The 247,489-nt window shown below is 43.2% G+C and overlaps 8 protein-coding genes across 12 annotated transcripts; 3 read left to right on the forward strand and 5 right to left on the reverse strand.

Annotated features, from left to right (window-relative positions):
- On the forward strand, nt 2,131-29,117 carry ETF1 (eukaryotic translation termination factor 1). Its single transcript, XM_018050323.1, has 11 exons — nt 2,131-2,323; nt 2,485-2,588; nt 19,872-20,047; nt 20,289-20,428; nt 22,893-23,031; nt 23,317-23,507; nt 24,038-24,167; nt 24,701-24,856; nt 25,259-25,323; nt 26,489-26,636; nt 26,807-29,117. The coding sequence occupies exons 2-11, from the start codon at nt 2,503-2,505 to the stop codon at nt 26,887-26,889; spliced, it is 1,314 nt and encodes a 437-aa protein (XP_017905812.1). The 5' UTR covers nt 2,131-2,323; nt 2,485-2,502; the 3' UTR covers nt 26,890-29,117.
- Nucleotides 55,876-59,712, reverse strand: EGR1 (early growth response 1). The gene is made up of 2 exons (XM_018050324.1): nt 59,118-59,712; nt 55,876-58,427 (listed from the first exon to the last, which is right to left on the reverse strand). The coding sequence occupies exons 1-2, from the start codon at nt 59,431-59,433 to the stop codon at nt 57,109-57,111; spliced, it is 1,635 nt and encodes a 544-aa protein (XP_017905813.1). The 5' UTR covers nt 59,434-59,712; the 3' UTR covers nt 55,876-57,108.
- On the reverse strand, nt 71,535-79,195 carry REEP2 (receptor accessory protein 2). Of its 2 annotated transcripts, XM_018050328.1 has the most exons (8): nt 77,401-77,643; nt 75,575-75,647; nt 75,209-75,285; nt 73,902-74,022; nt 73,585-73,698; nt 73,084-73,231; nt 72,860-72,990; nt 71,535-72,774 (listed from the first exon to the last, which is right to left on the reverse strand). In XM_018050328.1, the coding sequence occupies exons 1-8, from the start codon at nt 77,430-77,432 to the stop codon at nt 72,706-72,708; spliced, it is 765 nt and encodes a 254-aa protein (XP_017905817.1). In that variant the 5' UTR covers nt 77,433-77,643; the 3' UTR covers nt 71,535-72,705. The 2 variants fall into 2 exon arrangements, with proteins under 2 accessions (XP_017905817.1, XP_017905816.1); XM_018050327.1 differs by lacking the exon at nt 75,575-75,647 and having other exon boundaries at nt 77,401-79,195.
- On the reverse strand, nt 79,271-138,130 carry KDM3B (lysine demethylase 3B). Of its 2 annotated transcripts, XM_018050325.1 has the most exons (24): nt 137,739-138,130; nt 125,600-125,767; nt 123,288-123,401; nt 121,294-121,399; nt 119,610-119,734; nt 117,656-117,730; nt 114,159-114,758; nt 109,491-110,727; nt 108,397-108,598; nt 103,065-103,279; nt 102,149-102,301; nt 96,616-96,723; nt 95,223-95,350; nt 93,929-94,208; nt 92,954-93,210; nt 90,093-90,359; nt 89,124-89,295; nt 88,632-88,722; nt 88,362-88,492; nt 87,836-87,955; nt 83,459-83,598; nt 83,021-83,197; nt 82,424-82,558; nt 79,271-80,698 (listed from the first exon to the last, which is right to left on the reverse strand). In XM_018050325.1, the coding sequence occupies exons 1-24, from the start codon at nt 137,934-137,936 to the stop codon at nt 80,618-80,620; spliced, it is 5,280 nt and encodes a 1,759-aa protein (XP_017905814.1). In that variant the 5' UTR covers nt 137,937-138,130; the 3' UTR covers nt 79,271-80,617. The 2 variants fall into 2 exon arrangements, with proteins under 2 accessions (XP_017905814.1, XP_017905815.1); XM_018050326.1 differs by lacking the exon at nt 114,159-114,758 and having other exon boundaries at nt 137,739-137,996.
- On the reverse strand, nt 140,988-150,629 carry FAM53C (family with sequence similarity 53 member C). Its single transcript, XM_018050331.1, has 5 exons — nt 150,354-150,629; nt 147,234-147,463; nt 146,790-146,847; nt 144,851-145,635; nt 140,988-143,934 (listed from the first exon to the last, which is right to left on the reverse strand). The coding sequence occupies exons 2-5, from the start codon at nt 147,309-147,311 to the stop codon at nt 143,677-143,679; spliced, it is 1,179 nt and encodes a 392-aa protein (XP_017905820.1). The 5' UTR covers nt 147,312-147,463; nt 150,354-150,629; the 3' UTR covers nt 140,988-143,676.
- LOC102187480 (oocyte-specific histone RNA stem-loop-binding protein 2) lies at nt 150,902-155,655 on the reverse strand. The gene is made up of 6 exons (XM_005682990.2): nt 155,458-155,655; nt 153,898-153,978; nt 153,687-153,791; nt 152,718-152,861; nt 152,468-152,576; nt 150,902-151,775 (listed from the first exon to the last, which is right to left on the reverse strand). The coding sequence occupies exons 1-5, from the start codon at nt 155,499-155,501 to the stop codon at nt 152,480-152,482; spliced, it is 471 nt and encodes a 156-aa protein (XP_005683047.1). The 5' UTR covers nt 155,502-155,655; the 3' UTR covers nt 150,902-151,775; nt 152,468-152,479.
- On the forward strand, nt 155,975-192,170 carry CDC25C (cell division cycle 25C). 3 transcript variants are annotated; one of them, XM_005682989.3, is made up of 14 exons: nt 155,975-156,212; nt 156,796-157,001; nt 157,886-157,980; nt 158,668-158,713; nt 160,256-160,289; nt 160,395-160,484; nt 165,628-165,786; nt 186,163-186,315; nt 187,342-187,443; nt 188,439-188,501; nt 189,772-189,870; nt 190,408-190,541; nt 190,932-191,043; nt 191,248-192,170. In XM_005682989.3, exons 2-14 carry the CDS (start codon nt 156,808-156,810, stop codon nt 191,395-191,397), a joined length of 1,431 nt encoding a protein of 476 aa, XP_005683046.1. In that variant the 5' UTR covers nt 155,975-156,212; nt 156,796-156,807; the 3' UTR covers nt 191,398-192,170. The 3 variants fall into 3 exon arrangements, with proteins under 3 accessions (XP_005683046.1, XP_017905818.1, XP_017905819.1); XM_018050329.1 differs by lacking the exon at nt 165,628-165,786; XM_018050330.1 differs by lacking the exon at nt 190,408-190,541 and having other exon boundaries at nt 191,248-191,364.
- On the forward strand, nt 197,190-215,600 carry GFRA3 (GDNF family receptor alpha 3). Its single transcript, XM_005682988.3, has 8 exons — nt 197,190-197,463; nt 205,819-206,106; nt 209,764-209,856; nt 211,150-211,462; nt 213,663-213,766; nt 213,933-214,067; nt 214,481-214,569; nt 214,782-215,600. Exons 1-8 carry the CDS (start codon nt 197,391-197,393, stop codon nt 214,869-214,871), a joined length of 1,185 nt encoding a protein of 394 aa, XP_005683045.1. The 5' UTR covers nt 197,190-197,390; the 3' UTR covers nt 214,872-215,600.

Raw genomic sequence — 247,489 nt, forward strand, 5'->3', positions numbered from 1 at the left:
CCATTTCCTTTTCCAATGCATGAAAGTGAAAAGTGAAAAATGAAAGTGAAGTCGCTCAGTCGTGTCTGACCCTCAGCGACTCCATGGACTGCAGCCTTTCAGGCTCCTCAGTCCATGGATTTTCCAGGCAAGAGTATTGGAGTGGAGTGCCATTGCCTTCTCCGTCACCATGCTTACCTCAGCATAAAACAGAAAACCAAGCCTGTGAGCTAGTCTAGAACACCTGTAAAGCCATCACACATGGGCCTAAAACACTATAAACATAAAAATGAGCAAGAAAAGAAAATCAAGGCAAACTAGTATAAAAACAAGGAATTGGGGTAAAGAGAATGAAGTAAGGAAAATGGAGGGACACAGCAGACACCCAGTCAGTAAAGCAGTATTTATGACTATTTAAGAAGGGCCACTACCAAGCACAGTCAATGGCACACAGTAGAAGTACAATAACTATTATATTATGAGTGAACATATGGTAAAAATTACAAAATGGAAGCGATTCCATTCTGGGAATTCATTTGCTGGGGGAGAGACTTGCCCTGAGTCAATGTCCTCACTCTCAGCAACTTCCTTTCACTTTTCGTTGCGTGAGTTTCCCAATCTACTAAATGGGAGTAAAAGCCCCATTTCCAAGGTGTGGATAAAGTTGAGATAACCAGCGAAAAGGATTCAAAGCTCACACAAATGCAACCAACCACCTGAGCACCCACTGCTGGCGTGTTTCATAAACACTCTCGGGAACGCATGTAAGAATTAAAGATTTTAAAATGGTAAAAAAAAAAAAAAAGATTAAAAAAATAATTAATAAATAAATAAAAAAGAAAAAAAAAAACAATCTCGGATTTAATAAGCAGAAGAAATTTTCAAAAATCTCCCCCCAACTGCTCATCTTCCCCATCTAAGTAAAGCTACCCATTTCAATATTCTGGGAGTCATTCTTACTCTTCCTCCTCATCCAACCTATCATCCAGCCCTAACCATTCTAACCCTCAAATATCATTCACTGTACTGTCACCACCCTAGTCTAAGCTACAAATTCTCTCTCACATAAATTACTAACCTTGCTCCACCACACGAGCTTTTGCAATTCCTGAAATGTGTTATGCTCCCTCTTGACAAACTCCTATTCACCCTTTGGGTTTCATTCTAGTTTTCACTCACTCCTCTTTCATTACACACTCACACCCCTCTGAAGTGATTATGTATTTGTGCAATTTATTTCACGCCACAAACGAATAAAATTACAGACAGCTATAAATCCAACTAAACTGAGAGCACCACGAAGGTAGGCACTGTTAATCTGTCTGGCTCTTCTCAGGAAAACCGGGCCTGCCACACAGCTTGGGCCCAAATACCTGAATGACTCCAGCTGAGGTGGAGACATAAAGTAGCCAAGAACAACTCCAAAGTCAAAAAGACAGCTGCCCACGTTCCTTCAACATTCTCTCCACCTTCACTCTCCACAGCTCAAATCAAACCATTCAAGGTATCAGATACCTCATGTCTTCAACCTCAGGCAGCCCCTGCTTTCTCCCCTTCCCCATAAAGTTGCAGGTTCAAAGAGAAGCCCTCTTAGCCCTGGACCGGGAAGGAACGTGCTTCTCTTGCCCGTGCGGGTGTCGGGGTGCTGGACTACCCTGGAGAAATTTCCTAATCCTGACACCCTGGCCGAGCGTCTGAACACTAGTCCGCGGAGCCGTGACGCACGCAGGCCCAAGTGCTTCGTCAGCTGTGAAGTAGCAAAGAGTGAGGCGCTTCTTTGAGACTTCTCAGACGCAATTCAAACCGCGCGTCCCAGCTCGAAAGTAAAAATGCGTCGCAGACCCTCAGAAGTCCATTCCATTCAAGAAGGTGGGAGAGAAGACAACGACGCACGCGCCTTGCCCTTTAAGAAACACCCCCGGTTTAGGCAGCCAGGACTAGAGTAAATTCTCGCGAGATTCACCTACTTCCGCCCGCTTCCTTGCTCTTTGCTCTCCGAACCGGAAGGAAGGAGGTATTTCCCCGCCCCCGGCTTCTACCTCACAAGGCAGCGCGGCCCCAGATGAGACCAATCGCCGGGTTCATTGTAGGCCACGGCCCATACAGCCAATGGAAAGTCGCGGCGCGCGCAGAGCTCCCCCTCTTCCTCGCTGGCCCCCTCCCTTCCGCCCGCCGACTACCACTCAGCCCCTGGCGGAGGAAGTGATGTCACAGGCCCCATGTGAGCGGATTGCAACACATGCAGCTGCCTGGAGAGAGGGAGCCGGTGTCCTACGTCAGAGCCGCCGCCGCGGAGCCGCCGCCGGGGAGGAGCAGCCGCTGCCGCCCAGGACTGGGCCCTTAGGTAAGCCAGGGAGAGGGAAAGGCCAGCTACCACTGCGGCGGGCCGCGCGGGGCGGGAAGAGGAGGGACTCTCGGGGGTGGCAAGGAAGGGGGCCGCTCTGCCCCAGCGACGGCGCTAACTCTGTGGTCTTGGTGTCTCCGGGCCCCGCCGGGCCGCTCTAGGGAGGAGGAGGCGAGAAGATGGCGGACGACCCCAGTGCTGCCGACAGGAACGTGGAGATCTGGAAGATCAAAAAGCTCATCAAGAGCTTGGAGGCGGCCCGCGGGTGAGCGCCGCGTCTGGGCCCCCCCATGCCCTCTCGGTTCCGGGACCCCTCAGGATGGCCGCCCCCGCGCCGCATGGCCGGATGAGGAGAACCAGGCACTAGCCAACTCCCGCCTTCTGGACCTCTGGGTAGTAGCTTCAGTCCCAGAGGCGAGGGTCTACGCCGTTGGCCCCAGAAGGAGCAGTTCTCCCTCTTGGGGCCAGGGGGTCCTGCTCCCGGTACTCGGACCACTCGACCCTCTCGTGGTAGGGCTACTACTACTTTTGTACCTCTCTCAGGCGCTTGAATCCAGCACCTCCCTTTTTGAGCTCCAGATGCTTCCACCCAACTCGGGTGCTGTTGGGGGAAAGGGCCAGGCCTTCCTTTCCAAAGGCCCTTCCCTGATTTCCTCTTTCCCTTCCTTTACATTCTTCAGCCAAGCCTCATTAAAATGGCCTCTCCCTCCCGGGCTTCTGAGACCCGGGTGGGATTAAGTCTGGATGGGGCGGGAAGGAGAGGTAGTCAAGGACAACCTTTTTCTGACTTCCTCTGATTTCTCTGGGTTTTACAATTCTCCCAAGATGACTTCCTCCTAGTCCTCTAATTACCCTTTAGCTTCCTGGTTTTAGCTGTTACAGGATCCACCTATAAACTGAGAATGTGTGCGCCGGAGGGGAGGTTTTGGCTGACAGCTGTGTATCTGTATGTAAGGGAGAAATCCGACTTATGGGGTTGTTGATATGAACAGGCTCCCTGTTGGCCTCTCTCTGGAACTCCTGGGGTAGAAGTGCCTAGTGTATTAATGCTTGTTGAAATTCAGAACTGGAATCGGTGGGCTTTGAGTTTTCTTTGGTAAATTTTGAGAAGCAGCTGTTAGGTGTGTCCATTGTGGGAAGGGTGAACTAGTTTAAAACTAACTTTATATGCTCTTTTAAAATTTTTAAAAAAATTACCCTTTAGGGGAGAGTGTGTCAGGGGTGTATCTGTTCTCTCACCTTATTACTTTATTTTGTTCTTTTCCCAGTCATAGAAACTTTATACTATGTGGCAGGGAAAAAGTTTTTGGAACATTACATATTTGTATGTCTGAGCATTCTTAGAATAGCAGAGTGGCTTGTCTGGGACCGTGTTGAAAGTTGTTTTCAGTACATGAATTGGACATTCTGGTTTCTGACCCAGGTTTGTCCTTGGTGGGCAGATTTGCAGTGATGGGATTCATCAAACTCATAGTAGTTACTGTTTTATGAAGTAAGTATGCTTAGTTACATTGAAGCCCAAGGCTAACAGTTTTGCCATTGTGCTTTGTTCTTAATAATTAGTGACAGTTCTGTTTGGGGTGAAACTTCTGGAAGTTTGGTTCTCTTCAGTTACTGAAGTTTTTGCTCACTTTCTCTGGTACAAATTGAAGGTAGCAGCTTATTTTTCATTCCTTAGGTTTGTGTTTCTTTGTATTTAATAAAATTATTCAGACATAGTTAATACAGTCTTACCAGAACTTGAACACAGATGATTCTATGCCACGTGGTAGAATAATTATTCCCCAAGTGTGAGAATACTGTACAGGAGGGATAATATAATAGATCATGACCCATTATGATGCACCACCAGGAATTAGCCAGATTCTTTTGTTTCATTAGCATCTTCTGTTGTTTTGCTTGAATCCTTCACTTGAGTATGACTTTTCTAGATTGCTGCTGTTGCTGCTAAATAAGTAACAGCATTCCTTTCTACTGTTTAATGGAGGGAGCTACTTCTTAAATTTGTTCCTAGCCATGTTACCTAGCCACTTGAAACTTTTAAGCTCCTCTTTGAAGCTTTTAAAGGCTTTAGTTCTTTGATTAACAAACTTAGGTAAAGTTAAAAGCATGCTAAAAATGAGGTTCTTATGCACAATTTTTCTTGCAAGTGGTAGTTAAGTTTCAAGATTTATGCAAGGTTAAGCTGTCCTATGAACAACGTGGTTGATAATCATGTCCTACTTTGCTTTTTTTCAGGATTTGGTTATATCCTGATCCCATGAAAATTTACATTCTTGACCATTGCTAGGTATCAGTAAGGGAGTCATATGTATATTCTGTTTGACTCAGAAGTTGCTTAGTATATACCAGTTTCTTTCTGAGAATAGCAAGATTGTATGGCTGAGTTATATTAGTCAGACTCATTAGATTATCATAATGTGCAGTGAGAACTGTTTTTCCATCTTTCCCTAATGCTAAAATAGTCATTGAGAAACATGGTGGACTTTTAATTTTAAGCACAAACTGGATGGTACAATGAATCTATTTGTGGTGATGTTTAAGGGGCAGGGGCAAGTTGTGGGTTTCAGGAGAAAACAGGTTGTGTTCAAGCATGGTTATTAGTACCAGATAGTGAAACTAGTGGTAGACTAGTAGAATTGTTTTGGAAATGAAGATTTCTTCTCCACCCTGCCCCTCATCAATTCTGGGCATGAGAATCAGAGATTGGTTTGTTTTTTTAACAATGGCTCTTCAGGTATGCTGGGATAAGAGTAATCTTGAAATTGAGATAGCCAATATGTGATTATCTTGATATATGATCCCAAGGTAATGTAGCTTTAAAGGAAAACCACCTGCAAAATAGACTCACTGATTAAGTAAATCTGAACAGAGTGAAGTTTCCAAGCACATTAGTTTATTAAGCACTTAGCATATTATAGATACTGTATTAAGCAATACATTATTTCATTTAATCTTTACAGGAGGTATTGTCTTTTTGTCATACTTTCTGAATTAAAAGCAGTGTTATACATATAATTTGAATTTATGTTGGATGGAACATAACATATTTAGCTTTGTATAAGCTTGGTGAAATGTTGGTTTCTGTGTATGGTAGTAAAAAAAAAAACACCAGCTAATGCTTTTTCTATACATAGGTCCCACTTAAAATTAATTGTAGTTCTTCCTGGTTTATGATTGCTCTTGGTGTATTCTCCATAGTTGGCTTAAATGAGGACAGATGTGTACATAAGCCAAAACTCGACCTAGAGCCATGTGGATGGAAACCATGATTGTAGATTTCAGTAAGGAACTAAATCAGGTGAAGATATGTAGAAGAAAGGTAAGTGGCAAATTTAGGTTGTTTAATGTTTCTGAGCCTGCGAGAGGTAGCCCCAGAAATAGTGTTGGAAGCCTTGTAGTTTTCAGGTAATAAAATCATAACTAGAGCCTGCTATATCAAGGACAGTGGTGAATATAACCAAGGAATGGACAAGGTGAATCTGGGCTAAATTATGTCTGTGAGTATTAGAATTTTTTTTTTCCCCTCCAGTTATCTTCCTCAGGGAATCATACATTTCATATATAATCAGGTCTCAGTCAGATAACCCATGTTTAAAGATCAGGGCAGTTTCTAAGCTTCATTTGAGTCTTCTGTGGTTTGGGGACATTTTTAAAGCTTTTGTTAAAAATAACTTGTAGATACCTTGAAGGAAATAAATTGCCTGACTTTATATGACTGTCTTTCTTGCCCCCAGATATATATATGGGCAGGGGTAGGGGTGGGGACATAGGATGCACAGCAGGATGGGACAATTTTTCTCCCCTGAGAAGTTCTGATACTAGATGTGTGGGGTTTTTTCCCCCAAACCAAGCAGTTCTTCAAGTCTCACTGGACACCAACAAGGTATTCCTACAGTTCGATTCAATTCTGACACTACCCAGAGTTACTATCGGATCCCACAAGGCTGTCTGACAAGACTGCCCACACATATGATGCCAAAGCAAGCCTAGGCCTTGGGGTTTCCTGTGACTTCTTGGGTTCAATGATATGTTAGAAGGGTCCAAAAAACTCAGGGAAACTATTTATGTTAACTGATTTATTACAAAGGATGTTATGAAGGATATAAATGAATAGCCAGATGAAGTGGTAGATGGGGCAAGGTCTGTAAGGGTCCAAGTGCAGAAGCTTCTGTCCTTGTGAAACTGGAGTATGCCACCTGAGTTTACCAACCCAGAAGTTCATTAAATCTTGTTCAGGAATTTTATATAGATTACTCTGCAACTACCCCTTCCCATAGGTCTGGGAATGGAGCTGGAAGTTCAGCCCTCCCTCAAAAAACTTGGTCTTTCTGGTGACTGGTCCATCCTAATTGTGCTTAGGGGCCCCACCCTAGTCATTTCATTGGCATAAACTCAGGTATGCTCCTTGGGGACTCCTTATGAATAATAACAAAAACACTCCCCATCTCAGGAAATTCTAAGGTTTTTAAGAGCTTTCTAAAAGCCAGGGACAAACCAAAATCTCCAGAAAATTCCTCACATTATATTGAATTAAAAGTTAGTATTTTTATGAGATCAATGAATGGGTTTTTTAAATAGAATATAGATAGGTTGTTTATATGATCTGAATAAATTAAAGTGTGTAAAATGTGTTTGGGTTCCTTCCCTAAGTGGAAGTTGTTGATTAGTAGAACATTGACCTAAAGGATTCTTGGAATGGTCTCAAATCGATGAATTTCAGGTGGTTTTATTTTTTAGTTCTCCACATCCTAGTTACAGGTGGCTATAACAAGAATGATACTTTGTAGTTTTTCATACTGATACCAGGATATTCAGGCTCTTAAAGATGGTGGTTTTCATCCTCTTCTGGCTTTCCCTGCCTTTCCTGTCTCTGATAGTTACACAGGTAAAAGACCCCACTAGAGAAAAGTCGAGAATTAGAATATTTTTAATTTCCTGGGAAGAGATGAGTATAGAACACAAACTACAGTGACTTCCCACAAAGTGGTCAAAATATAGATGCCACCAACATGTCTGAGCCTGTTGAGGAGGTAAGGGGAAGAGGGGCAGATAAGAGTGTATTGATAGGGTGCGGTGGTGTTCCTCAGTCTACTCCAAGGGTATTAGGCCTCGACTCAGAACTAGTCCTAACAGCCGCTGTATTCTGGCATGGTGTTCTGTGCACTGTGAACCTAATGGACAATTACTCTCTTTGAATTTCAACTCCTGACAGACTTCTTATTGTAATGGCAGATACACTTACCCTTCCAGGAAAGGAAGGTTTGCTCCGGACACATTCCTAGGTAAGCAAGAGTACATAATTAGAATACCATTTAAGCCAGAATGCAGTGTAGGTCTCCAGTGTCCTCCCTACCTGCCTGCCCCCCTGACACACACTGGTTGGACCCTTTTAGCAAAGGGCCCTTTTTTTGAGTTTGGTTATGGGAAAACTTACAATGTGGGTTTTGCAGCAGGGCTAAATGGCTTCAGGCCCTATTTAAAGAGTCAGGAAAAATTTGCCTTTTTTCCCTAGGCCTACTGCTGGAACCAACCATCTATCTCTGAACTTGGGCAGCAGAAATTTTTTGAGTCCACCCTGTTCTCCAGGGATCTCAGAATAGAACCTTCTTCTAGGATACATTCTATAGGAGTGCCTGCAAGCAGGCTGCTCTTTTAGTGAGGAAGAGAAAGGATTTAGAGGGGGTTCAAGATGCTTCCCACCAGGTTGGAAATTACAAGGTTTTTCTGTGGGCAGCTGTCCTCAGAGAGCATGATGAATGAAGTTCCCTTTCATAACAGCTTCCTCTTAATACTGCCTATTAGGTAGTAGTGAAAGTTTCTTCCCCCCCCTTCCTGAACAGGTATCTTTTTCTTTGACTCTAAGTGAATCAAGATAAAGTGTGGTTGCTCTTTTTCTCACCTCTTCCAAAACATAATTGAGTTTGATTAAGAGCCATAATTTCATTGTTTTTCTTGTGGATACAAGGATAAAAACAGACTTGATTCTTTTCAAGCTTTCTTTGCTGTAATCCAGTGCTGTTTCTCTTTTTATCTACTTAATTTGTATGTAATACCCATCCTATAAGTATTTACATGTTCACTTTGTCCTTATTTTAACCCTTGAAGTTGTTTTTTCATTTTATCCTTTAAGGTTTCCTTTAGAAGAATGATCCTAGTCAAAATAGAAGATTGTCCTTTTCTTGATGTCTGTGGCCTTCTAACTTTGTTCCCCAATTTCACATCTAAGTATGTAAAAAATGAAGCCCACAGATGCATTTTTACTATTAACTAGTCAGCTTACAAGCTCCATCAAACGTCTGCTGTAGGTTGGATATTTATACATTTAGGGAAGCATTGTGCAACACCATGAGAAAATAGTCTGACACACAACCTTGGAGTGATGATATGAACCATTTCCGGTCTCAGAATAACGGTACATGTTGATGGGGGTGTAGTGTAAGCAGATTATTTGGGTCTTAAATGAGGTATTAGACATGGTCAAAAATGGAGAGATTGTTTAACTACTTGGGCAGATTTCCTAAACAAGGCAGGTGAATGTTGTCAGAGAATGTTACTTTGGGCATTGTTTGACTGATACAGTGTCTTTGATACACTGATGTAGTGGAGCTGTAGCTGATCTGCAACTTTGAAATGGTCATTGACATTCATTCTTGATTAAAAGCCAGTTAGCCTAAAATTAGACTGGAAAGCTTTGTGTTGGTTGATAGTTGGTGAGCTGTCAGGGTATTGGAATAGTGCAGAGTATTTGCATATATGTGCCTCACTGGTAAAGTTGGCTTAACAAAGTGTGACAGTCCCAACACTAGTTTGCAAGTAGTGAAGATGTACTGATCCCCAAACATTAATTTCTGAATACCTCTGGATATTTTTAGCTTTTTACTGAAGAAAAAAAAAGTTTTCCTTTCTGGCCATCCCATTCTCTGGCCTCTTCTGGCTTTTATGACTCAACTTAAAAGCAAGAAGGATCCTCAGGAAAGACAGGGTTAGAAGTTCATGGACAAGAAAGACTGAGTTTTAATCAAGCAATGAAAGTAGTTTCCTGAAGATGGGTTGAAGAGCATATATTTTGACTCCTCACAACAGGTCTATGAAAAAAGCTATTACTGCCATTTCATGGATGAAAAAATTTTGCAGTGCTGAGAGATTTATTAGCTTTGCTAATATAACAGTCTTAACAAGGGGCAATGCTAGATTCTGTCCCCACTTTACTGATTCCAGAGCCTCTGGTCCTGACTATTATACCACACTACCTTGCTCTGTGATTTTGCTGAATAGAAACATTTTTCTTTTGCTGAATAGAAACATCTCCTATTCTCTTCTGAAAGGAGGATTCTTGTCCAAGGAGATTTTCGATTTACTAGAGGGAGCAGATGTGCAGAGACTCGAGAGCAAAGATAAAAGGGAACAGGCATACTGTTTGCAAATCTACCCTAGGAAGAACTTGGGTACTGAACATGTTTGTTCTTAATGAGCATCATTGGTGAGGGAAATAACTTACTTCTAAATCCTTGCCTAGAAGCTTATGTGTGTATTAGAGAGAAGATTAACAGGAAGGCTATGGGTTTTGTTTTATTTGAAAAGTACTTGCATAGTGGCCAAGAAAGATAAGAAGTGGACTTTCTCGCCCTGTGTAGAACCTTGATGGTTAGTTGGTCCCTAATGTTGGTTGTGATTGCTATCTCCTGGCTTCTCACTGATGTGGGAATGCTAGAGAAATTTTCCAGCTTCTGCTGCTCCCTAGTGGAATATTCCACTGTGTCGATTTGTTTGTTTTTAGTTTCCCTTTTATGACAAAGTAAATTCCTGTAATTGTAGAAAAAAATACTCCACCAGATAAATACAATTTTGTTTTAGAGTACAGTAGTAATCTTAATGCTTTTGAGGATAAAACACTAAAATGAGCCTTTTGTAAACTTTACTTTCTGCAAAATATTGGGACATTTTGAGTTACTGTGTCTTCTAGGTTAGAGGCTGCTTTAATGTCTTGGTGTGTTCATATCTTGGTCCTTGTCCATCTGGTAATGGCATCTGACCCTGAGGTCAGTAGCACAAAACCAGTTTCCAGTAACTCTGTCTAGCCACTTGGAACAGTAACAGAATCCTCTCGGTATTCTGTAAACTCTCTATAGAAAGCAGCCCCACCCACCTCCTACCTGCATCATAGGTAATATTTGGGAGCAGGTTTGAGGTGCGGTTGAACCAGTTGAAAGGTGGCAAAAGAAGATACGGAAAGTGTCATTTTTGTTATGGTTAAAGACTGACGGTTTGAGCATTTTAGTGAAGCTAAAGCAGAGATGATTAGTCATTTCCAGGCACATGTTAGTTCTTCTCCAAAGATTGGCAAACTCTTAATTGATATTTAATAGTTTAGAATAAAATCTTTGGTGTCTGCTTAGAAAGAGACTGTATTAAGACGACCCTGCTTCTTATGTTAGCAATTAACCATTTATTCATTCTCAAATGTTTAAGCGTGCACTCAGTGCTGAAATGAATTCTGCCATCAAGAAGTGTTATCTCACAGTTATTTGGTAGAAATGACTCCTGGTGGCTCAGATGGTAAAGAATCTGCCCACATTGCTGGAGATCCAGGTTCGATCCCTGGGTGGGGAAGATCCCCTGGTTAAGGGAATGGCTACCCACTCCAGTATTCATGCCTGGAGAATTCTGTGGACAGTGGAGCCTGGCGGGATACAATCCATGGGATCACAAAAGAGTTGGATACGACTGAGCGACTAACACACTTTCTTTGGGTGAAAAACAGGTCAAATCTTTGACGTGACTGATAACCAGATAGGAGTAGAGAGGAATTTCTATATTTCTCCCTTGTGATGAATTCCAAAACAGCTCATAGTGTTCTGACCATATTATTTGAACTGAGTTTTGGCTTGGTTCTTTTGTTCTGTTGGAAGATTTGGCACGTCCTGTAACCCAGTAAAGGTGATTATCACCTACCACAAAGTTAACTATTATATCTCTCTCTCTATGCTTACTCAGATTCAAATAAGTCTATAGCATCACTTAACAGTGTTGCTACTCTCCCCTGCCCTCCAACTGTGCTGTGCCCTTAATTCTTTCTGGGTTCTCTTAAGGACAGGGGGGTGGGGCGAAAGAAGCTATCAGGTTCCATCTAGTTACCATTTATTGATCTATCTGCTATCCATGCTAGGCACTTGATATATATTCTTTTATAGAATCCTCATGACTTTGTGAAGTAAGGAGGTTGTGGCAGTAGGATAATCATAAACCTGTGCTCATAACTACCATCCTATTATGTTCCCATATTAAACCCACGTAAAAATTGCTTTAGTTTCAGAGTTTAAATTTTTGTGCATTTGGTTAAAGAGGAAAAATGGAAAACCCATAGTGAATAAAATAACAGAAGTTGTAGAAATTGGAGAGGAACCAACTGATTTTCAGCTGGGATCCCTACCATGTAGTTGGCTAGTGAATCCCAGAAATGCTGTGTCTGAAATTTAAGTTGAGCTTTGTGAGCTTGAAAAGGGGATAGGGGAAACCTTGACCATCCGTATCCTAGGCTTATCTTGGTCAAACATTGAGATGATAGCTTCCTGGGGAGCATATACTCTTAAATCCCAACTAGAAAGGATAGTAGGCAGTCTCTAAAATGCTCCTTGCCCTAATCTGAAAGTAGGAGTGATAAGATGGATGGCAGTGACTTGAGAGTGTTCTGGCTGGGAAAAGTTGGACACATCTGAGCCATCACGATTCATTGTAGTTATGTTATTGCTAGGATACATGACAGCAGCTTACCTGCAGGAGATGAGCTCTGAGTTTCTTTTAGTAGGGGTGAGATCATGCAATCTCCTTGACTTTAGCTGGCTGAGAGGTCCTTCTTAAAAGCATAGAAAAGAAGCCAAACACAGTGATTCTTAACCCTAGTTATGCATTAAAGTCTGATTCTATTTAAATCAATCCATTTGAAATTGAGACACTCTCAACCATAATCACTACCAGCCTCACGCCTCCTATTCAAGAGCTATTGAATCAGAACATAAAGGAAGATGAGATCTTTTTGTATCTAAGCATTTTTGTTTTGCTTTTTCAGAAAGCTCTTCAAGGGTTCTGGGCTCTCATGCAAATTGGCCAGTGGATAAGCTTGTGGGTGCCACATCTCCATTCTAAAGTGTTCTTGCTACTGCTGCTGCTGCTGCTAAGTCACTTCAGTCGTGTCCGACTCTGTGCGACCCCATAGACAGCAGCCCACCAGGCTCCGCCGTCCCTGGAATTCTCCAGGCAAGAACACTGGAGTGGGTTGACATTTCCTTCTCCAGTGCGTGAAAGTGAAGTCGCTCAGTTGTGTCCGACTCTTAGCGACCCCATGGACTGCAGCCCACCAGGCTCCCTCCGTCCATGGGATTTTCCAGGCAAGAGTACTGGAGTGGGGTGCCACTGCCTTCTCCAAAGTGTTCTTAAATGATAAGCACTGGTAAGAGCTTTACAAGTCAAAGACTACTGAGATTTTCGTTTTGTCATTCTTATGACTAACTGCATGCACAGGCTTCCTGAACCCAAAGGCTGGAACACTGCTAAACTGTAAAGCTACATACACTCCATAATACAACCTTTGCTCTGATTACCTTGAGTTTTCTTCTTTGGAGTCCTTACAGTCCTGGTAATCTGCACCTTAATGTTTCCCTGTAGTGTTTTAAGGGCCATGAAACCCAACAGTCACCTTTAGAATGCAGGAAGAGAAGCTGTCAGCTGTCTCTTTAAATTCTCTTGCTTTTCCTAAGTTGTGTCTAGTTTGTTCAACTGTCCGTATTTAGTCTATTTACAACTACTCCTTCTGTCTCCCAGCTGTTTTATTTCTCAGTAGTTAGTCCTCTGAGTGGAAGCACTGCTGACCTCTTCTTTGAAAGGGGAATGTGCCCCTAAAATGATGACAGCAAGGAAGGGGTCTGAGAACAGAGGCCCCTAGACACCTTACACAGCACATTGTATGCTGTGTCTTTTTTACAGCCTGCCTGTGAATCATTGCTGTGTGCCTCATAATCCACTGACTTGAATGAGAAGAGCCTTCTGATTTGGGGAAAAGGACATGGTGATAAAGCAGAGGCATGGATGAAAACTATTAAAATTAAAAGGTGTAGTTTGCTTACACTGCCAGCAACTCCTTAGTGAGAGCTTTATTTCTCATTCTCCCCTGAGGGCTCTTTGCTCTACTTCAAATGAAATACTCAGCTTTCTTGGTTTTATTTTGGTGTTTACACAAACTGGTCTAGCAACTTTGATTGGCTTGCCTGAGGGGCGGGTGAGGAGTAAAAAAGTGTTTATTTTGCTTGGAAACTTTTCCTGGAAAAACTGTTTTTAATTTTTAAAAAACAGAAGCTTCCCTTTTTTTTTTTTTTTTTAAAGTTGTATTCTTTTGGCTGTTCTGTGAGGCATGTGGGATCTTAGTTCCCCAAACAGGGGTTGAACCTGTGCCACCTGCAGTGGAAACTAGAGTCTTAACCACTTGGACAGCCATAAAATTCCTGGAAAAGCTTTTAATTTGCTGTTATCAAACCCAACATACAAATCATGAAGGCTTTAAACTTGTAAAGTAGAGGCCATCTATGTAAATAATCCTTGTATCCTCATCCCCAGTGGTGTCAGATGAATTCAGAAACTTAAGGTTTCCCCCAGACTGGGTAGAATGTGAACTTGAAGTCGCTCAGTCGTGTCCGACTCTTTGTGACCCTATGGACTGTAGCCTACCAGGCTTCTCCGCCCGTGGGATTTTCCAGGCAAGAATACTGGAGTGGGTTGCCATTTCCTTCTCCAGGAGATCTTCCTGACCCAGGGATTGAACCCAGGTCTCCCGCATTATAGGCAGACGCTTTACCGTCTCAGCCACCAGGGAAGTCCTCAAGACTGGTTAGAGAGAGGCACAAAGGGAAACTAGTGAAAGTTGCTCAGTCATGTGTGACACTCTGTGACCACATGGACTGTAACCCACCAGCCTCCTCTGTTCATAGGATTCTCCAGGCAAGAATACTGGAGTAGCCATTCCCTTCAGGGGACTTTGCTGACCTAGGGATCCAACCTGAGTCTCCCGCATTGCAGGCACATTCTTTACTGTCTGAGCCACCAGGGAAGCCCACTTTTTCTTAAACATCAGTCAGAATTCAAAATGAGTAAGAAGCCAAGACTAACTGTTAAGTAGCTTCATGTTTAACAACTTAGTAGAAATCTACCAATTTTTTAAGTGGAATTCCATAACAAGATTATGTTCTTAGGTATCTCTACTACTATACTCCTTTCTAGGATGTTAAATGGATGTGAGTTTAAGGTTGCCCAACTCTGGTGCTATACAGGAAAGTTGCTTAATGGATGCTTATCTTCTTAACCTGTCCACAGTGAAAAGTAAATAGCTGCTTATCTTAAGGTCATTGCTTTGTCCTCCACTTGATTATCCTGCTTTAGGGACCTCCTTTAGGCATTTCAGCCCCTCAGTTAATTTATCCCAGCATTCTGTTTAGCCTCAAACTTTACCTCCTTTGGGTTTGTTGCCTGTTAGCTTTCTGATCTCTGAGCCTCTACCCTGCTATCCTTTTAGCCCCTTCTCATTACATTTCCTACAACTGAGCCCTTTTGAGAAGTAGCTAAACTCTTTTGGTCCCTAAAGAGTCCAAAAGCCCCAGGGTAAAGAAATTCTCTTTTGAGAATTGTTCATCTGAAAACAAATACAAGTCAGTAAAGCTCAGATTGCAATTTACCTATCTTACTCAGATTGCAACTTTTCCCTGTCTTGTATAGTTTCATATCATAAGGTGACACCTACAATCTGAAACAAATTTGAAGTTAAATTTACTTGCCTAATTTTTCCAGCCCCTCCTCAAGCAAACTCCTTTTCTCCCCTTTGGCCTCCAGTAGGAATGATCAAAAAGTGTTTAAGAAATTTAGGTCCCTAGCAGGATACATATTGGAAGGACAGCAGTTTGTTACGGTTGATTGCTAAAAGAACACCCACTGATTGTAAAGAGCGTTTTCTTTTTTGTAATAGAAGATACCAAATTGTTTCATTTGGCAATTCTTTTTCCATCTAATTCAGAAACTGGAACATAGCCACTACAATTGTATATATGTCTGATTTTTTAATTTCATGATCATTGCTTGTATTTGTACAACTAAAGCTGCTTATTATTAATTTGTTTGATTCTCTGCTTTGACTAGAATATCTGCTCCCCTGTCCAAGGGGTGGCAGCAGAGCACACACCATGCTTTACCACGTATTTGTAGTTCATAATTCATAAATTTACTTGTAGTTTATTGAGGAAAGTCTCATCACAAAGGTTGTGAACCAGCCTTCTAAGTTTTGAGTAGATAGCCCAGCAGAAACAATGCTGGGTTTGAAGCCAACATTAGCTGACAGTCTGAGAGCAACTATCCTGATTGTGGAAGGGCTTGCTAGCCATCTTGTCTCCTTCTAAAGAAAACTTGTCTGACTAGGGGACTTGTGAACTTTGCCACTAGGAGAAAACTATGAGGTTCTTTTCCAGTGCTGGTACCAAGACGCACATTTGTGAAGATTATTTTATTCTAGGAAGATAGTTCGCAGACGCTTACAGATTTCAAACACTTATGGTTACAAAGCTAATATTAGGGGTTTTCTCTACTCTGATGTTGTTCACATAAGCCTATTTGACTTGACACTGGAGCTATCTTTCTAATTTCTTTTTCTTGCAGACTTCCACCAGACATTGGATATATGTGAAGTTAACACACTCAGCAATTAGGAAAAAGTTTTAGGTGTTTCTGGCAGGCTATCCACTTTATCTAAAGAAAGCCCCCACCTGTTTCATTTTGACACTAAAACTTGTAATGATTAAACTTATCATAGCCTTTAGGATCATGATCTTGAAGAATCTCAGGAAGTAACTTTCCTATAGACTCACTAAGTATCAAGTAGAAACAGTTTGTGAAACAACAGTCACATTTCAATATTCTTTTCTGTATATAATAGCTTATATCTGTTAACTCCAACCTCCTATTCCATCCCTCCCGTACGCTCTTTGGCAGCCACAGGTCTGTCTGTGAATCTGTTTCTGTCTAGTCAGTAGGTGCATTTGTGTCATATTTAAGATTCCACACTATCACATAAGGTGTGATATATGGCGTTTGTCTTTCTGACTTATTCACTTAGTATGGTAATCTGTCATTGCATCCACGTTGCTGCAGATGGCATTATTTTGTTCTCTCTTGGGGGGGGGTGGGGCTAAGTAGTATTCATTGTATATATGTACTTCATGTATCCTGGAGAAGGAAATGGCAGTCCACTCCAGTATTATTGCCTGGAAAATCCCATGGACAGAGAAGCCTGGTAGGCTCCTGGGGTTGCAAAGAGTCGGACACGACTGAGCGACTTCACTTTCACTACATGTATATATATGTCTTCTTTATCCATTCATCTGTTGATGGGCGTTTAGGTTGTTTCCAGATCTTGGCTGTTGTGAATAATGCTGCTATGAACATAGGGGTGTGTGTATCTTTTTCAGTTACGGTTTTGTCTGGGTATATGAAATTGAATCAATTTATAATGATAGATATTCATAAGAAAGCTGCCATTAGATTTGGTCAGGGCACATCTGGGACTTGTAATATCCCATGTATATGTTTGTTGTTCTTCTACTTCAGTTCATATTGTTTTTAATAAACTGGATATTGTTTTTTTTAACATAAGATCATTATTTTTACTAATGGTAAACACAAATTAGCACCTCTCAGGAAAATCCTTTGGCTTTTCTTGTAAGCTCGCAGATTAAGAAACCTTAAAGGAAATATCTTACTAAGTTCTATTTTGAGTCTTTCCTATAGCACTTTTATTTTTTTTAACTTTTTGACCAGGCCAGATCTTAGTTCTGTAACCAAGAATCAAACCCATGCCCCTTGCAGTGGAAGCACTATTCACTACTCTGCAATGATCACCAATATGATTTTAAAACATTTTCAACCAAAAAAAACAAACCCCAATGTGCCCATTACCAGTCATTCCCCATTCCACCTTGGCTCCTGTCTCTGGATTGCCTATTCTGGCCATGACATATAAATGGAACAGTGCAAGTGTGGTCTTTTGTTACTGCTTTTTATTGGTATAATGTAAATAATGTACTGGCACTCTATTTTTTTTTATTACTGAATAATTCCATTGTTTGGATATACCACATTTTGTTTATCCATTCATTAGTTGGACATGGGGTTTTTTCCTACGTTTTAACTATTATGAACAGTGCCTTTGGTGAACACAAGTTTTTGTGTGTACATATAGTTTTACTTCTCTTGAGCATATACCTAGGAGTCGAATGGCTGAGTCATGGTAACTGTTTAACCTTCTGAGGAACTGCCACGTTGTTATTCATAATGGCTATATACCATCTAACATTATCACCAGCAATGCATATGGGTTCCGTATCTCTGCATGCTGCCAACACTTTTTTTTGGTAACATTTTTTTAATAGTAGCAAGTCTTGAGAATGTCTAGGTTAAAAAGATATGTTGTTGGCATCAATATTGAGGTTAGAGGGCTTGGTAGCTGTTCAAAAGGGAGTTCTCATGGGATAAAGCCTTGGGGGTGTATCCTCCGTAAGTTAGGGTTTTGTCCTGGTTTTTAGTTGTAGAAACTTTAATTTGCCTGGGTACCCGGAGGTAATGAGACTCTGCATTTCTCTCTTTAATCAAACTCAAAAGTGATTAATATGTAAAATACATTTAGCGGTACATTTATTTAGAGAGAAAGGTGTGTGTGTGACAGAGATTTTCTAACTGGGATATTTTATGTGAATCCAAGACTCTTGTTTGTCATTATCAGGATACTTGGGGTGCTGAATTAGTGATTCTAAGTTATCGTGGTGAGCCTGCAATTTTGAAGGAGGGGTCCAGGATATTAAACTGGTATTTCATCTAGACTTGTTGCACCATCCTATTATTGCATCTTCCTCTGAAGAACCACCAGATCCTAAGCCTCTGCCATGGACTCAAGGTTAAATTCCAGTCTTGTCACACCTTTATCAAAGCTTCTCCTTTCATTCCTTGGTGAATGAGGCATTTCCCAAGTACCTCTTAAAGTGCCTTTTGTCTTTACATATAGCGAAAGCTAGTATTCATTCAAAGAATTAAACACCTGTCATATTTTTTTAATTGAAGTATAGTTGACTGTAAATCAAAATATAGGCATTCTGGAGATGGAAATGGCAACCCACTCCAGTATTCTTGCCTGGGGAGTCCTGTGGATGGAGGAGCCTGGTGGGCTGCCGTCTGTGGGATTGCACAGAGTCAGACATGACTGAAGCGATTTAGCAGCAGCAGCATATACATTCAGTGACAGTTATGTGTGTATATATACATTCTTTTTCATATTATTTTGCATTATGGTTTATTACTGGATATTGAATATAGTTGCCTGTACTGTACAGTAGGACCTTGTTGTTTATCTGTTGATACTTTATATATAGTATTGTGTCTTTTAATCTCAAACTCCTAATTTATGCCTTCCCCCAACCCCTTTCTCCTTTGGTAACCATGAGTTTTTTTTCCTGAGTGTTTTGTAAATAAATTTATGTCATATTTTAGATTCCACATTAAGTGATGGGATATGTCTTTTCTCTTTCCTCAGATGGAATTAGCTCATTCCTTTTTATGGCTGTGTGTGTGTGTGTGTGTGTATTTAGTTTTTAAGCAACCTTCATACTGTTCCACAGTGGCTGCACCAACACCCTCCCACCTATGGTGTAGAAGAGTTCCCTTTTCTCCACAACCTCTCCAGCATTTGTTATTTGTAGACTTTTTGATGATGACCATCCTGGCTGACAGGAAGTGATACCTTGCTGTAATTTTTATGTGCATTTCTGTGATGATTAGCAGTGTTGAGTGTCCTTTCATGAAATGTCTTCTGCCTATTTTTTGATAGTGTTTGTTTTTTGTTCTTGAGTTAGTTGTATGAGCTATTTGTATGTTTCGGAAATTAAACCATTGTTGGTCGCATCATTTGCAGGTATTTTCTCCCATTCAGTATGTTGTCTTTTTGTTTTGTTTATGGTTTCTTTGCTGTGTGAAAGTTTATAAATTTGTTTAGGTCCCATTTGTTTATTGTTGCTTTCATTTCTGTTGCCTTGGGAGACAGACCTAAGAAAACATTGGTACGAGTTATCTGAAAAGGTTTTGCCTGTGTTCTCGTCTAGGAGTTTTATGGTTTCATGTCTTAAAGTCTTTAAAGCTTTTTGAGTTTATTTTTGTGTATGGTGTGAGGGTGTGTTTTCATTGATTTACATGCGATGTCCAACTTTCCCAATACCACTTGCTGAAGAGACTGGCTTCTCTCCATTGTATAGTCTTGCCTCTTTGTTGAAGATTGATATACCTACCATATTCTGAACACTCTTTTAGCTCTGGGTACACTTTAATTACAGAGGTATAGCTGCTACCTTCATGGTCACTTTTAGAGTGATTTATTTTTCCCATATTAGGGGCATCTCCCTTTTAACTCCATTTACTAATGATAATTCTTTACTTATGTAGTACTTAAACCTCTAATGCTATTCTTCCACAGCAATGGCACAAGCATGATATCGTTGATCATTCCTCCCAAAGACCAGATTTCACGAGTGGCAAAAATGTTAGCAGATGAATTTGGAACTGCATCTAACATTAAGTCACGAGTAAACCGCCTTTCAGTCCTGGGAGCCATTACATCTGTACAACAAAGACTCAAACTTTATAACAAAGGTAATCTGGAGCTTGATCATTTACCTCCTCTACTTGGTCTTGGTTGTATTTCCACTTATTTTGTTGTGATGCTTTTGGTCACAAGTGCTTTCTTTACCCAGCCATGAGCTGTGTTCCTTCGGTCTTTTTTTTCCCTAAGTTATTTTTTGAAAGTTAAGTAGTATGTACTATACTTAATAAATCCTTTTGAAAACATCTCAAGTTTCAAAATTTAAGTGGAGAAATTGTTTGTTCTTTGCAGTACCTCCAAACGGCCTGGTTGTTTACTGTGGTACAATTGTAACGGAAGAAGGAAAGGAAAAGAAAGTCAACATTGACTTTGAACCTTTCAAACCAATTAATACGTCATTGTATTTGTGTGACAACAAATTCCATACAGAGGTAAGAAGTTAAAACAGAATGTTTTCGTTACCCTAAAAGAAATCCACCATAGCTCTTAGCAGTCACTCCCAGGCCTTCCTCTGTCCCTTCCGCCATACCCCAAGATCTCTCAGCTATAGGCTACCCTTAATCTGTTTTTCTGTGCCTTTTGTGGCTTCTTTTACTTAGCGTGTTTTCAGGGTTCATCCATTTTGTGGTATGTATTATCCATCATTCTTTGTTTATTACCAAATACTGTTTTCCATATTTTATCTATTCATGGATATGCCACATTTCACTTAATAACATCATTTGGTGAAACTGTCGTTTCCACTGTTTGGCTGTTATGAATAATACTGCTTTGAACATACGTGTACAAGGTTTTGTACGTCCATATGTTTTCACTGGGGGGCCAGGTATACAAGCTAGAAGTGGAATTTCTGGGTCATATAGTAATTATGTTTAACCATAACCAGTTCAACGATTGGCAGGCTGTTTTCCAAATAACTGTTCTGTTTTATAAGGCTGGCTCTTTAAAAAAAAAAGATACATTATTATGACAATGAATGACATGAATATTCAGTATATTTGAGGAAAGTGCTAAGCTGGGTTTGAAGAACTAATTAGAAGCAAAGAAATAAATGACTACCTGATCTCTAGGTCTCCCTATGTATCCATGACACTTGAATATATTTCTTGCATTCTTAGTTTCAGCTCACAAATTATAAAAATCTTCAGTAGTCAGGACCATAAGAGCTTTTTTTCCCCATCCATTAAAAAGAAAAAAACAACTTTTGAGTGACAGAACTGTCATAATATGATGAACATTAAGGGTAGAAAGGAAACCTCATTAGAGTGACCTAAATCAGTCAATAGTAGAACAATCAGGAATTCACAACTGGCTTCTAGTTCAGTCTCTTGCCTTTCATCGATAGGGGAAAACCTCTATAGTGGAATTAGAACTGACATTTGTCGACACAGTTTACAATGGATGATTCTGCTAACTTGACGGGAAGTTCAATTCCAGTCAGATCTTGAGCGATTGCATAGATGGTGGAGATTTTTCTCTTGGCTGTCACAGCCTCTTCCTGGCAAAAGTTTCATTGGGGAGGCAGTTTGCCACCCTCTTCCCATTAACTGTATCTGCTTTGATAAAAGCAGATTTTGAGTCTTCTTGATTTAAATAGTACATGATACTCATGTTATCTAGTTTTACTTTACTTACCTAAGTTAGCTTCACTGGTTTTTCTAAACCTTAACTCTTTTTCCAAGATACCACTTCATCTTAACTAGCTTTGTTTGTTTTGGCTCTAACTGTTATAAACTACATATACATGTGGCATACTGAACAACACAACTGAAGTTGTGTTTAATCAGGATATTTATATATTCTTATTATGAGGGATAAGTCTATTCCCTGATGAGAACCTAAATTAATCAAGTTATATAACAGAGGTAATTGGGATAAGGCAAAATTTTTTTAAACAAGTTATTTATTTAAATTCTGGCCCCATTCTGTGGCATGTGGGATCTTAGTTCCCTGACCAGGAATCAAACGTGTACCTCCCTGCATTGGAAAACAGAATCTTAAAGGCAAATTTTTTAATATGCGCAATATTCATGTCTTAATGCTAATTATCAAGTATGCTTTGGTTAAAGAGTGATTCTTAGTGCTTAATCTGCTTTCCAGGCAGTTCATGAAGAGCTGTTTTCTTCCTCAGTTAAATGGTATGGGTAATAATTTCTTAGCTCTATAGAGGCTGCCACCTAGTAATTAGTCATCTACCATGTCTATAGAAGCCAACTCTTGCCCATCTATATGGGTCCCAGATCTATTTTAAAGATCTGCTCTTTCAAAAGGCAGAAATACAATGATACAATACTAACCCAGAAGGATTTTCTCTCATAAAAATTCAGTATTATGTATAATACTTTTAAAATTGAATTTTAGATATTAATGTTACTCAAGACATAATTAAACATTTCAAAACTAGATCTTTTTATAGATGGTTTCTGGGTTTTGTCCTCAGTGAGTACTCCTATTCTAGAATTGATTTGCAAAAGATTCTTATTAGCCATAGTGAATACTGCTTATTAATGCTGGGGTTATTAATGGTAACAGCAAGTCAACTTTTGGAGGTTAGACTTTGAGTATTATGTTCCCTAGACCACCAGCAGTCTAAAAACAACCTAGGAAGAATTTGATCCCTATAGCTCTGTTAGTTTTGGGTTCCTGTGCCTAGGTCAGCTTTGTAAAAAGGCTTCACGTTGATATTGTTGGTTTTCTCCTGCATCAGGTTCAGATTTGTCTATGAGTTACATATTTACAGCTGAAGCCTTTAAATTACTCCGTGAAATGGTTTTTCTGTAGTACTCCATACCGTTCTGAGTGAATGGAAAGGGCTTGTATATGATCTTTTGGAATTTTGTCTTAATTTTGCAAAGCCTTGAGATTTATGGTGTGGTACCTGTGTTTGCTTTGCAGGCTCTTACAGCACTACTTTCAGATGATAGCAAGTTTGGCTTCATTGTAATAGATGGTAGTGGTGCACTTTTTGGCACACTCCAAGGAAATACAAGAGAAGTCCTGCACAAATTCACTGTGGATCTCCCAAAGAAACATGGTAATCTAGGAAGAGAACATGAACACTTTTGCTTTGTGTCCAGCATTAAGGAAGCAAATTGTCTAATAGGGGAAAGTAAACTCAGGTGATGGGAGAAGCATTGTTACTTGTGACTCTTTTGACTACAAAATTAGTGTTCACTCACTAAAAGCGATTTTATTCTGAAAGGAATAGTGATTTTCTCCTTTCCTTGGGAAATAGCACGGTTATATAATTACTTTTTAATTAGCAAGGTATCATGTACTTAATAAATGCCTTTTTCTCTCATCACTTTTTTTGTCAAAGGTAGAGGAGGTCAGTCAGCCTTGCGTTTTGCCCGTTTAAGAATGGAAAAGCGACATAACTATGTTCGAAAAGTAGCTGAGACTGCTGTGCAGCTGTTTATTTCTGGGGACAAGGTGAATGTGGCTGGTCTCGTTTTAGCTGGATCAGCTGACTTTAAAACTGAACTAAGTCAATCTGATATGTTTGATCAGGTAAGTGAGAAGTAGATGTTCCATTATGTAAGTTTCTAGGTGGGAGTAGTTGAGTTCTGTGAGTGCTGGGACATGCACATCTCTTTCTTTTACAGTGATAAATTCCATGTTAAAAACCTCGCTCTCTGTTGGCAAAATTTTGTGTGTATTATTAGTAATATTAGGAGATATTCCCCCATGTCTGGACTTACTTTCTTTTGAAATCAGCCATTTGGGGATGGAATCTTTCTTGGCCCTATGTTGGCCCCTGGTTTTAGTAGGTTGCCATAATTGGCTTTAAATTGAAGTTTGATTTCAAAGAAACTAGGAGCTGGTTTTGTAAGTCTAATAGGATGTGCAGTACAGTTGGCTGGGGAGGTGATCTTCATGAGACCTGTTCATGAGTAAGTTGGGCCCCTTCCCCTATAGCCTTCCTCTTGAGGTTTCACTGGTTAGTTTTGCATGCCATTAAGAGGTAACGGGTCTTGGTTAAGGGTGTTCTGAAGTACTAATGATGCGCTTTTTCTTTTTATAATTTTGTTTTGTGTCAGAGGTTGCAATCAAAAGTTTTAAAATTAGTTGATATATCTTATGGTGGTGAAAATGGATTCAATCAAGCTATTGAATTATCTACTGAGGTCCTCTCCAACGTGAAGTTCATTCAAGAGAAGAAATTAATAGGTATCAGTGAAATACAACTTCTTTACTGTGAAAAGTTTTTGTATTTGTGTATGTACAAAACAAGACACTGAGAAGGGTAAAAGAGGAAGGTTTAGCATTTTTATTAAAATCCTCCTCAATGGAATCATTATTTTAAATCATCCTTTAGATGTCACGTCTAATATTAATGTTTGTTTTTCTTACTGTTTTTACCCTTTGGCAGTAGGAACCAAACTTCAGTCAAATTTCCCATATTATCCTTTGTTTTAGAGTGATAAATAATTCAAAAGCTCAAATTAAAGATTAATAGGGCCATTGTTTGGCTGTGTTTCCAATTTGACACACACACATTTCCAAATGATTATGTACTTGGTCCAGCTGGTACCTCTTGAGACTCAATTTCTGGAACCTTGACTAGTGGTGTGATTTTTCACTAACTTTTGGCAGTTATTTTCAAGTTGACCTTTTCTCTTTCTCTGATTGTGAGTAAGCAGGTGTATATGTACAAAAAGAAACATTAATATACATTCTTATTGACCTGTCCCTAACCACAGGGCGATACTTCGATGAAATAAGCCAGGACACGGGCAAGTACTGTTTCGGAGTTGAAGATACACTAAAGGCTTTAGAAATGGGAGCTGTAGAGATTCTAATAGTCTATGAAAATCTGGATATCATGAGATATGTTCTTCATTGCCAAGGGACAGAAGGTATGATAATTAGTAAATAAGTTTTCCATTTGTTACTGACCTATGTATTCAAGAAGCCTGGGGTGGATACTGGACAAGGTGGCTGATTTCAGGAGCAATCAAAAGACAGATGTATACTTTCTTCCCCACTCCCAGCCTGTACCCTATTGAACTGATAAATGTCTGCCTAAGATTTTTGAGGACAAGGGCTGTATCTTAAATGTCTTTGATGTTTCCTTATGATAGGACCAGTATACCTGGTAGACATCCATGCACTGCATACTGACTAATGTGCTTATGAAAAGAAGGTTGATAGAATCAGTTCAGGAGTCCTTTCATCTAACCTAATTTTCACCTCATGGAACTTAAACCTGTTAGTGTCTGAGAAGCAGCTTAACACATTTTTTTTTCCCAATACTGCAGAGGAGAAAATTCTCTATCTAACTCCAGAACAAGAGAAGGATAAGTCTCATTTTACAGACAAAGAGGTATGTGATTGTTTATATGCTTTGATGATACATGCAAGGAAACATAAATCTGTATGTTAGACCACTGGCAGCATAGAGAGTAGCATCAGCCTCAGGAAACCAGGCCTCTACTTGTTGGCAGTGGGAGTACCAGGAGGTGGTCCACTCCCATATGCCACATAATAGTCTGATTCCAAGGAAGGAGGCTAGGTGATGGTTACCCTGGTTCTTAAGTATAAAAAAGTTTACTTGCTCAACACAGGTCCCTTTTAATTGTTCAGTTCAGTTCAGTCGCTCAGTCATGTGCAACTCTTTGCGACCCCATGAATCGCAGCACGCCAGGCCTCCCTGTCCATCACCAACTCCCGGAGTTCACTCAGACTCACGTCCATCGAGTCAGTGATGCCATCCGGCCATCTCATCCTCTGTTGTCCCCTTCTCCTCCTGCCCCCAATCCCTCGCAACATCAGGGTCTTTTCCAATGAGTCAACTCTTCGCATGAGGTGGCCAAAGTACTGGAGTTTCAGCTTTAGCATCATTCCTTCCAAAGAAGTCCCAGGGTTGATCTCCTTCAGAATGGACTGGTTGGATCTCCTTGCAGTCCAGGGGACTCTCAAGAGTCTTCTCCAACACCACACTTCAAAAGCATCAATTCTTTGGCACTCAGCCTTCTTTATAGTCCAACTCTCACATCCATACATGACCACAGGAAAAACCATAGCCTTGACTAGATGGACCTTAGTCGGCAAAGTAATGTTTCTGGTTTTGAATATTTTAATTGTTAGCATCTTCAAATTCTGAGTTGGACAACTTTGGTTTTTACAAGGCTCCTCCAAAAAGCAGTTGTGGCTTGTCTCTTAGCTGTTGAATGAATATTGTCTAGAGACACTGTTACACTTTGTAACAGCCTGACTTCTCAAGACAATGGGAGGGACCATAAATTGAAAAACTGCCAAGGTGTGTTAACATTTCATTACTGATGCTAGAGCCTGGAGAGGAATGTTGTTTGAAGTAATCAGAATTTCTGTGCTGTTGCATTTGTCGCCATAACTCATAATTTGCTTACAGTTTAACACACCATAGATCTGAGGGGAAGAGGGAGAATGTTGGCAAGCAGTGTCTAGCAAATCCATGTCTTGATATATCCTAATCCTACTGTTTCTGTATCTCATGGCTGCCCCTGCAGACAGGACAAGAACATGAGCTGATTGAGAGCATGCCCCTTCTGGAGTGGTTTGCCAACAACTATAAAAAATTTGGAGCTACATTGGAAATTGTCACAGATAAGTCACAAGAAGGATCACAGTTTGTCAAAGGATTTGGTGGAATTGGAGGTGAGTAGCATATCAGAAAACTAAAAGCTAGGGTCTCAGCCACCTTTCCTGTGTATCCCCAAAATATCATTATTCCAGAGAGGTGTGCTGTAATTCTGCAAGGGGATTGCTCCCCACTCTCCAATTCTGTCAGCCACAGCTATTTATTGTTTGTTCATTTGTTCCCGTAGGTATCTTGCGGTACCGAGTAGATTTCCAGGGAATGGAATACCAAGGAGGAGATGATGAATTTTTTGACCTTGATGACTACTAGGTAGTCGACATGGGTCCGGCAAAACGTGCCTCACCCTCCAGCATCCAACCCAAGGAGCATACCCGTGGTGGAATCCAAACAGATCCCTGCCTTACAATTGGAACATTTCCAGAACTTAATCCATGAGCATTGGATATTGAAAAGAAAACCGAAACAAAACCAGACCCAACCCTACACTTTGGTTTGTCATGGTGTCAGCGCAGCAGCCAACTAGTTCCTAAATGCCACTTTGGACTAATTTAAAAAAGAATCCCAGTTTTTACTTTTACTTGATGGTGAAATTGGTTGCTCTTGTATTTTATGGGAAAAAAAAAGATTTTTTTAACCTTCATACATAGAAGCAAAAATACTTTAACTGCTGTAAACCTTCAAAAGTTAATAGAAATGAGATATACTGGTTTGTTTATTTTGATTGGAGAAAAATTAAATTGCTGCATTTCGCAGTGACCCATTTACATGGCATTCTCAGCTTAGACTGCATAAGAAGAAATATATGTGGTGAAATGTTGGAACCATTTCTCTCTCGGTCTCTGTTTAATGTCGAAAGGGTGAGCTAATAGGCAATTTCAACTTCACTCCCTCACACTACCCGTCCCCTCCAGGCTGTCAGTTTCAAGGATGCAGATTGCATTGCAAAGATAAACTGACACATGAAGCATGTGGGCCACTGCTCTGTTTCCTTCCATCTGTTTTGCAGGTGCATTTACGCCCAGAGTTTGGGAGCCCTTAGCATCAACTGCTTTGACAAGGGTTCACATAATCTTGCATACCAGAAACCAGTTTGGGATGGATATGATGGGACTTCTATGCTATTGCTGGAATTGGGAGAAATAAAACATGCAATTTAAGTGGAAGCAAAGACATTTAAATATTTTATTTTGCTTGGGTCTGTCCTTGCAAAAGGGAGGTGGTCGTGTTTTCCTTGTGTTGGATGGCATGAGATTATGTGAATGTTTTGATTTTTAAAAAATGAACTGCAAGGTTTTTCACAGGAACGACAGACGAGACATGTATGACTGTGCATGTAATTGTAAACCCCTGACCTCCTGGTGGGGTTGGAGCATCTGTTTCAAATATGGGACTTACAAGCACCTCTCATAGGAGAAATTATGGGAGGAGGGTGGGAAGGGCAGGGGTGGGAAGGGATGGGGACACAACTTCTGGCACCAAGGACTTAACCATGTTGGACCCCAAAGTGGGCCTGAAAACCTGAAGCTTAGGCTTCACAGCTGGGTTATAAAGCAGACTTGACCCCAGCAAACATGCAAGGTCACGGACAGGGTGCCTGAGGTGGTGACAGTGAACAAAGTGTATAGGACGTGCCCAGTGGTAGCAATGGAAGAAGGTATACCAAATGGACTTTGAAGGACCAAAGGTTTCAAAAGTCGATTGGTATCACCCCACACTGCTAGGATAGTGGGGTGCGTTTGATTTTCAAATTGGGTACTTTTAACACTTTAGTGCCTGACTGCTGTTCTTCACTGACTTGACTCAGTCACTCGTAGCTTTATTGGTCTGAACCAGCTCCTTGTTCCCAGGTTGCAGACCTGCCTATCGTTCCAGTAATCCTGTTTCACTTGAATGAAGGGAGTTATGTCTTAAATGTAAAGCTTCTGGTTCTCAACACTGTACTCTGAGGTCCAAATGACTGTCTGTCGATGTATAACCTGATGTCTCAACCCCCAGTATGAAGAGTCAATTCTTTGGTATTCACCAATGCGGGAGGCTTCACCAGAACAGGCTTTTTCTTTGGGCTCTGCTGTTTGTTTGCAGAACACCCAAGAGCGAGCAAACGTGCTCTCTTCATAGCAGTACCTTAGGGTTTTGCCATTGTAAATGGGTCTAATGTGATATATGATAAGATCAGAGAAATTGGATGTAAATTTACATTTTTGAATATGCTTGTTGTTTCACATGATACATTTAGGGTATGCAGCTCCTTTTGTAGTTTTTATTTTTACTATTTAAGTTTGGAAATGATGCCAAATTTTTGTATTTCTTTAATCAATGTGTTCTCTTCAGTGATATATATTGCATTATATATTGATGTGTGTATCAATATATACTGATATGTATTACACTTACACAATACAAACACATAAGTAAGAGGGGGTGAAAACCGTAGCCTTTGCATTCTCTATAGCCTCTACAGAGAGATCCTAAACAGCAAAATCTTGGTGTTGTGATGTACAGAAATGGAGAAGAGTATTAAACCATATTTAAGAATATACTTCGTGTGCTTGAGATTTTTTAGGACTGTTCTAAGAAAGGTCTGAGCCGTGGAGACCGTGTGAGTGAGCTCTCCAAAGCATGTGCAATTTCCTCAGTTACTCTTCAGCCATAGATTTAGTTGTCTAACGCTACATTTGCCTATGGAAGGGTATATGCAAAAGGCCATGATCCCAGTGTTAACACCAGAGGGAAGAGGTTCCAGTTCCTGGACCAAATTAATTTGTACCTTACTCTCTTCCCTATGCAAGCCAAAGGGAAACTTGCCTTTAAAAAAAAAAAAAAAAAAAAAGGTGTTACCCTTGTTAACATTCTGTGGAGGTAGGTGGCATACTTAACCAAAAGAGGTTAAGTAGCAGCTCTTCAGTGGCTCAGGCCCAGACAGGTGAGCACAACAGCCCACATAACCGGCACTACTGTGCTGCCTTCTAACTTTTGACTTCAAACTGCAACTAGGGGTAGAAAAAACTAAAAATTTTATGCCAGGCTTAATTCCAAAATTCTCTTTCTACATTTGGTTGCCTTTGAGTCAACAGCGGATCCAGATGGAAAGGTGCAAACTAAGCCTCCCCTATTCTGATCTTGCATACCTGGTACCTGTGGAAGAGCAGTAACCTCATTCAAGGGCAAGTCAGAGGCAGGCTCAATGGAACAGGGCTTCTAGGATGTGTTAAAACAGAAGAGGATTCTTGTTTCATTTCTTTTCCCAAAAGTGGAGCTCCTATTTAGTAGTTTAGGAAGCCTAGTTGAAGTACCAAGGTGGTACGTGATTTTCTTTGTCCAGGTTTAAGAAGTATTAACAAAACTGACCGGTAAGAGAACCTCTTCTGTCACTTTGCTTTTTCAGCATAATTTTGTCCAGTTTCTCATCTGATTTAGATGATAGCCTTGATGAAACCCAGTCACCCTATAGGAAGAGGCAGACATGCCCATGCATGGCAGAGGTAGTTTTTTCTACCCCTAGTTGCAGTTTGAAGTCAAAAGTTAGAAGGCAGCACAGTAGTGCCGGTTATGTGGGCCGTTGTGCTTGCCTGTCTGGGCCTGCAGCACTTGCCATCTTTTGTTCCCTGGCTCCAGTTCTCATGCCATGGTGCTCCTAGACAGACATAGTGTATTCAGGGCTGAATGCCAAGATGGAATGTAAACTTCATGCCAGCTTCTCCCTTGTTGCCAATTTGAGTGTGTGCCTGCTGGGACGCCTACCTGCCAAGTCCACCCTGATGGGACTGTGCCTCCCAGGGACACAGGAACTGACTGACCAAGAGGTGTGGAAGTAATGGGTGCCATAGTTATTGAGGATAACTGGCACTAGAAGTATATGTGGAAACAGTTTATCTCCAGGATACTCTTTGACACTCGACTCCAAACATGTCTGAGGACTCTGTTTTGGGTATAGTCAAACTGCTTGGTAAGCTCACCCTGGGGTTAGTGAAGAGCCCAGGACAAAGAATCAGCTCTTTAGGCAAACATCTCTGGTTTTGTCTCTGCCACTTGAACTTATGACTTCACATAAGTCCCTTCCTATCTCTCAGTGCCGTATCAGTGTTAGGATGAGTCTGAATCTCAAAGAGCCTTTCCAACTGTAAAGCTATCAGGATATAATAGTGAGCAGATCTAATATCTGATGAATAGAGATGCTGCCTAGAGACATTTGGCCATGTCTCTGAGCAGAAGTTTCCCTACCTGTAACAATGCCTGCTCCCTATAGATTGTGGTAAGGATTACATGCAATAAGGCACGTGAAATACACAGTGGCACTTAGCAAGAACTCAGCTGGGAGATGATCACACCTACACCAGCTCTGGTCTTCTCTAAGTGGCCTGGGTGAATCTGCACTGCAAACCACAAGGTGGTGCTAGAGTTAAGGATACTGGTTGCAGAAGAAAGTTGCTTCCGGTAGGGAGATTTCTGACAAGCATTAACAGATTCCTGGGACAGCTTGTTTAAGATTTGGCTTATATGGAGAAGGCAAACTACCAAAGAAAGCAGGGATGAATAACAGGGAGGAGAACCAGGGCTTTGAGTGGGCCATCTGAAAAACAACTACAATCACTAACATTTGTTGGACAGTTACCAGGTAGCAGAGAAGATGCTATGTAACGTGCATTTAATCCTTAGAAAAACAATGTCTCATTCTGTTGTATATCTGCCCATTTGGTTCCAAAGCCAATGCAAATACAGGTCGTTATTCGTTCAAGAAGAGAGAACAGGTGTTGCTACTGCTAAGACGACCAGTCAACTCACCTCACCAACCTCTGCTTTCAGAGACAACCAACAACTTGGATTGCATCTGGAAGACATTCATCTAGCAGCAGTTATGTCCTTCCCTCAGAACATGTATGTTTTGACAGTTCAGTCACAGCCACAGTTGAGAACAGATAAAAGAAGCTCCCTTGGACTCTGTAGAGGATCCCTGTAATTGATCCAGCATCTTCAAAGAAGAATGTATACACATAATGGAATTTCTAGGGCATCTGCCTCTGCTCTTAAAAAGATATGCTGAGGGCAATTAATGAAATTGGAATGTGGACTACGGATAAAATATTGTATCAATGTTTCTGAGCTCCTGAACTTGATAACTATATGTGGTTATTAAGAGAATACACTTTCTCACAGGAAGTATTCACTGATGTAGCAAGAGGTTTAAAAAGATGTTCATTAAGGAAATCTTTGAAATTTCAGAAATACAGAAAAAACCTAAAAGCATCAACTAACTAACGTTTTAAGGTCATCATGAACATTCATCATGAACATCCATTATAGAAACAGTGTAATATAATGAATGTTTAGGTTCCAGTTGATTCACAAAGTATCTAGAACACAACTTTAGTTTGACCCTTCATTCAAGTTTGGTTTTTACTCAGAATTTGGGTTTGACTCAAGGTCAATATAGGAGACAGGTTCGATCCCTGGGTGGGGAAGATCCCCTGGAGGAGGGCATGGCAACCAACTCCAGTACTGCGGCTTCTAGAGAATCCCATGGACAGAGGAGCCTGGCAGGCTGCAATCCATAGGGCTGCAGAGTCAGACATAAGCGACTGGACAGTAGAGAATGCATTAGAAGAGTTAATTCTGCTGCAGGGTGTACAGCTGAGAAATCCCCAGCCAGAGGGGCTGGGGGTGCTGAACCTAAGAATTGGGCCCAGATTGGAAGGATGAGAGCAGAGGCAGTGCCAGGACAAGAGCTTCTGTCAGTCAAACACTTCAGAGATGAAATCAGCTTTAGAGTTGGATCAGTGCTGGGTGAGATGAGACAGTATGAAGAACAAGACTTCTTGGGGGACCCTTGACTCCTGCTTCACTGAGCGACCCTGGGGATGAAGGGAAGAAGGCAACACTGCTATCTTAAAGCCTAAAACTCATTCATAGAAAGGACAAGAGTGAGATCAGATCTAGTCCTCTGTCCACAACCACACCCCTTCACTACTTAAGGAATCATAATTTCAGCATTTATAGGGGGCTTGGACTTTACCATCCCAAACTCCCAATTAAAGGGATAAGAAAGTTGAAGCCCAGAGAGCAGCCTTAACGACCTGTCATGCTCATGCAGGAAATGAGGAGAGCCAACATGAGCAGCTGTTACAGCTCCAAATTCAGTGCTCTTACCAAATGTGGGATCTTGTTATTTTTCATCTAGGCCTCTTCTTCTCCTTGTTAGAGATGAGAAAAGGGAGGATCAGAGAATAAGGGAGTGGCACGAAGCCAAAGACAGAGCTGGGAAGGGAAAGGTGGCCAACATCCAGGTGGAGTTATGAAAGTTGTTTTGAAGTCACTTCCCTGTGAGTCAGGGTTGGCTTGAGTGTATAAATTAACTTGCTTCTCCAGCCTCCAGGGTTCCATGTTAGCACCATCTAGGTTTCCCTTACAGTCAGACTCCTGGCTCTAGCACTCTAGTGAGAAACCCTGCCTGGGCTCAGCCCCTTCTGCTTGATTCTTCATCCTCACCCAAAGGAAACCTAGGGGGCAAACCCATTTTCAAGGAAGCCTGAGTGAGTGAGTGAGTGAGTGAATGTCAAAGTGTCCAACTCTTTGCGACACCATGCACTATACAGCCCATGGAATTCTCCAGGCCAGAATACTGGAGTAGGTAGTCTTTCCCTTCTCCAGGGAATCTTCTCAACCCAGGGATTGAACCCAAGTCTCCTGCATTGCAGGCAAATTCTTTACCAGCTGAGCCTGGAGAACCAGAAAAGGGAGGTGGAAACTTCAGAGGCTCTCCAAGCAGGAATGGCAAGGATCTTTAGAGGTAAACCCAAGATGTAGGAATATTCTGCTCCATGGAGGAAGGGAGGTGGAAGACAACCTTGAGAACAAGGAGAAATCAGGGCTTGATGCTAGAAGGCCTGCTCCAAGTTAAACATCTGTCCAGACCTGAGCACATTCCCAGGCCAGGCTCCCTTGGGGACTGGGATGAACCAACCCCCTCACACAGCAATCCCCACTAGAGGGGCGGCAAAGGGGCACTCTATTTTTAAAAGGACAGGATATCACCTGAGGAAGAGGAGTTGCACTTCAGTCCTCAAGGCTAGAGGACCTCCCTCACACCCCTGTCAAACTTGGATTCTACAGACAGATGACATGGAATGGGCTCGTTCCTCCCTGAGGAACTAAGCAAAGGTCCTCAGAAATTCAGTCTTCTCACAGACATTGCTCAATGCCACCTCTATTCCTTACATCGTCTTTGGGTTAACTCTGGTCTCATTCTTTCATTCAGCAAGTATTTACAAACATGTCCTATGTTCTAGGACCTATGCACGGAGAAGACAATGGCAACCCACTCCAGTACTCTTGCCTGGCAAATCCCATGGACGGGCGAGCCTGGTGGGCTGCCATCTCTGGGGTCGCACAGAGTCAGACACGACTGAAGCGACTTAGCAGCAGCAGCAGCAGCAGGACCTATGCAAGATGCTGGGGCACAGCGGTGAGAAACAGTCACTGTCCCTGTCCCTGCCCTCCAGTAGGAGACAGCAAGAATTATAATAAAAGTGAAGAGTGTTAGAGGATAAGAGGAGGGCACCTCCACTTCATCTGTGGGTGGCCAAGCTGCCTGGTGAGCCAGGGTTGGCCTGGAGAGGTGAGAGGCGAGTTTCGAAAGGCAGATATGTTGGTCCTGACTTGACCCAAAGGCCAGGAAACTACTCAGATTTTAAAATACTTTTCTAAACCTGCTATCATTTTTGTTGTTTATTAACAGCTTTATTGAGGTATAACTTACAAACTGTAAACTCAACCCACTGCATGTATAGTTCGGTGATTTTTTAAAAGTAAATTCATACAGTTATGCAAACATTACATAATCTAGTGTCCACCTCTCATAAAGGTCTTTCATGTCCCTCTGTAGTCAACCTTTGCTCACTCCCAACCCTAGGCAACCAATGATCTGCTTTCTGTCTCAATAGTTTTGCCTTTCCTAGAAATTTCATGTTACTGGAATAGTGCAATATGCAGTCTTTTACATCAGGTTTCTTTCACTTAGCTTTTTTCATTTAGATGGATTTTTTTACATACATCCATGTAGATGCATGTTTGTTTCTTTTTATTGTTGAGTAGTGTGATATAATAAGCAATATACATTTGGTCTTTGTCTCCTATTCTTGGCAAAGACTTTCTCTAAAACCCTTGGAATCTCTTGAGTGATGAATGTCTTTGGTACACTAATGAGATACCCAGATAGTTTCAAGATGTGGGCTGCTTGCCAAATAAAAAAACAAAAATAGGATTACAGGGTTGGAACCTTCAGCCCCACCCCTAGAGGCGAAAGGGGCTTGAGATCAAATCACCAATTTCCAATGATTTACTCAATAATGTCTACATAATGATGCTTCTATAAAAACTCCTAAATTATGCAGATCGAGAGCTTCCAGTGTGGCGAACACACCAAGGTACTGGGAGGGATCCTTGAAATTCTAAATGAATTTGAGGAAACTTTTCCATATTTGCAAACAGTGACACTGGAATTTTGATAGAAATTGCACTGAATCTCCAAATTGCTTTGGGTAGCATTACCATCTTGAACATATCAGGTCTTCTAATCCATAAACACAAGATGTATTTCCATTTATTTAGGTCTTCTTTAATTTCTTTCAATTGTGTTTTGCAGTTTTCTGTGCATAAATCTTTTACATCCTTGGTTAAACTTGCTCCCAGGTGCTTTAGTATTCTGGATGCTACTGTAAATGGAACAGTTTTCTTAATTTCCTTTTTGGATTGTTCATTGCCGGTGTCATTCTGGTTTTGATTTACAAGCCATTTATGTATCTTTTCTGGTGAAATGTAATCTTTCATTCTTAAGCTGCCACTTTATATTTCCATGAGTAGAGAGAGAGGGAGTCCCTTCGTCTCTCAGATATTTTCTCCCTTCTTCTGTTTCTCTTACTCTAAAAAAGTGCTTCACAGGTGGAAGGAAAACACTGTGCCTGAGGTTAGCAACACACCCTGGAGCCACCTTAGGTCCGCTCTGCTACTTACTAGCTATATGACTTTCAGCATGTTGTTTCACTTCTCTTTCAATTTCTTAAAGGTTTAAATAGGATGTTTGTTAAATAAGCTATTTCATTTGTCACATAAAATATTAATAACTATAGCCTACTACAGCCAAGCATTATGCTAAACCCTACAATGCAGTCATAACTAAAAGAGACACAGCCATTGAGCTTCCAATGCCTTATCCCAGTGAATGTGAAACCCCAAATGCAAATATCACCTGAGGGAGGGCCACAGGTAAGTGCCTGTCACAGGGTATTTTGACCTGGCTGTCAACTTTTCTGGCTGTCAACTTTTCTGAAGACACTGGTGCTTTAATTGAGCACAGGAGATATTAGCTAGGCAAAGAAGAGGAAGAACATCCCAGGCAGAGAGAATATGTTGGCGGTGGCAAAGAGTACAGTTAAGGAGGTAGGTGGAGAGAGGTGTGGATGAAGCTCAAAGAATGAAAAAAAGGCAATGTGGTGGAGGAAGCGAGAAGGGAGGCCAGAAGAGGCAGTCCCGGCTGAGCCTCAAGAGCCTTGCTGAGACCTTGAAATTTTATTGAGAAATGGGAGAGGCTGCTAAGGTGTTTTAAGTAGAAGGGTAACAAATGCAGATCTGCTTCTCAAAAAGATCCTTCTGGCCACAGTGCAGTTTGAGAAGAGAGCATGAGGCTGAGTCTTGAAGTACTGGGACATTTTCTTTTAAATAGGATTTTTTTTTTTTTTAAATTTTTGGCTATGCTGGGCCTTCATTGCTGTGCTGGGGCTTCTTCTAGCTGTGGCAAGCGGGGATGCTATTCTTCGTTGTGGTGGTCAGGCTTCTCAGTGTGGTGGCTTCTCTTGTTGCAAAGCACAAGCTCTGGACGTGATGGCTCAGCAGTTCTGGTGCATGGGCCCAGTTGCCCCACAGCATGCGGGATCCTTTGATGTCCCCTGCATTGGCAGGCAGATTCTTAACCACTGGCCCACCAGGGAAGTTCTCGTACTGGAACATTTAATATCCAAATAGAGCGTTGTACGTCAAGACAAGTAAGCAATGAAAGAAAAGCCTTCAAGAAGAGATAATCAGGGACTTTCCTGGTAGTTCAGGGGTTAAGAATCCGCCTTCCAGTGCAAGGGCCTCAGACTTGATTCCTGGTTGGGAAACTAAGATCCCACATGCCATGGGGCAACTAAGCCCGCATTCTGCAAATAAAGAGCCTACATGCTCTGGCCTATAGAGAAGCCTGTGCACCACAACTAAGATACACAATGCAGTCAAATAAATTAAAAAACAAAACAAAACACAGATGGTCACTTACAAGTCAATGCTGGTGAGAATTACTAAAGGAAAATGAAGACTGAAAAGAAATCTACTGGACTCAAGAGCCAGGGGGTCCCTGGTAACAGCTAAGGAGCCCCCAAACACTGCTGCTCAGACCTCGGAGTCTGTCTAGCCTCTCTATGGCCCCACGGTCACTGCCTCAGGACTTATCCTCTGGCAGCTCACAGCAAGTCTTTCTCATTAAGATTCTTAGGATTCCCTGGCAGCTCTTCTGGCTGGCTGCACCAGCTCTATCATGGGACCAAGCCAGTTTGCCCATGTCTGCCTACATATCTCATCTAACCCATCTCACCCATTTGGCTGCTGGGGAGCCAGAGGTTTCTACTGGGTGCCAGCAAACAGGCAAGTCTCATGCCACAGTTAAGCACTACTCCAATGTCACACACCAGTTCCTAACACAGCTCTATCACTTATCAAGATCTTGGAGAAAGATATGTAAATGGATGAAACTGTTTTCCAATTTGTAAAACACTGTGACAATGAAGCATGTATCAAATACTCCATCTAGAGAATTAGCTATCACAGGTTCACATTCATTCATTCAACAACTGTTTATTGTATAGCTAACAGCTATATAATAGACAACAAGGCAGACATCACCTATGTCAACAAGGAGTATCCAATCTAGTGGCGGACCCAGTCAAACAAAGATTTGATGCTTGATAGGAAAAGCACAGGGCACTGGCAGAGAACTGGGGGGGGGGGGGGGGGGGGGGTGCGCAGGGAACAAAAGTCACACCCCTAGTACTGTTGCAGGGGGTTGGCTTTTCTTTGGGCAAGATCACTCATTTATAGCATAAATACAGGGTTGGTGCCATAAATAATAAATAAATAATAAATGAATAAGGTTTGGTTCCTGTCCTAAAAGAGAATTAGGAGGTAAGCACAGGAAAATAATATGGTTAAGGAGAAGAAAAGTGCAAAGAAATGCCAGGAAACTGTCATATTGGGTGTCACACTAGCTTTTTATGCACAAAGTCTCAGCTTATTTGGAACTCAGGTTCCATTAAATATCCCCACCACAGAGAGGCCTAAAAGCTAGGACCCAGGGCCATTGGAATATCAGTCTCTCTCAAGAGAGGGAGCAACACAGAAACCCTACTGCTCCATAGGGTTTTTCCAGGCTCAAATCCCTGTCAACCCAGAAGTGAACACAAGGCCTCCCCAGAAGAGGCCTGGGGTTCCTGCAAATTCTGTAGCTGGAGAGGAAGCTGCCAGAGCTCCCCTGCCTCTCTCAGGCCTTCCTCCTCTGCTAGGCTCAGCTATAAATAGCTTGCTGGTTTCCAGCTGGGGATCTCTCAGCCCTAAAAGGAGTAAGCACCGCCTTCTCACCTTGTCCTGCCCTCAGCCTGGAGCAGAAAGGGGTGGTAGCTGGCAGCCGGAAGATGAGGGGAGGGCCAAAATGAGCACCACAGAGAAGCTGGCCACTGGACTACATTACCCACAATCCTAGACCATAGCTGGAAAGAAGAGGCTGCTTTGGGCCTGCAGCCTTAGGTGGGAACAAGGCCAGAGGCAACCTAGTGCCTGCGTGTGCAGCCCAGGCCCAGATTTTTCCAAAACTCTAACCCAGAAACCTTCAGTCATGGACCTTAGAGATCATCTCCTCTCTATATACTCAATTCACAGGCACTCAGCTGATCTGAGGCCAAGGAGAGGGACAAAATTCCATTTATTTTCACCTTATTAACCGTGTGTGTGCGTGTGTGTGTCTATAACCAAAGACTGGAATTCTATGAGTGATTTTATTCTGGATGAAGTCCAGAGGCTTCTTAGTGCTAAAAGCCCCCTCCCCAGCATTTACTTGACTCATTACTCCCAAGCTCTCAGCTTTTCTTTTCCTGCCTCACCTGAGGAGTAGCAAATGCTCACAGGTTGGTCCATGTTGCACTGCATTTCTGGAAGCGCTGGGGCGGTGGGTGCTCAGGAACTGCTGTCTCTGCTGAGATCTAGTCCCTCTCAAACCTTTGCTCATCTCCCAGCAGGCAGATCAGGATAATCACGTGGCTGAGGCAAGTTTTAGTCCCTGGAGGTGCTGTAGGAGAGCCTGGAGGGGTTGCTGTTTCCTGTAGTGGATAAACCAAAGGTGTCAGGCTGAGCAAGGGAGGCCATTCTGGATGGTAGAAGCACCCAGTGGGCACTGCTCCAGACCTCAGTGCCATGGCAGGTGTACACCTGCCCCAGCTCTGGCTCCCCCACTCCAACCTTCCAAGTTTCCACAAAGAGCCAAACTATTCATGCTGGATTCTGGGGCTCATGAAGGTCCAGACTGACAGGGAGCATAGCGGTGAAGATATTTGGGACTAGACCTGAAGTCGGGGACCCCTGTCCAAGATGGAAAGATACTAAGGCTAGCCTGACAACAGGGTCTTTCCCTCCTTCCCCTCGCTCAGATATGATAACAACTCTCACATCCTGAGCCCGGCACCAGGAATGTAAAGATGGAGTCACAGTCTCAATAAATAAATGATGTGTTAGGTACACAAAAAGCCTATCGGTGGGGGGTTGGAAGGACTTCCAGACAGCCAGAGGTCTGAAACAACTAAAGGTGACGCACAGTTCCACCAGAATGGTGTAAAAAGAATATTCCAGGCAGAAGGGACAGCTTGATAATGGCAGAAGGAGCGAGAAACAGAAAGCAGAGAAATACCTAAGACCGACTAGCAAAATGCGCGCGCGGGGGCGTGCAGCAAGCGAGGCCAGGCCCTTACACCACGCTAAGGTGTGGGCTTTAGGCCTCGGGTCGGTAGCCGCCGGAGGAGCTCCAGCAAAGTCGGCGGCGCTCAGAGAATCAGGGGGTAAAGTGGGACAAAATATGAAACCGGTGGGGAGAATGGCAACCTCGGACGCTCTGGGGACGCCCAAGTCGGCCTATCCCGCCTTTACCTCAGCCCGGCCAGGCCACGCGTTCCCGGCCCCGCCGCCGCCGCCGCCGCCGCCGCCCCCTCCTTGGCAGAGTCCCCTGGCCGCGGGCTCCCGGGCGCGGGCGGACCCGGAGGGCCGAGCTCCCGCCCACAGCCGCTTGCGGGCCGCCTGCCAGACGCGGCGGGAAGGAAGCGCCTTGTATGGGCCTCAGGCAGGGAGGAAGCGCCAGGCAGGGCCCCGGGAGGAAGCGCCATATTTGGCGAGGGGCGGGCCGGGGGCGGGGAGCGCGCCCGCGAAGGAGGCCGCTTCCGCCGCCGCAAGACGGAGCCACGCCGCGCCACCCCGCACCCACCCGCGCCGGGCCGCGGCCCCCGCCCGACCCCTCCTCCCACTGGGGGTACGCACGGCTTCTCGCTCCGCTCCCTCGGTTCCAGAGCTACGGGAATTGGGGACGGAAGGCGGGGTCCAGGCCGGCTTTGACGACTGACAGAGCGGAGGATTCCCGGCTCCCAGCGCTCGCTCTGTGTCCTTGGGCAAAACACTTTGGTCTCTGAGCCTTGGATTCCTCTTCCTCCGAAGGAAATGGGGATAAAATGAGAGGATGCCTGTTAAGCACCGCCAGGAGCGGCACTGCCCGCAGTGGCAGCGCATTAACCCCAACCATTCTGTGTGGCGAGAGAGGGGTGGAGGTGTTTCCATTCCCTTGCCGTGTCCCTTTAGCCTCTTTATAGCCTACTAGGTGCCTGGGGGCTATATGGAGCTGACGCTTTCAAGAAGATATTTTTCTTGAAGAAAATAGGGCTACCTTAAAGTCTAGAGTTTTTCCTTCCAAGCTCTGGGAGTCAGACAGACGGAGTTTCAATCCCAGCTTCTCCCCTTCCAGCTGATTGATGCTCGGAAAGCTACTTTCCTTCCCTAAATCTCAATTGCCTCATCGGTAAAATGGGGATAATAATTCATGATTTGCAGGGTTGTTGTGGTAATCAAATGAAACTGGTGTGTGTGTGTATGTCTGTGTGTAAGAGAGAGAAAGAGAGCCCCTAACATGGAGGAGGTGCTTAATTAACGACAGGTCTTCTGTTCTCTGTGCACTTTCCCATCCTGCCGGTGGGGAGGAGATAAGAAGGGCTAAGTAAACTTGGCCATTCCTCCTGGAAGTCCTACTCTCTTGGAGAAGACTGTCCCTTCTTTAGAATGTATGGGACCTTGTTGCTAATATTTGGTTCTTCTTCCAGAGGCATATCTGTGGCCCTTAATGCTCCCCTTGCTCAGTTCAGCCACCACCGCCAGTGAGTTGCCGTCCTTGCCTGCTCTTCTCTGCCTACCCTAGAGCCTAGCTGACCTGAACACACTGGCAAGGGCAAAAACAACCTGGAGGAAGTTGAAGTTCCCATCACAGCCAGAACCTGGTATCTAGGACACCATACCCTCCCACGCCTGCTGTCAGTACCACACCCACATGTTTCACCAAGAGATGGATATCAATCTCAGAAAAACATTTCCCAACCCTCCCTTGTTGGCCCTGCCCTGCCCTCATCAGTTCTGCCTGTCCTGGAGTTCCACTTAAATCTAACCAGAATCTTTCTGCCTCTCAGTCGCAGCTCTGTCCTGCAGTTTGCAGCCCCTAAGAGGTTCCAGGCAAGTTTGTGAACACACACAATAGATGCGTCACCCACGGCCTTGCTTCCTTTCATCCTTGCTGGGCAAGGAGGCTGTCGTTGGCATGGTAACCTTGCCTGTAAAAGTTGCAGCCCTCAAGGATGTTTTTCAGTTCCAGCGGGGACATGGCTTCTTCCCCCCACCTCCCCCATGTAGATCACAGGGTGACATGTAGCTGTGTCATCTGGCCTCCCCCAGAATGGGGATGTTGTGCATGGAGCCACTGGTCCATGGCTTCCTTAAGCCCATGGAGTGAAGGGCTTAAGGGAGATGTTGATTGGATCTCTGAGGAACAGTTTCCTTCTGTTCCTTCTGTCTTTCTGTATGTGTTGATCCCCAGCCACCAGAGAAACCAGTTCTGAGGTTCAGAATATGTAGGGAGCCACTCTGGATCTCGTGGTGAAGGACAAGCACACATCTTCACTAAAATCTGGCACCCTGTGGAATAAACTGTTAAACCAAAAAACCTCCAGAATCCAGTGATTTCCTTTGTCCTCATGCCCTGTGGAATAAATGAATATTTATTAACCATCTCCCATGTTCCAGTTTCCCCATATATTATTTCAACTAATTCTTCCCACAGTCCTTTGAGGGAAGTATTAAAACACTCCTTTTACAAGTGGGAAAACTAAAATTTGGGCAGAGGTCTTCAAGCAACTTGACCAGAAATACATGGCCTGGAAGTGATGGCACTGAGACTGGAACCCAGGTCTTCAGACGCCCAGCCCTCACAAAAGTCCTGTGTTCCTTTATATTTGTGACTGTACTACTGGTAAAGAAATCCTTGCCCCCAGGTCCCAAGGCATTCCCTTTCTAGAAGGTCCTCAGGAATGAAATGGGCATCAGCATCGGTTCGTGTGACTGCGGGGTCCTGTGTGGCCCTGCATGGCACAGCAGTAACAGCGTCCTCAAACGTGAGGCTTCCCGCTACCAGCTGCCTCGTCTCCATCATGGAGTTTCCCCGGCAGAGGGCAAGCTGAGGGAAAGTGGTTCCCAGCTGCAGCCTCATCTAGACAAAATTGCATTAGCGCCAGCCCCGGCTTCCCTCAGTCCCTCCAGAGTGAGCACATTCGGCTCCCCCGCAGAAGGGAGGGGCAGAGAGACACTGAACAAAAAATTTCTCTGGCTGGGAAGCACTTGGCTTCCAGCTGCCACTCATCTTGTAGGTGGGGAAGATTAATACTGATCCTCTGGAGATTACAGAAGTCTCTAAAATGAACCCTTGGGCGAAAGGTATGCCAGGGAGAGAGGCTAGTAGAAAAGCCCAAGGTTTGAGTGCAGGGGGCTGGAATGAGAGGCAACCTTAGAAGGGAGGGAGGCCACTGATCACTGATCTCCTGTCATGCTCTTTTCTGGGTGTCATTCTTCTTTCTGTGGGACTTCTGGCCTTTTATCCCAAAGGTGGAAACAGTCATTTCCTGGCAACTGAAGCAGGGTGAGGTAGGAAGCAGTAGGAGGTGGGAACTATCAGACTGTGACCTCAAGCGAAACAGGGGATCCCTTAATAGTATTAATAGTTAATATTTATTTAAAAAACAAAGTGTGTCAACCACACTTTCTTTATTACCTCTTTAATAGATCTTACTGGTATCCCTGTTTTAGAGAAAACAAAACTGAGGTTTATGGGGCTCCTCAATGACCATAGCTCCCTATAGAAGTGGGCCAAGCACTCTGTAGATATTGTCTCATTTAATCCTCACCACGAACCAGTGAGATGGAACCATTATGCCCATTTTCTGGAGGTGAAAACTGAGAAGCAGGAAACTTGCCTGTGATCACTAATGTAAGTGGCAGAGTGAGGGATTAGAATTTGACACATGCTCGACCACTTTGTCTTGCTGCTACCAAGGCTTCTCCATGCCTTTGGGGACTTCTGCTCACATAGCCTGGGACCACAAATATCTGCCCACACTTGCATTTTCCTAGTAGTTGCCACGTAGGTGAAAATCCAGCCAGAAGCATTCACTTGGTTTAGTTCAGACTTGCCATCAGAGTCTTTGTAGGGCCTGAACAGATAGGTCTGGGTAATGTGGGGCCCTGTATCTTGGGGCTTGGCTATCTTCCATCCAGGCTCCCAAGGTGGGAGGAAACCCAGAGAGGTCTTCACTACCCTCCTCATGCCTTGAGATTTCCCTAAGAGATACAAAGATGTATAAATTGATTCCCTAAGAGATACAAAGATGTATAAATTGAACAGTCCTCAGGAGGTCTCCTTAAGACCCAGGAAAGTGCTTCTTGCAGGAGAAGATGAGGAGTCCAGCAACTTCAACCAGTGAAAACCGAAAGCAACAGCCTCTCCAGCTGGGCAGGCTCCCAGTGGCCTTTCTCAGAGGCTCCTCTGCACTATTATATGAGGAGACTCCATTGCTCCCAGCCCTACTGCAGGACTGCGGGGGTGGGAAACACTTGGAATTCTGAGTCAGAGGCAAGGTTCCACTTCACTTTCCCTGGAACAGCAGGTCAAGGATGCAGCAGGCAGTGTATCTGGAAAGGAAGGGTAACTGGAAAGTGAAAAGAAATCGTGCGCATTTCCTTCCCTGGTAGATCTCTTTTATTTTAAAAACATTTTATGTATTTAATTTTTATCATACCATGTGTGATGCATGTTATTGCAGAAAATACATGTGATGGAAATGAAGTTTTTTAGTGTGAGTGTTCCTTCCTTTTTTCCTGTTTTTGGTTGTTCCACGTGGCATGTAGAATGTTAGTTCATTGACCAGGGATCGAATCCATGCCCCCTACATTGGAAGCTTGGAGTCTTAACCACTGGACTGCCAGAGAAGTCCCAGTGAAAGCATCCCCCACCCACCGCCTTTCTCCTCTCCTAACTTACCAAACCACCAAAAAGTTTCCAGTTCAGAATCCAATCCCATGTTCCAGTTTAGAGTTCAGTCTTTGCAGTCCAGTTCTGCACATTTTGTCATGCAGAATCAGAATTGGGAGAGGGGAATAGTTAGAGATGTAGAGCCTGTTGTTGTTGTTCAGTCACTAAGTCATGGCTGACTCTTTGTGACCCCGTGAACTGCAGCGTGCCAGAGCCTGAGAGTCTGGGAAAGGAAAGGACTTGGGCATAGAGGCTAAGCTGATGTATTTAATAAAGAACAAAGAAGGAGAGGGAGAAAGAAAGGTAGAAAGGAAGAGTATGAGGAATTTTATGAAGTATCATAGGGCATTAAGTAGATTCTCTATAATTCCGCAAGTAGAGATTGAAATAAATTGTACTTTCTGGCTCCAAGGTCATAATTCCTTATTTGCAACTCTTTATTGCAAAGCTTGTAGAGCTATAATCATACAGAGATCCAGAATTTGTTAGGGATACAGGAAAGTACAAAATATCATTATGTAATAAATGAAAGAAAATAGTCAAGGATTTATCCTTTTTTTTTTAACAACTATAATTAAGCCTAAATTCATCATCAACACATTCTGGTTAACAAATGCTAATGGAATGATAGAATTACAAAATCACCATTTTGTAACCTCTAATGAGATAATAGATTTAGATAAGGATCATCAGTAATCCGGGGATTCCTGAAACCACTGGGTGGTGAAGGATTGACATAAATTTTATAACATCAGTAATACTTGAACCCATCAATTAATTTTAGCATCACAAAAAGAGAGAACACCCAAGAGAAGTGAAAACATCTTCACATAGAAACCTGTATATAATGTTCATAGCAGCAGCCTTATTTGTAATAGCTAAAGTGGAAGCAACCCAAATGTCCATTAACTGATAAGTGGATTTTTAAAGTGTGGTATATCCATACAATGGAATATTATTCAGTGGAAAAAAAGGCGTTGATGTACGGACACATGCCACAACATGGATAAACCTTAAAAACATTGTGCTAAGTGAACAGAGAATCCCAGGGACAGCGGAGCCTGGTGGGCTGCCGTCTATGGGGTTGCAAAGAGTCGGACACGACTGAAGCAACTTAGCAGCAGCAGCAAGTGAACAGAGATACCAAAGGCCATATATTTTATTATTTCATCTACATCAAATGTCCAGAATAGGCAAATCCATAGAGACATAAAGTAGATTGGTGGTTACCAGGTGCTGCAGGAGGGTTGGGTGGAATGCAGAGTGACTGTCAATAGCTATAGGATTTCTTTAGGGGTGATGGTAATGTTCTGGACTTAGGTAGTGGCAATAGTTCTACAACATTATGACTATATTAAAAACCATGAAATTGTACACTTCAAAGTTTAATTTTATGTTACATGAATTATTTTCAATTAAAATATCATATATAGGAAATTTTAAAAAGAGAGAGAGAATCGATGTCTCTTGATATACTGCAGGAGCAAGTATACCACATGACCTAAAAAGTGAACCTAAATTTGATCAAACCTCTAGGTGTAGAACGAATTTATAGGAAACTCATGAAATAGAAGGACACAGTAAATAACATTATGAGAGGAGAAAAGCAATGCAATCTATCAAGTCCTAAAAGTGGTGAATTCTTCAGGAGGTGTAACCTGGTTTCTTCAGTAAATAAATAGCAAGGGCAACTATTATGGATGAAAAGAAACGTAAAAGACATATCAACCAAATGCAAAACGTGGTCTTTTTTAGGTCTTGATTTAAACAAAGGAACTTCAAAAATACTCATAAATATATGTATATATATATATATATATATATGTATGTATATATATTGGAGAAGGCAATGGCATCCCACTCCAGTACTCCTGCCTGGAAAATCCCATGGACAGAGGAGCCTGGAAGGCTGCAGTCCATGGGGTCGCTGAGGGTCGGACACGACTAAGCGACTTCACTTTCACTTTTCACTTTCACTTTTCACTTTCATGCATTGGAGAAGGAAATGGCAAACCACTCCAGTGTTCTTGCCTGGAGAATCCCAGGGACAGGGGAGCCTGGTGGGCTGCCATCTGTGGGGTCGCAAGGAGTCGGACACGACTAAAGTGACTTAGCAGTAGCATGCATGTATATATATATGTACTGAAGGGCTTCCCTGGTGGTCCAGTGGTTAAGAATCCACCTGCCAATTCAAGGGATGAGGGATGAGGGTTCAATCCCTGGTCTGAGAAGATTTCACATGCCACAGGGCAATTAAGCCCATGCACCACAACTACTGAAACCCACTCGTCTACAGCCTGGGCTCTGCAACAAGAGAAGCCACCACAATGAGAAGCCCTCACATGGCAACTAGAGAGTAGTCCCCAGTCGCTGCAGCTGGAGAAAGCCCGTGCACAGCAACAAAGACCCAGCCCAGTCAACAATAAAGAAATAATTTTTTAAAAGTATATACTGAAGTATTTTTCAAATAAAATTATGTAATGTCTAGAATTTGCTTCAAAACAATCCAGTGGATATTGGCAGGGAGCAAGAAAGGCAGCGTAGATGAGACAAGACCAGCTGTGAACTGACAGTTGTTGAACTGATTGTTAGCTACAGAGAAGTTCACTACACTACTCCCTTCTACTTTTGTGAATGTTTGAAAATTTACACACACATGTAAAAATGAGGCTCGACTTACTCATGAAATTGGGGCATATTTAAACGTTATATATTATTTAAAGGAAAATGGGCTAAGATCAAATAATTGAATGTGAGGTCACTCATGTTTTCTTGAAAGCTGAAATTAAAGATCATGTATAAAATCTGAAGGGACAAGTGATATTATTGTTACCATTGTTGTTGTTATTCCAATAACCAAGTTGGAAGTGGAGTAGGGGGACCAGGACCCTCCCAAGGAGGCAGAAAGCAGTGCAGCCTTTCAAATACACAGAAACACAGTCAAACTAAGTTGTTGGCCTCTGACCCCAACCTGCGTTTCAAGCCCCATTTCTTGCCCCCTCCTCACTTTCCTTGCTTTCAGGCCACACCACCATTAAGTCACAGGTTCCTGAACACCCTGACCTCCTTGCCTTTATACTTGTTATTCCCCTGCCTGCAAATCCCTCTCCTGTGAACGCCTCATCTTCCTTTTACACCCTGTTCTCCTCCACCTTCATAGAATTAGTCACTCCCTGCTCTATACACACCTCTGGCACAGTGCAAGGCAATTATTTATTTCTAAATTTTCCCCCACCCAATTCGGTGATGCCCCAGACTCTGTTTAGTTTATTTCTACAAGCTCAGGGCCTGACATAAAGCAGGTAGCACTTGATGACTATGTTTTGGATAATAGACAGATGGAGTGACTGAGAAGCAGCATAGACTTTGGATGGCCCAGTGCTCAGGGTGGCCCCAAGACAGTTACCCAGACCTGGGCTCTCCCATCATGTGCCTGCTACACTGGGATACAACAAAGCAAACAGTCTGATCCAAGAACAACCAACAAAATCACCTGGTTTACAACAACTCAGTTATAAGCAGAAGAAAAAAGTTTAGGAGAAAAACTTTGAACCTGGTAGTGTGCATGAATTGTGTATTGAAAATGAGGACAGAGATAATTCAGTACTGGGGGCAAGATCTCAAGAGTTCTCTAATAGTTGAGGGAAGGTGACAAGCTAATAAAATAGTACTTTCTGACTTTTAAAAAGCCTACAGCCCCCAAATTTAGAAGCCAGCAGCAGCTCTCTGATGCTTCTATCCTGCCAGATCCGACAGACAATCCACCTACAGGGAATATTAAACAGGCAACCTGTGTCCCCTCAGCAAAAACCTAGAGCCTTGAGTCCCTGGAAAAAATTTCCCTTTTTTTCTTGTTAGCACTCTTCTTAACACCTTACAACTGAAGGAGCAGATCTGTGCAGGGAAAGAAAGTACTCCACCAGAGGACCTTCATAAAGACCCTTACATCACACCAGATTCTAGAAAATAATTGCTTGCTTACCTAGTATTTTTTTCTCTTTTTCTTTCACAAACAAAATTATTTTCTTCTGATGATAAAAAATACCTGCTTATTTGGAAAATACAGACAGGTCCCCAACATAAGATAAAAATATCCTATAATCATACCAAAACTAATATTAACATTTGATGTATGTGTGTGTGCATGTGTGTATTTTATATAATTGGAATCATGTCATTAAAAGTTTTATATATTCAACTGTGGCATATCGTGTTACTAGTCAGGTCAATGACTATTTTAGAACATGATTTATAATGACTGCATAGTAGTTCATCATATAAAAATCGACTTCAGCCATCACCCATAGGGCACTTACGTTGCTGCCAGTGGTTTTTTTTTTTCCCATTACAAATAATATACTATAATTAACAGCAATCCTGGAAAAATTGCTAGGTCAAAGGGTATGAATTTTTATAAGGTTTTTGGTGCATGTTGTTGAATTGCTCTCAGGAAGGCTTGCACCAGTTTATTCTCCCTCCATCAGTGTGTGAGACTTTCGTACCTCAAAGCGCTATCCCTCATTTCACCATGTGTGAAGAAAACATAGGTATATTCTCACAACAAAGATATATTTTGTAATCAGAACATAATTCACATTCTTTGGGAGGGGGCCATACCCCGCGGTGTGTGGAATTTTCCCTACCAGGAATCAAACCCCTGCCCTTGCACTGGAAGCATGGAGCCTTAACCACTGGATTGCCAGTGAAGTACTCATGTTCTTTTTTAAAAGAAGAAGAAAATAAGCACTATTTTCCCCATTAAACAGATGAGAAACATGAGGCCCATGGATGAATAACTTTATTTTATTTTATTTTATTTTTTGGATGAATAACTTTAAAAGACTTGTTCTTTTTGAAGCCTGACGGTTGGATCCGAGGAGGTTGAAAAAAAGGTATTTCTGGATAGAATCAAGATGCTTCTAAGAAGAAAATTCTAAGGACTTTGTCAGTTTCATTAGCCAAAAATGAAGTCTGACTCTGAAGAGAATGAAAGATGACTCTGAAGAGACTATTCAGGGGAGTCATCACAGATCTGAGGGGACAAACTTGGTTCTGAGCCTTCCGGAATGGGATCAGAAGCAGTTAGCACTCCAGAGTTCCTGTTTTATAGCAACCTGGGGCAGTCAAACGTGCTTTTGCATCATTCATAGAATATCGAGAACATTCCCAAAGTACTGCTTGACCTCATCACTGATCTAGGAAGAATTACAAATGGCCCAGGTTGGGTGGACCTGAGAATATTAAATAAGTGGTTTTGAGAAGAGTTAAAGATGGATGATTGGTGTTGAGATGATTGAAAACTGGTTGTGATAAGGTAGCTGTAGATTCACTGTCTCTGATAAGCTGATGTGAGGAAATTAAAAGACATTCAGAGGTGGTTGGCAGGCTGGGATGCTCTTGTTTTTCCTTCCCCCATCTCCTCCAAATCCCCTGAATCAACCCATCCACGATAGATGCTTAGTTAATTTGTTCAATAAACGAGTCACAGTTTGTTTCTCAGGAGTCTGGTCTTCAGATCCAAAAAGATTCTAGGATGAGAAGTTGGCTCTGAGCAGAAAAGAGCTTCCAAGAATGCTGAGATAATTGTCTCTGAGGAGGGCACCCACTTCTGGTTCTGTGGAAATGGAAACCTCTGGGTTTGTCTGGGAACTGAGAAGGCACCCAGGCCCAGATGGACAGCCTGATTTGAGGAGGAGACCCTTCAGCGTAGATTCATTTCCATCCATTTGCCTCTCCAGATTAACTAAGCCCCTTCCCTCAAAATGAGTCCCAAATGAGAGTCTTAAGAGGGCCTCCATCCCTACTACCCCCAGGTCTGTTCTTTGGACTCTGGTTTGCAAATCAGCATCATGATCTTAGAAAGCTGTGTCCTCCCAGCAGGGCAGCTAGGAGAGAGGCCCATGAGAATCCCCCTCAGGGAAGAAGGACAAGTCTGTAGGATGGAGTGAGCTCCAGGAAACTCACCTGGGGAACAGGCACCTAAGACAGGGAAGAAAAAGATTTTTAAAATCTGGCTTCAGTGAGTATAAAGGATTTTAAAATACTATACTTTCTTTTTATTTAAATCAACTATACTTTGACTTTCTTCTTTTAACTTGGCTGCACCGAGTCTTAGTTGGGGAATACTAGATCTTTATTTGCATTTGAACTCTTAGTTGTAGCACGTGAGATCTAGTTCTTTGACCAGGGATCAAACCTGGGCCCCCTGCATTGGAAGTATGGAGTCTTAGCCACTGGACCACCAGCAAATCCTGAGGTATAATTTCATATCCTAAAATTCATCCATTTTAAGAATACAATCAATAACTTTTAGTAAATTTACAGAGTTCAAACATCATAATTTATTTTTAGAAAATTTCCATCATCCTCAAAATAACAAGTTGATTTGCAGTCAAGACTTACTCTTTTTAAAAAATGTCATTTTTGAATTTATTTTTGGCTGCTTCACTGCACTCAGGATCTTATTTCCCCCACCAGGGATGGAACCTGTGCTCCCTGCAGTGGAAGGGCAAAATCTGAACCATTGGATCACCAAGAAGTCCCTCAAGATCTCCTCTTACCCACAGCCTCTGGCAACTACTAACAGGCTCTCTGTCTCTATGGATGTGTCTTTTCTGGATATTTCATATAAATGAAACCATACAATATGCACCAAACTTCTTCATTATAATGTCTGTAAGGTTTATCTGTGCTGTAGTGCACATTCATATTTTGTTCCTTAAGGATCACAGAGTGTTATTTCTTTGTTTGGATATACTCCATCTTATTTATCCATTCACCAGTTGAATAGACATTTGGCTTGTTCCCACTCTCTTGATTCATGACTAATGCTGCTATGAATACAGGCATCTGTATCTTTGTGTGAACATGCTTTCATTTCTTCTGGGTAGAAGCCAGGAGTAAATTGCTGGGTCATATGGAAGATCCCCTGGAAAAGGGCACAGCAACCCACCCTAGTATTCTTGTCTGGAGAATTTCACGGACAGAGGAGCTTGGTGGACTACAGTCCAAAGAGTTGAACACGACTGAAGCAACTTAGAATGGTGCGGCATGGTAAGTGTATGTTTAACTTGACAAAAAATAACTAAGGACTTCCCTGGTAGTCCAGTGGTTAAGAATCAGCCTTCCAGTGCTGGATGCAGGTTCAAGCCCTGGCAGGGAAGCTAGGATCCCACATGCTGAGGGGCAACTAAGTCCATGCACAACAACAGAGACCTGATGCAGCCAAATAAATAAATATTTCAAAAAAGAAGAAGAAACGGCTAAACTGTTTTCTAAATGACTAAAGTGGTAACTTTTTACATGCCCACCAGCAATGAATGAGGGTTCCAGTTTGTTCACATCACTAACACTTGTTAATGTCTGTCTGAAAGGGTAAATGTTAAGGATACTTTTCTAAAATAAGTCAAGTTACCCTCTCCCTAGCCTAATCCCAACACATATCCAGGCAGGCAACAAGTACCAGTTTATGAGAGTTGGGAACCTACCCTCTGGCCCCCGCTGTCTTTTCACTCTCAGGCTGCTGCCCAGTCCCAGGCTCCCTTGGCCCAAAGAGGAGAGACAAAAGATGTAGTTACAAGACTGCCTTGGAACAGAGGGTTGGAAATGCGGTAAGACAGGGTTTGTGATAACTAGGGAGTGAGGGGGGCCTGTGTTCTAGAAAATCCATCCAGATAAGATCCCACTGGAGATAGTAACAAAATGCAGTGTGTACAGATAAGCTCCCAGGACTAGTCTCCCAGGATTGCTTCCCACATCATCTGATCTTAGCCACTTCCTCCTTTTGAGGTAGGAGCACCTCATCAGTGTGTGGCCCATCACCCACCAGGCACCTTTTCTCCTTAGAAGAGTATTGCTGAGGACTTAAGTATATTTGCCAAGCTAAATAATAATGACCTATAAATAGACATACCTTGTTTAGCCCCAGACATCTCGTTAAAAGAGGGTATAAACAAACTGGAGGGAGTTTGAAATAGAGCAGTAAAAATGATGAAGGCACTGGCTCTGTTTCCATGCAGAAAAATGAAACAAAAATTTTTAGAAGGCTGAGTACTGACTCTGTAAGTGTCGGGGGAAGCAGGTGATTATTGCTTTGAGTAAGAGAGAGGCCAGTGAATGGGGACATGGTAAGAAGGAGCCAGAAACGGGAGGGGGCAGTTTGGGAGTGAATGGGCCCACATCTACACAATGACTTGTACTCACTTGCCCACAGCAGCTTTATTTCTAATAGCCCCTAAAGGAACCAACCCCAATGTCCATGCACACATGAAAACATGAGCAAATTTTGCCATTCCTGTGCAGCAGAATACTGCTCAGAAATAAAAAGGAGTCACTATTTATTTATACATGCAACAACATGGATGAATCTCAAAATAACACTGAGTGAGAGAACCCAGGCCAGAACCAGTGGATACTGAATAATTCAATTTGTCTGGGAACTCCATAAAATGCAAACTGATATGTTTATAGTGACAGAAAACAATCAGTGGTTGCCTGGGGACAGAGGTGGAAGAAGGAGAGATTTCCCAGGGGTATAAGGAAAGTTTTGAAGGTGATGGATATGTTCACTACCTTCACTGTGGTGATCATTTCACCTGTGTACACATGTATCATAACTTATCAAACTGTACACTTTACATGTACCTCAACTGTATTTGTATCAGTGTTTTGTACTTATATATACACATCAACTGTACCTCAATAAAGTCATAATAGCAACAACAACAATAATAATAACAAACAGCGTTAAGTGCTGAGGAGAATAGACTTACAGGACGGCTTCCTGAAAAAGATGAGATCATGCTACTTGGATCTGAGGAGCTGAGCCCCCAACTTAACCTATGAGAACATATCAACTAAGCTTTGCCTCAAAAGTCTCTCCTAGGTTCTAGTAGTGGGAAAAGCGAGATGGTATGAAAAATCACTGCAGTGGAGGGATAGATTTGCTGTTTGGGTGCAAAATCTTATCAATACCCAAAGGTGTATGGGTAGAATGTTGAAATCTTATTTGCTCAGTACCTGATTATTTTAGATTTTGTTTCATTTCCCCTTAGGACCACTAGGATCTTACTCTGCCCAATCTTCCCCTCTCAAACTGAATTAAGTGCGGCTGCACCAGGGAAAACAGCAGAGGAGAGAGGGGGATGTTGGAGAGAAGACCTCTGACTCTACTGCACCCTTTCCTGACTCCCATTTCTTCCTGAAGTTGGGGACGGGCTGTAAGTGGGGCAGGTCAAAGGAAACACACCTCAAACCCAGCCTGATGACAATGCTAAGCTCCGCCTTTCTCAGTGCTTAAGAGTCTTCAAAAAGGATGAGACTGAACAATCCTGAAGTTAAGAGAAAAGACTATCTCTCAGATACCAAGAGGTAAGGGTCAAGGATCCTGAAGATTTGGTTCTTTCTTTCGTTTCAGAATTGAAACCTGTCCTTTGCTGGCCAAGTTCCCCTGATTGCTCTCCTCTTCTACCCCATTCCTCTCTGTCCCTCTCCACAACCCCAAAGGCCTAGACAATGTCCCCAGGTAACAATCAATCGCTCAACATTCTCTGGGTTCCTTCCCAAACCTCAGCTTTTATGATGATGAGTGCTTTTATCAGCGCTACCCTGTGCCCTTGGTTTTAGATTTCCCTCACAGGAGCCAGAGTTAAAATGAACACTTTCCTTTTTCTTTATACTACAGGACTATAAAATGGGGCAATTAGTGAGTCTTGGCCTATTTCAACCATGCGAAGAAACTTGAATCTCAGTTGTTAGAACCTAAAGAAACTCTGGTGACAGGACTAGTAATAATTAGCTAGCAGGCTTGGCAGAATTTCTCAGTCTGCATCAGAATCACCTGCCATGTTTGTAATCAAGGCCAGTTCCAGGAACCCAATTCCAGACCTCAGGTATCAGACACTCTGGGAATGGGGCCTGGGAATCTGACTCTAATGCCCTGTAACAATGTAGGAGGCCCTTTGTTTTAAAGGAACAGAGTGAGTATCTTCACTCCTTTCGTATTTTATTCTTGTCATGTTTTGTTTCTCGGGAGTCTGATGAGAAATTCTTAAGAATGTGTAACAGGCATAGACTTGTGTTTCTGGGCCAATACGGGGAGGGTAGGTGGGGCTGGCAAGAGGTGTGCCAGCACAGTATTGTCCCATCAGGACATGGCAATTTTGCCAGGAGGCTCACAGGGATGTGCTCTTTGCTAGAGAAGGTGGCTTGGTTCCCCCCTGTTCCAGGCTGAGGAGTCTGGTGTCCTGTGAAAGGGCAGAGATCAACACTGCTGGTGCTTGAGGGCTAGAATGGAAGAGGAAGAATTGGGCTGATGCCAGGGGACTGCTGGAATTCCCCTGGCTCCAGGAGAGGTGTGGGTTGGTAACCAGTGAGACTCTTAGAGAGACAAGAAGGTGTGGAGGCAGATTAGACCTCCATTTCATTCAGGGCCTGATATCCATACTGGATAGAGGAGATACTTCATTGTTCTTGATTTGGAGGTCAGAAGTTGGGAGAGGAGCCAAGGCTTGGGAATTCCAGAACTATTAGATTCCAAATCTATTGTACACTGACCAATGGAAGGGGTGTCTGACCAAGTCGCAGAACACTCCTATCCAGGTTGGAGGCTGTGCTTCCCTTCAAGAATCTATCCATCCATCCTCCCTGGCTCACACACAAAACAAACCAATCAGGCTGACTTCTACTTGCCCTGACAAACTCAACTTTTCCACCTTTCCTAAGCCCCTGGATGGGTTTGAGAGCCTCATGCTTGCCCATATTATATAACCTAATGCCATGATACAATTTTTGGCTTACATCTCTGTCTCCCCAGCCTACAGTCTGCATTGTTGTTGTGGCCAGCTCAAAGCCTCTCACACGATAGACAAATGCTCACGAGCCCATGAGTATCGCTCTGTATACAATTGTGGACCCTCAAGGGACGGGGACCAGAGGAACCTAGCACCTAAGGCCTCCCACACAATGGGGACAGACTTAGTCTAGATGGAACCTTAGACAGCAGGCCAGCCTCCTGCCCACTCTGCCCTGTGTCACAAAGCTGCCAAGGATCCCAGCTCCAGCTGGCAAGTGATGAGATTTCTTCCTGGAAGGATTCTTGGCTTGAGAACTGGCCCACGCCTCTTCTAGTCTTCTTCAGTACCCTCAGGCTTCTGAGGACCTAGAAGCCAGGAGGGGGACACCAAGGCAATCCCACATTCGTTACTGTTTCCCAGTGCCCTCTGCCTACCCCTTAACTCCCCCAAGGGCATATGGCAGGGATTCCCTAGAATACAGTTTGCCAAGCCCAGATAAACATGGGTTGGGGGGTGGTCAGGGCTGGCTGAACATTTGTGGCCAGAATGGTACTGCCTCTGGCCACAATTACTCCACCTACACATCTGGCCTTTTGTAGCTTTAATTAACCAAGGTAAGCTTACAGCCTACCAGATTGAGGAATGAGCCCAGTATCAAAAAGAGGAGACCCACATTCAATTTTCTAAGAATTCACTCCAGTGACACACATTGGGTACATTTCTGCTTAGAATATCCTTGTCGCCATAAAAGTCCCTCAAACCCCTCGATAAAGATGGCTAACTACAAAGGCCTCCCCCAGCCCAGGAAACACACCCAACCACAGCTATTTTATTTTCCTTTTAATTTTTCTGAAGGATATACACCACATATCCCATGGGCAATAAAGCGCATTCAATGTGTTTATAAGCCAAACAGTCACTTTGTTTAAGCAAACACATGTACAAAGTAAAATGAAACCACAAAATAATGAACTGCATGTTCATAACATACAAAAATTGCCGCCTACTCAGTAGGTAACTACAACATTCCAACTCCTGAATTATATTTATAAATTTACATTTTCAGTTTAAAAAAATAGACTTTTGAGAGTTCAGATTTTTAGATTTTGTTTTCTTACATTCTGGAGAACTGGAGCTCAAGCTCAGCCCCCTTCCTTATTTTGCTCCCAAAACCTCCCCCAAATCACCATTCCCTGCCCCCCTTAAGGCTAGAGGTGAGCACATCCCTCACAATTGCACATGTCAAGCCGTGTCAGCAAGGCGCATCACACAAAAGGCACCAAGACGTGAAACTTTTTAAACCAAAAGGACAAAAAAAAAAAAAAAAACTACTTTCAAAAAAAGGAGAAAAACCAAACCGTATTTTGCCACGTTGAGTACAGTCGGGCAGTATTTACAAAACGGTTAACAGAACAACACTCTGACACATGCTCCAATTAATACCAAGAACTGCTGTTTCAAAAAAAAAGCTTCAAACTGAATCGTCACAGCATCATCACAAAACAAAGGATCACCATTGGTTTGCTTGGCTTTTCTTTTTTTTTTTTCCCCAAAAGTGAGAATCTAATTCCAAATAATACAATAGAGTATGCAAATTATCTTCACATCAAGAGTACCCCAAGAAAAACAAAATCCATGGCACAGACACTGTACAAGAGTACAGGGCTGGGCTCTTGAGGGGCCCAAACCCCATTTTTGCCAACTTGATTTTCTAGCATTGAAGGGAGCAAGGGGTCAGGCATACGATGGAGATAATACTGAAATGATATATCCAAAATCCATGCAAATCAAGTTCTTTGGATAGATGTGAAGAACTTGGACATGGCTGTTTCAGGCAGCTGAAGTCAAAGGGAATAGGGACTGGGGAGGAAAGGGAAGTGGACAGAAAGAACTTTTGGCCAACAGACCTTCCACAGTGACCCTGGGGTCAAGCAGAGAGGGAGGACTTGGCTCTGAGAACCTCCATCTGACCTAAGAGGAACTCCCCCTTCCTATGGCCATCTCCTCCTCCTGTCCTTTAAGTCTCTTGTGTTTCGTTTTCTCCCTTTCACTTTCCCTTTAGCAAATTTCAATTGTCCTGGGAGAAAAGGTGGTTGTCATGTCCGAAAGCCCAGTGGAGGCGCTGAAGGAGTTGGTGACAGCTGAGGAGGGGAAGCTGCTGACCTGGGTCGGGAAAGCAGGAGGGACAGAGGAATATGTGGTGGCCACCGACGGGGACGGGAAACCATTGTGGACCGGGGATGGGTAGGTCGAGGAGCCGGGAGAGGAGTAGGAGGTGGGCACGGGCGATGGGTATGAGGTGGTGGCTGGGGATGGGTAAGAGGTAGTAACTGGGGATGGGTAGGAGGTAGCCACCGGGGACGGGTATGAAGGAAGAGAGGAGGTGGCAGCAGAGGCTGCACTTTTGTCTGCTTTTTTGTCCTTCTGCCGCAAGTGGATCTTGGTATGCCTCTTGCGTTCATCACTCCTGGCAAACTTTCTCCCACAGATGTCACAGGCGAAGGGCTTCTCCCCTGTGTGGGTGCGGATGTGGGTGGTGAGGTGGTCGCTGCGGCTGAAGTTGCGCATGCAGATGCGGCACTGGAAGGGTTTCTGGCCGGTGTGGATGCGAATGTGGCGGGTGAGCTCATCTGAGCGAGAGAAGCGCCGGTCACAGGACTCCACGGGACAGGCGTAGGGGCGTTCATGGGGGGGCGTCTTGCTGGGCCGGTTGGGGTACTTGCGCATGCGGCTGGGTTTGATGAGCTGAGACTGGTAGGTGCTGTTGAGGGCCTTCAGGTCCTGGGAGCCCGACTGTGTGGCAAAGGCCTTGATGGTAGAGAGAGGAGTGAGTGAAGGCTGCTGGGTACGGCTCTCCAGGCCCTGGAAGGGCTTCTGATCTGGCGTGCCCAGACCCAAGTCCCCCTGCTGTTGTGGAAACAGATAGTCGGGGATCATGGGAACCTGGAAGCCCCCCTTGGCACCAGGGTAGGCAGGAGGTGGGTACTGAAGGGCGGGGCCTGCTGAGCCCGGAAAGGCCTGGCCTTGTGGCTCAGGGAAGATGTCAGTGTTAGGTGTGGGGAAGGTGGGTGCCGCGGAGTAGATGGGGCTGCTGTCGTTGGACTGCACTGCGCAGCTCAGCGGTGGGCTCTGGGAGGCTGAGGAGGAGGCCGCTGGAGATGATGCTGAAGATGAGGTGGCCGGTGGGTTGGTCATGCTGACGAGGCCGCTGACCAGACTGAAGAGGGGCTCAGGCCACAGGGTGTTGCCACTGTTGGGCGCAGGCTCCAGAGAGAAGCGGCCTGTGTAGGTGATGGGGGGCAGCCGGGTGGTTTGGCTGGGGTAACTCGTCTCCACTAGAACCTTCTCGTTATTCAGAGAGATGTCAGGAAAGGACTCTGGCAGGAGAAAGAGAGGGAGGAGGCCTGGTTACTGGAGAGCAATCACCAGAGGACGCGGAAGACCCACGCTGCCGGACAAGAGGTCGGGCCAGCTACCATTGACTCTTGAGCTGGTTAATAATTGATAACAGCAGATTGAAATGTTCCTGGACCATCTCCAGACGCAGAACCCATTTCAACAACCGCTGACGCAAATACGGAGAATCCCCTCCACTGCAGCTCCCAGCGCTCCGCAGCGGCGGCTGCGCGGGCGAGGGATTCCCGCCAGTACCCCCGCAACGGCCGCGGCCAGTGCGCACCCCCTACCCCGGGCTGCCGGGACATCCCGGGCCAAGGATCCCGGCCTTTCCTCGGGGATAGCGGCAGGCTAGGCAAGCCTTTCTGGAGGGGGAGGGGGCGCAGCCCTGTTCGTCAAAACAAGCTCTCCCTCCTCCATCCACCCACGCAGCCCCACAGCTCTCCATCCAAAACAAAAGCTGGCTCCTCTGCGCACCGTTAAGGACAGGGTGGGGGTGGGGAGAATGTCTTCAGGCAGTCCTCTAACACAGGACCCTGGGGATGTGAGGAATGGAAGGGAAACCCCACTTGCATCCCTGCGGCGAAGGGGGAGCTGCAAAGGCCATGGGGAAGAACCGGACGCCAGAATGTCGGCGAACGGGCTAGCCCTAGGCGTAGGCCACAGCTTACCTGCGGTCAGGTGCTCGTAGGGCTGCTCGCTTGCCTCCCCCTGAGGGTTGAAGGCGCTGCTGCTGTTGCTGTTGCTGCTGCTGCTGCCGCCCCCTCCACCTCCACCGCCCCCGCTGCTGCTGCTGCTGCTGCTGCTACCGCTGCTGCCCTCCGGGGCCCCGGCGGCACCGAGGAACTGGGGAGCCCCATTGCTCAGCAGCATCATCTCCTCCAGCTTAGGGTAGTTGTCCATGGTGGGCGAATGAGGAAAGGAGCCAAAGGGGTCGGAGATCTGCAGCGGGGACATCAGCTGCATCTCGGCCTTGGCTGCCGCCATCCCGGACCGGCGGGCTGGAGAGCTGGTGTTGGGGCGGGTGGGCGCAGCCGGGGACCGAAGCTGCGGGGGACACCTCTCGGGGGCTTGGCCAGGTCACATGCGGGGCGCGGGGCACACTGTGAAGAGCGCAGGCGGGGTCCGCAGGCTCGCCCTCGCCGCCGGCCGGTGTAGACGCGGCGCTGCTACCGAGGCTGGGGTAGGGGCCGCTCCTGCGGCGGCGGAAGCTGGCGGCGGCGGCAGCTGGCGGCGGCGGCTCCCCAAGTTCTGCGCGCTGGGATCTCTCGCGACTCCCCGGATCCGCCTCTATTTGAAGGGTCTGGAACGGCGCGGACCCGCCTCTGTCGTGACGTACATGGCCATATATGGGAGGCAGGAAGCCCTAATATGGCAAGACCGGCCGGGAGGACCCAGAGTGACGTGAAGCCCCCTCTCCAAGAACTGTAGGCACTGCCATCCCGCAACCTGGGCCCCACGCCGGCTCCCGCACCCTAGGTGCCCAGGCTTCGAGGAAATTTAGTGCTCAAGCCGCAGCTGAGGACTCCCGGACCGAAGCTGCTCAGTAGTTCCCAGCGTTGCCCCCGCCTCTTCCCTCCGCCTTCTTCCCTCCTCCCGGAGCCGGAAGCAGCCAGGCCATATCGGGGCGCTCCAAATAAGGCGCTGCCCAAATAAGGATTGTTCCGGCGGGGGATCCTTCCTGCTCCTTATATGGCGTTTCCGGGTCTCTGCTTACTGCTCCCTGGCTCCCTCCCTCCTCCCTGGTTCCAAGCCGGGAGCCCAACGCGCGCGGTAGAGCCGGGGACGCCCAGGCGGGGAGGGCTCCGGGCGCACCGCGGTTCCCCGGCGGGGACTGGGCTGGGAAAGCCCGGGCCCTGGGCGGGGGCGAGGGCGAGGAGGACTGGGGTTCTGCCACCGTCATCCAGGGCTCGCCCGCCCACCTCTGGGACCGTGGGAGCCGGGCTGGAGCTAAGGGGAGGAGTGGCTGGGCTGGCCAGGGCAGAGGCCGCCCAGGAGAGGCGGGGCCCTGACCCCTGGCCTCGACCAATGGCACGGTGCCTTTCCAGGTGTCGCGGTGGGAACTGAGGCTTAGGAAATAATAGCCAGATGGTTCCTGTGCAGTGCGATGGGCCACCTGCTTCTCCGCCATCTGCCAATGGAATGGGGTTGTTGGGGCCTCGGGATCCCTCTGCGCCACCAGAACCGAAAGGCGATTCTCTGGTTCCCTCTGGGGGAGAGCCCACGCTTGGGTGGCTGGACAAGGGAAGCTGATTGTCTCTGGAGAAACCGGAGTCCTGTTCCCACCAGGAGCTAGTGGTCCTTGGGATGGTGGGAGACTGACCCACCTTTATCCAGAACAGGTGATCGGGGGCGAGAAGTGTGGGAATCTGAACAGCAGGCTTCCCTACGGACTGTCTGTGGACCCCCGGCTGGCGAGAAGAGAGATCTGCTTAGCGAGTTGGTGCTGCCCTCTGGAGGTCCCCTCTCCAGCTCGGTTCCCCCGGCCCCTGGCCGAGTAGGCTCTTCGCCGTCTTCTTGCTCCCCCCTCCCAGCTCCTGTGCTGGGCGCTGCGCCAGGCGCGGGGAGCCTTAGACGCAGTGAGCGCTAACTGAGCAGGCGCCGCAGCCTGGGCTCCCCCTGCAGTCCCTGGGGAGCCGCCACAGCCGAGGCTCGCAACTCCCCGGCGGGGTAACACTCCCCTCCTCCAGCCAGGCCAAGGGCGAGGGTGGGAGGAGGGTGCGGTTAGGCTGGCAAGGTTCCAGCAGGTCTCCTGGGAGCTAGACACAAACGGGGAAGCCCTCCCCATTGCGTCCCCGCTCCCCCACTCAAGTGCGCACCCCAAACAGAACGGGGATTCCTGTTGGGGAAGGCTTCTGGCTCTACCTCTGAATCCAGGGGAGATGGCGTTTTTCTGAATTTAAAAAGAAAGCAGAAAGTGTGTGTGTAGAAGGAGGGTGCTGACGACACTGGGAGGGAATAGGGGGCGGGTTAGGGTCTCCCTGAACCCAAACAGCTTCAGGAAGTCGGGGTTGAGGGTGTAAAATGGGGGAGGAGGATGTAACTATCTTCGGCTTCATCCCTCTGTATTCTACACACGCATAAATCGGCTTAGGGAATCCAGCAGTGAACCAGGGCTCCCTTATCTCTGTTCTCTAAATCTGAGCTCCCCATCCCAAACGCTAGGACCTGGTGGGTGCCAACTCCCACCGGATACCGAGCTGTCCATTAGAAGCAAAAGCCTCCTGCAGGGTTGAATGGCCAGGCCAGTCAGTCAGATGTGTTGTGTCTGAATGCCCATTTTGCTACTGCCTGGTGGGGTACCTTGGCCAGGCTTTTCTTATCTCTCTTCAGCTGTAAAACAGATCTAATGTTAATGATGGAAGGATTGTTATAAAGACTGAAAATTTACATGGACTTCCTTGTGTGAAGTTCCAAAGCACAGTGCCTGCCTTGCAGTTGACATTCAGTAAACAGTGGCTATTGCTGTTTTCTGGGGCTTTTGACCCACTGGGGTTGCCCACAGTTCACCCACCCATCCTCAGCCCCCAAGTAAACCCCAGTGACCATTTTCTGAAAAGTTGTACAGAGAAGGAGAAACATTCCAATCCTAACACAGGGGCCATTGTCCTGAAGAGCTCATCTTAATCCTTCTTGCTGCAGTAGAACATTATTTCATAGAGCAGAATTTTTTTCAACCTTGACTGTGCACAAATGGAACTCTGAAAAAGAAAGGTTTTACCCTAGGCTGACCGAATCACAATCTTCCTGAGCTCATGAGGGCCAGAACTGAGCAGAGACTTCCTAGGATTCTTTTTCTGCCTCTGGAGAGCTACCCAGGCTCTGAGAGTACATATTCCTCCCCCAGCCAGGGCAAACTGGTTCCCCTATAATTCTACTGTGGAAGTTGACCCACAGAATGTTCAGGTCCTCAATGAAGCTGGGCACTTGAAATGCTAATAATCTACATCTTTTGCTTTGTGTGTCCAACCATTCTTTTCCTAAGTGCTCCCAGTCAGCTATTTCCTTTGGAGAACCACCCCCAATCCATGTGGTTGAGGGAAGAAAACCCCATCCTAGATCTAGGTGAGGACATGTCACCCCTACCTGGCCATCCATCTAGGATGCTTTCTTCCAGCAGTCCAGGAGCCTTCTATCTCCCTAGGCATAGCCACTGCATCAGGATGGGCACATGACCCAAACCAGGCTAATGAGAATCTCTTCTAGGACTTTTTCTGGAACTCTGAACAATAGGAATTCTCTTTCCCAGATGGTGCTAAACCAGTGGAATGTAAGCCTGGAAGCCATCTTGCCATCTGACCTGGAGAGCTTACCTGAGAATGAAGCCCATGCAGAAGAAATTAAAAAACAGATCCACACCCAGAGAGTAAATCTCTAGATAGAGTCGGGCCCTTTGAGTTACACAGGTTAATAAATTTCTTTTTTAAATAAAGCTTATTTCAGTTTCTATTACAACCCGGCAGGTTCTGATTAAAACACCCATTATCCACAACAACAGTAAACTTTTTTGAGGACTTTCTGTGGATAAAGGCCTGAAGCATAGGCTCCTGCTGCTGAGAAGCTTACAGTTGGGTAGAAGGAACCTGGACTCCATGTTACAAGAGAATTAAGGCTAGGCAGCAGCCCTGAGTGTGGGACTCTCAGACCTTGTCCACTGGGTGACTGATGCCAAAAGCTCTAGTAAAGGTGAGAGGCCCTCAGAGGGTCTGCAGGTCTGAGCTGATGTCTATGCTCAGACTTTCCTTGCAAACCAGAGAAGAGGAAGAGGCAGAGGTGAGAGCAGAACTGGGCTGGTCCATGGCAGCTGACGCTAGGAGAAAGTCAATGGGAACCATCATGTCTGACCAGGGCTGAGCAGGCTGCAACTCTCAGAGGAAAACAAGCCCCTTTTTCCATTGCCACTTCCTCCTCCCCACCCCAGGCTACGTCAGCACCCACACGTGCTGCTCGGATAGTGGTTTGCCCGCCACTGTGACCAGCCCAGGGCTCAGGAAGTGACTCTCGCTTTGGTTCTGCCTGGGGTGCCTGTCACACTTTCCGATGGTTGATCAGCTCTGCCGGAAACATGGAGGGCCTGGCCTTCAATGGGTCTGGGGGCAGCTCTGCTCCCACCCCAGGGAGGGTCTTTGGGCACTGAGAGAAGAACCTGAAGAGGCCAGGTATGGAGTGGCACAGAAGATGCACTGAGGTGGGGTGGGGGTGGGGGACCGGGGAGAAGTGGAGGCATGGTGGACGAGGGGAAAGGAAAGAGAATCACCCCAGAGTGCTCCGGTGGGAAACCATCCTATTTCCTCCAATTTCAGGTGGGAAAACGGTGCCAGAGGAGATCCTGAGCCCTAGGACAGGTGGAGAAGGACAAATTCTGAGACAGGCCCACATAGAGTGATGCTGAGGCCTGAGGAAGTGGAGGGTCCCTTGGGCCCTGAAGAGGTGCCTGGCTGCACCCTCCAGATGGGATCCAGGGCTGCAGCAAGAAGTCCATATAGGATTTGGCCCAGGTTGGGGATCTGCCTATGAGAATCAGGGTCTGGACTGCTGTCCTTAGAGGCTGTATGAGGGGTCATGTCCTGGACAGAGTTAGGTAAGGCCTGAAGTGGAAGTCACGGGACTGGCACAGAGGGACCATTAAGGGAAGAGGGAGTGGGTCAAGGTAGGTGAACATTTCGGCATGCTCACTGGGTCCTCTCTGCCCTGCAGAAGCAGGAAGAGGCTGCTGTCCCTGGACATCAGCCCCTTTGCCCTGTGCTGAGTGGTCCCTCTCCCAGGCCTGGGGTCAGCGGGATCCTAGGCTCAGAGGACAATCCATCCTTCCTTGCTCCCCCCACCCCCAGCTGAGTGTGCAGCAAAGCTGGCTGCAGAAATCTCTGGAAGCTCGTTGGGCAGGCAGAGGGAGGGGAGTGTTACATAAGAACCCACTGATGTGCAGGAAGTCTAGAGCAGCCTTTAGATTAGAAAGGCAGCGTTCCCATCCAGCCCAGAAAGGCAGGAATAGCAACGGCTGCGGTTATTTCTGGCCCCTCACCACCGCCCAGCGCCAGGGCTGCTCAGCTTCGTGGTGGGTGAGCTTGGACTCTGCAGACCTTAGGGGAGGGCAGAGGGAGGGCACGTAGCCCCAGGTTTACCCCACTCTAGCACTGGCCTCACCATCCCCTCCCCCTAAACACCGGGATGTCGAAATCAGTGGTGATGCTTGTTTCCTCTGATTTTCCTCAATCTATAGGTCCATTTCCTATCCCCACCCCCACCCCCCAGACACATTTACAATGCGATTCATACTAAACAATACCTTGACAGGTATTTATCCTTACAATGCCTTATGAAGTAGGTTCCATTTTCACTCCTGTTTCGTTGATGAGTAAACAGGTTCAGAGAGGGCAGGCAACTTGCTCAAGGTCAGAGAGCCCAGCAATGGCAGAGCCAGCATTCCAATTCAGACAGTCTGGCTTCAGGTCTGTCTGGCTGAACCCCAGTTCATCCTAAGAACTGTTTTCTGGGGCCCCAGAATGAATCAGACAAAGCTTTCATCCTACTGGCACTCTTGAGTCAAATCAAATAGCAGAGGCAGACATGAACACATCATTTCAATTCATTCATTTGGCAATTACTTATCACACATCTGTTCCACTCTGGGCATTAAAGATATAAGGAGCGGTAAGTAAGGCAGGTTCTCCCTTTTTGCAGGTCATAGCTCAGTGGGGGAGACCGACAAGCAAGCAAGCAATTTCCACAGTGTGCTGTGTGCTATCCTGGGGGAAGCACAGTGACTGGGGAGCCCCTAATCCAGCTCCCACCCACTGAAGTGGTTCCCAGGCAGTCAAAGAGCCAACGCACCATTTTAAAATAATTCCAGGAGGCTGGGTGGGGGAGGACTGGCAGTGAGACCAGCCAGGAAACTGTGTAGTCATCTAGGAGAGAGGGTAAGGTCTGCATGCCTCAGGGTCAGCTATCAGAGACTCTTCAGGGACCTCCCATTCAGAGAGCAAGAAAACCAACCCCCAAATTTACAGACAGGCCTCTCAGTCCAAGGTACATCTGTTCCCCGTGGTACTGTGGCAATGGGAAAGTCAGAGAGGTTGGATGGAAGAGTCTTCTCTTTTTCCTCCTCTAATCATCCCCCTAACTGGTCTACCCTTATGGAAACCCTGCTTTTTACTAATTTATTTATTTAGCTGTGCTGGGTCTTCACTGCGGCACGCAAACTCTTAGTGGGATCTAGTTTCCTGACTGAGAATCCAACCTGGGCCCCTTGCATTGAGAACATGGAGTCTTAGCTACCAGGCCACCAGGGAAGTCCCAGGAAACCTGTTTTAGGGCAAAGTCAAAATGAGTGAGTAAAGAGGAAGCTGGCACCCAGAAGCAGGGAGAAGCACTTCCATCCAGATTATCACACTGACGAGTAGTGATGAGAGGGAGGACAGTTAGCCCGGTGCCCAGGAACATCTACGGAGGGGTCTTCACTTCACTCTGGGCAAAGACCACACTTCTGTTCTATCAGAAAAGGGAGGGACTCTTCAGAACTGAAAGGATTTGTTTTCCCCCGGTCAAGCTACAGAGAGAGCTATCGTGGCAGGATGACGATGTCTTTAGACTGACATTGGACTCGTTTTTTTTTTTTTCAAAAATATGTTACAGTAAAATATACATAACATAAAATATCCCATTTTAACCATTTTAAGTGTCCTATTCAGTGGCATTCAGTTATATGTGCAGTGCTGTGTAACCGTCACCAGTGTGCACAGGCAGAACTTTTTTTTTTATCATCCCAAACAGGAACTCTGTACCCATGAAACACTAGGGATAGGGAAACATGAATTCTCTATCCTGTTGCTTCCTCTTTGGCCCCTGATAACCTCTATTAGAGTTTCTCTCTATATAAATTTGCCTAGTCTAGGTACCTCCTGTAAGGGAAGATATTTGTCCTTAATATTTGTCCTGTTGTGTCTGTTGTGCCTGTAATGTTTTCAGGGTTCATCCATGTTGTAACATGTATCAGAATTTCATTTCTTTCTAAGGCTTAGTAAGTATGTATATACCACGTTTTGTTTATCCTCTCATCTCTCTCTTTTTTTTTATCCTCTCATCTTTTGATGGACATTTGGGTTGTTTCTATTTTTTCGACTATTGTGAATAATGCTGCTGTGAATATTAATGAGCAACTATCTGTTTATGGATTCTGTTTTCATTCATCAGGCCTCTCTGCTGCTGCTGCTGCTGCTAAGTTGCTTCAGTCGTGTCCGACTCTGTGCGACCCCATAGACGGCAGCCCACCAGGCTCCACCGTCTCTGGAATTCTCCAGGCAAGAACAATGGAGTGGGTTGCCATTTCCTTCTCCAATGCATGAAAGTGAAAAGTGAAAGTGAAGTCACTCAGTCGTGTCCAACTGCTAGCGAACCCATGGACTACAGCCTACCAGGCTCCTCTGTCCACAGGATTTTCCAGGTAAGAGTACTGGAGTGGGGTGCCATTACCTTCTCCGGCCTCTCAGCAGTTACCAAATAGATTAAAGTTAGATTTAAGAAGGACTTTCTGGTTTCCTACTACCACAGACCTAAGCAGCAGCATCTCCGCCTATGGATAGTTCCGATAACCTGAATCTCTTCCACCACCTCTAATCCCATCCCTAGGCTGGGGTAGTGCCCAGAATGGCTGCACCATCGCAGGAAAGAGGCTTCACAGGGATCACTCTGGAGTCATACCTCTGGATGACTTATTTTTAGTAGCTGGGTGGGGGTTTCATGGCTTTCTGTTGGGTTCTGGGTACGTTTGCCACCACTACCCATCCCAGACCCAATGTTCTCCTTTCCCTGGCAACATCCAGACTGTCTCCCTTTTTCTCTCCCAGGCTAAATTGGGAGTGTGAAGCTGCTCTTCTTCCCAATTTAGCTTTTGAATTAAAGTGAGAAGTGAATGTGGCTGGAAAGCTGACTCCCATCTGTGTGTGAGAGAGAGAAGGGCAAAGCAAGCGAGCATGAGCACATGCCAGGCGGCCAGGGCAAGGGTAGGTGGTCTGGGCAGCTGCTGTTTAGTGCAGACACCCATCCTCAGGTGCAGGCAAACAGCTCTGCAAAGAGATGCTGAGGATAGAAGGCTGGTGTTTTTTTGGGAGAGGAAGAATGCTGCAGAGATGTCATTCGTACATTCCAGAAAAATGTGCTGAATTATTAGAGTGTGCCATGCCCTGTACTAGATGCTGGGGAAACAGTGGTGAACCAGGTAGGCCCATCGCCTATGCCCGGGCTTTCAGTCTAGTGGGGACACATGGGCAATGATGAAACAGGGTGATATGTGCTGCCAGGGAAGAGAACACGAAAGAGAAGGCCACAGGGGCCTGGACCAGGTGAGGTGTCACATCTAAGCTGAGACTTGAAGAACACGCAAGACAACACCAAGCGAAGCAGGAGACAAAGAGCACGTGAGCAGAGGGCACTGCGTGTTCGAAGATTTGGGTGGGCCTGATTTCCCCGAAGGAGGGTGGCTGGCCCCCCGCCCCGCCCTGGGAAGCCCGCCAGGTGGGCTCAAGAGGGCTAAGAGCTTCCACTTCCTCCTCTTCTTCCAGGGAGAAGAAAGCCAGAAGAGAATGCCAGGGCCAGAAGTCTGGGAGCGCATGAGTCCCTTCTGCTCAGTCTCTAAAATAGTTGAAGCAGAGAGAGGAGGGAAGCCCCAGGTCTCCTTCTGAGTTGCCACTCAGGAAGCTGGACATGGAACAGAGGAAATGGGATCTCACTTGCATCAGAGGAGACAAAGGAATCAAGAAGGGTCGCTGCTTGGTTTAGCTTACCCCATCCTCCTCCGGAAGCTGCCTGAGTTGGTCTCTGGGGGACCCGTCCTCTTCTCACCTAATGGCAATGAATCATGATCTGGTGGAGATGGGGACAGGTCGAAATCTTGGCAAAGAAAAGAGGAATAAAGGAGCTCTTTGGGGGCCATGCATTTCTCTGTCAACTCTCAAGTTCCCCAATGACAGGCACGGCTAAGGGATGCTGGTGTAAAACTTGCCATTAATATTTCAGGCAGCATTACTTATTGATCACTCATCTGGCTGGGACAAAAGAAGAGAGTAATTCATTAGGTGTGCAGGGCTGCTGGGGTCAGTTTGGGAAAGAGGTCAGGCAAAGGTAGGTCATTCAGGAGTCAGCCTTGGCTGCTGGAAAAAATACCTTGAGGTTCCAGGGTCTGAAGATTAGGGTCTTTGTCTCCTTTTTCAGCTCTACAGTACCCATGATGAAAATAAGGGAAGGGGCAGGGGACGGGAAACCTAGGGGCAACCTGGAACTGCCACTGTGGCCATAAGGGAGTCAGCTCCAGGGAACCCTGCATCTAGGTGAGTGTCCCTCTCGCTCGCCCAAATTGTCCCTCTCTTGACAATATTTTAGAAGCCCAAGTTGGGTTCTTTGGGCTGTATGACCCTCCTAGGGTCAGCTTGGCAATTTCCTTGCTCCCAGGAGGTGCCTCATCCTTCCCCAAAGGGAGTACCTGCTTGCTGGGTCTGACTATCTCCTCTGCACACAAACTGGGGTTGGAAAGTGATTGAGAATTCATATCTGCCTATCCACCCACAAGGATGCTTTCTTCATGAACCTGCAACTCCAGGAACTGCGGTATAAAGCATCCTGCTCAGCGGACTTTAAAAGCCCACTGACTGGTGCAGGAAAGGCAAGGGCCAGGGAATCCCACACTGGGGGTGAGCTGCGCCACCTAGTGGGCTTTTTCCTCTTTGCAGGCATCCTGCTCACCTATCACTGCCTCCAGCCTGGATTTGCTGACAAGCTCTCAGGCAGAACCCAAAGGGCTCTAAGACTTAAGGTGCCCTCCTCCTTTATGCAGGCCTGACCCAGCTTAGAGAGGGGAAAACTGGGGTTAGGGGGAATCTGTGACGGAGATAATCACATACTCGCTGGTATTTAAGGCAATGGGGAAGCCAGAACTTTGGCCTGGGAATAGTCTCTCCCTATTATTCTGAATGCCACATATATGAGGACTAGAGGCCCCCAGAGACCCCTCTCCTCTACCTAACCTCCTTTCCTCCAGGGTGAACAAGGCTAGGCTCAGCTCTGCTGATCAAGGAAGAGCTGGCATAGGCTGGAGCTGCTGGCTTTCCTCTGACGTCATAGCCTGGAAATCACATTTTAAGCAGGTTCTCCTAGTGTGGGGCACACACAAGGAAGGGAGGAGAAGCAGGATGAAACCGCTTCATGCCTGAGGACCGTTTTAGCCAGGGACCTCAGGCCTGGAGGGCTGCCCAGTGTCCCCAACATGGTTTGGGCGTGGGACACAGGGCCAAACCTCAGCCCCTACTTCAAAGCTAATCTCTCTCAATGCCCAGTGGGTTTCCAGGCAATTATCAAGCACCTTCCACATAGCTCCTGCCAGACATCTGTTATGACTTCCCTTCCCCACTCCCCTGGCCTAGAGAGATCTACTAAGGTGGAGGGGAGAGGGCAGGTGACCCCAGGGAATAAGACAGCAAGGGGTCATGTAGACCCAGATGTGTTTCACCAGCCTCCTACCTCCATTCTGTTTGTCACCCTCCATCTCTCCTCTTCTCCCCAGCACCACAGGGGTCAGACCCTGTGTGGAGGTCTAGAAGACAATGTTTCCATGGCAACAGACCAGTGAACTTGGAAATCTGAGCATCTTCTGTTGACACAGGGAAACCCAGATGTGCAGGGAAAGCCTGGAGATGTGGAATCTGACAGTGACCTCCTTGGCCACTGGTCACTGTGGATGGAAGTGTGTAATCTGAGTGTGAGTTGTGTGTGTGTGTGTATATGTGTGAAATGCAGCAAATGGGATTTAGGTTAGAGAGGCCTAACCTGCTTTCCTGGCCATATGGTAGCTGCTAGCAGGAGACACAAGCAACTTATTCTCTGGAGATCTTTCTAGAACAAGCGAGTCTCTTACCTGATTTCTACTCTGACACTTCCTCTCCTTTCTGATAGAGAAAGGGGCCAAATTGCCCAGAGGGCAATGGTGAAAGGAATGCCGCTCAGAGAGCTATTGACTGGAGAATTAAAGATGAAAAGGGCATCTCACACGCCTCCCTCCCCCTGCCCCCGCTCTCCAAGAGCACCTCAGTTCAGGAGCTTCTTGGCCAGCCGGCTCAAGTTTGGCAGAAGGACATGCCCCTGTGATGCCAGGGAAGGGAGAGGAAAGCCTGGTGTAGGGATGTTTTGCCAATCCTGGGGTCCAGGGCCTGGAGCTAGGTCTCCACTCACACCCCCACCCCATCCCCAGCTCTGCTTCCTCCATTTTCCTTCCGTAAGGCTGAGCTGCTGTTTCTCTAGGTTCTTTCAGCCTTCCTCCTTCTTCCCTCTCTTCCCCCTTCCCTCTCTGCTCTTTTCCCTGTCTCTTCTGATGCTGTCTCTGCCATACTTTCCCCTCTCCTGGTGCCCCTGGTGACCTAGGCTCCACCTCCCCAGAACTTGACCCCAGGCGCTGCAGCCTCCCTCCTCTCCTCTACCCCAGCCCAGCAGCTCAGGGCTCCAGCCCTCCTTCCACAGGCCGCATGGGCATGCCTCACTGGCTCTGGCCTTTGGGTCCCTGCCTGTCTTGTTTGTCCCCAGGGTCAGACGTGAACCATGAGGCTGGTTCCACACCTCCGTCCCTCCCTTCATCCCACCTAGGTCCTCCCTTCAGTGTCTGGCTCACTGTCCCTCTCCAATGTTTTTTGGCCTTTCTAGGCCACAGCGATCCAATCCCCAGGCTCTGCCAGGAGCCCCCACTGTCCCATTCTTTTTCCTGGAGCCTCATCATGATCTTTGCCCCTAGAACTTACACCCTGGCACTTTCTGAGGTGCCAGAATGGGGAGGGGTCTGTGGGTAGGATTCTGAGGGACAAGACACCTCTGGGGGTGGTCCCTTGCCCTTCGTAAGTCCTGGCTCTTTCCAGCCCCCTGGCTCTATATTGAACCTCCAAGCCATCTTCCCAGATGGAACTACCTCAAGCCTGTCTCTTGGAGATCAGATCTCCTGAGTTCACAGTTTGACTTCTTCACTCCATCCCACAGCTGAGCCCTGGCTTCTCACTTGAAGTCCTTCTCACCTGTGGACTGGTAGACAAAGAACAAAGCACACAAGCTAAAACAAATGAGGTGCCAGAATTTGGTTTATTGGCTCATCCAGTGCCAAAGGTCCATTGGGCACCCTCTTCCCACGGATCTGGAGCCCCCTGGCTCCTAATACCTTTTTCTTCTTTACACACTCCTCCGAGCCCTGACGGAAGGAAGCCACGGCAGAAGCTGGGGCCAAGTGTAGGGCAAAGGCTGGGCTCTGACAGGGGTCTGTTACAGGGGGCCTAGTCTGCTTGGCACAGGAAGAGGGCCTTACGGGGAAGGAAGATGGGCCCCCAGGAGAGGAGAAAAGAAATCGGCTCAGCAGGGGGCTCTACTGAGGGCCCAGAGGGGATGGAGCCCCATCCTGGGGCAGGAATGGGAGGAGGCCAAAGAGGAGGGGATCAAGGGTAGAGGAGCGCGTGAGAGGCCCCTTGGAGCCCTACTCTCTCATGGGCTGGGGTCCTCTGAGGCTCAGAGAGTAGGCAGGAGGGCCAAGGGGGGAAAGGGCAGCTGGGTTGGGTGGGGGAAGGTTACTGCTGGAGGGAAAGTCCTTTACTCAAAAGCCCCCAGCTCTAGACCCAGAAAAATACATACACACACACACACACATTTTCTCTTTCACACACACGCACACACCTGGAGCCCCACCTCTTTTCAGCGGGCACAGGTAGCTCACAGCCCTACCCAACACCCCCAACTGCAGCTCTGGCCTGGTTCCTGGTCACTTAACCACCACTGAGCCCCTGTCCTCCATTCACACCTGCAGGCCCAGAGCCCAGGTTCTCTGAGGCCTCCCCACTTTCTCTTTCTCTGCTGGGCCTTCAGGCTCCAGTCAATCTGGGCTGTGACTGGCCGCCCACCCTGACTTGGGGAGAGCAGTGGGGTCGTGTGTTAGGACAAGAGGATGGCCATGGTCTTCAGCAAGGCACTGGGTGGGCGGGGTCAGGGCTGGAGTGGGGAGAGTAGCATTTGGGCTCTGGGGGGCCCGCACCTCCTCGAGTGGCTCCATCCTCAGCTCCTGGGTCCAGCCTCTACCCTCGGCCCCCCACAGCACGGCCTCCCTTCTCTTTCCCAAGCCCTTCCAGGGGAATGGCCACTGGGAGGCACCGGAAACAGCCATCTGAGAGGCCCCGGGGCCTGAGGCTGAGGGCTGCTGGCACAGTGTGGAGCTGGGATTCTGCAGCCTGCGGGGAGGGGGCTGGGGCCTCAAGCTGAGTCACCCCCTGCGGAGGTCTTCTTCTTGGGCCGGGTCTTCAGCGTCTTGGAAGCCGGTGGCTGTGGAAGGAAGAGACAGAGACAGAGAGCTCTGCCTGGAGCCACAAGCCCTTCCCAGTTCCCCAAGCTCTGGCCTGGCTCTCACCTCAGCTTTGGGCACTTTTTTGATGGGTTTGACCCTCTTAGGGGCCTTGTCTCCCATGTCATCCTCAGAGATCTCTGTCCGGGGATCTGCCTGGTTGGTGCCTGACCTTACGCTCAGGGTGGGGTCATCTCCTGGTTTGGGGAGCAAAGTAGAGCAGGTGTCTGGTCTCTCTCCTACTCAGCCTCCTTGCCCTCCCCCGTGCCCGCCCTGGGCCCGGACTGTACCCAGGTCTTCAATGGTGTCCAGGAGGCTGCTGGGGCTGGCTCTGAGGCGGCCGTCGGGCCCCTGCAGGGGCAGCGCATCCTCGTCCCGGATCAGGGTCAAGTCCTGCATGCTGAAGCTTCGGAGCTTCTCTGATAGCACCCCCTGGCCCTGGGGTCACCACCACACACCGGGAGGACCAGAGGAGAAGGGGTGGGGTGGAGAGAGAGGTCACCACGGGGCACTGGGCAGCCACTGGACTCAGCGTTCTCCCCATGGTGTCCTCACCCCATCCCACAGTGGCTCTAACAGGCTGGGGCCACGTGTTCCCTTTGGATGGGTGAGGAAACTGTGGCCAGCCGAGTGGAAGTCCTTTAGCAGGGGGATGTTAAAGGCAGGATGGGAACCCCAAGCTGCACAAGCCCCAAACCTTCACCGCCCCAAGAATGTGGATGCAAAGGGGACTGGCCAGGGGATGAAATGAGCAAGCTGGGGCCTGGGAGACGGGTCTGCCCCCATCTCACCTTGGCAGCAGCCGTGACTGCGGCATTGGCGGCCAGATTCAGGCCCCTCTTGCCCACCCTCATCATGGTCTCATAGCTCTTGTCTCGGGCCTGTGTGATGTACTCGTCGATCTCCTGAGGGGTTGGAGGGGAAGGAGGAAGAGGTGAGGGTGGGTCCTACCCTGCTTTGCCCTTGTTCACACCTGGCACTGCTGGCCCCAGGGGGCAGGGCCCTCCCAGATCACACACAGGGAGAGCCACGAATGCATGTGGCTGCAGGCTCTGGGCTGCCTAGACCTGGGATAGGTGGGAAGCAAGCGCCCCTTGTTCCAACAGACCTTCTCTTTGTTGGACAGGGTTGGGTGCACGAACTTGCGGTAGAGCACACTGGAGCCTTTGGTATAAGGGGACAGCAGCCATATCACAAAGGCGATCTTGAGCTCAAAGTAGAAGGGGAACCTGTGGGTGGGAGACAGGTAAGGGCAGAGCCTGGGGCAGGAAGTCAGGAGGCATATGGACCCACTGCAGGACCCTGGCTGGCCCCCAACCCCTTAGTGCACTAAGGTCCCCGTGTGGCTTAGGAGACTAGTCAAGGGGAGGCTCAGCTGAGACCCCCAGTAGCAAGGTGAAAAGTGACCCCAGCAGGAATTCCCAGCAGCGGTGGCTCTATCACCCTCTTCTCTCTGACAGAAGAGCACCCACTCCTCTGTCCTGGGGTCAACACCAAGGCGAGCTCCCTAACCTTCCAGGTGCATTCTTGGGTCCTCACTCCCTTCCTTCCTGCTCTTCCTCCCACGAAGACGTCAGGCTTCTCCAGCTGCGCTCTGGATCTATCCCTTGCTGCCGTGACACGGCCTCTGCTTTTTAAGGACTGTTCTCTATTCTCATGGCTCCTTCTCAGGCCACACACTCCTTCAGGTCTCTTCTATCCTCACAAAGCCCTCATCAAAGCTCACTCCTTTGCTTGCATTAAGAGGCACCTGCACTCACCTGTTCTCAATTTTTAACCCATTACTCTTTCCTAATTTGACCCCATTCAACTTTCTCTGCTCAAACGGTTTTTTCTCAAAGGCCCTTGAAATCTACGAACGCAAGGATTTTTTGTCCTCTACCTCTCAGTAAAACTCTTTTGACTTCCAGTGTACTGTGCTATGTTTGTCCTCTCTTCCAAGAGGCATTTGCTCATTTAGTAAACATTTTTGAGCGCCTGCTGTGAATATACAGATGGTTAGACAATTCCGTGTCCTCAAGAGTGCATATACATAGTCTAATAGTGCCTAGAAAAAGCCTTTGAAATACAAGCTTTGAAATACAATCCAATGTTCACGAGATCAACTCATATGCCTGTTTTACAAATAGGGAAACTGAGGCCGAGAAAACTGTGACCTGCCCAAAGTCACTGTAAGTCTGGCAGAAACAGGTGTCCTGAATTCTATTGTGCTGCTTTGGCTGCCAAAAGAAAGGTGAGAGTTATGTCTGTTCTTGTTTTGCTCAATCAAGCCAGGACTGGATGGCGGCTGAGAGGAGGGAACACCCAGGACCCCATGGGACTGTTGGGGAGATGCCACCCTAGGTGGGCTGGCTGTGTAGAAGTCAGAAGCCCTGGCCTCTGAGGTGCAGGGAGGCGGGGGTTGCTGGACCTCACCAGGAGAGCACGATATCTGTGAGTGTCTCGGCAGTGGTGAAGAAGGCAAAGACGATCCAGTACATCATCCATTTCACCTAAAGGTACAGAGGGCGGTGTTAGGTGGGGCCTTGGGGAAACACCCTGGACCCCACCTCTACTTGCCAACCTGCTGGAGGCACTGTGCAGGGGGCACAGAGGGCCCCGACTTTGTCTGTGTATCACACCAGGGCTGGGGAAAGGGAATACACGGGAGCCTCCCCTGAACCAGGTCTCATTAGTGCTGACAGCATTAGTATACAGTCATCCCCGTCTGTCATGTGACTCACTGTCCTCCCTGATCTCTGCCACGTAAGTTGGGTGGGAGATGAAGGGTCACACACTCACATATTCCTTCACGTTTTTTGTCTTCACGGCCTTGTAGGAAGAGTAGGCTGGGTACAGGGTGCCAAAGATGAGCCTAGGGAGGCAGGCATGGTTACTGGGCCCCTTGGCCAAAAGCAGTGGCCTCTCCCTCCCATCTCTGCATCAGTCCCTAGATAGGTAAGGGGAGAATGGACAGAACTCCAGGGTACCACATCAGCTGACTGATGAACTCAGGTCAGGGGTTAAGGTCAAAGCAGGCAAGCCTGAGGTGACACACAAGCATGGAGGCCCTAGCCAGCTAGGGTGATGCCCCTGAACCCTTTCTTGTTCAGTTCTTCTCCAGCCCCTGACAGAAAGACCTAGAGGCCAGAGGGTCTGATGTGGCTTATCTGGCCCTGAACCTCATTTGTGCATAACCATATCATGGGGTGGGGGTCAGGTCACTGCCTCAAGGCTGTCGTCCTTCTCCAGACATCACGCACTTTCTCACCCATTGGCCCTTACCCTCTACCTGCCCGTCGTAGGGCCAGTGACACCACCTAACAGGGTACCTGGCAGTCAGAAGTACCGCTGTAGCCCTGGGGACCTGAGGAGCAGAGGGCACGGGGGCAGGAGGCCCTGAAGGGCAAAGTGGTTTATTTCCCGATGTAAACACTTTTGTGTAGGCTCCGGAAAGTGCTGGGCTAGAGATCCTGGCTATAGCAGAGTCTGTGCTGTTCCCACCAGAAACCACATACAGGACACAGGCGAGGCAAGGAGAGGACCGATGCCACTCGGGGAGCTCATTCACACAACAGGAGCAGCCACTGTGAAGGCCACATGGAGGTATGAGGGCCCTGGGTTCCCTCAGGTGGGAAGGGAAGGAGACTCTGGTGGGTCTAGAGGAAGCCAGAACAGAAGAACATGATAGCAGGGAGGGGATTCTGGGGCGTCAGTGCCCCAAGGTGGAGGTTGAGCAGCAGGGTCCTTGAGCTGGGGGAGGTTAACTGAAGCCATGCAGAGTTCCTGCCAGGCCCAGCCTCTTGACAACGTGTGGATACTGCCTGTTCCCCATGGACTTGCCTCACTGAGGCAGGATACTTCAGAGATGGAGTCGGGGGTGGAATCCTCAAGGACAAAGTCCACAGTTGTGGGAGAGGGCACCCTCCTGGAGCCTGGGGGAGCTGGGAGGGACAGAACTGGCAGCCTGGGATGAAGGCCATCTAACACCCTTCCCTCCACGGCTCTCACAATCCCAGGCTGAACACACATATCCTCTCCCAGGTACCTCCCACACTTTGTAGTCCAAGCATCTCTGCTCTCCGTCCTCCCTGGGGGGCCTTCAGAGCATGTGCCCTCACCCCCAGTCTCCTGACAGACAGTGGAAGAGGGAGGAGAAGTGGGGCCCTTCGGGGAAGCCAAGGCTGCCATGGCCCTAAGCTATGGAATGAGGAGGCCCTGCCTTGTTCCCCTGGCTCTTCCGTCAGTTCTCCCGCTGGGAGATGAGAGCCCAGGTCTGAGGGGCTCCTCCGGGCAGCTCTGCTACGTTGGGGAGGGGACAAGCCGCCTCACCTCATAAATCAAGCCATGCTGCCTAGCACCCCCAGGGATGAGGGAGGGCGCAGAAACAGGGAAATTAAAAATAAAAGGGGTGGGAAGCCAGGCCTGCCTTGCTCTTCGAACATTTCCCCCTCCTCCGGATCCCTCACCTCCTCGTCTCTGGGGACCCCAAATAGGGATGATGTGCCTTTAGGTGATTCTGCTGTACGAAGCCACGGACTGGTCCATCCCAGGCTTCCATACCCCTCACCCGCCACCCCTAGCCCCCATCCCCCTCCCAACCGGCCGCGCCCCGCCGCCGCACTCACACCACCAGGCGAGAGATGATCCAGGACACCATGGCGGGGCCGGGCGGGGCGCGGGGCGCGGGGCGGGAAGCCGGCCCTGGCCGAGGATGTAGCGGCTGGAGGCCGAGCGGCGGCAGCAGCAGGAGCCGCAGTAGCAGCAGCACCCGCAGCAGCAGCCGCCGCGGGGGCCGCGGAGCGCCGAGCCGCCGCCGTTAAAGGGGAGGTCCCTGCCGCAGCGGCGGGCCGTGGGCGGCGGCGGCTCTTAAAGGGGAGGCCGCAGCGGCGGCAGCGGCGCGCCCCCCTGCACCTGCTGTCGCTGGGCATGCGCCTTTGACCTGCCTTCCTCCAATGGCTTGTTCACCTTTCTTGGTTCCAAACCCAGGATTGAGGTCCTCAGAGGCCTTCATGGTTCCACCAGGACATCCTAGCCCTCTTCCTGCGCTGATCACAACAGGCTGAAAGACTTAAATATCCTAAGAGGGATAATGACTGACTGAGCGCTTATTGTGTGCCAGGCCCTGTGCTAAGAGCTTCACATGCGTTATTTCAGTGACCATCCCATAAGACAGATGTTATAATGATCATTTTGAAGATAAGAAAATGGGAAGCTTCAGGGAGGTTCAATAATTTGCCTCGGGTCACAGAACCACTAAGTCATGCTGCTAAGACAGGAACTTAGGAAATGTACTGAATTTGCTACTTCTTCCAACTGCTATCAAACTCTTCTCCCCTATCGCTGACCGTCAAGACACCCACCCAGGAAGTCCTGCGGTCAAAGGCATAGAGGCATGTCCACCCCTCCATCACCACTCACTGAAGTTGTAAAAGGACCTAACCCCATTCCCAATCTGATTTGCTTTAACGTTATCAGTTCTTAAGTTTTGTAGAGGAAGAGGGCCCTGTGCTCTCAAGGATACCCTGGGGCAGGGGAATCACCCTCTTTGTAAAGAGAGGCTGGTAGAGAGGCCTGGGGTCCAGGGAGGCGATGAATAAGGGGCTCCAGTTCCATTCCCATCAGCAAGCACTGGTGGCAATGGCTGCCCTAATTCTGAAGACATTTATATCCAGAATGTAGGCTAGCCTGCCTCCTGATTTTCACCAAAGCAACAAAGCTCCAGCAACCTCTGCAACCTCCCTTCCCCCACTGCTTTCCTTTCCCGTCCCATTTCAAAGCTTCTGCATTCTTTATGTTGAGGTATAATCCTCTGATGATCACAGCACCAGCCCGTGCCCATCCAGGCTTAAAGGACATGCTCAGAACTCTGTATTTCAGTTATGGTGCTATTCAAACTCAGTATCCTTGAACCACACACAATGGTCTATTTCCACCCTGATAATTGTATTTCCAGGCTCAAACACTTTGGAAGATGTTTTTCCAACAGGATCCAAGGAAGCAGCCTCTGATGACCCCTCTTGCTATTCTTTACAACTTCCTCTTCGAAAGGCCTTTTCTAATTGGAACACAGTCTGTCCTCACCCTTCAAGCCACTTCAATTTCCTATGCGGGCAGCCAGGCCTCTTGTTCTGAGGAACTTTGTCACTGATTGCCCAAAACCTGGCTCAGGCCACTCTCCATGGCCCTTCGCCTCAGGCTGCTTCTGGAAGGTAGGAACCCACCTTTCCCATAGGGTAGAAACTATGGAAAGCCCATGTTTGCTCCTACCCTCTAGCTCATGTAGCACATTCCTGTTTGTCCCTAAGCCCTCAAACCACAATGACCTGGCACATCCCTCACCCAACTGGGCACAAATTCAGGAAGCAAAGAGTAATAATTGGATGCAACAATGTAATGATGATATGAAAATGAACTATCCTCCAACTCCAACCCCACCCTCAACCTGGCCCTGCTTTTTAGAACAACTGGCACAGGAAGAAGTTAGTCCACTATGAACAGATTTGTTAGATTTTTAATAAGAACATGGAAATCCCAATCAGCCCTTCAACAAAATTAAAATACAGAAAGTGAAATTAAAAGTATTCTACAGTAAATGACTTTTATTTAAAAAAAAAAGTAACTGTGAACATATAAACAAGCCTGCAGGGCACTACAGTACAGCTGGGAAGATACACTTTCCAATGTATCTCTGGGCCAATGAATTCCATCATTTTCAAATAAATTCTTAATAAAACTCCACTGAGTTGGAAAGTTTTGCTGAAAATATTTCTGGACAAAAAAACTCCCAAAACAAAAAGCCTCATGTAGGAAAGCAAACTTTCCTTTGAATTTGGAACTATAAGAGAAGTCCCAAGGGAACGCTGGTAATAGGTGGAAATGGTTCCTGGAGTCACCAGTGTGTGTATGCATGGAACACACCACAGCTCAGACACAACAAAGTTCTTTCTCAAGATGGCTGTTCCCTCAAGATAGGGCTGAGATGGGAGGGGGGTGAAATTAAAAGAACCCTAAAAAGCCAATTCTTTTAAATTCTGCTTTGGCTGATTTTTGTGCTATAATGGGCAGTTGATTTCTAAAAATCTTATTTCTTCAAAGAGTTTTCTCGAAGGAAGACTAAATGTAATGTGCCTTTCCTCATAATCCAGGAAAACAACTGTGGTATTTCAAAAGTTCTAAAAATATCTACTTTCATGAAATAGTAACTATTTCACTACAAACCTATTTTTCACTAAATACACACGTTTCCTAATCCTGGAGCCTCTTGGGAAAAGCAGTGGATTCTCCCTGGGTCCTTCAAGACTTCAGTGTTCATGGGAGAGAGATGGTGGGGAATGGCTTCACCCGGCTCCTGGGATGGGCTGTGTCAGAGGTCATGTTTAGAGACACCATCAGGCTTCCACCAGGTGTGTTTAAACAATTAGCCCCTATATGTACCAGGTATGTGATTTCCCCCTACCTCCAAACACATTCCCACTTAACTAGGCACAAGAGAAAAAAAAAAAGAAAGGTGTGCCCACATTCCTGGTTTCCACAAATCTCAAATCATGAGAATGTGCAGGACAGCCCAGCGATGTTCAGGCAATCTGAAGTCCCAAAAGGCCACAGGATAGGGATGTGGCACCCTCGGCTTGGAGTCTGAAACTGTGTGTGTGAACAGTGCGACTTTCCTGTGTCAACCTTCAGTGTTGAGGCAGCGTAGAAAAGAGTGGCTGGAGAGTTTGTAATACTGACCACACTGGCTCCAAGTGAAGGACCTCTGCTCCAGCAGAGAACCCTGTCGTTCCCTGTATGTGTTGTGAGTGAAAGACCTGCTTCACAGGGGAGTTTGAAATTTCTCCATGCCTACGATCTTGCCAGCTTGGATTCATGTGCCTTGAGGGTGCCAACAGCATCTTTCACTGCATGATAAATGATGTTCTTCACCTGGAGAGAGCAATCAGCACCGTTAGTTCATGGCAGCCACAGACTGTGTTCTGCAAACGAAAATAACCGGCAACGACTAAAAGCCTACTGATGAGTGCGGAAAGCCCTCAACCAGGACTGCGCGCTCCCCTAACCGACACCAAAAGATGATTGACAAATCACACAGAATATACACTCTACATTCAAAAAAGAATGATCCATCATTTGAAAGGCTATATAATCACCATCCTCTATGTGTATGTATGTGCTGGGCACTATTGCTAAGCTCTTTATGTGGACTTTCATTTAATCCTTACCATAATCCTATGAAGTAGATTCTATTATAATCCCCATTTTACAGATAAGAACTGAGGTTCCATGGTTAAGAATCTTACATTAAGGTCCTATAACTAATAAGAATGGACTAAAAACTGTGGGCAGGTAGGATTTATTGGGTATTTTTCCCTTTCGTGCCTATACTTTCTAATTTGTCGAAAAGGAACACATATAATGTATGAAGTAAAAGTTATTAAAATAGAGTGAACAGGATAAAGACAGTTTTAAATCAACATGATGATTATTTCTGGGGAGATGGAGTGGGAAAGGGTACATGGAGGCTTCAACAATGTAGTTGTTGTATACAAATACATTGTATATATGGTATGAATATGTTGTTTTATCTCTTAAGCTGAATGATGGCCACATGAGCCCCCTTGCTATTTTCTATTACATTTTTTGTATTAATTCAACAAATGTTTACTGAGTACCAACTATGTGTCAGACATGTCCTAGGGAAAAGCAGTGAACTAAAACAGCAACACCCCTGCCTTCATGGAGCTTAAACAGCTTATGTTCTAGTAGGGATAGAAACAAACAAAAGATACATAGTATGTTAGATGGTGAAAACTACAGGAAAAAATAAAGCAGTAACAGAGGACTGGGAAGTGATATGTGACAAGTAGAGACCGAACAGAGGGTGGTATAAAATATATATGCCTGAACACTTGCATTCTATCTATAATAGAAATGTCATCTATCAATCTACCAACAACCAAGAAAAATATCCAACCTCATGGGTCACTGACACACCTGAGTCACAGGCATGACGCAGGAAAATAGGCCTTAAGTGAGAGGCTGGAAGAATGCCTGTTTGGATGCTAAACCTCTGCCTGGGGAATCTTGCTTTCTTATCTTTTTTTTTTATGTTACTAAGCATCCAGGTATATTAAAAATGAAATTTTGCCTTTAAAGTTCCAATCCATTTCTGAACAGAGGAAAACCTAATCTGATTCTCCAGTTTAGATAGATCTACTCTTAGGGACATGGATTACAGTCCCTAGCAGGGCTCTAAGGAATTGAGTTTGCACAGAAATTTGCTGGGAGAGGCGGTTTTGTGGAAACAGGTTTAGAACATACTGCCACAGTGCTTTTCTCACCTGACTGGGGAAGTCAGTCTAGTGTAGTTACTAACATTGAAACACTGTATCTTCCAGGGGCAGAGACAGAGAAGACTGCCACATTGGAAGTGATGAGGTTAAAAGATGAATATTCTCTAAAAGCAAACCTGAAGAGGACTGATTAAACACTTCCTGAGGGAGGACTCCTCACACCCCAGACATGGGTCCCTGAGTCAGCTCTCTGCAGTTATCCTGCCCAGATAATGGCCTCAGAAAGCAGTGTGCGCCTCCTGTGTATGTGGCCTACAAGGAGATAAGACAGGGCTGGAGTGGAGGAGGAGTTCTTTACCTGCAGTTTATCCTCATGGTTTGTGTGAGTGTTAGAGAGATGCCTGAATTCCTGCGTCAGGCGAAAACAGTGCTTTACGTGTTCTGGAGACACGAAGTCTTCTGCGACTTTTATGCAACTGTATAGATTGTGCACCTGGAGAGGAAAGGCAGAGGCAGACACCAGGCGCCAGAGTCAGTAACCTGTGGGAACTGTTCACCATGTAGTTCACAAAGACACTGGAGAAACACTTCTGATACCCCATGTTTATAACGACAACAAATGCAGAAAGACTGTAAGTATAAATTTATAAATGAAAATGTTACTAGTTGTGCAAAAGTAGGATATGGAAAAATATATACCAAACTGTTAACAGTAGGCTACTTTCTGGGGAAGCCAGAATGAAGGGATTGAAAAGGGGATTGAACTGAGACTCACTTTCTTCTTTAAATGAGCATTTAAAATTACATGGAAGAAAATGAAAATGCCAAAAATAAGTTGCAGTTTAAGAGCAATTGGTCTAACCCACACTTTTATATCTACTGCCAGATTAGCAACAAACTCAGAAATAAGGAAACTATGGGAACTGCGGAGCCCCACCCACAAGTTGGGACATACCTGGTGTGGGGCTCCAGCAGGTATGAAGACAGCATCTCCCAGGAACTGGACAATGGCCCAGCCTTGCACACCATACTCCTCATAGAGCCGCTTACGTAGGGTCTGGTCCAAGTACCAACTTTGGTCATGAATTGGATCATGATCAGGGGGATTCTCTTGGCCTTGCTCTTCTCCAACCTGATCATGAAACCACGATCAAAACCCAAAGATGGAAAAATCAATAAACACATAAAGATTATTAACAGGATAAATCCAGCTTGCTGCAGTAATACCTACTTTATTTAATATCCTCTAAGTGAGGATTCAGCCCTATGGGGCATTGTAACAAAGGACGCAGGTCTTTAATGCCAAGGGACTCTACATGAGAAACCCTAGTTAGACTGTCTTAGCATCCCCAGACCTTTAATCTGTGATCTGGGAGCCCACTCAGGGACATACCTTTCGGAGCAGCTCCCGGATCTTCTCTGCATCCTTGGCTGCATAGATATGCCACAAAGCACCGGGTTTCTCCTTTCCATCATGAATCCTTTGCTTTGTCACCTCATCAGCATCTCCCTCGTCAATTGTTTTGAGAACCTCTGAAAAAAGCAAAATGATATTTCAATGTAAGCAGCCACTTCAGTACCTCTTAGTGAAGCAAAATGTCCAATTCAAACAAGTTTAGTCTCTCTTATTCTTCATCTGGAATATCGGACTGGTTTAAAATTGGGAAAGGAGTATGTCAAGGCTATATGTTGTCACCCTGCTTATTTAACTTATATGCAGAGTACATCATGTGAAATGCCGGGCTGGATGAATCACAAGCTAGAATCAAGATTGCCAGGAGATATATAAACAACTTCAGATATATGCAGATGATACCACTCTAATGGCAGAAAGTAAAGAGGAACTGAAGAGCCTCTTAATGATGGTGAAAGAGGAGAAAGAGCTGGCTTGAAACTTAAACATTCAAAAAACTAAGATCATGGCATCTGATCCCTCACTTCACTTCAGTTCAGTAGCTCAGTCGTGTCCAACTCTCTGCAACCGCATAGACTGCAGCATGCCGGGCTTCCCTGTCCATCACCAACTCCTGGAGTTTACTCATTGAGTCGGTGATGCCATCCAACCATCTCATCCTCTGTCGTCCCCTTCTCCTGCCCTCAGTCTTTCCCAGCATCAGGGTCTTTTCAAATGAATCAGTTCTTTGCATCAGGTGGCCAAAGTATTGGAGTTTCAGTTTTAGCATCAGTTCCTCCAATGAATATTCAGGACTGATTTTCTTTAGGAAGGACTGGTTGGATCTCCTTGCAGTCCAAGGGACTCTCAAGAGTCTTCTCCAACACCACAGTTCAAAAGCATCAGTTCTTCGGCACTCAGCTTTCTTTATAGCCTGACTCTCACATCCATATATGACTGCTGGAAAAACCATAGCTTCAACCAGATGGACCTTTGTTGGCAAAGTAAACTCTAGGCTTTTTAATATGCTGCTTAGATTGGTCTTAGCTTTTCTTCCAAGGAGCAAGTGTCTTTTAATTTCATGGCTGCAGTCACCATCTGTAGTGATTCTGAAGCCCCCCAAAATAAAGTCTCTCTTTTCCACTGTTTCCCCATCTATTTGCCATGAAGTAATAGGACTGGGTGCCATGATCTTAGTTTTCTGAATGTTGAGCTTTAAGCCAACTTTTTCACTCTTTCACTTTCATCAAGAGGCTCTTTAGTTCTTCTTTGCTTTCTGCCATAAGGGTGGTGTCACCTGCATATCTGAGGTTATTGATATTTCTCCCAGCAATCTTGATTCCAGCTTGTGCTTCGTCCAGTCCAGCATTTCTCATGATGTACTCTGCATATAAATTAAATAAGCGGGGTGACAATATATAGCCTTGACGTACTCCTTTCTCAATTTGGAACCAGTCTGTTGTTCCATGTCCAGTTCTAACTGTTGCTTCTTGACCTGCATACAGATTTCTCAGGAGGCAGGTAAGGTGGTCTAGTATTCCCATCTCTTGAAGAATTTCCTACAGTTTGTTGTGATCCACACAGTCAAAGGCTTTATCATAGTCAATAAAGCAGAAGTAGATGTTTTTCTGGAACTCTCTTGCTTTTTCAGTGATCCAATGTGTTGGCAATTTGATCTCTGGTTCCTCTGCCTTTTCTAAATCCAGCTTGAACATTTGGAAGTTCACGGTTCATGTACTGTTGAAGACTGGCTTGGAGAATTTTGAGCATTACTTTACTACCGTGTGAGATGAATTCAATTGTGCAGTAGCTTGAGCATTCTTTGGCATTGCCTTTCTTTGAGAGTGGACTGAAAACTGACCTTTTCCAGTCCTGTGGCCACTGAGTTTTCCAAATTTGCTGGCATATTGAGTGCAGCACTTTCACATCAACTTTTAGGATCTGAAATAGCTCAACTGGAATTCTATCACCTCCACTAGCTTTGTTCGTAGTGATGCTTCCCAAGGCCCACTTGACTTCGCATTCCAGGATGTCTGGCTCTAGGTGAGTGATCACACAATCACGATTATCTGGGCCATGAAGATCATTTTTGTATAGTTCTTCTGTGTATTCTTGCAACCTCTTCTTAATATCTTCTGCTTCTGTTAGGTCCAGACCATTTCTGTCCTTTATGGTGCCCATCTTTTCATGAAATGTTCCCTTGGTATCTCTAGTTTTCTTGAAGAGATCTCTAGTCTTTCCCATTATATTGTTTTCGTCTATTTCTTTGCACTGATCACTGAGAAAAGCTTTATCTCTCCTTGCTCTTCTTTGGAACTCAGCATTCAAATGGGTGTATCTTTCTTTTCTCCTTTCCCTTTTGCTTCTCTTGTTTTCTCAGCTATTTGTAAGGCCTCCTCAGACAACCATTTTGCCTTTTTAAATTTCTTTTTCTTGGGGATGGTCTTGATCAATCACCACCTTCTGTACAATGTCATGAACCTCCGTCCACAGTTCTTCAGGCACTCTATCAGATATAACCCCTTGAATCTATTCAGTATCACAGTAATCCAAGTGTATGCCCTGACCAGTAATGCTGAAGAAGCGGAAGTTGAATGGTTCTGGTCCCTCACTTCACGGCAAATAGATGGGGGAAAAAGTGGAAACAGTGACCGATTTTATTTTCTTGGGCTCCAAAATCACTGTGGATGGTGGTTGCTGCCATGAAATTAAAAGATGCTTGCTCCTTGGAAGAAAAGCTATTGACAAACCTAGACAGAATATTAAAAAGCAGAGACATCACTTTGCTGACAAAAGTCCATATAGCTATGGCTTTTTCAGTAGTCATGTACGGATGTGAGAGTTAAACCATAAAGAAGGCTGAGCACCAAAGAACTGACGCTTTCAAATTGTGGTGGTGGAGATTTCTGAAAGTCTCTTGGACAGCACAGAGAACAAACCAGTCAGTCCTAAAGGAAATCAACTCTGAATACTCAATGGAAGGACTGATGCTGAAGCTGAAACTTCAATACTTTGGCCATGTGATGGGAAGAGCTGACTCACTGGAAAAGACCCTGATGGTGGGAAAGACTGAAGGCAAAAGGAGAAGGGGGCAGCAGAGATGAGATAGTTAAGATAGTATCACTGACTCAACAGACATGAGTTTGAGCAAATTCCAGGAGATGGTGATGGACAGGAAAGCGTGATGTGCTGTAGTCTAGGGGGTCGCAAAGAGTTAAACATGACTTAGAGACTGAACAACAACATCCTCTATCTCTCGGGAAAAAGAATCAACAGTCACATTGAAGTCTAAGCTTCCTACACATGGGAAGTGACCCTAATCTTCCATACTTTTGATAGAGAGGCAATGGCAACCCACTCCAGTACTCTTGCCTGGCAAATCCTATGGACAGAGGAGCCTGGTAGGCTGTAGTCCATAGGGTCGCTAGGAGCTAGACATGACTGAGCGACTTCACTTTCACTTTTCACTTTCATGCATTGGAGAAGGAAATGGCAACCCACTCCAGTGTTCTTGCCTGGAGAATCCCAGGGATGGGGGAGCCTGGTGGGCTGCCATCTCTGGGGTTGCACAGAGTCAGACACGACTGAAGCTACTTAGCAGCAGCAGCAGCATTTTTTGGAAGTACAGTTTTTTAAAAAAACATATTTCCTGTTCAAACTGTGTAGCCATATCTTATGTTCAAATTGCACATTATTTCCTACTGTATGTAGATGGACTGTATACTTTCTCAAGACCTCTTCAAACTCTAGGATTCTATGGATTTAAGGCGATGAAGAGTAAAGCTTCTCTGCCAAGGTAAGAGGCTTGGCTTCTAATCCTTATCTATTATAACCCTTTAAAAGACAACATAATGAAAAGATCTACAGGTGTGGCAAAAATATTACCAAAGTAATGACACTGATTATCTTTTAACTTTGAGATTTTGAGTTATTTTCTTCTTTAAAATTTTGTTTTCTGAAGCCTCCATAATTAACACATATTAATTTTACACCAAGATAGCAGAGAGTGCAAATTCAGCAGAGTATCGCTTTTAGGCTTCATTTCTGTGCAAATGACCTGGCTTTATCATCTGTTACCCCACAGCTGAACTGGCTGCTGGATGAAGTAGGCCAGTTTGACGTTTCTTCTTTTTCCTCTTTGTGATACTATACACTCAGTGTTAAGGGGCAGCATTCCCAAAAGGAGAATAACTCTGGTTGATGACACACTAGTACCACTCTTCTCTGCTACAATCACTCCTTTGTGCGCCTACGACGCGTCATGTCTGGTGGAGACTTAAGAAAAAGCAACTGGCCCTGACTGAGGAGAAAGACATCCCATTTTACTTCTGAGGCTAAACCTCACCCTCCTGAAGCACTGAGTTCTAGGAATCTTACCTTCATCATGAGCACCCTCCCCGATGGGGATCCCAACATACACCATCACATTAACTGCATCAGACACATCTAAGTGAAGATTTGTTGTGCCAACTCTTCTGTCTTCTGCTGTTATCAAGCCTGAAGGTTAAAGGAAGATATACAAGGTGAAATGGCAATATTCTGTATTATTATTTTTTTCATTTTTGGCTGAGTGGCGTGGCATGCCGGATCTTTCCCTGACCAGGGATTGAACCCATGCCCTATGCAGTGAAAGCATGTAATCTTAACCACTGGATTGTCATGGAAATTCCTTGGATGGAGTCTTTGAGAGGAAACTTTCTAATGCTGTAATGTAAGATTTATGGACTGTAAATCAAAGATAAAAGCAAACATTCAAAACTATCCTGGATACTATCAGCTTCTTCAGCACCTGTTACTCTGCTCTCTATCATCTCTACACAGGAGACTTATTACAGATCTCCCTCTTCAGGTAAAATGGAAACAAAAGTGTCCAAAAAGATCAGTTATGGCCTCTCCCTCATACCGTAGGCATTGTACATCTTGGGGCCCAGATCGGGCCTTACAAAATAGCTGGGTAGCCTGGAGGCCAGATTGAGCCTGCCATCTCGCTTGGTATATTCTGGCAGAGGAAGGTTCTCCATCAGATCTTCAAACCTACAGAAGAACATGAGAGATGACTTAGGTTGTTACAGGGGAAAAAGGCAAAGAGGTGGAGCTCACTTTTCTGTGATTACTTTGTGATGGCTTCAGCAAAGCACAAGTCTCTCAAGATGACTTACTGTAGTTCACTAACCTTGTTGGCATCATGTCTCGAAAATCTTCCCCAGGAGGCCAGTCCTTGAGTTTGAGCACCATTGGCTGCCCATCTTCTGACCTTAATCGCTCTGGAAGACAGAAAGCACTCCTACAAACATCTGCTGTGTTGGCTATTTCCTGATTCTCCAGTGACTAAAAGGTTTAGAAGACTAAACCCTCTTTTTTTTTTTTAGTTTGCAAACCTCTATAATGGATTATGTGGGCTTTGTTTTCCTCACCCACAGAAAAACCATGGTGAGTTCTTCCATCTCAAAGTGAAAGTGCCCCACACAGCCCATGTGATCAAGTGCTTAAGTTCAGGTAAGGTCTGGGAGCCATGCGATTGCCATGAGAGCTACCTGGTTGCCACCATGATAGACTGTTTCTCCCACTAAGAGGATATATCAGTAATTTGCTATTTTAGGGGCTGGGCATATAGATGTTTACTTTCTAGTCTGCTTTTATAGAACCAGATAGCAAAGCTACTTACTGCATATAATCTCGAAGCCATCCCAGAAATCCCGAACTTTCACATCGGAAATTATAGCACAGTTCCTGCAGTTCACCAAGTCCACATCCTGGTCTCCAAATTCCTGGCTAAAGGCTTCTGGCTTCCAGAGTTCAGACTTGAGCTTTTTATGTACCCCTGAAACCAGCACTGGCTGTGGAAACAAAAGTATCTTAATCAGAGCCATGTAGGAAACACTTAACTCGGGGCTAAGGATTGAATAGGAGGGTTTCCTGAGGACAACATCTTCTCCATGATGACTTATTGATCCCTCCCAGTTTCAGAATCCATGGATCAACATGTCAGCTACAGAAAATGAAAACACTTCTATTCTGTTACTATATTTGATTCTCACAGGGTGGAGGTGGGGGTGCATTCCAGAGAAATCACTTCTATTGCCCTGGTATATACCACTAATTTGAGGTGAGAGGATGAAAAGCTAACAAATGCAACTCAGAATACTTCCTCACATCTCAAATGAAAAACTATCTAGACAATTCTATAAACTCCTTCTTCCTCACACCTGCTAATGTATAAAACTCGGGAAGTGTTATCACATTATCACACAGACTTGTATGGTCTTGAAACATTTACCTAGAAAAGTACCGCCCACTTCTATCAACTCTCGCCTCACACCATATCTCACTTAAGGATTTTCCTCTAAAGGTGTCATTAATGCCAGATCACAACCTCACAGGAATTTCAACTGTGCTTTTAAGAACACAGAGCTACACAGCTGAGAAAGAAAAAAGACCCATAGTGTATTTTACAAATCTTTCGATTTTTAAAAATCAAAGAAAACTCAAAGTAGCAAGGCTGTCTACAACAAACTTACTGTATATCTAAATCTCCTTGGCAGAGTATCTCCCAGAGAGGACTGAAACTATCCTGCTAGCTTTGATGGGTGGACAGGTAGACAGCCGACCCTGGGATCTGCTTATTCTTGCTTACCTGGCCTTGCTTCCAACACTCCCGGAAGATCTTCCAATTGTTTTTGTTGCTGGGGTCATGAAGACACAAAAGTCTTCCATCACAGAGCCAGGAATGAGAGGTATGGGGGTCCAGCACATTTAACCCCATCACCATCTCCTTCACTTCCTTTTGGGTATCAGTCAAGTTACAGGCCCGCTTTGCAGCATCTGAGGTTTTCTTATTTTCTACCACTGAGGCAATGATGTGGTCAAGGAAGTTCGGTAGGCTGGCCTTGTTCTTCACTCCCTGCCAGACACAAATCCATCAGGTTAGTATGACTAAGGCACCATCAGTAGAGTATTAAAAAACAGTCTCACAGTTTTATTCACATGGAGTTCTGATCTACCTGATTCAATTTCATAAAAGTTATTATGAAGTCTTTTGTGGTTGGAAGGGGAATCTATTAAGTCAGTATCTTACATTTTCCTAGCCTTCATATTCTGCTTTTTATTTCTGAAAGCAAAGTACAGAAAGATCCCCTCTATTGCAAGAGATTTGAGACCTAAGAAATATCTCTGGGGACTTCCCTGATAGTCCAGTGGTTAAGATTCTGTGCTCCCAATGAGGGGGCATAAGTTCAATCCCTGGTCAGGGAAGATTCCACATGCTGCATGGTACAGCCGAAAAAAAAAAAGAAATATCTTTGGCATTGAGGCCCATTTTAAGTATATGCACGTAGACGTCAGGGATCACAAAATGCTATAGCTGAAAAAGAAAGATCATTTACTTTGAGGGTTATACATTTTTCTTTGGCCAGCATGTTCAAGGGATATAATACTTCAGTTAAGTAACTGAGGTGACTTACCAAGACAGTGACTTTTTACTAGGGAGTGTACCCAATAAATATTTGTATCCAAGAGAACTGTATATTCTGAAAGTAGTCTCCCACTCGTCAGTTTGTCCCCTACCAAGAATCTCTCGTTTGTTTTGGCTGGTGGGAAAGCTCAGGCCCAGAGATGAAAGTGACAAACCTAAGATCACAGATGTGAAGGAAGGGGAGGGCTTCTGTAAACTGGATAGCCCAATGACTTAAGTATCACTAATTATTATCTCTATAAAGTATATGTAACCATATACTTTATAAAATCTTTGGAAAATTTAAAAAGAAAAAGGAGAACTGGGAGTCCAAGCCAAGTACAAATAAAACAGAGCTCAACGTAATTTTGGAGGTCATTTATCCAAAAGAGAAACAAATAACCCACACTGTACAGGGCTCAACCATCATCAAATTTCAGTCAGTCATAAAATAGAATGAGAAACATGTTTATGTTTTTGTTTGAAATGATCTCTGAAATACATAAACTGAAAATAAAGAAGCAATGTATAAAAATATCTGTGTAAAAAAAAGAGGAAAAAACTATATACTGATATTTTAATATCACAGAAAGGACAATCATCAAACAGTGGTCACCTACAGAAAGGGAGGCAACAGCAAGAAGAAGCCTTTTCACTGCATCTTGTAAATTTAAATTTTATATCTTTGAATTTATTTGTTCAGTAAATGCTTACTAAATACCTATGTATCAAACATTGTGGCACTATGGCTATTGGGGGAATAAAACAGACAAAAATGGGGGAATTTCTAGCAGTTTAGTGATTATGACTTTGTGCTTCCACTGCTAGGGACCCGGTTCTATCCCTGGTTGGGGAACTAAGATCCCCAAAGCTGCACAGCATGGAGAAAAAATAAAAGACAAAAATGCCTTTAAGTGGTGATAGAAAATAAATAAAACACAGTAAGTCAGATGTTAATAGGTGCAGAAGAAACATATGAGTGGAGGATGGGAGTGGAATGGACTTTAAAAAAAGGGTGATCTAAAAAGAAGCCTTAATAAAGAGGTAACATTTCAGAAAGGAGGAGAGGATGCTGATGATGAAGCAGGCCATGTGGTGACATGGAAAAGACAGCTCTCGGCGGAGAAAAGGACACATGTAAAGGCTCTGAAGAGAGCATGCCTAGCCATGTCCAAGGAAAAGCAAGAAGGTGGGTGGGGCCAGAGCAGAATGGACAATAAGAGTGGAAGTTGAGGTCAGGGAAGTGAGGAGAAGCTAGGGCTGGAACATTATAGTCCACTGAAAGGACTCTGTTTTTATTATGAAATTGGAAGCCCTTGAAAGATTTTAGGCAGCAGTGATATGATTTGATTTATATCTTAAAAGGATCATACTAACTGCTCTGTTGAAACTGACTGTGGAGTGGAAAGGGAAAAAATGGAGATTACTGTAAGAATTCAGGCAACAGAGGATGTTATCTCAGACTAGAATGGGGAAGCAGGGGAGCTGATGAGAAATGGGTATGCTACGAATACATTGTACAATCGAACTGAAAAGATATGCTAACAGATTAGACACAAAGTGTGAGAGGGGAGTCCCAAATGACTCTTTAAGATTTTTGGCCAAGCAGCTGGAAACCAGTGATCAAGAGAGGCGAAAAAAAGGAAATGCAAGTTTATAGGCAAAAGATTAGGAGTGTGGTCTTAGACGTGTTATGTTTGAGGTATCTATTAGATATCTAAGAGGATGACACATAAATGTATCACCTGTGTTAAAAAAAATTAGCTATTTGTTATCATTAAGAAAATAAAGTGATTCCTGATGATGACTGAAAAATCCCAATGTCTCAGTTTCTACTGATTTCCTAACATGGCACAAAAGCTTTACTACTTAAAAGGATCTCAAACATTCCCCAAACTTGATAAAAAGAAAGATCTTATCAGTTGGGACTGATAATGTAGAGAACACAAGTCACTCTATACCCTCCAACCTAGTTATCAGATCTCTTTCTGATGGTTCTTCCATGGAAAAGCAGCAAAGGCTAGAGTTTTAGGGAGGACACTTACTGCTGAGGATGTAGAGAAGACCGGGGGAAAGGGTATGCCTGTGTCCAAGGGGGTTTGAGGAAGCTTTCCTGGCCCGGAGTGGAGGAGGTCTCGAAGGCTAGAGCCTTCAGTTTTGTTGTTGGAGGCAGTGGGACCCAGTAACAGACTGTTAAAAAGCTTTGGAGTCAACGGAGAGACCTTTGCAGTGGAGTTGAACGAGTCCAGCCCAAAGGGTGAATGAGACTCTTTATTGAGCACCGACCTCAGGGACCCTGCTTCTGTAAGAACATAACCGGGAATAGCATTAGGCACAAGGAATACCCAGCAGGCAACTGCCTCCTAAAAATCAGCCAAGTAGGAAAGAAGAAACTCTCCCCTCCCCTGCCCCCCAAACTACGTACAGCCTGTCTGGGCCAAGCCTGATGAGCTATGACTATGGCAGGTCTCATGGCCAAGGAGAAGCTCTCCTACTTCTTCCTTTCTTTTCCAGATCTGGATTTCAAACTTCCTTTTGTTCCCATTCATCTTTCGTCTCCCTCACTTTCTAAGTCAGTGTTTCTTCAAGTAAGTCTCCAGAATACTTGTATTGCAATCACCTGGAGTGCTTGTTAAAAATGGAGATTCTCATTTGATAGTTCTGGTGGGGCACAGGAATCTTCATTTTTAACAATTCCCCAGGTGATTCTTGTGCCCATCAAAAGACAAGTCTAGCCCTCCTGGCTAGCAATACTGGCTTAATAACAGGGCAATCTGGGAAGATTGTTAAAAACCAAATTCTGACTAAAGAGATTTGGGGTGGAGCCCAGGCATGTGCCTTTTTAAAAAAGCTCCACTTCTAGAAAGAAGTTGAAAGAGAGTCCCTCATTTTATGTGATCGGCCAGAGAAAGCAAGCAGCATGTTTCAAAAATGTGGATGGTAATGTGTGAGTTTGAAGGATTCCAGAATAACTCAAGTGTTCCACCCACAGGCAGGGCAGAGACTTGTGTTAATCTCACCTTTTGTTTCTTCTTTAGCCTTCTGAGTTGCTAAATCCGCCAACCAGTGCAGGGCAGAGGAGGGTGGGGCTGTGTCAGGGCAAGGGGGCCTGATGGCTTTTAGCTCACTACTGCTATTTGATGTCGAACTGTCTGCTTTCAGAGGCTCATCTGATCTGCTGTCAGTACTGTCGGCTTTGGGAACATGGTCTGTCTCTGGTTGTGTTCCCGGTGCAGTTCCTCCTCCGCTTGAGAAGGTGGTTTCATTTCCAGAAGAGGCACTAGGGTTTATGCTAGGAAGCTATAGCACAGAACGCCAAAATTATTAAAGTGCTGTCCTTGTGTAGAAAAAATACATTGCAAATAGTAAGGACTGCTGACACTAAATAAGTCTGGGAAAGCAATTTGGAATTGTCCCATAAACTGCTATTTCACTCACTCATTAATTTAACATATATTTATTGATTCCTACACGTGATAGAATCCATGCTAGGTTCTGTGGAAAGAGCAATGAACAAGACAGGGTTTTTGTTTGGCCTGAGGCTCAAATGAGATAGTATATGCAAAGAGCTCAGCACAGTGTCTGGCATACATAAATGCTCAATAAAAAGGTCATTTTTCTATTGTTAAATTTTCCAGATGATGTGTTCTAATATATCAATTCTACTGAAAATATATCTTGAGATTTCTCAGGGTTAATCCTTGTACCTCTTATTGATCACATGTAGCATGCCTGCAAAGTCCTCCGAAAGTAAGCAGTGTGTTTTTTGTTTTTAAATAATGTCTTATTCTTAGTGGTCACCATCAAACTAGAATGACCTCCACCTCTGACAGAAGATGGGAAAATCACTGCTGCTCTATGATCACTGCTTAGGATGGTTTCAGGTGGAATGATCCCAGATCAACGGGCCAATATTCATGTTTCTTTCCTCAGTACCTAACATGACAAGGCAGGGTCCATGCACACAGATAAGACTGTATTGCTAGCGACCTTTTCGATACTCTTTATCTACATAAAGACCCTGAGGTAGAAATCCGGACAAGATGCAAAGAATCTCTTTGTGCTACTTATCAACCAAGCCTGAATTGGTTTTAAAGACAAATGAAGAGAAACTCACACGAGTTAGGGGGAATTTAAATCCCTCCAGTAAACCCTACGGGCTCTCTCTAGACAGGCTTCCCTATCCCCTAGTTGCCCAGGAATCCAAGAGTAGCCTGGGACAACAGAGGTGAAAATGGGACATTTACTGGAACAAAGAACTTAAGTTTCTCTCAGTTTACCTGTGAGAAACACCACTTTTTCACACCATTTTACCTGTGACATCCCATTAGTGACAGCAGGTCTCAACACAGATTTGTTCTGCCGACTAATACAAGGGCAGTTTGCTTTAATTCCCCACTTGCCCCGGGCAGCATGTACCATGTCTCCAATATTGTAAAGAGCTGGAAAAAAGATAATTATAATAATAATCAACCTTGGAATACTTTACATTATCTCTCTCAAGCCTTACAACATTTCAGTGAGGTAGCAGTTTATACCCTTGATTTCTGATGATGAAACTGAGACTCAGGGAAGTTAGGTTATTTGCTTAAGTACATAAAGTTGGTAAATGAAAGTACTAAGACTTTAACCCAAGTCTATCTAGCACTAATGTTCTGTACACATTTAACCACTAAGCTACACTCCCACCCTCCTCTAGTAAATATTAACAAGGTGTCCTTCAGCAGAAACTCTAACGGTAGATTCCTTAATATTCAAGTGTATATAAACGTTTTGAATTGTATACTTGAGATTTAGGTACTTTACTATAAGTTATACCAATGTATACTTTACAGAAACATTTAACCAATGCTTAGATCAGCAGGGAGCAGGCATCTGACCACTGCACTCAGGGAGCTCTTCTGCTTGCATACACTGGGGTATAATAGGGGGTGGCTCCCCAAAGTGAAGGAGACTATAGGCAGGGGATTCACCAGCTTCAGTGTGTGTGTGTTAGTGCAAGTATGGAAGCTGGAAATAGACTTTCTGGAGGAAATCGCTGAAGTAAGTTGCCATGAGACCATTGATCCCTACTGGTAAGCTGCCTTCTTCATGGTTTCAAGAGCTTTGATTAGCTTCAGTTGGATTTTTTTTTTGGCTGCACCATGGGGTATGTGGGATCTTAGTTTCCTGACCAAGGATCGAACCCAGGGCCCCTGCACTGGAAGCATGGAGTCTTAACCACTGGACTTCCATCAGGGAAGTCCCTCAGCTGGATTTTTATAAGCCTAAAATCAAAGGTCTTTCTGGAAGCCAGGGGACTAGCTTTTTCTTTCCTTTTTTTCTTTTTGCCATGTTACACAGTTTGCAGGATCTTAGTTCCCCAACCAGGCTTAAACCCAGGCTCTCAGCAGTGAGAGCACAGTCTTAATCACTGGACCACCACAGAATTCCAAGACAGGCTTTTTCTATTCTGGCCCTGCTGACCATAAGAATGTAAAATGACATCTGAAAAGCAACCAACCCCTACACCCAAGTGAGGCAAAGTATGTGCCCTGACTGCATACAATCAATCTAACATTTCTGAAGATTCAAAGTCTCAGAGAAATCTTGTGAAGCTTAAAAACAGTCAAGCTGACATAAACCATTTTACCAAATTTTATAGTGTATAAATTATAACTTAAAAATATTTTTCTCCCACCAAATCTAAAAAAGGAATTCCTTTTACCTGTGCCAGGGATTATCTGTGTGGGCATGAGATTCTCTGGTTCATGGGACTGCCCCTTTGCACACTTCAACCAGGAGAAAACCTCTTCATCACCCATCTCTTCTGTCTCTGAAACGGAAATGAATGACTTTCCTATATATGAGGGTCACAAGATGTATCTCTCTCAGTGAGTGAGAGTTTCAGACTCTAAAGACCAGTTTTCTCACGGGTCAAAGAAGATCACAGCTAATTTTATTTATTTTTGGTTATACAGTTCGTGGGACCTTAGTTCCCCAACCAGGGATCAAAGCCATGCCCCCTACCATGAAAGCAGAGTCTTAACCACTGGACCACCAGGAAGTCCTTAACTTTTAAAAATACTGCTTCACTAAGGTATAATTTACATAAAATTAGTTCAACAATTTAAAGTGTACACTTCAAATTCAAATATGTTTGAATTTCGACAAAGATATCTAGTTGTGGAAAACAGTGCAACATTCAGAATTTAGAACATTACTATTCCGTCCCAAAGTTTCCTTTAGCCCTTTGCAGTCAATACCCTTTCCTCAACCCCTGGCCACTACTGATCAAATTTCTAACATTAAAGTTTTACTTCTAGAATTTCATATTACTGGAAACATATGGTATGTCATCTGTCATTTGTGTTGAGATATTTTCATTCGGCATAATGATTTTGAGATTCATCCATATTGTTCCATGTATAAGTAATTCATTCCTTTTCATGTCTGAGTGCTGTTCCATAGTTTGGATGTACCACATTTTGTTTACCCACTCATGAATAGTTGGACTGCTTTCAATTACTGGTGAACAGTTGGATTGTTTCCAATTATTGGCTATTATGAATAAAGTGCTATACACATTCAAGCACAAGCCTTTGTGTGGATATATTTTCATTTCCCTTATACATACTAGTAGAATGCTAGTTGATGTTAAACTTATAAAGAAATAGATATACTGTTTTCCAAAGTGATGGTACCAAATTGCATCCCTATCAGCAATGTTTAATATGTTTTAGTTGCTCCATATCCCTGACAGCACTTTGCACCCTCAGTTTTAAAAATGTTATCCAACCTAGTGGGGACAGTGGTTTCTCATTATGGTTTTAATTTGCATTTCCCTAGTAAGTAATGACAGTTTTTTCCATGTGTTTATTTCTCATTGACCTATCTTCTTTGATGACATATCTGTTCAAATATTTTTCCCATTTAAAGACTGGGTTGTGGGGATTTCCCTGGTGGCACACTTCCAGTGCAAGGAACTTGGGTTTGATCCTTGGTCCAGGAAGATTCCAGATGTTTTTCCTTGTCTTTTTAATGTTCTAATTTTTTGGCTGTGCTGGGTCTTAGTTGCTGTGTCGGCTTTTCTCTAGTTGTAGACAGTGGAGGCTACTCTCTAGTTGCAGTGTGTGGGCTTCTCACTGCATTGGTTTCTCTTGTTGCAGAGCATGGGCTTTAGGGCACTCGGGCTTCAGTAGCTGTGGCACATAGGCTCGATACTTGTGGCTCCCAGGCTCTAGAGCACAGGCTCAGTAGCTACGGCACACGGGCTTAGTTGCTCCACAGTATGGGGGATCTTCCCTGACCAGAGATTGAACCCATGTGTCCTGCACTGGCTGGCAGATTCTTTCTAACTGAGCCACCAGGGAAGCCCTTCCTTGTCTTTTTTTGAAATTATTTATCTATCTAGTCAGTTATTTTTGGCTGTACTGGGTCTGCTGTAGCAGGGGCTGGTCTTCCTTGTGGTATGTAGGCTTCTCACTGCAGTGGGGTTTCCAGTCGCAGAGCACAGGTTCTACACACGTGGGCTTCAGCAGTTGTAGCACCTGGGCTCAGTAGTTGAGGCTCACAGGCTCTAGAGTGTGGGTTCAGTATTTGTGGTGTATGGGCTTAGCGGCTCCATAGCATGTAGAATCTTCCCGGACCAGGGATTGAGCCCATGTCCCCTGTGTTGGTAGGTGGATTCCTATCTACTGTACCACCAAGTAAGTCCTAAAATAAGAAAAAAGTCTTTCATATGTACCCACATATTTACCATGTAGCACATTCTTCATTCCTTTGCATAAATCCAAATTTCCACATTGTATCATTTTCTTTTGCCTGAGTCACTACCTTTAACTTTGCAGCATGGGTCTGCTGGTGATAGAATGATGAATTCTATCACTTTTTCCATTCCTGGAAAACGATTTTACCCTAGAAAGATATTTCCACTAGGTATGAATTCTAGGCTAATAGGTTTATTTTCAGCACTTTAAAATGCTGTACCATTGTCTCTAGAGTATAGTTTTCTGACAAGTTAGCTATCATTCTTATCTTTGTTACATAATGTGCATCTTTTTCCTCTTGTGCTTTTCAGCTTTTCTCTTTACACACTGTTTTTCAGTAAGTAATTAGGACGTGCTTTGATGTGTTTTTCTTAATGTCTTTTTTATTTGAGGATTATTGTTGGACTTGTAATGTTATAGCTTTTTCATCAAATTTGGAAAAATTTTGGCTTTATTTTTTTCAATATTTTTTCTATCTCTGTTCTCCTGCCCTTTCTCTTTCTGGAACTCCACTTACTTGTTTGGGAGACTACCTAATGTATCTGGTAGTTCAATAAGGCACTCTTCAACTTATAAATTTAAGTCCTCTGTCTGTACTTAGTTTTTCATACTTTTTATTCTATGTCTTCAAGTTCACTGTTTCTTCTGCAGTACCTAATATGCCATTAATCCTACCTAGTGTTTTTATTTAGTTACTTTTCATCTCTAGAAGCTTCATCTGGGTCTTTTACATGTCTTCTACGTTACTCATTATGTTTTCCTTTATGTCCAAGCATATTGCTGCTGCTGCTAAGTAGCTTCAGTCGTGTCTGACTCTGTGCGACCCCATAGACGGCAGCCCACCAGGCTCCCCCGTCCCTGGGATTCTCCAGGCAAGAACACTGGAGTGGGTTGCCATTTCCTTCTCCAATGCATGAAAGTGAAAAATGAAAGTGAAGTCACTCAGTCATGTCCGACTGCTAGCGAACCCATGGACTGCAGCCTTCCAGGCTCCTCCATCCATGGGATTTGCTAGGCAAGATTTGTTGGAGTGGGGTGCCATTGCCTTCTCCGGTCCAAACATATTAAAAGTATTTTGATAGCTGTTTTAAGGTCCTTTTACAATAACTCCCTCATCACTGTCATTTCTGTACTTGTTCTATCGATTGTTTTCTTCCTCCCAGATTACTGGTTGTATTATACTGGTTGCATTATTCTTTTCTGTACACCAGATCTTTCTTCACCGAATGCAGAGCTTTGTGAGTTTTATGTTTCAGAGTACTGGATTTTGTGTAATCCTTTAAAGAATGTTTGGTTTTACTGTAGCGTATAACTAAGCAATTTGCAGATGAATTTGATCCTTCCAAGTCGTGCTCTACACTTCATTATGGCAGGTCCAGAGCAACTTTATTCTGGGACTACGTTAGTCCTACTACAAAGGGTGTGACCCCTTTGGACTCTATCCAATGTCTCTCCACTCTGGCTGGTGGGAATACAAATTGTGAGTTCTGTATACAATTCAGTTGATTGGCTTGAGGACAGTTTCCTCTGATGCATGTGCAGACCACTATATAATAAGAAAAAAAAAATTAAGATGATTTCTCTAGATCTGGTGTTCTTTCTGTAGCACTTCAGTACGCTGCCTCACTCTTCTCAGATTTTAATCTCGGTCTGAACTTGTGAGATTGCCAAACTCTATTTTAATTGCCTTTCCCTGTGATACAGGCTAGAAACTGCCTCCATGCAGTAAACTGGGGCAATTGTAGGACTCACCTTGTTTCTTCATTTTTCTGAGGGAGTACAGACTCAAGCTGCCTGCTGTCCAATATCTGAAACTGTGAAAGTGAAAGTCGCTCAGTTGTGTCTGACTCTTTGAGACCCCACAGTCCATGGAATTTTCCAGGCCAGAATACTGGAGTAGGTAGCCTTTCCCTTCTCCAGGGGATCTTCCCAACCCAGGGATTGAACCCAGGTCTCCCACACTGCAGGCAGATTCTTTACCAGCTGAGCCACAAGGGAAGCCCAAGAATACTGGAGTGGGGAGCCTATCCCTTTTCCAGTGGATCTTCCCGACCCAGGAATGAACCGGGGTCTCCTGCATTGCACTGCAGGCGGATTCTTTACCAACTGAGCTATCACGGAAGCCCTCTGAAACTGTGGTTTTGCATATTTTGTCTGATTTTCTTACTTTTTATGATAGGAGGGCAACTTCTGCGGAAGTTTATCTTTCATGGGCAAAAGTGGAAGATCTTAGCTATGTAACATGTAGTAACTAGTGAATGTGTTAACCACTGAACATACATTATCTCATTTAATTCTTAAAACAATGCTGTGAGGGACATACTTGTATTATCTTTGTTTTATAGACAAGGAAATGAGTCTGAGGGGCTAAATAACTAGCCCAAGACACCATAGTTGGCATGATAAGATACAGAAGTAGGATTCAGATCCCAGTAGTCTAAGCTCTAAATCAGTTACAATGGTTACACTGTATCATAGAAGAGGGAAGAATGATGAAGTCAAGGGGCAAAGAAGATTCTTGGCACGTAATAAGATAAAGCAAAAAGAAAAGTGAAGCAAAGGCTTTGAACAGACATTTTTCCAGGGAAGATAGGGCCAAAAAACACAAGAAAAGATTCTCAACATTAGTAGTCATCTGGGAAATGCAAATTAAAATCACACTATATACTACTTCACAGTCACTATGATGGCTATAATCAGACAGATAATAACAAGCGTTGACAAGGATGTGGAAAATTTGCAATCCTCATACATTGCTGGTGGAATTATAAAATGGTGCAGCTACTTTGGAATACAGTTTGGCAGTTTCTGAAAGGGTTAAACACAGAACTGCCACATGCCCCATCAATTCTACTACAAGGTATATATTCTCAAAAAAATGAAAACATACATCCACACAAAAACTTGTAACAAATGTTCCACTATTCATAACAGCCAAAAGTAGAAACAACGCAAATGTCCATCAACTAAAGACTGGATGAAGAAAATGTAGTATATCTATACAATGGAATATTACCTGGCAATACAAGGAATGAATTATGTGCTATAACATGGATAAAACTTTGAAAGAGTATGCTAAGTTTAAGAGGCCAGTCACAGAAGGCCATATATTGTATGATTCCATTTATATGACACGTACAGAATAGGCAAGTTGATAGAGACAGTAAGTGGACTGATGGTTACCAAGGTTTAAGGGGGGAAGGAATAGGGAGTGACTGCTACTGAATGCAAGATTCATTTTTGGAGCAATGAAAATGAACTTAGATAGTGGTGATAACTATATAAACTTGAGAATATACTACAAACATTTGAAGTGTATACTTTAAAAGTGTTAACCTTCTCAGTTAGGCTGGAGTATTGGCACTTTTAAGACCTCACAATGTGACAAAATATAAGCTAAAGAAGGAGCCCAAAGCCATTTCTGCTTCAGTTTCCAAGTCCACACCTCCACTGACATTTTACCTTCAGCTGTATAGGACAACATTTGCTCACCACTGCGTGGTCGGCTTTTCCTAAGCCTGTAACAGTCAAGGCAGACCCCAAATCCGCATTTGCGACAAACCCAGTGGATGTTGAAGAGGGTTGTTTCACATACATCACACATCTCCCGTACACCTCGGACCGCTCGCTTCCATGCCACTTTCTCTGGTGGAAAAAGGAAGAGGAATACTGTTGGCACTGAGCATCCTGAGCGAGAGCATAAGATCCCAGATCCACTGATTCCCATTTAAGCATTTTGTCTAGCAATTAAACTCAAAAGATTCATGCAGTTCGTATTTGTATAATTGTAAGAGAAACAAAATACATGGAATTTCTAATATTTCTGAGCAAGTGTTAGTGAGAATGAATGCCATATGTTGTCACTTAAGATACTATAAAATTTTCAAATTGGGGAAGCTATAAATAAGAAGATTTTCTCTTAAAGTATAGTACAATATTCCTTGGTCTAGAAATAGGGTATAGTATCTCATAGACATGGAAATACCATAAATGTATGAATAACATGGGTTTAAGGTATGAAACACAACAACCAGTAGCACTTAATCTATTCACAAACTATAAAGTATTACTACTTACTGACACAAATTAGTTCAAAGTGAAGAAAATATTCAGAGTGAACCAAAGCCAAATAGGGATCAAAATGCAAATTATGGCAACTGTGCTACAAAAATGAAAGACAAATAGGGAAGGAAATTTTAGTCTGTTAAATGCCAAAGACAGAAAGACTGAGGACTTGCTAGACTCAGGTATTGCTTTAGCTATTCAATTTAGCTCATACAGAAGTTTTAGCAGGCTTAATTCATCCATAGAGAATGCTATCTGCCACTCATTCCACACTTCACTTTAAGCAAAAGAAAATGAGTTTCCAACTAGAACTGCCTAGAAGACAAGTAAGAGGGGGCCTTACGGTGTGGCTCCACCATCATCATGGCCTCCTTCTCAGACATCACAAGTTGGCAGAACTGGTCTCCAACATTGGCCAGAATGTATTTCGAGGTTTCTAGGTCTATTCCTTCTGCTAGGGAAGAAGAGGGAATCCACAGGTTCATGGCATCAGGGTCACTTTGCTGGGGACTCAGAAACCCTTCCACTCGGAGTACCCCTTTTCGAGTGAAGATCAACCTGAGATAGGAAGATACACAGTCAAATAGACAGTAAATAGCAGCAACCATGGAAACCAACACCCACTTAAAAATCCTATGACCTAAAAGAAATTAAGTGAGACTTAATAGGAATCAGGCGGAGTTAAGAACTTGCACCATATTCGACCAACACAGTATGTACTAATAGAAAGGCTTACTGTTAATACTTATTAGGTCCAGGTTCTTTAAAGAGCTGTCTACCAGTTTCTCTAACCACTTATTCCATACCAGCAACCACACCACTAAATGTGACCAGAGAAAAACACAGATCTGTGCTCACTGTCACACTTGAAATGCCTGTCGACTTACATCAGGTGAGCCTTTAATGCTTGTTTAATATCTTCTTTCTTTCCAAAACTTCAGTATTATTTTCCTCACGAGGACCTTGCTAACTATTTCATTCAAAAATTCCTGCAAGGAGCCAGAAGAGAGAATTCCCACAAGCTCCCACCACACTATCACACATTGCTATACCTGCCCCCAGGTACTCCATCTCATCTTCTGCTACTGTGGATGAACTAGCTCCACTTTTGCTCTACACCTTATCCTCTTGCATAGGCATCCCTTCACTAATTCTCTGTTCTACATCTATTTTCCTCTCTTTTTGTCATTGTTCAGTTGCTCAGGCATGTCTGACTCTTTGTGACCCGATGGACTGCAGCATGCCAGGCTTCCCTGTCCTTCACTGTCTTCCTGGAGTTTGCTCAAAGTCATGTGCATTGAATCGGGGATTTTCCTCTCTACTGAATCACTCTAGTCAGTATTTGAATGTGCTATCTCAGTCCCTTTGATCCCACATCCTCCTTCATTTATTTGTTCATAAGAGCAAAGTTTCTTAGGAGATTTGTCTATACTGATAGTTACCAGTTCCTTTCTCCTTTATTTTTTTAAATTTTTATTTTTACATTATTTCACTTCACAATACTGTATTGGTTTTGCCATACATTAACATGAATCCACCACGGGTGTACTTGAGTTCCCAAACATGAACCCCCCCTCCCACCTCCGACCCCTATTTTCTCTTAAACCACAACATTTAGACGTTCTCTCATCAATCTACCAAAACTTTATTTTGGCTGTGCTGTGTGGCATATGACGTCTTGAGTTCCCGACCAGGGATGGAACCCACATCCCCTGCAGTGGAAGCACTGGACAGTGAGGGAAGTCCTAAAACTGTTTTCGACAAGGTCATTCCCCACTGTTAAATCCAACGGTCATTTTTTGTCCTTAACTGACCACACCCAATCACCAGCATTTGCCAGAGTTCATTATTCCTTCCTAGAAACACATTCTTCAGTTGTCTTCCAGAATACCTCACTGGCTGTTTCTTCTCAGTCTCCTTTACTAGTTCCTCCTCATCCTGATTTCCCTGGTAGGTCAGACGGTAAAGATTCTCCCTGCAATGCAGGAGACCTGGGTTTGATCCCGGGATCGGGAAGATCCCCTGGAGAAGGAAATGGCAACCCACTCCAGGATTCTTGCCTGGAGAACTCCATGGACAGAGGAGCCTGGTAGGCTACAGTCCATGGGATCACAAAGAGTCAGACATGACTGAGCGACTTCACTTCACTTCACTTCCTCATCCTGAAACAGGAGGGAAGAGGGAGGGCACAGACTTTAAGAGAATGACAATAGTCCAAGGACACGACGTAAACTGATTAGAACAAACAGGTCCAAGATGTCCGAGTGACTTCCACTAGAAGTTTGAGCCTCAGTATACACTCATCATTCAGGTACGACCTAAATCAAATCCCTTATGATTATACAGTGGAAGCGAGAAATAGATTTAAGGGACTAGATCTGATAGATAGAGTGCCTGATGAACTATGGACAGAGGTTCACGACATTGCACAGGAGACAGGGATCAACACCATCCCCACGGAAAAGAAATGCAAAAAAGCAAAATGGCTGTCTGGGGAGGCCTTACAAATAGCTGTGAAAAGAAGAGAGGCGAAAAGCAAAGGAGAAAAGGAAAGATATAGGCATTTGAATGCAGAGTTCCAGAGAATAGCAAGAAGAGATAAGAAAGCCTTCTTCAGTAATCAATGCAAAGATATAGAGGAAAAGAACAGAATGGGAAAGACTAGAGATCTCTTCAAGAAAACTAGAGCTACCAAGGGAACATTTCATGCAAAGATGGGCTCGATAAAGGACAGAAATGGTATGGACCTAACAGAAGCAGAAGATATTAAGAAGAGGTGGCAAGAATACACAGAAGAACTATACAAAAGAGATCTTCATGACCCAGATAATCATGATGGTGTGATGACTCATCTAGAGCCAGACATCCTGGAATGTGAAGTCAAGTGGGCCTTAGAAAGCATCACTACGAACAAAGCTAGTGGAGGTGATGGAATTCCAGCTGAGCTGTTTCAAATCCTGAAAGATAATGTTGTGAAAGTGCTGCAATCAATATGCCAGCAAATTTGGAAAACTCAGCAGTGGCCACAGGACTGGAAAAGGTCAGTTTTCATCCCAATTCCAAAGAAAGGCAATGCCAAAGAATGCTCAAACTACTGCACAATTGCACTCATCTCACATGCTAGTAAAGTAATGCTCAAAATTCTCCAAGCCAGGCTTCAGCAATACGTGAACCGTGAACTTCCTGATGTTCAAGCTGGTTTTGGAAAAGGCAGAGGAACCAGAGATCAAATTGCCAACATCCGCTGGATCATCGAAAAAGCAAAACAGTTCCAGAAAAACATCTATTTCTGCTTTATTGACTATGCCAAAGCCTTTGACTGTGTGGATCACAATAAACTGTGGAAAATTCTGAGAGATGGGAATACCAGACCATCTGACCTGCCTCTTAAGAAATCTGTATGCAGGTGAGGAAGCAACAGTTAGAACTGGACATGGAACAACAGACTGGTTCCAAATTGGGAAAGGAGTACATCAAGGCTGTATATTGTCACCCTGCTTATTTAACTTCTATGCAGAGTACATCATGAGAAACGCTGGGCTGGAAGAAACACAAGCTGGAATCAAGATTGCCGGGAGAAATATCAATAACCTCAGATATACAGATGATACCACCCTTATGGCAGAAAGTGAAGAGGAACTAAAAAGCCTCTTGATGAAAGTGAAAGTGGAGAGTGAAAGAGTTCCAGCTTAAAGCTCAACATTCAGAAAACGAAGATCATGGCATCTGGTCCCATCACTTCATGGGAAATAGATGGGGAAACAGTGGAAACAGTGTCAGACTTTATTTTTGGGGGCTCCAAAATCACTGCAGATGGTGACTGCAGCCATGAAATTAAAAGACACTTACTCCTTGGAAGAAAAGTTATGACCAACCTAGATAGCATGTTCAAAAGCAGAGACATTACTTTGCCAACAAAGGTCTGTCTAGTCAAGGCTATGGTTTTTCCTGTGGTCATGTATGGATGTGAGAGTTGGACTGTGAAGAAGGCTGAGCACCGAAGAACTGATGCTTTTGAAGTGTGGTGTTGGAGAAGACACTTGAGAGTCCCTTGGACTGCAAGGAGATCCAACCAGTCCATTCTGAAGGAGATCAGCCCTGGGATTTCTTTGGAAGGAATGATGCTAAAGCTGAAACTCCAGTACTTTGGCCACCTCATGCGAAGAGTTGACTCGTTGGAAAAGACTCTGATGCTGGGAGGGATTGGGGGCAGAAGGAGAAGGGGACAACAGAGGATGAGATGGCTGGATGGCATCACTGAGTCGATGGACGTGAGTCTGAGTGAACTCTGGGAGTTGGTAATGGACAGGGAGGCCTGGCGTGCTGCGATTCATGGGGTCGCCAAGAGTTGGACATGACTGAGCGACTGAACTGAACTGAACTGATACACTCATCATAACACATCAGCAAAGTGAACTGACACAACCACCAGTGCCATCACAGTTCTGAGGCCAACCATCAAAGACCAAAAAGAGGGCAGTGGCCCAACTCCTGGAAATCCTTGCCCTTTCCCAGGATGACAGAGGATGAGATGGTTGTATGGCATCACAGACTCAATGGACATGAACTTGAGCAAGCTCTGGGAGTTGGTGATGGACAGGAAAGCCTGGCATGCTGTAGTCCATGGGGTCACAAAGAGTCAGACACGACTGAGTGACTGAACTGAACTGAATTTCCCAAAATAGTTGGAATAATCCCCCCACTCATTGTTGTTGGTCAGTTGCTAAGTCATGTCCAACTCTTTAGGACCCTATGGTGTCACCACATGTGGGATCTTAGTTCCCCAACCAGGGACTGAACCTGTGCCCCCTGCGGGGGAAGTACAGAGTCCTAAACACTGGACTGCCAAGGAAGTCCCCCATCAGGTCATCCTATTTAAATTGTAGCCTCTCTAGCCTCTCCACATATCAATCTTCTTTCCCTTCTTTATCTTCCTCATAGTTAAACTTGTTTTTCTATTATCTGCATCCCTTACAAGCCTCTGGAGGGCTGGAATTAGATGGTTTTGTGTACTGTTTAATCCTCAATGCCCACAACAATGGCTGGCACATATTAAATTTTCAATACACATTTGCTGAATAAGTGAATCCATGCCACATGGATAAACCACTTGGATTTCTTTATTTAAAAAACTAAGGACTCTTGAATGATTTATTAGAAGAAATTCCTCTTCTAAGTTTATCAAGCAGAAGCAAAGTAAGTTAATAGGTATTGTTTGGTAAAAGCAAGGGACATGTCAAGGATTTTCAACAGTTACCCCTATTTTAAAGAAGGTTCACATTATCTCCTAATCTTACTTCCCCTTCTTTCTTAAGGGACTTAAATTACTCTAGCACTAAAGAGGAGTAACTGGTTAAGCAAATCTATAATACACAATGGCATCCTTCTGCTCACATCACTGGTTTCAAATGGAATTCAAGTTAGGAATAAGAACACAGTTCAGGGAGCAGCAGGTGAGACTGTTAAATTTAAATTCTCTTAAGGACGAAGTCACGTATCATTTCACAACGTAAGTAACTAACGGGATGGCAGAACCTTAGCACAGACTCTAAGAGCAACGAAGTTTAGGAAAACAAGAAAAAAATGCTGAAATATGTTTACCAATTCAGAGAAAGAGTGGAAGTTATGTATCACTAAGGAAACTGGGAAGGAGATGAAGAGAGGAGTTTGGGTACCTCCGGAAGTGAAAGAAGCGGCAGGCCACAGTGGAATCATCTTGTTCCTGTTCCTTAAACTTCCGATACCGCTCCAGGCGGCACTCACGACACTTGTGCAGGTGAGGGGCTACATTGATGCACGACCCATCCTGTAGGAAGGGCTCTCCGGACTGCTTCAGCTTCTTTACTTTGCTCACATCTTTCAGCACTGACTGGCCCACTGTGAGAAGGCAGAGACAGAAATGGTTGGTCATAAAAGGTTTAAAAGAGATGCAAAAACATAATTCTCCTGAGGACAGATATTGTCCTGACCTGAGTCACTCCTCCTTGCACTGGATGGGCATGAGCCCATCAGGTCCATCCTTGGCAGAAAAGAGGCAGAGGAAACAAAGAGGCTTCAACTGGGAAATGAAAACCATGGAGAATTTGTGGGAAGTACCCCATGACAATGAAACAACTCTGAGTATAGGTGAGGAAAACTCAAGAAGGCAGAAGGTAGCTTCTTGCCACCAGCCCCTCAGGATATGACTGTTCTACTAATCAAGAACTCTTGGGGCTTCTATGGGAAACCAAATCCTAATGAGAATGGTGACTTGCCATTTTCTTAGACACTTGTCTTTACACAATTTCAGACTATAACCTTACTCCACAGGAGTTAACAGTTTTTGAAAGAGATTTAAAACCATAAATATGTGACAGACAGGAGCAAACTGAGGAGCAGTTCTCTTGCTTCATCAACTCTACTAAAGGCTGCTATGTGAGAATAAAGACTAGCACTGAGTAACTCCCCTAAGTTCATTAAAGGGGAAGGACCAAAGGCAGGAGAAATATACTAAGGGAGGAAAGAGTTCCTGACCAAAATTAACAGACTATCAAGACTTTGTGGGATTATCATTAACAGGACAGATATCCCTCTTACAGAGCTGGTTTAGATCAACCCTAACTTGAACCAGATGATCTGATGAGGGATCCCTACAGCACCCTTTGGACTATGTAATTCTATGAGATTATAGGACTTTCCATCAAAAAGAGGGCCTCTGCTGCCCAAGAGCACAGCAAGCATTTGAAGCAAGTGCCAGAGCCAGGCCCATGGATAATCTCAGGAGGATCACCTTTCAAGGGAGCAGTCCGAGGCCGGCCCTTGGGGGCCTGCTTCCCTTTGCCTTTTCCCAGCAACAGCTCAGCACTGCGTTCCCCATTGGGGCCCAGCTTCCCCATCAGGTGTTCTGGAATCCCCTTCAGGCCGGTCTTGGCTTGGAGCTGCTCCTCAGAGTCGCTTAAATCTGACAGGTCACTATTGGTACTGGAGTCTGAGTCCTGTCTGCAAGCCAAGCTTCGCTCATCCAGTGAGAACCTTTTCACAGCTTCAAAAGGAGCTTTGTTCTCCTGTGAAAAATCTGCTGGGGAGGACAGAAAGCTGCCTGAGTGCCTGCCAAAGACGTTACTAAAGGTTTTAAGGAGAGGATTGTCCTGCTGCCCAGGCCCCACAGTTGGCCTCTCCTCTGTGGGGCTAGAGGAGAGAGTAGGCATCTCAATGGGCTGGGTGAGGCCGCTGGTGGGTGAACTGGAGCGGCCATTCCCCATGGCAGAGAGGCTTGGCCCCCCAGTGGTAAGAGCTGAGCCCAGAACACCAGACACCAGTTTGGAGGAGTCAGTTGTGATGAAGAGGGTTTTCTTCTTTGCTAAAGATGCTGAATCTGTAGAGGAATGAGACTCGGGCCAGCTGGGTGCTGCCTTGGAGGTGACAGTGGTAGCAGAGGAAGAGCTACCTGATGCCTGAGATGCAAAGCTGCTGAAAGGGCTATGTTCAACTTTCTCCACAAATGCCAAGAAAGGGTTAGAAGGCTCTTCTCGGGACAGTTTAGGGGGCTGTAAAAATAGATTTTCATGACTGTCTGGGGTGCGGGCATTTAGGAGGCTCCGTGGGAAGGCTGGCGTGAGGGTGGGCATGGACTCTGCAGGCACTTTCCGATCCACAGAGCTGCCAGCCTTAGAGCCTGATTTAGTGTCTGCTCCAAGAGTGGATCTTCCTTTACAGAGGCTCTCAAGGCTTTGTTTAAATGAGTCTCGACTGGAGGAATCATCAGCCAAATTCTCTGAAACGGTAGTGAAGTAGTTACTGGTGGGTAAAGTTTGGGACATGCATTGAAAAAACAAGTTTTTGGAGAGATCAGAGTCTTTCTGAGACTCTGGTGCTGGGCTACAGCCAAAAGAGAAGCCCAAAGGTTTGTTCTCTGTGGCAAGAACCCCATTGGACTGGCTCCTTCCACTTCCAAAAGTCAAAGCTTGTGATGAACCCGGGAGAGATGCTCCAAATCCAGAAGAGGCCAGGACAGAATTCCTTGAATTCTGAAAAGAAGATAGCCAGAGTTAGTGATGTTGGCTTCCTTGACAATCTTTTGATACCTTCTTGGACCTAGGCCAACATTTCTTATGGGTCAATCAATTTTTCTCCCCTACAATTCCAGGAAAACTGCTCTTATAACTGTTACTTCACCAGGAAAGAAAACTGCCACAGACAACACAGAGGGGTCTTTAGCAAGGTGAGACAGAGATGGCAGGATGAAATGATACCCTTGGTTGTTAGCCAGCTGACTGTCAAAGCACCAAGAGGCTGTGTAGGCTTCTAAGTTATCTATTTAGAAATGAAGACTCTGTCAGGGAACTGAAGAAAAGGGTTCCCAAATGTAAATGAGCTTTTAGTCTGAAATAGAGTGAAATATTACTAGTGACCCTGTAATATTAATCTACCTCAAAGACCTTAGGGGCTATGGTTAAAGTTTTGGTTGATTTAAGTCATTGCAAATTGCCCACTCTTACAAAAGTGACTTCAGCCCTATGAAAAGCTCATCGTACATTAAGGAAAAAAATCTTTGTCTGAAAATTGCTAAGATGGACTCAAATCAACGTAAAAGCTGAATTATCTGTTTCTCTTAAAGTTAGACCTAAAGGTGCTAAATTAAAGAGGCATACCAGTTACTGAACACTTCTGTTATCATTATGATTTAACAAGTCTCCAAAGCGGAAAACTGTAGATACTGATAATACCCACCAACAAAAGCACTCAGCACAACAAACTGGAGAATGAAAAAAAAAAATCTTTTTTTTATACCTTAAAAATGCTAACTTCCGCATTTAGATAAACAAGGATGTGTATATAAAAGGGGTTAGAATCACTTTCATATAGTATATCACATACTCATATATGTGGATAATACAGAGAAATATCCATAGGTAGGTACAAGTACTTACATAGTACTTATATTCACTTTAAAGTATTAGAAATAAAAATTATTTCATGACTGCTTAATAGATACGGCGTTTCTCTTGGGGAAGAAGAAAATTTCTTTATGTAGTAGTGATGGTTGCATAACATTGTGAATATATAAATGCCATGATACTGCACACCTCAAATTGTATAAATGGTAAATTTTATGCGTTAACTTAATTTTTAGAAATGTAACATATACCAGATAAATGAAAGGGTGGTATTAAAAAAAAGCGAGATGGGGGAGAGTTTCTTCTTTAACTATGTAAGAGGAGTCTACATTAGGACTTTCTTTGAGGGTAGCAAAGAGGCATGAGAACTCCAGGTGACATCTGCTACAGAGACCAGTTCAGGGCATTTCAATAACTCAGTTCATTCTCCTTTTTTCTTTTCCTTCCCACTAACCAAAAACCACTGACTTAAAACTCCTCCAAATAAAAAGAAGAGAATAGACAGACACAGCACTGACGCTGTGCTGTTGTTTCACTGGCTGGATCTGTCCAGGTCCCTTGACACCTGTGTGACTGCAAGGAATGAGCATAAGGATCTCAGGTTTCACTACTAAAGTTACCCTCTAAAAATAAACACACATATGGACTTCCCTGGTGGCTGAGTGGTAAAGAATCCTCCTGCCAGTGCAGGAGACATGGCTTCCATCTCTAATCCAGGAGGATCCCACATGGCCATGGACCAACTAAGCCTGTGCATCACAACAACTGAGCCTGTGCTCTAGACCCCAGTAGCAGAAACTACTGAGCCCATGTGCCTCAACTACTGAAGTCTGAGCATCTAGAACCCTTACTCTGCAACCAGATAAGTCACCACAGTAAGAAGCCCTTGCACTGCAACTAGAGGAAAAGACAGGGCAGCAATGAAGACCCAGCACAGCCAAAAATATTAAATAATAAACAAAATTATATAACACATACACACATGAATGAAAAATAATTGGATGCTCTTTCTTTTTCCTATAACTGATTAAATTTCAAATCTTTTTCTTATAAGAAAGTGATGACAAACTGATTTTAACACAATTTTTAGGGCAGGAAGTTTCCTGGGGGGCTGTGCCCCTGGTTCATGATGGAAATATCCATTTCTGTACTTTTAAATCATATCCCAAGAGAATACCTAGGCTAACCCACTAGTAAAGTTACGGATACAGTCACAGAAATTTCTCAGACCTGTTTGGAAAATGTCCTCTGAATCCGTACTTCATCTATTCAGTTTTGCTACTCCAAAAACAACAGTATTCAGTGGATCTCTTTGTGAAGCATGTAATATTTGCTCTGTTTTGTAATCCCCATTTACATCTATTCTGCCTTTGACATGGACTTAATTTTAATCAATTTGGGCAATATGATGACTTAAACAGAGGAGAAATCCACATAAGATCCCCACCTAGTTCTCTTGGGAATGCTGGTAAACTAACAGAGAACAAATCATGAAGAGTGTAAACTTTGCATTTACAGGCCTTCTCTTCTGCCTTGGCACTTCACTTCCCTCCCCATCCCTGCACACTAGAGATTAACAAACTGGATATTCTATGAAGGGGAAGAAGTCAGATGAAATGTATATGCCATGTTTTATATGACACTGTTATAAAACAATTCCATTTTAGGACGTGAGCTCCTTCAAATAGGATTTCAATTCTCTGTTTATAATATACAGTACTTAGCACACAGTAGTTTCTTATACATAATTTATAAAAGTCATTTAGTATTTTATTTGTATTTCATATTCCAGTTTGAATTAATAGCCAATTTGGAAAGAAAATATGACCAGCATCATTAATCATACTTTGGTGACCAAAATAAGAGCCAAAAGACTGTAAGAACTGATTTGATACTGTTTCAAATTTGACTGGGGAGCCAACTTGATATTAACTTTATTTAACAAAAGTTGCATTTCAGCAACAATATATGTATATCAGATAAAGAACCTAGCAAGCTGGATACTACCACAATTAATTCCATCAAAATTTCCAGGTAAGGCTTAAAAGATTAAGTTAAGAGGAGGGAAAAAAAAAACCATCTATGGTCATATCAAAGTGGCCCAGCCTCAAAGGAAAATATAGAAAATGATGAACTGAAAATGTGTTGGTAATAGTAGCTTTCACATAGCCCTAATTATAGTGTTCACTGTTTCCAACACTATAATTCATTAACCTTGCCTCTCAAAGGCCTAGTGGAGGGTAAACCACTACACGAACTAAATAGATGACTGAGTTTAAAAGATTCCCCATTGGATCTATTTTAACAACACATTAAATTGGATTGTATAATCAAGTTTTGATTAGCCCAACTGTTCAGGTGACTTTTAAGAGCTGAGAAAGTTTTAAGAATATACACATTTGTCCAACAAGCAGTAAAGGACTACCCACAGAATACAATTTAAACACATCTCAGAAATACTCCTTCCCTATGGCATCTGAGATGCTTTTTAATGTGCTAAGAACAAAGTAGGGTGAAAGTGTGAACCCACATCTTGCAAATCTGCCCCTGAAACAACTCACCTCTCCTGGGGCCTGCGACCAGCTGCCTTTCTGTTTTTCCGGCCCAGTCCCTGTTGCAAGGCCAGTGTCTGAGATCCTCACCGTGGTTGGGGTGGAGCTGGCGGTAGTGACCACAGCTGCTGAAGCCACCATACACTGGCCAACTTGTTCCAGTGTTTTTCCTGCCTCTTTATTTTCGGCTCCACCCACCTCTGGGGCCAAAGGTGTCTGACCTGTGGCTGTAGAATACGGAGTGAAAGGTAGAGGTGTGTCCCCACCCACAGGCTCATCCTGCACCACCAGAGTCCTGCCGTTTTCTTTGGTGTAAGTGGCAAAGCGAATGTTGCGGTTAATCTGGGGGACAAATGTAGTCGGTGGCTGCTTGGTTCTCTGATCCAGCCCTGGCTCTCCACTGGCATTCCCACCTTTCCAGGGCCCTCGGCTTGCCTCGCCTCCATCGCTCCCATTACTGTCTACTTCACCCCTGTCTCCTTTCAATTTCTTTGATGCAGGGTCACACCCAGAGTCCGAAGCACTTTTCCTCCTCCGGCCATCTTTCCCCTCTATGCTCTCTCTCTTCTTCTTTCCTTTGGAAGATTTTACTGCTTTTAACGTACCCCCCTACAAAACAAAATTCAAAAAAGATTTATTACAAGGGACTTTCCATCCTGTGAAAACCATAAACCATTAGCTCTTTCCCATCTCTAGAAGCAGACAATCAAAGCTGGGACAGATTGCCAAATTCCAATGCCAGCTCTAAGACATACCCTTTGTTAAAAAGCTCCAATCTTCCTGTGATTCAATTTACACACACATTTTCAAGATAATAGTTACTAGAGGTTAACTCACTTTGCAAAACTTCCCTTAAATGGAATGTACTCCTTTCTTAAATGGACTTTTTTCAGGATTTTAAAAATTTATGGAATATCTTTTATAAAATGGACTGATAAAGCTAGTCTGGGAACTTATTTGCCCCTTAGTGAAAAAAAAATCTGCTTTATTTTATATTTATCTCCTTGTTTGATAGAAACTGGCAAGTACTGAAATATAAAATCTCCTCTATCCAGGAGCCACTAAAAACTGGTGACAACTTAACAATAGGAAAAGGAACATTTATGAGTCTGTGACCAGAGGAAAAGTGAGCCCAACAGAGACAGGTTTGAGTTGCTGTTATGGACACTATAAAGAACACAAATAATTTCTAGGTCTTATTTCAAAGCATTAGATACAAACAGGGGGGAAAACTAAAAAGGCAGGCTACCATAACCAAAAATTCAAATCTCTTAGCTCTTTTAGTAATTTCATCCTATCTCAGGAAATCTTAAAATTTAGCCTTATTTGAAAGGTGAAGTGAAGAAGTGAAGTTGCTCCGGCATGTCCGACTCTGTGACCCCATGGACTGTAGCCTATCAGGCTCCTCCGTCCATGGGATTTTACAGGCAAGAGTGCCGGAGTGGATTACCATTTCCTTCTCTAGGGGATCTTCCCGACCCAGGAATCGAACCCGGGTCTCCCACATTGCAGGGAGACGCTTTACCGTCTGAGCCACTAGGGAAGATTTGCAAGATCAGTAACCTTAAAAGACACAGAATTAAAAGGGGACAATTCCTATCTCTGAGTGAAAACTGTTTCCCTGAGAAGGACAAGAGGACAGGGGCTTGGGACACAGTTAACACTCTCTTAGGCAACTTATACCTGGAAATTCTTAGATTGATATCCTATTATTTCTTTTTAGCTGCATTTAGCTAACTTTCAGATAGTTTCATTTAGATAATGTGCTGGGGTGGCAATAAGCTAGTGACATAGTTATTTGGCTGTTATTATTTACCAGCTTGATTAATCGATTCTTGATTAATCTTGATTAATCTACCCTTGAATACATATAGATTCTTTGTAAAGATCTCTATCTTTGCTGTAATCAATCATTATTATAGCTCTTATAACTGAATTTTTTTCAAATTTTTCATTTCTTCTTGCCAGTTTTCTCTTCATTTTTTTCTGCCTTCCTTTTTTCCCCCTTAATTTCCTTCTGAAAACCTTAACCAAAGCTCAAGATTTACTTGTTTCTCCCATACTTTTGGTAATACTAATCTAAGTTCCTAAATCCTTCATTTAAGAACTGTTTCTGTTTGTTAAGAATTATTTTCATTTGATCAATTAAAAATCTTTTTACCCCTTCTTCAACCTCTATCATCACTCAGTTTTCAGTGCTGTGAAATATTTAAGTACAATCACTGAAATCTCTCCTTTCTTGCTCACTCTTTCCAGGGAAATGAGGTGACCATGGATCTCTAAGAAGCGTTAATGTAAAACTTGGCAGATCTGTCAATAATTGTATTTTGCTAGCTAAGACGACAGTCACACCATGGCAAAGCTGAAAAGAGAAAAATCAATGTCTGTTGCTGAAAACCAAAGATCTCACCTGTAACTCCTTCAGCCAACTTACAGAGCCTGGCTCACAGCAATTTCCCTGAGCAACAACGTATATGTATGTCCTACTTATGGTGAGCTACTCACATGTGAGTAGATTAGAACACTGAGACCAGTACTCTCTAGCTATATATGGCACAATCTAAATGTACCTAGCATATAATAGGTGCTTAAAGAACAAATGAAATGAGGAAGGAAATAAAAAAGGGACCCAATACAGCATCAAAGTAACAAGTGTTTTTCAGCCATGTAAACACAGTCAAAAGACTTATCCTATTTGTAATAATATAATATGTAGTAAAGAACTATTAAATTTTACCCTGATTCTTCTTTTCCTACCCTAATCTTGTTTTATCAAGCCAAAATGACTGGATAGAGAAGAGGAAGAATTGTATACCCAGCAGGAGCAGCCAAGAGAGCAATACAAACACAGGTGCTAAGAAAACTATGAAGAATATATGGACAGATGGCTGTCCAAGTGAATGTCCTACTGAAGGAAATTCATACAGGATTCCTTAATTGGTTCAGGCACTGATTTATAATATGTCTTTTGATGGGTTATGATAATTCTGAATGAACCAAGAGTTGGTCTGATTCACAGAAACTATGGAGTAATCCACTGTGTGCTGAGCACTGAACTAGGCACTAGTTTAGTTTGAACTCTTCTTGGGATACGAAATTTCAGATTTCCTTGGAGCTCACTACCACCTGATGGAAAGAAAAAGAGGATGTAGTTTCTTCTCCATTTCTTATTACTGGATAGGTCATGAATATTACTACTACTTATTATAGCTTTGTCTATTGTACCTTTTAAATATACCTGTCCTAAAAAAATGTAAGAAAAAAGTAGGCCATTTTAAAACAGTTAGGTAACATAGCCATGATGAAAAGGGTTTGCTCAGACTAGGTCTCTTTCTCAAGATTACCCTCCCTCAACTAGACAGGACTGTGGTGAGAGCAAGAAATGTACAGTGGTCAGAGCTTGAAACCCAAAGCTATTAACATGGATAACACACACATAATGAAGTCTATGTAACAAGATAATGCAAGCTCATGAGTCTGCTCAGAGACTCACTCCATTACTGTACCTCGCTCTGAGGCGCCGAATTATCCACGAGCATCACATGGATCAATCTGGGATCTACGGACTTGATCTCACCACTCTATAGAAGGAGGGGGATAGAAATTAGAAAAAAGAAGAAAGATTTAATGCCTGCCCACCAAAGACATAATTATGTAATTTTTCTTATGTAATCTATGCAATTTTCTCTATTTGTTTCTACTTCCCTGCTAGAATGAAAGCTCCATGAATAGGGAACTCTATTATTTAATTCACTGCTGGAATAACAACATTTGAAACAAGGTCTAAAATATGGTAAGCACTCAAATGTTTGTTAAATGAATGAATGAAAAAATTGAGTTCAATGCCCAAGTGTTTCTTTTAGGGCTACTAATTTCAAATTCTGCATCTCTAAAACCTTCCTATTCTGTAATTAAAAAAAAAGAACTTCCCTGGTGGCTCAGTGGTGAAGAATCCACCTGCCAATGCAGGAGACATGGGTTTTATCCCTGGTCCAGGAAGATCCTATATGCTGTGGTAACTAAGTCTGTAAGCTACAACTGCTGAGCCTGTGCTCTAGAGCCCAGGAGCCACAACTACTGAGCCCATGTGCTTAAATTATTGAAGCCCTGCCAGTGTCAGAGCCAGATCTCTGCAACAAGAGAAGCCACCACAATGAGAAGCCTGCATACTGCAATCAGATAGTAGCCCAAAGACCCTGCAGCCACGAAGACCCAGAATAGCCAAACTAAATACAAATAAATAATAAAATTTAAAAGAAAAAAGAAACCTTCAGAAAAAAAGCTAAAGGTTTCGGCAGGGGCCTATTTGACAGATACTGTCAGATTTAATGTGTACATCCTTTGACCTGGCAATTACACACTTGGGAATTTATTTCAATAAATAAATAATGTGAAAAATGTATAATGATATATGCTCAAGGATAGTCACTGAGGCATTATTTGTATTAGTAAAATACTGGAAATGATTTTTAAATGTCCATCAATTTTAAATTAAATTAGCTATACTACATCAATTCAGTGGATAGTATGCATCTGATTTTAAAGGATGAAGTAGATTTCTATATATATTTATAGAGAATGATGCTAAAAAGTTAAAAACATAAATCAAAGAACTATGTGTATCATATGATCCCACTGTTAGTACAGTATGACTTATGCAGTTCTTACCTAAATAGACAGTATAAAAATATCATATACACACATAGAGAGAAGGTATTTGGAAGCATATGGAATATATACCAAACTGTTAATGGTGGTTACCACTGTCAGGAGTAATATTTGCCTATGAGACGGGATGGCTTTCACTAGCTATTTTATATGTATGTGTATCACTTGAAATTTATAAATGAAGATTGAATAATTTAATAAATTAAATAAAGAAATGAATAAAATCATTATGCTCATATTACATGTGACTGTAGAGGGCAAGTCTGAAACCAATTCAAAGGTGTTATAAATACATATGTGTTTGCCTCAAAATACTCTTGTTTTTGATAGATAATTCTCCAGGTAGTTATAGATGCTATGTTTTTTCTAATTATTTCCTTAGAAAACAATTCATTTTATCAGCATGTAGGGGAGAGTGTCATAAGTATTATAGAAGCAAATGCTAACTGATTAGATTTTTAAATAATAAACATTATGAATATGATAAAATAAGAATAGCACTTCACATCTGTATATTGTTCTATAGATTTCAAAGCACTTTTGAACACATCATCTCAGTTCCCAAAACACATACTGTGAGGCCAAGTGTGGTTACCTAATTACCTCTAATTTACAGATGAGAACACTGAGGTTGAAAAAGTAGAACAACCTTTCTCAAGGTGATAGAATCAAAAGTGATAAAGCCAGAGATGGAACCCAGCTCTTCTCACATGTAATGAAGTGCTCCCTTTCTCCGTGCCACCCTTGGTAAGGGGATGGATGGACCTCAGACAAAATAACACAGAGCCTCACCTCAGTTACAGACACCTCCATAAGACGGGTGATGGAGTCTTGATGGCTTACAACACCACAGAGCCAACTTTCTTCTCCCTCTGGCTGGTATACTTTGACCCTGTGACCCTGAACACTGTAGGGACCTAAAGAAGAGATCAGTCAGTACTGATTATTTTTGGCTAAGCTGTATTTCATGACTGTTCCTTAAAAAACAGAAACAGAAAGAAGACTTATTGGCACTTTTAATCCTTTTGTATAGAGTTGAATAAATGAGCAATTTCAGATTTACTATACACAGCAGTTTAAAAATAAAACATAGCTTTTCCCAGTGACTTTGGTAAATTTTATTTGGAGATTTCCTAAAATATCCTAGGTTCTGACACCTTATCTCAATATTTCAATTCTAGAAGTAATACAGGAAAGAGAAAGGCAACTTACAAGTCAAAAACTATAGATAATATGAAAATCCACTCAGATCTATCTGACATATACATAAAAAAAGTAGGCCAATAAGTTGAACGTTCTATTTTGTTATGTTAGCATAGGAATGATATATAACCATTTGCCCTTTGCTATCTTACTTTCAATACAGTAGGTGGAGAATTCAATACATGAGGTTTGCAGCCTCTGCTCTAATAACAATCTGAACAAATATAGCACCTGTCTTCCTAAGAACATAGAGTTTTGAAGATATTACTTTATCAGCAGGTAATGTTACCTTACAATTTCAGCTGGCCCTCCAAGAACAAGAGTTTCTCTCTCCTACATATCTTATACATTTGAGACCATATAGTTAAATCACTGCTTAATTTAATTATCTTTCAGAGCTATAATTAAACTTAATTTTTCTATACACATTCATATATATCTCTACATCTTATCCTGTCCCTTGATTTCCTTCTCACTGCTATCTATTTTTCCTCACTTTCTTTCCTCTCTCATATCTTTCCTTGATTATTAAACATCATTTCACACTGATACTTCCCTTCTCCAAAGAGGCCAGTTTTCCTACTTTTACCTATTTAGATTTAGTTTGACAAAAGAGAACTAAGAGCCCTATTTCACTGAAAATCATTATTATCATGAGGTCAGGAAGGACAAAGAGCAAATGTACAACATGAAGGGAAGGATAAATGAAGCCAGAGTCTCCCCTTTGTGTAGAATCTTGGGTAAAATCTGTATGTAAAATGAAAAAGTTAATAAACCTCTTTTGTTTTCATTCTCAAAAGTTAACATGCTCTTAATGTGAATGCATCTGTGGACACCTTCCTTTATGAACACACCTTACACTCTAAGTTGTTATTTGTTGGTGTTAACAGTCTTTGGTCCGCTGAACCTTACAAGACAGTATGCTCAACAAGGGCAGAGATTTTCTAGCTTGTGGTTATATCCCCAATACCTTAACACTGTGTCGACTGCAAGCTTAGTCCTTAATAAATATTTAAGAAATAAAGACATTTTTAAAAAGACAAAATTGCATATTATGAAAGATAATACAAAAAGGAAGCTGGTTTGAGGGAGATCCCATTTTTCCAATCCATTCTAGAGATCCAGCTAACTGGAGTTACTTGTGACACTACCCACAAAAAGAAGATAAGCACAGATGTTTAAGAGTTGCATGGTGTTTTCACCATTCTATCACTTTCAACATTGGCCATACACCCGATTCAGAATTTAAGGACAGAAGACAATCTATTCTTACCTCGGCTGAATATCTCTTGTAGCTTTTGGTCACTGATCAAAGCATTAACTGTGTCTCTCAGAGCAGCATGTTCCAAAAGAATCTGGTTTTGGCTATCTGTTCCCATCTAGTAAAGATAAAAAAAGAAAAAACTGAATACTGAAATAAACAGCAATAATATCTAACCAGAAGAGAAAAAGTATACTCCTGAGGAGCTCTACATCAGCATATATCAAAATGTTCCAAAGAACCCTAGTCTGACTATAAGATGCTCTACAAAAATTAAAGATGCTATGATCATTTAGGTTTAGGAAATATTATACCTCCCTTGAAAAAGGTGGGAAGGGGGCAGGACATCAACTGCTTCCCCAGCCCATCCAGTCAAAAATCTGTGTATGTTTGACTCACCCAAAACTTAACTCCTAATAGCTTACTGTTGATTGGAAGCCTTACTGATACATAAATAGTTGACTGACATATATTGTGTATATCATACATATTTTTCTGTATGTATTATAAAGTAAGCAAGAGAAAAGAAAATATTAAAATCTTGAGGAAGAGAAAATAATTTACAGTACTATGCTGTATTTATTGATACCCTATGTTCAAGACGTCTGTTTACAAGATGAATCATCTGTCAATGCGCTACATCAAGACTGCCTTATTCAGGGCTTCCCTGGTAGCTCAGTGGTAAAGAATCTACCTGCCAATGCAGGAGACATGGGTTCGGCCCTTGATCTGGAAATATCCTACATGTCACCACAACAATTGAGCCTGTGCTCTAGAGCCTGTGGTCTGCAACTACTGAGGCCTGGGCGCCCTGGAGCCCATGCTCAGCAACAAGAGAAGCCACCACAATGAGAAGCCCGCACACAGCAACTACAGAGTAGCCCCCACTTGCTGCAATTAAAGAAAAGCCTGTACAGCAGCGAAGACCCAGCATAGCCGGAAAAAAAAAAGACTGCCTTATATAAAACAAAGCACTACAGATGTTAAAAGTATTACTAACACTAGACATCTAAATGAAAAGACAGTGAAAAAAGTTCATATTAATTTACAGGTACTATATTTATTGACAAAAATCCATACACTAAGTGGACTGATGTAGTTAAAACCTGTGTTGTTCAAGGGACAACAGCATACTGTATCTTTCTACATACAACAGTACGTCGAAAGCCTCTGAGAAGACATGCAGAAAAAAACATGTTTAGGTAAATGTTCTTCATACTTATTTGACCATAAAACATTTTATTCCCTGTAAATCTTGTTATTTTGATACTTATCCACAATGCACTGAGTGCCTATTCATACAAGCACTAGGATTACAAAGATGAATAAAACAAGACTGATGAGAGGGAGTGAGGCCCAATGAGTCAGGAAGACATTTCAACAACAAAGAAATCATCATTATTTCACATAACACAGTTTAGTAAACATTGCTCTTGGCTGCCTCAATAAGACAGCAAAACTCTTGGAAGTCTCTAAACTTTAATGTTCAGACAATAACTCTTATGAGAAATAAATATTATCATCCATAAATTCTGAAACTCTAACTCAGATACTAGCTTGTTTAAACTACTAACCTATCCCTTTTTTGTAACTAAAAATATACCTAAGCTCTTCAATATTTAATGTTGGTTGGAACCAGCCCAAATTCCCAGCCTCCCTGCCACTGGCAAAGGTATAGGCCCTTCTCAGACAAGTTACAGAAGCAACCATCTCTGGGAAGTCATACTTCTGAGGAACTGTGGTCTTAAGTGTGAAGTGGTTTCAGGGTGAGGTGGGGGTGTGTAGGGGAGAAAAGAACCCTCAGTCACCAAATGTACTTTTCAAGGGAGCAAAGAAACTTTAAAAGCCACATGGATTTAAAAAAAAAAAAAAAAAAGGCACATGGAATTACTGGGAGAAAGTACTTGCTTCAACATTAAAAGAGAAGAAGAAACACTCTATTTACAATCAACAGAGAAATTAGCAGGGAGAGAAATAAATTCAGGACTAGACCAACTGATAAGTACCTGGAACAAATGCAACCCATTAGCATCTGACAGGAAACGAAGCTCTCGATCCAGAAGGTACTCAACCGGAACCACAGAACCCAAACCGAGTTTATCTACCAGGGGAGTGAAAGTCTGTGAAATACAATGACAAGAAATAGATTAGTACTTGGTAGAGAAAATAAATAACAATTAAACTGAATATCTAACTGCAGAGAAAATATCCATTATTAACATATATCTTTCACCTCAGTAAATACAGATAAGCTAAAGCATAAGTTCTGAGAGTCATTCCTAACCCACCATCTGCCCTCAAATAATCATATGAAGCAAACTAGAGCATAAAGTCAGCTCAACAGCCTTATTAACAGCTAAAAAGGATAAGAAGAATAAGAAATTCCTCATTCTCTTTTGCAATCTAACTAATCTTGTCAGGCTTCAAGAGGGTTACATTACAGTAAGCTCTCAGAAAAAAGAGTTACACCATTATCATCTCTAGAACTCTTGAAACCTTTGTGAGATTTCTAAAATGATCAGTGATATAAAAATGCATGGGTAAATTCATATTTAGTGTTTCATAAATAATCTGCCTACAAAAGTCACCCAGGGACCAAGATCAATTTGAGCTGCTTCTAAAAGTTCAACTGGAAAGTGGCCTTAAAAACAAATGAAAAGAGCTCAGTAAGTGATGATATGTATAATCAATGGGTTAAAAATGTCTGTTTTGAGCATTATTTAATTTGGTTAGTCATAGGAGAACTAGATTTTTGCCTTGTGAGAGTCTGAGCTAAGAAGTAGTACACAAAGTGTCTATGTTTCTAACTTATCCAACTAATAAATGGGTGATTTAAAATGCTAAAAACAAAAAACTCATCATAAATAGTCTGATTTAAAAATGGGCATATCACCTGAATAGATATTTTTCCAAAAACAGACAAATGGGCAACAGGTACATGAAAAGGGGCTCAACCTCACTAAATTCAGGGAAATGCAGATCGAAACCACAATGAGTAATCACCTCACACCTAAAAATGAAAGACAAAGAGGAGGGGACCCTTGCACCATCAGTGGGGATATGAAAAGACAAACACACCAAGTACTGAAGAGGACACAGAGAGGGGGACCCTTGCGCCATGAGTGGAATGTAAACTGGCACAGCCACTACAGAGAACAGTACAGAGGTTCTTCAAAAAAATTAAAAACAGAAACTACCATGTGATTCAACATCCTACTTCTGAGTATTTATCCAAAAGAAATGAAATCACTATCTTGAAGAGATATCTGCATCCTCATGTTCACTGCAGCAATATTTACAATAGCCAAGACAAGGAAACGACCTAAGTGTCCAGTGATGAATGAATGGATAAAGAAAATGTGGTGCACACACACTCACATAAATATTATACACAAAAAAATATTAATCAGCCATAAAAAAGGAGGAAATTCTGCCACTTACAACAACACAGCTGAATCTCTAGGGCACTATGCTAAGTCAAATAAGTCAGACAGAGAAAGACAGATATGGTATGATTTCAATTACATGTGGAATATAAAACAACTGAACTCATAGACACAGAATATATTGGTGGCTGCCAGGGGTAGGGGGAGTGTGGGAAATGGGTAAAAGTGGTCAAAGGGTATAAGCTACAGTAATAAGAAGAGTAGATTCTGAGGATCTAACGTACAGCACGGTGACTATAGTTAAAATGCTATATTGTATACTTGAAAGTTGCTAAGAGAGCAAATCTTAAAAGTTCTTACCATGTATGTGTTGTGAGAAGCAAATTAGATAATATGTAGGAAGGTACTCTATAAAACAATGAGATTATTATACTTTATTGAGATTTTTAGAATGTTCTTATTCTGCAAAGCTAAAAAAGAAAAGTTCTTACCACACACACAAAAATGTAACTATGTGAGACATAGAACTTTTAACCTTACTGTAATTATTATTTCACTATAAATATAAAATCATCACATGTACACAGACTTATACAATGTTATATGTCAATTCTATCTCACTAAAGTTGGAAAAAAAAGTTTCTATGGGAAAAAACAGACTTTAAGAATTACATTGTTTCATAATATTATTATGAGAAAAGGTGAAAAATTATTTAGAAACAAAGTATCAAATATTACTTAATATAAAACATTTCAGAAGGCACAGGAGAAGAGATCTCTCCCAATTTTTGCTTTAGTAACTTCAGAATAAAAGCCTGTTAAGGACAAAGCATTAGAGTCTGGGGAATTCTAAAGAGTTCAGCTATTGCATAAATACCATGTTGAATAGGAATGAAGCCCAAATATGCTTCTAGCCAATAAAAGTCACTCACCAGGGCTGGCCACTGTGCAATTGAGACTCGAGTGCCCTGGATAAGGACTGGGTCCTTCCGAGGTGCCCATACTAGAGACCCTTCCAGCAAAAGTACAATAACTTCTTCAGCGTGAACTTTAACCCAGGAGTGCTGCTTCCAGTTACAGCCATCAAATTCTACAAAGATCTGGAAAAAGAGACAAAAAGTCATCTTAAGGTTACATTGGAAAAATCCCACACTATAATATAAAAACAAACACAAACTTCCTGTTTTGAAAACTTTTAACTTGTTTTTAACTTCTTTTAATGGATTTCAATAAAAACCAATCTTACTTCAGAGCCAGGAAGTTGGTCTCATCCTCACTCTGAGAAGAGGCTACAGAGTTAAGGGGGCATTAGTTATTTACAGTTATTAATTTCTAGCCATGATCCTACTGAGATTTATAACTCTTAAGTTTCCAATTTACATCTAAGTATACTAACTGGGGGCTTACTATGTATAAGGCCCCTATGCTAGGTTCAGGAATACGGAAAGGAATCTAGAACACCGGTCTCAAGGAGCTCATAGTCTAATAGGTAGAAAGACAAATTTTTTACACTTCTATTGTGAACTTTTAAAATTAATAAAGGCTAGAGTACTTATAGCCCACTTCAAAGAATTTTAGTTGGCTTTTGGGAAAGATGCAAGAAAATGATAAAATATAAATTTGCAAATCAGGACTAAGCAAACTACAACAGGAAGTCACTATTAAAGTATAAAAAGAGGGAAAACTTATGAAGAGAATAAGGATCTATACAGCTCTATGACTGAGGGATATATGATGAATGATGGATTACTGATTTGGCTCTGAGCTTCCTAAAGGCCAATCTGAAAATGGAGAGGTCAGTTGCACTGCCTTCACTGTCTAAAAGGAGAACACAAAGCAATGTTTCATGGAAGCAACACTTTCCCAACCACTTGGCTCTACAAGAAATTTCTCATATCACACTTCCAAAGGTAACAATGTAGGGCAATTAAATTCATTACACAAAGTTCTAGGTTTATTACTTGTAATACGCTAAGTAAGTTTCACATCTACTTAAAAAAAAATCATGGGAAAATAAGGCTCAAAAGGGGAAGCACGATTTTTACAGAGAAAGAACATTAAACTGCATGATTTTTACAGAGAAAGAACATTAAACTACGTTACATTTAATATATGAAGGGGGTCATTCACATATTAATATGTGTTCTGGGGGAATCATATACAACTTTAAGTAACTTGCTGACAACTGTAAAGAGTTGTATTCAAACTTGCATTTAAGTACAGACTCAGGAAACAAGAAAGGCAATAATGAACAAAGCTTGGGGCTTATGTTCCTGAAGGCTTGGATTTCCGTCTTAACCTTAAGGTGTCAGTTTTAACTGAAAACTTGAGCAAGTCACTCTTCGCTTCTCAAATCTTGGTTTCTTCCTTTGTGATAAGACATACCTCATGGACTGGTTGTGAAGACTAAATCAAGTAATAGATTCAAAAGTACTTTGGTCAATTGTAAAGCACTACTTGGGCAATAACATGCCATAAGATAAAACAAATAAGGTATAGGGAGTGTTCAGAAGCAGGAGAGATCACTTCAGGTGTGCAAAGGGAGTGATATGGGATGAGATTAAAAAAAAAATCCCAATCAAGTTCTAGGATGGGCAGGAGCTACAGCACACTGTGGGGAAGGAGTGGGCAATGAGACTAAAAAGATTAATAGTCAATGTGGAAGACACCAAATGTTGGGATAAAACTTGGGTTCATCCATCTGCCAATGGGAGATACGTATACGTGTGGGTGAATGTGTATACATGTAACTGCCAGTAAAAGGTTTCTGAGGTCAAAACATAAGCAGAACAGTTTGTTTCAGGACAATTCAGCTCAGTGGATGAAGATGGCTTAGAGTGGGAGTGGGGTGGGGAACAGGGGGTGTTCTTACATGACCTAGAGTGGGAGCAGTGAGACGAGGAAGGAAGTGACCAGGGCTCATGAGAGTTGATGAGTCATATCAATAAGCACGATGACTAGCTGGAATAAGAGTAAGGGAAAACTCAAAAATGACTTGGATTTTGAACCAAAGACTAGGAGAACAGCAGTCCCATTACTGTTCAGTGGTGTCATAACTGATGTCCAGAGGAGGCAATGGCTGAAGGCCTTCCAAGTCATGAAAAGGAACAGAGGCTGTCGAAACCCTAGGTCGAGTCTGACCTTGAGTAACACAGTGCTCTCCTGGGCATAGCTTAGAAAACTAGAGGTTGAGGCTCTCTGGTGCCTGACAGCTAGGTGCCATGTACAGTGGTAATCTGCTAACTACTTTAAAAATCAACATGGTGCTGGTGCTGAATCGCTTCAGTCGTGTCTGACTCTGCACGATCCCATGGACTGTAGTCTGCCAGGCTCCTCTGCCCATGGGATTCTCCAGGCAAGGATACTAGAGTGGGTTGCCATTTCATCCTCCAGGGGATCTTCCCAACCTGGGGATCGAACCAGTGGCTCTTATGCCTCCTGCATTGGCAGGCAGGTTCTTTACCATTAGTGCCACCTGGGAAGCCAACTTATGAGTCACAAAATTCTAAGTCATACCAACATCCAAATACAGGGACAACACTAAAAGAAGTCATTGTATCAAAGCTGTAATGATTGTAATTCTTTATATAGTAATTTGAACATTTTAAAAGTTAGTATTCAGGAATTCTATCATAACACATCTGAAAACACCATGGGAGAGCTGAAATATTTGAAAGCCATATTTCACCTAATTTAAAGGCAATTATTTCCTAACCTGCCTGGGCAAAGGAATGAAGTATTGAACTTGGCAACCACAGTGCTATATGTTCTGGGATCAAACAACTGCTCTAGGCTAGCAATACAAATTTGTTTTGAGAGCAATATGGAATGTGGATATATGTAAACATGTTCTACCAGTATTCTGGCTTATTTCTGGCCCTAGCACTCTGTTCCACCTCCTAGCTAGAGATGGAAGGAGTTAGAATATATAAGGTGAAGAATCATTTCAGGTCAAAGTACACAGAACATGAACTCTTTAAATGGTAATGGCCAGGGACTTCTCTGGTGGTCCAGTGTGGTTAAGATTCCACGCTCAGAATGCAGGATGCCCAGGTTCTATCCCTGATCAGGGAACTAGATCCGACATGCTGCACCTAAGACCCAGTACAGCCAAACAAATTTTTTTTTTAATGGCAATGGCTAGGTCACAAAACAGGAAGAAGGGATATAAGCTAACGAAAATCAGTGGTAGTGCTTGGACTGAGTTAGAGTTGGCCAAGGCAGGCTGACAATCTGAACAGAACAGAACTAAAACAGTTTATTTTTTTTCAAGTATTTCAAAAATTTCTACTATTAGAGTAAAAGTAGCAAAAAGTATTATTGTACAGCTAGAGCCTAAGGACTAGATATGTAAAATATTTCCTTAGTTAAGGAGAGTTAGTGGTAAAACGCTTACTTTCATTTCATGGTCTATATGTAATGCACATTCATTCAGTGACATTAAAATGAAATAAATTTTTTAAAAAATCAAGTAAGTTAACCTAAGTTTGATAAAATCAAACAGTAGTAGTCTGAGTAATACAAACTTTCATGCTAACCACATAATTATGTAATAATCAGTTTGGATTCTGGTCCTAAGGCCATTCTTACTACAATTAATAAAGGTATTAATTTATTCACTCACTCAACAAAAACAGAATGCCTCAGAAATATGCGTGTGTGTGTGTGTGTGTGTGTGTGTGTGCATGTGCACAGAACACTTGCCAGGGCCAAGAAGATCAAGGTGAATAAGGTAGCACTAGGCAGGAAGGAATCAAACCCCAGATGAGTGAGCCAACAGAGAGGTACAGAAATTATTACAGAGGCATGTAATAAGAGCAGTAACATAAGACTGAACATATTAGAGAAGGTATATGCTTTGGGAAACAACAAAGGATTCATGGAAGAGGTAGTGGTATACAAACTGGATCTCAAAGGACAAACTGTATTCTTCTGGCAGAGAAGGGAGAGAAAGACTGCAGCAGGTGCCAAAGCAGAGAAACCTAAGAGCAGATTCGGTGTTCTAGGAGGAGGATGTAGCAGCTAGTAAGTTAGCTGTAAAGTGTTCTGTTGGCATGTTAACGGATGATAAATTGAAACCTGGTGGCAAAGGTTCTTGTTTGGTCAGCAGAGTGGGGGTTCTGTTGGTATGTCTGAACTCTCCTGTAGTCAATCCCCTCTATACCCTTCAGTCTGTCGCCCAGCTATTTCTCACAAGCCTGGCCCTGAACACATGAGAGTTTATGTTGTCTTCTATAGGCCTTGGGGGAGCGTTTGACTGTTTTAAGCGGGGTGGGGGAGATGATGATGATATACACAGACATCTTTCACGTGCATTTTAGATGGATAATACCATCTGAGGGGAAAATTTTCTCAATACTCAGTTTAAATAGGAAATCAAAATAGAAATTACAAAGTATTAAACATCCTTTATTCAAATTATGGGATAAGGACGTTTTAAAAATGAGATGTATCTAATTGATGAACATAGAACTCTAAGATATATGGAAAAAAGCAAGCTGCAGATTTTTTAGGCAGTTGGGAGGACAGGAGAAGGGTTGGGATAGGAGGAATAATAGTATTATCTGATAATAAGGTAATACCTTATCAATAAATGTTCCTTTTTTGTCCTTAGACATATTATTTATATAATTAACTTTTTTTTTTAAGGAAAGAATTAACTTTGGGATCAGGTTTGAAAGGAACTCATAGAGGCAAGAAACTAGAGGCAAGGAGACTAATTATAAAGTGATGAAAACCCAGGTTAAGAGATGTAAAAGGCCTAAACCAAGGTCTAGATCAAGACTGTATGAAAGAAAAGCATATTTGAGAAATTAGAGATAAAAGTAACAGGATATGGTAATGACTATGAGAAGGTAAGGAAAATGGAAACTTCCAAGGTTCCTAACTTTTCTTTTCCAGTTTTCCTAACTACATTCTAAATGAAATATGAACTGTTACAAATGATATTAGAATCCCAGGTGGCACAGTGGTAAAGAATCTGCCTGCCAATGTAGGAGGTGCAAGAGACAAGGGTTAGATCCCTGGGTCAAGAAGATCCCCTAGAGTAGGAAATGGCAACCTGCTCCAGTATTCTTTCCTGGAAAATTCCATGGATAGAGGAGCCTGGTGGGCTACAGTTCATGGGGTTGCAAACAGTCACATGCAACTGAGCACAGAAATAACCTGAATACAAACTCAAGTGTGTGTGTGTGTGTGTGTGTGTGTGTGTGTATAAATATAAATATATATATATATGTAAATGGTTTTAGGTGCAGTGGAATCAAAAAGATGTGGATTTGCATCCCAACTTCCTCATTTCTTAGCTGTGGGAGCAAGTTACTTTAGCCTCTTTGAGCCTTACTTCCTTTGTCTATTAATAGGGACAATAAATACCTCACAGAACTGTGGTAGAATTAAATAAAATAATGTGAAATGCCCAGTGGATCTTGGGCTTCTGATAAATATGCATTTCTTAAGCAAATTCATAACTGGTCAGAATATAAACTGGAATGGCTTAAAAGGAAAAAAAACTGTCATATATTAAGAATCTTAAGTATGTGTATATCCTGTATTTCCACAATAGCATTTCTGGCAATAATCCTAGGAAGTCATAGTAAACACAGAACAGGCTTTATTCACAAAAACGTTCATCACAGAAATATTAATAAAGCATAAAATCTAAAACAATTTCAGTATCCAATGAAAGAGGAGCAGTTAAATAAATTAGCCAGTCAATAAAAACTATAAGATTTCTTTGAGAGCATTTATTGTTTCTTTCAGTTACGAAAGCAACACATGTTACTATGGAAAATACAAAAAATGACAAAAAATTAAAATCACCTAAAATACAAAATTTTTTGGTAATACATGAAAATAACTGACATATTCAGTTAAAACTCAAAACTGAAAATACAGTACGAATTCAACTTAAAAAAAGATTAGACTATGTACCAAACATAGCAGTTTTTAATAGGTTGTGATTCTACAGGGGCTTTATTAAAATAACTTCTACATTTTGTATACTAGACATGTTATTACTTGAGAATCAGAAAAACAAAACACATCTAATAACTCTGATGTAAATCACAAAAACCAACTGATAATGCACCTTGGATGGGGGTCCCAAATATAAATCCAATCATATAAAGAAGAAAATCAGTCGTGAGTCAGTATCAGTAAAAATATACAAAAGAAAAAATCTTAAAGATCAAGTTAAATACAGGGGGCCACTGAGTAGACAATTCATAATAAATAAAATAAAAAATCAGAAATAAAAGTTAACATAATACTGGCTTCTAAATATTCTACTTAAAGTGAATAGTAGAAATGCACATGTTCCCTGTTCTTGATGAACTTACAATCTAGAAGGGCAGATAAGCTATATATCTTGTTATGTATCTATACCAAGAAAAATTAATAAATATTACAAAAGAAGTATCTCAACAAGTGATAAAGGAAAAACACTGGGATTTAGAAAGACTTGGAAGAGGTGTTCATTTCTCTTTATAGGATTTCAATGGACGACAAAATCAAAAGCAAAGGGTAAAGGGGGTATAAAACATGGAAGCCAGAAAGCACTAGGAAAGCAGAGGATCAGCAAGAGTGCATGTTGTAAATATCCATTTAGCAATGCCCAGCTTTCCTTGTCTGATTCTTTGCAGGACAAGGATCCCTCTTATCTGTAATTTGGTCTCCTGAGTAGACCAGGAGGGGGGCTCTGTGCAGATCTCTGGATAGGTTTATCTCCCATTGTAAATTAATAACCTTACATGTGGATTTACAAATCAGTCTCAAGAGTTTGGTTAGTGAGAATCAGTTCCCTAGAGCCTGATTACCCCTGAAGACACAACCCCCACTCCACCCAGAGCTCCTGCCCTTGCAAAACTAAGCGAGGTCACTGTTCAATCAGGCAGGTTTTATCCAACTGCAGAACAAGGGTAAAAGACACTTTAGTAGTAGGAACAGTGGGATGAGGAGGGCTTAAAAACCACCAACCTGTCAAAAGCAGTGGAAAACTGAGAAACAGCAACAGGTGTTGTGTTCCCCAGGCCTTGAGGAAGTAAAGCCTACTGGAACCCCCTCCAGCTGTTGCTGAGAAAATCACTAACAGAAAATGCCATGTTAGTTACCCGTGATTTAGGCAGGTGGAGGGGAAACTAAATCAACAAGAAGAAGGTGTAGAATAGAACTAGGCAAGTGAGTTCTAAAGAAGGGAATGAGTCCTTGACAGATGGAGAGTTAGTGAAACAACTCTTAGAAATAAATGCATAATAAACAAGAAAAAAATCTGACTGTACAGTGAAGGGAGAGGATGCTGGACAAAATGACCAGTGTACAGTGTGACCACTGGCGGACATACTGTAGTCTTGAAATAAATAGAATGCAAAGACAGTAAGATAGAAGTATCAAAAATGACATACACACATAAATGAAGACAAACTTTAAAAAGCAACTTACACAAAGCACTTGAGTGCCTAAAAAATTCAATAGTGGCTCAATCTTTCAAAAACAGACCTCCTGCTGTAAGGGGAGAGTTAGGATGAAAAGTGTGTGTAGATGGCCTCACACTTAACCATTATATATTCTTTTGGACCATCTCATTTTTATTTAAAGTTCTCTAAACCATACACTAATCCACAAAACATATTCTACTGACTTTAATAAACAGCATACTACAATATTATTCAGATTTTTATTTAGCTTAGGGATTATAAGCAAGAAAAGAACACTTATGGATAATCATTAAAGGTTGATCTCCTAATTCAATTAGGGCTGAAGTTCTATGTGTGAAATTAGGTTGAGAATAAATAATATTAAATTGTACACTGGAAATTATTACATTATCTAGAAACAAATTAGACAGCTATTTTAAAGTCCACCTACCCTGACACAAAGAGGAGAGTTTGCAGGAAGAGTTTTTTCTTTTTTTAACAAAAAGCAGATATGCTTTCACTCCTCTTGGAAGATTACCAGACAGAAGAAATATGGTACTAGCCTGGACACTCCCACATCTATTACATCAACTCAAATCAAAGAAAAGGAGTACTTTAGAGCCCACCTTTCCTCTAGATAAAGATGAAAAAATTAAAGGGTTAAAAAAATTAAGGCAGATATGCTTTTACTCCTGTTGCAAGTTCTGGATAGCTGAGATAGGTAAGATATACATTCAAAACAATTCATGACTACTAAAAGCATAATTTAATTCTATCATATAGAAAGAAAAGGATGGTTTAGTTAATAAAATTGGTGGTGTCAAAGTGGTTCCTACTCGGTAGGAAAAGTTACATTGTCCACCACACATGCCACTTATAAAAATATTCCAGATGGACTAAAGATCTAAAGGTAAAAAAATGAAACATTAGAAAGAAAATTTGAAGAATATTTATACAGGCTCAAGGTGGCAGGGGTGAGGGTGGGTGTCTTCTTCCCAAGCAATTAAACCCAGAAGCCATTAAGAAAGGTCTAACAGACCTGACGATATGAACATTTTATTTTTCTATGTGGCAAAGCAACCCTTAAACAAAGTTAAAAAACAAATGAGAGAAATGATACTCTTGACAGGTAAAGGGATTAATATGCCAAATACAGAACTTGAACAGAATAAGAAAATTTCCATTTTTTCAAACAGGCAAAAACTTGGCATAAATAACTCATAAAAGAAATTTAAGAGACTAATAAACACAGAAAAAGATCAGTGGTCATGAAAATGCTAGACACTATTTTTCACTCATCAGATTGCAAAAAATGACAAAGACTGATGACACCAGAGATGTCAAGGATGAAAAGAAACAAGCACTGCCTGCATGTGGGTGAGAGTATGAAATGCTATAATCTCATAGGAAAATAAACTGGCATTACCTAATAAAATAAAAATATATACATATACTCCTTAACCCAACAATTTCACTCCTGGATGGCTAAACTAGAAATAAAACCATGATTATATAAAGACGTATGTACAAAGATACTAACTGCATTGTAAGTGCTAAAAAATTTAAAATACCTTGAATGTCCATCATAAAGGGAAATGATTGAATAAATCATTGTACATCCATTCTATAATGTAGTTATCTAAAATGATGAGCAAGGTCATGGGTACCGATGCCCATGGTCTAATGTTAAATGGAAAGAAAAAAAAAGACACAGGCTACAGACATTGCACAGTATGATAGCATTTGCTTAAAAAAAATGAAAAAAAAAAAAACCCACCTTTTGTGTAGAAAGAAATGTTTTTATATTTTTGTACCAGTATTAAGAAGACACACAAGGCTTCTTCAACAAGTGGAAGCTGCTAAAGGATGCAGATTGTTGACCTTCCTGTGTATACTCTTGGCATTCTAACATTCTGCAAAATGCAAGTTTTGCTTTTATTATTCCAAAAGAGAAAAATCTATGTTTTTGTATGTCTGTGTATTTACCATGCCTACATATGTGAAGGTCCCAAGATCTCTGTCACTTATATGGACCAATAACGATCCAGAACACAAAGAGGACATAGTGTTAGAAAGGCATAAAAATCCATAATAATAATTTTGCAACTAGATTTTTTTTCAAATATAACAAGCCTATTTTGAAATACAAATAAATTACCATTACAAGGAAGAGTGAAAGGAAAAAAGATGTTTAACTACTTAATTCAAAATCTCAGTAGTTATTTCTCAGCATAGCTTTGGTGAGGAAAATGCCCAGCTATCAAATTCTTTTCAACAAAACTCTTGATCAAGATCCTGACTTATGGCTTTAATAATGCTTTCAAAAAAGGGGGGGGAGGGTTCATTAATGAATCAGGACTGCATTTTGAAAGATTTCTGGATCAAAATTATTTAGAAAGAGGATATTAATGGAGCCTAAAATTGTAAAGTGTTTGCAATCACTTCAAAAACTCATTCATTCAACCCTCAATTACTCATCCTTAACAGGGGGCGCCCTGCCATGCATTTCTCAAAACCAGGCATGCCTGAAAACATCTTAAACATAACTGAATGAAAATCTGTCCAATCACAGGCCAGCTGCTTGCAAACTCCACCCTTGAGTACAGGAAGAACACTTTTGATTGGAAGACAGTTGTGTTTACTACGGTTGTGTGGTGCAAAATTGGAAAGGCACACATGCCAAGGGTCCAAAGGAAGTCTCTTTAATGAAAAAGGAAAACAAACGGACAGTTCTGATTCTATAATAGTTGTTGTCATTAACTGAACCTCATCATCACAGCAGCAATTCTTGAGCAACTTTGCAAGCTAGTAAAATATTTTAAAGGCTGAGTTTTGTTGTCGCTTTTTTCTCATCTATGTTCCTTGATTATACATACGAGACAAGCATAAGCCTATTCTTAAAACCCCACACTGCCTTTGCTTCTAAATGCATACAGCTCCATCCAAGACCTCAACACAGTTGTAACACTTTGTTTTGAATCACTGAAACTTTTTACTTGGTTTGAGAAACCAGTTCCATGGGCCCAGTGGCACAATTCTTCAGTATTTAGCTTAGTAGGTGTCCAGCATCTCCGTGAGCTTCAAAAACCACCGCCCTTTGAGAGCTCAGCAAACAACAAAGTGAATGGGTAGCCATTTCAGGTGCAGAGCTCATTAGCAATTCATCTGATGGAGGAAACAACTAGAACAGAAAACTTCGACTGAAAGGCTAGGACAGACTAAGTTTTTAGGTCAAAATATGCATTTAATGGTGGATCTTAACCTAAGTTTTGCATTCAAGGTGGTAAATTACTGGATCTAAGTGGGACACCTCTCCCCCAGTCTTAACCTAAAAAGCAGTCTTCTAAAGGAATTTAACTCCAAATCTCCTTGCTTAATCATCCTCTTCACCTCATTATATTCCTGATATCTCTTTAAAAATTCGCCCCACTAAAGCCTCATAACTGTCCAAGCAGCCTTTTTCTTAAAGCCAAAGCCAGCCACAAGCAAAACAACCCAGAAGACCTATATGGGGCGAGGCGGGGAGTCTAAAACCACTGATCGATAGGTAGAAAATGAGTATCAGAAACCTGCAATGTTAACATCAAATCTTACAAAATGAATTCCCGTTTACAGCGAAAAAAATATCTGCAAAAGCAAGTTCATCAAGAAAATTTTCCTTCTGGCTGCGATCTATTACAATCTAAAAGAATCCCCCTATTCTTCACAGCCTTATCTCAACACAGAACCTAGGGCCGCTATCAGAATGAGGAACTAAAGAGGCTTGCCAAAGTTCAAAGACAACATTTTGTCGCTACATTAACAAAAATAACGCATCATGGACACGAATGCTAGTTAAGTTCTATTACTGAACAACTTTAATCACAAAATACACCAAGACAAGTATTCAAAAGTGGCCATGCCCCAACACAAAGTTTCAAAACAAAACCTCTCCCAAGGTTTGGGGGAGTTGCCCAGCTCGGAGATAAAAAGCACCACCCAAGAGCCCCATTTGGCTGCTAAGACAGATCTCAAACTTATCAAAAGCAGCCACTACGGCAGCTCCTGTCACCCAGAAGCGCAAAGAGAGAGGAGCCTGAAGAGAGCTGGCCTTTCTGGAGACAGCCTGGCCGAGTCTGGCTCAGACAAGGAGGAAGTAACTGCCAGATAAAAAAGCCCTGAGCAGCTTCAACTGCAGCCTCTCGATCTCCCACAAGTGCCCACATTCCCGCCCCATTCGGGACTCGGGGAAGAAGGGAACAGGGCGCAGGTCTCCCACGAGAGGCTGGAGACTACAGGTCCGCTTCTTCCAGGGGGCAGCGGCACACGGGCAAACTCTAAGGGGCCCCGGAACCCAGGGTGCTAGAGCCTGCTCCGTATGAGTGTTGGGGGGGGACGCTGAGAAAGGGGTCGCTCAGGAGGCGGGGCCTGCCGGGTGGAGGCAGCATTTCCTAGCGCCCTGGCTGTCCCCCGGGGTAAACCAGGGCGCGCACCCCGACGCGGAAGCCATGCTGGCCAGAGCTTGGGGTGCCGAGGAGCCGGCGGGGGGCGCTGAGGAGATCTGGGGGCGCGGAACTGGGTCACCTCCACCCCACCGCCCCCTCACAAAGGCCCCCGGGGAGGCCGCCCGCAGGCCGTGCAACCCCGGCCTCGAGTGCCCGCCTCGGCCGCCACTCACCGCTAGGTCCTGGGGCACCGCCCCGCTCATGGCCCGCACCGTGCCGGCCCGCCAGGCCCGAGTGCGCAGCGCAGGCCCCGGATCTCCGCCCGCCGACGCCGCCGCCGCCGCGGGGACCGAGGCCGAGGACGAGCCCGCGGTGTCCGCGAACAGAAGCAGCAGCCGCTTGCCCACCGGGGAGGCTGCCGCGTCCGCCATCGCCAGGGCCGGCCGGACCCGTGCTCCCGCCCGCCGCCTCCCACCACCTCCGCCGCCGATCTCCCGATCCGCCCGCAAGGCCTCCCTCCGCACCACCCGCGGCCGCGGCTCCCCCCCACCCCCCCCAACAGCCACCACCAACCACCGGCGCCGCGCAGCGCCCCCCGTGGCCGGGAGCGGAGCCGCAGCCCGGGCCCCGCACAGCGCCCCCCGCGCTTCGGAGCGGGGCGGCAGCTCCGGGCCCCTCGCAGCGCTCCGCCCCAACCTCCCCGGGGCCTGCAGTGCCCCCTGCGGCAGGGAGGGGAATTGCAGTTTCGGCCGGGGTGGGGAAGTGGGCGGGTCCTCCAGTCTCCTTTGGCACCATCCTGGTGCCATATTGCCCTTAGGGGGCCCCTTTATTTGAGAATGTTTTAGCTTACCCTCCTTGTATACCAAAGACTTTAACCGGGGTGGGTGGCTGAGGGGCAAGTTACCTAAAGAATTGATATTCTGAGATAAGAAGTTAGTGCCCCAGTACCTGATTGATTTCCAAGACTGAAAATAGGCACTACCCTCCTGTCCTTATCTTTTGGGAAACTTCCCATTGGTCCATGGGACACAATCTCTTTCTTCTCACTGACCCATAACATGGTACCATTTCATTATATATTACCAATACTTCATAGGTCCCTTTCCAATTGACCAACGTTTTATACCCATTGTATGTGATAATGCCATTCTATACTGGCTGAAGGCCAACGTGCTTCCAACATCTCAATAGTCTGACATGTCCCAGGGGAGCTTCTTCCTGCTTCCAAATCAGCCAATGTTATTAAGTCCAGGTGTTTCTCAATTCAACTTTTAAGGGAACTGGAAAGAAACCAAAGTACATCTTACCATGGAAATAAGTGGAGCTGGGGACAAAGAAAACCCCACCACTCCTATATGAATTCACAGGCATGGAAGATTGATACTCTTGTCAGAAAAGTGGCTGTAGAGAAGGGGAGATAGTGAGATATTTTTTGCCTAGATTTTTGTTTAGACTGGGCAATGAGAAATCTCAATCATTGACATTGGTCACATTAGAGACTAGCACAAGTTCCATAATCTTATGGATGCAGAGTATACATGAAAGTAGATACAAACCAGGAAAAGGTATGGTATGGTATTAATCCATGATTACTACCCTAAAAGTACCCATTTCTTTCACTGATCTGATCCACAGACAATTAAGAGCAGTAGCATTCTTTCCAGACTTATGTGCCTACCCAGAAATCTGTCCATAATCTTCTGTACCTTTGACCTACTTGCCTTGTAGCAAAGGTTGGGGGCCAGAGGGAAATACCAGTTATTGGCTCCAGTCAAAGTACAATATCCAGTGAAGCCATTCTAGAACTAACTCTATGGAGCACCAAGGAAACATTTCTTTGGATTTTTTCCTCTCCTTATTCCTTATAATGTTGATTTCCCATAGCCAACCTGAGGCCTGATTCAGTTTTTCTTGGTTTTTCTGGGCTGAGACACCTCTTAAAGCACACTCCTCACAAACTAGTTGGTAGGAAAGAGGGATGATCCATACATGACCTAGCTGCCTTGTAGATTTTCCATTAAAATTCACTGCTGGGATTTTCTCCCACGTGGAGCTCTTATTACTGTCCCACTGTCCAAAGCTGGCTTCTCACAGCACCAGACACAAGTGGTGTCTGTGTGTAAGCTCAGGAATGGGAAAGCAAAGATTAAAAAAAAATTAATTCACAAATATGGCAACACTTTTCATAAGCCAGTAAGTTTTCAAAGTGTTAGGGTTACAACACTGAATACAACAAAACCCTCATAAAGTTTATATTCTTTCTTATGCTTCAGCAATGGAAAATGAAATCACACTAGCCTTCAGAGAAAATAAACAGTAGAAAAACCCAACAAAAAAACTGAACAGAAAGGAAAAAAAGGAGAGAGAAGTAAATTTAGATGTTCAGGCCTTAACCCTGCTCAAACAGTAGGTGAAACATAGCAGCAGTTTTATACAAAGAACGAACCTCTAATTCTGAGATTCTTTAACCACATGCTATAGCCCTACCCCCTCAAAGCCCTTCTTACTTTGTTTCCAGGATAGGTGACAACTCCCACTCTTTTCAGGGTGTATTTTCATCCCCTCAAAGTTCCTCCTCCAGGTAGTCAAGCCAATCCTGTCTTCTTGCACACTTCATTGGTATTCAGTGATGAGTGTCACCAATTTGAAGCAGGAAACTGGGTCGGAGGCTAAGCAACTTGACTCTTCTTGCTGCCTGGCAAGTCAGTGCTACAACTGGTAAAGAAAGGCTATGCCTTAGGGACAAGAGGCTTCTGCCTAGCTCTAAGCAACTACACTTCACCCACACACATTGGAAGAATGCTAACAGAGGGAGAAGAAAGGGTGGAATAGAAAGGTCTAAAGAGAGAGAGTGAACCACACAGCTTCTTTCAGCAAATGAACATTCCAAATTGAAGCATTAGGGAAAATACCACCTTCTAGAGCAAAAAAGCAGCTCTGCTGCTAGGGTAATTTTCCAAAATCAGTATTTTCAGGATGGAGAAATTGCTGAGGTCTTTAGACTTTGAATTCTGACAACTTTATCTCCAGCTCTCCACAACATAATGTATGAAAACTCTGAAAAGACACTCCTGGACAAGGTCCGTATCATGCCTTCTCCATACTTCCCAAAGCCTACAAACCATTCTAGACAAGTTTCTAATTGTACCATCTAGCATTTCTCAGGGAGGAAGAATGGATTAATACTTGACTTCACCCGGCTGGAAGTGAGAGTGACATGAGGTAAGAAGAGACGGGTATAAGTACCAGGGAAACAGAAGACCAAATCAGACTGCCAGAAATAACTGAGGTCTTAACAGAAGCTGGGTCACAGGATATAACTACTGTGGCTGCAAAGGGCCCAGGGACCAAATACTGTCCTCAAGGGGCAAAAGTTCAGCCATGTCATAGAAGAAGCAGCTGGAAGAGTTGGGCAGCCTTCTCCCCACTTCCTCCTTGCCTTTCTTTGTGAAGAAAGGAAGACAACACTGTAGTACACAAGGTTGCTTGGGAAAATGGATTATTCTAATAAAACTTTATTTTTTCAAACACAGCCACAGAGGCAGGACCTCATGTTTAACACACACAGACTTATGGATTTTTTTTTTAATATAAAACAAAGTTTACGAAAAATTTTTTTCCACTTTTTGTATTTGTAATCCCATTAGCACAGGGACTTTGGCAGCAGGTGGGAGTGAAGGGCAGCTAGAGCTGCCAGTGGGCAGTCACCGGGCACAGGAGGAGAGCACCAGCCTGGGAGTGGCTTCACTCACACACGCAGGAATACTCACCTACTGATCAGCCACACCACACACACAACACAGATGCAGATGTCTACCCAGGGTCAACCACTGCAGAGGTGTGTTCCACTCTGGGTAAGCCCAATATGTGAAAATCCAAATTGTCAAAACAGCTAAAGTAGAGGGAGGTTGCTTGCTTTACAAAAGAAGCAATCACAGGCTGCTTTTAAATGGTCAGCAGTCCAAATGCTTTGAAAAATAGCATTTGGTTTATACAGAACTGTTGGAACAGATCTACCATGTAAAGCAAAATAAACCACTTCTTGAAAAGGCTTGTCCAAGGGCCACAGGTACTTAGATTAGGAAGCAAAACAATAGCTCCAGCTAGTTTAACTTTCCTGATCTCAAAGTAATGGAATTCAAATATGGCATCTATACACCTTCTCCCTTAGGGATGGTGCCCTAGGGCTTTGAGGAAGCCAGGGTGGAGGCAGAAATTATTGCCCTCACTTCTTCAGCTTTGGGCCTGCAGAGAACCCCCTGACATTACCAGTGGCCTACTGTAAGCTGGCACAATCTGCAGCAGAGAGCCCAGGGATGAGGATGGCCCAGGAGGAAAAGAAGCTGGCACCAGGGAATTTATGGCCTAAAGAGGGAGAACAGAAAGGGGAGGGATAAAACCAAGGAGGGGCAACTCCTGGGCCCACAGTTTTCTTGGATTCTCCAGAGAACCTCTCTCAGGCCCCTACAGACCTGGTAGCTCACTGGTAACTCGTGCTAAGTAGCAGGTGAAGGGCAGGAGTCCTGGAGGGGTAGACCTCTAAAGGCAGGAGGCTGAAGAAGACATAGCCATCTCCTCGGGAGTGGAGGCAAGGATGCTAGGGCCTCACTGATGCTCCTATCCAACATGTGGGAGACCCAGAAAACCATAGATTCAAATCCATAAGGAAGAAAACACATGAGCAACCGGTCCTACAAAACCCTGGGAAAATGCCCTTCTTCCAATAAACAGGAAGGGCAGGTCTAATTTGGTCCTGCAGGGTCTAAGCAAAGCTGGACAAAGCCTCAAAAGCCATTATGGCGGCAGCTTCAGTATGCATCTCCCCTGGAGCCAGCCCTATAGAGCTTCTGAAATCCTTAAACCCATCAGTGTGGCCACTGAGACCTGTTGCCAGGCCCAACTTGTGGGTGTGAAACAATAAAAGAAATTCAATCCAGCAACAACAAACTCCCAGCTGCTTCTCACAGTCTGCTTTACACATCCTCAGCCAATCCCTCAGTGAGCCTCAACCTCCCTGAGGTCTCTAAGGGCCAATTAGAGGCAAATAAACATTTCCTGGCAGGAGTGGAAGACAAGCAAACTAGTAAATGCTGACATCCCCTTCCTCTTTCTCAACCAACTCAGAAAAAATGGCTAGGCCTGGATCTTATAACGAGTTTCTCTACAGTCTGCTTCCAAAGGGCAGTGCTGGGGTGCACTCACCTATGCCTGCTGGGGACTGAATACTACTTCTGCTGGTCAGCCTCCATACAGGGGCTTCCTTCCTTCTTCTTCACCCTTAAAGGGCAGAAAGTAAGAGGGAAAAGAGGTCCCATCAGTAGGGAGGGAAAGAAAGAGATGGAGCCCTTCAGCCCTGCCTTAATTGCCCACATGTGCTTGCATCTACTGAGTGAGTGAGACAGGCAACTTGTATCCAGCCTTGGCAATCTGATAACAAAAAAAAAAAAAGCCAGCTCAGAATCAATATGCAGCGCCCTCTCTAGCCAATACTAGATCTATCTAGGGGAGATGTGGGCCTGAGGAAAAGACCATTAGTTGAGGACCCCCAAACAGAATCCTTTGCAGAGCCACTGTTGCTAACAGATTACAAGCTTGCTTCCAGAGCTCCTTAGAACCCCAACTCCTAGAACAAGCCTGCTGTCCCGTGAAAACCCAAGATCCTGGGAATACTGTGGTGCTCTGCTGTTAGGGAGCAACTGCCTTCCTTCCCTAAAGCTACCCAAACACACCTTTCCTCGAGCACTCTCATGCACTCACACACTCTCACACAATTTCTCCAAGGAGGCTGAATGAACCCCCGACCCTGGCCAAATTCTAAGACACAAGTGCCCTTTGAAGCAAAGGGGCTAGTGAAATTCCCCGAGCTGGGGTCGGCAGACCCCTTCCGTCCCTGCCCATTGCTCTCGGTGGCAGGGATACTCACACTCAGGGCCGCCATGGGAAGGGTCTGCTCTGGGGCTGTCCCTCCCGCCACCAGCTCCGTTTATCTTGTCCCGGCTAGTCTCTCGGCATGGTCGAGCTTCCTGGAGCGAGAAGATTTCCGGCTGCCCTGAGTCGGAGCCCTCCATTCACCCCCATTCCCAGGCTGGGCCCCCGGCCTTGGGACCTCGACACTTGTTAGTAGCCATAAGAGAGTCAGTCTGTGTGGCCCCAGGAAGTAGCCTCTCAGTTTTAGTTCTCCTCAATCAGATTCAAGTCCAGGTCCCCAAAGTCCTGCTGGCACAGTGTCCGCTTGCTTAGCGCCTGCCGCCCCCACCGCACGGCCCCCTCCTCTTCCTCTTCGCTTTCACTCAGCACCTGGGAGGAACCCCCAATGGGGCTGCAGGAAGCAGAGAGGGGTGGGGGGCTGCAGGCCATGAACCATGGTGGAGAGATACTGCTGCCTTCCCGGGCTGTTTCTTGGAGACAGAGACCTCCTGAGTATGGTTTCTGTCAAACAAACAAACAAAATTAAGGCAAAGAAAGATGTTAACTTCCCAGAGAACCCTGCCCAAGCTGTATTTCAAAGTACCCCTCTTGGTTACCCTTGAAAGCAGGAGTCCTATGTGTTAAGGTGAGGTCATGAACTCCCAGATAAAATTTTGAAAATTTAGTGTACATGCATATTTTTTTGAGGAAAAGAGCCCATAGTTTCTATCAGATTCAAGATTAGAAGCCTGTTTATAAACTTCATGTGTGTGGGAGTACTGACTGACGGCTTGTTTCACTCCTATATTGCTAGTGCCTAGTCGGAGTCTGTTACGTATATTCAGTAACATTTGCTGACTGATTGAACGAATGACTATGAATAAGTAAGTTCTCAAAGCGGTTTATGACCCAGTGGTCTAGAAGGAAGAATATGAAAAGAGTGGGCAAGTGCCTACAACAACTGTACTCACATTGGGAAGACAAAAAACACTTGTTGAGTGAATGAGTGACGCAGCAGCCTATTCTGCTTAAGCCCTCACAGGCCCACGTGAAGCAGTGAAGGGCAAGGGACAAAACCAGCCTTGCATGAAAAGTGGCAGGGCACTAATGATGGGGCTTTTCTGACCCATGCATAAAGAGGGAAGATGCCTCCGGTAGGACAATCTGGGATCTCTGTTGGAAGGGTTAACATGGGTCCAATAAGTTTCTCTGGAACTCCCAGAACAGGAATTTCACAGGACACAGGACTTTCAATGCTAACACAAGGATAATCCTGGGCAAACTGAGATGGTAGACAACCCTTAGCCAAGGCTCAGGCAGACAGGAGTGCCAGGGGAGGCCATGTCAGGAGGGCCTGGAGCTAGAGGACACCTTACAAGTGAAAATGGAACAGTCTTCGCTACTCCCATCCTAGCTTCCCTGGTTTTGCCGGTCCCACCTGATTCATCTTGTCGAAGTCCAAGGAAGGCCGCAGCCGCCGAGGGTCCTCCTCATGGCGCCGCTTGACCCCAGCTTTGCGGGCATCAAGATCACAAGGCTGTGAGCGGCTTCGGGGAAGATTGCGCAGGCCTCGAGGTCGCCAGGGCAGCTCTGGGGAGGATGCAGGGGAGCTCCGGGCAGAGGGCAAGAAGCGGCTTGCCTGTGGGCCCAGGCTGGGTGACAGGGAGAAGCGGCGTTGGGGTGGGCAAGGTGACAGGGACTCAGCATCACTCTCCCAGGAGCCACTTTGTGGGGAGGCGGCAGAGGGATGAGAAGAATCTTGGGCTAGGGCCAGGCTGAAGAAAGGGGGGCTGTAGGGTCTGTGGGCTGGGGCACATTGAGACGAGGCACTGGGAGCTTGGAGGAACCTGAGGCTGGAGACCCGCTTCGGGGGGCTCTGGTGAGGCACCTGTGGCCCACCCCCTCCACCACTGCCCCGGTGCTTGATGGGAGTCCACAGCTTGGAGGGGGCGGGCCGCCACACTGGCTGCCAGCGAGACAGGTCCACGGGCACTGAGAGTGAGCGGCAGTGCCTCTTAGATGGAGGGGCAGGGGGCACAGGAAGCTTTTCTGGGTCTGGGGGTTCAGGGCTTAGGACTTGGGAGAGGGACTGCTCCTGTGGGGAACTTCCTGGGCTGGGTGGTCTGAGGTGCAGGCTCAAGCCTGAGGGGTGGTAGCTGAGGTTGAGGCTATCCTGGAACTCGGCACAGGAACAGTGGGGCAGGCCCCTCCAGGAAGCACCTTCTGGAAGGCATTCATAATAAAGATAAAATTAATGATAGCTAATATATTTTCAAGAGCTTACTATGTGCTACAAAACATAGTGAGCTTTATGTGAGGTTTCCCCTAAACTTCATGAGTTAGGTACTATCACTACCCCCATTTCACAGATGAGAGAAGTTCCGTAACTTGCCAACAGTTATGCAGGAATCAAATGACCAAAGCAGGGTTCAGAACCAGATTTGTCCGATGCTAAAGCTAGGTCTTTTACCCAGCAGACTATAGTGCCTCCGTTACGAGGAACCACCTGAAACTAAAAATATAGAATCATAAACTGCCTGTGAATCCGTGTCAAAGGTAGAATGAGTCAAGAGAAGCAAAGGTGTGTGTGCCACGCTCATCTTTCACTCCACTCCACCAAGCTCTACTTTGCTCCCCCAACCCCCAAGCCCTGAGTTGCGGAAAGCTGGCCTACACTCTCCGTCCTTAGCCTTTACCTTTCCTATGTGTCAAAGCACCAAGACAGGGTGATCAAGCAGGTAAGAGATCATTTGTATTCTTAGTGAAGGCAAGGGTGGGGAGGGTACAGTGGGAAAGGCCTTTGATGGTGCTTGTGTTCCTCTGGGTCTGGCCACCCACAAGGAAACACTCAACATACTTACATGGAAAGATCTTCTAATCTTATTATGATTAGTTTAAAAAGAAAGTTCCAAATATACAGAATCCAACCTTTTGTATTAAGAGTGTGAAGAAAAAAAATTTACATTTATATTTGATTCTATTTGTGAAAAAACAAAAACAAAAACTCTGGTTGAATAGACAAGAAACTAATAACAGGAATTACTTTTAGGGAGGTGATAGAAGCTCGGTAGATAGAAAAGGAAGGGGCACTTTTTTCAGATTAACACTTTTCCTATTTAAAAAAATTTGAAATGTGACTGTATTGCCTACTCAAAAAATTAGATTACAAAAGTTCCTATAAGGCTAGAATAAGAGCAAGGTAAACAGATAACTCCCATACTGGTGCAATAAAATGGAGACAAGCACCAATCTTAGAAGCTGACCCTGGTAAGAAAATAGTGGAGGCAGGCTAGATAGACCTGGTTATGGAAAACCAATAAAAGAAACATGTGGATGGAGGCATGGGCATACACACACATAAACACATCATGTCTTACCAGACACAAGCTGGAAAGGGTTCCCACAGTTGGAGATGTCTGCATGATCAGGCAAAGGCTAAGAGACACAGAATATCCATCATGATTCAAGATCAGGACAGAGTTCCAGGAAGCCCTTTCAGCTCACCCCTGCAATTCATGGGCTATAGGGATATTAGGGACATCTAAGTGTTCTCTTCTTATCCTCCCAAAGTTAGTGAGTAAAATAATTCACATCTTCCAGTATCTCAAACCCTTCTCCACCCAAATTTTAGTGGCCCTTCTCTTAACAGTAAGAAAAACCCTGCCCCCTTCCTTTTGGGCTAGGTTTTGAGCCTTTAGCGGGCACATCCAGTACAAGTACCATGATTCATACAACGTAGGACAAGGGTGAAGTAGTAACAACAAATAGCCTCAGAAAAAAGGGCAAGGGGGTCTTAGAGAAGTGGGAAGACTGTCTTTTACCAGACTGATGCTGAAGCGTGTGCATTTCAGCTCATCCAGAGTCTGCTTCTGTAGCTGCTCAGTGATCAGGGTTATCATGATTCTCCCCAGGATTTGACTTGCACACTTTGGAGCAAATGATGGATGTCTTCCCTGTTGTTCTTCCAGACCTCACTCATGAGCTGTCTTCTGCCACTGCAGCACCATTCTAGCACCATTGGGACTTCCCTCTCCAGTCATGCCTGCTGAGTCTGCCAATTACAGATGGATCAGCCCCAAGTGATATTAGAGATGTACCTACTCCAGAGATGGAAAATGCATGGCACACATACCCCAGCATCCCTATGTCAGGCCTCTGGCACACATCATTAACTGATCACAGCTCTTTCCGGCTAAGCCTAAACATAGCCTTGGAAACAGTCTCAACTTGGCACTCGGGATAACCAGTATAATAAAATGGAGTTAGCAAGCAAGTTGAAACCTATTTGCCACTCCTAACCTGGTTCGTGCTCTGCTCTGCCTACCCAAAATACCAGCACCACTTAGAAAACAGCTCAAATGAGAGAAATGCCCACATTGTTATCTCCTTCTTGATTAGTCCAATATTTTATCTTCCAGTCAAAAGCAAGGAGAGGTAGCCTTTTCCTAAACTACAGAAATAGTAACAGTGCAGTGGCTGTAGGAATGACTTTCTACTTCAAAGCAGAGTAAACAAGGTATTATATTCTCCTTCACCCTCAACAGCGGATATTACATTATTGTTCTCCAACAGATACTGTACATATTCTCTTATATGAAGACAAGAAAATGCTACCAGGGTAATTCCATTCACATTTCAACTCTATAGATGTTAAAAACAACAACTCTAACTTCATTCAACTAAGTTTTTAGCCTGATTTGACTCAAAGACCATGAATACAATTAATCAAGACTCTTTCTCACGGTCAATTACAGTAGAAGCAAACTAATTCTATCAGAAAACAGGCTTCAAGCCCACACAATTGCCTGAGGGACCTCAATCAACGGAGGAGGGGAAGTTAATCTAACATTTCCATACTGTTCTGCCTATTCCCAGAAATGACCAGCAGGCAGACAGCAATCAGATAGTGTAAGTAGCATTTGCTAGCAGAGAGAACAAACTATCAAGACATCAAATCTGGATCCGATTTGCTGTGATGGTCTTGGCAAATCATCAAACTTTTCTTTCCCTCAGTTTACCCATATGAAAAATGGGCAGGATAATCTTAATCTGTCACAGGGATAACGTAATGCAAAATATCAAAACATAAGAAGTATACCACTTGGCCTGAACAAATCAGAAGTCCACACAGACTGCCGTTTCTCACCCTTCCTATTTGTTGCTCTACAAAGCCTCAGGGTGCTACAAGTGATAATATTAAGATGAAGAAGGCAATTGGGTTGATTTATTTGGCTGGGTATCAACCTCCCTCACTCACATGCCAAGAAAAGCCCAAAAGGCTTGACCTTGAGGGCAGATAACTTTCAACCCTGGCCAAAAAAAAAGGTGGAGGGGGGGGAATCCTCTCTACTAGATTTCCACCTCAGAGGGAGGCAGACCACAAAGAAAAGCAAAGAAACACACTTCGATGTACCTGGAGTTTAGGCAAAAAGGAGGCAGGAGAAGTCAACCACCACTATAGTCAAATAACGTTTTCATGCATAATTATTATTACCACCCTGAAGTCCCAGTTTCCTGAGCGCTCCTGAGCGCTCCTGAGCGCTCCCTTCGGCTGCTTCCCCCATTCTTGTAGAAGCTAAAGCTTGTATCACTTCTGCTCTTGGTTTCTTAACTCTGCCCTCAAAGACCAACCAGAGAGGAAACCTAAGGCAGGCTTTTACCCCCAGAGACCCCAGGCCTCAGGCTGACCAGCCATGAGGAGCACGGAATGAAGCAAACTCTTTCAAGGTTTTCATGAGGCATTTGGCCAAACAGCAAACTTCCAGCCCTCTCTGGGATCAAGAGACTGATTTTGTGTTTTTCTGCATTTTAATTGTTGGGATGTGGCCACACACGGCGGTAATTAGAACAATGCAACTACCACCACGCAACTGATACTTTCAGTCTGAGTTTCCTAAAACAGGCCAGGCTGAGAGGGGGAACAGAACGGAAGCCATAAGGAATCAAACCAGGACACAAAAGAAGGCAAACCAGCTCCGCGAGGGGCCTCCTCTTTCTCAGGCAGGCAGAGAAAAAAGAGTAAGAAGCCCTCTCTTGCCGTCTTCCTTCCCCTTCCATTTTGTGTAACTGAGGGGCACAGACAGCCCTGAACGTTCACTAAACAAGTTAAAACTTCTCAGCTTAACAACTGGCATGGGGCTAAGCCCAACACAGAGCAGCAGGCCGCTAGGCCCTCCTTCAAACCCCACCAGGCCCAACTCTCAATCCAGGCTTTCTCTGCACCATCACCTGTCCCTCAAATAAAGGTTGGACCCCCACCCCACTGGGTGGCAGTAACCCCTGACATAAGGGTTTCAGGGATGCTGAGGTTGTGCTGAAACCTGGATAACCTAGGATCAAGTCAGGCCAAGGAAGAAGAGAGTCAAAAGCCCCTGGAGACCTTCCCCCTAGGTCCCAGTCCCACACTCTGGGGGGAGACTGAAGAAAAACATGAGGCAGGGAGGCACACGAACAGGTATGTGGGGACCTGAGTGCTTTTTCTCCATATGGCACCGGTGGGCATAGGAGTGACAAGTGGGAGCACCCCTCCCCCCCACCCCAATGAAGAAGCAAAAGGCTAGGCCCCCCTCTCCAATCTTCAACCTCTCCATCGGTTGCTCTGCCTGTCCCCGCGGGGTGGGGCATGGGGCGTCCGCTAGCCCCTTGGGGTGGGGGGGAGGGCGCCACGGCACGCTCAGGGGGGCTGTCGCTCGCCTGTTCCCAATCAGCTCCCATCATCTGGCCGCGGGGAAGCGAACTCAGGACACAGGGGACGAGAGGGTCTGGGACTTAACACTCCGCCACCCCCTCCCCCACCGGGTCCCGTGCTCTCCCCGCGGAGGCGGCCAGCGAGGCCCTGCCTCGCGGGCGGACGGGCTGGGGGAGGGGAAAGAGGGAAGGAGGGAGGGACGGTCTAGGTGCCCGCCCCGAGGCCCCAGCGCCACCTGCCCTCCGCCACCTACCGCGGCTCCTCCAGTTCCCAGGGCCGCGGCCGGAGCAGCTCTGAGCGCTCGGTTCGCCCCACGGTGCCCTTAAAAGGCGCCGGCGTGAACCAACGGGCCCCTGAGGAGAGTGGAGCGATCGCTCGGGTTGGGAGAACCCCCCCTGAACCGTCCGCGGAGGCTTGAGCCCCGCGTCGTTTTTCTCGCAAAGTCTCTCTTGGATAGCGCCGTCGGAAAGAGGCCGGGCTCTTTAATTTAGCGATGAGGGTGGTTTCCTCCCTAGGAAGTCACCCCCTGCAAAATATTGCAGAAGGTGGACTGGGCCAGTCGAACGCAAATCTCGAAACTCGCGGGGGAGGCCGTGTTGGTCGAAGGTAAACAAAGCCATTGCTCCCGCCCTCTGTTACTACATCAGCCCACGTACAGCCCCCAACTCGATTCCGGCAGCGTAATGGAATTAGCCAGGGTTCCTCTCACCTGTTCTCCTGCCCCCACTCTCTACGGCCTCCACTCTGAAGGAATTCCTCTTCCCCCAGCAGAGGACCCGTCCGCGTCGTGAAGGCTTCTGGGAGGCGTAGTCCAAGCTCCGATTAGGGCCTGCTCTGAGTCCCAGGAGCCCCTCTTCCAGCTGCCGGATCGGCTCGAACCTTATAAACCCAGGACCTGTAACGGTTGCGGGCCGTTCCCACTTGTTTGTGTAGTTAGCTGTCACTCAAAATACTGTAAATCCGACGAGGGCCCAGAGCTGTTCACTCCTTCTCCTCTCTTTATGCCCCCACCCCCAGCAGGATGAGGTAATGGGATTGTGATTATGACATCATAGGCGGTTCAGTTGCTTGCGTGGGGGAGGGGGGAGAAGGGAAAGTACGGTGGTTACAGCTGGACCACTTTCTTTAAACCTTTCTGGGAGGGAGGAAACAGGTCGCTGGGGGAAAAGATATTGATAGTGCTATATTTCCTCTTCAGGAAGAGAAAACCACCTTTTATTAAATCTCCATCGCTACCGCTACCTCCTACTCAGTCAAAGTTTAAGTCCTTTTTGAAGAGACTGAATGTAGCAGTTGGTAGGTGAAGAGGTTGTGAAACAGCTAGGTGGTTTCTGGCTCTTAAGTAAATTTGAGTATCAGCTATCAAAGAAGGTTTAGACAGAGGGTAAAACATGGGAAAAGGAGAGGTTTTAAACAATGCCTTCGTATTATGATCTTTTTGTGGGACAGAGTTTGAGATTTTTAATCAATTGGAAAGTAGAAGTACTGCAAGTAATCTTCACTATTACATTCAGCAAGAAGTCCCCTGAAAGACACGTTTTCCCTAAATATTTTATGCACCACCGAAGTCTGGGACAGATAAGTAATCGTGACCAGCTCAAAGATAGAGCCAATGGTGGGGATCTTCCTCAGAAAAACAGGGAAGGCAGGAAGCAGGAGTGACCAAATCTGCAAACTGAAAAAGAAGAGTAAAGGAAAAGTGAAGTATTTATCAAGAAAATACGCAGAGCAGGGGGTTGTGATAGATACACTGCACATTTGTTTGCCCTGCACATTTCTCCTTGGCAAAAGAAGGGGCAGGGACCATGAATTGTAGAGGAAACGATTTCCAGTAATTGCTGCTATGGAGCGCTTATGTGCCAGGCACCATGCTGCATGCTTTAAATATGTATTCTCATTTTTGTTTACAATCATCAAATGAGAGAAAATTTCCTTGTTTGACAGATGAAACAGCAAGAGAGGTTACGTAGCTACCCATGTGGTGGACAACGGTCATATTAAAAAGCTGTCTGGGACTCTAAAGCCCTTGGTCTTCACCACTAGGTAAATCTCCCTTTTTATTTAACAATAAAATATCATGCTTACTAAAGCTAAGTGATTGACACCCATTTCATCAAGTATAAAACAGTGTCCCCAGTGCAGCCCAGCCTCTTCCCCATTTCTAACAACTAGATCTCTTTATCCCGCTTTTGGTTCAAGGTGATTTTTTTTGTTTTTTAACTCACGTTCTGCATATTTTTCCCCCTGTTGTTCCATTTTCCTTCTTTTGTTCTTGGGCTACTACCTTGAACCCTATCATAATTGTGACCTCCTGGGCTAGACCCCATCTCTGACCCTGCTCCAGTGGGTTTCAGCAGAGGATACTACCTGGGCTCCCTCCTACTCTTCATCCTGATTCTCTGAGGGTTCCAGGGCCTGGAGCCAGTCATCCAAAGGGGTGGAATCCATTGCCTCTAAGAGATTGTCCATTCCGCACCTAGGAAGGCAGCAGAGTCAGAGAAATGTGCACTTCAGTCAGACTCTCCCTTTTCAGCCAGTGAAAGTGAAACCTCTGCAAAGTGGAGAGAGATAAGGCTTAGTCCACCACTCAAGGAAGGAACAGGAATAGTGCACACACCCCTCAGCCTGCAGAGGCTGGCTGGGAGGGTCCCAGGAATGTAGGGCTCTTCTCCACTTCCTGATCTGGGCATCCCAGGAGCGACGGCTGTACCTCCTGTTCTTGTTTGGTGTTTGAGGGTGAAGTCCTGGCTGTCGCTGTGCCCTGGCAATGACAAATGTGTCAGACTAAGGTCACGGCCAAGGGGCACAGCTTATTGCTTATTATGGTGAATTAGGAGACTCATTAGGGATTTCCTGAAAATGAGGTAAGATCAATGTCCTCAACCCAAAGAAAATGTTTAAGTTAGATTAAATATCAAACTTCCCAACTCTCTAATATTCTTTCTTCTGGGTAAGCTAAATTAGATATTCCAAGTCCCTCACTAGTCAAGGTAGATACGGAAGAAAGTACTTGATATCTCTTTAAAACATATTCTACCTTTTCACTCATTAATTTGTATATATGCTTGTAAGCTTACATGTAATTAGGCAGGTATGTTGTAATTAACAGTCAGATGGAGGCATGGGCCTCCCAGGTGGCACAAGTGGTAAAAAACCCTCCTGCCAATGCAGGAGATGTAAGAAATGCAGGTTCGATCCCTGGGTTGGGAAGATCGGAGGGCATGGCAACCCACTCCAATATTCATGTTTAGAGAATTCCATGGACAGAGTGAATCCCCTGGGGCTGGGGTCCATAGGGTCAGAAAGAGTCGGACACAACTGAAGTAACTTATCATGCGCACATATGCATGAGGTGAAAATGGAAGAAAAAAACGAATAGAGCTTTGAGAAGTCTTATGGGCCAAGTATAACTTGTTCCATTTGAAAAAAAAAAACTTGGAAATTTATTTGGGGGACTAGATTACAGGATAATTTAGTAATGTTGCAACTTTGTGGGAGCATTCAGATTTTAGTATCTTTCCATCACCTGACATTGAACAAAAACCATGTGTTTGACACTCTTGTGACTACCCACAACTGCACTCACTTGGGGACCTGCTGCAGAAAGCACTGGTAACCAGGTGTGCGCTTGCCATAATCTATCTGCTTTTGCCGCCGCTGTAGGACAGCTGCATCTGTCTCTAGCTCCCACCTATAAAGACATACACAGTGGTCCCATGAAGTGTTATGATAGTCATCAAAGCAGAAACCAGCTCTTCCCACATTCCCTTAATCTCCAGCCTGATTGTCAAATTTACCTGGCATGGCAGGGCTCTGTACTGACTCCCACATTCATCATCTCTATCCTGGAGGATAAAGACTCTTCACACACCTTCTTTCTGGGGAAGCAGATTCTACAGATGAAAAGGATATTAGGATAAAACCCAGCTAACTATACTATACCTCTCAGTCACTACACTACCAAGATCCTGGCACCAGATAAAGGTTGTATTCCGGACTCACTGTCTCTCAAAATTAAAGGTTGCATTTCTAATTTGTTTCTCAAAGTGTGGTCTGTAAGCCATTTCTATGGGTAGCTTTATGGGTGCCTTGATAATTCCTCAGCCCCACTCTCAGTTCAGTTCAGTTCAGTCGCTCAGTCGTGTCCGACTCTTTGTGACCCCATGAATCACAGCACGCCAGGCCTCCCTGTCCATCACCAACTCCCAGAGTTCACTCAGACTCACGTCCATCGAGTCAGTGATGCCATCCAGCCATCTCATCCTCTGTCGTCCCCTTCTCCTCCTGCCCCCAATCCCTCCCAGCATCAGTCTTTTCCAATGAGTCAACTCTTCGCATGAGGTGGCCAAAGTACTGGAGTTTCAGCTTTAGCATCATTCCTTCCAAAGAAATCCCAGGGCTGATTCTCCAGAATGGACTGGTTGGATCTCCTTGCAGTCCAAGGGACTCTCAAGAGTCTTCTCCAACACCACAGTTCAAAAGCATCAATTCTTCGGCGCTCAGCCTTCTTCACAGTCCAACTCTCACATCCATACATGACTACTGGAAAAACCATAGCCTTGACTAGATGGACCTTAGTCAGCAAAGTAACAGCCCCACTCTAGACCTATTGAATTATCATTTTGGTAAGTTATATTTTAAAGAGCTTCCAAGGTTATTTTAAACATTTTTTACCATGGAAAATAAATACTCAATAGCATAATTCTCTGCTACTCAAAGTTTGATCCCCGGACCAGCTGCATTAGCATCAGCTGAGAACTTGTTAGAAGTGTAGAATCTTGGTAACCAGATCTACTGAACCAGAGTATGCATTTTAGCAAGATCCACAGGTGATTAGTATAAATATTAAACTTTGAGATCACTGGATATCATGGACCTCCTAGTTACCCGTGACCCAGTACTCATGGCCAATCTTGTTTCATCTATACTCACCACCACTCCCACAGGATTATTTAAAAGCAAATCCCCAACATTAATAATAAATTCTTAATACCATCTAGACAGAGGATGAGAGCGATGGTTGGATAGCATCACTGACTCAAGGAACATGAGTTTGAGCAAACTGCAGAAGATGGTGAAGGACAGGGAAGCCTGGCATGCTGCAGTTCATGGAGTCCCAAAGAGTCAGACACAACTGAACGACTTAACAATAATAACCACCTAGTCAATGTTCAGATATCCATAAACAACCAAAGTTTGGGATCCTTTGGACTCTGATAAGATGATTCTACTTTCCTTGAAAAGAAATTTCTTTTACCTCACAAACCTAGTGTCTCAGATGCTGCCCACTTAAAAGGGTCACGGGCCCAGGAAAGCTCTTGGAAGGGGCCAGTGCTACTCATCATAAATACATACACCTGTCTTGCCGCAACATCTGCCACACTGGCTGCTTATGTTCCATCTATAGAGGAAGGCTAGCAAAAATAAGGAAAGGTCCACGTAACGGCACGAGAAAGAAGCAAGGGAAAAAAACACAACCCATTTAAAACACCCTCTCACATTAATGAATTCCTCCAGGTATTATCCTAGGGAGTGGTCGTCGCTAGCAAGGTGCAATTTAAATGTCCCGGGGTAGAAGGGGCTGAGGGGGCAGAAGGAAAGGAGAGCTCAGAAAGGTTGTGGTGATTGGCCAGAGGAAGAGCCAATGAGGCGCCAAGCTCCCTATGGGGTGGGGCTTAGCTAGCGGCTGGCCCAAAACTGGAGGTCTAATCGGAAGCCTGCTGGCTTGTGGGGCGGGGCAAACCTCCTTCCGAACAGCTCACGCCCCCGGTGATGTAGGAGGCAAACGATTGGCTCAGCGGGTCTAGGCGGGTACGCGGAGGTAGGCGGACGCAGTTCTGAGGCGAGCGTGATAGGTTTTTGGGAAGGCGGAAGGTTTGAATGGTCAAGGCTTTTGGCTGTTAATCTTACTCTTAGGCTGTAACTTCAACCTTCTGCTGAGAGAAGCGGCGAAACCAGACCCTGGCCTATCTGGTCAAGAGGCATAGATGTCTGGTTAAATCGCCTCCTTTACCTCAGATTTTTCTTTAATTCTTCTAGAATCTTCGCTGGTGTCTGATTTTCCTGCTTACTTTCATTCCTCCTGAAGGCAAGTCTCGGACTCAAACCTGCGGTAAGCCGGGAGCTGTGTCCTCCACAGAATCACGGGCCTCGCGAACGGTGTTTAGGGGACAAAACAGGCATTATCGCGAGTTAGGAGACCTGAGTTCCTTCCTGTCAGGAGTCATGAACTGTGTGGCCCCTAACAAGTCAAAGGCCTCTTTTAATTTCATCTTCAAAACTTGCCTTTCGGTAAGTTAAGATTCCAATGGAAAGGCCAAGCCGCTTCCGGCAAAGTGCTATTTCACCTTCAGGCCAATCTGTAATTCACCGTTTGGGAATGCCCCCTTCTCCAGTACTGGTTCACTGGTCGCAACTGTAAAGGATGGAGGAGGTTGTGTAGGTGACGTTTTTCCCTCTCTTATGGTTGTTTAGTAGAGTCCGACTCTTTTGCGACCCTATGGACTGCAGTCCACCAGGCTCCTCTGTCCATGGGATTTCCCAGCCAAGAATGCTAGAGAGGGTTGCCATTTCCTCCTCCAGGGGATCTCACCCACTCGGATCCAACCCACGTGTCCTGCATTGGTAGGCGGATTATTTTACCGCTGAGCCATTTGGGAAGCCTCGTCTCTTAGCTAGGTTTTATTTTTTCTTAGAACTCGGAGACCATGTCTGCAGAATTCTCATCCAAAAGAGAGGAGGGAAGCCTTGCCTCAGGACCTAGTTTTAGGTCCAATCAGAGGAAGATATTAAACCTGCTCCTTGAGAGAGATGCCTCCTTTTCCATCAGTTCAGATCTCCCTACAACTCCAGTGGAGAAGAAACTTTTTGGTGACTCTGCAAACCTAAGCATTTTGTCTGGGTAAATCTACTTTTTCTTTTCACATCTCCTTTGCTCTTCTAAACAGTTTTTGGGCTTTTTAAAAATTATTCTAGTTCAGAGATAAGGGTTAAGCTACTGCCCTTGACTAACCATTTGACAGTTTTGAGTCTAAGGCTTCTTTTCTGTGACACAGAAGTAATAATCTCTTACTATCTTACTGGGATCATATAGAATCAAATGATGAGGAAAGTCTTTGAAAACTATTGCATCATATAAGTGGTCACTTTATAAGTACTACAGTTAACATTACTTTTGTTGTTGTTTAGTTCCTAGTGCCCAATTTTTTTGCAGCTCCATGGGCTGTAGCCCACCAGGCTCCTCTGTCCATGGTATTTCCCAGGCAGTAATACTGGAGTGGGTTGCCATTTTCTTCTCCAGGGGATCTTCCCAACCCAAGGATTTAACCCACATCTCCTGCATTGACAGATGGAGTCTTTACCAGCGATCCACCAGGGAAGCCCCTATTGTACTTTAAATTCTGGTGATGCCATACTCTGATGCCTCAACTAGCCAGCAAAGTTGGAAGTCAGAGAAGTACTGAAGACTCCAGGGAGAAATAAAATCTGTGTGCTCATGGTGCTCAGGGTAAAAGATGAGGAGTCAAGACCCACCTCAGCCATTTTCTTAAATTACCTTGATTTAACATGTTGTTGAGAAAATGAGGTATTATTGAAGTAGAGAAAAGGTGGGCTATTTTTCTTAGGCTAGTCTGACGTGTTTTCAAAAATCAATTAGATTTATTTGAAGACTGTTTTATGTGGTAGTCAGGGACGGGTATTTCAAATGAAGAGGATAATGTAATCTTTGCCTTTTAGGATATTATAACCCAGTGGGAATCTTGATGTACTATTATGTCTCAACAGAGGAACCCCAAAACGTCGCCTTGATCTTTCAAATCTTAGCAGCGGGGAGATGTCTGCCACTCAGCTTACTGCTTCTGCAGACTTTGATGAAACTGGTAGGGAAAAGGGAGGTAAAGGCCTCAAGGGAAAGAATAATTGTTAGGGGAGAGGACAGTAGTATGATAGAGATGGAAGGTGGTAAAAGTAGATAGAGGGCCTTGAGGATGGAATTCTTCGAGTACCTAGAGGATTTTTGAGAAGAATAATTCAGCCAATGGGAAGAGAATTGACCCGAATAGGAGTCACTTTGCATTGAGAAAGTTAGACAAGAAGGAATATTTTGTTGATTAATTGTGTGAATGAAAGTGATAGTTAAAGATAAAAAGTTTTATGCCTCAGTCTAATTTCAGCAGAGACATAAAGAAATGCTTTGTCAACTAATTCTTATGTGTTTTTATAGGGTGTGTACCCCAAAGGAATGTGTTTTACTAGTCAACCATTTTAGTATTTGTTCTAATTTCATATTTCCTGAGTGATAAATTTTCCTTTCTACTGATGAAAAAAAATCTCTGTAGGTTAGCATAATGCACTATTTCCGAGAAATTTTCCTTTATGTGACATATGCAGATTTTCAAGTTTCCATGAACTTGTACCATGGTACCTTGTATCATGAAATTGGTATTTATCAAGAACCTTTGTATTTAAAAGCTCAGCTTTTGAAATTAATATGGCTCACTAGTAATGAAAACTAGAAGGAAAGACAAAATACGTGAACAAGAATAACTCTTTACATCTGATTGCAGGTCATTTGGAGTCTACAGGACCTGAGCAAGTACAGTTAGCTGGAATGTAAGTTCTTTTGCTAAATGAATCCCATACTAAAGTATTAAAGCCTTCTCAGCAGTGGCCTAGGGATTTTATCCTATGCAGACTCTATAGCGAATGTTTCACCTTAAGTGTAAGGGGGCTTGAAGGCGTAGGTTCTTCCCTTGAAAGATATTTTAAGTTTCCAAAATCGAAATTGTGTTGTGAGGGACTTCCCTGGTGGCACAGTGGATGGAAATCCGCCTACCAATGCAGGAGACTTACATTTGATCCCTGGTCCGGGGCAATTCCACATACTGTGGAGCAACTAAGCCCATGTGCCACAACTTGTGAGCCTGTGCTCTAGAGCCCATGAGTCACACCTACTGAGCCTGCATGCCGCAACCACTGATGCCTATGTGCCTAGAGCCTGTGCTCTGCAAGAAGAGAAGGCACTGCAATGAGAAGCCTGAGCATTGCAATGAAGAGTAGCTTCTGCTTGTTGCAATTAGAGAAAGCCTGCAGGCAGCAACAAAGACCCAATGCAACCAAAAAATAAAATAAATAAAAAATAGTAGATTACTTATGTAAAAAAAATAGTGCTGTGAAAAGGAAGGCTATTTATTTTAACCCTCACATACAATCAGTATGGTCTTTAAAATGGAAGAGAATGGTATACTGAACTTAGATGGAGGCTATCATCTGCATGTGAGTAGTACTAAATCTTAGTGGTCAAATGTGCAGCAGAGGGTAGGCTCTGGAATCAGAGTGTTTGGATTCCAGTATCTTACTGCTTCATGAACTTATTTTGACAAGTTTCTTAACTTCAAGGGACCTCAGTTTATTTGTAATAAAGAAATAATAATAATGGAGATAATAGCACTTTACATAAATGACTCCTGTGAGGATTAAATGAAGATGTATACCTAATACATATGCTGCATTTTACAATATTTTTTTGTTACTATTGAAGATTCTTTATTGAAGATCTTAGAAAAATATTCAGTTAGAGAGTACTCAAGGAATGAAAAGTAGTTTTAATTCTTAAATTTATCATGAATTTTCCATTTGATTGTTTTAATATTTTTATAACTTTATTCTTCAAAGTTTAGTTGCACTAGGGAAGACTCTCCATGAGTATTTTTAATCAATACATGTGAAAATTTTACTTTATATTGCTTTTATTTTCTTTGAATTGCTTATATGTCCTAACTCAGACTATATGAAGTCTGGGGAGGGAGGATAGAAATTCATAAAAAATAAATATTAACTCCCAGTAGTCCATGCTGAAAAATTAGCAAATTGTAAATTGTGTCTACATAAGATATAGGACAAAGTCATCATCTTTGATGCATATCTATATAGTTATGCCAGTGAGGTGAGGTCCTCATCCCCAGGATGTCACTCGATGTGTTGTTATTTACTACAGAGAACACCCTATATATTGGTATTGGAAGAGACATCAATTAGGTACAGGTCTTCTAGAGTGCAAGAAAAGAAAAGTGGGATGTCCTGAGTCACTGAAGAATAACCAAATCGTGTTTGGGGTTTGAATGACTGGCAGTTTTTCTTTTTTTTAATCTACAGGAATTACCGCCAACATCTCATAAAATGTAGCCCAGTGAGTAACTCATCTTTCTTGGGTTTGGGTTTGTCAGGTGGGAGGCAGAGGATTTCCAGCTTAGCTTGAAGATGCCGGATATTCTTTGAAAACAATCTCTTGTAGGCACAGCTGTTTTGTAGCACTCCGAATGCCTTGGACCATGGCCGCAGGAAGAAAGATACAATATGTGGCTCATCTGCAAATAAGGAAAATGTGAGTGTTTAATGGAATCCTAGGTCCATTAGTAGTTTTATTCCTTTGAGTAGAGCAACTCGTCAGTATCCCTATGAGACCTAGAGCTGTCTGTGCTTCAGTATGCTCACAAGGAAATTGCAACACTAGAGGAAAAAAAAATTCTTTATAGTTTGTTTGTTTTTTTCTATTTAAGGTTTGATCCTAGGATGGAAACCTGGCTTCCAGTCTTCCACAGCAGGTCATCATTATTACTCATGTTCAGTTGATTGTAATGTAAAAAGTTTAGGACTTAAAAAAAAAACCACAGGGATAATTTACATAACTTGTTCACATATTCATTGCATGGCTTCACATACGAGTCTAGGTTTCTTCATTTCTTCTTATTTCCCTCTTAGTCTAGCTTCTTAGCCCCTATTCTGAGGAAGTCATTGTCCTTTTTTATCTGAGTCTTAGATCATCCTTCAGTTCCAAGTTGAAACTAGCTTCTCCAAAGCTACATAGTAGCTAAGATAATTCACTAACTAATCCCTTCACTAATCCCCTTTTCTAACCATCGTTTTGCTTTTTCTGTCCTCCCATCCTTTCTTCTAGGTCAGTATGTATAAAAGATAGCTGCTGTTCTTCTTTGCTCACATTGCCTAAGTTATGCCCATGTTTTTTGGCTGTCCTAATCAGCTTTTTCTTGAATTAGTACAGTTCTACTCTCTGTTTATAATCACTATTTAAAAATTTCATCATTCCTTCCCCTGTCAGGCTCCCTTTTTCCTCCCTTCCTTTGGCTTGTGATCATAAAATCAGTACCCTCCAGAGTGATTCTACACACCATACATCAAATCCAAACCATAATTTGTATTTTCAGGATATGTGGTCAACCTTGATTACATGTACTATGTTTTGTGAGGGGTATCCATGGCTTCATCAGACGAAATGTTTTTTGGCAGAGTCTACTGACACCTCTTCTTTCAGCCAGTGTAGTTTTTCTTATGCAGGAAAACAGCACTTCAAAGCCCCTGGAGTGATGGGTACTCAGGTACCTGAGGTCTCCTCTTTCTATACTGGTGAGTCACTGGACATCATCCTCAACAATCAGCTGAGGTGTTGTGGAGTAGAGGATTGCAGATCTGGATTTAAATGGCCCTTTGAATTTTCTAAGCTGACTTGAGTGAGCAAAGGGGTTGGAGAAGTAACCTTTGAACAAGGAAAGAGAGGAGATATGTCCTGTAATCTTTTTATGTTAAATTTTAAGAAGAAGAATAAATTCTTAGGCCTTTTAAAGCATTTCTCCTTTATTCTTTAAGTGTTTCCCTACTCTTTCTCATGGCTTGCAGGTGGCTCATTGGGTAAAGAATCTGTCTGGAATGCAGGAGATGTGGTTTCAATCTCTAGTTGAGAAGATCCCCTGGAGGAGGGCATGGCAACCCACTCCAGTATTCTTGCCTGGAGAATCCCATGGACAGAGGAGCCTGGCTGGCTATAGTCCTTGGGGTTCTCAAGAGTCAGGCACAACTGAAGCAACTGAGCATGCATGTACCCCTCTTTGTCAATTTTAAAAGCACTGTGTGCCCATGTGAAAACTGTGTAAAAATATAGTAAAATAAAAAAGAAAATAGCTACCACATAGAGGAAAACCACTATTAACGTTTACCTCATTGCTTTCAATCTTTTAACCATGTGTATAGTTTTACAAAGTTGAGGTCATATTGTATATATAACTTTATATTCTATTATTTTAAATAAATATTAAAACTCTTAGTAAACAGTTCTTAATGGATGCTTTTATTCTAATAATTGAACTGTAATTTATATAAGTACTTCCTGATTGTTGGGCACTTATGGGTATATATATTTTGCTTTTATAGATGATGCTATCGTAAATTCCTGAGCACAAATTTTGCCTGTTAACAATTTTTTTTATTGAGGATTAGTACAAAATATTATAATTACTAGATTAAAGGGTTTAAATACTTTTAAGATTTTTGATACATATTGCCAAATTCCTTTCCAAATAAAGTTCTAAGAATTTACATTTTCATGAGCAATCCATAGCTTATTTGGATAAATGATTTGTTATCACTTAAAAAAATTTGCTAATTAGATGGGTAAAATGTTTTATTTTCTGTTAAAAGTAATTAATAATGATTTCATGTCCCTTAGCCATGCATATTTTCTCTAATGAATGATTGTGTCCTTTGTTCATTTAGCTACTGGAGTTTTAAGTTACACAGGTGCTCACTTGTTATTGTGTTTGTTTAATTGAAGTATATTTGATTTACAAGGTTGTGTTAGTTTTGGGTATATAACAGCACTTGTTTTTAATAAGCTATGGACTTGATATACTCCAAAGATTTGGATCCTAATCTCAACACTCTGGGAAAGGCATTTTAATATGCCTCATACTAAGGAGATAAAGTTGAGCATGTTTCAGATTTTTCATATCTTGGAGTAAGGCAAGACTTAGAGCATAGTAAATTGCTAGATAGCTGTTAGTATATGTATGTGTAATTTTTTTAATATAGTAAAATATATATAACATTTACCATCTGAACCATTTTTGTGTACAATCCAGTGGCATTATGTTCACAACATTAAGTATGTTCACTATCCATTTCAGAATTTTTTTATCATTAAAAACAGAAGCTCTCTGCTCACTAAGTAATGGTGGTGGTGCTTTAGTCTCTGAATTGTATCTGACTCTTGTGACCCCGCCATGGACTGTAGCCCACCAGGCTCCTCTGTCCATGGGATTTCCCAGGCAAGAATACTGGAGTGAGTTGCCATTTCATTCTCTAGGGGATCTTCCTGACCCAGGGATTGAACCTGTGTCTTCTCTGTTGTAGGCGGATTCTTTACCACTGAGCCACAGGGAAGTCGCCCATTAAACAATAACTCCCCCTTTTCTTCCTCTGGTAACCTTTAGTCTACTTTCTGTCTCTGTGAATTTGACTACTCTAGGTACTGCTTCATGTAAGTAGAATAATATATTATTTGGCCTTTTCTGTCTGGCTTATCTCACTTAGCATAATATCTTCAAGGTTCATTCATACTGTAGCATGCTTTAGAATTTCATTTCTTTTTATGGCTGGATAATATTCCATTATATGGATATACCACATTTTGTTTATGCATTAATCTGTTGATGGACATTTCATTTGTTTCTACCTTTTAGCTATTGTGAATAATGCTGCTATGAACATTAATATAAAAATATCTGTTTAAATCCCTATTTTCAATTCTTCGGAGTATATACCAAAAAATGGAATTGCTGGATCATACATTGTATGTTTAATTTTTTGGTAGAACCACCATACCATTATCCATAGCAGCTACATCATTTGACATTTCCCACAACAATGTACATGGTTCCAACTTCTCCATATCCTTGCTGACACTTGTTATTTTGTTTTTTTGTTTGCTTATAGCTATCCTAATAAGTACAAAGTAGAATCTGTGTGATTTTGATTTGCATTTCCGTTCAGTTCAGTTCAGTCGCTCAGTCGTGTCTGACTCTTTGTGACCCCATGAATCGCAGCACGCCAGGACTCCCTGTCCATCACCAACTCCCAGAGGTCACTCAGACTCATGTCCATTGAGTCAGTGATGCCATCCAGCCATCTCATCCTCTGTCGTCCCCTTCTCCTCCTGCCCCCAATCCCTCCCAGCATCAGAGTCTTTTCCAATGAGTCAACTCTTCGCATGAGGTGGCCAAAGCACTGGAGTTTCAGCTTTAGCATCATTCCTTCCAAAGAAATCCCAGGGCTGATCTCCTTCAGAATGGACAGGTTGGATTTCCTTGCAGTCCAAGGGAGTCTCAAGAGTCTTCTCCAACACCACAGTTCAAAAGCATCAATTCTTCGGCGCTCAGCCTTCTTCACAGTCCAACTCTCACATCCATACATGACTACTGGAAAAACCATAGCCTTGACTAGATGGACCTTAATCGGCAAAGTAATGTCTCTGCTTTTGAATATGCTATCTAGGTTGGTCATAACTTTTCTTCCAAGGAGTAAGCGTCTTTTAATTTCATGGCTGCAGTCACCATCTGCAGTGATTTTGGAGCCCCCCAAAATAAAGTCTGACACTGTTTCCACTGTTTCCCCATCTATTTCCCATGAAGGGATGGGACCAGATGCCATGATCTTCGTTTTCTGAATGTTGAGCTTTAAGCCAACTTTTCCACTCTCCTCTTTCACTTTCATCAAGAGGCTTTTTAGTTCCTCTTCACTTTCTGCCATAAGGGTGGTGTCATCTGTATATCTGAGGTTATTGATATTTCTCCCCCAATCTTGATTCCAGCTTGTGCTTCTTCCAGCCCAGCATTTTTCATGATGTACTCTGCATACAAGTTAAATAAGCAGGGTGACAATATACAGCCTTGATGTACTCCTTTTCCTATTTGGAACCAGTCTGTTGTTCCATGTCTGGTTCTAACTGTTGCTTCCTGACCTGCATACAGATTTCTCAAGAGACAGGTCAGGTGGTCTGGTATTCCCATCTCTTTCAGAATTTTCCACAGTGTATTGTGATCCACACAGTGAAAGGCTTTGGCATAGTCAATAAAGCAGAAATAGATTTTTTTTTGGAACTCTTTTGCTTTTTCCATGATCCAGCAGATGTTGGCAATTTGATCTCTGGTTCCTCTGCCTTTTCTAAAACCAGCTTGAACATCAGGAAGTTCACGTTATGACTAGTTATGTTGTGCATCTTTTCACATGGTAGTTGGTCATTTGTATATCTTCTTTCAATAAATGTCTGTTCAAGTCCTATTTGTTTCTGTTGTTATTGTTGCTATTGTTATTGTTGAGTTTTGGAAGTTCTTTATGTATCTTGAATATTAATCTCTTATCAGTTATGTGATTTGCAAAAATTTTCTCCTATAGGTTACCTTTTCAGTTTCTTAATAATCTTTGATGCACAAAGGTTTTTAATTTTGATGAAGTCCAGTATATCCTATTTTTCTTTTGTTGCTTGTGCTTTTATATAATATTCAAGGAATAATTGCCAAATCCAATGTCATAAAGCTTACCTCACCCTATTTTCTTCTAAGAGTTTTATAGTTTTAGCTCTTGCATTTAGGTCTTTGATTCATTCTGAGTTAATATTTCTATATTGTTATAAGGGAAGAGTCCTAGATAGTTTTTAATATTGTCAATATACTTTGTAGGACAATGGAAACTTGGTGGAAAGTGAAATGAAACATCTGGGCAGTCCCATTACTACAGTTTCAAAATTACATAAAAACCCAGAGCTAGCAGAATATCAGGCAGAAGAGGTACCAGATGAATTGATGGAGTTTTCACTGGAAGATCAAGAAAAGGCCAAGGTAAAATACTCTCTGATGGTATCTTTGTGTTTTTCAAGTTCCTTCATTCTTGGATAAATAAAATTGTGTCTCTAATATGTTGCAGCCACTGGACTATGTGGTAGGTCTGAAGAGATGAAGATATGGTCTCTATACTCTAAGGGTTACCTGACTGATAGAGTGTCAGGTGATCATGGAAATATTACTGCTGGTGAGAACGTTTGTTAGCAGTTTGAGTAAATCACCATCAGTGTAACCTGGTGTAAAAGATAGCTCCAGAATAATAGTAATAGATGAAATATGTTTAGGATGATGTTTCAAATATTTTAGAGTATACCTTTTTGTCTTTTATCCTCTCCATATCACTAAGAGGAACATATGAAGCCTGTTATTAGCAATATGCTAATATGTCAAAGATGCTTTCTTAGGCATTTAGATTTTCTGAGTCAACTTCCTTTCTTTGAAACAAATACGTACAGGGTTTTGCTTTTTTAGGTGGGATCCAACATTCTCCTGTCAATGGTTGTTCAGCAGTGAGTTGCAATTTTGGAGTTCTTGCAGGAGAAGATGAGCATACATCCTTCTACTCCGCCATCTTTTCATGTAGGCTGTTAAGAAAGTTCTAGGACCCACAACAGATTTCCCAACTTTTGGATCTGGCAAAGGGACTGAGAACCCCCAGGAAATTTGACTTTAGAGGCCAGTGGGATTTGATTACAGAACTTCCACAGGAGTGGAAACAGACTCTTGGAGGGCACAGACAAAACCTTGTGTGTACCAGGACCCAGGAAAAAGGAGCAGTTTCTCTACAAGAGACTGAGCCAGACTTGCTGTGAATGTCCAGGAGTCTCTGGCAGAGGTGTAGATCGACAGTGGCCTGCTGCATGGTCAGGGGCAATGAATACAGCAGTGCAGGCATAAATCCTTCTGAAGGAGATCGCCATTATCTTCATTACCCCTAGAATAGTTTGGTCTCAGGTCAAACAACAGGGAGGGAACACAGCCCCATCCATCAACAGAAAATTGGATTAAAGATTTACTGAGCATAGCCCTTATAAAGAAGCTGAGCACTGAAGAATTGATACTTTTGAACGATGGTGTAGGAAAAAACTCTTAAAAGTCCCTTGGGCTGCAAGGAGATCAAACCAGTCAATTCTAAAGGAAATCAGTCCTGAATATTCATTGGAAGGACTGATACTGAAGCTGAGACTCCAATACTTTGGCCACCTGATGTGAAGAACTGACTCACTGGAAAAGACCCTGATGCTAGGAAAGATTGAAGGTGGGAGGACAAATGGAAGACAGAGGATGAGATGGTGGGATGGCATCACTGACTCGATGGACATGAATTTGAGTAAGCTCTGGGAATTGATGATGGACAAGGGAGCCTGGTGAGCCACAGTCCATGGGGTCACAAAGAGTCGAACGTGACTGAACTGCACTGAGCATAGCCCGACCCTTCAGAACAAGACCCATATTCTCCCACAGTCAGTCTCTCCCATCAGTAAATTTCCGCAAGCCTCTTGTCCTTATCCATCACAGGTCATAAGAATGAAAACTACAATCACAGAAAACTAACCAAATTGATCACATGGATCACAGCCTTGTCTAAATCAATGAAACTATGAGCCATTGCCGTGTAGGGTAACCCAAGACAGACGGGTCATGCTGGAGAGTTCTGACAAAACAAGGACCACTGGAGAAGGGAATGGCAAACCGCTTCAGTATTCTTGCCTTGAGAACCATGTTATCAGTATGAAAAAGCAAAAAGATATGACACTGAAAGATGAACTTCTCAGGTCAGTGGATGCCCAATATGCTACTGGAGAAGAGTGGAGAAAAACTCCAGAAAGAATGAAGAGATGGAGCCAAAGTGAAAACAACATCCAGTTGTAGATGTGACTGATGATGGAAGCAAAGTCCAATGCTGTAAAGAACAATAATGCATAGGAACCTAGAGTGTTAGATCCATGAATCAATGTAAATTGGAAGTAAGTGGTCAAACAGGAGATGGCGAGAGTGACATTTTAGGGATCAGTGAACCAAAATGGACCAGAATGGATGAATTTAATTCAGATGACCATTATATCTACTACTGTGGGTAGAATCCCTTAGAAGAAATGGAGTAGCCCTCAGAGTCAACAAAAAAGTCTGAAATGCAGTACTTGGGTGCAATCTCAAAAATGACCGAATGATCTCTGTTCATTTCCAAGGCAAACCATTCAATATGACAGTAATCCAAGTCTATGCCCCAACCACTAATGCTGAAGAAGCTGAAGATGAATGGTTCTGTGATGACCTATAAGACCTTCTGTGGGCAGGAATCCCTTAGAAGAAATGGAGTAGCCATCATAGTCAACAAAAGAGTCTGAAATGCAGTACTTGGATGCAATCTCAAAAACAACAGAATGATGTCTGTTCGTTTCCAAGGGAAACCATTCGATATCACGATAATTCAAGTCTATGCCCCGACCAATAACGTTGAAGAAGCTGAAGTTGAATGGTTCTATGTAGACCTACAAGACCTTTTAGAACTAACACCCAAGAAAGATGTCCTTTTCATTATAGGGGACTGGAATGCAAAAGTAGGAAGTGAAAAAACACAGGCAAATTTGTCCTTGGAATATGGAATGAAGCAGGGCAAAGGCTAATAGAGTTTTGCCAAGAGAATGCACTGGTCATAGCAAACACCCTCTTCCAACAACACAAGAGAAGACTACACATGGACATCACCAGCTGACCAACACTGAAATCAGATTGATTATATTCTTTGTACCCAAAGATGGAGAAGCTCTATACAGTCAACAAAAACAAGACCAGGAGCTGACTGTGGCTCAGATCATGAACTCCTTAATTGCCAAATTCAGATTTAAATTGAAGAAAGTAGGGAAAACCACTGGACCATTCAGGTATGACCTAAATCAAATTCCTTATGATTATACAGTGGATGTGAGAAATAGATTTAAGGAACTAGATCTGATAGATAGAGTGCCTGATGAACTATGGATGGAGTTTCGTGACATTGTACAGGAGACAGGGATCAAGACCATTCCCAAGAAAAAGAAATGCAAAAAGGCAAAATGGCTGTCTGAGGAGGCCTTACAAATAGCTGTGAAAAGAAGAGAAGCAAAAAGCAAAAGAGAGAAGGAAAGATAAAAGCATCAGAATGCAGAGTTCCAAAGAATAGCAAGGAGAGATAAGAAAGCCTTCTTCAGCGATCAATGCAAAGAAATAGAGGAAAACAAATAGAATGGGAAAGACTAGAGATCTTTTCAAGAAAATTAGAGATACCAAGGGAACATTTCATGCAAAGATGGACTCAATAAAGGACAGAAATGGTGTGGATCTAACAGAAGCAGAAGATATTAAGAAGAGGTGGCAAGAATACACAGAAGAACTGTACAAAAAAGATGTTCATGACCCAGATAATCACGATGGTTTGATCACTCACCTAGAGCCAGACATCCTGGAATGTGAAGTCAAGTGGGCCTTAGGGAACATCACTACGAACAAAGCTAGTGGAGGTGATGGAATTCCAGTTGAGCTATTTCAAATCCTGAAAGATGATGCTGTGAAAGTGCTGTACTCAATATGTCAGGAAATTTGGAAAACTCAGCAGTGGCCACAGGACTGGAAAAGGACAGTTTTCATTCCAATCCCAAAGAAAGGCAATGCCAAAGAATGCTCAAACTACCACACAATTGCACTCATCTCACATGCTAGTAAAGTAATGCTCAACATTCTCCAAGCCAGGCTTCAGAAATATATGAACTGTGAACTTCCAGATGTTCAAGCTGGTTTTGGAAAAGGCAGAGGAACCAGAGATCAAATTGCCAACATCTGCTGGATCATTGAAAATGTAAGAGAGTTCCAGAAAACCATCTATTTCTGCTTTATTGACTATGCCAAAGCCTCTGACTCTGTGGATCACAATAAACTGGAAAATTCTGAAAGAAATGGGAGTACCAGACCACCTGACCTACCTCTTGAGAAACCTGTATGCAGGTCAGGAAGCAACAATTAGAACTGGACATGGAACAACAGACTGGTTCCAAATAGGAAAAGGAATACGTCAAGGCTGTATATTGTCACCCTGCTTATTTAACTTCTATGCAGAGTATATCATGAGAAATGCTGGGCTGGAAGAAGCACAAGCTGGAATCAAGATTGCTGGGAGAAATATCAATAACCTCAGATATGCAAATGACACCACCCTTATGGCAGAAAGTGAAGAGGAACTAAAGAGCCTCTTGATGAAAGTGAAAGAGGAGAGTGGAAAAGTTGGCTTAAAGCTCAACATTCCGAAAACTAAGATGGCATCCGATCTCATCACTTCCTGGGAAATAGATGGGGAAACAGTGGAAACAGTGAGAGACTTTATTTTGGGGGGCTCCAAAATCACAGCAGATGGTGACTATAGTCATGAAATTAAAAGACGTTTACTCTTTGGAAGGAAAGTTATGACCAACCTAGACAGCATGTTGAAAAGCAGAGACCTTACTTTGTCAACAAAGGTCCATCTAGTCAAGGCTATCGTTTTTCCAGTAGTCATGTCTGGATGTGAGAGTTGGACTATAAAGAAGGCTGAGTGCCGAAGAATTGATGCATTTGAAGTGTGGTGTTGTAGAAGACTCTTGAGAGTCCTTTGGACTGCACGGAGATCAAACCAGCCCATCCTAAAGGAGATCAGTCTTGGGTGTTCATTGAAAGGACTGATATTGAAGCTGAAACTCCAATACTTTTGCCACCTGATGTGAAGAACTGACTTATTTGAAAAGACCCTGATGCTGGGAAAGATTGAGGGCTGGAGGAGAAGGGGACGACAGGGGATGAGATGGTTGGATGGCACCACCAACTCAATGGACATGAGTTTGGGTAAACTCCAGGAGTTGGTGATGGACAGGGAGGCCTGGCATGCTGCAGTTCATGGGGTTGCAAAGAGTTGGACACGACTGAGCAACTGGACTGAACTGAACTATGGTGTCTCCTGCTGAAGATACCCGGGAGGTAAAAATCATACAAAGGGGAATTCCCTGGCAGTCTAATGGTTAGGACTCTATGTTCTCACTGCCAAGGGCAGTGTTAAATACCTGGTAGGGAAAATAAGATCCCAGAATCCTTGTGGCATGGCTGGAAAAAAAAAATAATTTGCAGCTAGAAAGAAAAAAAAAAAAGAAATCTTACTACTAGGGACTTAGAAAAATGATCGTTGCTTGTTCAGCTGGCTTGGTAAGCTGAATATACAGAGTCTGAATGAACTAAAGTGTTAAGAAAGATGGTTAAGCAATTATCTAAAGTGATGCTGTTCAGTATAACTTTCAGAGATGATGGGAATATTTAATATTTGATACAGTATCCACTAGCTACTAGCCACATGAGGCATTGAGAACTTAAAATGTGGGTAGTGCCACTGGGAGTTGGTGATAGACTGGGAGGCCTGGCGTGCTGCAGTTCATGGGTTCTCAAAGAGTCGGACACGACTGAGCGACTGAACTGAACTGAGTGCCACTGAGGAACTGAAATTTTTTTCTTAGTTTTAATTCATTCAAATAGCCATGTGTGGTTTGTGTTTCTATAATAAGTAGCACAGATCTAGAACTCTCTATAAAGTATGGTCCCTGGAGCAGGAGCCTAAGTATCAGGTAGGAACTTCTTAGCCATACAAATATATGGGCCCCACCCCAGATCCTAAAAGATGGTACTGTGAAAGTGAGGCACTCAGTATGCCAGCAAATTTGGAAAACACAGCAGTAGCCACAGGACTGGAAAAGGTCAGTTTTCATTCCCGTCCCAAAGAATGTTCAAACTAGTGCACAGTTGCACTCATCTCACAGGCTAAGAAAGTAATGCTCAAAATTCTCCACACTAGGCTTCAGCAGTATGTGAACCGAGAACTTCCAGATGTTCAAGCTGGATTTAGAAGAGACAGATAAACCATAGATCAAATGGCCAACATCCATTGGATCATAGAAAAAGCAAGACAATTCCTGAAAAATAGCTACTTCTGCTTCATTGACTATGATAAAGCCTTATCAACTGTGTGGATAGCAACAAACTGGAAAATTCTTCAAGAGATGGGAATACCAGACCACTTACCACCTTACCCACCTCCTGAGAAATCTGTATACAGGTCAAGAAGCAGCAGTTAGAACTGGACATGAAACAACAGACTGCTTCCAAATTGAGGAAGGAGTACATCAAGGCTGTATATTGTCACCCTGCTTATTTAACTTATGTGCAGAGTACATCGTGTGAAATAACTAGGCTGGATGAAGCAGAAGCTGGCATCGAGTCCCATCACTTCATGGCAAATAGATGGAGAAACAGTGGAAACAGTGAGAATTTAGTTTCTTGGGCTCCAAAATCACTGCAGATGGTGGCTGCAGCCGTGAAATTAAAAGACACTTGCTCCTTGGAAGAAAAGCTGTGACAAACCTAGATGGCATATTAAAAAGCAGAGACATTATTTTGCTGACAAAGATCAGTCTAGTCAAAGCTATGGTTTTTCCAGTAGTCCTGGATGGATGTGAGAGTTGGATCATAAAGAAAGCTGAGCGCCGAAGAATTGATGTTTTTGAACTGTGGTGTTGGAGAAGACTCTTCAGAGTCCTTTGAATTTCAAGGAGATCAAACCAGTCAATCCTAAAGGAAATCAGTCCTGAATATTCATTGTAAGGGCTGATGCTGAAGCTGAAGTTCCATTACTTGGCTACCTGATGTAAAGAACTGACTCATTGGAAAAGACCTTGATGCTGGGAAAGACTGAAGGCAAGAGAAGGGGAAGACACAGGATGAGGTGGTTGGATGACATCATTGACTGGATGGACATGAGTTTGAGCGAGCTCTGGTAATTGTTGATGGACAGGGAAGCCTGGCATGCTGCAGTCCATGGGATCACAAAGAGCCGGACAAGAGTGAGAAACTGAACTGAACTGACCCCAGATCTGAATCAGAATCTTTGTGAGTGGGGCCCAACAATCTAGTTCGATAGTTCCTCCAGGTGATTTTGATGCACACTTAAGTCTGCGAGCCACTGCAGTATAAATTGAAGTTAAAAAATGTATTTTTTAATTTTATTTTTTAAAAATTAATTAATTTAGTTGGAAGATAATTACTTTACAGTATTATGGTTTTTACCTTACGTTGACATGGATCAGCCATGGATGCACATATGTCCCCCCATCCTGAACCCCCTCCACTAAATTAAATTCTGTTTTCTTTCAATTTCCTTGGTTTATGGGAAAACAACAGAACCAAGATAACAATCCAAAAGGGGCAGACTGGGTATTGGGAGAATTGACAGTGACCTTCCTAAATTAAACATTTTTGAGGACTTGCTGATTATGGAGAGTAGATCTGTGGAAAAAGCAAGTTAAGGATATTTAGCATGCGGAAAATGCTACTAGGCCTTTTGGAAAAAAAAACAAAAAAGCCCATTGTGAAATGAACCTTAGTATTGCTCTTGAAATACAAGTTAGTCTTCATATTTGTAAAATGTTGGCATTAATACAGACAAGTCTCAATAGTTATTAACATAATAAAGTTGAATTTAATGTTGATTGAAAAAAATTCTTTTGTTTTCAACTTTATTGTTTTAAATTTTTCTGAAGTGTTTAAACTGCTTTTGTGAAATTATAAGTACAATAACAGTGGACAAAATTGAATCTTGCTTTGCTGATTGATGATCTTTCACAGTCTTAGAAACATTGTTCATTTTCAATTGTATGATATAAACATTATATGACAGTGAATTTAAAATAGACTCACCCCAGTAAACACTCTGAAATTTTGTTTGTTTACATGGAAGAATAACATGTGGCTGTTAGGTATTTATTTTGTTGATCTTTAATATTAAATCTCTTTATTGGCTTGTTTTCTTGGATTATGACTCTTATAAAGTAACTTTTTATTGAGAGCCTACTGTTTAAGACTGTGCATTGCAGTAGATTTTAGGTTAGAAAAAGTGTAGGGATTTTCTGTTACTGGTTTATCTCTTTGGTGCTAAATGGAATGGGATACCTTATAAAGCAAGGACATTGGTATAACCTTTGTGATTTTTGATTCATTTCTTTAAAAAAAACCCTGTTGACACTTGTTAAGGGTCAGGCACTGTGATACAATAGTGAACAAAACAGACTAGGTTTATGCCCTCTTGGGGTTTATATTCCTGACATAAAGACACGAAAACCCAAAACCAAAAAACATGTTCATCAACTTACTAGATGAACGTAGTTCGAGTTCTCGGTTGCAAATAACAGAAATATATTCTAGTACCTCAGGCAGAAAAAAGATTTTTCTGGAAGATATTGAGGAACTTGGAAAATTACCAGGAAGTTTGGAAAATAAGATGAGGCCCAGCCAAAGTGCTACTGTAGGAACGTTGTGCTCTGGATGCCACCACTTGCTGGCTAAATGCTCAGTTCCACTATTACTGGCCCCCTGCCACAGAACATAACCCACCTTGCTGCTGGACTCTTGATCAGGGACATTGCTGCCACCCACTATATTGTCCATTGTGATGCAGCATAAAAACATCTTAACCAATGTGGTGCTTTTGTATTGTTCCTCAAGGTTCAAAATCCAGTCAAGAATATGAAGTTGACTATAAGAGAACGGAAAAGGGATTATCTGTCCCCTTTTGTCTTCTTATCAGGAGGCAAGGCTGCGTTCTGTCTAATTTGAGATTTTACTAAAATAGGATGGTTAGTAGCCAAATTGCAAATGACTGTGATAGAGACAAAATAATTTAACTATTGCAAATTGTCTAAGTGTAATGTAGGAAACAAAATGGGGACCAATATAGCGTCTTGACAGAAGACGCTATTACCTCCTTTAAATGGAAAGGCCTTAGGAAAGGCCTCCTCAAACAGGAGATATTTAGTTGAGAACAGATTCATGAACTGTTCCAGTTTCCCTGAAACTGAGGAAGTTCTCAGGACATGGGACTTTCATTCTAAAAGTGAGAAAGTCCTGAATCAATTAGGATGAGTTGATAAGGAACTATCAACTCCTTCCAATCCCAAAGAGAAGCAATGCCAAAGAATGTTCAAACTACTGCACAATTGTACTCATCTCACACACTAGCAAAGTAATGTTCAAAATTCTCCAAGCTAGGCTTCAACAGTACATGAACCAAGAACTTTAAGATGTTCAAGCTAGATTTAGAAAAAGGAAGAGGAACCAGAGATCCAATGGCCAACATCCATTGGATCACAGAAAAAGCAAGAGAAATCCAGAAAAACATCTGCTTCATTGACTATGATAAAGCTTTTGACTGTGTGGATCACAATAAACTGTGGAAAATTCTGAAAGAGATGGGAATACCAAACCACCTTACCTGCCTCCTGAGAAATCTCTATTCAGGTCAAGAACTGGATACGGAACAACAGACTGGTTCCAAATAGAAAAAGGAGTACATCAAGGCTGTATGTTGTTATTCTGCTTATTTAACTTATATGCAGAGTACATCATGTGAAATGCCAGACTGGATGAAGCACAAGCTGGAATCAAGATTGGGGGAGAAATATCAATAACCTCAGATATGCAGATGACACCACCCTAATGCAGAAAGCGAAGAGGAATTAAAGAGCCTCTTGATGAAAGTGAAAGGGGAGAGTGAAAAAGCTGGCTTAAAACTCAACATTCAAAAAATGAAGATCATGGCCTCCAGTCCCATCACTTCATGGCAAATAGATGGGGAAACAGTGAGAGACTTTATTTTCTTGGGCTCCAAAATCACAGCAGATGGTGACTACAGTCATGAAATTAAAAGACACTTGGTCCTTGGAAGAAAGGCTATGACCAACCAAGACAGCATATTAAAAAACAGAGACATTACTTTGCCAATAAAGATCTGTCTAGTCAAAGCTATGGTTTTTCCAGTAGTCATGTATAGGTGTGAGAGTTGGACCATAAAGAAAGCTGAGCACTGAAGAATGGATGCTTTTGAACTGGAGAAAACCCTTGAGAGTCCCTTGGACAGCAAGGAGATCAAACCAGTCAATCCTAAAGGAAATCAGTCCTGAATATTCATTGGAAGGACTGATGCTGACGCTGAAGCTCCAATACTTTGGCCACCTGATGTGAAGAACTGACTCATTGGAAAAGACCTTGATGCTGGGAAAGATTGAAAGCAGGAGGAGAAGGGGATGACAGAGGATGAGATGGTTGGATGGCATCACCAACTCGATGGACGTAAGTTTGAGCAAGCTCTGGGAGTTAGTGATGGACAAGGAAGCCTGGTATGCCGCAGTTCATTGAGTTGCAAGTTCAGACACGACTGAGTGACTGAACTGAACTGATAAGGAACTGTACATGACAGGAGTTGATAAGGTACCATACATAACTAGATTGTTCCATGACAAGGGAATATTGTTAAGTGCCAGAGTCCCAAGGTGAAAAGATCCTGGTGTGTTCAAGGAGCTGAGAAACCAGTGTGAGTGAGGGAAAAATTTCCCTAGGTAGGAAAGGAGAGGTAGGTAGGAGACAAATCATGCAGAGCCTCTAGGCTATGGCAAGTTTTTCAATTTTATTCTAAATAAATGAAGTGGGAAGTTATTGAAGGGTTTTAAGCAGGGCACTAGTATAATCTGATTTATAAAGACCACACTTGTTGCTGGAAGAGGAAATGGATAAGAGTTGGGGGAGGGGAGAGGAAGGAGTTGGAAGTAGGTAAGAGTAGGAAGCAATTGCAACAATCCCAGGGAGATTGTTGGTAGCCTGAACTTAGGTGGTGGCTGTGGGACAGAGAGAAGTGGATGAATTCAAAATACACTTTGGATATAGAATTAACAGGACCTGGTGGCTTGGATATAGGCTATGAAGGAAGGATGGGTCAAGGATGACTCTAGATATGTGAAGTTTGAAGTGTCTGGTTTCAAAGAAAACAGAAGCAAGCAGTAGATAACTACCTTTTCTCACCAAATATAGCAACCCATCTTCTCTGGTATTCTGATCTGCCATTCCTCTAGTTACATGAAACGAAATGTCCTTGCTCAGATCTAAACTCAGCCCTTTCACCCATTTACACTGTACCCTTTGCATTCGTTCATTCAATAATCCTGGGGTTACAGTAGTGAACATAGCACAAGTCCCTGCTCTTGTGGAGCTTACATTCTAGTCAAGAGGTAATAGACAAATCCCAAATATATTTATAATTGGCTGATAGTAAAAATACTATGGTAAAAAAAAAAAGTGGAGTAAGAAGAATGGAGAGTGCTTGGATTACAATGTGGTAGAATGGGAGTATATATATATATATATATATACATATACATATACATATATATATATATATTTGGCTGCACTGCATGGCATGTGGAACTTTCTTAACTAAGAGTTGAACCTGTGCCCCTTGCAGTGGAAGCATGGAGTCTTGACCACTGCACCACCAGGGAAGTCTGGGAGTTGATCTTTTTGGTAGGTTGCATAGGTTAGAGAATATCTCTCTGAGAGTGAGCAGACTTCTGAAGCAGCAATGAAGCCAAGCAGCAGCTATCAGGAGGAATGAGTTCTTCCAGGCAGAAGGAAAAGAAAGTGAGTGCCTCTGAGATGGCAGAATGCCTGGCATATTCATGGAAGAGCAAGAAAGCTGGAGCAGTGAGCACATGCAGAGTGGTAGATAAGGGCAGAAGGCAGGTACCTGGACAGATCATATAGGGCCTTATAGTCTGTTGTAAAAACTTTGCAAAACCTCTGAGTCAGATGAAAGCATCTCTACTTGTTTGCTGCTATAGTACTTCTCTCTCTTCCTCTCTCCTATATTATCTATTTTCCTCTTTCTCTTAGATTGATAGTTATCAATTTTTTTTTTTTGTATCAGGATTCCTTTACAATTGTAATTATTGAGAACCCCTTCCCTGTACCTGATCTTACAGGAAAAGCATCCTGACTTTCTCTATTGAGTATAATGTTAGCTGTAAGTTTCTCGAGATGTCCCTTACCAGGTGAGGAAGTTTCCTTCTTTTCTCTAGTTCACTGAGATATTTTAGCAGGAACAAGTACTAGATTTTGTCATGTGCTTCCTGTGTATCTACTGAGATGATCATATGAGTTCTTTTTCTAACCTACTAATACTGTGAATTACATTTATTGATCTTTGTTAAAACAACCTTGCATTCCTTTGATTAGTCATTAATGATATATTATTATTTTTATGTATTGTTGGATTTAATTTACTGAAATTTTGTTGAGAATTTTAAACATCCATGTTTGTGAGCAATATTGATCTTCATTGTTTTGTTTTCCTTATAATGTCTTTGGTATTGGTATCAGTGAAATGTCATCAACTGGAAAGAATTCTCTCTTTTTTCAGTTTTCTGAAAGAGTTTGTATAGGATTGGTTTTCATTTTTTAAAATGTTAGGCAGAATTCACCTGTGAAGGTGTCTGGACCTGAGTTTTTCTTTGAGAAGTTTTTTTTTTTTTAAGTTACTGTATTGTATTTTTTGGCCATGCCATATGGCTTGCAGGATCTTAGTTTCCCAACCAAGGATTGAACCTGCATCCCCTGCATTGGAAAGTGGATTCTTCATCACTGGACCACCAGGAAAGCCCCTCTCTATTGTTTTTCTATTCTCTACTTCATTGAATTTTGCTCTAATCCATTATTTCCTTCCTCCTGCTGGGATTTAGTTATTTCTAGGTCATTGACTTGAATTCTTTCTTCTTTTTTCATAGGTACTTAGAGCTATAAATTTCATCTAATCACTGGTTTAGCTGAATTTTTACCCAAGTTTTTGTATGTTATATCTTCATTCTTGTTCATCTCAAAATATTTTCTGATTTCTTTCATGATCATTGTTGACCCATTGGTTATTTAGGAGTGTGTTAATTTCTACATTTGTGAATTTTCCAGATTTTTTTCTGTTATAAATTTCTAATTTTCTATTGTGTTCAAAGAGCATACTTTATATCACTTCAATTCTTAAAATTTATTGAGTTCTTTTATCAATATCCTAGTATATAATCTATCCTGGAGGTTGTTCCATGTTTATTTGAGTAGAATGTGTATTTGAGAATACTGTTGTTGGGTACAGTATTCTATAGTTGTCCTTTATATCTAGTTGGTTTATAGTATTACTTCAGTTTTCTTTTTCTTAATATTTATTTATTTTTGGTGGTGCTAGGTCTTCATTGTACTGTGTGGGCTTCTCCTTGTGGTGGCTTGTGTTGTAGAGTACAGGCTCTAGGGTTCTTGGACTTCAGTAGTTGTGGTACATGGACTTAGCTGCTCTATGGCATGTGAAATCTTCCCCAAGATTTGCAGGTTTATGAGATCAAGCCTGCATCCACTGCACTGGCAGGCAGATTCTTAACCACTGGACAACCAGGGAAGTCCAGTATTGCTTCAGGTTTTTGAGCTTTCTAAAAATGAAAGTGAAGTCACTCAGTCATGTCCGACTCTTTGTGACACCGTGGACTGTAGCTCACAAGGCTCCTCCATCCATTGGATTCTCCAGGCAAGAATACTGGAGTGGGTTGCCATTTCCTTCTCCAGGGGATCTTCCTGACCCAGGGATCATACCCAGGTCTCCTGCATTGCAGGCATACACTTTAATCTCTGAGCCACCAGGGAAGCTGGAACCATCCTAAATTCTGCCATCACTGGTTTTGCCATTCTCACCAGAGCATTTGTTGTTCCTGCAGCCTAGAACACTGCCCCTGGGCAAACATGATTTTCTCCCTCATTTCAGTCTCAGATCTCCACATTTGTCAGAAAGCCTTTCCCGACAAGCTTCTAACCCCAGTATTTTTCCTATCTTTTATCTTTTCTTTTTCACTTATGGCACTTATCAGTATATGAAAGTACAGATTATGTTTATTTGTTTCTTCCACCCTCTTATTCACTGCTATGTCACCTGGTATGTACTTGAAAATTGTCTAACAGGTATGTAAATATGGAAGTCTGGAAGTAAGAACAGAGGTCTTGAGATAGAAATTTGAGGATCATCATCATAGAGGGAAAAATCTAAATTAATGAGTAGGAAAAAATCACCTAGAAAAAAGGCCAGGTCCTAGCTCTGAATCCAACATCTATTCAAGGTTTGATAGGTGGGGAAACTTGGCAAAGAAGACAGGAGCTGGAGAGTTAGAAGAATCACAGTTTTTTCAGTAAATGGTTGCCTATACAAGGACTAAACTCAGAAACTAGGTAGTGCCACTGAAGCTAAAGAAGAAGGAAGTAGCCAAGTTAATGGAAGCCACTGTGTGATTCAGGATGATACAGGGCTAAAGAAGTGACTGATGTTACAAGAAGATTGTTGATAACCTTGATAAGAGCAGTAGAGTGGTACAGACAGAAGCCAAGTCTATGTGTGTTAAAGAGCATATAAGCTATGAAGAGATGGTGATGCCTCTTCAGTTTATGAAATAATTATCCAGTTTAAAAATCTATAGATAGAATTGAGCTTTTTTCTTTCTGGTCTTTTCAGTGCTTAAAAATTCCCAGATTTGGAAAGTGTTCATTAATTCCTTAAACAATGAAAGCCATTAGTTGGTAGATCTAAGACAGCTGGTCCTGGGATCTGCCCTCACCAGCTTCTGGACACTGGGAAACTCCTGACTAGCTAGACAAAGCAAAAGTATCATTATTGTTCCTCTATGACTTAGCACTTATACTCTTTGCAGTCAGTTGCCATTTGTTTTTATGTAAATGTATTGGAAATAACCTATCAAAGCACTAGTGGCTGTTTCTGTTTGTTGAAATAGTTTTCTGTGAACGTTTATTTCTGGCTTCTTGTCCTTGGACTATATGAAGCCCAAAGAGATGTTTATCACCCTCATTATTGCCATCATAATAGCTACCAAAAACCTAAAGCTTCAGTGCAGCAGAATAGAGATTTGAGAAATAGACCTATGCATGTATGGTCAATTGATAATAGATGAAGATACAAAAGCAATTAAATGCAGAAAGCATAGTCTCTTCACCAAATTGTGCTGGAGCAATGGAAAATCCATGTGTAAAACAAAAACTTCAATCTATACTTCTTATCTGGAGAAGGAAATGGCAACCCACTCCGGTATTCTTGCCTGGAGAATCCCAGGGACGGGGGAGCCTGGTGGGCTGCTGTCTATGGGGTCACACAGAGTCGGACACAACTGAAGCGACTTAGCAGCAGCAGCAGCATACTTCATATCATGTATATAACTTTACACAAAATGAATCATGGGCCTAAACATAAGAGTGTAGAACAGCTGAAGAAAGAAGCAGGAGAAGAATGCTTATGACCCTATGTTAGGCAAAGATTTCTTAGATGTAATGCTAATAAATGGATACATTTCACTTAGTAGATAGTTAATTCAAACTCTTTAAAATAAACTCTTTGCTTAATAATTACAGTGTGTTCTAGAGAGGCTCCTTTGGTTAAAGAAATAAAGATTGACTAAGGCCAGCAAATTTGAAATTATGATCTAGCTTTCTCCTGCATTCTTCTCAGGGCAAAACTGAAGTAATACGAAGGGAAGTCATTCATGGAGGCTGGGTAGCCTGCTTCTCAGTTCTTTACCACATCTCCTCAACCACTATACCTTTGGTTCATCCATCCATTCATCACTGGTGTCATGACCTTGACTGTATCTCTTGGCTCCTTCCTTTTAATAAAACTTTGGCTTCTACTGCTGCCTAATTATTTTGACATTTTGCAAGTTCGACTCCCAGAGAGGGTACCTGATTGACCCAGATTATGTTTACATATTTTTGACCACTAAATAGGAGTGTTCAGTCAGCAATATGGTCCAGTCACCAGTGGCTTGCAGTAGGATTGTGGAGACTATAGGGTGTTGACTGGCAGGGGTCCAAGGGAAAAAGTAGGTATAGAATGTTGGTATATCAAATGTGATCTGTAACTTTAACTGGTACCATGAACAATCAAGTTTTCTTTAGACAGGACCATGGGTGTGACAAATACTGTTGTGTAGATGTAGTTATTGTGTTGTTGTACAGTAAATTACTGATGTTCTTACTTTCTTCTCCCAGAAACCATTGACTATCAATATGTTTTCCAATTTTGACTCTCTTATGGCCTAGCCTGCTTCTAAATCAATCCATGGCAGTTAGTGAGATAAGTATATAAAGAAGGAAAACAGAGGATAAGAATCTTGGATTAGTTTAAAGTTGCTATCAGAGATCTTTTAATATATCCCCCTGCATCTGGGTATATAACACCCATATCGTATCTTTCAAAGAGACCATTAGTCTATACTTCTGTACTTAGTCTATTCCTGGGTGAGCAGCTCCCATGGTATTTAATCCATTTTTTTCTTCCTGATAGGCTTCATAGTATCAATCCTATAATGGTCATCCTGATATTTTTTTTCAATTTATTTATTTTAATTGGAGGCTAATTACTTTACAGTATTGTAGTGGTTTTGCCATACATTGACATGAATCAGCCATGGGTGTACATATGTTCCCCATCCTGAACCCTCCTCCGACCTCCCTCCCCATCCCATCCCTCTGAGTCATCCCAGTGCACCAGCCCTGGGTACCCTTTCTCATGCATCGAACCTGGACTGGTGATCTGTTTCACATATGATAATATACATATTTCAATGCTATTCTCTCAAATCATTCCACCCTCACCTTCTCCCACAGAGTCCAAAAGACTGTTCTATACATCTGTGTCTCTTTTGCTGTCTTGCATATAGGGTTATCATGACCATCTTTCTAAATTCCACATATGTGCATTAGTATACTGTATTGGTGTTTTTCTTTCTGGCTTCACTCTGTATAATAGGCTCCAGTTTCATCCACCTCTTTAGAACTGATTCAAATGTATTCTTTTTAATGGCTGAGTAATATTCCATTGTGTATATGTACCACAGCTTTCTTATCCATTCATCTGCTGATGGACATCTAGGTTGCTTCCATGTCCTGGCTATTATAAACAGTGCTGTGATGAACACTGGGGTACACGTGTCTCTTTCAATTCTGATTTCCTCGGTGTCTATGCCCAGTAGTGGGATTGCTGGGTCATATGGCAGTTCTAGTTCCAGTTTTTTAAGGAATCGCCACACTGTTCTCCATAGTGGCTGTACTGGTTGCATTCCCACCAACAGTGTAAGAGGGTTCCCTTTTCTCCACACTCTCTCTAGCATTTATCGTTAGTAGACTTTTGGATAGCAGCCATTCTGACTGGTGTGAAATGGTACCTCATTGTGGTTTTGATTTGCATTTCTCTGATAATGGGTGATGTTGAGTACCTTTTCATGTGTTTGTTAGCCATCTGTATGTCTTCTGTGGAGAAATGTCTGTTTAGTTCTTTGGCCCACTTTTTGATTAGGTCCTTTATTTTTCTGAAATTGAGCTGCAGGTGTTGCTTGTATATTTTTGAGATTAATTCTTTGTCCATTGCTTCATTTGCTATTATTTTCTCCCATTCTGAAAGCTGTCTTTTCACCTTGTTTATAGTTTCCTTCATTGTACAAATCTTTTAAGTTTAATTAGGTCCCATTTGTTTATTTTTGCTTTTATTTCCATTACTCTGGGAGGTAGGTCATAGAGGATCCTGCTGTGATTTATGTCAGAGAGTGTTTTGCCTATGTTTTCCTCTAGAAGTTTTATAGTTTCTGGTCTTATGTTTAGATCTTTAATCCATTCTGAGTTTATTTTTTTGTATGGTGTTAGAAAGTGTTCTAGTTTCATTCTTTTACAAGTGGTTGACTTTTACAAGTTTTGCAAGTTGACTTTTACAAGTTTTCCCACCACCACTTGTTAAAGAGATTGTCTTTTCTCCATTGTATATTCTTGCCTTTTTTGTCAAAGATAAGGTGTCCATAGGTGTGTGGATTTAGCTCTGGGCTTTCTATTTTGTTCCATTGATCTATATTTCTGTCTTTGTGCCAGTAGCATACTGTCTTGATGACTGTGGCTTTGTAGTAGAGCCTGAAGTCAAGCAGGTTGATTCCTCCAGTTCCATTCTTCTTTCTCAAGATTGCTTTGGCTATTTGAGGTTTTTTTGTATTTCCATACAAATTGTGAAATTATTTGTTCTAGTTCTTTATTTCCATACAAATTGTGAAATTATTTGTTCTAGTTCTGTGAAAAATACCATTGGTGGCTTGATAGAAATTACATTGAATCTATAGATTGCTTTGGGTAGTATACTCATTTTCACTATATTGATTCTTCCAATCCATGAACATGGTATATTTTTCCATCTGTTTGTGTCCTCTTTGATTTCTTTCATCAGTGTTTTATAGTTTTCTATATATAGGTCTTTTGTTTCTTTAGGTAGATATATTCCTAAGTATTTTATTCTTTTCATTGCAATGGTGAATGGAATTGTTTCCTTAATTTCTCTTTCTGTTTTCTCATTGTTAGTGTATAAGAATGCAAGGGATTTCTGTGTGTTAATTTTATAGCCTACAACTTTACTATATTCACTGATTAGCTCTAGTAATTTTCTGGTGGAGTTTTTAGGGTTTTCTATGTAAAGGATCATGTCATCTGCAAACAGTGAGAGTTTTACTTCTTCTTTTCCAAACTGGATTCCTTTTATTTCTTCTTCTGCTCTGATTGCTGTGGCCAAAACTTCCAAAACTATATTGAATAGTAGTGGTGAGAGTGGGCACCCTTTTCTTTTTCCTGACTTTAGGGGAAATGCTTTCAATTTCTCACCATTGAGGGTAATGTTTGCTGTGGGTTTGTCATATATAGCTTTTATTATGTTGAGGTATGTTCCTTCTATTCCTGCTTTCTGGAGAGTTTTTATCATAAATGGATGTTTAATTTTGTCAAAGGCTTTCTCTGCATCTATTGAGATAATCATATGGTTTTTATCTTTCAATTTGTTAATGTGGTGTATTACATTGATTGATTTGCAGATATTGAAGAATCCTTGCATCCCTGGGATAAAGCCCACTTGGTCATGATGAATGATCTTTTTAATATGTTGTTGGATTCTGTTTGCTAGAATTTTGTTAAGGATTTTTGCATCTATGTTCATCAGTGATATTGACCTGTAGTTTTCTTTTTTTGTGGCATCTTTGTCAGATTTTGGTATTAGGGTGATGGTGGCCTCATAGAATGAGCTTGGAAGTTTACCTTCCTTTGCAATTTTCTGGAAGAGTTTGAGTAGGATAGGTGTTAGCTCTTCTCTAAATTTTTGGTAGAATTCAGCTGTAAAGCCATCTGGTCCTCATCCTGGTATTAAATTCTATTATTTCCTTTTCCCTTGCATTCTGCTTATTTTGCTGTTTTTCTCCCCCCATTAACCTCTTTTAAGCCTGAATGATAGTTTTCCTCTTTCACTCCACAGATTGAAAAAAAACACTTTTTTTTAAGTTTTCTTTTTTTCCCACGAAGGAAGTTCCAAAAAGCAAGCTTGAATTTGCCTACATGGGAAACCATTTACATAGCATTTACATTGTATTAGGTATTATAAGCAGGCTTCCAAGGTAGCATAGTGGTAAAAAGTCCACCTGCCAATGCAGGAGATGCAGGAGATGTGGGTTCGACCCTGGGTCAGGAAGATCCCCTGGAGGAGGGCATGGCAATCCACTCCAGTATTCTTGACTGGAAAATCCATGGACAGAGGAACCTGTCAGACTACAGTCCACAGGGTTGCAAAGAGTCAGAAACAACTGAAGTGACTTAGCATGCATGCATGCGAAGATTATAAGCAATCTGGAAATGATTTAAAATATACAAGAGGGAATTCCCTGGGTTAACCACTCTGCAGTTCAACTGCATGGGGCATAGGTTTGATCTCTGGTCAGGAAACTAAGATTTCACATGCTGTGCAGCATGGTCAATAAATAAATAAATAAAATAAATGTACAGAAGGATGTTCATAGAATATACTGCATGATTTTAAATAAGGGACTTGAGCACCCCTAGATTTTGGTATCTGTGGGGGTCCTGGAACCAGCCTCTCACAGATACCTCACAGTTGTCTCAAGGGACAACTATACACTCTTGCTTCTTAGTACTTTTCACCTAGGCTAACATTTTTGGCTTGTTATCTTCAGCTTTGTTGGGATTCTTAAATCTTGATAGTCAGGGTCTTAGGATCCCATAGAGAAGCTATCATATGACTAGAGGAATTAAGCTTGCATTTGCTTTTTTCTACAAGTATTGTCATATATGATGATCAGGTTGAGAATTTGGCTGGAGTTAAAACATCTTAGAGATGGAACATCATGGAGTCTGAGGAGAAGGTGTTAATGAGGAAGGGAGGACAGGTTCCTTACCTGGGGCATTGTTTCTCAAACTTAAGTGTTTCTAGGAATCATCTGGGCATCTTGTTAGAGTGCAAATTTTAATTCATCAGGTTTGAGAAGAAGCCTAACATCTGGGATTCTGCATTTCTAACCATCTCCCAGGGGAGGTTCACAGTGCTGGCCTGCAGACACACTTCAAGGAATAATAACTATGGGGTTTCATGTTTCCAAACAGCCACCTCTGAACTGGAGCTCCCTGTATCGCTCCTCGTCATTGCCAGACATCTTGAACAGTCCAAGTCTGAAGCAGGTGGTAAAATTCAAGGACAGCACAATACCAGATAAAGTAAAAAAGAAATATTGTTCAAACCACAAAGAGCTCAGAAAGGTGAGACTTTTTTTTCTTTTTTTTGGTCAGAAACTTTTTAAAAAGACAGTGTCTTTAATCTTTATCTCATCTTCTCCACCTTTCTGGGTTGGGGGGTTGCTTTGGCATAGCTTTTGGCCTTGTACTTTTACCTTTATCTCCTCTTTCCATTTTCCTTTTCTACATCTGCACCCATATATAAAGTATTTAATAATAAATATGTTATATTATAATTTTGGAAATGTTATCATTGTATTGTCTTCCCAACCACCTTTTTTAAGATCTGAGAGAATACAAGGGAACTCTGATTGAGAAGGACATTTATTGCTGTTTTATAGGCATTTGGACAGAAATAACATCATAGAGCACACTGGATTGCTGGAAAGCAAATTCTGAAAAACTTAGCCCTCATCCTGTATCTCTCTTTTAAAAAAGAAATCTCAATACATTTGGCTATTTTATAGAATCAGTGTATGACATTATAGAAAAATAGAAAATTCAAATAAGCAAAAAGAAGCCATTGCAAAATGTGCATAATCACATACGCCAGAGTTAATTACTGTTAATAATGTATAGCCTTTCAGACTTTTTTTAATGCAAATATATTTTTTCTTTTATTAAAGAGGCATTACAAAATACATGTTTTCTAACCTACTTAATGATGTCTTATTTTCAAGTTAATGCAGTTAATTTACAGCTTACATTTTATTCCTTCTGTTCAGTTCAGTTGCTTAGTTGTGTCCGACTCTCTGCAACCCCATGAATTGCAGCACGCCAGGCCTCCTTAATAGTAATCAATAAATGTGTGGATATGATTTGTTTAACCAAGATCCTGTTACTGGTCGTTTAATTTATTAGTAATTTTTCTCTATTGTAAACATCGTTAATAGCCAAATCTTTCTACATGTCTTTATTTTCTTAGTAAAACAAGTGGAATTATTAGATCAAAGAGTATGCATGTTTTTAATGAATCTCCCAACACTCCTTCCTTCTCTTGGTTTTTAAACCTCAACATGAGGATTGGGGTGGGGGGAATCTTGTCTTTAGGGCTTAGGTCTAAAGAAAATGGTCTCCCTCTGTGACATCAATATGACTCAGATGCTGGAGGAAGATTCAAACCAGGGGCCTCTGATTGGTGATTTCTCCAAGGTGAGTTTGGTTGCACCAATCTTATATTTCATCCTGTATTTTGGATCTGAATCTTATCTGCTTCCAGAGGACACTAAGTTTAATTAATATGGGTCTTTAGCAAGTACTCACTGATAACCTGAAGGTGCTGTAGTGGTAGATCTAGGCCCTAAGCCTTTCATGAGAAAGTGTCCCTTATTCACTCTGGAAATATCTACAGAAGTGGAAAAAGTATGAGGCTTTTTTTTTTTCCTGTTTTTTGGTGGTGCCCTATGGCATGTGGAACCTTAGTTCCCTAACCAGGGGTCGAACCTGTGTCCCCTGCAGTGGAAGCACAGAGTCTTAATCACTGGACTGCCAGGGAAGTCCCAAGTATGAAGCTTTCTACTTTTTTAAAAAACATATTTAAAAATTATATAAATCATATTTGGTGACTACAGAAAAGGTAGAAAATGGAATCTACCTCAGATCTTACCAGAGTATTATTGTTTTAGTTTACTATTTTTTTGGTGTATATTTCTGATGTATATTTTGGTGTATATCTGTATTTATTTTCACAAAGACACATGTGTGTACACAAATACACTTTTTGTTTTTCCATGTTTGTTTTTAGGTTTTTATTCCATCTCCTTTGATATATCAGGAACATCTTTTCATGTCAATAAATAGTTCTTCATCATTTCATCACTTTTAATAGCAGCACACTATTTTTTTTTTTTTGGCTGCCCGTAATTTCCTGATAAATCCTTTCTTGTTATTTACTTCTACAAATTTTCCTTATGAACTGTACCAAGATGGACATATTTGCAGCTAAATCTAAGAAATTTTAAACATTCGTAATTAGCTCTTTAGGTTCAGTTCTTAGAAATGGGATTGTTGCATATGCATATTGAGACCATTGATTTCTGAAGGCATGTGGGGTTTTAAATGTCATTTGGATAGGACAATATACGGGTCATGATTTCAAATTTGGATATAGAGAACTTGCTGTTTTTTTAGCTCTTGGGTATTTCTAGGTATGTGCACTGCCAACCGTGTCAGGGAAACACCAAGATCTGAAGTACGTCAACCCAGAAACAGTAAGCAGATTTCTGGAGATGGTAACTGGTTACATAAGCTGCCATCTGGTCTGTTCTGTCCCTAAAATCCCCACTTCCATTTGTATTTCTTTCACTTTGTTCACTCATGTGGGCTCTGTATTCAGCTGAAGCTATGTTAAAAATCTCTCTTATATGTCACCTTTGTTTGTAATTAAGCAAATGATATATAATTGTTACCTAAGAAAGGAAGGAGGAAGGGGAAGGGAGAAAAGTAAAAATCACCCAATTAAGCTGGCCTTACATCCTGGTTTACATGTTGCAATTCCATTTATGCCCATTACTGCATATTGTGCTGTCACTCTCAAAAGTATTCTAGTTTGTGCAATAATTATTTTGTCACTTTACCCATAGGTCTCACCATCAGAGATAAGCACTAGTAAGACTTTCCTTATGGCCTTACAGATTTTATTCTGGTATAATAAGTTTTATAAAAACAGTATCATAATCATGTAATTTTATAGTTAGCTTAGTAAGTCATTGTAAACATCCTTCTATGTCATTTTTTAAAAAATCTGTATTATCCCTTTGATGGCTATGTAATATTCTGTTATATTGATAATATATAACTTTTTAAACTAAACCTCTTTTATTATTTATTTATAATATTTTGATAATCTAAAGTGATGGTGAGATCAACATTATTGTGCCCTATCTTTATGTACTTCTGTTTACTTAAGATGCTAGAAAAGAACTTGCTGAAAATGTAATTACATTTGTTTTTTTAAAAAGTGTTTACAAAGTTTCCTCTGGAAAGTTTGAACCAGTTTATATAACCACATGTAGCTCAAGTTTCCTCCTCTGGATATCAACCCTTTCCTTCCATATCCCTTTTGAGAAACTTGCTTTCTAATCTTACAGTGGAGAGTGGGGAATCATTCCTCATTTCTTCTTATAAAATTGAGACCTCTAGCTGCTACCTGTGCCCTTACAGAAATCCTTGGGTGTCTTCTCAGAGATTGATTGCAGCCGTGTCTTCCTCCAAATAAATAGCTTGAATCTTCTCCCTTGTGTCCTGGCAATACCGACTGTTTTGGTTCTCCAAAAGGCCATTGCCTGTTTTATTCTCTTACTTGCAGAGGGTTGATGGGGGACGGTTGCATCATTGCTATGTTTCAAATATAGGGGGACTTTGGAGGCTGGGCGTACAGTGGGATCCTGAGTGACTAAAAGGAGTACACATCAGGAACTGGGTGACTGGCTCTTCTCTCCTTCCAAAGAGGCAGGGTATTCAGTCATAGTTTCTGTACAGGTGGCTGCCTTACTATCAGGGGAGTTCCAGGGTCTGATTGAGAAGTTTTATATCATCGATTGCCGCTATCCATATGAGTACCTGGGAGGACACATTCAGGTAAGGTTATATTGAGGACTTAGCAGGGGAGGGACTGGAGATACCACTTATTAAGAAGTCTAGGCAAAGGGTCTTGCAACCTCTGGAACCAGGGCAGACATTATACATTTGGAATACATCAAGGTTGTTAGCCCTCATTCCTATTGTAATTCTGTGAACGTTGAGCAATTTACTTTCCCTTTCCCTCCTAGACCAATCTGCCTCTTTCCTATAGGAGCCAAAAGCTCCTACCTGGAAATAAAAACATTAATCCAGGGACTGAGTAGCACTTTGCAAACACTTAATGCTTACAGACAGTTCTCACGATAATCCCTACACTTCAGGCAGTTCCGTTCTATAAATGTTTATTGAGCACCTAGTATATAACCAAGCTCCATGCCAGGCCCTAGAGGTTGATACAGGTAGATTTCCACTCTGAAAGTACTTAATAGTCTAGCCTTCCTGAACTAAATATTTCAAGATGGTATTCCAGTTATTTCTAAGTGTTGGCCCCGTTCTCTTACCCTTAAGGAAATACTTAATAAAATTATTTTACAGGGAGCATTAAATTTGTACAGCCAAGAAGAACTGTATAACTTCTTTCTGAAGAAACCCATTGTCCCTTTGGATAACCAGAAAAGAATAGTCATCGTGTTCCATTGTGAATTCTCCTCTGAGAGGGGTCCCCGAATGTGAGTGTCTACACAAGGAGAGGGCATGGAGAGAGGTGATGGATCTTGAGTTGGGACTTACAGCCAGGGAACCTTCCCAGCCCAGTTCAGACAGAGACTAAATGAATGAACGATTTCCACTGTAGTTTAAAGAATGTTAAGGAGGTGGAAGGAAGAAGTTTCTACAATTCAAAGGTTTGAAGTAGTGAAGGAAAAGGGATTTGGAATTAGGTACCAATGGAGGAAAGGAGAAAGAGTGGTGCTACTTGCACCTTGTTTTGCAAAAATAAGATCTGGAGCTCCTTTTGAGGGTTACGAAAGTCTATTCTTCCTCCCCTTCCCCAGTGAGTGACCCATGGAATCCTGAACTTGCTTTTTCCCATCTCACCCATCTCTGGATTTTCTCTAAAGGTGCCATTCTCTGAGAGAAGAGGACAGGGCTCTGAACCAGTATCCTGCACTATACTACCCAGAACTATACATCCTCAAAGGGGGCTACAGAGACTTCTTTCCAGAATATATGGTAAATCTTGAATGGGGCATGTGGGGCAATGGGGGAGCCCAGACTTGGGGGAGCCAACTTTAACATGCAGCTCCCAGGGCCTGCAAAGCCCTCTGAGAAGAAAGTGCTGTTCCTTCTAAGCCACTCCCTATAGCATCTCTATTATACCTCGTGGGCAGACTGTAGGCATCAAGAAGATTCCTTACTCTGTCCCTTGCCTTTCAGGAGCTGTGTGAACCACAGAGCTACTGCCCAATGCATCACCAGGACCATAAGGCTGAGCTGCTGAGGTGTCGAAACCAGATCAAAGCATGGGAAGGAGAGCGGCAGCTGCAGGCGCAGATTGCCTTGCTGGTGAAGGATGTGAGCCCATGATATCAGGTCATCTACTGGCTGCCTGGGACTCACCAAAAGGCACTGTAGAAACCCTGAGCAGAAAGAGACCATCTTCTATGCAGCCTCTTTCCATTCTAAGATGTTAAAAGATGTCAGCAAACCAACAGGCTGCGAAACTAATGAAATCCCAGGCGTGGGGATTGGTTACATTTTAGTAGAGCTGCTGGCTAGTGAGGAAGTCCTTGAGCTAGTTCTCTAAGGTTGGAGCCTTGGGTTGCATGGAGATTTATGTTGCTTCAGGGGGCTGTTGCATTCCTCTTCCTAACTATTCGCGTCTTCTCAGAGGTCAGCCAGATCTTTCTCCTGAGCTCTAGCTATGCAAGAGAGAGTTGAGAGAATTGTCCATCTTCTTTCTCTATATTTTCCTTCTTTGTCTCCCTCCCTCTTCTTTTTTTAAAAATGGAAATATAAACATTGATGAATGAGAAAAAATCCTGGAAGATGTATGTGAGGAAGTAATCACCACATTTGAACTCCTTCAGACAAAGATGTAGCCATCTCTATTCATAGCTGAGGCCAAAGTGCTTTTCTCCAGACCATGGTTCTCAAAGTTTGGGCCCTGGTCCATCAGCATTTCTGAACTTTGCTTGAAATGCAGGTTTTCACAGCCCACTCCAGACCTGCTAAAGCAGAATGTCTGAGGTTAGGGCACAGAAATCTGGGTTTTAAAAATCTCCCTTTCAGGTGATTGTGATGCATGTCAAGGCTTGAGAACTGCAGCTCTGGAATTAAAGAAAACCTTTTAAATGGAATTCTTCAGCGATGTTCCAGACTTTCCTTTCCTATACCATTCCATGGTATGAATTGGCTAAAAGTGTGCCCCAGACTCAATTCTTTGTGGTATCAAGACTCAGAAAACCAAAATAATTGCCATTCTGTAAGACCAAGTGATAGGTCTGAGTTGCATTCCAAAGGTTCCTTATCTACAGCCTCAATAGAATTTTTAAAAATATTTATTTATTTATTTTTGGCTGCACTGGACCTTTGCTGCTGCTCGGGCTTTCTTCTAGTTGCAGAGACTGGGGGCAGTGTGTGGGGGGGCTACTCTATAGTTGTGGTGCTTCTCATTGCAGTGGCTTCTTGTTGGAGAGTACAGGGTCAGTATTTGTGGCGCACAGGCCCAGTTGCCCTGCAGCATGTGGAGTCTCCCAGACCAGGGGTTGAACCTATGTCCCCTGCACTGGCAGGCAGATTCTCAACCACTGGACCACCAGGAAAGTGTGCCTCAGTGGAGTTTTGACTTTTCCCATTTTCCAAAGTTTTTTTTCCACTCCACTTCATGTTTCACAGAGACAGATTTAGGATGGTTGGAAGTAGACGTCTGTACCATATGAAGATAAGGATGAAAGAAAAGAAAAGTACCAAGCAAGATCAGTTAGACTTCAGAAAGATATTTAATTAATCAATTAAAAAAAAAATATGGCCATGCCGTCTGGCATGTGATATCTTAGTTCCCCAACCAGGGAATGAACTTGCATCCACAGAAAGATATTTTTAAGTTACACTCTTCAGCATTACCCCAGGCTTTCCTTTTTTAGAGCTCTTTAAGGTGAGTAGGTTTTTGTCTGTGTAGTCAGATACAGCCCTTCTTGGCCTGGACGGCAGTGGAATTGCACATTGTCATTCTGTGGCATTAACCTGGTAGTAATGATAGCTCAGGACTAGAAATGGACAAAAGGCTGTGAAGCCTAGCCTGAGATAGAATGGAAAAAAAATGACACCTTCCCAGATCTGGAGTAGGGAGACTTTAAAAAATGATTGGGAGGGAAGAGTGTGCCCGAGTAACTGAATTTATTTTTGCAAGGTTCAGGAACACTCTTCTCCCAGAGTGCTGCATGCTTGCCTCACAGCAGAGGGCACTGCTGTATTCTCTAAGGCAGCCACTGCAGCCTGCAGTCTCTACTCCTAGCTTGAACCTGCCTGTCCTGAGCCCTTGAGCTCAGAGCTCAGAAGGGCCGGGGGGAGATGGAGAGAAGAGCTGCTGCTTCAATAGGTGGAGACAGTTGAGGGAAAGATGCTGTTCTTTTGTCCCATTCCACACACTTCCTCACAACAGGCAGGAGCTTAGTCACCTGAGCAGGAAACTGCTTGAAGCACCTCCACTTCCAAGTGTGAGGAGGGGTCCCTGACTCACTGCCTACCCTAGTGGGTCATTTCCTGTAATTCTTCCCAGAAAGGGAGAAGCAAGCCCCTACCTGGGAAGAGACTGGTGCACAAGTATTCACATTTCAGTGATCTTAAATGGAAGTTCTGAGTTGTAAAACATAAAACGAGGGCTTAATCAGCTATCTACTTTGTGGAAAATTAAATTTGCCTGAAAAGCTACATTTTCCCATATAGTTTCTTGTAATATCTTCCCACTGTATAGGTACCATGTCACGTGATTCATGTTATTTTCAGAAACAATAATAAATAGTAGCTAACAACCTTTCAGTTGTTTACTGCTTGCAAGTAAACATTTATTCATTTTATATAAATAAACTAATTTTCACAACAATCCTGTGAGGCAAGTAAGTAGTCACTATTATACATGTTTTACCAATAAAGAAATTGAGGAACAGAGAGACTGAGTAACTTGTTTAAGGTCCCACAGCTAATGAATGGCAGAGTTGGGATATGAACCCAGGCAGTATGGCTCCAGAGTCTGTAATGCTAATGGATTTTGCTGTTACCAAATCCTCATCGGTGGAATGATGTGTCTTTCTAAATTGGCATTGTATTAGGTGTTAAATGTGTAAGTGCCTCAGTTATAGGTTCTTGAGAAGTCAGGGCCATAGGGTTGCTTCAGCTTGGGAACTGAAGCTAAGGGCAGATACTAAGACCCCAATCTAGAAACTTTTGCATGAGGCTATGAAGGGGTTAGCTCTGTGCTGGTGTCCTTGTACTGACTGGTATTCATTCAGCATGAAGTCAAGTGATAAAGAATGGAAACCTTTTGGTCTGAAAACACTTCTCGTTGCAATCTCAGCCCCAGTACCTGGCTGACCTTTGCTACAGAGAGGGAAGCATTTCCCTTTCCTTACCAGCCATATATAAAGTGAGAGGCATGGAGGATCTTCTTTCCCCATTCAGTTCAGAAAAATGTGAGAGACTCACTAGTTTCTTTCTAAGGATGTCAATTCTAAGTACCACAAGCATTCAAATATGTCACAGTTCCTGCCCTTAAGGTAGAAATGAGTCTCTTCGTTCCCATCCCTACAAGTACTCTGGCCCACTAGCATATTCAGCAAAAGGAAGAAGATCTAGCCTCCAACTCCAAATCTGTAGGTTGACTGGTAAGGGTTGGCTGAGTTCACAGAATAATTAATTCCTGCTGTGATATCATTCCGTGTGTGCTATGTGCCTGGCACTAAGCTAAACCCTTTACTCACTATATACTTGTTTAATCCTCAAAACTGTTATACAAAGTAAATACTGCTAATAATTTTTCAGATGAAGAAACTGAAGCACAGAAAAATTGAGTGACATGCCCAAGGTCACACAGCATGTGTTGATAATGTCAATTGAAACCAGGTAGTCTGTAAAACTTGTTCTCTTAACTGTTTTTCACTGAACTGCTAACACCCTGGATTAGCTAAGGATAGCAGCAGGGCAGGAATTAAAGCCCAACAGTGAGAGAGGGCTTGATAGAAGGCAGAAAACCAAGATTACAAATGAAAGTGGAGTAAGATACAGAGCTTTGAGCCCCAATCAGTGGCTTGCAAAGCCCTCCCCGGGCAGTTTGTGTCTTAATCATTTTTGCACCTGGCACAAAGCTGGGCTCATAATCAGCCTCAAAAGACATTATTGAATTGAATGATGGTTGAGTAACATCTTTGTAGAAAGGATTGGCTCATTTGTCATTATCCACAAGGTTCCCAACAGCAATACTGCTTATCTAGCAGGTGTTGGCAGCCACAAAGGACATGGTTGGTAGGGAGAGAGTGTGCTGGAGGAGCTGTCAATATTAGTCTTGGAGTCATATTTATTTGCAGAGGCTTCCTCAACCCTCCACTAGCCTTGGTTACCAATCCTCATTAAAGGCCTGATGATGTCAAGCTCTTTACCACAGTGCCCAGACAGAATTATGCTCCAAGCATCTCATTTGCTCTCAAACAGAGGCTGGTCTTTTATGGGTGGCTTTGGATATTGCTTTCAGCCCATCAAGTTGACCTTGTTCCTTTTGCTTTCCTGGTTCCTTTTGTGGAGAGAACATTGCATAGACCCACTGAGTAGGTACCCTGAGCAAATGCCTTTTCTAAGCCTGCCGTCCTATCCCAAACTGATTTGCCTTGGTTGCTGAAGGAGAGAGCAGAGGTGACACCCCTTGATCACCTCCCACATCTTTGTTGATTCATAGCACCCTTTCCTAGCATCCCAATCACCTGATATTGTTACATTTTGCCTTGTAAATCCCATTTTGGAACTATTGCCAGAGTGAAGCGGAGAGTGGGGTCTATCAGCTCCCTAGCCAGAAGTTTCCTAATCTTACTGGAGGGAAGGACTTGGGAAAGGTACACAGAGGTAGGGTGGGACTGGTGGGGGTTGGGGGGAATAGGCCCTGTATAAAAGCTGAGTAGCCAGATGTTCACTTTCACAGCTCTCCTGTAAGACTGGCAGGGCAGATATAGATTAAAATGAAGCACAAATTCCATTTAAAGTGCATTACAGCCCAGGAATCAGCTCCCCCTGGGCAGGAGAAGGGAGGAAAGGGCACAGGAGGCCACATAAGTCTCTTTCCTTATCTAGCACCACATGTCTCTCTCCTAGCTTTGTGAAGGGTGATTTACACCCTGGCTGGAATGACTCTCTTTCTGAGCTGATTACATTGGCAAATGCCCCCCAGAGGCCACAGCAGGATGGCCATACTCAGAAGCAGCAGCCAATAAATCTCAGAGGTATATATTGCACTTCTCAGTACCCTCCCTCCTGGCCCTCTGCCAGGTGGGCTGTGGAAGTAGGAGAGGGCTTGGTTGGAGGAATTGGGGGAGGACACCCTTCAATACCTTTCATTACCATCTTCCCTAAGTACTGTTTAGTTCTCATTCTTACATGCCATTCTGCCTCTGTCTTTATCCAGGGAGCAGGTGGGAACCAGCCCAGTAAATTGACCTAATAAATAACCCTTATCTTTATGGGTAGAAGTCCTGGGTTTCTTCTAGGTATTTGCTCTTGATAGAGTAGCTTGCTCTCCTAACCCTCCTCTGAAAATGATAAGGCTCCTAAATGATCTCTCCAACCACCTTTCTCAATGATCTTTCGTCCAGGGAAATCTCTGCAGTTTAGTCTGAGGGAGGTTTGATCCTTCCATCCTTCCTCATGACACTGAAGGGGCTGAATTTTGGAGGAGTCTAGTCTGGCAAAGGTCCTGGGATCTGGCCCCAGGTGTGTCCCCAGCAAGGTCATTTCACCTGTCTGCAGAATCTTGGGATTAATAATACAACAGAATCCCACCCCTGAAGATACTGATGCGGGGAAATGATATCAGAGATGTGCAAATTCTAAGGGGAAAAAAACCCCCAAAACTTGAAATGCAAGTGCCCTCGTGCGTTTGTTACAAGATCTCATTTGGGGTGGTTATTTCTTGGTGGTAGAGTGGATTCCGGAAAGTGAGATAGGATGCTTTTTTTAAAAAAAAACACAAATATTTGGACCCCCGAGATGGCGAGTTTCCAGTGGCAGCTCCTACAATGACTTGGTTGCTCCACGGCGCGTACCCTGCCTGGCTCGCCCCAACCCCCGCAGCCCTCTAGGCCTAGTAGGAGAGGCTGCGTGGTGCGTCCCTTGGCTTTGGAGTTGGAGGGCGGCGCCCGGGACCCTGGTGGGAGAGTGTCGGCTCCGCCCTCCCTGCGAGGAGGGGCGGGAGAAGTGGTGGGAGGTGCCGGTGGAGGAGCCCGGTTCTCAGAGCTCCTGTGCTAGGAGAGAGGGTAACGCTGAGTTGGGTGCAGGCAGAACACCCGACGTCGACCGACCGCTAGCGCGCGCACCCCACCATGGCGCGCCCGCGGAACCCGCGACCTTTGCCGCCTGCGCTCCTGCTCCTGCTGCCGCTGCTGCTCCGAGCTGGTGAGTGTCGTTGGAGCCGCCCCGGCTGGGGAGCGAGGGGATGGGGCTGGTGGTTACAGTAAGTGGGGTGCTGGCACCAGAGCCCAAAGAGGTCTCAGACCCCACACTGCTGCCTGGTGCCGGGCGTCCGTCCTAGCCTGGAGAACTGGAAGAGGAAGCCTAGGGTGTCAGGAAGGGCTGGGTTCTACGCCTAGTCCAAGTGTCTGAACTTGTAGATTGAGTGTCAACCGTGGCCAGGGCACCCAGGCATCTCCTCGCTGCCGGTTCCCCCTCTTCCCTCTTTTGATGTGCTCCTATACAATCACGGAACAAGCTGCAGCCAGGCCACTACCAAGACAGCATTTCTAGGAGGCGGGTAGAGTCAGAAGCAGGACGCCTTTTGCTCCACATGGGCTTTACGACTTCCACCCTGTGTAAAGACTGGGAAAGTGGCCACTAGGTACAGATGACAATATTGAAGTTTTTGTTAGAACTAACTTGTCACTGGGAACTCCCTGGTGGTCCAGTGGTTAGGACTCTGAACTTTCACCCCCCAAAAAAGAAAGAAAGAACTGACTTGTCACAAATTAGGGTTGAAAACTGCTGCCCAGAAATAGCCAACACCATTACTGAGTGGTTGAGAATATTGCTCACCATCAACAAACCCCCTCTTCAGGATGTACTTTATTATTATTTTAATTGGAGCAGAAAACTCACTATTGGGTAAGGTGGCCTTTTTGTATAGGCTGCCCAGCACAGTGCCTTGCCCTGTTATAGATCCACAATAAGTGTTTGTGTAGTACATGGTGCGAGGCCTGATTTTAGAACTATGCCATTCCTCTAAGAAATCTCACTGTGGGGCTCCCGTCCAGAGCCTGGCTGGAGGGACTCATGAGGCAGAGACCAGGTACTTATCTGCACATGACCTCTTCCACAAAGTAGGACTGCAGAAGTGCAATCTTGGCTGAGAGACAGATAAGGAAGGAAGGAGGGAAAGTACTGACCTGTTCAGACTGACTTTGTCAGTAAATCAGAGCAACAAGACATCACTGATCTGATTGAGCTGCCCAGGAAATTTCACTACCCTAACAGTATGGCTGTATGTCAGGATCCGGGTAAATTTTCAACACCTTCATCATGACCAATTTAGTGGAACAAGTTACCCTCTGTTAGTGATGAAATTTAACATGACCCGCACCTTCTTTTGTGGAGCTGCAATGCCCCCACATCTACCACTGCTCAGACTTGGTGAACTGTATCAGCTAAGAAATTAGAGAGGTTTACTTTTGAAAATTATTATGACTCAATATTTAATATTTAGTCTAGTTAAAGCAATGAGACTTGAACCTGCTACATTTCTTTCAGCAAGCACTTTCTGGGTACCTACTAGAAGTAACATCTTAAACATGCAGCATTTTTCAAACTGTTTAAATCCATGTCCCTTTATTGATAAAGATAAAAATCTTATGTCTTCCTTAAATAAATTTTGAAATTTCAAAAGTCCTTTTGTTCATCTTTCACATATAAAATTGTTATATATGCTTTTTTGTTTTTGTTTGTTATCATTGTTGTTTTGGCCATGCCATGATCCTAGTTCATGTTTTGGCCATGCAAGATCCTAGTTCCTTGATTAGGGATTGAACTTGGGCCATCAGCAGTAAAGGCACAAAGTTTTAACCACTGAACTACAGGGAATTCCTGTCAAACATGCCTTTTTGAACCACAGGTTCCCTTTGGAAATTCTGATATGTCCCTAAAAGGGTCCCATCCTCTCTCTCTCTTATCCCCTGCATTGAGAAATTCTGGTTTAGTCCAATCCCCTTTTTAAAAATCAAAATTATGGACTTCCGTGGTGGTCCAGTGGCTGAGACTCCGTGCTACAAATGGAGGGGGACCGGGTTTGATCCCTGGTTAGGGAACTAGATCCCACATGCTGCAGCTATAATCCTGCATGCTGCAGCAAACATTGAAGAGTCCATGAGCTGCAACTAAGACCCAGTACAGCCAAATAAATAAATTTTTTAAAAAGTCAAAATTAAGGACTTCTCTGGTGGTACAGTGGATAAGAATCTGCGTGCCAATCCATGTGACACGGGTTTGATTCTTTAGGAAGATTCCACATGCCACAGAGCAACTGAACCTGTGAGCTACAACTACTGAAGCCTGCACACTCTAGGGCCCTCAAGCCACAACTAATAAGCCCCTGTACCACAACTACTGACGCCCACATGCCCTAGAACTGACAAGTCACAACTACTGCGCCTGCATGCTACAACTACTGAAGCCTGTGCATCTCGAGCCTGTGCTCTGCAACAAGAGAAGCCACCACAATGAGAAGCCAAAATACTGCAATAAGAGAGTAACCCCCATCTCTGCAACTAGAGAAAGCCCGCATGCAAAAATGAAGACCCAGCACAGCCAAAAATAAACAAATAAATAATGACTAAATAAATATAGCAGTGTGTACATGTCAAAAAGTAAAAATAAATGCCAAAAAATCCACAATGAACAAAATACCAAAATTTTAAAGGAAAAGTAACAATGCCATGTTGAGGCATATTAGAGCCTGAAGCAAAAGGGAAAACCAGTACTGCTCACCCTGCCCTTTTTTGCACATTGGATATGGCATCAATTGTCAAACTTTAAGGGGCATCATTCTCTCTAGTGAATTTGCTAAAATTCAGATTCCCAGGCATTATCATGAGATTCTCGTTTGGTAGTTTGGAGCTAGGGCTCAGAAATGTACATTTTAATAAGTAATCTAATTGATTATTATATGATTGGAAGAGACTGTTGGACTAACTAAACTTGGAGGCCCCTCCTAATTTTGGGACTCTGATTATAAGTAGAAGGTGCTCAGATAAGTTATTGGGGTGGCTCATAAAATATCTGTTATCTGGTTATTTTTAAAATATTAGTGGGAGCTTACAAAGAAAAAGCACTGTTCTAAACACTGGTAACAGAGTGGTGATAAGATAGACATGGAAATCTAGCTGGGAAGAAAATTTTTAAATGGAGTAAAAATATATCAAATGGTGATAAGTACTATGCAGAGAATTGGAGTAACAGTATGTTAGAGTAGCTGGGGGTCTATTTTACTTTGGTTGGTTGGGGATAGCCTTTGTGAGATGCCACTGAATGACCAGAAGGGTCCAGTCATGTGAAGATCAGGTGGAAGAGCATTCCAAACAGAAAGGTTAGGTGGACACAAGCTTGTCTCGTTTAATGGCAACCAGAAAGAAGGCCAGTGCAGATGTAGGGAAGTGGGAGAGGAAGAAAGAGCTAGGAGGGAAGGTTAGAGAGTTGGGCAGGGCCAGATCTCTACAAGGCTTTGTAAACCAGAGTTCATAAACTACATCTTAACCTAAGTGCAATGGAAGCTGGTGGAAGGATTTAAGCAGAGAAATTAGATGATCTGATACACAGTTTTTAAGTTGATCAGTTCAATCACTCAGTCGTGTCTGACTCTTGAGACCTCATGGACTACATGCCAGACTTCCCTGTCCATCACCAACTCCTGGAGTTTGCTCAAACTCATGTCCATCCAGTCGATGATGTCATCCAACCATCTCATCCTCTGTCATCCCCTTCTCCTTCTGCCTTCAGTCTTGTCCAGCATCAGGGTCTTTTCCAGTGTTGGTTTTTTGCATCAGGTGGCCAAGGTATTGGAGTTTCAGCTTCAGCATCAGTCCTTCCAATGAATATTCAGGACTGATTTCCTTTATGATTGGCTAGTTTGATCTGCTTGCAGTCCAAGGGACTCCCAAGAGTCTTCTCCAACACCACAGTTCAAAAGCATCCATTCTTTGGCATTTAACTTTCTTTATACTCCAACTCTCACATCCATACATGACTACAGGAAAAACCATAGCTTTGACTAAACGGACCTTTGTTGGCAACATAATGTCTCTGCTTTTTAATATGCTGTATGGGTTGGTCATAGCTTTTCTTCCAAGGATCAAGCATCTTTTAATTTTCATGGCTACAGTCACCATCTGCAGTGATTTTGGAGCCCAAGAAAATAAAGTCTCTCACTGTTTCCATTGTTTCCCCATCTATTTGCCATGAAGTGATGGGACTGGATGCCATGATCTTTGTTTTTTGAACGTTGAGTTTTAAGCCAGCTTTTTCACTCTCCTTTTTCACTTTCATCAAGAGGCTCTTTAGTTCCTCTTTGCTTTCTGTCATAACGGTGGTGTTATCTGCATATCTGAGGTTATTGATCTTTCTCCCGGCAATCTTGATTCCAGCTATGCTTCATCCAGTTCAGTATTTCACATGATGTACTCTGCATATAAGTTAAATAAGCAGGGTGACAATATATAGCCTTGACATACTGCTTTCCCAATTCGGAACCAGTCTGTTGTTCCATGTCTGGTTCTAACTGTTGCTTCTTGACCTGCATACAGATTTCTCAGGAGGCAGGTAAGGTGGTTTGGTATTCCCTCTCTTGAAGAATTTTCCACAGTTTGTTGTGATCCACACAATCAAAGACTTTATCATAGTCAATAAAGCAGAAGTAGATGTTTTTCTGGAACTCTCTTGCTTTTTCTGTGTTCCAACAGATGTTGGCCATTTGATCTCTATTTCCTCTGCCTTTTCTAAATCCAGCATGAACATCTGAAGTTCTCAGTTCACATACTGTTGAAGCCTAGCTTGGAGAATTTTGAGCATTACTTTGCTAGCGTGTGAGATGAATGCAACTGTCTGGTAGTTTGAACATTCTTTGGCACTGCCATTCTTTGGGATTGGAATGAAAACTGACCTTTTCCGGTCCTGTGGCCACTGCTGACTTTTCCAAATTTGCTGGCATTTGAGTGCAGCACTTTCACAGCATCATCTTTTAGGATGTGAAGTAGCTCAACTGGAATTCCATCATCTCCACTAGCTTTGTTCAGTGATGCTTTCTAAGGCCCACTTTACTTTGCATTCCAGGATGTTTTGCCAAGAGAACAGTTAAGAGATGATCCCATATAATGCTGCTGCTACTGCTAAGTCGCTTCAGTCATGTCTGACTCTGTGTGACCCCATAGACGGCAGCCCACCTGGCTCCCCCATCCCTGGGATTCTCCAGGCAAGAACACTGGAGTGGGTTGCCATTTCCTTCTCCAATGCATGAAAGTGAAAAGTGAAAGTGAAGTCCCTCAGTCGTGTCCGACTCTTAGCGACCCCATGGACTGCAGCCTACCAGGCTCCTCCATCCATGGGATTTTCCAGGCAAGAGTACTGGAGTGGGGTGCCATTGTCTTCTCCCATATAATGCTAGTTAGCATTAAAATTATGTTATATTCACACAATGGAATGCTATGCAGCAATGAAAATAAGCTATTTGCAACTATACTTAACAGCGTGAGTGAATTTCAGAAACTTAATATTAAACAAAAGGAGCCAAGACACCAAAAACACATGTATGATTGAAAAACAGGCAAAACAAATTACTAATGTCAGAAATCAAGATGTTGTATTTGCTTTGTTAGGAAGATAGTGACTGGCAGATAGCTTCTGGAATGCTAGTAATGTTCTGATTCTTTATCTGGGGATCTGGTTACACAGGTATATGTACTTAGAAATTCATTAAGCTATACATTTTTGATTCATGTATATTTCTATGTTATACTTTATTAGCAAACATGATATACAAATGACTAACAAAAACATGAAAATATGCTCAATATCATTAGTTATTAGGGAAATGCAAGTGAAAACCACAATGAGATACTAGCTTACATCCATAAGGATGGCTGTAAAAACAATAAAAAACAGAAAACATGAGTTAATAAGTATGTAGAGAAATTGGAACCACCCTCATGCACTGCTAGTAGGAATGTAAAATGATACCAGCTCCTGTGGAAAACAATCTAGTGGCCCATCAGAAAGTTAAACATAGAATTATGTGACCTAGCAATTCCACTTCTAGAGAAATACCCAAGAAAAATGAATACAGGTGTTCAAGCAAATACCTGTGCATAAATGTTTACATAGCACTATTCACAGTAAGCCAAAGATGGAAACTACCCAAATGTCCATCAGCTAATGTTTACATAAACAAAACAAATTATGGTATCCATGCAATAAAATATTATTCATAAGAAAGAGTGAAACACTGATATATACCACAGTGTGGGTGAATGTCAAAAAAAGTATGTTAGATGAAAGACGCTAGATACAAAAGTATATATTTTATGGTTCCATTTACATGAAACATGTAGGATAGATAAGTGTGTAGAGACAGCTGACTACCAGGGGGAAGTGAGAATGGAGAGTGACTGTTTAATGGGTATGAGCTTCCTGTTGGGGTGATGAAAATGAATTGGATTTATGAATTGGAAATGAGGTGATGGTTGTACAACACTGTGAATATACTAAATGCCATTTACTTGTGCCCTTTAAGATGATTGATTTTATGTTGCATGATTCTTCTCTCTCTCTCTTTTTTCTAAATAGTTTGCATCTTTTGACTACCTTCATCCAGTTCTTCCTTCCCACCCTCTGCCTCTGGTAGCTGCAAATCTGATTTCTTTTCCTATGAGATTGTTTGTTTTTGAAGTATAATTGACTTACAATGCTATGTTCCTAGTGAACAATATAGTGATTTGCTATTTCTATACATCTCAGAATGATCACCAGACATGAATTTTACTTCAATGAAAATGTTTCACAACCTAAAATAGTTTATTAAAAAGGATGGATGCAACAACAGAAAATGGTAATTATGTGAAGTGAAAGATTTGTTAACCAATTGTGGTAACATTTTACAGTATATACATGTATCAAATGATCATGTTGTACATCTAAAACTTAAAAAGTGTTGTATGTCAATCATATCTCGATAAAGCTGGAAAACAAAAAAGATGGCTGAGTGGTAAGGAAGAATGAATTTCGAAGATGGAATCATGGAGACCAATAAGGACTCTCACGTAGTTCAGACAGGAATTGATGGTGGACGCTTACTCCTTGGAAGGAAAGTTATGACCAACCTAGATAGCATATTCAAAAGCAGAGACATAACTTTGCCAACAAAGGTCCATCTAGTCAAGGCTATTGTTTTTCTAGTAGTCACATATGGATGTGAGAGGTGGAATGTGAAGAAAGCTGAGTGCTGAAGAATTGATGCTTTTGAACTGTGGTGTTGGAGAAGACTCTTGAGAGTCCCTTGGACTGCAAGGAGATCAGCCCTGGGTGTTCTTTGGAAGAAATGATGCTAAAGCTGAAACTCCAGTACTTTGGCCACCTCATGCGAAGAGTTGACTCATTGGAAAAGTGATGCTGGGAGGGATTGGGGGCAGGAGGAGAAGGGGATGACAGAGGATGAGATGGCTGGATGGCATCACTGACTCGATGGACATGAGTCTGAGTGAACTCCGGGAGTTGGTGATGGACAGGGAGTCCTGGTGTGCTGTGATTCATGGGGTCGCAGAGAGTCGGACACAACTGAGCGACTGAACTGAACTGAGCTAAGGAAGGAGAGATAGATATGGAGAGAAATGGAGAGGTTCCAGATATGTAGTGAAATTGACAGGATTTGCTGGATTGAACATAGGATGTGAAGGAAAGAAAAGAATTTAGAATGACTCCTAGATGTCCTTCCTTGAAAAACTGGGGGATGATGGTGTGTTGTTGCCACTAGACAGGGACCCTAAGGCCTAGAGCTCAGGGCCTTTCTCCCGGGCTGACCTATAACCAACCATGATATTCTTGAGTAAGTAACAGAATCAGTAAAAGTGCCCTACCCCAATCCCAGCAAGTTCCCACTATAAGGGTTTTTATTATATATATTTTTTAAGTTTTTAATTTTGTTTACACTGTTATTTTTAAGTGACTTTTTTTTTTTTTTGGCTGTGCTGCAAGGTTTGCAGGATCTTAGTTCCCTGACCAGGGATTGGACCCGGGCCTCAGCAATGAAAACATTGAGTCCTAACCACTGAACTACCAGGGAATTCCCTTAAGTGACTTTTAATGGAAACTGAGAGTTGTTGCTAACTGTCCTTTAGCACTCCCGTGTACATTCTCAACTCTCTGGTTATGATGCTAGCCTTGTTCATGGCATAACTCTGCTCAGGGCCCTCTTCCCAGTACCTGGCAGGGTCATCAGGCTCAGCTTCAAACAGTTGTTCCCCTTCCCTTCCCAGGAGGCTGAGCAGCCTTTCTTTATCAAACCTCTACCCTTTCTTGAGCCTGATCTCTTCTGTCCAGATTGTGACCACGGCAGACCCTCCTGCTGGACTTCTTGTTCCCCACTAAAGGCCTCTGTGCTACCCCAAAACTTTCCCGCTAAAGATTTCATCCAGAATCCCCTCATTCTACCTTATGACTCGGTTTTCTCAGACAGCTAGTCTGACCTTATGTGAGCCTCTCTTGACCTCTCTCCCTCCATAGGAGACCACCTCCCCACAGAAGGCCGACTCACAAACAGCTGTATCCAGGCCAGGAGGAAGTGCCAGGCCGATCCCACTTGCAATGCTACCTACCACTACCTGAATTCCTGTGCCTCAAGTATAAGCACCTCATCACCTGCAGAGGAGCCTTTGGTCCCTGAGGACTGCATGGAGGCAGCACAGCAACTCAGGAATAGCTCTCTGATGAGCTGTACATGCCATCGGCGCATGAAGAACCAAGCTACCTGCCTGAACATCTACTGGACCATTCATCCTGCCCGCAGCCTTGGTGAGGCTCCCATCCTAGAGTGGGCTAAGCTAGGGAAGATGGCTCTTGGGAGTTGATTTTTAATCCTGTTGGATATGGGCCACATAGTAGATTCTGACAGGGATGATAATGAAACTCTGCATTTGACATCGGTAAGAAATGCAAGGAGCAATTGGCTGTATCCTTTTGGGTCCCAGAATACTGCCCTCCCTTCCCACTACTTCCCCTTCTTTTACCTGGAAACATGTGGCTGCCTCTTGGAAGATCTCTGAACCAGGCTAAGGCCCAACATGGGAACTCCTGAAACAGATGGATATGGAGAGGAAGTGGAGGGAAATGGTCTAAACCCATAAATATAACATACAAATACAAGATAATCCATAGGTTCAGAGAGGCTGGGAGGCTGTGTCCTGGTGCAGCCTTTAACAGAGAGGATACTCATTAACCAGACAAGAGATGGTAAAAGACAAAGGGCACTGGAAGACCAAAGAGGAGCTTCCTCTGACTCTAAAGATCCCTTTTTATATAGTCAATTTTACTGGACTATGCCGCAATAATGAAATGGGGTCTTGTAAAACAAAGGTTAAGTTCTTACTCAGGTTTTGTCTTGTCTGTGCCATGTGTCCTTTTCGTTCTGGGATCCAGTTCAGCCTCTACCTGGGATGTTCCTTTCTGATGGCAGAGGGAAATGAGCACTGGCAGAATCATTCGATGCCTTTAAAAGTTTCTGCTCAGACATCACATGAAATACTTCTCACATTCCATTGACAAGCAGATCACACGGTCAAACCTGATGTCCTCTCCCAGGGGACTCTAAAAATCTCATGGCAATAAATGAGGATGTGTAGTCTTACAGGAAGGGTAAAAATAAGTAGAAACAGTACTGCAATCTACTGTAGTTCATCACTTGGTCAAAACATTCATTTCCCTACCTTCCACAAGCAAAATATAACTACTCACTATCCAAGGAAGGTGCCTAAGTATTCTATTTAAGCAGAACGTCAGACTCCAAGATCCCCGACTTGGATATTATCTTGTGGCAATTTCTGTATAATGTCTGAATGTGTGGTTCCTCTTAATCTAGAAACCTATATACTAAAAAGTCATCTGCTTCCCATATATACTCAATATGTAGTAAACAGGGACAGGAGAGGCACAACAAACTCAGAAAGAGGAATAATGGGAAGCACACAGCAGACGTTGATTCATAGCAATTCTGAAGTCCTGCCACACAACTGATGCAAGGGCTATATTCCCTGGGAGTAGGAATTGCTCTTTAATAAGGCCCTGCTTTTGTTCATTGGGGAGCAAAAGCCCAGGAGTTTCTCAGCCCTCTGGGACGTCCTTTCTTTTCCATTATTTTCTTGGGCTACATCTGAAAAGGGCATTGGAGACTATGACCTCCTTAGGGACTGAATAGCATTCTCTGCTTGCTTCTTAGTTGAGGAATGTTGGAGCATCTTAAGTCTCAAATAGTCAGAGTCTCTTTTAATCCAGTCTGGTGGCTCTTAGCAGTACAACTCTCTCAATACATAATTGTGTTTTATATCTTTTGATTTCTGTCACCTCGTGTGCCAGTAGCTGTTCCTATAATCCTTTTCAAGACATACATCTCTTTCCAGACCTAATTAGAGGTACCTTGCCCTTATCAAACTTCTGTGCCTGAGCCACTGTCTCAGTCTTTTTTCCCTGAGCATATTTGTCCAACTGGCAGGATTTATTGGATACTGTCTTAATGGATGCGATCTCCACAAAGGGCATGATAGCCACGAACTTGAATTTGTCTTTGCCCCAAGGCTGAGTTGTAATTGAGCTTATTACTCAAAGCACTTTTCAGTTTTATCTTTTACCATTAGAATATGAGAAGCAGTTGCATTTCTTAATCCTGCAAGTCTTAGAATTTCCATATTCTTTCTTCTCTGTTTGCTCCTTATTGGTAAACTGGTCAGTTCTCTAAGCTTTTATCTTTCTTGTGGTACCTGGCCAAATATGAGCATTCACGACATACTAGTAATCTTCCTTTTCTTAGCTTCTTCCTCTTAAAGCACAAGCTCACTGGTACATCATCTTCCTTCCAAGTTATTGCAGGCAACAATTTTACCAAACATTGTGCCACTGCATAATGAGAGCTGCCAGCCCCCAATAACAGCATATTCACTGACCAGTTCCAAAGCTAATACTGCTTATTTTAGATTTTGTTACTTCAGCACTGCACTTCTAGATACCAATTACATGTTTAATAAGAGTTTGCTAAATTATTCAACCAACCGCAAAATCCTTGGCTTTCACCAACAAAAATGTAACTTTTGTTCATGTTACACACATCTGCCATGGGCTTCCATGAGTTGGCTTTGTTTTTGCTCCGCCTGTCTTCTTCATTGAGGATCCAGGATGGTAGGTGGAAAAGAACCACAGCAGGACCACGTGGTAGTTATTAAAAATTCTTCTTAGAGGTGATTAAGTCTCTGAAGCTCACAATCCACAGACCAAGGCAAGTCACATAGCCAAACCTTACAGTAGGGTGGGAAAGTACAGTACTCTCCTAGGGGGCCTAGAACATGGCAACAGGTAAGGATATATAATCATCCTCCAGCAAGCAACTGGAAACAGTAATATAATGTACCACTCTCCTTGTTCCCTAACTTCCTCTCCTCATCCTAATCATCTCACTTCTAGAGCTTCACCTGAACCCTCTCCCTAAATCCTCTTGCCTTCCCACTCTTTTCCCTTGGGAGCTCCCAGGTCTCCCCAGGCATTCAAATCATCCTTTCCAATTTGCTTGATACTATCCATATCCCTTCTCTACTGAAGACATACTCACAGAATGTCCCTGCAAGCTCACCTCTGTCTTTAAACAATAGCTTTTAACCAGCATTTATTAAGCACCTTGTGTATGAGCTGTGCAGTGATTTTTTTTTAATTGAGGTACGGTTGGTTAACAATGTTGTGTATGCAGTGATTTTATAAGATCCTGTACATCTCTTTCAGGAGCCCACAGCCCCATGAGGGCATCTGAAAGAGATGTGTTTCCTTTGAAATCATTGTCTCTCCCTTCTCTGCTTTTCTCAGTCAGTTTCATTCTGGGCCTGGTCACGTTTCCATCACCTCAGTGTGTGATAAATCTCCATAGCCAAGTGGTTGGTCCTGGAACAGAGTTCACCATGGCCCCTTCCCCAATTGCAAGAGCAAACAAGACTGAATCCCTTTACTTGTTTACATACCCACAGGCGATATGTATAGTAGTTAAGAGTGGAGACTCTGGAATCAGATAATCCAGATTTCAAATCCCGGCTCCACTTATTAGCTTATGTGAGCCTGAGCAAGTGAATTAAACCTCTTTTATCCTCAGTTTCCTTTTACCTACCCAAAGACTTCTATGAAGACTAAGTGAAATTGTATATATATAAATATATAGCATATTTATATATATAATACCATAGTACCCAGTATACAGTGTGCACAACAAACAGTAGCTTTATTATTCTTACCATTAAACCCAGTTTATTCATCAAGCCTAGCCTGTACCTTAATGGCCCTGTTTTTTTTCCTCTCTTCCGCCCAGGATGCAGCTAGTTGGGTAGAGATTGTGCCTTTGCCTTTTCCCCAGGAGCTTCAGCCTCTCCTACTCTCATCCCAGCCCAGTCCTCAGGATTCTGATGCATCCTACCTTGTCTCTAGGTGACTATGAGCTGGATGTCTCTCCCTATGAAGACACAGTGACCAGAAAACCCTGGAAAATGAATCTCAGCAAACTGAACATGCTCATACCAGGTGTGCAGGGCCAGCTGGGGCTGGAGTATGGGAGGGCCTGGACCCTGCGGGAAGGGTGGCTAGTGGGGAACACAGCTGGGTAATAAGAGGGGAGAGTTCTAGACTGCCAGGTGACTAAAGAAGCCCTGTCATGGTGAGAGTCTGAGCTATGGGGCATAATCTAGTCTCACAAATCAACAAAAAGCAATAGTTATTAAGGAGATAATCGAAGAGAGCCTGTTAGAGCTTCTAGCTTCCAAAGGGTGGATCACTACAAAGGGTTAGAAGGGAGTGGCAGCAGTTCCAGGGAAAAAATGTGCTGAAATGGAGTATTTACCCTAATTTGAGGCAGCCAGGAAAGTAGCTTGTGGTCCCTGAAGACCAGGAAATTGCTTGTTTTCAACCATTCTAATGGGATGGGCGAGGTGTTGGGCAGGGAATGGTGAGAGAGAGTGTGACTCCTCAGGAGTGATTCAGGGTGGGGAGCCATCTGTCTGGCAAGGACTATGATGCATGTTTTTCAAGAAAGTGAGGCTGTTGTGTTAATTGGAGAGGAAGACACACATGCACTCTCTTTTTGAGAGAGACGTGAGATTTGTTGTACAGTCCTTCATATTAGAATTTTGAGAGAAAAGTATAGAAATTTCTATATTAGAAGCTCTAGGTTACAAGGAATCTGGGAATAACCTATTCCAGTTACTTCATTGTTCTGACTGCTGAAATATTCTGTTAATAGAAATATCACCATGATTTCCCAAGACTCAGAGTATGGGTTTTTTTTATGCATGCATCAATCAAAGAAAGATGGACAGAGTACAGATACAGAATCAAAATCCTAAGTAGAATTTGGTTGCATCTGTTGCGGACAGTTCAGAAAGCATGCTTTTCCACACCAGGAGGATTGTGGGATCCTAGTTCCCCCACCAAGGATGGAACCCCTCAGAAGTGAAAGACTGGCGTCCTAACTGCTGGACTTCCAGGGAATTTCCCAGAAAGTACTTTAGAATGTTGTAGGGCCTCTTGGTTACAGTTTCCACCACGGGATCTCACTCATTGCATAGGATTGTGAAAAGGATTTGGTTAGATGTATGTGGCTTAAAAGCAAACAAAACAAAACAAAAAAACCTAGGCAAGCAGAGGAGCAGGATTGGGGAGGCTCATGAATACCAGTGTTGTTTGAGGCTAGAGGGCAAGGCCTTTTTCAGGGCAGTCCTCCCTGACGGTCATGCCCTCCCACTACCGCCCTTGATAAATCAGAGGCTGGGCTGCAGGTCTGTGAAGAGGACTGCTGACTTGCTTCCCCTCTCCCCCCAGACTCGGACCTTTGCCTCAAGTTCGCCATGCTGTGTACTCTCAATGACAAGTGTGACCGGCTGCGCAAGGCGTACGGGGAGGCGTGCTCTGGGTCCCGCTGCCAGCGCCACACTTGCCAAAGGCAGCTGCGCGCCTTCTTCGAGAAGGCCTCAGAGCCTCACTCGCAGGGCCTGCTGCTGTGCCCGTGCGCGCCTACCGATCAGGGCTGCGGGCAGCGCCGGCGCAACACCATCGCCCCCAGCTGCGCGCTGCCCCCGGAGGCCCCCAACTGCCTGGAGCTTCGGCACGTCTGCGTATCCGACCCGCTGTGCAGGTGCGGGTGCTATATGCTGGGCTTTAGTGAATGGGGTGGGTGCCACTCCTTTGGGCTTCTTCCTGGGCAGGGTTGAATCTAACCTAGCCCAGGGATTCTGGACTGACTTCACCACGTAGCTACTCTCGATACCTTTTGAAACTCTTTTCTAGGGTTAAATGTGTGTGTGTGTGTATACACACACACACACACACACAAGGTATAAAGACCTTAGAAAATATAAAAATGTCTTAAAATATCACCCCAAACCCATCACCTGGAGTTAATCTAACGTACTTTGGAGAGCATTTCCTTCCCATCTTTCTTCTCTATAGATAAACAAAATCAGACATTTTGAGAGTATATTTGTCTTGCTTTTCTTCCACTTATGGTACATATCTCGTGAGCATTTTCCGATGGAAGCAGTATGGAATAGAGATGAAGACAAGCTCTGAAGTCAGACATATGTGAATTTAAATCCTTGTCTGTGTGACCTTGCATCTATCACTTAACTTAAAATTCTGTCACTTAACCCAAGGTTCCACTTGCTGCTAAGTCGCTTCAGTCGTGTCCGACTCTGTGCGACCCCGTAGACGGCAGGCAGCCTAGCAGGCTCCTTCGTCCATGGGATTCTCCAGGCAAGAGTACTGAAGTGGGTTGCCATTGCCTTCTCTGAGGTTCCACTTACTCCTCTGTAAAAACTGGGATAATAATGCAGACCTCTAGGGATTCTGGTGAGAGTTAAATTACATAATTTATGTAGAGAGTTAGCTTACTGGTGCAGTTAAGTAAGCACTCAGTAAATGATGGTGCTTATTTTGTCATTTACTGTTCTTTAACAACTTACTTTTAAACTGTGTACATTGTATTTCACCTTATAGATGCCCCATATTTTATTTAATAATTTCTCTATTTATAGATATTTAGGTTGCTTTCTTTATTGCTATAAATAATGCTGCAATAAATATTACTGTTAATCATTCATCTTTGTGCACAAATCTAATTATTGCTTAGGTTGTGTTGCTACAAATGTCATTACCAAATCAAAGAACATGAAGAATTGTAAGGTGTCTGATCAAAATTTAAGCAAAATTTTAATCTGGCTTACTTTGACCTTCTCACGCAAACATTCATCAGATTGAAGTTATCATCCTTTCAAGTGATATTTGTTGACAGTGAGAGTCACACCAACTTTGTGTTGCAGCTTGGTTCTACCACTTAGTTCTCTGTAACCTTGGGCAAGTCACCTCTCTTGAGTCCCACTTCCTCTTCTGTAAGAAATTACATAATAAAAGCTCTTAGTTAACATAATATTAACACTTAGTAATTACTATGGGCTAAGTACTGTTTTAAGTACTTAACATCTAGTAACTCTTCTAAAATTCACAAGAACTCTGTAAGATTGTTGTTATTATTATTATTTTTATCATCCTCAGTTTACAAATGAAAAAACCACAGCAGAGAAAGGATAAATAGCTTACTCAAATTCACCCCTAGATAGTAAGTCAGGTTTGTTAATGAAGTTTAGAATGAAAGAAGTCTGGCCTAGAGTCTGCTCCTAAAGGCTCTGCTATGCTGCCTGTTGTTATGCTGGTAGCTGTTACTATTACTATCACAATCACACAACAAGTGCTGGGCTAGATGACTAAGATATTGTCCCTCCCTTCAAGGAGTTTGCAGTTGAATGGGGATGACAGAGAAGTAAACCACTGATCTAACACAAGGCAAAATGTAAGGAAAACTGCACATATATATAGAAAAATATATTCATAATTCCATTGCCTAAAGATAACCAGCTTTACCTATTGTAGGATGAGTGTTAAAATAATAATATCTAACATTTACTGAATACTCACTGTATACCAGGACCTAATAAATGCTGTACATTTAATGCTCTTACTCCATCCTCACAAAAAACCACAAGGTAGTGCTATTTTTGTCTCTATTTACTGTCAAGGAAACTGAGGTTAAAGGAACTGCCTGAGGTCTCATAATTAGAGATTTTGGAGCCCAAGTTAAAAGTGATATGCTGTGGAGACTGGGGTGATAGTATATTTGACTGTGACAGGAGCAGGTCTCACTCAGGAGGAGGCCATGGCTCAGGCTCTGAGAGGCAGAGGATGATTTGGCATGAAGATAGGCACGTCAGCTAAAGGGGCAGCAAGTTGATGGCTGCAGGCCAGACCGTCAACAGGGACTCTTGAAATTTCCTTTTTTCCAGATCACGTCTGGCAGATTTTCAGACCCACTGCCATTCCATGGACATCCTAGGGACCTGTGCAACAGAGGAGTCCAGATGTCTGCGAGCATACATGGGGCTGATTGGTGAGGCTGGGGGACGTGGGTAGGGAACCAACAGGTTGGCCAGCCTGGTGGGTGAAAATGCTCTCAAGCTGAACCCAGATGGAGTGGTCCTGAAACAGGTGGGAGACGGATGGGAGCTGAAGGCGGGGTTGGCTTAGTCACCGATAATCTTCTCTTCACCCCATAGGGACTGCTTTGACTCCCAATTTTGTCAGCAATATCAATGCCAGTGTTGCCTTAAGCTGCACCTGCCGAGGCAGTGGCAATCTGCAAGAGGAGTGTGAGCGGCTGGAAGAGTCCTTCTCCCACAACCCCTGCCTTAGTGAGTGCTTGCCATCTGCTCCCAGCCCCTGTGGCTGGTTCAGCTTGACCCCAGGAGAGTGAAGGGGTCAGCTCTGTGGTCCAAACTGGTTCCATCCATCTCCTGCAGATGGAGCAACCCCCTCCTCAGCCCTTAGCATAGGCTTACATCTCCCCAGCCTGGGCCTTTCTGCCTTCTCCCATTCCATAAATGACCACCCTCCTGCCCCTGCCAAGCTGCCTCTTCACCTGTCTGAGCCCCGGGGACACTCTTCAACTCAAGGAATAGCAAGCAGAGTGAGATAATATCCCATTCCCACCTGCCACACACCCACCCTCATATATGCCAGGATCCCTGAGACATTTCCTTTCCTTCTTTTGGAGCTTAAGAAATCTCCAACATCTGCCTGCTCTCTGTCTTCCTTCTCTCCTCAGTGGAGGCCATTTCAGCTAAGATGCGTTTTCACAGCCAACTCTTCTCCCAGGACTGGGCAGCCTCTACCTTTTCAGTGATGGAACGCCAGGTAGGGGCTCCTCTGTTATACCCCCTCCTGCCTTTTCTGGACCATCGGGGGAAACCCAGACAAGGGGGACAAGAGACTGGGGGTGGTGTGAGTTCCTTTTGGTCATGAGGACTGTAGGCCTCTAATGGACACCTCAGGGGAGGGGAACAGGCCTTGATGGAAGCTGAGGTGGTGCAAAGGGTGGAGCTGACTCCATTTCATTTTTTCCACAGAACAAAAACCCTGCTCTGAGGCCACAGCCTTGGGTGCCCACTCTTTTCTCCTGTACTCTTACCTTGATTCTGCTCTTGAGCCTCTGGTAGCTGGACTTCCTCAGGGGCCCTCTTCCCTTCTACCACACCAGTTGACCTGCTGCCTGCAATGGGTGAGGAAGGAACAGCATCAGGAAGGAGGTTCAGTCTACCACGTGGCAACCCTGACCTATGTCCAGTCAACTCCAGATGAGGTCATGGTAGAAGCTGACTAGCCGAGTTCTCATGCCCTTCACTTCTTTTTTTATTTTCTTGTTGTTGTTTGGCTGTACCACACGGCTTGTGGGATTTTAGTTCCCCAACCAGGGATTGAAGCTAGACCCTCCCAGTGAGCACTCAGAGTCCTAACCACTGGACTGCCAGGGTCATTCCCTTCACTTCTTCTCAGGCTGCCCCTTCTTAGGACTTCAGCGTATCATCTGGTGGTATCCAGCTCTCCCGGGTTCTCTCCTTATTTCTTTCTCCTGCCCATCCAGGATCACTCAGGCTCTAACAAACCAGTCACACTCTCTGCATTCTCCAGGTAGGCAGAGTTGGGTGTTCTGAAGTGACCTGGAAAGACATTCCTCATGGTAAGGAAAGCTGGAGGAAGACTCCTATCTATCCCTTGATTTCTCCTCTGAGTGGGGGATGGGAACCTACTGCCAGCCCTGCCCCAATATCCTACACAACACTTGAGCATCGGGAGCTGGAGCATTTGGGCCTTGCTTTCTTCCTGCTACTGTCCTAGAGTCCCCTTAGCCTCTTGGATTATGATTAAACATTTTGACTTAAAACTTTTCTGTTTTCCCATTGTCCCACATTGTGAATTTATATAGAATGAGGGGTGTTACAGACCCAAGAGCACAGGCCAGGTTATCTAAGAGACACAGTGACCCTGCCACCAGGTTCTATGTGACCCCTGGGCAAGTTTCTCAGCCTCCCTGTGCACTTGACATGGAGTTGGAAGAAAAGTAACGTATGTGAGGCTGTGGACCAGGTGCTAGTCCCAGCTGCTGCCTAGGATCTGCTACTCCCTGTACATCTGTGCACGTGAGAACCTATAGGTATGTATAATACTTTGTAAGTAAGATCAGGCACTGCCTGTCAAAGTATAAGTCACAGACCCCTTTCAACATCCATGAGAAGAGCTTGAAATACATCATCCTTTTCATCAGCTGCGTGACATGGACTTGTATGAATGCATATTCCTACATACATAGTTTATTTAACAGTTCTGTATTGATGGATATTTGTTTGTCTTCACATTTTTCTCTGAGCCAAGTTTTAAGGCAGCGAGGAGGTGACTGGGGGTAGTATGTGCAGAAGAGCTGCCAGAGCAATGGGTGGCATAGGGAAGCCACTCTCTAAACATTCTTGTATCCACATACCCCTGTCCCAGGAAATGCCCAGCCAACCTGCCATCCTGTACACTTCAGTGGGGTACCTGGTGGACCTCCTCTTTCTCCCCTCCCAGGAAGATCTCTGAAGCATCAGGGCCTCTCCATTTGCTTTGGTTCCATTATCATGGGGCTGAGGAGTTGAATGGTACAGTCATTCCTTGCTAAGTGCTTGAATTAGACTAATAGGTCATCTGTACTTTTCTCTGAAGGAGGTCCAAATTCCTGGTAAACAACCAGACCACTCTCCCAGCCTAGGGCCCAGAGCCAGGACCGGTGTAGGGGTGCACAGTGGCTGGACTGAAGCTTTTAATGGTATCCTGGCTGGCCAGGGTGGTTAATGCCATTAGACTAGTTTCTGGGTAATGAGGTGGGAAGGTCTGCTGGCAGCAGTGGTAAGCAGAGAATGCTGAATTACAGGTCTCTGCGTTGCTGTGGTGGAGCAGACTGTCTTTTAAACAGCTATCTTGAAATTGACCCATTCAATCTTGTATTCATTCAGCAAACCTTAGCAAGTGCTTGGTCTGTTCCAGGCTGTATTTTTCAAGATCTGTCCCTTCCTATTCATGAGCTAGCATTTTGGTGAAGGGGCAGCCTACCCCAGGACTTTGGCAACTGGACCTCGGCTTTAGGCACTTGGGACTTTTCAGTTATCCTGGCTGATTGTAACACTCAGCTGTTTGACCTTGTGAATACTCTTTATCCCTCTGAACCACCATTTCCTCATCTCCAGTAGGGATGCCAATAAGAGTACTTAAAGGGTTGCAGTTTTGCTTTTGCTTTTGTTTTAAATAAATACATTAGCAATTTAATTTCAGTTAAAAAAATTAGCAACATCAACTAATGTTTATATCAATTTAAATGGTTTTGGTTGGCAATGTTTTTGGCTTCTTATTTCTATAAAAGCTTATAAGCATGAAAATTTTATGCTCATTTTTATCTCCATGTATATTTGTTAGATAATAGTAAAAATATTTAGAACTAACAGGGTTGTTTGAAGACTAGAAATAATTGTAACATTTAACATAGTGCCTGATACAGGATGAAGAGTCAATAAATGGCAGCTGTTACTATTATTACTTCTGGGAGGGGATCTGTGGGTACTATGTATTCCACTCCCAGCCCTGGAACCATGGCTGGCTCTGCCATGGTGATGATGCTGCCTCTGCCTCCAACTAGGAGCTGAATTCTGGGTGGGGCTGCTTCTGGGAGATTGGCTATTCAAGCTCTGAACTCCAGGATGGAAACCAGAGCTCTGGGTTTGTAGCTCAGGCCCTGAGGGACCTTGGACCAGTTGTGGAGTCAAAGACAGTGTCTCAGTCAAGGATCTTATGGCTGCAAGTAACAGAAGATCTCCTGGAGGAGGAAATGGAAACCCATTCCAGTATTCTTGCCTGAAAAATCCCATGGACAGAGGAGCCTGGCAGGCTATAGTACATGGGGTCACAGAGTCCAGCAGGACTTAGCAACTGAGCATGCAACGCACACAACAGAAACATTAGAATTACTTAGTAAAAAGGAAATGTCACACGATGTAACTCCAGGAAGTTCAGCTGGACCTTGGCGAGCTAAAAAGTCAGGAGCCAGTCTTCAGCTCCAACTGTTGAAGGCCTAGACATCATGGGCCATCGACTTCATTCTCTCTACAGACCTACTTCCTTTGCATAACCTTCCAGGGCCAGCATCTTCAACCAAATGACCTCCCATCCCAGTTCCAAATTCATGAAAAATCTGACTGTGCACAGGTTTTAGATTGGCTTTTCTGGATTGAGGGTCCATCCCAGGCCTATCAGCTGGGTAAAAGAAACACAGACACACATGCAACTAAAGTAATTACAGGGTCCCAGGCCTCTTAGCCAAAAGCAGTTCTCAGAGAAGCAGTGTGTCTCAGCAAGACCCAAGAGCATAGACACTTGGCAGGGACTTGAGGTAGATAGATTTTAATCACCCAAGGTCCAACTTTACTTTTTTTGTGGCTTCCTTCCTGGTGTAGGAGTGTCTTCTTTGAGCTTCCTTCTTGGATGCCCTGAAGGATGGGAGTTAGGGACAGAGGCCCAATGTTGTGGCTCCTTTGGGTCTGAGAACTATCCTGAGAACTAGATGGAGGTTCTTTATGGCTGCAGAAGGAGGCTTTGCTACTGTGGAGCTTGCTAGCTTTCTGGTCCTGACAGTTGAAGAGTGAAGCAAAGTGAAGGGGATCAGAATATGCCACTTTAAAATATGCCATTTTGGCATAAGGATTATTTTGATCTGAAGGCAATTAAGAACCAACAACAAGGTCTCTGTCTTCCCCTTAGCTGCCTGAAAGGGCGTAAATGAAGATGAGGAGTCAACACCAAGATAAGCTTGCACAAACAGACCTTACAAAAATAACTGTTACTTCCAATTAGTTTCCCCCATATATTTCTTAGTTTCTTCTGCACAATTTATTGTTCCTTGGGGCCCAAACTCTCTGTCCTTTGTTAAAAGGGTACATAAGGCCCCTAGTCTAATCTCAAGTCTTATACAAGTTTCATTTCTTTTCTGTAAACTCCCATGTAGGTGAATATTAATAAAAACTGTACCTTATCTCTTGTTAATATGTCTTTTGTTAGCTTAATTCAAAAGCCTCCAATTACTGACCGTAAGAGAGTAGAAGAAAAGGATTTTCCTCCCCAACAGAAGCATTGCTCCTTCTCTGGCTGATAACCCTCCATTTGTGCTTCTATATCCCATCTTATTTCCTATTTGGAACCAGTCTGTTGTTCCATGTCCAATTCTAACTGTTGCTTCCTGACCTGCATATAGGTTTCTCAAGAGGCAGGTCAGGTGGTCTGGTATTCCCATCTCTTTAGGAATTTTCCACAGTCTATTGTGATCCACACAGTCAAAGGCTTTGGCATAGTCAATAAAGCAGAAATAGATGGTTTTCTGGAACTCTCTTGCTTTTTCCATGATTCAGCAGACGTTGGCAATTTGATCTCTGGTTCCTCTGCCTTTTCTAAAACCAGCTTGAACATCTGGAAGTTCACGGTTCACGTATTGCTTAAGCCTGGCTTGGAGAATTTTGAGCATTACTTTTACTAGCGTGTGTTCAGTTCAGTTCAGTCACTCAGTCATATCCAACTCTGCAACCTCATGAATTGCAGCACGCCAGGCCTCCCTGTCCATCACCAACTCCCGGAGTTCACCCAAATTCATGTCCATTGAGTCGGTGATGCCATCCAGCCATCTCGTCCTCTGTCGTGTGAGATGAGTGCAATTGTGTGGTAGTTTGAGCACTCTTTGGCATTGCCTTTCTTTGGGATTGGAATGAAAACTGTCCTTTTCCAGTCCTGTGGCCACTGCTGAGTTTTCCAAATTTCCTGACATATTGAGTACAGCACTTTCACAGCATCATCTTTCAGGATTTGAAATAGCTCAACTGGAATTCCATCACCTCCACTAGCTTTGTTCTTAGTGATGCTTCCTAAGGCCCATTTGACTTCACATTCCAGGATGTCTGGCTCTAGGTGAGTGATCACACCATTGTGATTATCTTGGTCGTGAAGATGTTTTTTGTACAGTTCTTCTGTGTATTCTTGCCACCTCTACTTAATATCTTCTGCTTCTGTTAGATCCACACCATTTCTGTCCTTTATTGAGTCCATCTTTGCATGAAATGTTCCCTTGGTATCTCTAATTTTCTTGAAGAGATCTCTAGTCTTTCCCATTCTATTGTTTTCCTCTATTTATTTGCATTGATCGCTGAGGAAGGCTTTCTTATCTCTCCTTGCTATTCTTTGGAACTCTGCATTCAGATGCTTATATCTTTCCTTCTCTCCTTTGTTTTTTGCTTCTCTTCTTTTTACAGCTATTTGTAAGGCCTCTTCAGACAGCCATTTTGCTTTTTTGCATTTCTTTTCCATGGGGATGGTCTTGATCCCTGTCTCCTGTGCAATGTCACGAACCTCTGTCCATAGTTCATCAGGCACTCTATCTATCAGATCTAGTCCCTTAAATCTATTTCTCACTTCCACTGTATAATCATAAGGGGTTTGATTTAGGTCATACCTGAATGGTTGAGTGGTTTTCCCTACTTTCTTCAATTTAAGTCTGAATCTGGCAATAAGGAGTTCATGATCTGAGCCACAGTCAGCTCCTGGTCTTGTTTTTGTTGACTGTATAGAGCTTCTCCATCTTTGGGTACAAAGAATATAATCAATCTGATTTCAGTGTTGGTCAGCTGGTGATGTCCATGTGTAGAGTCTTCTCTTGTGTTGTTGGAAGAGGGTGTTTGCTATGACCAGTGTGTTCTCTTGGCAAAACTCTATTAGCCTTTGCCCTACTTCATTCCGTATTCCAAGGCCAAATTTGCCTGTTACCCCAGGTGTTTCTTGACTTCCTACTTTTGCATTCCAGTCCCCTATAATGAAAGGGACATCTTTTTTTCGTTTTAGTTCTAAAAGGTATTGTAGGTCTTCTTAGAACCGTTCAACTTCGGCTTCTTCAGCGTCTTATTGACGGTCAAGCCTCTCACTCTCATTCCTCTCATGGAATCTCGGATTCTCAAAAATTCGCGACTCTTTTCAGCACCTCTGCTTCTCTCAGGAGGAAGCCTATTCACATGGGAGACTTGGTTCAGTAAAGTTCCGTCCTCAGAGCAGAGCTGGTCAAGGCTTTATCTGACATACTGTGGGAGTTGTGGGGGTGGAGGAGAGACAAAGACAATAATAATAACTAATATTTATTAAGAGTTTAATGTGTGCAAAGCACCAGGCTAATGGCTTAAAGAGCATTATCTCATTTACTTTTCAGAAGTATCCTCTTTTATTTTCCTTGTTTTACAAGGGCATTGTAGCAAAGCTAAGCAACTTGTCCAAGATTACAGGGCTAACATGTGTCTGATCCAGGATTCAAACCTCAGTCTCCCTGACTCCCAGGTGCAATCTTAGATCCAGTGATCACATTTGTTGGGGTGAGATCCCAGTACCTAAATTTCAACAGAAACCATGATGAGCAGTGTGGGGTCAGAGGGCTCTTTTAGGCTATAAACATGACTTCCTCAAAGAGAAGGTATTTGGACTGGATCTTGAATGAATAGGGTTTATCAAGTAGAACTTGGGGAAAGGGCACCCCCAAAATCAGAGTGGGCAAATGCAAGCTGGAAAGAGAGGATGACAAGATGTCTGCTGTGACTGGAATTATTTGAGGGAAGGTGCTCTCAGGTCTTCCTGTCACTCAACTCCATATCCCACTGTCCTGGGGAGGGTTCTCTGGGGACATACCCAACTGCAGAGCTGCTGTTGTGAAAGCCAGGCCCTATGAAGCAGGCAGGAGTCTTGGGGAACTGGTGTGCAGAGTTCTGGCTTGGCATGCTTGGCATCTCTGGTCATAGGGAGCCCCATAGCTTCTTGACCCCTCGGTGACATCCAAGGGCACAGAGGTCATCACTGTATAGGTGAACAGATAAAGTGAGACTGTGTCTGGCCTGGAACAGTGAAAAGCAGGAAGGGATAGCCCATCCCCTACAGAGGGATACCAGCAAATAACCACTCCCCACCCTTCCCACCCCCCACACCCATGATCTTCCAGTTGCTGTGGTCAACTGTAGTGTCAGGGCATTCATTTCAAGAGTCTGGTCTTCCCAGACTTTGGTTGGCTTTGGGGTTCCCATGGAGGCTTCTGCCTGCTATTCCTACTGTGGAGTAGGTATGGCAGGCAGTAGGCGCGTGTAGAAATGAAGACAAATTTTGTGATGGAGATAAACGACAGAGACATCATTATTTGAGCACTTGATATGTGTTGAACATTGCACTGAGAGTTTTGCATGTGTATCTTTTTAAAGCTAAGTTGCCTCATGGGCTTGTCCCCACATGGTATCATCTGGTATCCATAATATTTGAAAAAATTTAAATAATTATTGTGCAGTCTTTTGAAAAAAAAAAAAATACACAGCAAAACCGAAATCCTTTCCCCCATCTGTCTCTCTCTATTGTATACACAAAGCAGCAGCCATCTCCACAGAATCTCTTCTCTCTCCATGAAGCTCAGAGGAGAGATTTACAGCATGAATATATGTAGTTAATATTTTGTCTTTGTCACACATATGTAATACAGTTTAAATTTCCTCATGTCTCTCTAAGGGCCAACACTATTATCCCCATTTTACAGATGGAGAAACAGATGTCCAGAAATGAATTATTGCCCAAGGTCACATAGCTAATCACTGGCAAGTATCTTTTAAGCAGAATTTGTGCTTGCTGTGAAAGTACATGTGATCTAGGGTCTGTGAGGCTCTTGAGGAAAAGGCAGTTCATTCATTGTGGGGGGCTTCATGGGGAGGCAACATTTGAGTAGAACCTCAAAGGATAAAGGGAAGCTCAACAGGTAGAAAATGACAGTAGAAGTGTTCTTTAGGAAGGCAGGAAAACCTGAGAGGTGAACATAGCAAAGTATGGGATGTCAGAAGAGAGGCAATCTCATTTCTCTCTATCTCATGCCTCCCTCTCAGTAGTGGTGGGTCTGGCATTTAGGAGACTTGCCTCATTTCCCAGCTTTGCCCCAGGCACATTCTGCCTGTGCCCTTTAAGAGCCTCCATCACAAAGCCTCTTTGTGTCTTCTGAAAGAGACCATCTAATTCACACTGGTTTCCTACCCACCATTCCCCTCCCTGACATAGGGGAAGAGAGAGAGATGTAGTGATGGAACACAGAAATGAACCCCCTCTTAGGCCAAATCAAATACACTTATTTCTTTAGGAATTACATGTCAAGAGTGTCTTAGGGAACGCAGCTCTCTAGCTGTTCAGTGGAAGCATGTTGTAGTGAAAAGAGCTCAGTGGAAAGTGGATTCACCCTTTGCATCTCAGCAGAACTACTTATCAGCTAGATGACTTCAAGCAAATTGCTTAACTTTGCCAAGCTTCAGTTTCTTGATCTACAAGAATTATGGGCCTTATTGTCAAAAAGTGGTGTCAGAGAGGGAGAAGAAATGGCTGGCTGGGAATATACTGATCTGATAGTTACTTTAGTACTGGGTGTCAGGGACTTGTTAAATCCAGATTTCTCCTGCAGGAAAGTGGACAGTATAGGCCAGAAACTTGCATTGTTACTTCATGTGTTTAATTTTTAAATAAATTTTTTCATATTCTCCCTTAGCCCAGAAGAGATTTGAGGTGGCTTATACAAATACACAATACCACAAAATGAAAATAAAGGCACAAAAACCAAGATGGAGAGAGAACAGTGAGTGATAGATCATTTCAGTAATCTGTAATGCGTGTGAGCAGATCTTGCCCAGATGAATACCACTGGCACAAAACCCTTAGTATTAATATATCATGTTTGCAGGCAGTAGAGCTTAGAAAGTATATCTTAATGGAGCTAAAGGTAATACTTCTATTTTAGAAATGAAACTGAGGTGAAGTCCTGCTCTGGTTCCAGCATATACTGTGTGTGTGCCTGCATGAGGGAGCAGGAGAAGAAACCCTTTGTAAATTATACAAAGTTTGGGTCCCCTGTGTTTGACAAGAGACCAGAGGCAGCTGCCTCTGCTTTCTCTGCTGCCCAGGGAATCACAAAACCTGACCACCTGATTGAAATGGCCAGCCAAGAGAGGGGAGGCAAAAGAGAATAAACAGAAATTAGCATTTCAATAAATTATCCTGTCACTGAAATGTGTGGAGTGTTTGTTATTCAGCCTGCTCAGCCCTTCACATTTAGTATATTTCATGTTAATGTTGTCTATATTACGTTAGAGGGAGCTAGCCTAGGAGCTAAGGGCACAAGCTTGGGTAAGAGGGGTAGAGCCTCGTCTTCCTCACTGGCTTGCTGCAATCCTTGGTTGATTATTGCCTATGTTCTTTCACCTGCGGACCCCACTTTATCCCTTTCTTGGGTCGTGGTAGCGAATCTGTAAGCTAAAGCATGACACAATATTAGTATGCAGTAAACAACATAAACAGCGGCAAAAGTTTTTTGCCTTTTAAGGATGGCAGGAACATCCAAATCTTGAAACACTATCCCCCCGCCACCTCCACTACCCCCACCTCCCAGGCCCCTCGGTTTGGTTAGGGTGGTAACAGGCGCGGGTTCTCCCCCACCCACCCCTCAACACACCCCTGAGCGGGCTCCGCGGGGCGGCAGGCAGGAGGGGTGGGAAGCCGCAGGCGGCGTGCAGAAGAGGCGCGCCGCCTAATGCAGTTGGCAGTTAATTAGAGGGAAAGGTTATGTCATTAACGGTGGGATCGATGCAAAGGGAATTAAGAGGCTCTGGCAGTGCTGCTGCCGCGCTCTGTGCGCGGGCCACAGGCCGAATTCAAGCAAAACTCAATACGCATTAGCGCACTATCTGTGGCTGCCCCGGGCGGGCGCGGGGCGGCAAGCATGGGAGTTGCAACATCCAAGTTGGGCGGCCCGAGCGGGACCCGGTGCCTTACTGGGAAGCGCCAGTGCCCCAGCCTGGGCTGCCCGGAGCCCCTGCGAGGGGTGGGATGAGGGATGTCCCCCCCTGGGGAGGCTGGGGGCAAGGCGGCTGCCTCTTCTCCAGAGGCCCTCCCGTGACTTTAATCACAAGGAAGCCAAGTTGACTTTCCCAGACTAGGCCAGGCCTCAGTGTAACCCACCCTTCCAGTGCTGACTTCTTCGTGGCCTTTATCATAGCGTCATTACATGGTGCTCTGTACAACATTTTTATGAATGTGTTTTCCCCAACTAGACTGTCAGCTCCAGGAGGGCAGGAACTGTGAGGGTCTGCCTTGTTTAACTGCACTCACAGAGCATGGCACATGGCAAGTGCTTAGTGAATACTTGCAGATGGAGTGGATCTCTAAAGCAACCCAGTGAGCTGTAGAGTGAGGAAACTGAGCCTGTCACTTCATTTCCTTGTGCCTCAGTTTCCTCACTGTATCAACTCATTGGGATCCCTGCACAGACTCTTTCCTTGAGCAAATGACCTCCTCTGCCTGAATCTTATTTTCCTGTCTAGGGAAAATTAGTTGCTGCTGCCTCCAAAGTATGTTCCAGGGACTGTGTTAACACTTAGATTTGCTCCTTTAATTCTCACAACACTGTAAAATAGAGATCATTTTATAAATATGGAATTTGATCATTTTATAAACATGGAGGTAGGCCCATCCTTTGCCTGTTCACAATCAGATCCATCGCTCCCCTACTGATAGTCCATGTCACAAATGGGTTTCCCTGCCAGCAGGCTTCATTACCCAGGCTTCCTTGTCAGCTGAATTTTGTTTGGGAGCCACTGGCTCGGGATTAGGGGACTGAGGACAGGAGGAACCAGTACGCCTTCAGCCTTGGCAGCTTCTGGGCTCCGTCCCCCTTCCTTTGACCTCCAGACCAGGGATGGTAGTGGCTTCCTGTTCTTGCTAATCTCTGGGTCACCTCACTTTCCTGTTTGGCTTCTCAGTTCTTCTATTATGTGAGTGGTCATAGTATTAAATTGTCTGTATTAAATTCCCTCTGTATGAAATACTTAAGAGTGAATTCATTTTCCTGATTACTCTAAGAGTCATGATTGGAATCCAGATCTGTCTGACCACAGAAGTGCACTTAAAGTTTTTGTTTCTTTTTTTTAATGGAAGATGATAGTGGGGCAGGGCACTAAAAGTGATAACCATTTAACGACCTGCCCAGAGAGCTCTTCCCAGGTCCCTTTTGTGAGAGAAATTAGTTTTAGAGATGGTTATCCACTCATAAAGCCTATTTATAATTTATTGTGTTAAAGAAATTCTAAAAAAAAAAAAAGGAAATCCTACTTTGCATAGCTAAAATATTGTTTATACCCATAAACGAAGATTACTTACCAGAGTTGTTCTGAAGATTAAATGAACTAATGTATGCCAAACACCTGGTACATGGTGGATGTTCAGTGATAGCTTTAAAACCTGGATAATTTTTAGTACCTTCAGTTTTCTCAGCTTGGTGATCCTGGAGTGTGGAGGACAGCAACTCTGTCTTTCATTCTCTCATATTCTCATTGCACAGTAAATTAACCTTGCCCATTGGAACAGTGAGTGAGAAGTAGTAGTCAGATGGCTGGCCTGGCAGCTGCAATACACAGAAGATGTGTGCAATGAATGTTAGATCTAAGAGAATGCTTCTAAATCAATTGGACCACCCTAGAGACTTGGCTGGCAATGAATGAGGGTGTGAGGTGCTTTTGACACATGCATCCAACATCTGATTTGAGCAAAGATGTCTGCTCAGTGGTCCCGAGGGCAATTTTCTCCTGATTGATTTGGAACTTTCAATCTTAATGGAAAAGAAGCCAAGTATAAAGGAGGTAGTTTTCTCCATGGATCAGAAATCTTTGTGCTTTCCTTTCTAAACTTGGGTACCATCTCCTGTTAGCTGCAAAGGGGCTACAGAGGCCAAAGTTTACTAAGGAAGGGTGTTTAAAGGTGGGGGTGGGAGTTGGGGAAAGGAGCTTCTTAATCCATACAACTCCCAATGACTAGGGAGAACCAGGAGACCAGAAACTGCCCTTGATGCATCCTGGTTGTAGACAGTAGTTCAGGTCTTCAGCTAACATAGCCTAGAGCCTGGGGCTGGGAATCCCACCTGTGCCCTTGGCCAAGGCACTTCATTCGAGCCTGCCTTGATCACTGCATAGGTTGCTGGGGCCTCATATGAGTCACTGATGTAAATGCAATTTAAAGGAGTTTATTGACCTTACAAATATATTTAAGGTTATGGTTTTAAGCTAGATAAGTAGCTGAAAAACTGCTTTTTACCATAATTGCATAAGCCTCCTACTCCTAGAAGTTAAGAGCACAGGATTTGGAGTCAAATAGACCTAGGTTCCAATCCTAGCTCACTGTGACGTGACTACTTCCCACTTACCCTTTCTGTGCCTCAGGTTCATCTATAAGACACGAATGATAATACCTCTCGGGAAGGGTTGTGAAAATAAAATAAGATACTAAGGTGAGAGCTTAAGAAATGTTAGCCATGTTAGAATTGTTCACAAATTTATCTGCCAACTAATATTTTGGGACAGAATAGGGAATCTGGACCATTATAGTCTTCAGGATTTTCTAGTATACATGCTTTGGTTTGTCATCTATGGTCCACTTCTCTAGTAACTGTTCCCAGTCATTGTTGTTCAGTTGCTAAGTCATGTCCGACTCTTCGCGACCCCATGGACTGTAGCATGCCAGGCTCTTCTGTCCTCCACTATCCCCTGGAGTTTGCTCAAATTCATATCCATTGAGTTGGTGATACTACTAACCATCTTATCCTCTGCTGCCCCTTTCTTCTGCCTTCAATCTTTTCCAGAATCAGGGTCTTTTCCAATGAGTTGACTCTTTGCTTCAGGTGATCAAAATATTGGAGCTTCAGCTTCAGCAATAGTCCTTCCAATGAATATTCAGGACTGATTTCCTTTAGAATTAACTGGTTTGATCTTGCAGTCCAAGGGACTCTGAAGAGTCTTCTCCAGCACCACAGTTCGAAAGCATCAATTTTTCTGTGTTCAACTTTCTTTATAGTCCCAACTGTCACTTTCATACATGACTACTGGAAAAACCATAGCTTTGACTATAAGGACCTTTGTCAACAAAGTGATGTGTCTGCTTTTTAATATGCTATCTAGGTTCGTCCTAGTTTTTCTTCCAAGCAGCAAGTGTCTTTTAATTTCATGGCTACAGTCACTCTCCATGGTTATTTTGGAGCCCAAGAAAATAAAATTTGTCACTGCTTCCACTTTCCCCTCTTTTACTTACCAGGAAGTGATGGGACTGGATGCCACAATCTTAGTTTTCTTTTGGATGGTGAGTTTCAAGCCAACTTTTTCACTCTCATTTCACCCTCAACAAGAAGCTCTTTAGTTCCTCTATACTTTCTGTCATTAGAGTAGTATAATCTGCATATCTGACCTTGTACTTTGTTTAGTCACTCAGTTGTGTCCAACTATTTGCAACCCCAGGGACTGTGGCTCACCAGGCTTCTCTGTCCATGGGATTTCCCAGGCAAGAATACTGGAGTGGGTTGCCATTTCCTCTCCAAGGGATCTTCCTGATGCAGGGATCAAACCCATGTCTCCTGCATTGCAGGTGGATTCTTTACCACTGAGCCACTGGGAAGCCCATGATCTGTGTATCTGAGGTTGTTGATATTTCTCCCAGAAATCTTGATTCCAGTTTGTGATTCAACCAGCCCAGCATTTCACATGATGTACTCTGCATAGAAGTTAAATAAAAGGGTGACAACGTACAGCCTTGTCATACACCTTGCCCAATTTTGAACCAGTCAGTTATCCCATGTCTGGTTCTAACTGTTGCTTCTTGACCCTCATACAGGTCTCTCAGCAGACAGGTCTGGTACACCCATCTCTTTAGGAATTTTCTACAGTTTATTGTGATCACCACAGTCAAAACTTTAGCATAGTCAATAAAGCAGAAGTAGATTTTTTTTTCTGGAACTCCCTTGCTTTTTCCATGATCCAGTGAATGTTGGCAATTTGATCTCTGGTTCCTCTGCCTTTCCTAAACCCAGCTTGTACATCTGGGAGTTCTCAATTCACTTACTGCTGAAGCTTAACTTGAGGGATTTTGAGCATTACCTTACTAACACGTGAAATGAGCACATGAAATGTCCCCTTGCTATCTCCAATTTTCTTGAAGAGATCTCTAGCTTCCCATTCTATTGTTTTCCTCTACTTCTTTGCATTCATTAAGAAGGCCTTCTTATCTCTCCTTGCAGTTCTCTGGAACTCTGTATTCAGTTGAGTATATCTTTCCCTTACCTTTCCTTGCTTCTCTTCTTTCCTTAGTTATTTGTAAAGCCTCTTCAGACCACTTTGCCTTCTTGCATTTCTTTTTCTTTGGGATAGTTTTGGTCACTGCCTTCTGTACAATGTTATGCACCTCCATCTATAGATCTTCAGGCACTCTATCAGATCTAATCCCTTGACTCTATTCATCACCTCCACTGTATAATCATAAGGGATTTGATTTGACTTAGGTCATATCTGAATTACCTAGTGATTTTCCCTGCTTTCTTCAATTTAAATCTGAATTTTGTAATAAGGAGTTCATGATCTGAGACACAGTTAGCTCCAGGTCTTGCTTTTACTGACTGTATAAGCTTCTCCATCTTTGGTGCAAAGAACGTAATCAATCTGATTTTGGTATTGACCATCTCATCTGATGATGTCCCTATGTAGAGACGTCTCTTGAACTGTTGGAAAAGGGTGTTTGCTATGACCAGCATGTTCTCTTGACAAAACCGTTAGCCTTTCACTGATTTATTTCGTTCTCTAAGGCCAAACTTGTCTGTTATTCTGGGTACCTCTTGACTTCCTGCTTTTGCATTCCAATCCCCTGTGATGAAAAGGACATCTTTTTTTTGGTGTTAGTTCTAGAAGGTCTTGTAGGTCTTCATAGAACCAGTCAACTTCAGTTTCCTCGGTATCATAGACTTGGATTACTGTTATGTTGGACGGTTTGCCTTTGGAAACAAACTGAGATAATTCTGTCGTTTTTGAGATTGCACCCAAAAACTTCATTTTGAACTCTTGTGTTGACTATGAGGGCTACACCATTTCTTCTAAGGGATTCTTGCCCACAGTAGTACATATAATGGTCATCTGAATTAAATTTGCCCATTCTCATCCATTTTATTTCACTGATTCCTAAGATGTTGATGTTCAATCTTGCCATCTCCTGCTTGACCATGTCCAGTTTACCCTGGACCTAACATTCCAGGTTCCAGTGAAATATTGTTCTTTATAATCATCAGGCTTCACTTTCACCACTAGATATATCCACAACTGAGTGTTGTTCCCAGCATTGCTCCTGGCTGTTGGCTCAGCTGGAGCTATTAGTAATTGCCCTCTGCTCTTCCTCAGTAGCATACTGGACACCTTCCAACCTCGGGGGCTCGTCTTCCAGTGTGATATATTTGTGCCTTTTCATACTGTCCATGAGTTTCTCCAGACAAGAATGTTGGAGTGGTTGCCATTTCCTTTTCCAGTGGACCACATCAGAACTCTTCACTGTGACCTGACCATGTTGGGTAGTCCTGCCTGGCATGGCTTATAACTTCATTGAGTTACAAAAGCCCCTTTGCCAGGACAAAGCTGTGATCCATGAAAGGGGTTCCCACTCATAGTTCTTCCCAAATAGCTAGACCTGGACAGCTATGTTTGTGCTATATGACCCTGTCCTCTTGGCCATTTTTGGTTGGACCTCAAGTGAACACTTAAGCTGGACAAATCAGACTCCTCTCCTAGGAAGTGGGGAGTCATGTAGAATCCAGAACTAGTACAGCTGATGGAGGAGCTGAGGAAACTGATGTGGAGAAGTACAGAAAGATGTACAAAGAAGAGGCAATTTATCTTGTAAAAATGATGGAAATGCCTTGTTCCTGATGATTTTTCAGTTCCATAAGGCCTTGCTATGCTAATTTCCTGTGCTTGGAGTCTATGCATTCTGCACACCCAACTGCTAGTGCCCACCTTTTCTTATACTGGCACAAGTGCACCTGTTTTCCTTGCAACTCAAAGAGACTATTCTAGGATAAAGGTGTTGTCCCTTTATAAGATAAAGCATATTTCTTTAAAAACCTGAATGGTTTTCTTAGAAATGATCTTATACACTCAAAACACACCTATACCTCACTTAACTATATGCCATGTGCTAAGTTGGTTCAGTCGTGTCTGACTTTTTGTGACCCTATGGACTGTAGCCCATCAGGCTCTTCTGTCCATGGGATTCTCCAGGCAAGAATATTGGAGTGGGTTGTCATGTCCTTCTCCAGGGGACCTTCCTGACCTGGGGATCGAACCTGCATCTGATATGACTCGTGCATTGGCAGGCGAGTTCTTTACCACTAGCGCCACCTGGGAAGCCACTCAGGGCCTTCAGTTAACTAGTAAGCACAAATCAGTAAGAGCAGTTATAAACCAGAGTATCAACCACAAATTAGCTGAGAAACCTCTTTTCCCCCCATATTTTCTCGAATATCTTGTCATTATACTGAAAGTCTCAAAATGTTTGATTTGCAGCAGCACCTGGATATTCTAAAAAAAATTCCATTATATGATCATGTAGTTTCTAAAGGGATGTTGAGGACCTAAGGGTGGTTGGGATTATAGGACTGAGTGAAGGCTGAGCGCCAAAGAATTGATGCTTTTGAACTGTGGTGTTGGAGAAGACTCTTGAGACTCCCTTGGACTGCAAGGAGATCCAACCAGTCCATTCTGAAGGAGATCAACCCTGGGATTTCTTTGAAAGGAATGATGCTAAAGCTGAAGCTCCAGTACTTTGGCCACCTCATGCGAAGAGTTGACTCATTGGAAAAGACTCTGATGCTGGGAAGGATTGGGGGCTGGAGAAGGGGACGATAGAGGATGAGATGGCGGGATGGCATCATGGACTCAATGGACATGAGTCTGAGTGAACTCCGGGAGTTGGTGGTGAACAGGGAGGCCTGGTGTGCTGCGATTCATGGGGTCGCAAAGAGTTGGACACGACTGAGCGACTGAACTGAACTGAACTGAACTGAAACCAAAGAAGCAGGGAAGGGAATTTCCTGGCAATCCAGTGGTTAGGACTCCACACTTTCACAGTTGAGTGCCCAAGTTCAGTCCCTGGTCAGGGAACTAAGCTGTATGGTGTGGCCAGAAAAAAAAAGGGGGGGGGGGAAAGAAACAAACAGGGAAAAGGAGGGAAAAGCTATCTAAGCATATTATCTATCTACCTATCTGTAATAAATGTCTATTATCCCTATCATAAAGTGGGGATAATAATGGACCCACTTTGTGTCATTGATCCAAGTAGTAAATGAAACAGTGCATACAAAATTCTTTGTTTCCTGGCATATAGATTAAAACCCATAAATTTTTTTAGCTATAATAATCATGAAAATGTGACAAAACTTGGTGCTGGAACCAGGTTTTAAAGGAAAATGCTCTAAAATGAAATTAAAATTAAAGTAAATGCTCTGACACTCAGTAGCTTTGTGTGGGTAGGTACTGGGTCTTGGTTACTGTGGTTTTCTTAGAGCTTAGTGCCTATTCCATAAGTAGTTTTTTGAGCAACCACTGAGCCCTCAAGAGGACATCACAGGGCTGAATAGCAATTTGAAAGCATTGGAAAGTAAAATGGTGATTTTGAAGAGGATTCTAAATCTGGGGTAGAAGTATTGAAAAGTAGGTAGATGAGAAGAATGGAGAGGAGGAGTTCATGGACTAGAAAGCCATCATGAAGACATACACATTCTTAAATTTTCCAGAGTCTGAGGTCATGAGCTTAGTCAAGAAATAATAACATGATATGGGTTGTATTGCACTCCCTCAATTCATATGTTGAAGTCCTAACTCCCCAGTACCTCAGAATGTGACTTTATTTGAGCACAGGGCCATTTCAGATATGGTTAAGATGAGGTCTGCAATAGCCAAGATAAGGAAGCAGCCTAACTGTCCATCAACAGGTGAATGGATAAGTAAGATGCTTTATATACATATATATGTATATACAGTGGAATATTGCTTAGCCACAGAAGAGAATGGGGCTTCCCTGGTGGCTCAGTGGTAAAAGAATCCGCCTGCCGAGCAGGAGACCTGGGTTCACTCCCTGGGTCAGGAAGATCCTCTGGAGGAGGAAATGACAACCCGCTCTAGTGTTCTTCCCTGGGAAATCCCATGGACAGAGAAACCTGGCAGGCTACAGTCCATGGGGTCACGAAAAGTCAGACATGACTTAGTGACAGACTTTGACTTTCATAGAAGAGAATGAAAGAATGCTATTTATTATTTTTAAAATTTGTTTATATTTATGCTTGTGCACACAGGCTTTCTCTGGCTGTGGAGAGTGGGGGCTATTTTCTAATTGCAGTGTGGAGGCTTCTCACTGTAGTGGCTTCTCTTGTTGCAGAGCATCAGTTCTAGAGCGTGAAGTTCAGTTGTTGTGGTGCACGGGCTTAGTTGTTCCACAGCATGTGGAATCTTCCCAGACCAGGGACTGAACCCATGTCCTTTGCATTGGCAGGTGAATTTTTATCAACTGCACCACCAGATAAGTCTGAAATAATGCTGTTTGCAACAACATGGATGGGCCTGGAGATTATCATACTAAGTGATCTTATCATACTAAGTCTGATAAGTGATATCAGACAAATATGATATCACATATATATGATATAAAAAATGATACAAATTAGCTTATTTTCTAAACTGAAATAGACTCACAGACACAGAAAACAAATTTATGATTACCAAAGGTGAAGAGGGGGCAAGGACAAATTAGGAATTTGGGATTAATAGATATACACTGCTGCTGCTGCTGCTGCTTCTGCTAAGTCGCTTCAGTCGTGTCCGCCTCTATGCGACCCCACAGACCGCAGCCCATCGGGCTCCGCCATCCCTGGGATTCTCCGGGCAAGAACACTGGAGTGGGTTGCCATTTCCTTCTCCAATGCATGAAAGTGAAAAGTGAAAGTGAAGTCCCTCAGTCGTGTCCGACTTTTAGCGACCCTATGGACTGCAGCCTACCAGGCTCCTCCACCCATGGGAGTTTCCAGGCAAGAGTACTGGAGGGGAGTGCCATTACCTTCTCCAATGCATGAAAGTGAAAAGTGAAAGTGAAGTCCCTCAGTCGTGTCCGACTTTTAGCGACCCTATGGACTGCAGCCTACCAGGCTCCTCCACCCATGGGAGTTTCCAGGCAAGAGTACTGGAGGGGAGTGCCATTACCTTCTCCGAGATATACACTACTATATAAAAAATAGATCTACAAGGACCTATTGTATAGCACAGGGACCCATATTCAGTATCTTATAATAACTTATAATGGAATCACTTTGCTATACATCAGAAACACTGTAAATTAATTAAACTTCAATTAAAAAATATGAAGTCAAACTGGAGAAGGGTGAACTTCTAATCCAAAAGCTCTATGTCCTTAAAAAAAGACAAAAACTGAACATAGACAAGCACACAGGGAGAATATCAGGTTAAGATGAAGTTAGAGATCAAGGTTGTGATCCTAAAAGCCACGATCACTGAAGATGGCTAGCAAATCACCAGCTAGTGGAGAAGCCTGCAACCCATCCTCTCACAGCCCTCAGTTCAGTTCAGTTCAGTTGCTCAGTCGTGTCTGACTCTTTGCTACCCCATGAATCACAGCACGCCAGGCCTCCCTGTCCATCACCAACTCCCGGAGTTCACTCAGATTCACGTCCATCGAGTCAGTGATGCCATCCAGCCATCTCATCCTCTGTCGTCCCCTTCTCCTCCTGCTCACAATCACGGTTCACGTACGGTTCACGTACTGTTGAAACCTGGCTTGGAGAATATTGAGCATTACTTTACTAGCATGTGAGATGAGTGCAATTGTGCGGTAGTTTGAGCATTCTTTGGCATTGCCTTTCTTTGGGATTGGAATGAAAACTGACCTTTTCCAGTCCTGTGGCCACTGCTGAGTTTTCCAAATTTGCTGAGCCCTCAGAGGGAACCAACTCTCCTCATACCTTGATTTTGGACTTCCAGCCTCCAGAACTCTGATACAATGAATTCCTGTTGGTTAAACCACCCAGTTTGTCGTACTTCGTTACCACATTTGCTAGGCAGCCCTAGCAAACTAACATTAATATGTGAAACAAACAATCCAGAAATGCTGCCCCTCTGGCTTTCCCTGTGGCAATTCCTGCCCAAGCCCAGATAATTAGACCTATATGAGCTTGCCCCAAAGCACTTCTGTTAGAACAACTCTTGCCAGGTAGGCTTCCAAGCAGCAGGCAGAATGATGTGGAATGCCGTTGACCTATTAGTCCCAAGGAACACAGTAGTTTTAAGTCTGATCAACTGCAACCATGCAATTAACAACAACAACAAAAATTCCTGCCTAGGTCTGAAGAGCTTAAAAAAAGTTTGCAATTTAGCTATTTTATCCTAATGGTATTTTAATAAGTAATAACTGCTATACATTGATTGATTATTATTATGGGTTAGGGAGTTTGCTAAACACTTTATACCCATCATTTCTTTAAACCTCTCAACAACCTTAGGAAATAAGAATTATTATTATTTACATTTTATCAAGGAAGAAACTGAGACTCAGAGGATTAGCTTGTCTGTAAATGCATAGCTAGTCAGTAATGGAGCTGACCTCAGACCCAGAGTCCATGATTTTTCTTACCACACTCTTCTGTCTCCTGAGAGGGTACTGGGCCTCTATGCAGAGAAAGCATATGGAACATTAGATCCCTCTCCTGTCTCCTTGTAATTGACATAAAAGCTACTGTTTGTTTTGCCTGCATTTTCAAGCTCAAAATGAAAGAAAAGTGACTGGCACATAGTAAGTGCTCAGTAAGTGTTAGCTATTATTACTATTAATATTGCATTGTACATATTCTTCTCTGGCAAGGGAGGTGAATCCCTAGTCTATTGCTAACAATGAGTACTTAGAATTTTTCCTGAATGAACAAGACAAGTGGAGTGGGGGCCTGGAAAGTTAAGTTGATCGAGGAAGAAAATGAGAAGTGAGGGTAGGGAGCTTAGGGCTGGGGGTGGGGGGTGGTGAGGGACAGAGAAAGTAGTTGGCAGAAAGCCAGACACCACTTTGCTTTTGGTGTGGCTACCCCTGGGATTTCAGAGGTGGGGGTTGTAAAGCCTTTCTACTTCTGATTGGTCAGTTCACCTTGTTTTATCCTGTATTTTCTCCCTTTTGGGGTATTGAGAAGGCTGCAGCTTGAGGTTACTTAAAGCTTCCTGGAAGAATTCCAAGAAGAGGAGACATGCATGGGGTGCTAACAAAGGTTCTGGGAGTGAAGGACTGTGTGAACAAGAGTGATTATGCACTGTCCATCTGCACCATGGCAAGGCCAGAGGGCAGTGGAATTGGGCAGATTTAGGTGGAAATTCCAGCTCTCCCATTTTAGCAACTGTGTGACTTATCTTCTCGAGTGTGTTTTCCGCTTCTATAATAAAGATGGTAATGGCACCTATTGCATAAGCACTTAAAAGCCTAGTAGAATGCGTCATAAATAATAGCAGCTACTACTGTTATTGTTATTAAGGGTTAGAGTTTAATATCCTCTCTGTCTCCCAGCCTTCTCCTCTCCCTCCTATTCCCTCAGTCCTAAAAATTTGAGTCAAATACCTCCAAGTGCTCCTTGATACCTCTGCTTTCCCCTGGTCTTTCCTGTAGGGCCAGGCCTTCAGGCACACTTGGGCAGCCCCAGGATAATGGAAAGCATCCCTTCATTACTCTGGGATGGTCCTTTCTCCCTCACAGCCTAGGGAGGGTTGATAAAAGTCTTATCTGAGTCACATTCCATTACAGGATTAAATCAGACTTGCGCTGGGGCCTTCTGTCTGCTACCCTAGGCTGCATACCGGCAGCTCCTTGTTACTGCCTTTAGCCCAATCTGAGGTCATCACACTTCTTTGGGCCCAAGGGACCCTTGGAGGCAGAGGCTGAGGAGAGGCTCTGGTCGCCATTTGGGATCCATTTCAAGTAGCAAGGATTGACTAAGCATGGAGTTCAACAGCCCCGCACATACTAGGCACTTTGGTTTGCAGACTAGGAGGAAGGATGCTCACCTAGTTAGGTCCAACCTGAGGAGAGAAATGGCAGGCTCCACGAGGGCAGTCGACAGGGATGAAGGAGATCAGCAAACAAGAGGTAATGGGGCAAAGGAATAATTGTGTGACTGCAGGCACGTTGCTAAATTTCTCTGAGACTTAGTTTCTTCAACTCTGAGCTCATAATATTAGCATTTACTGCAAGAAGTTAATTTAGATAAACCTGAGTATGGATTCTGGCTTGGCCGCCTTGTGCCATAGCTATTAACTTCTCAGAACATCAGTTTTCTCATGGGTAAAAAGGAGGAAATAACACTTCCCTCCCAGGGTTGTACAGGTTAGAGAAATTTATGGATAGCAGTTAGTACTTACTGGTGCAAATGCATACCCTATCCACTGTGCTAGAACTGCTCAATGAATGCATACTCATGATTCTTCTTAGGCAATGTAGGTGGGAGTGGGTTTAGCCTTCTGGTCTACCTTCTCAATTAAAGAGGCAGCAGAGAAGATCCATTTCTCTTGCCCAGGTCTCAAGTGTGTATGTATGGGAGATGATGGGGTTTGGGGGAGAAGGTTGAGGATGGGATGCATGTCTCTGTGTGTCCCCTGGCAGAAATAGCCTTGACTGAGCCAGATGCCACCTCAGTGTGGGATCAACACCATGATATGTATACTGGACTTGGGACCAGTCTCAGCTTGGAGGGCACAGCAGGAAGAGAGAAAGTGGGATTTCATTAGCCTCCAACACCCAGGCGGGCCTTAGAATGAGTGTGTACTCAGTCATGTCCCATTCTTTGCAACCCCATGGACTGTTGCCCTCAGGATCCTCTGTCCATAGAATTTTCCAGGCAAGAATAGTCGAACAGGTTGCCATTTCCTCCTCCAGGGAATCTTCCTGACCCAGGGATTGAACTCGCGTCTCCTACATTAGCAGGAGGATTCTTTACTACTGCACCACCTTGGAAGCCTGGGGCCTTGGAGTGGACAGATGAAAGCTGGAATCTGTCTGTGAGGCTATCCAACAACAGGGAAGGCCTGAATGCTCAGCACCCAGCTGCCCCAGCAAGGGCTCATTCCCGAGTCTGAGGTGCCACCTTAGGAGCTCCCAGCTAGTACTTCAGTCTCTCTTTGCTCAGATCTTTCATCTTTCTGGCTCCCTTTTCTTTCTTACTTCTTATTTTTATTTGCCACCACTCCATAATTTTATTGTGATTCTTTCCTGATCTAGGCCTAGTGGGTATCTGGCAAATGTGAAGGGACATCATACCCTATGCCTGTTGGAAACACAACAATCTTGGTGTAATGACTGTCTGCATGCCATGACCTCATCTCATTCTCAGAGTAACCCTATGAGCAAACTTCTATTAATACCTTCCTTGTAGTTGAGGAAACTCTCATTCTATGAGACAAAACAACTTTCTCATGGTTATTTGGTTACAAAGTGGTTGAAGCAAGACTTGTTCAAAGATGGAGTGATTTTTCCACTCCAACTCCAGGTAAAGAGCATTCTCAAGTCTAAGCTGCGCTTTCTACACTCATGGATCCTGGGGAAGTGTGAGAGCTGAGCTGTTTTCTCAGGGGGACACCGCAACCTCTGTGGAGTGGGCACTGTGCCTCTAGAAACAGTGGGTTAATGGAGGGTCCTCTGATGTCTTCCTTAGGGGGCACTGAGCTCACAGGAGTGGGTATGCTGAAAGTGTAGATGTCTTCATCCAAGTTTTAAAAGGGAGCCCAGAGGTTCCTGAGGAACAGAAGAAAAATAAAGCAAAAATGGTGGAGGCAGTGGGTTACTTTGAAGTGAAGCCAGTGGATGCCCCCTGTTATGGTAGCGATTGGGCTTCCCTAGTGGCTCAAACAGTGAGCATTCCATGAACAGAGGAGCCTGAAAGGCCACAGTCCACGGGGTCCCAAAGAGTCAGACACGACTGAATGACAAACATACACATGACAGTGGTTAGGCACATGAGCCTTGGAGTCTAACATTTGGATTCGAGTGTCACATCGGCACCTGCTTCTGCGGGTGATCTTTTTACAAGGCACTTAAATTCTCAAAGCCTCAGTTGCTCCATCTGTAAAATGGAGATGATAGTGGTACTTTGTTGTTAAGATCAAATGATATCATGTTTCATAAAGCTCTTAGCCTAATGCCTGGACCTCAGTCAATTTATTTATAAAGATATTACTATTAATAAAATTAGACTAAGAGTAAATACCTGTCAGAAGTGTTCTTTATCTTGATCTGAGTGACGGTTATATGAGTGTGTGTCTATGTAAAAAAAAAACGCCTTGAATTGTACACGTAAGATCAAATTACTTTTCATGTGTGAAAATTAGTATGTTCTATATTTTACTGTACATATCTTATACCTTATCAAAAAAAAAAAAAAAGAATGAGAAAAACAAAAAGAAGCTCTTGCAAGCTAGAGTTAATAGAATGAAATGGTTCAAATAAAAAAATATTGCAGGCTAAGATGTAGAAAAAATGTATTGTGGAGGTACGTCAGGAAGTTAATAAAAATATTTTCTTCTCCTCAGATTTTGTAATGGTTATGGGATTTATCAGGGGTTTTTTTAGTGTGTTTTTGACCACACTGCACAGCATGTGGGATCTTAGTCCCGTCCCCTGCTCCCAAGGATTGGACTTGTGTCTTCTGCAGTGGAATCAGGAAGTCCTAACCACTGGACCACTAGGGAAGTCCCTGTCAGTTTTGGGTTTTTTTTTTTAATGTGTAATTTCGTGTGTTTTCTTTTATTATCCTAAGTAAATATTCACTGTTGTAGTGAAAAAAAAAAAAAGTGAATGAGCCCATCTTTGGTAGTGCTGTGCATGGGGCCCTCTTGGGAAAGGAGAGAAAGCAGAAGTTGCCAGGCTGGATAAAGACAGAGTCACACCCAGCCTGCCCTTATCCCTCAACTGGTTGGAGCCAATAAATGGCCTGGATGTGGCGTCCTGTGGTTGTCCTGGGGGAAGCCTGCCTGATGGGAAGCCTGCTGTGATCAAGCTCAACTTTTTGCCCCTAGAGAAGGAGCTCCCACTGTATCATCTTCCCCACTGGGAACAGCATGAGCAACACTGTGATGTCAGTCCAATCAATTCTCCCTCCTAACAGCTCTCAGCAGCGACCTGGGAGGTGAGGCATCCTTAGGGGGACTTTATTGAGTAATAGGAATTAAGAACACTGAGAAGAGGGGTCACCCAGGCTCTGGGCCCCTGATTAACAGGGCTGGTAGCAAGGCCTCCCATTACATCCTGGAGCTATTACCTCGGGGAAATGGAACTGGACAAGCCTGCCTTCCCATTATGCAAAGAAAGGGCTTTTCAAGTAAATTTCCATTTAAGTATGAGCTTAGATCAGTGAAGATAGGGCCATAATAGCTGAGATGGTCATCACGGCTATTAAAAATACATTTTTTAACCATGTGCTCAGGCTGCCTTGTCATCTTCATATCATTTATCCCCAGAAGACTGTGACTCAACCTTTCCCAAGTTTCTCAGAGGCAGGTTAACATCCATCTGTATTTTCAACTTTTTAATTCTTTGACATACATCCTGAGTGAAATTTACATCCTTGACACAGCCTATGGATATATTCAGATGATAAAAAATTGGTCCTGGATTGAGATGTAGATGGGTGGTGGGCAGTAAGCAAGGCACTCCACTCACTGGTCATCACCTGTGGTGCTGGGCTTACCTCTCCATTTAGACCATCTTGTTCTGCTGTTCCCTACACAGGACCTCAGACATACATAGTTCATTTTTAGCTCAATGCCTTCAAATGGTTGTCTCTGCTGCCCTGGATACTCTTCCCCCATGCTCTATCAGGCTGACTCCCACTTATTCTCCAGGTCTTAGCTTGAACCTGTGTCTTCAAGGATGCCCTCTGACTCACTCCCCACCCCCAGACATGGTTAGGACTTTCAACTGGTTTTCTATCTTTGAGTAACAAACTCCCCTTAGCCATTTGCCCATGATTCTGCAGTTTGATTGGCTCAATCTTGCCTGGATAACCACTGTAGCTGCAGTGAGTTATTGAGTTGATTGACAGCTAGCTATTCCTGGGTAACTTTGCTCATATGTAGGGAGCCTCAGTCAAATTGGTGTAAGCAGCTGGGACAGCTGGAATGTCTGGGAAGCTAGGATGCTAACCTGGGTCTTCCTTACATGGTGGCTTCAGGGTAGCAAGAGAGTGTAAGTAGAAGCTGCCAGATTCCTTAATTCTGAAGTTCAGAAGTCACATAATGTCACTTCTACTGCATTCCGTTACTTGAAGAAAGTCCTAGGGCCAGCACAAATTCAAAGGCAGAGAAATAGACTCATTTCTTGATGCAGAGTCACCTTGCAAAAGGGCAGGTATCCAGGGATGGAGGGCTTACTTTGTCCATCATTTAGTACAGACTTAGTTCCCTAAGCATTTCCTTCAATGCTCTTATAACTGGTGTTGACTAATGTCTTGTATGATTGTTTACTTGTCATTTTTATTTCCTACTAGACAATAAGGTCTATGAATGAAGGGATTGACTATCTTGTTCATCACTCTATTCCCAGAGCCTGGAACATAGGGCTTAGTTGCTCAGTTGTGTCCGACTCTTTGTGACCCCACGCACTGTAACCCGCCAGGCTCCTCTGTCCATGGGGATTCTCCAGGCAAGTAAACTGGTGTGGGTCACCATGCCCTCCTCCGGGGAATCTTCCCAACCCAGGGACTGAACCCAGGTCTCCCACATTGCAGACAGATTCTTTACTGTCTGAGCCACCAGGTAAGCCCTAGTGGAAACTAAGTAGTTGTTAAATGAACAGATGGATGAATGAATGAATAAATAAGGTTCCAGGTGTCCCAAAGTTGCAGCTAAGGCTTTGGAGATAGTCTTGGGTTTAAATCCTTGTTTTATCACTTCCTAGGTGTTTGACCTTAGACAAGTTAACTTGATCTCTGAGCCTTAGTTTCTTTATATTTACAGATTAAAATAAACTGCACCTCAGAGTCCAGTCCTAACCAGAGGGTTTCAACTCCATGCTTGCTTTCTTTCCTCTTCTTTGTGACCCTCTTAGCTTTCATACTCAATAGCTGAGGTTTCAACAGGTGCTAGTTTCCTTTCCCCAGCTCCCAAGCATTGGAAACTGGGCTTTCAGGGCAAGTGGCCCTCAGAGTACCTCCTTTGAAGGTCCCCAGGAGTCTTTTTTTTTTTTTTTTGCAGTGCCGTGAGGCATGTGGAATCTTAGTTCCCTGACCAGAGATCAGACTAGTGACCCGTGGAATGGAAGCACAGAGACAGGAGTCTATTTGTATAGACCATTGCCCCAAGACTATTAATGGCTATAAACCAGTGGTTCTCAACTAGTAGTGATTCTGCCCCTCAGGGGATATTTGGCAATGTCTGAGACATTTTTGGTTGTCACAGACATTTTTGGTTGGGGAGAGGCATGCTCGAATCTAGAGGCTAGCAGCTAAGGATGTTGAACATCTTACAATGGACAGCCCTCTCCCAGCCCCAACAAAGAATTGTTGATCCAGGGGATCTTCTCAACCCAAGGATAGAATCCAGATCTCCAGCATTGCAGATTCTTTGCCGTTTGAGCTACCAGGAAAGCCCCAACAAAGAATTAAATGGTTGAAGGCAGGAGGAGAAGGGGATGACAGAGGATAATATGGCTGGATAGCACCACCGACTTGATGAACATGAGTTTGAGCAAGCTCCCGGACTTGGTGATGGACAGGGAAGCCTGGCATGCTGCCCTCCATGGGGTCACAAAGAGTCGGACACGACTGAGCGACTAAACTGAACTGAAACTGAAATATCCGTAGAGCTGAAACCATGATAGGAACTGACTGTTCTTTCCATCCTTATCGGGTTTAGATGTACTAGATTTTACTTGGTAGTAGTCAGCCTTCATCCTTCTTTAGCTCTGGTGTCTGGTGATGGCTGCAGTCCTGGACCTCACAGCTTTTGATTAACGGATTTTCTGCTTGGCAAGTTTGTTGAGGGGAAGGAGGAAATGACTCCATCTGCTGGCCACAGCTGGGATCACAGAAGGAGAAGGCAATGGAGTTTTTTTCTGGCAAAGGCCTCATGTGTCAACCTTCAGTTCAGTTCAGTCACTCAGTTGCATCTGAGCAAGCGTCTTTTATGACTGCAATCACCATCTGCAGTGATTTTGGAGCCCAAGAAAAGAAAGTCTCTCACTGTTTCCATTGTTTCCCCATCTATTTCCCATGAAGTGATTGGACTGGATGCCATGATCTTAGTTTTCTGAATGTTGAGTTTTAAGCCAACTTTTTCACTCTCCTTTTTCACTTTCCTCAAGAGGCTCTTTAGTTCCTCTTCACTTTCTGCCTTAAGGGTGGTGTCATCTGCATATCTGAGGTTATTGATATTCAACCTTCACCGTGTTACAAACCCCTAGGGTTCCTGAACAATGTTAGTTGGGACAGCACACAACTGGACGAAGTTGTTACTGAAGATGTCGTGTGTGACAAGTTGGGGTTAGAATCTAGAGTTGAATTCAGTAACTTCTTGTTCTTTCTTCTTTTTAAGAAATTGTTTTAAGTTATCCCAGGGGTCCAGACCCAGGAATGGACATGATCCTAGAACTTCATTTTCTCAAAGGGGGTTAGTGTCCTGGGTTTAGCAGCACTTCAGCCAGGAAGGTGCTCATAGCTGCCTAGTGGGTGCTTGGTACACAGTTGCTGAACTGAGTCCAGAATTTAGGAGAAACTGCACCAGCATGCAGCTGCTTTTAATAGCCCTGTTGGGAAGAACATTTACTCAACCAGAAAAAGAAGAGAAGGATAGAGGGAGGGAAAGGTGTTAAGTGATGCCTGGGTACTATATGTGTCATTTCATCTGATCCTCGTAACTACTTTGTATGGTCAATTACTGACCATTACTATCATCACCCCCATTTTATGTTATAGATGGAGAGGTTTAGTGACTTGCCTTAAGCCACTGCTAGTATATAATGGAACCACAGTTTGAATCCAGGTCTTTCTGGGCCAAAGAGACTAAAGTCCTATTTCCATTATACCACAAAGTTCTTCCATAACAGAAGTGATTTTTTTTTTTTCATTTTTATTTATTTTTTTGACCGTGCTATGTGGCAAGCATGAATCTTAGTTTCCCAACCAGGGATAGACCCATGCCCCCTGCAGTGACAGTGGGGAATCTCAACCAGTGGACCACCAGGGAAGTCCCAAAATGATTTTTAAATAATAATAAAAATGTAAACAACTACTATTTATTGACTTCCAACCATATGCCAAGGTCTATACTAACATTTCACACAGATTATCTCATTTGAACCCTCTTATTAAATCTCACCATGAGCCTGTAAATTAGGTATTGTTCCTATTATTCCCATTTTATAGATCAGGATACTGCTGAAGTTCATAAGAATTCAGTGTCTTGCTCTAGGTTTCATAGCTGTGAAATAGCAGAGTGCAGGGGGAAAAAAAGGAATTTTTTCAAAGGATCAGAATGGAAGAAAGAATGTAAAGAAGAAGGAAAGGAAAAGAGCAAAGGGAAAGGAGGGGAGGTGGAAAGAGAGTGTCACTGGAGGGGCTTCTCAAGAACTGGTCACCTCTTTGGTCTTGGCCAGAGGAGAGGTGAGGAAAGCGATATCAACACTGGGAAAGCATCGCAGTAAGGTGCACACACTGCTGCCTCCCACCTTCAGAAGTTGACCTGCAGCACATGTGGCTACCTGGTCAAGTGGAAGAGAAAATACAATGGAATGCCAAGTCTAAAAGACGAAATACTGCCTCAGCCAGTGAATGAGGCACCTAAAAATTGTATGATGCAGATTCAGGCATGAATTCCATGAAGGAACACTACCTAAACCTAAAGATGGCACCTTTGCAGCATCTTTGAAGCAACTTTTGCGTTTCAACAATTAGTCAGGAATTAAGTGTTCTGATTTTAAATTTTTAAAAAATAAATAAAAATGAAGATTAACTGTTGCTATATACTATATGTTATGTATAAGCATATTTATATACTATATCTGATATAATTGTATCATATCCATAAAATAGGGATAATAATATCTGCTTTGCAGGGTTGTCATGCAACAGATGGGCTTCCCAGGTGGCTCAGTGGTAAAAAATCTGCCTGCCAACGCAGGAGCCACAGGAGATGCAAATCTGATCCCTGGGGGGAGAAGATCGCTTGGAGGAGGAAATGGCAACCCACTCCAGGATTCTTGCCTGAAAAAAGTCCAAGGACAGAGGAGTCTGGTGGGCCACAGTCCATGGGGTTGCAAACAGTCAAACATGACTGAGCAACTGAGGAGACACACATGCAAACAAGTGATCTGATATGTAAAGATGCCAGCAGAGAGTAAGTGTTCAGCATAGCTTACATGTATCCAGTGTTCATTGTGTTAACAATTGTTCTGAATATATTACATGGATTATCTCATCCAGTTCTTACCCCAAATGAATAGCATGAATTATTGTTAAGATCCTCATTTTACAAACGAATGACCTAAAGGACATAGATTAAATGATACTCCCAAGATCTTGGGAATGGTGGAATTAGGGTTTGAACCTAGTAATATGGCTCAGGGCCTGAATTATATAGCTCTCCACTCAACTTGGAGAAGGAAATTATATAGCTCTCCACTCAGCTTGGAGAAGGAAATGGCAACCCACTCCAGGACTAGTGCCTGGAAAATCCCATGGACGGAGGAGCCTAGTAGGCTACAGTCCATGGGGTTGCAAAGAGTCGGACACGACTGAGCGACTTCACTTTCACTTTCCACTCAACTATCTTCCAGTAAAGAACTCACTATTACCAGCATTTTACCTCCTGAGAGAGAAGAAGGTAAAAGGAAGCCTAATGTCAATTTGGAAATAAAATACCTTGGAACTGGGCTGAGACTGGTGATGCTGGAAGTGGAAGGAGATAGAGATCAGGAGTTCACAAATGTGTTGGGAAGGGGTCCACATTACTAAAGCTGATGATCATGATTTCAATTTTTTAAAAAACATTTAACAAATAAGATAATTATTTAAATTTTTTCTCTTGATAAAAGGGAACAGTTTGAGTCTTGAGTGAATGAAAGAATGAATGTGGGGTGGTTCCTGGTGATCAGAGGAACATGGAACAGTTTACAGCTGACCCTTGAATAACATGGGGGTTAGGGGTGTCGACCCACTAGTCAAAAATCTCAGTATAACTTTTGACTCCTCCCAAACTTAACTGGTAATAACCTATTCTTAACTGGAAACTTTATCTGTAACATAAGCAGTAGATTAACATATTTTGTATCTTATAGGTATTATATAGTATATTATTAGAATAATGTAAGTTAGAGAAAGAAAATGTTATTAAGAAAGGAAGTGAAACACATTTTACAGTACATATATGTATTTATTGAAAAAAATCTAAAAAAAAAAAAAGATTTGCATGTAAGCAGACCTGCACAGTTCTAACCTATGTTATTAAAAGTTTGGCTGTATTACTCAACTGAACACTGGAAGCCTCCATGGTGGTTTTTACTGTTGTACTGTTTAAGTCATATATACATTAAAAATTTACCCTCGATGGATAATGGTTAAAGTCTCCAATCATAAGGAACCCTGATACTGAAATACTGGTTAATGAGGAGTTTACAAGTGATACTGCTACAGATTTGCCTTAAGGTACTCTTCACATATATCTGTGAATTGTATTAATCTAAAAAAAAAATCTTGTGTAACACAAGAAATCTCTGGGGCTTAACAAAGCAGTGTTGCAATGAGAAGTATATCCAGGGTCCACAGGGAGGGGAGAGTGGGAAATGATGCCAATGGGTAGGAGGATTCTTTTTGAAGTGATGAAAATGTTTTGGAATTGGATAGTCATCATATGCTAAACCACTCACCTTTTTACTGTCTCCTTAGTTTTGCCTTTTCCAGAATGTTACATAGTTGGAATCATACAATATGTAGCCTTTTCAGATTGGCTTCTTTCACTTAATAAAAGGCATAGAAGTTTCCTCTCCAAGTCTTTTCATGGCTTGATAGCTCATATCATTTTAATGCTGAATAATATTCTATCTTCTGGATATACTAGTTTATTTATTCATTCACCTTCCAGAGGACATCTTGTTTCCAACTTTTGGCAATTATGAATAAAGTTGTTATAAACATCTGTGCACAGTTGTTTGTGTCGATAGATGTTTTCAGTTCCCTTGGTTAAATACCAAGGAGCAAGACTGCTGTGTCACATGGTAAGGGTATGCTTAGTTTTGTAAGAAACTGCCAAACTATTTTCAAATGTGGTTGTACATTTTGCATTCTCACCAGAAATGAATGAAAGTTCTTGTTCCACATCCTTGCTAGCATTTGATAAGCAGCAATCTAGATTTTGGCCATTTCAACAGGTATGTAGTGGTATATTTATTTTTATCCATGAATACTGTATTTTTTAAGTTTTCTGCATTGACCATACATTATTTTTGTAATAGAAAAATGTGCTATCAAATAGTAATCTGCAAAGTCTTTGTAATAGCAAGGAGTGGCAGCATGGTGGAGAAATAAAAATTATATAGCATTACAGTGAGAAACATAATACAAAGTAATGATAGTATCAGAACAACTATGGCTTTAAAAATGGTTACAAACATGTGACAGTTATATCTAATTTATCCTTTCATTCACTGGGACAAAACACTCATTCACTGGCTACACCCAGAATGTGTTGTTTGTAGAGAACTGCCTGCCAGAAGCATCTTGAAATCATTTCTATTTTCTTGTTACTTAAAAACAAAACATAAAAATTATAAAATTATAGACAATTATAAA

The sequence above is a fragment of the Capra hircus genome, chromosome 7, assembly GCF_001704415.2.
Source record: "Capra hircus breed San Clemente chromosome 7, ASM170441v1, whole genome shotgun sequence".
In the NCBI taxonomy this organism is placed as follows: Eukaryota; Metazoa; Chordata; class Mammalia; order Artiodactyla; family Bovidae; genus Capra; species Capra hircus.

What these genes read in the sequence shown, in the direction of transcription:
- ETF1 (XM_018050323.1), top strand. Translation starts at nt 2,503, where the DNA reads ATGGCGGACGACCCCAGTGCTGCCGACAGGAACGTGGAGATCTGGAAG. An exon ending in GGATCTCCCAAAGAAACATG is followed by an intron (nt 23,032 to 23,316) that starts GTAATCTAGGAA and finishes TTTTTGTCAAAG; the next exon opens with GTAGAGGAGGTCAGTCAGCC. An exon ending in TCAAGAGAAGAAATTAATAG is followed by an intron (nt 24,168 to 24,700) that starts GTATCAGTGAAA and finishes CCCTAACCACAG; the next exon opens with GGCGATACTTCGATGAAATA.
- REEP2 (XM_018050327.1), bottom strand. Translation starts at nt 77,703, where the DNA reads ATGCCCAGCGACAGCAGGTGCAGGGGGGCGCGCCGCTGCCGCCGCTGC. An exon ending in ATCATCTCTCGCCTGGTGGT is followed by an intron (nt 75,286 to 77,400) that starts GTGAGTGCGGCG and finishes CTGTACCTTTAG; the next exon opens with GTGAAATGGATGATGTACTG. An exon ending in AAAAAGTGCCCAAAGCTGAG is followed by an intron (nt 72,775 to 72,859) that starts GTGAGAGCCAGG and finishes TTCCTTCCACAG; the next exon opens with CCACCGGCTTCCAAGACGCT.
- LOC102187480 (XM_005682990.2), bottom strand. Translation starts at nt 155,501, where the DNA reads ATGGAACATAAGCAGCCAGTGTGGCAGATGTTGCGGCAAGACAG. An exon ending in CAGATGTTGCGGCAAGACAG is followed by an intron (nt 153,979 to 155,457) that starts GTGTATGTATTT and finishes CTGCTTCCCCAG; the next exon opens with AAAGAAGGTGTGTGAAGAGT. An exon ending in CAGCCTCTGCAGGCTGAGGG is followed by an intron (nt 152,577 to 152,717) that starts GTGTGTGCACTA and finishes CTGCCTTCCTAG; the next exon opens with GTGCGGAATGGACAATCTCT.
- EGR1 (XM_018050324.1), bottom strand. Translation starts at nt 59,433, where the DNA reads ATGGCGGCAGCCAAGGCCGAGATGCAGCTGATGTCCCCGCTGCAGATC. An exon ending in CTACGAGCACCTGACCGCAG is followed by an intron (nt 58,428 to 59,117) that starts GTAAGCTGTGGC and finishes TTCTCCTGCCAG; the next exon opens with AGTCCTTTCCTGACATCTCT.
- KDM3B (XM_018050325.1), bottom strand. Translation starts at nt 137,936, where the DNA reads ATGGCGGACGCGGCAGCCTCCCCGGTGGGCAAGCGGCTGCTGCTTCTG. An exon ending in TCGGACTGCTCCCTTGAAAG is followed by an intron (nt 108,599 to 109,490) that starts GTGATCCTCCTG and finishes GCCTTCTCACAG; the next exon opens with TGGGCCAGTCAGTGCTGAAA. An exon ending in ACCATGAGGATAAACTGCAG is followed by an intron (nt 80,699 to 82,423) that starts GTAAAGAACTCC and finishes TGCTCTCTCCAG; the next exon opens with GTGAAGAACATCATTTATCA.
- CDC25C (XM_005682989.3), top strand. Translation starts at nt 156,808, where the DNA reads ATGTCTGCAGAATTCTCATCCAAAAGAGAGGAGGGAAGCCTTGCCTCA. An exon ending in AAGATCAAGAAAAGGCCAAG is followed by an intron (nt 165,787 to 186,162) that starts GTAAAATACTCT and finishes GTTTCCAAACAG; the next exon opens with CCACCTCTGAACTGGAGCTC. An exon ending in AGTACGTCAACCCAGAAACA is followed by an intron (nt 188,502 to 189,771) that starts GTAAGCAGATTT and finishes GTTTCTGTACAG; the next exon opens with GTGGCTGCCTTACTATCAGG.
- FAM53C (XM_018050331.1), bottom strand. Translation starts at nt 147,311, where the DNA reads ATGATAACCCTGATCACTGAGCAGCTACAGAAGCAGACTCTGGATGAG. An exon ending in CACGCTTCAGCATCAGTCTG is followed by an intron (nt 146,848 to 147,233) that starts GTAAAAGACAGT and finishes TGTGTCTCTTAG; the next exon opens with CCTTTGCCTGATCATGCAGA. An exon ending in ACTTCGACAAGATGAATCAG is followed by an intron (nt 143,935 to 144,850) that starts GTGGGACCGGCA and finishes TTTGTTTGACAG; the next exon opens with AAACCATACTCAGGAGGTCT.
- GFRA3 (XM_005682988.3), top strand. Translation starts at nt 197,391, where the DNA reads ATGGCGCGCCCGCGGAACCCGCGACCTTTGCCGCCTGCGCTCCTGCTC. An exon ending in TCATCCTGCCCGCAGCCTTG is followed by an intron (nt 206,107 to 209,763) that starts GTGAGGCTCCCA and finishes CCTTGTCTCTAG; the next exon opens with GTGACTATGAGCTGGATGTC. An exon ending in CTCCCACAACCCCTGCCTTA is followed by an intron (nt 214,068 to 214,480) that starts GTGAGTGCTTGC and finishes TTCTCTCCTCAG; the next exon opens with TGGAGGCCATTTCAGCTAAG.